Here is a 288,358-nt window from a genome sequence, read left to right as displayed (position 1 = left end):
TACATTAGGTTGCTCATTTTTTCCTGTTAAATGGATAAAAACTCAAAAGTTTGAATATACATTGTGTTGATTAAGCTGTGGAAAAAGTCAACACTCCCACAATGCTAGTGGGGCTGTAACTTGGCATATTTACTAATAGAATGTAATTAGACATCTACAAGAATAAAAACATTCATAATATACCTTTGGAATTAGCAACTCCAATTTCAAAATTTTATTCTACAGAAGTACTTGGGCATATGTCAAATAATATATGTCACAGTTATTATGTCATATAAAGCATTATTTGTAATTATGTAAAATTGGAAACAACTCAAAATTCTATGCAGCTATAAAAAGAATACAGACGCCATTTATGTACTGTTATATAATTATCTTCAAGATATAGTAATAAATATGAAATAAAACAAGATGTAGAATAATCGGTATAGGATGCTACCTGCCATTTGCGTAAAAAGGGCAGAAAAGTAACATTAGTATCTGCTTATATATTAACCGAGTTCATTTCTATTTCTCTCCCACTCCCTATTTGTATTCCTGTCTCCCTCCCTCACCTCCTCCAGACACACACACAACATATGTACCTACATACATACAAGGCACATGTATATATGTTCACATTTGTGTATGTTGTAGGAGCAGAAAAGTATGATACATTTTCTCACCAATTATCAGGCTGACATTTCTATAACAAAAGACAGGTTAACAAGGAAAAGGCGTAACAGGTGCATTAATCAAAGTTTTATATGACATGAGAGTCTTCAGAAATGAAAACCCAAAGACCCAGGGAAAACTGTTTCTTTTTATGCTTAGTTTTGATGAAGTGTGGACAGCAGTGTGGAAATGTGATTGCACAAAAGGGTATGATTTAATGGTAGTAGATGGAGGCAGGAAACCCAGCCCGGCCTGTCTGTCCAGATTCTTCTTGACTTCTCCACGTAGCAATCCATCCTCCTGGGTGTGGGGCAGGACCTTTCTGGAATGAGGGTCTTCAGGAGAGAAGGGATAAAGTGACCTTCCTAGGTTTTGTGGCTTGATTTGGAAGAGAGGGGTTCTAGTTTCTATGATCCGCCTTAGGCAAGAGAAATTCTGGTTACTATAACTCAGTTTGGGGGAGGAAGAGGGGTGGAAGACAGGAGAGCAGCAGAGGGTCAGAGAGACCTTGGTTCTGAGGCCTTTCCAATGTCCTTCAGTTTAAAGTATTGGGCATGCCAAAACACCATACTTTGGGGTATTGTGTTTTGAACTCCCAACAATCTACATATATACATACATGCATGCATATACACACACATAAATTTAAAATCTCTTAAGTTAATGGAATAAATGTTACCCTATTGGAAAGATGGTGACAACTAAGGCAGCGTAGGACAGGGGTGGAAAGGAGCCTGCTCACTGGATAGATTGTATAGGTGTTTCTAACCAGGTGGATTCATTAATATTTTTAAAGTAACAAAAATTTTAAAAAACAGGAAGTGTCTCCAGTGGGCACATGCAACTTAGGCCACAATTAAGTCTGCTATGAGTTAAAATTGAAAAATAGTCAATTAAAATCATAAATGCCTACATTTCTCCTGAAACATTCCTACACCTCATTGTTTAAATGGCCAGTAGGAGAAGCTCTGTGCTTAAAGCCTTTTCATTGAATATTTATCTGGGAAGCTCAGATTTGGAGTATATCAGGAAGGGAACAGGCATATGATTTCGATGCAGTATTTGGATGCAGTACCATTTAGTTAACATATTTATAATTTAGTAAAAGGGCTGCCCTACTACCAAATGTGATCAATTACTTTCTCAATTCAATCAGATGGAGTCACATTGGTAGAACCGATCTTAAAATCACTTTTTTTTATTGGACAGGATCTGGCCACTCGTATTTAGAATATTCCCAGGGTACATTCTTTGAGATTTTTAAATTATGTATGAAATAGAAAAGAGCATAAATGGGACCCTGTTGGAAAGCAGCTCAGAATCTAGAAAGTTCTGGCAATGCACTTAATTATTGGATTTGGTAAAAGCCTTCTGAAAACTGAGACTTTATAGACCCTTATAATTTATAATTCAGGTAACCATTTCACAGAATTTGCCCACATTACTAGATCCTATCATCTTTCTTTGTGAATTATTTATATACGAGTTTCTGTCTTCTAAGTCCACACAAAGTTCCATGTGAAAAATGTGAATGCAGTAGGATCCCTGTGCAGGAGCCAACAGGATGCTTGACGTGGTTTAAAAATAAATTAGGGAAAGTCACCAGGAAGCAAGCAAGTCTTCTCCATTGCAGGAAGGATTTGAGTGATCTTTCTTAATTAGTAAATGTGGAGAGAATAGGCCTGACGGCGTGGGTGCAGGGCTCCAGAGCATGAAAAAGAGTTTTTGTTATTCCAGCAAAGGTCTAGTGATTCAAGGAAACACAAGGTAACCAAGCTGTCGCTTGGGAGGAAATGGATCTGCTTACATAAAGAATCTAGAGCCTTCTGGGAAGGAAGATATCAACAGTCCAACTCTGTTCCCAGAACCTTGAAGTTAGGAAAATTCTGTCAGGGTGAACAGTCACCTGGAGGTAGGCCTGCCCTGCAAGAGCTCCTGAAGGAATCACTAAACATGGAAAGGAACAACCAGTACAAGCCACTGCAAAAACAACCCAAATTGTAAAGACCGTCGAGGCTAGGAAGAAACTGCATCAACTAATGAGCAAAATCACCAGCTAACATCATAATGACAGGATCAAATTCACACATAACAATATTAATCTTAAATGTCAATTGGCTAAATGCTCCAATTAAAAGACACAGACTGGCAAATTGGATAAAGAGTCAAGACCCATCAGTGTGCTGTATTCAGGAAACCCATCTCATGTGCACAGACACACATAGGCTCAAAATAAAGTGATGGAGGAAGATCTACCAAGCAAATGGAAAACAAAAAAAGGTAGGGGTTGCAATCCTAGTCTCTGATAAAACAGACTTTAAACCAACAAAGATCAAAAGACAGAAGGTCATTACATAATGGTAAAGGGATCAATTCAACAAGAAGAGCTAACTATTCTAAATATATATGCACCCAATACAGGAGCACCCATATTCATAAAGCAAGTCCTTAGAGACCTACAAAGAGACTTAGATTCCCACACAATAATAATGGGAGACTGTAACACCCCACTGTCAACATTAGACAGATCAACAAGACAGAAAGTTAACAAGGATATCCAGGAATTGAACTCAGCTCTGCACCAAGCGGACCTAATAGACATCTACAGAACTCTCCACCCCAAATCAACAGAATATACATTCTTCTCAGCAGCACACCTCACTTATTCCAAAATTGACCACATAGTTGGAAGTAAAGCACTCCTCAGCAAATGTAAAAGAACAGAAATTATAACAAACTGTCTCTCAGACCACAGTGCAATCAAACTAGAACCCAGGATTAAGAAACTGACTCCAAACCGCTCAACTACATGGAAACTGAACAACCTGCTCCTGAATGACTACTGGGTACATAACGAAATGAAGGCAGAAATAAAGATGTTCTTTGAAACCAACGAGAACAAAGACACAACATACCAGAATCTCTGGGACACATTCAAAGCAGTGTGTAGACGGAAATTTATAGCACTAAATGCCCACAAGAGAAAGCAGGAAAGATCTAAAATTGACACCCTAACATCACAATTAAAAGAACTAGAGAAGCAAGAGCAAACACATTCAAAAGCTAGCAGAAGGCAAGAAATAACTAAGATCAGAGCAGAACTGAAGGAAATGGAGACGCAAAAAAACCCTTCAAAAAAATCAATGAATCCAGGGGCTGGTTTTTTGAAAAGATCAACAAAATTGATAGACCACTAGCAAGACTAATGAAGAAGAGAGAAGAATCAAATAGACGCAATAAAAAATGATAAAGGGGGTATCACCACCGATCCCACAGAAATACAAACTACCATCAGAGAATACTATAAGCACCTCTACACAAATAAACTAGAAAATCTAGAAGAAATGGATAAATTCCTCGACACATACACTCTCCCAAGACTAAACCAGGAAGAATTTGAATCTCTGAATAGACCAATAACAGGCTCTGAAATTGAGGCAATAATTAATAGTTTACCAACCAAAAAAAGTCCAGGACCAGATGGATTCACAGCCGAATTCTACCAGAGGTACAAGGAGGAGCTGGTACCATTCTTTCTGAAACTATTCCAGTCAACAGAAAAAGAGGGAATCCTCCCTAACTCATTTTATGAGGCCAGCATCATCCTGATACCAAAGCCTGGCAGAGACACAACAAAAAAAGAGAATTTCAGACCAATATCCCTGATGAACATCGATGCAAAAATCCTCAATAAAATACTGGCAAACCAAATCCAGCAGCACATCAAAAAGCTTATCCACCATGATCAAGTGGGCTTCATCCCTGGGATGCAAGGCTGGTTCAACATACACAAATCAATAAACATAATCCAGCATATAAACAGAACCAACAACAAAAACCATATGATTATCTCAATAGATGCAGAAAAGGCCTTTGACAAAATTCAAAAACCCTTCATGCTAAAAACTCTCAATAAATTAGGTATTGATGGGACGTATCTCAAAATAATAAGAGCTATCTAGGCGCAACCCATAGCCAACATCATACTGCATGGGCAAAAACTGGAAGCATTTCCTCTGAAAACTGGCACGAGACAGGGATGCCCTCTCTCACCACTCCTATTCAACATGGTGTTGGAAGTTCTGGCCAGGGCAATCAGGCAGGAGAAGGAAATAAAGGGGATTCAATTAGGAAAAGAGGAAGTCAGATTGTCCCTGTTTGCAGATGACATGACTGTATATCTAGAAAACCCCATTGTCTCAGCCCAAAATCTCCTTAAGCTGATAGGCAACTTCAGCAAAGTCTCAGGTTACAAAATCAATGTACAAAAATCACAAGCATTCTTATACACCAATAACAGACAAACAGAGAGCCAAATCATGAGTGAACTCCCATTCACAATTGCTTCAAAGAGAATAAAATACCTAGGAATCCAACTTACAAGGGAGGCGAAGGAACTCTTCAAGGAGAACTACAAACCACTGCTCAATGAAATAAAAGAGGATACAAACAAATGGAAGAACATTCCATGCTCATGGGTAGGAAGAATCAATATTGTGAAAATGGCCATATTGCCCAAGGTAATTTATAGATTCAATGCCATCCCCATCAAGCTATCAATGACTTTCTTCACAGAATTAGAAAAAACTACTTTAAAGTTCATATGGAACCAAAAAGAGAGCCCGCATTGCCAAGTCAATCCTAAGCCAAAAGAACAAAGCTGGAGGCATCATGCTACCTGACTTCAAACTATACTACAAGGCTACAGTAACCAAAATAGCATGGTACTGGTACCAAAACAGAGATATAGACCAATGAAACAGAACAGAGCCCTCAGACAGAGCCCTTTGACAAACCTGACAAAAACGAGAAATGGGGAAAGGATTCCCTATTTGACAAATGGTGCTGGGAAAACTGGCTAGCCACATGTAGACAGCTGAAACTGGATCCCTTCCTTACACCTTATACAAAAATTAATTCAAGATGGATTAAAGACTTAAATGTTAGACCTAAAATCATAAAAACCCTAGAAGAAAACCTAGGCAATACCATTCAGGACATAGGCGCTGGCAAGGACTTCAGGTCTAAAACACCAAAAGCAATGGCAACAAAAGCCAAAATTGACAAATGGGATCTAATTAAACTAAAGAGCTTCTGCACAGCAAAGGAAACTACCATCAGAGTGAACAGGCAACCTACAGAATGGGAGAAAATTTTTGCAATCTACTCATCTAACAAAGGGCTAATATCCAGAATCTACAATGAACTCCAACAAATTTACAAGAAAAAAGCAATCAACCCCATCAAAAAGTGGGTGAAGGATATGAACAGACACTTCTCAAAAGAAGACATTTATGCAGCCAAAAGACACGTGAAAAAATGCTCATCATCACTGGCCATCAGAGAAATGCAAATCAAAACCACAATGAGATACCATCTCACACCAGTTAGAATGGCGATCATTAAAAAGTCAGGAAACAACAAGTGCTGGAGAGGATGTGGAGAAATAGGAACATTCTTACACTGTTGGTGGGACTGTAAACTAGTTCAACCATTGTGGAAGTCAGTGTGGCGATTCCTCAGGGATCTAGAACTAGAAATACCATTTGACGCAGCCATCCCATTACTGGGTATATACCCAAAGGATTATAAATCATGCTGCTATAGAGACACATGCACACGTAGGTTTATTGCAGCACTATTCCCAATAGCAAAGACTTGGAACCAACCCACATGTCCAACAATGATAGACTGGATTAAGAAAATGTGGCACATATACACCATGGAATACTATGCAGCTATAAAAAATGATGAGTTCATGTCCTTTGTAGGGACATGGATGAAGCTGGAAACCATCATTCTCATCAAACTATCGCAAGGACAAAAAACCAAACACCACATGTTCTCACTCATAGGTGGGAATTGAACAACGAGAACACATGGACACAGGAAGGGGAACATCACACACCAGGGACTGTTGTAGGGTGGGGGGAGAGGGGAGGGATAGCATTAGGAGATATACCTAATGCTAAATGACGAGTTAATGGGTGCAGCACACCAATATGGTACATGTATACATATGTAACAAACCTGCACATTGTGCACATGTACCCTAAAACTTAAAGTATAATAAAAAAATAAATAAATAAATAAAATAAAAAAGAAAAGAAAAAGAGAAAAAATAAAAAACAAAAAACAGTCACCTGGAGGGGAGGTCAGTCTAGCTGGGGACCAGGGTCCAAGAAAGAATGTGGTGCTGCCTCCAAATCATATGCCTGTTCCCTTCCTAATATACTCCAAGTCTGAGCTCCCCAGATAAAGGTGTAGGAAGTTGTTGTTGGGTGAGAGGGAAACACTGGTTTGAGCACAGTGGGAAATTGATGCTAGACACACAGGCCAGGCTCAGAATCTGGCCTCAGCAGTTGTGTTTGGAAAATAAGCCCTAAGCCTGGGAGATGCACCAAAACAATTTTGTAAGCCAGTGGTGCCATCAGTGTCTAACGGTGCCTGGAAAATCTGGTGTTTGCAAATAGGACCTACCTGGCTGGAGCGGGTCATTAAGAAGGAGGTTCTAGATTGCCTGCTAATAGGGCAACTGGAAACCAGAGAGGCAAATTGAACAAATAAGAAGATGCAAGTATCTTCCCCTAGTTTAGGAAGCCACTTGATGTAGCGATGCAAGCTTGAAAACACTGATTTTGGGTTTTTTACATCAGCTCACTCAGCTAGCTGTGCTTCTTCGTTTCTCAGGTATTGAGAAAGGGTCAAAATCCAGTGCCTTCAGGCATAAGGCTAGCAAAACAATTGTCATATAATAAGAAACACTTGTGTTTCAGCTCAGAAAATGATACCCTCAAATATGCCGCTTTAAACCTCAAACCGAGAGCACCTGGAAAGCAGCAAATACAGGTAAGGGCTTTCTCTGATCTTGCCTTATCTGACTCAGGGAAGTTCCCCCAGAAAAATAGCAACCACGAAAGATTAACTCACAGAAAGAGAATAATAGTCTGATACCTCCTTCAGAGAAACTTCTACCACTGGCTATCATCTATTCTTCTGAGGGCTGCTGCCATAGAGACTTGATCTGCATAATAAGACAGCTTTTACTCGCTGTACAGTTCCTCCTCTTGCCCCCATAGCTTGTTGCCACCACCCTCCAGGGCACCCTAGCTTCGATTCCTTTCCGTGTGGCATAACAACTTTAGTCATCTGGTCTTTCTTTGACTCTTATATTTTGTGAGGCTTCTGTTCAATTGCAAGTAATGAACTGTATGCTTTTCCTTCTGTGAATCTGCCTACTATCAGTTTGTTCCAGGGATCCAAATTATTGAACCTTAAGAGAGTGCAGAGAAAGTTTAAAACTGGAGAGTGTACTTCTCTTCCAAGGGAATCTAAATTTAATGTTTTACGATCTGAGCTGATTAAGACCAAAAAAATTAATTTATCTGCAGCTTGAATTCAGCCCCTCAACTGTTAACTTCGATACTCTACAACCCCACTGTGGCTACAACCGGTTTTAAATTATTCAAATCTGTTTCTGGGAAGATAAAAACTGCCTTCTCACGGTCACTAAGGAAGAATTTTAAAGGATCTTATAAGGAACAGTAAACACTTTATGAAGCTATAAGTCAGGGCTAAGCTCTAGGTCCTAAAGACCCCGAGATGACTAAGCCAAGTTCCCTCCTCAGTGAGCTCCTGGACACATATTCAACATTGCCAATATCATTTGTTCAGTTTCCTGTCCCCTTGAATCATTAGAAATGCTTCCCTGTAACAGTGTTGGATAAATCCAATTTTACCTTCCTTAAAGCCAGATTTTATGTAATATTTATGAGACACTTTTACTGTAAGAATCAGAAGCCATTGATACTGTTGTCCACTTTCCCATGGTGGGGTTAAACACATGTTACCCCAAAGCTGAAGGAATTTAAGAAAACCACAGAAGTAGAAAGGTCACTCTGATCTTGCCCTACCCTTTTCCCCTGGAACAGGTCATAACACCCTCCTTATACCCACAGGAAAGGAACATCCTTATATCTGAAGACACAGAGACACAAAAAAGAATCTGAACAAATAGACTTTACTAAGTTTTCCTCCATTGATTACATTTAGTTTAAACCCTCTTTGTCCTATCATATTTCTCCATGACTGTCTACTCTTGATCAAACCTACTGTAAAAAGCTTCAGGTTTGTTTCTTCGGGTCTTCATTTCCTTATGAAGGCTCCCACGTCATGTAAAACTTTAATTGGTATGGCTTTTCTCTTATTAATGTTAGGGCTCAGAATACAACACCCCCAAATGAGGGCCTCAACAGCAGCCTCAGAAGCAAAAGTTTTTCTCTGCCCTACTATCTCTCAGTCCCATTTTCCCTGGAGACTAGCCATAGAAACTAGAATCCCTCTTCCCCACCGTGGGTCTTTAGAAACCAGAACCCCTGGCCAGGCACGGTGGCTCACGCCTGTAATCCCAGCACTTTGGGAGGCCAAGGCGGGCAGATCACGAGGTCAGGAGATCCAGACCATCCTGGCTAACACGGAGAAACCCCGTCTCTACTAAAAATACAAAATAATTAGCCGGGTATGGTGGTGGGGGCCTGCAGCCCCAGCTATTTGGGAGGCTGAGGCAGGAGAAAGGCATGCACCCGGGAGGCGGAGCTTGCAGTTAGCCAAGATCACGCCACTGCACTCCAGCCTGCGTGACAGAGCGAGACTCCATCTCAAAAAAAAAAAAAAAAAAAGAAAAAGAAACCAGAACCCCTTCTCCCCAAAGTTAGTTACAAAGCCTGAAACGATTATTCTAATTTTCTCTCTGCCTTTCTGTGTAAAAACTGACCACAAAGAAATTATCCAACCTACCTTGTTTGACTACAGGTCATAAGATCCCCGTTCCAGAAAGGATCCTGCCCCATACCCAGAAGAAAGGAATGTGTGCTCGGACAGGCTGAGAAGAATCTAGACAGACGGGGCTGGCTGGGTCTCCCCACTCCGCCTATTTACATTAGATTCTATCCTTTTTGTCGAGTCACATTTCTTTTTTTTTTTTTTTTTTTTTGAGACAAACTCACTCTGTCACCCAGGCTGGAGTGCAGTGGCACAATCTCAGCTCACTGCAACCTCCACCTCCCAGGTTCAAGCAATCCTTCTGCCTCAGCCTCCCAAGTAGCTGGGATTATAGGTGCCCACCACCACACCTGGCTAATTTTTGTATTTTTAGTAGGGATTTCACTATTTTGGCTAGCCTGGTCCCGAACTCCTTTTTTTTTTTTTTTTTTTGAGACGGAGTCTCGCTCTGTCGCCCAGGCTGGAGTGCAGTGGTGCAATCTCAGCTCACTGCAAGCTCCACCTCCCGGGTTCACACCATTCTCCTGCCTCAGCCTCCCTAGCGGCTGTTACTGCAGGTACACACTGCCACACCCGGCTAATTTTTTTTTTTTTTTTTTTGTATTTTTAGTAGAGACGGAGTTTCACCGTGTTAGCAAGGATGGTCTTGATCCCCTGACCTCATGATCCACCCGCCTTGGCCTCCCAAAGTGCTGGGATTACAGGCGTGAGCCACAGTGCCTGGCCCCGAACTCCTGACCTCAAGTGATCCGCCCGCCTCGGCCTCCCAAAGTTCTGGGATTACAGGCGTGAGCCACCACGCCTGGCCATCCAATCACATTTCTACATGGCTATCTAACTGTTAAATCTAAACACAAAAATGGACAATTTCTCCTCTATCTCTGGCTCTTCATTCTGAAGATTCATTTATACCCATTAAGTAAATTTGAAGCTGGGCACAGTGGGTCACACCTGTATTGCCACCACTTTTGGGAGGCCGAAGCAGGAGGATCCCTTGAGCCCAGAAGTTCAAGACTAGCCTGGGCAGCATAGGGAGACCCCATATCTAGAAAAAATATAAACAATTAGTCAGGCATGGTCCCTGTGGCCTGAGCTACTTGGGAGGCTGAGGTGAGAGGATCACTGAAGCCCAGGAGGTTGAGGCTGCAGTGAGCCAAGATCATGCCACTGCACTCCAACCTGGACAACAGAGCAAGACACTGTCTTAAAAAATAAATAAATTTTTATTTTATTAATCAGTCTGCCTCACGTCAGAGATTTCGAGCAAAAATTTAGGGGGCCAACGGCCTTGGCTCCTGTAGTTTGGTGTTACAAATGGGATCATCAAACCTGCTCTGCTCTTCTAGAAGCTACAAAGATGAGAACCCAAGAACCTGACAAGCCAGCAAAAGGATAAGAATTTTTCTACCAGTCAGACTCCCAGCCTCTCTCTATGTATAACCTGGTTGGGCAGCCAATGAAAATGACCACTTGTCTCCTCTGCAAAGTTTTCATTAGTGGAAGAAAAACATTTGCGTATGACTGGTCTTGGTATAGTGACTCTGGTATACCTTTTGGTACTTTGTGGTATGATTATTCATATTGTCTGAAATCAATTTAATGACTTTTTTTGTTAGAAACATTGCTGATTCTATCAATGTTTGGTTTTCCAGGGTAAAGAGAACTTTTTTTTCTTTGAAGCTATTTATAACTTACAACAAACTGGGTAAAATATACTTTTGCAAGCAAAATGAAAGCATTTTTCTTTCTCTCTACCAGATTTCTCCAGAATTTGAAATGATTTGTGAGTATTCTTAATTTATGGCAATATAGTTATTTGCATAAATTCAATAAGAATCTGTTTTCTTTTGTAACAGGACACAATTGGAAACACTGGTTATTTTACCAAGGCTTTGACTGGAGTGGCATATGACCAGGCTGCTTTGAGGAACTGAAGTGAATTAATAGAACTGATAAAAAGCCCCTTCAAAATACTGGCCTCTTACCTTGCCTAAGCAATTTCTTTACAAAATTTCTGACCTGTGGTAAGTAAAGAATGTCACTTTCTTGACCAGCCCAGGAACCTCAAGTTATTTTGGGAACTCAAGAAGAGAAGAATTTACCCAATTTATACGGGTATCTGCAGGCACAAATAAATTATCAGCTTGGCTGACCTAGAGGGTCTTTTAAAAGTCTAATTTGAGGTTTCATATTTTAAAAGTTTCAGCAAAGCCAATTTAAAGGAGCCTATATGACCAATCACTATTCTTGCTGCACTTTATGCAAATCATCAGGCCAAGTATAATAAGAGTAAAACTTGTTTTGCAAATAAATTGGTTGTATTATGATTCATCCTTAGTAAAAATGGGAAACCAGAGAGAAAGAAATTATGTTTCAGAAAAAAACTATAGTACAGCTATTATTAGATTATAACCTCATCTATTGCTTTTCAGTTTTTATTGTTTATCTACAATTTGGACTCAATCCTGAACTCTCCTGTAGTTACAAGTCTATACCTAATGTTTCTCATTTTTCCCCATATGTCTGACTTGGAATCACTGAAATTAAAACTGCTTTTTCCTAAAGCCCCACGAGCTGAAGCTAGACAACTTGATATAAATTTTAAGAGAAATCACTATAGCAACTAAATATCTGAACAGTCTTCATGCTTGTTGATGTATTGACTGCGCAGAAAGTTTCCTGGAATATCTGATGTAAACTGCAAACTAGATTGCCACTATCTTCTCTGACTTCATCTGAACATGCTTCAAGCTCAACATCTAAAAATCCTCTCAACTGGCTGACCTCTGGACTAAAAAACTGAGTTTATAGTTTGTTCTAACCATTAACTCTGGTTTTTCTTTGATATGCATAGAAGTTCTTCTTACTAAATATCCAATTGCTCAAATCACATAGAGGACTGACTTTTGGGGAAGCCCATCAACAACAGCACTGCCTGATTCACTGTTAACTATTTAACTGGACTGGCCTATTCTCTGGGCTGAAAAACTGGTTTAACAGCTTATAAGACAATCCAGCAACTCTATTTCTGGACTATGAAACTTCTTGGGAAAGTTTCACAATGGGGAATGTTGTGGATCAGAAAACAACAGCCCAAAATGAAGGCCTCAGCAGCAGCCTCAGAGGCAAGTTTTTCTCTGACCTTCTCCTGCCCTGCTATCTCTCAGTCCCATTCTTTCCCAAGGTTAGCCATAGAAACTAGAATCCTTCTTCCTTCCGGTGGGTCTTAGAACCAGAACGCTTCTCCCCCAAATTAGTCATAAAACCTAAAACTATTCTAATATTCCCTCCACCTTTCTATATAAAACTAGCCGTAAAGAAACTATCTGACCTACCTTGTTTGACTGTAGGTCATAAGATCCCATTCCAGAGAGGGCCCTTCCCCATACTGAGAAGAACGGAATGCTTGCTCAGAGAGGCTGAGAAGAATCTATACAGGGCTTGCTGGGTTTTCTGCTCTGTCTACTAACATTAGAATCTACTCTTTTTGTTCAATCCTGTTTCTATATGGCTGTCCATACTTTGTTAAGCCTAAGCGTAAAAATGGACAATTTCTTCTGTATCTTTTGGTCTTCATTCTGAAAGCTCTCTTGTATACATGTTAAATAAATTTGTATGCCTTTTCTTTTATTAATCAATCTGCCTTATGTTGGTAATTTTCAGCAAAACTTTTTGGAGCCGAGGGCCTTATAGGGGCCTCACCCATGAACCTAAGATGAGTAGAAAAAGAGATATTTTCTTCCCCTCCGCCTACTCACACCTTACCCTGTTTGTCCCTTCTGTCACTTAAACCTTTAGGCACCCACACATGCCAACTTACCTCTCTGACTGTGTCTTCTGCACTATGAACCCAGAAGAGTTTCTGGCCCATGGTGTGTTTTTCAGGCACTCCATAATTGGAACTGAGTTCAGCTGGCCTGGAATTCTGGTTACCCTTCCTGGCCTTTTTCTGTGGGAGTCTCTTGATACACACTTGAATCTTTGAAAATTAAATTCATTAAATCCAGACCTAGTTTCCTGGATTCTGAATCGTGCCTTCTCTTTAGCTTGGCATGGTATTTTGACTTTGATTTCCTTTCTGTAAGCTTGGTGCCCCTCCCGCTTTTTTCTCTTCTGTGAACAGACGTTTCTGTACTAAGAAGTAATTTCTTTTCTGCACTCAGCTCCTCTCGTTCCCTCCCTGTCCTGCTTCTTCTCAGTTTGTCCCATCTTCTTGCTACTCATAATTCTGATACTTTTGAAGGTACCCTTCTGTAGAGCTGCTTTTATTAAGTGAATAAATTTAGAGTATAAAAGTCGAATAGTAAAAGACATGAATCATGTACTGAAACTTCATCTTTTAGAGAAAATGTAATCCTCATAATTCTTTCAAAAGGATAAGGCATCAATTGGAAGATTTTGGCTGCAGAATAAAAATCCTTCCTATACCTAGCTTGTTCTCCCCACTCTGTTCCCCCATTTTTAGTCCCCAAATCACCAGTTTTCCTTTCATCAAAGAAAAAATATCCGTATAATTATATGGTTATATGATAGACCATTTTCAGTCACTTAATCACTTAATTCTTACCAAAGAAGTTTCTATTTCCCCTAACAATTTATTTCCTGTGTGATTTCCACTTTGAGTATTTCATTTTAATTAATGAAATTCATCTTCATTCCTGAAGTCACAGGACCTCCCCAACCACCTGTACCTTCTGTTTCACATCCAATTACTTGTTACTAAATTCCTGAAGAGCATAGTGATTCAGGCTCAATCGACAACATTTCCTTTAAAAATAAATTTTTAAGCATAGATAACCTGACAAAACATTGAATATTTCTAAATCTGCTTTCCAAATGTATGTGTTTTAGAGATGGGAGTGGTAAAAGGGAAAGGTCAAACTGAAAATTATTCCCAGTCATCTTGATTCTGCATTTGTCACATAAGTATCCTTTGGCAAAATTCTAGAATTCCCACACTTTTGTAAACATGGGACAGGGCTACTCAAATGCCAGTCGACCGAACCTTGTGTTTTACTTTTGAGTTGATTGCTATACTATTTTGCAAACTCAGACAATGATGCCCCAAAGTATGGCATTGTGGTATGCTGAGTACTTTGAACTAAAGAAAATGGAAAGACTTCAGAAGCAGCGCAGAACCAAAAATCTCTCTGACCTCCTGTCTCCCATCCCTCTTTCTGCTTCAAAGCAAGTAATAGAAACCAGAATTCCTCTTTCCTTTTTTTAATTTTTAATTTTAAAAAATATACTTAAATAGAGAAAGGATCTCACCATGTTGCTCAGGCTGGTTCTAAACTATTGGCCTCAAGTGATCCTCCTCCTGCCTTAGCCTCCCAAAGTGTTGGGATTACAAGCATGAACCATCACACCAACCCCAGGATTTTTCTCTTACTTAAGGTGTGTCATAGAAACTAGAACCTCTCTTCAAAGCAAACCATAAAACCCAGAAAGGTTACTCTCTGCCTTCTCCTTTCTTCCTTGAAGACCCTCATTCCAGAGGAGTTCTGCCCCATACAGTGGGGTTCAGGGGAAATGCTACCCAGAGACATCTAGAAGAATCTGAACAGACAGACCTTGCTATGTTTCCTCTCTCAGTCTATTACCACTAGATGTACTCTTTTTGTTCAATCACATTTCTACGTGGCTGTCCATTCTTCATCAAACCTAAGCATAAAAGTAGGCCATTTTCCCCAGCTCATTGAGTCATCATTTCTGAAGTGTCCTGTGTCACATAAAACTTTGGTTAAATAAATTTGTTATGCTTTTCTCTTGTTAACCTGTTTTTGTTATAGGAGTGTTGATTGTTACCCTTACAATTGATTTAAAAAAAAAGGGATCACATCTTTCTGCCCCTACACTACTCATACAATAGTAGTTTCGCTTGTTTCAAAACTGATACGTTTCTTAAAATCATAATCCATTTTGTTACTAAATTAATATAGATACTACATAAATATGAATAGTGCTGGAGGCCCAGGCAATTCCAGTTTTTCACAAATTACTATCCACCCTTCCTAAGTCAGTGTTTAACACACTTTCCACACAACCATTATCGTGTGATGATTTAGTTCTAAGGCAGAGGAAAAAACCCATTCAGCCCTCCACAATGAATAAGGTGGTTTACCATGTGAATTCCCAAAGGAAAACACATTTAGAGTTCCAGTTCATACTCTATCTGGAATGTCCATAAGCCCAGAGTTACGAAACTCAACACTACTCCAGCATCGAGAAAAGAGGGGTGACAAGACCAATTAGCGCCAGCAGTGGCACTAGGAAAGGGGGAGGTGGCAGGCATGTGTGAAGGGTATGAACAGCCACAGGATTTTGTCAGCTGGACCAACAGAATAAGAAAGTCCCCAACACCAGGGAGGGAGGGGAGCACCATGGCAGCAGCAACAGGAAAGTGCACATAAGAGATACGTTAAATCAAACTAAATTTAAGCTTTAGAAGTCTCCATATGAGCCCTACATGACAACCTGCGACTTAATAGGGAAACAAACTGAAAACCTGACTTAGGGATTTGCCTTTGTAACAAATAGCTGAGTCTCGGCCAATCACGGCAGCAGAGCTTCAGTCAATCACAGGTGGCCAGCTATTCAAACCAGGTTCAACAGGCAAATACCAAGCTTTAACTAGTTGAGCCGTCTGTATCCCTCCTTCCATCTTCTGTTCTTCAATTACCTTTTTTTTGCCTGTAAACATTAACCAGCCATGTGGCAGCCTCAGGAGTCTTTCAGAACCTGTTCTGGTTCTGAGGATTGCCCAACGCACAAATAGTATTTGCTCAATTAAATGCTGTTATATTTAATTTGTCTAAAGCTTTTCTTTTAACAGATGTTTATAAGATAGATGTTCATAAGCAAGAGAATGTAACTCTATTTGCCTTTAAATACTTGTTATGAAGAAGTTATATTTGGAAAGTTCTAAGAAAGCTGCAATCACTTGCTGTTGCCGGAAACTGCCTTGTGGCCTGGCGTCCTGGGAATTTGCTTGGCTTTTTGTGGCCGCCATCCAAAACTGGGAACCACAAGTCAAAGGTAAATATAAACTAAAATTACATTACTTCCCTTCCTTGTTTATGCATTTCTGCCGAATGGGGACATTTTAGCAGTAATATTGCATTTATTAGGAGGATAGACTGTCACAGCAAGTCAATCATAGCCGTGATAAAAACACAGAAACATTCTTATGCGTTTTTCCACAATTCACCATGTTCAGTTGGGATAAAACTCGGGCTCCTAGTTACATAACACTATAAATAGGTATAATTGCACTTTATCTCTAAATGTGAGTAGATATACGTAGAGATGACAGAAATGTGTTAATTATATTCAATAGCTTCCAAAGAACAACATCTAGATTTCTAGCTCCAAAAGGAAATTTGTCAAGATTAAACTTAAAACCAGTTTTATAACTTAAAATGAAGTCTATTCCTCTAGAAATTGTCAAGGGAAAATACATAATGTTTTCAAAGGGGAGAGACTCATAATCAAACATATCAACATTCACGAAAATGGAAGGCAAAGGAATAGAAATGTTAAGTGTAGACAGACTGGAGGCTTCAACATAAGAGTCAAGTGTTTAGAAGAAACCTTTATCACATCTAAATCAGAGATTCTAAATCTTTTTAAAATTTCTACCAAAATTGACAATTGTACTTTTCATGTATAATTCATCGTTCTGGAAGCATGCAACCCTTCTCAAGTTGTTACAGTTAACTGCATTTGGATATCAATTTAAGAATATTACTGGCCAGGCACTGGTGGCTCATGCCTGTAATCCCAGCACTTTGGGAGGCCGAGGTAGGCAGATCACGAGGTCAAGAGATCGACATTGGCCAACATTGTGAAACGCCGTCTCTACTAAAAATACAAAAATTAGCTGGGCGTGGTGGCACGCGCCTGTAGTCCCAGCTACTCAGGAGGTTGAGGCAGGAGAAACGCTTGAACCCATGAGATGGAGGTTGCAGTGAGCCAAGATCACACCACTACACTCCAGCCTGGGCGACAGTGTGAGACTCTGTCTCAAAAAAAAAAAAAAAAAAAGAATATAACTACTTATGCAGGCATATAACAAAATCGAGGTTGTCGGTTACAGCCAGTCATTTTTCTGTGAGTAATCCCAGGCGTGCTTAGTTCTCTACATAAGTATCATAACTTGTTAAACTACAACATCCAGTGCCTTCTACTATGGGCCCTCGCTTAGGGTAGGTAAGAGGAATAGAGAAAATTAAATTCCGAGTATACTACCAAAAAGAAACTGCTACATTTTCCTATAGGTTGCAGCTATTTTACAGTGCAATATAGAGCAGTCATCAATAATATGTATGTAGTAAAAGAAAACTTGTGCACTAAGAAGGAAAACCAGGGCCAGACGCAGTGGCTCATGCCTATAGTCCCAGCACTTTGGGAAGCTGAGATGGGAGGATCACTTGATCTAGGAATTCAAGACCAGCCTGGGCAACATAGTGAGACCCAATCTCTACAAAGCATTGAAAACTAACTGGGCCTGGTGGTGTACACCTATAGTACTAGCTATTCAGGAAGCTGAAGTGAGAGAATCACTTCAAGAGTTGGAGGCTTCAGTGAGCCATGATCACACCACTGCACTCCAGCTTGGATAACAGAGAGAGACCCCGTATCAAAAACAACAACAACAGGTAATAGATCCTTCCATCATTTACTTGCCATATTTCATAACGCAAATGAATCTTCTGTTCCTCTGTAATGTGGTTCATGAGAGGTTCTAGGATGTGTACATCTTTGAAATGGTTAAGAAATTTATTTACAAACTATTTAACAAGGAGTTAAATACCAAGAGAAATACAAACAAGCGCATGAACAATCACAAAAAAGGATGATTTACTAAAGGGAAAGTTAGAGTTCTATGGACATACAGTGGAGAAAACCAACCTAAATTAGTAGAAGAGGAGGTCAGGAAGATTTTCCTGGGGGTTGAACGAGAGCATAGTATCCTAAAGGAGGAAAAGGAGGGGGATTTGGAGAGTGTTGACTCAAAGCCTTGAGAAGAGAAAGCAAAACCAGGGAATCCTCCAGGGACTAAAAGGAGTGACTACAGTGTCAATGATGGAGAGAGATGGGAAGGACAAGGGGGAAAAGCAGGTGGACACATGGCAAATAAGGACAGCAGGAGGGAATGCAACGAGCTCTGACCGGGGAAATTAGGGTGAACCAGATCTAGCAGGGCTACATCTATTATCAGCAATTTTCTCCAGAATTTTGACTGCCCTCAAGGAAAGAAAAATGAAGCCAATGAAAAGCTTAAAGCATGTAGAACTGATACAAAGAGAATTATGTCTCAGAAATAACACTCTAGCTTTGTTGGAGATTATGAATTAGTCCAGGAGAAAAGCAGTAGTGGCTTGTACCAGACCCTGCCAATAGAGATAGAAAGAAATGGATGGAATAGACATGCATTTAAGAAGGTTCAGGCCGGGCGCAGTGGCTCACGCCTGTAATCCCAGCACTTTGGGAGGCTGAGGAGGGTGGATCACGAGGTCAGGAGATCGAGACCATCCTGGCTAACACCGTGAAACCCCGTCTCTACTAAAAATACAAAAAAAATTAGCCGGGCGTGGTGGCCGGCGCCTGTAGTCCCAGCTACTCGGGAGGCTGAGGCAGGAGAATGGCGTGAACCCGGGAGGCAGAGCTTGCAGTGAGCGGAGATCGCGGCACTGCACTCCAGCCTGGGCGATTGAGCAAGACTCTGTCTCAAAAAAAAAAAGAAGGTTCAGCAGAGTGTGGTGAAGACTGGGCTGTGAGGCTGAAGGAAGAGAGAGTTGGGCAGGGGGATTATTGAGAAGTAGAGAAATAATGGTCAGTAAAAAGATATATGGTCAGAGGAAAGCCAAGTGTAGAGAAAGGAGTGTGTGGACAAAGATTAAGTTGAAATACACCAAGTGGGCCTCTGAGATGTTGTCTTTGGAGGCCAGGACAAGATTTGCAGAGCCGGACCTTCAAAGAAAGACAGATACTGAGAGCTACCCACAGATTGGATTTGAGCATTTAGCTGAAAGAGTTCTTGAAAGAATGGACCCCAAAATTTAATCAAAATCAAGCTCTCTTCAGTCATAGTTTTCTCTAGATTTTTTTCTTAAGTATAGGAGAGAGAGAGAGAGTGTGTGTGTGTGTGTTCTGATGGGAATTTTGTATAATCAAGACCTTGGATAGCCAGAAAGAAATAACCCACTAAATTTTTTTGAAAGTCTAATGCCATTCAAGATGGATATCTTTGTTTGAAATAGTAAAAACAAAATTTGCTAGCAGGCCCTTTCCCAGATCTTGCTCAACTTGAAAAGTAAATGTAGAAAGAAATAGGTTAATTCCTGTCCCAATCAAAATACTGCTTTCTCCTTATTGTATCTGGGGAGTCAAACTATAGGTCAGCATCCAAGAAAAGATTTTAGTCTCCCTGTTCACCTAGACTTTTCCTTAAGATTCTAAATTCACCAAGTCCCATCTCTTTTCTCATCTATAATTCACATTTGCTTTAATAGTCCTCTGTTCCTCTTCCCTCTCGCCCTTCCTTCTAACCTCCCTCCCTCACTCTTAAAAAAACAAAACAATAACAATAAAACCATCCCAATGTGTTGAGGATTTGCTGATCAGTTCACTGTGGTACAAAGCTGTCAATGGACAGTTTTTCTAAAATATACTCTTTTCTGTTCAACTGGACTAGACACTGGTCTACCTGTTATCAAGTTCCAGATTCACAACCCAGTGCTTTTTAGACATCTTTCCAGAATGACTGTGACAAAGAAGCAGCAGAGAGCAGCTCAGTCTTCTCCAGAGGTACCAGGACAAAAACAGGAGGCTGAATGCATTGTTGTGATTCTCAGAGGTACCTCATAGAACTTGAGTAAGCAATTCTACTCTATGACAGAGGCACACTACCTAGAATAGCAATTAGAGTTGATAAGGCAATCAAATTGAAAAACGAGGTTTATTCTCTCACACACACTGCATTTTTATTCCGAATTACCCTTTTCATTAAAAATAAAATCCTCCCCCAGTATGGGTTGGAACTGTATCCCCGTCCAAATCTCATGTTGAAATGTAATCCCCAATGCTGGAGGTGGGGCCTGGTGAGAGGTGATTAGCTCATGGGGGCAGTTTCTCATGGTTTATCGCCATTCCCCTTGGAGCTGTCATTGCAACAGTGACATCTGCTTGTTTAAAAGTGTGTGGCACCTCCCTCCTCTCTTTTCCTCCTGCTTTGGCCATGTGAAGCGCTGGCTCGCCTTTGCCTTCTGCCATGACAGGAATCTTCCAGAGGCCTCCCCAGAAGCAGAAGCTGCCATGCTTCCTGGACGGTCTGCAGAACCATGAGCCAATTAAACCTCTTTTCTTTATAAATTACCCAGTCTCAGGTATTTCTTTACAGCAATGTGAGAACAGACTAATACACCTCCCCCCACCTCGATCACCCCAATCTAATCATGAAAACACAAACTCAAACAGAGGAACCTTCTACAAAATACCTGGCCAGTACTCCCTGAATTGGTCAAGATCATGACAAATAAAGAAAGACTGAGAAAGTATTCAGAACAGAACAGACTAAAAGAAATGGCAACAAATGCAATATTATCTCCTGCATTGGATCCTGGAAGAGAAAAAGGACATTCATGGAAAAACTAGTGACATCCAAATAACCTAAGCAGTAGTAAAGTACCAATACTGGGTTTTAGTTTTGACAAATCTGTCATGAGAATGTAAATGGTTAACATTAGAGAAACTGATTGAGGGGTATACAGAAACTCACTACTTATTTTGCTAATTCTCTATTAATCTTAGCTTATTCTAAAATAAAAAGTTTATGTACAAAATAAGAAATAAAACCTTCATCTTATTTTCTCCCCTCTGGCAGCTGCGATACTAAAATATAAAATAACATTATATATTATGCAATGTCTTCATCTCTGATCTATACGATTTTATTTAATACTCAGAGCAGCTACATGTGTTGCCAGGCTTGATATTATCGCCCTTATTTTACATGTGAGGAAATGGAAGTTTTGAGAGGTGGTGACTTGCCCATATTTCACTGTGTTGGTTAGGGCACAAACTAAGCTATTTTTACAAGAAGATTTCGAAAATGCAATAGCTCAAAAAAAAATTATTCCTTATTTTTCTCTCCTGAAACAGTCAAAAGATGTCATGAAATTGAGGGCCCAGGCTGCTATCTTGCTGTTCCCTTGGGTTTGCCCATGTCATTAGGTAAAAACAGGATCCACCACATCTGCACGCCAGCCCAGAGAGAAGGGGAAAGAAGATTAGGAAGAAGTGTCTTATTGTTGAGGACATTGTACACAATTGCCCACATCATTTTAATTTGCAACCCATTGACCAAACTTAGCCACATGGCTACTCCTAACCTAGAGAAGGCTGGGGAATGTAGTCCAGCTGAGGGGCTACAACTCAAGAAGAAAAAGAGAGATAATTATGGGGACAATTAACCAAATCTACCAGATTTCCAGGCATCTTAGAAGTGGAAGGGAGGCTTTAATCAAGACCTTCTGATTTCAGGTTTGATGCTATGCCTCTTGCCTGTTGAATATACATTTGTACTCTACTCATCTACATATAAAAGTAAAACAAACAGTAAATGCTGCTAATTTTTTATTTTACTTAATATCTTTCTATAACTAAATTTGCCGTTTAATAAAAATATTGAATTATTAATCATGTCTTTCTGGGTCACATCCTTCTGATGTTCATGTATTTTGTGACATCAATTTAAATATGTGAATACCTCTGGAATGCATATCCAATGTGGCACTGTGTTTAACATTTCTCTTAAAGCTAGAGAAAGACTAACGTACTGGGCAGAAGGCCAAAGATAGCACAGCTGCTCTGTGCTCTGTTGGCTTCTTTTGTCAATTGCTATGTGACCTTAGAAAAACTATTTATCTGATCTTTTCAGGATTCAATCCAGGTTTTGTAGGAACTAAAGATTATACATGATTTAGAGACCCTCTTTAAGAAAAATACCCAATTATTAATCTAAAATTAAGTATAAAAGGAAATACTTATATGATAAATAAAATCAGAGCAATTAAAAAAATTAAATACAAAAAATTAGCCAGGTGTGGCCAGGCGCGGTGGCTCACGCCTGTAATCCTAGCACTTTGGGAGGTGGAGGTGGGCGGATCACGAGGTCAGGAGATAGAGACCATCCTGGCTAACACAGAGAAACCCCGTCTCTACTAAAAATACAAAAAAATTAGCGGGGCATGGTGGCGGGCGCCTGTAGTCCCAGCTACTCAGGAGGCTGAGGCAGGAGAATGGCGTGAACCCAGGAGGCGGAGCTTGCAGTGAGCCAAGATTGCACCACGGCACTCCAGCCTGGGCGACAGAGCAAGACTCCATCTCAAAAAAAAAAAAAAAAAAAATTAGCCGGATGTGGTGGTGATGGGCCTATAGCCCCAGCTACTCAGGAGGCTGAGGTGGGAAATCACTCGAGCCCCTGAGATCAAGGCTGCAGTGAGCCAAGATCATGCCACTGCACCCCTGCGTGGGTGTCAGAGTGAGACCCGGTCTCAAGATAAATAAATAAATAAATAAAATATTTTAAAATAAAAAAATTTAGAAGTTGATAAAAGCCACAAATACCAAGAAATTCTGAAAAATAAGATGTTTTTATTCTGCCTGACATAATACACTTCATGCTACATTTTTTGCTACATATTCATTGATATATTTATATGGTAACAGTTTCATATTTTCTAAAAGGAGTTAAAAAATTAGTTTTAACATGACTGACTGAAATTGCTTTTCTAATATTACAGTTGGGATTTATTTTTAAAAAGTAACTTCACATTTAGATGTACTTGTATTTCTACGACTCATTTTCCTTTATAAACACAAGAATTATAGTAAATTGTTTTGTCAGATCCCCATCAGAAAAAGAAAAATGGGGTACTTATCATTACAATGTGCTGCAAAAGGGAAGCGCCACTTTAATGAGGCTTCAAAAACAAGCGAATTCTTTGCTTGCAATTTTGCACATTTGATGACCGGAAAAATTTTCCCCAAACTAGTTTCTAATGCCCTCCATTCCAAGCTTTCTTTCTCTTCTGCTAACAGAACCAGATTCCATGAGACACATCTGGGAATTACTCCCACCTCGGAACAACTAGCCACAACTTAACCATACGTGGAAGTGACCAGAAGCCCCCAAATGTATTCTGCTCTGTCTAAATGCATCCGCAACTCAACTTCCCTCAGCCAATTGCCAAAAATGACCAATGTCACCCAGCATGAGGTGAACCATGATGAAGGGGAAGTCAGAAAGGAAAGAGATTGCACCAGTCTGAAGATTGTAGTTTCTCTTGTAAAGTTTACAACAATATGTGATGATGTAATCACATTCTTAGGGCCCCTCCCAGAGTCTTAGCTGGATCCTGTGCTACTGAAAACAGCATGGTACTGACATAAAAATAGACACATTGACCAATGGAACAGGACAGAGAGCACAGAAATAAACCCACGCATTTATAGTCAACTGATTTTCAACAAAGGTGCCAAGAACACCCAATGGAAAAAGGATAGTCTCTTCAATAAATGACGTTGAGAAAACCGGACACTCATATGCAGAAAAATGAAATTGGACCCTTGTCTTACACCACATACAAAAATCAACTCAGAATGGATTAAAGACTTAAACATAAGACCTGAAACTATAAAGCTACTGGAAGGAAACATAAGGGAAAAGCTCCACCACATTGATCTGGGCAATGATTTATTGGATACACAGAGGCAACAAAAGCAGAAACAGACAAATGGGATTGCATCAAATTTACAAGCTTAAGCTTTTTTTTCTCTCTCTTTTTATTTTTATTTTTTTTGAGACGGAGTCTCACTCTGTTGCCCAGGCTGGAGTACAGTGGTGCGATCTCGGCTCACTGCAAGCTCCAGCCTCCCGGGTTCATGCCATTCTCCTGCCTCAGCCTCCTGAGTAGCTGGGACTACAGGCGCCTGCCACCACGCTCGGCTAATTTTTTGTATTTTTTAGTAGAGACGGGGTTTCACCGTGTTAGCCAGGATGGTCTCGATCTCCTGACCTCGTGATCCGCCCGTACCAGCCTCCCAAAGTGCTGGGATTACAGGCGTGAGCCACCGCGCCCGGCCTCTTTTTTTTTTAACATATGAAAAAGGGATAATATTGGCCTATCTTATGGAAGGGCTCCAATGGGGTACATATAAGTAAACAGCTTGTAAATGAAACACTCTTGGTAAAATAGGTACAGGTCGACTTGCCACCTCCCAAACCTATCATCTCAGTAAATATAAACGTAAGTAACTTTCTGTAACTTTCTGGTTTATCACACTATCTGTGCTGTTTTCCTTTTATCCCCACTTTTTTTTTTTTTTTTTTTTTTTTTTGAGACAGAGTCTTGCTCTGTTGCCCAGGCTGGAGTGCAGTGGCATGATCTCGGCTCACTGCAACCTCCGCTTCCTGGGTTCAAGCGATTCTCCTGCCTCAGCCTCCTGAGTAGCTGGGATTACAGGCACACGCCACTGCCGCCAGGCTAATTTTTGTATCTTTAGTAGAGACGGGGTTTCACCACGTTGGCCAGAATAGTCTCGATCTCCTGACCTTGTGATCCCTCCCCTTGGCCCCAAAGTGCTGGGATTACAGGCACTAGCCACTGTGCCTGGCCTTTATCCCTACTTTTATGTAGAATTCTGTGATCTCCTTCCTCCTACCTGGCTTATATTTTTTCTTTCTATTTTCTGCTTTTTCTCTTCCCTCTTTTTTCCACCCTCCAGCCCCTCTCCTCCCACCCAATCTCCAATTCCTATTGTTTGTGTCCACTTATGTGCTAGCAGAGCTGCTCCCTTGGCCTTTTCTAAGCTGTTTTTCATATCTTTAAAACCTCCAGATGCTGGGAAATGCCATCAATCCAGAAGAGAAATGCAGCCACGTGATGCCTCACTCACCAGAAGGGATTGCAGGGTGACCCTGTCTGATTACCAGCCTCAACTTAGGAAATACAGCCAATGATGAAATTCATGGCAGGCAAATTCCCTGTTCAAGGTGGAGCAACAGCATGATGGATGGGCCAGCAGTGATGGATAGCCCCTCTGAATTTTGGTTCGTGGGTTTCCTCCAGCAAGGACTGAGTTGTCCCAGAGATAACACTCTACCAGGGGCTGGGCTCTGGGCTGAATGCTTGCTTAGGGATAACACCCTCATTACTCAGTAAAGCAAATTATTATTGACAATGTAAGGTTTTAGTTCCTTTCGGTAATTTTTAAATTAAGCAGACAGCCTGGCATATGGATCAAGATTCCTAGAACTCTAAAAGATTCTCTCTTCCAAAGTATTAGTGAAACATAGAATTAAAGTAAAATGAAAGATTTATATATAGGATTTATATATAGAAGCTTCATAATCCTATTTGTCATCTGTTCATTCTTTTTGGAAATAACTATGACAGCTCACTATAATCTTAATCCTCCATAGTCGTTTGCTTTCTATTTTAATACATGACCCTATTTTAGTATTAGGAAATGATTTAGAAATCTAAGTATGAAAAAAGTTGAGTGACTTTAATATGCCTAATAACATTATCTCATTAATCCTCATGTTGTTTCTGAAAGATGTATGCGATATATTTTATCTCCACTTTACAGAATGTGAAACCAAGATATCCCAAAGCGTTTCAACATACTTAAGGTCACACAGTGGCTCAGTGATACAGTCAGAAATAGAAGCTAGTTTTTCTAACAAGAAAGCCACTGAAAATTAATCAGAAACACAGCAAGTCCACTCTTTCTTTGATGACTAGAAAATTCGTCTGAAGTTGAATACTGATTTGGGAAGGAATAAAGTCTTCATGGCTGGTGACTTCTTATCTTTAGAAGATTTTCAATCCAAAAACCTGTAACATAACTTGTAATCCTCACTTAGATTTGGTACATTACAGCAAAGATAGCTAAAAAAAAAAAAAAAAAAAAAAAAAAAACCCTATAAAGAAAATCTCATTCTTCCCCACCGATCTCATTTATAAAATTCAGAGAGTTGTTCCTATGGAAAACAGAATCCATAGATCCCAATTAAAAAATACGTAGCTAGCTGGTATGGTGGCATGCACCTATAGCTCTAGCTACTTGGGAGGGTGGGCTGGGAGGATCTCTTGAGCCCAGAAGGTCAAGGCTACAATGAGCTATGATCACACCACTGCACTCCAGCCTAGGCAACAGAGCAAGACCCCATCAGAAAAAAGAAAGGAAGGAAGGAAGGAAGGAAGGAAGGAAGGAAGGAAGGAAGGAAGGAAGGAAGGAAGGAAGGGAGGGAGGGAGGAAGGAAAGAAAGCAGGTAGGCAGGCAGGCAGGCAGGCAAGAAGTTCCAATTCATAGTTCCAGACTCTGTAAGAAGACAGTTGGACAGTGGAGTATTTTGGAAATAGGACTCAATTACATCCGAGGGCTTCTGTTCCTGGTTCTGGAGCTGACATCATCAAGGATGAATAATAATAAAGGCCACATCTACATAAAAAGGTTATGGCAAAAATCATTCCTTTATCCTCAGTGCTTGGCTTAGCCAGATGACCAGGTAATTAATGCATAATCATTGACTGTAAAGGGGAAGGATATGTGAATAATTAATGATATTCATATGTGTCATTCTCACTCTGCCCCAACTTAACTCTACCTGGAGACAATCCTAATATTCCTGGAGTATTTCAGGTTTTTTCCACTACTTACATGTTTTTTCAACCAGGAGATTTCTTCCACGTTCCTTTAACAAAAAGAATTTCTCTGGTTGGGTGTGGTGGCTCACGCCTGGAATCCCAGCTCTTTGGGATGCCAAGGTGAGTGGATCACTTGCGGTCAGGGGTTCGAGACCAGCCTGGCCAACATGATGAAACCTCGTCTCTACTAAAAATACAAAAATTAGCTGGGCGTGGTGGCACACACCTATAATCCCAGCTACTCGGGAGGGTAAGGCAGGAGAATCACTTGAACCTGGGAGGCAGAGGTTGCAGTGAGCTGAGATTGCACCACTGCATTCCAGCCTGGGCAAAACAGTGAGACAACATCTCAAAAAAAAAAAAAAGGAATTTCTCATCTTTATAAACAAGGTCATACATTTGCAACTGCCATCACATTGCTTTGATTGAACAGATAACCACCAGTTCAATGCTTTTCCAATTTTATTGAGTATAATGATCACCAACAGTATATGTTAAACACAGATTCTCAGGCCCCCAGTGATTCTGGTTCCGATAGAAGGATGAGACTCACCATTAAACAAGAACCAGGTATTTCAAGGACCACTTTTAGGGAAAGGAAGTTCTTTATAATGACCTTATTCCACAGATAAAGATATTAAGGCTCCAAAAATTTCTCGTCCAAGGCAACCGATTCATCCATTTAGTCAGTCATGCAGCCATTCAACAAAAACTGATTATGAGTATACATGCTCCGATGCTATTGGTTTGCACAGAACTGGAGCTTGGTGTGGTCCCCAGCCCATTGCGATTTCTACTTTGCCTGCTGCAATTTGTTATCGAACTTCAAAACAACATGCAAGGCTGGCAGGGGGTGGACTTAAGAAAGTTTTTATGGTGCAGGTAGTATTTGGAATCAACTTTAAAGGGTGGATAAAATTTCAGCCAGCACGATACATAACGGGGAACTGGGCCAGCAAAGATATTGACAACGGTACAAGGGCTAGTGTTCAGAACAGCAGATTGCACCCAGAGGACCAAATAAGTGAATCAACTATAGCACAGCGGTGATACAGCTCAGTGTTCCCCACTCAGCATATTTCAGAAGGCCACATGTATCTTCTAAGCGGTTCTCACTGCCACATTTAAGTTTGTTGGAATTCCAGGCTGGAGTGCAGCGGCGCCGTCTCGGCTCACTGCCGGCTCCACCTCCCAGGTTCATGCCATTCTCCTGCCTCAGCCTCCCGAGTAGCTGGGACTACAGGGGCCCGCCACTACGCCCGGCTAATTTTTTGTATTTTTAGTAGAGACGGGATTTCACCGTGTCAGCCGGGATGGTCTCGATCTCCTGACCTTGGGATCCACCCGCCTCAGCCTCCCAAAGTGCTAGGATTACAGGCGTGAGCCACCGCGCCTGGCCGAATTGATTTTAACAGTAAATAAATAAATAAACAACATCTATTATACCAACTTTTCAAATAAGGAAACTGAGTCATGCAGCGATAAAATTACCCAAGGCCGTTGCTCAAAAATAAACATGAACATTTACTAAATAGAACTGATTTCGATACATGCAATAGAACATATTTCAATTATAGAACATTGCCATTTTTGTAGGTCAAAATTGTTGCATATAGGGAATTCCATGTGGCTTATCCTAATACATTCCCATCCCATCTTGTCTTTACATGTGTTTCTTACTCAATTGTTGCTGCTTAGATGTTTATGCAGGAAGTATAACTGAGTCGCATCTTTCTGTGGCTCTGGAATCTTTTTCCAGATACTAATTCTAACAAACCAAAATGTTCTATATTAAAATAGCAACTTGTCTTTCTTTCTATTTGTTTCAGTCAGTTCTGCTTGACAAAGAGTTTAAACCAAAAGAGGCTGGGTAAAAAGTGGCCCTCCTTGACAACTAAATTAGACTAACAAGCGTTTATAGGACTCAACCTTAGCAGGAAGAACTGAGATTGACTAACCAGCCTCCAGGCTTCTGTGAGAACAAGGACAGATCTTGCAGCAAAGTAACAGAAAAACGTCTTTAAACTTAATCTCTAACTTCTTTAATAAAAGCAGGATCCAAGAGTAAATTTTCTCCCCTTAGAATGTTAGGGAATCAGAGTATCCTAAAGGAAACTATGCTGGCTCTCCCATCAGTTCAATAAGTAAGACTATGCTAAGAAAAGTTTAATTTGACTGTCATCTTATTAGCACCATACCGCATTGAATGGGACCATTTTTTACTGTCCCACCAGATTGCTTTGAGTAAGTTCCATGACGCCAGGGCTGTCTCTGTCTTATTCAGCTCCTCATAACCAATGACTGGCACAGTACCCTATATTAGATAGAGGTCAACAAATACTCTGGAAAGGATAAATATTGTTATTAAAGTAGGAGTTGATGTAGTCATAGTACAAACAATTGCTGGTTTTCTAATCCCAATGTAACAAAAACTGGCTATGTGATTCTGAACAAGTCATTTAAATTCTCTGTGCCTCCTTTTACCTAATGAGTAAAAGAGGGATTGGAATGAAATCCATCTTCATCTCTATAATTCTAATGCACATAAGAAAGTGTGATTGAGTTACTCTTGTGAACAGTGTAGTTAACATTTCTGTTCTATTTCCCTGTGTGTTCATTCATCTTCTCCATGCTTACCTGAAAGCACACCAGGGAAGGGCAGGGAATGCAGAATTAGAAAGCAAATTACAAGAATTCTCAGGATTCTGCTTGAAGTATCTTTGCTTCTTTGACTACGTGAGATTTTACAATAGCAACGCTCACAGGAACAAAGCCTCTGTATGCACAAGTTATGTTCTCTTTGTGCATTGTCTGATTTCATTTAGGGATAATTTCTCAATCCTATTTCCTTCCATAAAGTCTACATCATGTTCATTGTAATTTAGTAAAAATTATATTCTCTCTTTGTAAAAACAATAGAAATTTTTTATTGAAAAGTGGTTTCTCCCCAGTGGAAGGAGATCGGATAATAGCATCTTCTTAGCAAGGTGAGACTTTTGGAGCTTTGCTTCAAATGAATAAACTTATTGTCCCCAAGAATTGAAAATCTAACCCTCTGTCCTTGTGGAGAGATACATCTCCCAAAGGGTAAATGGCGTAAGTCCTAGGATTACACTGTGTTCTGAGAGGAGGGAAGGAGGCCCCAAACACCACAGCTTTTAACCCTGTATTCGTTTCTATAAGGTTATATATAAGTTGGATCAAAAGGACTATAATCCAAGGGCAAGGGAAAAGAGGGGAGAAAACACAAAGAAGAGTACCTGGCACTCTCCATATCTACTCATCTAACAGAAAAAAAGGCTGCCATCTCCAAACATACGTCTTTATGTCCAGGTAGATAACAGAAAGAGAACTTAGCCTCTTAGTTTCTCAGTGAAGTTTGAACTACATATTTAAATTGGCAATACATTTTGGGACACTTAGTTGCAGCATTCATTAAACAATTATGAAGAAAATACCACCACGTTGGGAGGCCAAGGCAGGTGGATCACTTGAGTTCAGGAGATCAAGACCAGCCTGGGAAACATGGTGAAACGCTGTCTCTACAAAAACATACAAAAATTAGCCGGGTGTAGTGGTGTGTGCCTGTAGTCTCAGCTACTTAGGAGGCTGAGGTGGGAGGATCACTTGAACCTGGGAAGTTGAGGCAGTGAGCCGTGATTACGCCACTCCAACCTGGGTGACAAAACACGACTTTGTCTCAAAAAAAAAAAAAAAAAAAAAACAGAAAAAGAAAAAGAAAAAAAATACCAGCATCATCTTGGTCAGTGATTTAGAATGCTATGTACCTGATGTTTCCATGATTTATTGCTGTGTAATAGATCAATTCAAACGTTAGCAGCTTAAAGCAGGACTTGTTTTATTATATCTTAAGATCTTGTGTATCAGGAATTCAGGCAGGACTCACCTGGGTGATTTTTCCACTCCAAGCGGCATGGATTTAGGTTGCTCAGGTATTTGGCTGGCAGATATGTTGCGCGGAGGATCCAATGTGGCTTCATGCCCGTGTCTGGCACCCTGGCAGGGATGACTGGCAGGCTGGGCTCAGCTGGGGCCATGGACCAGAGCACCCATGCTGGCCTCTCTGGCATGAGGCCTCAGGTAGTTGCACTTCTCACATGGCTTAGGGCTCTTAAAGAAAGTTTTCTAAGAACCAGAATAGAACCTGCTAATTTCTTAAAGGCTGAGCTCAACAGGTAGTACAATATTATTTCCGCCATTTTCTACTGTTAAAGCAGTCACTGAGCCACACATTTTCAAGGCAAAAGGCCATAGACGTCCCACCCCCATCCAATCTCGTGATGGAAAGAAAGTCAAAGAACTTGTAACCATCCTTAAAGTGCCATATCTGCCAAGGTTTCTCCAAGGTCACACTTCTTGGAAGGACCAAATCTGTAATTTGGCAAGTCAACCTACAAAAAAGTGCAAGAGGCCTGCCAGAAAGGGAGGGGTGAGAAACATTAAAACCAATGCCAGGATGGAGGGGTGTGAAGGTAAAGGGAAAAAGTCTGCAGCATAAGCACTATGTAATCCTGAGTCTGTTACACCTAATGCTGGAGACAGGAATGCCCTGAGTGGAGAGAAGGGCAGAGTTAAGCACGGAAGATTAAGATACGTAAGTGTGATACTATGAAATGTCAGTGATTTTGTCCTCTGATCCTCCTGGTGAGGAAACTGGGGTCACCGTGTTTTCAGGAGATGAGGGCTCTGAAAAACAGAAAGATACAGAAGTAGAATTACAACCCTTAGAGATTTGTTACCAAATTATCAAAGCTTTCCTGCTCAAGAACTTGATGAAAACAACTTTAATATGTTCTAAAGAAACTTTAATAACTCTTACACTTTTTTCCCTTCATATAAGTGAATATGCATGAGCCATACAGATTCCCCTTCAAAACTGAGACGCTCATTCCCCGAGGCACTGGGAGTGTTGGTGGCTGATGGTTCTCCGCCCAGAGTTTCTCCCTGGGACTCACTCTATTCTGAAGAGAGCTGCTCTGACAGGCAGCCCTCAGCCCTCATCTAACGACTGGTCCTCCTGATGGAATTGCCTGATGTCTTTTTTGGTGACTGCATCACAGCTGAACTCCTCCCTTTGTATAATCGTACCTCCACTCCCCTCTAAGAGTTGAACCCAAGAGCACTCCCTAATAAGATTCTGCACACAAATTCTCATCTCAGACTTTGTTTCCCAAGAAACTCATTCTAAAACATAAGTATAGCAGCAATTGGGTAGCAACAGCAATGAAAGGTGTCTGTGTCTACTTTGGAAGTCCTGGGAGTGACCATGTTAGACTGAACTAGCCATGTAAGGGACTTGCTGATCATATTGCCCCATTAGGGAAGCCTTGGAATAGCAACCACATAACCAAGGGAAATGGCTCTGAATGCTTCCTTGGAGTGGAGGCTTGTTTTTTATTCTATTCATGTGTTGGGAAACTGGCTCTGTAGGGAAAAATGGGGCCCTGACATATATATCCTTTGCCAATTTCTGTGGTGTAAATTTTCCTACTTTGGCTGATTTCAAGCTACCAGCTGTTTAACTGGGCTCATCAATTTCCTAAATATTTAACAATCAGCTCTTGGGGATCTCCAGCATGCTGCTGCATGTAAGCATACTGTCCTTCTCAGACCTGCTTGGACCAGGAGAGCATCAAGCTCATAGGCAGCAAATATGATGATACAGGCCTGTTAGTGGCCTAGGCTTGTGGCGTGAGAATCAGAAAAAGACCACACTGTGATTAAACAAAGCAATAAAATTTGATTGCAAGGTATATGGAGAATACGAGCAGCAGACACCAGGGAGTAAAAGCTAAGAAGGCAGCCAGCAGATGCAGTGATGCCACAGAAACCAGAAAGTGACGGAAACTGTGAACGAGCACTTCATATTGGGAGAGAACAAGCAGTGGCAAAAACAGAAATTGAAGGATACTCCAAGTAATGCAGGGACAGGAAGAACAGCTGAGCTGTCTTAGTGGTGGAGCCAGACACCAGAGAGCAATCAACTTGCAATATTGACACAGTGACAAGAGCTGCCTCAAGAGCTGCATTTAACTCCAGGCAACCTTGTAGTGCTCTGTTGTCTGAGTGGACTGCCTACCCAGCTAAGATCCCATCTACCTAATTTCCACATACAACCTTACAATCAAGCCCCCGCTATTTGAAATAACCAGAGAGGCTCTCTCTTGCTTGCAGAGACATGATTTTATTAACCCCAGGTCACCATCTGAACTCAGCAGCCACAAGGCAGAAACAAACCCAGAGTGTGTGCAGAGGTTGTTACTAATATCAGAAGCAACCCAGAATAGAAGCAGCAGAATCTCTGCTGAACAGTCTGGGGAAACCAAAGCCATTTTCTTGTAGAGAGTCTAAACATCCACAGGGCAACTTAATTAAATCATCCTTTTACCCTGTTAGTAAAAGAAAAGGCTGTTAAGAACTCGGTACCACTGATTCATTCATTCAACAAATATTTATTTATTTATTTATTCATCCATTTATTTTTAAGGAAACCACACACAGGGGTGAAATGCCTCCAGCCAAAGGCGGCAAGGGATAGAGGTGTCTTACCACTAGGGAACGTATCCAAGTCATGTGGCAGCAGGGAATCCAAAGAGTCTGCAACAAACTCGATTCTTGCCTCCTAAGAGGAAAGAATTCGGCAGAGGGGCATAAAACAGAGGAAGAGACCAAGGCAAATTTTAGAGCAGGAGTGAATGGTGACGGGTGCCTGTAGTCCCAGCTACTCGGGAGGCTGAGGCAGGAGAATGGCGTGAACCGGCGAGGCGGAGCTTGCAGTGAGCCGAGATGGCGCCACTGCACTCCAGCCTGGGCGACAGAGCGAGACCCCGTCTCAAAAAAAAAAAAAAAAAAAAAAAAAAAGTTTTTACCACAAGTGGCAGGAAGTAACGTACAATTGGAAGAGGGCCAAGTGGGCGACTTGAGAGATCCAAGTGCCTCAACAAATATTTATTAAGTGTCTCATCTGAAAACCCCATGCTATGTGGATACTGGGGATGCAATGGCAATCAGAAACAGTCAGACACTCCATCATGGAGCCAATGGTCTTGGGGGAGACAAATATATGATTTTAAAAATGTGCACAGAAAACATAGAACTCAACTATGCTAAGTGCTAAGGAGAGACAGAGTTCCCTGAGACTTCGCACTGGGACTGGGGGGATTTGGCCTAGTCAGGAAGGTCAGAGAAGACTTCCACGAGAAGAGATAATAATTGAGATCTGAACAACGGGTTCAAGTGAAGAGAGGAGGAAAGAGTGTTGAGGAAAGCCAGGAACATGTGCAAAAGCATATGCCAAAGGAGCACGGAAACTGGCAAACCTTCCGATTCAAACAGAGTTTTGGACCATCAACCTTTGTACCACGTGGGAGCTAATCAGAAACGCAGACTCTCAGGCACAATTCCAAATTGACTTAACCAGAATCTGCATTTTAACAAGATTCCCTAGCAATCTGTACACATTTTAAAATTTGAGAGAATGAAAGAAGGCCAATGTGGTTGGAGCTAAGGAAGTGAGGGGTGGGGTATGGTGTGAGCCGAGGCTAGACAAGTGGGTAAAGTCCACCACCCAGAGTTTCATCAGCCATGTTGAGGAGTTTGGCTTTATTCTTTTTTTTTTTTTTTTTTTAAAGAGATGAGTTATGTTGCCCAGGATGGCCTGAAACTCCTGGGCTCAAGTGAATGGGCTCAAAAGATGCTCATGCCTCAGCCTCACAAGTAGTTGGGACTACAGGCACGTGCCACTGTGCCCAACTCAAGTTTGGCTTTACTCTAAAAATATTGGAAAATCATTGAAGTGTTTTAAGTCTGGGCAGGGAGGGAGGTTGTAGGAGGAAATCTAACCTTAGAGTAGTAACTCATTAGACAGAATGAGAATTAAATGTGATTCGCATTTAGAAGGCTATTACAGATGTCCAGGCAGGAGAATATGAGAATTTGGACTCCAGAGATGAAGGTAGAGGTGGAATTGGAAAAAAAAAAAAAAAAAGGAGTGGATGTGAGACGTATTCAAAAAATAAAGTCAGCAAGACTTGATAATTGTTTGGATTTGGGAATGGGCGGATGTGATAACATATAAAATGCTTTCAGACTTGCACAAATGATTTTCATGGTTTTTCTTGATTTTCACTGTCTTATTTTGGCACCAACAATTAAGCCTAGCAATGCTGAATAAATGAATGAATGAACTGAATGGAAAGTTTGACGCAGAGTTTTAAGGGTGAGATCATGATTTGGGCTTTGGAATTGTTGATGGGGACTACTATGAGTTGAAGTGGGCCTCCCAAAAACATATGTTGAAGTCCTAATCCCTGGTACATGTGAATGTGACCTTATTTCGAAACATAACAGACAATAGATGTAATCAAGTTACGATGAGGTCATATTGGATTAGGGTAGGCCCTAATTTTTTTCTTTTTATAAATTTAAGGGGTATAAGTGCAGTTTTGTTATGTGAATATATTACATAGTATTGAAGTCTGGGCTTTTAATATAGCCACCACTTGAATAATGTACATAAGTAATTTCTCATCTGTCACCACCACGCCCCACCATTCCAAGTCTCCAATGTCTATTGTTCCACGCTCCATGTCCATGTATACATACTATTTAGCTCCCACTTATAACTGAGAACATTTGGTATTTGACCTTTTTTTTTTTTGAGATGGAGTCTCACTCTGTTGCCCAGGCTGGAGTGCAATGGCACAGTCTTGGCTCACTGCAACCTCTGCCTCCTGGGTTCAAGCAATTCTCCTCCCTCAGCCTCCTGAGTAGCTGGGATTACAGGTGCCTGCCACCACGTGCAGCTAAGTTTTTTTTTTTTTTTGTATTTTTAGTAGAGATGGGGTTTCACCATATTGGCCAGGCTGGTCTCGAACTCCTGACCTCATGATCCTCCCGCCTCAGCCTCCCAAAGTTCCGGGATTACATGTGTGAACCACCGTACCCGGCCTTGACTTTCTATTTGTGAATTGCTTCACGTACGATAATGGCCTCCAGTTCCATCCTTGCTGCTGCAAGAGACATGATTTCATTCTTTTTATGACTGAATAGTATTACGCTGTGCGTATATACCACATTTTCTTTATCTAATTATCGACTGATGGACACTTAGGTTGATTTCATATGTTATTGTGAACAGTGCTAAGATAAGTATGAGTGTAGGTATCTTTTGATATAATTATTTCTTTACCTTTGGTTATACATCCAGTAGTGTGATTGCTGGATCAAATGGTAGTTCTATTTTTAGTTCTTTGCGAATTCTTCATACTATTTTCCATAATTGTTATACTAATTTATATTGCCACCAGAAGTGTATAAGCATTCCCTTTTCTTCACATTTTCACCAACATCTTTTTTTTTTTTTTTTACTTTTTAATAATAGTTATTCCTATTGGTGTGAGATGATATCTCATTGTGGTTTTAATTCGCATTTTTCTGATGATTAGTGATATAATGAGCATTCTTTCATATGTTTGTTAGCCATTTGTATGCCTTCTTTTGAGAAGACATGTCTTTTTATGGTTTTTGCCCACTTTTTAATGGGATTACTTGGATTTTTTGTTGTTCTTGAGTCATGTGAATTCCTTGTAAATTTTGGATATTAGTCCCCTGTTGGATACATAGTTTGTGAATATTTTCTCCCATTCTGAAGATTGTTCATTCTGTTGATTATTTATTTTGCTGTGCAGCAGCTTTTTAGGTTAATTAAGTCCCATTTGTCTCTTTTTGTTGTTGTTGCTTGTGCTTTTGAGGTCTTAGTAATGAATTCTTTGCCTAGACTAATGTCCAGAAGAGTTTTTCCTAGGTTTTCTTCTAATATTTTATAGTTTCAAGTCTTACATTTATGTCTTTGATTCATCTCGAGTTGCTTTTTGCTTATGATGAGAGATAGGGGTCCTGTTTCACTCTTCTGCATATGGCTAGCCAGTTTTCCCAGCATCATTTATTGAATAGGGATCCTTTTTCCATTAGCTTGTTTTTGTTGACTTTGTTGAAGATCAATTGGTTATAGGTATGCTGCTTTATTTCTGCCTTCTCTATTCTGTTCCACTTGTCTATGTGTCTATTTTTGTATCAGTACCATGGTGTTTTTGTAGCTTTGTAGTGTAGCTTGAAGTCAGTTAATGTGATGCCTCCAGCTTCGTTCTTTTTGCTTAGGATTGCTTTCACTATTTGGGATTTTTTTTGGTTCCATATAAATTTTAAGATATTTTTCCCCAATTCTGTGAAACTCGATGTTGGCATTTTGATGGAAATTGCATTAAATCTGTAGATTGTTTTGGGCATTATGGTCATTTTAATGATACTAATTCTTCTGATCCATTAAATAAGATAGTTTTCCATTTGTTTGTGTCGTCTACAATTTCTTTCACCAATATTTTGTAGTTTTCCTTGTAGAAATATTTCACCTCCTCAATTAAATATATTCCTAGGTATTTTATTTTTTTGTAGCTACTGTAAATGGGATTGCCTTCTTAATTTGGTTGTCAGCATGATCATAATTGGTATATAGAAATACTAGTGATTTTTGCACATTGATTTTGTATCCTGAAACCTTACTGATATGGTTTGGCTGTGTCCCCACCTAAATCACATCTTGAATTGTAGTTCCCATAATCCCCACGTGTTGTGAGAGGGACTTGGTGGGAAGTAATTGAATCATGGGTGTGGTTACCCCCATGCTGCTGTTCTTGTGATAGTGAGTGAGTTCTCATGAGATCTGATGGTTTTATCAGGGGCTTTTCCCCCTTGTGCTTGGCACTTCTCCTTCCTGCCATCATGTGAAGAAGGTTGTGTTTGCCTCCCCTTCTGCCATGAATGTAAGTTTCCTGAGGCCTCCACAGTCATACTGAACTGTGAGTCAATTAAACCTCTTCCCTTTATAAATTACCGAATCTTGGGTAGTCCTTTTTTTTTTTTTTTTTTTTTGAGAGGGAATCTTGCTCTGTCGCCCAGGCCGGAGTGCAATGGCGTGGTCTCAGCTCACTGCAAGCTCCGCCTCCCAGGTTCAAGCCAATCTCCTCAGCCTCCGGAGTAGCTGGAACTACAGGCGCCCGCCACCACGCCCGGCTGATTTTTTTGTATTTTTCAGTAGAGACGGGGTTTCACCGTGTCAGCCAGGATGGTTTCGATCTCCTGACCTCGTGATCCACCCGCCTCGGCCTCCCAAAGTGCTGGGATTACAGGCTTGAGCCACCGCGCCCAGCCAGGTAGTCCTTTATGGTAGCATGAGAATGGACCAATATACTTACTGAATTCATTTACCAAGTGTAAGAGATATTGGTGGAGTCTTGTGGATGTTCTAGATATAAGATCATATCATCAGTGAACAGAAATAATTTGACTTCTTTTCCAAAAAATGTCTTCTTTTTTTTTTTTTTTTTTTTTTTTTTTTTTGCCTTATGTCTCTGGCCAAGGCTTCCAGTATTATGATATATAAGAGAGGTAAAAGTGTGCATACTTGTCTTCTTCCAGTTCTTAGGGGGAATGCTTTCAACTTCTCCCCATTTAGTGTAATATTGGTTGTAGGTTTGTCATATACTGCCTTTATTATTTAGAGGTATACTCCTTCTGTGTCTAGTTTGTCAAGTGTTTTTATTATGAAAGGATTTTGAATTTTATCAAATGCTTTTTTTTGCATCTATTGAGCTAATCATCTGGTTTTCATCCTTAATTCTGTTTATGTGATGAATCACATTTATTGATTATGTGTGTTGAACTGTCTTTGTACCCCTGGAATAAAACTCGCTTCATCATGGTGTATTATCTTTTTTATATATTGTTGGGTTGGGTTTGCTAGTATTTTGTTGAGGACTTTTCCATCTACGTTCATCAGGGCTATTGGTCTGTAGGTTCTTTTGTTGTTGTGTCCTTGTCTAGCTTTAGTATCAGGGTGATACTGGCCTCATAGAATGAGTTAGGGAATTGGGCCAGGCATGGTAGCTCACTTAAATAATCCCAGAACTTTGGGAGGCCAAGGCAGGGGGATCACTTGAGGCCAGGAGTTCAAGACTAGCTTGGACAACATGGCGAAACCCTGTCTCTTCCAAAGAAAAAAAATGCAAAAATTAGCCGGGCATGGTGGCACATACCTGTAATCCCAGCTATTTGGGTGGCAGAGGCATGAGAATTGCTTGAACCCAAGAGGAGAGTGAGACTCCATCTCAAGGAAAAGAAAAAAAAATTAAAAAGAATGAGTTAGAGATAATTTCCTCCTCCTTGATTTTTTGGAACAGTTTCTGGAGGATGGGTACCAGTTCTTCTTTGTACATTTGGTAAAATTTGCCTGTGAATCCATTCAGTCCTGGGCTTTTTTTATTGTTGCTGGGAGGGTTTTTCATTACTGATCTCACTACTCATTATTGGTCTGTTCATAATTTCTATTTCTTCCTTGTTCAATCTTGGAAGGTTGTATGTTCCAGGAATTTATCCAATTTCTTTAGGTTTTCTAGTTTGTGAGCATACAGTTGTTTATAAATCTCTGATGATCTTTTGTATTTCTGTGGTCTCAGCGGTAATATCTTCTTTTTTATTTCTGATTGTGTTTATTTGGATCTGCCCTCTTCTTTTCTTCTTTTCTTAGTCTAGCTAGTGGTTATCAATTTCATCTTTTCAAAGAACAAACTTTTTGTTTCATTGATCCACTGGGTTTTGTTTTTGGTCTCAATTTCATTTAGTTCTCCTCTGATCGTTGTTATTTCTTTTCTTCCGCTAGCTTTGGGTTTGGTTTGTTCTTGTTTTTCTAGTTGCTTGAGATGTGACATTAGGTTGTTAATTTGTGATGTTTCTATTTTTGTGTGTGTTTTGTGTAGGCATTCAATGCTATAAACTTCAATAGGCCCTAAATCTTATGATTGATGTCCTCATAAGGGGAAAGGGAGTTGAAGACACTCTCTGAAGACACACATAAATGGAGATGGCCATGTGAAGTTGGAGGCAGAGATTGAAGTGATGTGTCTATAAGTCATGAACGCCAAGGATTGCCAGAAGCTACCAGAAGCTAAAAGACAGGCATAGAGCAAATTCTTTCTCACATCCTCCAGAATGAACCAATCCTACTAACACCTGGATTTCAGATTTCCAGCCTCTAGAACCATGAAAGAATAAATTTTTGTTGCTTTAAGCCACCCAGTTTTGTGGTATTTTGTTATGGTAGCCCTAGGAAGCTCATAGGGGAATGCCATTCCAATATCCAAAAAGTAACGCCAATAATTAGTTTAAAATTTTGATCTGAAACTGAGGAATTACTCTAGTAAAGGCTCTTAGCCAGAACCTGTAATGATTAGGATAAATATCCTTGATTATATCCCTCCCAACCATCATCCCCTAGAAAATATGGGTATCCACATTTGTTGTTGAGGGTAGTCTATGAGGCCAGGCATGGTGGCTCACATCTATAATCCCAGCACTTTGGGAGGCCGAGGCAGGTGGATCACTTGAAATCAGGAGTTCGAGACCAGCCTGGCCAACATGGTGAAACACGTCTCTAGTAAAAATACAATAATTAGCTGGGCATCTTGTGCCTGTAGTCCCAGCTACTTGTGAGGATGAGGCAGGAAACTGCTTGAACCCAGGAGGTGGACGTTGCAGTGAGCTGAGATCATGCCACTGCACTCTAGTCTGGGTGACAGAGCAAGTCCCTGTCTCAAAAAAAATAGTCTATGAGATCTCAAATATTCTCTTTGGCAATCTGAGAATTGAGAAAAGAAAGACGTAAAATTAAGAGATGTTAAAAAGCAAACAAGATATGACAGAGAGCATTGAGAAAGTTGTTTTACCAGAACACTCCAAATTCTGCTTCAAAGGGCAGAGAAGCTTTTATTATGTTTGAGATTGGTGTGTTATTTGACCACCTGACTATTGTAGCTGCTCAGAAGTCTCTTAGAGATTTCCTCAAATTCAGTCATCACTTTTTAAGAAGGTCTGGAAGATAACCTTTTAGGCCTTTTCTGGAATGTAAACATCATTATCAATTGCCTGTAAGAATCTAAAGGTCATCCTAATTTATCATGGGCCAGTCTACCTCCCAGGTCAACCAAATTGTTGCAATAGGTTCATCATCAGTGTTTTTCTCTACCCAGCACAACCTCCAGTATAAATGAGCCTTGAACCCAGGGAAGATTAACTGACTGGAAACTCAGACTACCCAGGAATGAAGATGTCCATGTTCATTTCACTTAGGCTTTTGTGCATGATTCATAGCCCAGTCCTCTCCAGAGCTGGCCAAGAGGAATTACACTAGGCTGGTCCTAAAGAGTTTTGGTCTTGAGCAGGACTATGTATTAATATGATCCATTACAGGGCAAGGAAAAACAAAGCTTTTTTACATGCAGATAGTTTCAATTGACCAGTGTGTCAGGAGTTCATATCAAGTACAGTTGTCCAAGATGTGAAATTGCATCTTTTTACACAGAATTCAGGGGTGGTGTTAAGGGGTGCCAACTTAGTTCACCTAAGGTAAACAAACTCACTGAATGCAAGTATACCTGATAAATGATTACTATATGAAACTTTATCCAAAGCTCCCTCTTGGGATTCCTGGAACATACAGACTGGCAAACCAAATCTAAGAGTCCTCTCCCCCTCCCCCTGATCCTACCTCACCCACCAGCTGTGCAATTGGAAGTATTTTCACCACTCTAAGACACATCAAACACAAATTCTCAAAGCAATACACAAAGATGAGCTTGTGCCTAGACAACTCTAGATGGTCAGGAAGAAATGCTCAAGAGGTCTCTGGCCAGACCTCCCTCACCCACTGAATTCTCACCTCTCTCCTAGGCTACTCTTAATGCTAAGTGCTAACTAAATTTTTGTGCTAAATGGCTCCCCTCTCCAGGCCTAGACATGAACCAAAACCTTCTTTTTTCCTCTTCCCCTGGCAAAGGCAAAGAAAGATGAATATTTATATAAGGAAACTTTATCAACAACAAAAAAGTGAATATAAGAAAGTACAAAAGCATGAGTAAATGTTCAGTTAACATATCCTGCCTGATATGATTTGGCTATATGGGATATGTAACTCCCACAATTTCCACGTGTCATTGGAGGAACCCTGTGGGGGTGATTGAATTATAGTGATAGTGAATGAGTCTCACAAGATCTGATGGTTTTAAAAATGACAGTTTCCCTGAACCAGCTCTCCCTTTGCCTGCTGCCATCCACATAAGATATGATTTGCTCCTCCTTGCCCTCCACCATGATTGTGAGGCCTCCCCAGCCATGTGGAAATGTAAGTCCATTAAACCCCTTTTCCTATATAGATTACCCAGGCTCAGGTATGTCTTTATCAGCACCATGGAAACGGACTAATACAGTAAATCGGTACCACAGTGGGGTATAGCTGAAAAGATACCTGAAAATGTGGAAGCGACTTTCGAACTGGGTAACAAGCAGAAGTTGGAAGAGTTTGGAGGGTTCAGAAGAAGACAGGAAAATATGGGAAAGTTTGGAACTTCCTAGAGACTTGTTGAATGGCTTTGCCCAAAATGCTGATAGCGATATGGACAATAAAGTCCAGGCTGAGGAGGTCCCAGATGGAGATGAAGAGCTTGTTGGGAACCAGAGCAAAGGTGACTCTTGTTAAGTTTTACCAAAGACAATGGTGATATTTTGCCCCTGCCCTAGAGATTTGTGGAACTTTCAACTTGAGAGAGATGATTTTGGATATCTTGCGGAAGAAATTTCTAAGCAGAAGAGCATTCAAGAGGTGACTTGGGTGCTGTTAAAGGCAATCAGTTTTATAAGGGAAGCAAAGCATAGAAGTTCAAAAAATTTGTTGACTGGCAATGTAATAGAAAAGAAAATCCCATTTTCTGAGGAGAAATTCAAGGAGTTGCATAAGAAATGAGAAGCCAAATGTTAACCCCAAGACAATGTGGAAAATTTTTCCAGGGCATGCAAGAGGTCTTCATGTCAAACCCCCCCATCACAGGCCCAGAGGCCTAGGAGGAAAAAGTGGTTTCATAGCCGGGCCCAGGGTCTCCATGCTGTGTGCAGCCTAAAGTCAAAGCTGGAAAAGAAAAAAAATAAGCCAGACACAGAAAGACAAATATTGCATGATCTCATTTATTTTGTGAAATTTAAAAAAAAAGGCAAATACATACGATAGAGAATAAAACAGTGGTTACTAGGGATAGAAAGTGGAGGTTGAAAGTTGAGAAAGGAGAAAATGGGGAGATGTAGGTCAAAGAATACAAAGTGGCAGATATAGAGAATTAACAAGCCTAGAGATCTAATGTAAAATATGAGGACAATAGTTAATAATATTGTATTGTATTCACCATTTTTGCTAAATTAATAGATTTTAGCTGCTTTTGCTCAAGAAAAACAAAACACATTTTAAAAAGCAGGTTACTAAGTGAGATAATGAATATGTTGATTTGCTTTACTATATTAACCATTTTGCCATCTGTATGTATAACATCATGTTGTCTACCTTTAATACATACAATATAAATTATTTTTAAAAATCAACAAACTTCTGTCTGGTTGCAGCCTCTCAGCTCAATTGATCTATATTGGGGAGGGGATGTGAATCTGCAGGGAACTGAGAGTATAAAGATAACAAGAGTGTAGCAAAGACAAATGATGTTAGTTCCCTCCTATCTATTTTCTGTACACAGTGTCCATGAAGATTTAAGAAAAATAGCGGCAAGAAGGAAGAAAAAGGATGAAAGAGAAAGAGGAGGAGGGGAAGAAAGAGAGCAGGAAGAGGAGGAGGAGAAGGGAGAAGGAAGGAAGATAAAGGTGGAGGGTGGTAGAAGAGGGTGAGGTGAGTAATGAGAAAAGTTATGAGGTTTTGAGAGTGAATGCTGAACCCCTGCCTGGCTTTCCCAGCCCCTGGATCTCCTGCTGTCTGCATCTGAAGTCTCTGATGATTATCTCCCACTGCAAGCTCTTGCTTAACCCCATTTCACAGTCAGAGAAAGGAGGTTACTTAATCATAGCCTCCCTGCAGATACATGTCAGAATTAACTCACACTGCTACAACAGGGCCTGGTGACAAAGTAACTCCACAGTTGCTGACTGTTTAAGATTCTTTGACTACTAAACCACCCCTGGACTTAGTATGATTTGTTTTTGTACCAAATGTTTTGATCCAGTTGGCAGCTTTTTCCTGACTGTCAATCGTTTCTGACTGGCTATTTTCCTAATTCTCCAGCTCCTTCTTCTAAACCTGCCATCTCCAACTCCCACCCAAGGACTAGAATCTCCATCCTTCCTCCAACCAGTTCTCATCCTGTTCCTGTCATCTGTCCGTCTGTGTTGGGTCTCAAAAACACAAATGAAATCCTCAACAAAATACTAATAAACCAAGTTTAACAGCACAGCACATTGAAAGAATCACATACCATGGCCAAGTGGGATTTATTTCTAGGATGCAAGGATAGTTCAACATATTAAAATCAATCAATGTGACCACTACATTATCAGAATAAATGAAAAAAAATCACATGATCATCTTAATTGATGCACAAAAAACCTTCAACAAAATTCAAAACCATGATAAAAACACTTAATAAACTAGGAATATAAGAAAATTACCTGAACTTTATAAAAGCCATATATAAAAAGCTCCCAGCTAACATCATACTCAATGGTGAAAAGCTGAAAGTTTTTTTGATAAGATCTGGAGCAAGGTAAGGATGACCACTATCACTTCTATTCAACATAATCCTACAAGTCCTAGCCAGAATAAGGAAGAAAAAGAAATAAAAGGCATTCAAATTGGAAAGGAAGAACAGAATGATCTCTTTCTGAAGATGATATGATTCCATATGTAGAAAACACTAAAGATTAAAAATAACTGTTAGAAATAAACAAATTTGGAAAAGCTGCAGAACACAAAATTAACACAAAAAATCAGCTATATGTTTATATAATAACAATAAACAATACGAAAAGGAAATTTAGAAAATCATCCTATTTACAATAGGATGATTTGGCCTTTTGGCCTTTTGGCTAAGACTGAGTATACAATAGCATCAAAAAAAAAAAAAAAAAAAAAAAGGTACTAAGGAATAAACTTGACCAAGGAGGCAAAAGATGTGTACACTGAAAACTACAAAATATTCCTGAAAAGAATTAAAAGGACACAAATAAAAAAGCATCTTCTGTTCATGGACTGGAAGACAATATTGTCAAAATGTCTATACTACCTAAAGCTATCTACGGATTCAATGCAGTTCCTATCAAAATTCCAATGGTATTTTTTTAAGAAATAGAACAAAAATTCTAAAATTTATATGGAATCTCAAAGAACTCTGAGTAGCCAAAACAATCCTGAAACAAACAAACAAAAACAAAACTAAAGGCCTCACACTTTATAATTTCAAAATATATTACAAAGTCACATTAATCAACACAGTATAATTCTGGCATAAAGACAAGCATATATATTAATGAAACAGAATAGAGAGCCCAGAAATAAACCCTCACATGTATGGTCAAATGATCTTCGACAAGGGCACCAAGACTACACAATGGGGGAAGTGTAGTCTCTTCAACAAATGGTGGTGGGAAACCCAGATATCCAATTGCAAAGAAAAATGTTGGATACCCTATAACATATATAAAAATCAACTCGAAGTGGATTAACCACCTAACCATAAGATCTGAAACTATAAAACGACTAACTATAAGAAAACATAAGGCAGAAGGTTTGTGATAATGTATTTGGCAATGATTTCTTGGATATGACCTGATAACCCCAAGTGATAAAAGGAAAAATAGACAAATGGGACTATATCAAATTTAAAAACTCCTGTGCAGCAAAGGAAACAACTAGTAAAGTAAAAAGGCATCCTAAAGAATGCGAGAAAAAGAAAAAAAAAGAATGGGAGAAAATATTTGATAAGGGGTTAATATCTAGAATATATAGAATATATAAGAATATAAGAACTCCTACAACTCAACATCAAAAAAACACAAAAACCTGATTTTAAAGTGAGCAAAGGACTTGAATAGACATTTCTCTAAAGAAGATATACAAAGGACCAACAAGCAAAAGAAAAGATGCTCAATGTCACTAATCATTGGAGAAACGCAAATCAAAAACCACAGTGAGATATCACCTCCTAACTATTAGAATGGCCATTATCCAAAAATTAGAAAATAACAAATGCTCAGAGTGTGGAGAAATTGGAAACCCTGTGCACTGATGGTGGGAATGTAAAATGGTGCAGCTGCTACAGAAAACAGTATGGAGATTTCTCAAAACATTAACAGTAGAATTGTTATGTGATTCATCAATCCTACTCCTGGGTATTTACCCAAAACAATTGAAAACAGGATCTGGAAGAGAATATGCACACTCATATTAATTGCAATAATATTCACGATAGCCAAGAGGTGGGAGCAAACAACCTAAATATACATTGACAGTTAACTAGATAAAGAAAATGTGGTATATACATACAATGGAGTATTATTCAGTTTTTAAAAAGAAGGAAATCCTGTCATATACCAGAAGTGCATGAACCTTGAGGACATTATGCTAAGTGAAATAAGCCAGTCACAAAAAAAGACAAATACTGCATGATTCCATGTATATAAGGTATCTAAAGTAGTCAGACTCATAGAAACAGAAAGTTAATGTGGTCACTAGAGGCTGGAGGGAAGGGGAAATAAGTAGTCATTCCTCAATGGGGTATAGACTTTTAAGTTTTGCAAGATGAAAAGGTTCTAGAGATCTGCTGTACAACAATATGCATATATTAACACTACTGTAGTGTACACTTAAAAATAGTTAAGATGATATGGGAAACAGCTCAAATGTCCATCAACAAATGAACAGATAAACAAATATGGGATATATTATTCAGCCATAAAAAGGAATGCAGTTCTGATACATGCTGCAATGAAGGTAAACCTTGAAACTATTCAAAGTGAAGGAAACCAGACATAATAGGTCATATATTATGTGACTCCATTTATAGAAAATATCAGAATAGATAAGTCCATAAAGACAGAACATATATGAGTGGCTTCTAGGAGCTGAAGGGAAGATACGGGTTTTTCTTTGGGGATGAGAATAATGTGTGTGGTGGGGTTTTTTGGGTTTTGTTTTTAGAGATGGGGTCTCACTCTGTCACCCGGGCTGGAGTGCAGTGGTGCAATCATAGCTCACTGCAGCCTCTAAATCCTGGGCTCAAGTGATCCTGCTGCCTCATCCTCCTGAGTAGCTAGAACTACAGGCATGTGCTACCACAGCCAATTAAAGATGAAAATATTTTAGCACTGAATACACGTGGCAGTTGCACAGCAATTTGGAATGTACTGTAAACTAAAAAGTATCTGACACAGTCTCAATCAATTTAGAAGTTTATTTTGCCAAGGTTAAGGACATGCCCATGACATGCCTCAGGACAAGATTAAGGACATGCCCGTGACATGCCCATCCTAAGGACAGCCTCAGGAGATCCTGATGACATGTGCCCAAGGTAGTTGGGCTACAACTTGGTTTTATACGTTTTAGGGAAACATAAGACATCAATCAATACATGTAAGATGTACAAAGACTCTGTTTGAAAAGGCGGTACAACTGGAAGTGGCAGTTGCCGGTGGGGAGGGATTCCAGGTCATAGCCAGATTCAAAGATTTTCTGATTGGCAATTGGTTATTATCTAAAGACCTGGAATCAATTGAAAGGAATTTCTGGATTATGATAAGAGGTTGTGGAGACCAAGGTTTCATCATGCAGGTGAAACCTTCAAGTAGCAGGCTCCAGGGAGAATAGATTGTAACTGTTTCTTACCCAACTTGAAGAGTCTGTTCTACAGAAAATCAAATACTGCATATTCTCACTTGTAAGTGGGAGCTGAATGATGAGAACGCATGGACACATGGGGGAAACAACACACACTGGGGCCTGTTGGAGGGTTGGGGGAAGGGGGCGGGTAGGGAGAGCATCAGGAAGAATAGGTAAAGGGTACTGGGCTTAACCCATTTATGCCTGAGGTTGAAATTTTTTGAATTTTTGCAATCAATCAGACCTTGGCAATGACCTTGAGCAGTAGGATATAAATAACTCCCACATGCTTAGTGTTCCAATAATGGAACAATAGGCTAATACCTAGGTGATGGGATGATCTGTGCAGCTAATCACCATGGCACATATTTAACTATGTAACAAATTTGCACATCCTGCACATGTACCCCTGAACTTAAAATAAAAGTTGGACATAAAAATAGAGTCTTTGCTTGCTAATGGTCTATCAATTTTATTTATCTTTTCAAAGAACCAGCTTTTTGTTTTATTTATCTTTTGTATTGATTGTTTGTTTCAATTTCATTTAGTTCTGTTCTGATCTTGGTTATTTCCTTTCTTCTGCTAGGTTTGGGTTTGGTTTGTTCTTGTTTCTTTAGTTCCTTGAGGTGTGACCTTAGATTGTATTCTTTCAGACGTCTTGATGGAGGCATTTATGGCTATGAAGTTTCCTCTTAGCACCGCCTTTGCTGTATCCCAGGGGTTTTGATAATTTATGTCACTCTTGCCATTCAGCTCGAAGAATTTTCTAATGTCCATCTAGATTTCATTTTTTGACCCAATGATCATTCAGGTACAGGTTATTTAATTTCCATGTATTTGCATGGTTTTGAAGGTGGTTCCTTTTGGAGTTGATTTCCAGTTTCATTCCACTAAGGTCTGAGAGAGTGTTTTTCTTAAATTTATTGAGGCTCATTTTATGGCCTATTATATGGTCTATCTTGGAGAAAGTTCCATGTGCTGTTGAATAAAATGTATATTCTGTGGTTGTTGGGTAGAATGTTCTGTATATATCTGTCAAATCCATTTGTTCCACGGTATAGTTTACATTGATTGTTTCTTTGTTGAATTTCTGTCTTGATGACCTGTCTAGTGCTGTCAGTGGAGTACTGAAGTCCCCAACTATTATTGTGTTGCTATCTCATTTCTTAAGTCTATTAGTAATTGTTTTATAAACTAGGGACTTCCAGTGTTAGGTGCATATTTAGGATTGTAATATTTTCCTGTTGAACAAGACATTTTATCATTTATATAATGTCCCTCTTTGTCTTTTTTAACTGCTGTTGCTTTCAAGTTTGTTCTGTCTGATATAGGAATAGCTTCTCTTGCTCACTTTTGGTGTCCATTTGCATGGAATGTCTTTTTCCATCCCTTTAAGATTATGTGAGTCCTTATGTGTTAGGTGAGTCTCTTGAAGGCAGCAGATGGTTGGTGAGTTCTTATCCATTCTGCAATTCTGTATCTTTTAAGGGGAGCATTTAGGCCATTTACATTCAACATTAGTATTGAGATGGGAGTTACCATTTCATTCATCATACTATTTGTTCCCTGTATACCTTGGTTTTTTGTTTTTTGAGGTTTTTTTTTTATATTGCATTTTTGTTTTATAGGTCCTATGAGATTTATGCTTTAAAGGGGTTCTGTTTTCAAGTGTTTCCAGGATTTGTTTCAAGATTTAGAGCTCCTTTTAGCTGTTCTTGTAGTGCTGGCTTGGTAGTGGTGAATTCTTTCAGCATTTGTTTGTCTAAAAAATACCATTTTTCCTTCATTTATGAAGATTAGTTTCACTGGATACAAATTCTTGGCTGATAATTGTTTTGTTTGAGGAGGCTGAAGATAGGTCCCCAATGTCTTCTAGCTTGTAGGATTTCTGCTGAGAAATCTGCTGTTAATCTGATAGGTTTTCCTTTATAGGTTTCCTGGTGCTTTTGACTCACAGTTCTTAAGATTCTTTCCTTCATCTTAACTTTAGGTAATCTGATGACAATGTGCCTAGGTGATGATCTTTGTGCAATGAATTTCCCAGGTGTTCTTTGTGCTTCTTGTATTTGGATGCCTAGGTATCTAGCAAGGCTAGGGAAGTTTTCCTCAGTTATTCTCCCAAATATGTTTTCCAAACTTCTAGGTTCCTCTTCTTCCTCAGGAATGCCAATTATTCTTAGGGTTGGTAGTTTAACATAAACCCAGACCTCATGGAGGCTTTGTTCAATTTTTCTTATTCTTTTTTCTTTGTCTTTGTTGGATTCGGTTAATTCAAAGAACTTGTCTTCAAGCTCTGAAGTTCTTTCTTCTGCTTGTTGAATTCTATTGCTGGGACTTTCCAGAACATTTAGCATTTCTATAAGTGTGTCTATTGTTTCCTGAAATTTTGATTTTTTTATTTATGCTATCTATTTCATTGAATATTTCTCCCATCACTTCTTGTATCTTTTTTTTTTATTTCCTTAGATTGGGCTTCACCTTTCTCTGTTGCCTCCCTGATTAGCTTAATAACTAACCTCCTGAATTCTTTTTCAGGTAAATCAGGGACTTCTTCTTGGTTGGAATCCATTGCTGGTGGGCTAGTGTGATTTTTTCTGGGTGGTGAAGAACATTGTTTTGTCATATTGCCAGAGTTGGTTTTCTGGTTTCTTCTCATTCGGGCAGGCTCTGTCAGAGAGAAGGTCTAAGGCCAAAGGCTGTTGTTCAAATTGTTTTGTCCCATGGAGTGTTCCCTTGATGTAGTACTCTCCTCCTTTTCCTAGGGATGTGGCTTCCTGAGAGCCAAGCTGTAAGGATTGTTATCTCTCTTCTGGATCTAGCAACCCAGCAAGTCTACCAGGCTCTGGGCTGGTACTGGAGGTTGTCTGCACAGAATCCTCTGATGTGAACCATCTGTGAGTCTCTCTGCCACTAATACCAGCATCTGCTCTGGTGGAGGTGGTGGGGGAGTAAAGTGGGCTCTGTGAGGGTCCTTGGCTTTGGTTGCTTAATGCACTATTTTTGGGCTGGTTGTCCTCCTGCGGAAGGTGGTGCTTTCAAGAGCATCAGCGGTAGTAGCATGGGGAGGAACAGGTGGTGGGGGGCACCACCACCCCCTTGAACTCCCAAGAGTATATGCCCTTTGTCTTCAGTTACCAGGGTGGGTAGGGAAGGACCATCAGGTAGAGGCAGAGCTAGGCGTGTCTGACCTCAGACTCTCCTTGAGCGGTCTTGCTGCAGCTGCTGTGGGGGATGAGGTTGAGATTCCCAGATCAACAGAGTTATGTTCCTAGAAGGATAATGGCTGCCTCTACTGGGTCATGCAACTTGTCAGGGAAGTGGGGAAAAGCCAGCAGTCATAGGCCTCACCCAGCTCCCACACAACCCAAAGGGCCAGTCTCACTCCCACTGTGCCCCCAGTAACAGCACCAAGTGTGTTTCCAGGCAGTGGGTGAACAGGACTGAGACTTGCCCCAGGCTACCCACTTTCCAGCTGTGAAAGCAATTAGGGCTTTTATTCTTCACCTGCCTGTGGAGTCCGCACACTGGATTCATGTCCTCCCCTGAGTTCTGGTCAGGGGGCTTCTCAATCAGTTCAAATTGTTAGCAAAGTTCAGCTGGAGATTTTCTTCTCCCTGTGGCCTTTTCCCAGTGCCTCTGGCCACTCTCCCCAAGGGCCCCCGTGAGGCAGGGCAGAAATGGCTTGCTAGGGAACCCAACAAGCCCGCAGGACTTTTCCTGCTGCTTCCTCTACCCCTGTATTTCACTCGGCTCTCTAAATTGACTCAGCTCCAGGTAAGGTCAGAATCTTCTCCCATAATCTAAACCTTCAGGTTCTCTTGTGCAGGGGTGCGTGTTCTGGGGTGGATGATCTTCCTTTCTCGCTTCCACAGTTTGGGCACTCATAGTATTTGGGGTGTCTCCTAAGTCCTGCAGGAGCAATCCACTTCCTTCAGAGGGTCTGCTGGTTCTCTTGGCTTTCCTAATGTATTCCTGCAGTCATTCTGGAGCAAAAGTTCGTGATGCAAGCCTCCACATGCTGCTCTGTCTGTCTGAGTGGGAGCTGCAATCTAGTCCTGGCTTCCATCTGCCATGATCCCTGGATTATACATTTTAAATAAGTCTGGTCTATCAGCCTTAAGATCTGTGTTGATGTTAATGGTAATGAGGCATGTCCAACTCCTCCTTCCCATCATGGCCTGAACTAGCTTTTCAGTTTAACTTTGGAATGCCCTTGGCCTAGAGGAGGGTCCATTCAGATGGTTAGAGGAGCTTAGAATTTTATTTTTGATTTATAGTACTAAATTCCACTGAATTCTTCACTTTAAAATGGTAATTTTTATTTATTTTATTTATTTTTTTAAGGTCCTTCCCCTGCCCTTAAAAAATGGTAATTTTTGTTACACAAATTTTACCTCAGTAAAAAAGTAAAATGTTTTTTAGAAAGCAAGTACACACCGCCGGGCGTGGTGGCTCATGCCTGTAATCCCAGCACTTCGGGAGGCCAAGGCGGGCGGATCACCTGAGGCTGGGAGTTCGAGACCAGCCTGACCAACATGGAGAAACCCTGTCTCTACTAAAAATACAAAATTGGCTGGGCGTGGTGGCACATGCCTGTAATCCCAGCTACTAGGGAGGCTGAGGCAGGAGAATCGCTTGAACCTGGGAGGCGGAGGTTGCAGTGAGCCGAGATTGCTCCATTGCACTCCAGCCTGGGCAACAAGAGTGAAACTCTGCCTCAAAAAAAAAAAAAGCAAGTACACACCACACACACACACACACACACACACACACACATTCTGTGTTAGCCAGTTCTCACATTGCTATGAAGAAATGCCTAAGACTGGGTAATTTATAAAGAAAAGAGGTTTAATTGGCCCAATTTATAAAGAAAAGAGGTTTAATTGGCTCATGGTTCCACAGGCTGTACAGGAAGCATGATGCTGGCATCTGCTTCTGGGGAGGCCTCAGGGAGCTTTTACTCATGGCAGAAGGCAAATGGGGAGCGAGGCACCTAACATGGCAGGAGCAGTAGTAAGAGGGTCAAGGGAGGTGCTGGACACTTTTAAACAACCTGATCTCACAATAATTCACTTACTCACTATCATGAGAATGACACCCAGAAGATGACGATAAACCATTCATGAAGGAGCACCATCATGATCCAATCACCTCCCACCAGGCCCCACTTCTAACACTGGGGATTACAATTGAATGTGAGCTATGGGTGGGGACACAGATCCAAACCATATCACATGCATACATATATCTACATACATGTGTGCACACACACATGAGCTCTCAGACTGGCAACCTTTCACTATCTAACTAGATTGAATAAAACAGTTGGGACCATCTACAATAAATTCCCTGAGTTTTCAACTCATCATCTTGCACTCAAACATGTGGACATCCACACTTTTACTTGCTTCATTTCATCCTAAGAGAATAAACTATCCTTCCTATTTTAAGATAACCACTCCAAATCCCTTCATTTTTTCTTCCAAGCTCTCACTCCTTCAAATTTCACTTTTTCTCTTGAATATTCCATCTTTTTGTTCTATTGATTTTTTTCTCTTTAGCCTATAAATAGTCCCAAGTCTCTCCCACCCTAAAAAAAACCCATTGACCTTTTACTACTCACTGTAATTTGTCTCCTTTCATTCTCTGCCAGTTTCTCAGAAAGCAGTCAACATTCACTTTCTGATTCAATTTGTCTCCCCAAGGTCACCAATGCTTCCACACTATGAAATCTAATGGACATATTTAAGTCTTTATTATAAAAACAATTTGTGATACTGTGAAATATATATATGATCTTCCGCCCATTTCCTGGCATACAATTCTTAAAATCCTTAGACTCTCCAAAGTGATGACTTCTTGTATGCTAATGTTGACTGATGGCTGGCAGCCCCTATGTAGCTTCAGGATGGGAGCTGGTCACAGAACAACCAAGGTTTGATTAGAGGGTTGCAATTTTTCACTCTACCTCCTGACCTCTGGGGAGGGAGAGTGGCTAAAAGTTGGGTTAATCACTAATGGCCAATTATTTAATCAATCATGTCCATGTAATGAAGCTTCCATTAAAACTCAAAAGGACCAGGTTTGGAAAGCCTCCAGGTAACTGAACACTTGGGGGTTCCTGGAGGGTGACTGCCTGGGAAGGAGATGGAAGCTCTGCATACCTTCCTCCACACTTTTTTCTATTCATTTTTTCATCTGTATCCTTTGTAGTACCCTTTATTTATTAATTTTTTTTGGAGACAATTCCACTTTTCTGTTGCCCAGGCTGGAGTGCAGTGGTGCAATCTCGGCTCACTGCAACCTCCACCTCCTGGGTTCAAGCAATTCTTCCTACCTCAGCCTCATGAGTAGCTGGGACTACAGGTATGTGCCACCACGACTGGCTAATTTTTTTATTTTTAGTAGAGATGGGGTTTCACCACATTGGCCAGGCTGGTCTCGAACTCCTGACTTCAGGTGATCCACCCGCCTCAGCGCCCCAAAGTGCTAGGATTACAGGCGTGAGCCACCGCGCCCGGTCGTGAATGTATTTCTTAAGTAATAAGACTTGAAATTCTGTAATGTCCTCTATAATGAACCAGTAAACTGTTTCCCTGAGTTCGTGAATAAATCAAACCCAAGGGGATGTTAGGTGATAGAACATTTAAGGACTAAGTTCTGATTTTTTTTATCTTGCCCAAATTCCTATCTAAGGAGTCTGGGAAGTCATACCGTACAAACCATAAATTCTCATCACTTGGGTTTTATTTAACCCTATATATTGTGACTTACTTTCCAACCTGACTCTGGCATAACATTATGAAACAAGAAAGAAAATAAAAATATTTTACCCCAAAACATGTTTCTTTGCCATATCTTGAAATGGCCCTACAAAGCTGTCCTTTGTAGGGGAATATTTGCATCTGTAAAGAATCTGTATTAACATAGAATCTCTATTAACATAGCTAGGTCTTTTTCTTCCAGGCCCTCCCAATCGTAAAGAGATTAACTAAAAGTCTAGTACCTTTTAAAGATCTGAATAGGAAACATTTGTCATCTATTGCTTCTAAGGGCAGCCATGATAATAAGACTTCAAAAGAACCTTGGTCTTGCAATCTTTTATCTTAACCTGAGCATTTCCTTTCTATAGATCCAAGGTCTTTAGACAAACTGAACAAATTGCCAAGCAGAAAATGTTTACATTTACCTATAGCCTGGAAGTTCCCACTTTGAGTTGTCTTGCCTTTCTACACCAAACCAATAGACCAAACCAATGTATTTCCTAAATGTATTTGATTGATGTCTCATGCCTCCCTAAAATGCATAAAACCAAGCTGCACCTTGACTACCTTGGGCACATGTTCTCAGGACCTCCTGAGGGCCGTGTCATGGGCCATGGTCACTCATATTTAGCTCAGAATAAATCTCTTCAACTATTTTACAGAGTTAGACTCTTCATTGACACATTTTAGTTAAATCACATTATACTAACTATACTATACACATTAGTATAATGTGATTTAACATGTCTCAAAATAGACTCACTTGTGACAAGTGAGAGCCCAGAGTGAAATCGGAAATTGCTGACCCCTCAAAGTGATAAGCATATGTATGGTGAACTGAGGTGATAAGATAACGCTTGCTTGGCTAGGCACCCCCCAGACCCAACAAGAAAGTGAAGCCAGATCGGGTGCAGTGGCTCACGCCTGTAATCCCAACACTCTGGGAGGCCGAGGTGGGTGGATCACGAGGTCAAGAGATGGAGACCATCCTGGCCAACATGATGAAACCCCATCTCTACTAAAAATACAAAAATTAGCTGGACATGGTGCCAGGCACCTGTAGTCCCAGCTACTTGGGAGGCTAGGCAGGAGAATCACTTGAACCCAGGAGGCGGAGGTTGCAGTGAGCCAAGATCACAACACTGCACTCCAGCCTGGCAACAGAGCAACATTCTGTCTCAAAAAAAAAAAAAAAAAAAAGGGAAGCCAAAAGGCAGCTGTGATATTGACCGCGGACATACCTGAGGAGGGACATCAAAACAGCAAAGAAACTGACCATGTCCAAGATGCCTGCAGAAGCTCTGCCTCAGAATTCTGTGGCTTCTTCTCCATTGGCAGTGGCCACCAGAAGCTGTGGGGAGAAAAGCAGCAGCCTCCCACCCACTCTGCTGGTTGGCGTTTCCAGGGAAATCCAGACCTGTCCTGTTCATCCCTCAGCATGCTGGTCCCCTCTCTCTCTTATTGCTGCTTGTGTGTGTGTTGAATATATCTGCATGATTGTTGATGTGTGAAAGCCTCACAATAAACCGTGAATTCAAAAGCATTTAATTGGCCACTGAGTCATCCTGATACCTCCCAGCTCCTAAGTCAGAGTTAGCACAACTAGGCTGATTTGAACCTGACACAATATTCTGGAAACCCTGGTTTACAGGCAGTCAGAAGCCCTAGCAGAACAACCAGGGGCTTGGGATTGACCTTGGAAGTGGGGCCAGTCTTGTGGGACCAAGCCCTCAACCTGTGGGATCTGACACTATCTCAGGTACACAGTGTCAGAATTGAACTGGATTGGAGCCATCCAGCTGCGGTCCACTGGAGAACTTGATTGCTTACTTGTATGGGGAAAAGCGCACCCACAATTGGTCACAGAATGTGGTTTTCTGTATTGATCATTGCTGAATGAGAGAGTAGAGAAAGCCCTTTGCATTTTTTTGTCCACAGACAATTCCTTTGATTTGTTTCCACATATCAAAATCAAAGTGTGTTGGTACTGTTATCTTCATCCACTCCTGAAATATTTGTCTTCCCAAGAGCCCATCCTCAACCCACTCATGCTTCACACTCTGTGTAATTTTAGCCACTCTTGTCATTCTAACAATGACCTATAGGATGATGAATCTCTAATCTATATCCTTGAACGAGATGTTTCCCCAAAACTTCAGACACATATATCCAATTTCTCACTTAACATTTCCACCTGCAGCAGGGCACAGTGGCTCACGCCTGTAATCCCAACACTTTAGGAGGCCAAGGTGGGAGGATGACATGAGCTCAGGAGTTTGAGACCAGCCTGGGCAACATAGTGAGACCCCACCATCTCTACAAAAATTTTTTTAAAAAAATCAGCTGGGCTTAGTAGCACACACCTGTAGTCCCAGCTACCCAGGAGGCCAAGGTGGGAGGATCACTTGAGTCCAGTAGGTTGAGGCTGCAGTGAGCCATGATCACACCACTGCACTCCAGCCTGGGCAACAGAGTGAGATACCATCTTAAAAAACAAAAAATACATTTGGGCTGGGCATGGTGGCTCACGCCTGTAATCCCAGCACTTTGGGAGGCTGAGGTGAGAGGATCACCTGAGGTCAAGAGTTCGAGACCAGCCTGGCGAACATGGTGAAACCCCATCTCTACTGAAAATATAAAAATTAGCTGGGCATGGTGGCACACATCAGTAGTCCCAGCTTCTAGGGAGGCTGAGGTGGGAGGATCCCTTGAACCCAGGAGGCGGAGATTGCAGTGAGCCGAGATAGCACCACTGCACTCTAGTCTGGGTGACAGAACAAGATCCTGTCTGAAACACACACACACAGTTTGCAGTCAGATGCCCCATGGAAATCTCAGATTCAGCATGTCTAAAATAAAACATCAACTTCCATGCAAAACCTTCTCCTTCTGTAGCACCCATATCCACCCAATTAGCTAAGTTGAAAACCTGAGCATCACCATTGAATCTTTTTTTTTTTGAGAGAGAGAGTCTCACTCTGTTGCCCAGACTGGAGTACGGTGACATGATTTCAGCTCACTGCAACCTCCGCCTCCTGGGTTCAAGCGATTTTCCTGCCTCAGCCTCCTGAGTAGCTAGTACCACAGGCATCCACCACCACGCCCAGGTAATTCTTGTATTTTTAGTAGAGATGGGGTTTCACCATATTGGTCAGGCTGGTCTCAAACTCCTGACCTTGTGATCCACCTGCCTCGGCCTCCCAAAGTGCTGGGATTACAGGTGTGAGCCATCACGCCTGGCCCTTACCTTTGAATCTTTGAACATCTTCACCCCACTCTCTCCTTTAAATGTATTTTTAGAAATTACCTAATTCTGAGAATGTTACCTCTTTAAGATTTCTCAGAATTGATTATGCCACTCCCTGCTTAAAACTCCAATAGCAGCCAGGTATGGTGGTTCACGCCTGTAATCCCAGCACTTTGGGAGGACAAGATGAGCAGATCACCTGAGGTATTCGAGACCAGCCTGACCAACATGGTGAAACCCTGTCTCTACTAAAAATACAAAAAATTAGCTGGGCGTGGTGGCACGCACCTGTAATCCCAGCTACTTGGGAGGCTGAGGCAGGAGAATTGCTTGAACCCAGGAGGCAGAGACTGCAGTGAGCTGAGATCATACCATTGCACTCCAGCTAACAAGAGCAAGACTCCGTCTCAAAAAAAATAAAATAAAATAAAAATAAAAATAAAAAATAAAAACACCCCAAGGTCTGTCCACTGCACTTGGCATAAAAGGAATATTCCAAGGCCCCACATAATCTGCCCTGTGTCTATCTCCACCCACGCTCCCCACAGCTTGGCTCCTCACTTACTGGGCTCTTGCCACATTATGTCTCTTTCTGCTCCCCAAATGCTCCAGCTTATTCATATCTCAAGGTTGTGCCGTTTGAGGTTTCCTCTTCCTAGAACTGTCTCTTGCCAACTCTTTGCATAGCTAGTTCCTTCCTTATGTCTGCTCTCAACAAAAGTCACCTCTGAGAGCCCTTCACCCCATCTAATCCTACCCCTTTCCACCCCCACCCCTTGATAAGTAGACCCCTTTGGAGACATTATCTCTTATTTTCTTCATAGCCCTTATCACTGTTTGAATCATTTGATTTGGGTATTTACTTATTCTCTGTTTCCTCTGCTAAATTAAGAGCTTATCATTTTGGAAATACTGTATTTGTTCAAATTGGTTTGGCCCATCTCCCCTGCTAGAATGTAAGTTTTATGAGAACAGGGATCTTGTATATATATATCTTATACATCCAACTCCTGTCCCCATTCTAGCTGGTCATGGATTCCTCCCTCCCTCACCCTCTAGACCCAGTACTACTAACATCCCAGCATGCTTTATGTCAAGCCTCTGAGCCCAAGCTAAGCCATCATATCCCCTGTGACCTGCACGTATACATCCAGATGTCCTGAAGCAACTGAAGATCCACAAAAGATGACATTCCACCATTGTGACTTGTTCCTGCCCCACCCTAACTGATCAATTGACCTTATGACAATACACCCTCCCTGCCCTTGCGATAATGTACTTTCTGATATTCCCCCGCCCTTAAGAAGGTACTTTGTGATATTCCCCCGCCCTTAAGAAGGTACTTTGTGATATTCCCCCGCCCTTAAGAAGGTACTTTGTGATATTCCCCCGCCCTTAAGAAGGTACTTTGTGATATTCCCCCGCCCTTAAGAAGGTACTTTGTGATATTCCCCTGCCCTTAAGAAGGTACTTTGTGATATTCCCCCGCCCTTAAGAAGGTACTTTATGAGATCCACCCCCTGCCCACAACAAATTACTCCTAACTCCACCGCCTATCCCAAGCCTATAAGAACTAATGATAATCCCACCACCCTTTGCTGACTCCATTTACGGACTCAGCCCGCCTGCATCAGGTGAAATAAACAGCCCTGTTGCTCACACAAAGCCTGTTTGGTGGACTGTCTTCACACAGACGCGCATGACACTTTATGCCTGATCTTAACTGAAATATGACAAATAAAAAGAAAGACAAAACATTCTTGCCATTCACCTTCTAAGAGGAGTCGTGCTCCCAGTTCTGAGTGGTGCTAAGTGTATCTTGACACTCAAAATGGCAGCACCATGCTCAATAGAAGCCCAACATTTATTAGACACCTTCTATTTCCATTGTACCATATTGAAGGTTGTGTGAGTTACACTGGTGAATACAGGACTATCTCTGGCCTATAAGAGTTCATACTTTTATCAGGGAAGACACAAGCAACTGTAACTGTGGTAATCGAGGATCTTACATTATCTGGGGCAATTCTGATTGCAGGATTATGTGTCCTGGTTTGTGATTCAGAATGTCTTAACCTTATAACTATAAATCTGTGTGATAAATACTTACCAATGGTATGAACAAAGCTGTTTGAAAGCATAAAAGAAGCAATTAATTCTGCTGGTAGGATCAAGGGAATCCTCACAATGAATCAGTCATTGGATCTTAAAATAAATACAAGATTTTTCTTCCAAAATGAAGAAGATAGGAAACAGCATTCAAATCAAAGCAAAAAATATGAGCAAATATACAGAAGTGCACAGGATTATCACATATCAGAGAAGAGAGGAGCAAAAAAGAAAAAACCAACCTACAAAGCTGAATGGCTACAGAATGATAGGACCTTGGTGGTAAACAGCCTTGGGTGTGATGGTGAGGAATGTTGATTTTCCCCCTCTTATTCACTGGTTCCCCAGGCCTTGTCAAACCGACTACGTGGGAATCACCTGGAAAACTGGATTAAAATACATATTCCTGGGGTCGGATCTGCTTTGGTAATCTGATTCAGACCATTCATAATGGGTCCCCGGAATCTTCCCAAGAAATTCATATGCTTAGCCCATGTTGGGAACTACTACTTTAGAGAATGGAGTAAGTCATTCTTAGTCTTTATCCGCTTGCGTTACCAATATCTAAAATGGGAGCCGGGCACAGTGGCTCATGCCTGTAATCCCAGAACTTTGGGAGGCCAAAGCAGGCAGATCACTTGGGGTCAGGAGTTCAAGACCAGCCTGGCCAACATGGTGAAAACCCATGTCTACTAAAAATATGAAAATTAGCTGGGTGTGGTGATGCACACCTGTAGTCCCAGATGCTCAAGAGGCTGAAGCAGAATGTGGGGAAAAGAAAAAGAGATCAGATTGTTACTGTGTCTGTGTAGAAAGTAGACACAGGAGTCTCCATTTTGTTCTGTACTAAGAAAAATTCTTCTGCCTTGAGATGCTGTTAATCTGTAATCTTACCCCCACCCTGTGCTCCCTGAAACATGTGCTGTGTCAGCTCAGGGTGAAATGGATTAAGGGCTGTGCAAGATGTGCTTTGTTAAACAGATGCTTGAAGGCAGCATGCTCCTTAAGAGTCATCACCACTCCCTAATCTCAAGTACCCAGGGACACAAACACTGCGAAAGGCCGCAGGGACCTCTGCCTAGGAAAGCCAGGTATTGTCCAAGGTTTCTCCCCATGTGATAGTCTGAAATACGGCCTCGTGGGAAGGGAAAGACCTGACCGTCCCTCAGCCCGACACCCGTAAATGGTCTGTGCTGAGGAGGATTAGTAAAAGAGGAAGGAACGCCTCTTTGCAGTTGAGACAAGAGGAAGGCTTCTGTCTCCTGCCCGTCCCTGGGCAATGGAATGTCTCGGTGTAAAGCCAATTGTATATTCCATCTACTGAGATAGGAGAAAACCACCTTAGGGCTGGAGGTGGGACATGCGGGCAGCAATACTGCTGTTTAAGGCATTGAGATGTTTATGTGTATGCATATCTAAAGTACAGCACTTAATTCTTTACCTTGTCTTTATGCAGAGACCTTTGTTCACATGTTTATCTGCTGACCTTCTCTCCACTATTATCCTATGACTCTGCCACATCCCCCTCTCCGAGAAACACCCAAGAACGATCAATAAATACTAAGGGAACTCAGAGGCCGGCGGGATCCTCTGTATGCTGAACGCCGGTCCCCTGGGCCCCCTTATTTCTTTCTCTATACTTTGTCTCCGTGTCTCTTTCTTTTCCAAGTCTCTCGTTCCACCTAATGAGAAACACCTACAGGTGTGGAGGGGCAACCCACCCCTTCAGCAGAAGAATCGCTTGAATCCGGGAGGCGGAGGTTGCAGTAAGCCGAGACTGCGTCACTGCACTGCAGCCTGGATGAGAAAGTGAGTGAGACTCCATCTCTAAATAAATAAATAAATAAAATGAATAGGTTTGGCCTTGTAGAGTTCCTGAACGAGGCAGGAAGTGGGCTGGTTATCTCGTATCCATCGGAGTGCAGGCTCTGGGCTTAGTCCTGCTATTACTGTGCATTGCCTGAGTGCTTGGGCAGTTCATGACCACTGGGGCTCCAGCCTTCTCCCATCCTTCCCCACATGTGCCCAGTGTACATAGCTGGGCTCCTGACTCAACATCATCAGCAGCGACCCAGTCTTCCCCAAAGCTGGCAGCTGCAGGAAGAACTCTTAATTACTTGACTGGGGCCTAACGATCTGCCAAACCCCGACACTCCCTTTTCTGTGGGCTGAGTCCTGGCCGTTAGTGAAGGTCTTAACCCAAAATATGGACAACCCCAGAGAAAACAGTTGTTGCAAACAAAGAGTTATGCAAACCAAGGTTTTCAGCAGGTGGATGACATTTTGGGGTTTATGTTTCAGGAGGATGAATTATTAAAAAAAAAATAGGGGGAAATGCAGCAAAGCATTTAGAAACTGGTGTCGGCCGGGCGTGGTGGCTCACGCCTGTAATCCCAGCACTTTGGGAGGCCGAGGCGGGTGGATCACGAGGTCAGGAGATCGAGACCATCCTGGCTAACACGGTGAAACCCTGTCTCTACTAAAAAAAAATACAAAAATTAGCCGGGCGCGGTGGCGGGCGCCTGTAGACCCAGCTAGTCAGGAGGCTGAGGCAGGAGAATGGCGTGAACCCGGGAGGCGGAGCTTGCAGTGAGCCGAGATCCCGCCACTGCACTCTAGCCTGGATGAAAGTGCGAGACTCTGTCTCAAAAAAAAAAAAAAAAAAAAAGAAACTGGTGTCATAGTTTAGGGAAAAAGACAGTGAAGGAAGAACTTCTCAAAGTAGTGGCAGAGAGAATGGAGAGGAAGGGACTGAGAACTTGGTCACGGATTAGAGGCAGATGGGACAAAGGCAAAGATGGCGCCAAGATATCTAGTTTTTATAAAGCAACATTTTAGCTAGATCAGCTATATTGCTTTTGCATCATTTGTTACCTATTTTTTTAACCATACTTAAAATGTTCACTCATAGCGAAGTACTATTATTAACCAGTGTCGCTGTGTGTCATAGCCCATCTCTAGAAAGCACTGTAAGGAGAGCAGCATCGAAAACCTTTCTTCTGGCTTAAACAAAGTTCCTCCACCATGGATGTCAAAAGTGCTTGGAATGGTAAAGCAATCATTTAACCACCAAAAGTAACACTATTATTTTCACTTCAAAATAATCCCTTGAACTGCTATCTTGTAAAAATAAAAACCAAGAGGCCGAGTGCAGTGGCTAAGGCCTATAATCCCAGCACTTTGGGAGGCTGAGGCAGGTGGATCACGAAGTCCGAAGTTCAAGACCAGCCAGGCCAAGATGGTGAAACCCTGTCTCTACTAAAAATACAAAAATTAGCCAGGCGTGGTGGCGGGCGCCTGTAATCCCAGCTACTCAGGAGGCTGAGGCAGAGAATCGATTGAATCCAGGAGGGGGAGGTTGCAGTGAGCTAAGATTGCGCCACTGTATTCCAGCCTGGGCGACAGAGTGAGACTTTGTCTCAAAAAAATAAACAAATAAAATAAAAAATAAAAACCGTGAATACTTAGTTTATCTTTCAAGGTGCGACTCTTTTTAATTTCAGGATTGCTAACGTGCAAATAAAATCAAATAAAAAATAGTAGCAAGTCACTAATCTTTGTGTTGCCTTTTATTTTTCAGATGTGTATTTTTTAGCTTTATTTAATAACTGTATTCCTAATTTCAACAGATGTGCATTGCTTTGGTATTTGGCTTGGGAGTTTTTTTTTTTAGTAGAAATAATACAAATCACATTTTATTCTTGGAATGTTTATTTTTTCTGAGATTCTGAGAAATGTGCATAGATTTAAAAGAACAATTTAAAATTTATATTTACTTTTGGACCTTAGAAGTGTCATTCCATTTATAGAGGTTCCATCCTAAAAAAACACATGAATATCCAAATGTCCAGTTGTCATATCTTGATTCCCTGAAGGAGTATAGCTGCTTCCTTTACTCTACTTAAAGTTGCTAAGTAGAACCAAAAGCAAAATTAAGCAGTAAACCTGCTGAAGTAAGATCCTTCATTGCTACTTTGCCTAATGCCTAATTATAAATTAGAATACAACAAAACCCTCAGGTTTTCTTTGCAAAGAAACTTGACTCATATGCTGAGTCCACAGCCTCCAAAATGCAAACTTGGCTTCCTAATGCACCGGCCAGAATCACTGGAGAAGCCACCCCAGAGCAGTAAACTGAAGCAACTCTTTCTTTACCAGGAATTTTATTTTTCCTGGCTTTCTATATTTAACAAAATAATAAAATGATTGCTAACCTCCAGTTTTCTTCTGTTCCACAAAAACTTTCCTACCATGGAGGGAGCTTTAAAAATGTGCACTATGGAGGCCGGGTGCGGTGGCTCACGCCTGTAATCCCAGCACTTTGGGAGGCTGAGGCGGGCGGATCAAGAGGTCAGGAGATCAAGACCATCCTGGCTAACACGGTGAAACCCCGTCTCTACTAAAAATACAAAAAATTAGCCAGGCGAGGTGGCAGGCGCCTGTAGTCCCAGCTACGCGGGAGGCTGAGGCAGGAGAATGGCATGAACCCCAGGGGGCAGAGCCTGCAATGAGCCGAGATCGTGCCACTGCACTCCAGCCTGGGTGACAGCGAGACTCCGTCTCAAAAAAAAAAAAAAAAAAAAACATGCACTATGAAATTATTTTCCTTCTTGTGAGTTCATTCAGCACAGCACGTGCAAGAAGGAGGAACAACTCCTCATTCCAAAGAGCAGATAAATAATTGCTAATGAGTAAGAAGAAAACTCCTGGCCAGAGGAAGGAGACTTGCCAGCTCCTAGCTCTCTTATTACGTCTCCTGCCAGTAACAATTGGTAGGCGGCCCCGTAATTTTCCACACTCAAGATTCAGAGGGGCTAACATTGTTCTGTTCTTCTTCCTTCAAATAAACCAGAGAGAAAATGAAAAAATAAATAAATTAAGGAGCAGCAGGGGTGGCTTACTTCACTGCTGCTTTAACCTCTAACAAAGGAGCAAAAACCTCCTACACCTGCATGTAAGAACACAGCTCAAGTGCAACAGGAATTTGGATTGAAAGCCAGTTTCTGAGCAGTAAGTTTGGAATTGCCTTAAGCCAAGAAAGTCAGCACAAGCTAAGACTTGAAGGGATATCTGAGCGTTAACAGAAAAGGGTCTTGATCCACACTCTAAGAGAGGGTTCTTGGACCTTGTGTAAGAAAGAATCCAGGACAAGGTCATAAAGTGAAAGCAAGTTTATTAAGAAAGTAAGGGAATAAAAGAATGGCTACTCCATAGGCAGAGCACCCCCAAGAGCTTCCGGTTGCCTATTTTTATGTTTATTTCTTGATTATCTGCTAAAGAAGGGGTGGATTATTCATGAATTTCCCAGGAAAAGGGTGGGCAATTCCTAGAACTGAGGGTTCCCCTTTTTTTTAGATTGCCCTGACATTGCCATGGCATTTGTAAACTGTTGTTGTGCTGGTGGGTATGTCTTTTAGGATGTTAATACATTCTAATTAGTGTATAATGATCAATTAGCATATAATGAAAGTGATCAGAAGTCACTTTTGTCACCATCTTGGCATTGGTGGGATTTGGCCAGCTTCTTTACCACATGCTATTTTATCAGCAAGGTCTTTGTTAACTGTATCTTGTGCTGACCTCCTATCTCATCCTGTGACTAAGAATGCCTTAACCTCCTGGGAATGCAGCCCAGCAGGTCTCAGCCTTATTTACCCAGCCCCCATTCAAGATGGAGTCACTCTAGTTCAAATGCCCCTGACATGAGGACTTGACATCTCCCTGCTTGGTCTTCTCCCCACCTGGTGCTTAAGAGAAGAGATGGTAGGCATATTAACCCATCCATCACTCACACTATTCTGTACCTGCTCAAGTGACCTAAACCCAGAGCTCTGACTCTGCCTCCAGCTAAGAGGATCAGGCAAGACAGAGACCCAGGAGCTCAGTTCCAGAGCCTCAAATTCATCCTCATGTCTTTGTGATTATAACCCATGAATTGGGGATTTAAAATAAGTTGGACCAGAATTTTAAAAAGTCAAATACATTGACTGCAAAAACAAACCAGAAACACCGAGAGGACCTACAGATCCTCTGAAGGAAGCAGACTGTTCCTGCAGGACCTGGGAGACACCCCAAATACTCTGAGTGTCCCAACCATGGAAGTGGGAAAGGAAGACCCACCTCTCCTGGACACACACACCCACTGGAGAAACCGAAGATCTGTTTGAGGGAGAGGTTTTCGACTTTACCTGGTGCCGAGTCCAGTTAGAGAGCCGAGTGAAATACGGGGTAGAGGAAGCAGCAGAAAGGCCCTGGGAGCTCGCTGGGTCCCTAAGCAGCCAGTTCCTGCCTGGGACCACACATCAGGAGGGTGGCCAGAGGAGCTGGGGGTGAAACTACAGGGAGAAGGAATTCTCTAGCTGAACTTTGTAACAATTTGAACAGGGCAAGAAGCCTCTGGGCAAGAACTCAGGAGGGCACTTATCAGGCATGCAGACTTCACAGGCAGGAGAAGAACTAAAGTGTTATTCTCTCCCAGCTGGGAGGTGGATAGCCTCAGGCAAATTTTCAAGCCCATCTCACCCTCCTCCTGGAAACAGATTCTGGGCTGTTGGCCAGGGCATGGTGGGAGTGAGACCAGCCCTTCAGTTTGCATGGGAGTTGGGTGAGGTCTGTGACTGCCGGCTTTCCCCCACTTCCCTGACAACCTGCATGACTCAGCAGAGGCAGCCATAATCCTGCTAGGTACACAAGTCCAGTGACCTGGGAACCTTAACCCTATCCCCCACAGCAGCAGCAGCAAGACCCGCCCATGGAGAGTCTGAGCTCAGACACACCCAGCCCTGCCCCCACCTGGTGGTCCTTGCCTATCCACCCTGGTAGTGCAAGACAAAGGGCATATAATCTTGGGAGTTCTAGGGCCACATCCACTGCCAGTCCCTCTCCACACTACTGCAGCTGATGCTTTCTGGAAAGCGCCACCTCCTGGCAGGAGGCCAAACAGCACAAAAATAGAGCATTAAACCACCAAAGCTAAGGACCCTCACAGAGCCCATTGCACCTTCTGCCAGTTCCACCCGAAAAGGTGCTGGTAACCACGGCTGAGAGACCCATAGATGGTTCACATCACAGGACTCTGTGCAGACAAACCCCAGTACCAGCCCAGAGCTGGGAAACTCGCTGGGTGGCTAGACCCAGAAGAGAGACAATAATCACTGCAGTTCAGCTCACAGGAAGCCACATCTATAGGAAAAGGGAGACAGTACTACATCAAGAGAACACCCCATGGGACAAAGGAACCTGAACAACAGCCTTCAGCCCTAGACCTTCCCTCTGACAGAGCCTACCCAAATGAGAAAGAACCAGAAGACCAATCCTGGTAATATGACAAAACCAGGCTCTTCAATACCCCCAAAAAATCACACTTGTTCACCAGCAATGGATCCAAACCAAGAAGAAATCCCTGATTTACCTGAAAAAAGAATTCAGGAGGTTAGTTATTAAGCTAATCAGGGAGGGACCAGAGAAAGGTGAAGCCCAATGCAAAGAAATCTGAAAAACGATACAAGAAGTGAAGGGAGAAATATTCATGGATATAGATCACTTAAAGAAAAAGCAATAAAAATTCAGGAAACTTTGGACACACTTTTAGAAATCTGAAATGCTCTGGAAAGTCACAGCAATAGAATTGAACAAGTAGAAGGAAGAAATTCAGAGCTCAAAGACAAGGTCTTTGAATTAACCCAATCTAACAAAGACAAAGAGAAAAGAATAAGAAAATATAAACAAAGCCTCCAAGAAGTCTGGGATTATGTTAAATAACCAAACCTAAGAAAAATTGGTGTACCTGAGGAAGAAGAGAATTCTAAAAGCCTGGAAAACATGTTTGAGGGAATAATTAAGGAAAAATTCCCTGGCCTTGTGAGAGATCTAGAGAGCCAAGTACAAGAAGCACAAAGAACACCTGGGAAATTCATTGCAAAAAGATCTTTGCCTAGCCACATTGTCATCAGGTTATCCAAAGTTAAGACAAAGGAAAGAATCTTAAAAGCCACAAGACAGAAGCACCAAGTAACCTACAAAGGAACACCTATCAGATTAACAGCAGATCTCTCAGCAGAAACCCTACAAGCTAGAAGGGACTGGGGACGTACCTTCAGCCTCCTCAAACAAAACAATTATGAGCCAAGAATTTTGTATGCAGTGAAACTAAGCATCATACATGAAGAAAAAATAGTCTTTTTCAGACAAACAAATGTTGAGAGAATTTGCCACTTCCAAGCCACCACTACAAGAACTGCTTAAAGGAGCTCTAAATCTTGAAACAAATCAAAATAGAACCTCTTTAAAACATAAATCACATAGAACCTATAAAACAAAAATACAAGTTAAAAAGCAAAAACGAAAAAAAAAAAACCACCAAAGTACACAGGCAACAAAGAACATGATGAAAGCAATGGTACCTCACGTTTCAATACTAACATTGAATGTAAATGGCCTAAATGCTCCACTTAAAAGACAGAGAACCACAGAATGGATAAGAACTCACCAACCAACTATATGCTGCCTTGAAGAGACTCAACTAACACATAAGCACTCATGTAAGTTTAAAGTAAAGGGGTATAAAAAGGCATTTCATGCAAATGAACACCAAAAGCAAGCAGGAGTAGCTATTCTTATATCAGACAAAACAAATTTTAAAGCAACAGCTGCTAAAAGAGACAAAGAGGTACAAGGCCTTGTCCAATGGGAAAATATCACAATCCTAAACATATATGCACCTAACACTGGAGGTCTCAAATTTATAAAACGATTGCTAATAGACCTAAGAGATGAGATAGACAGCAACATAATAATAGTGGGGGACTTCAATACTCCACAGACAGCGCTAGACAGGTCATCAAGACAGAAATTCAACAAAGAAACAGTGGACTTAAACTCTATCTTGGAACAAATGGACTTAACAGATATACACAGAACATTTCATCCAACAGCCACAGAATACACATTCTATTCAACAGCACCTGGAACTTTCTCCAAGACAGACAATATGATAGGCCCTAAAATGAGCCTCAAAAAATTTAAGAAAATCAAAATTATATCAAGCACTCTCTCAGATCACAGTGGAATATAACTGGGAATCAACTCCAAAAGGAATCTTCAAAACCATGCAAATACATGGAAATTAAATAACTGGCTCCTCAATGAGCATTGTGGCAAAAAGGAAATCAAGATGGAAATTTAAAAATTCTTTGAACTGAATGACAATAATGACACAATCTATCAAAACCTCTGGGATACAGCAAAGGCAGTGCTAAGAGGAAACTGCATAGTCATAAATGCCTACATCAAAAAGTCTGAAAGATCACAAATAGACAATCTATGGTTACATCTCAAGGAACTAGAGAAACAAGAACAAACCAAACCCAAACCCAGCAGAACAGAGGAAATAACCAAGATCAGAGCAGAACTAAATGAAATTGAAATAAAAAGACAAGACAGAAGATAAATGAAACAAACAGCTGGTTCTTTGAGAGATAAGTAAAATTGATAGACCATTAGCAAGATAACCGCAAAAAGAAGAAAGAAAATCTAAATAACCTCACTAAGAAAGGAAACAGGAGATATTACAACTGACACCACTGAAATACCAAAGATCATTCAAGGCTACTATGAACACCCTTGCGCATATAAACTAGAAAACCTAAAATAGATGAATAAACTCCTTGAAAAATACAACCCTCCTAGCTTAAATCAGGAAGAATTAGATACCCTGAACAGACCAGTAACAAGCAGTGAGATTGAAATTGTAATTTAAAAATTACCAACAAAAAAATGTCCAGGACCAGACGGAATCACAGCAGAATTCTACTAGACATTCAAAGAAGAATTGATACCAATCCTATTGACACTATTCCACAAGATAGAGAAAGAAGGAACCCTCCCTAATTCATTCTGTGAAGCCAATATCACCCTAATACCAAAACAAGAAAAGGACATAACCAAAAAAGAAAACTACAGACCAATATCCTTGAAGAACATAGATGCTAAAATCCTTAACAAAATACTAGCTAATCGAATCCAGCAACATATCAAAAAGATAATCCATCATGAGCGAGTGGGTTTAATACCAGGAATGCATGGATGGTTTAACATACGCAAGTCAATAAATGTGATACACCACATAAACAGAATTAAAAACAAAAATCACATGATCATCTCAATAGATGCAGAAAAAAACATTTGACAAAATCCAGCATCCCTTTATGGTTAAAACTCTCAGCAAAATCTGCATATAAGGGACATACCTTAATGTAATAAAAGCCATCTATGAAAAACCCACAGTCAACATAATAATGAATGGGGAAAAGATGAAAGCATTTCCTCTGAGAATGGGAACAAGACAAGGATGTCCACTCTCACCACTCCTCTTCAACGTAGTACTGGAAATCCTAGCCAGAGCAATCAGACAACAGAAAGAAATAAAGAGCATCCAAACAGGTAAAAAGGAAGTCAAACTGTCACCATTTGCTGACTGTTTACCTTGAAAAACCTAAGGATTCCTCCAGAAAGCTCCTAGAACTGATAGAAGAATTTAGCAAAGTTTCCGGAGACAAGATTAATGTATATAAATCAGTACCTTTTCTAAACAGCAACAGCAACCAAGCAGAGAATCAAATCAAGAACTCAACCCCTTTTACAATAGCTGAAAAAAAACAAAACAAAACAACAAACAAACAAACAAACAAAAACCTTAGGAATATACCTAACAAAGGAGTCGAAAGACTTCTACAAGGAAAACTAAAAAACACTACTGAAAGAAATCATAGATGGCACAAATGGAAACATATCTCATGCTCATGGATGGGTAGAATCAATATTGTTTGAAAATGACCATACTGCCAAAAGCAATCTACAAATCCAATGCAATCCCCATCAAAGTACCACCATCTCTCTTCACAGAATTAGAAAAAACAATTCTAAAATTCATATGGCACCAAAAAAGAGCCCACACAGCCAAAGCAAGACTTAGCAAAAATAACAAATCTGGAGGCATCACACTACTTGATTTCAAACCCAAACCCAGCAGAAGATAGGAAATAACCAAGATCAGAGCAGAACTCATACTATAAGGCCATAGTCACCAAAACAGCATGGTACTGGTATAAAAATAGGCACATAGACCAATGGAAAAGAAAAGAGAATCCAGAAATAAACCCAATACTTTCAGCCAACTGATCTTCAACAAAGCAAATTAAAACATAAAGTGGGGAAAGGACACCCTTTTCAACAAATGATCCTGGGATAATTGGCTAGACACATGTAGGAGGATGAAACTGGATCATCATCTCTCACCTTATAAAAAATCAACTCAAGATGGATTAAGGACTTAAACCTAAGACCTGAAACTATAAAAAATTCTAGAAGATAACATTGGAAACGCCCTTCTAGACATTGGCTGAGGCAAGAATTTCATGACCAAGAACCCAAAAGCAAATGGAGCAAAAACAAAGATAAATAGTTGGGACCTAATTAAACTAAAGAGCTTTTGCACAGCAAAAGGAACAGTCAGCAGAGTAAACAGACAGAATGGGAGAAAATCTTCACAATCTACACATCTGACAGAGGATTAATATCCAGAATCTACAATGAACTCAAACAAATCAGTAAGAAAAAAACTAACAATCCCATCAAAAACTGGGCTAAGGATATGAATAGACAATTCTCAAAAGAAGATATACAAATGGCCAACAAATGTATGGAAAAATGCTCGACATTACTAATGATCAGGGAAATGCAAATCAAAACCATAATGCGATACCACCTTACTCTTGCAAGAATGGCCATAATCAAAAAATCAAAACACAGTAGATGTTTGGTATGGATATGATGAACAGGGAACACTTCTACACTGCTGGTGGGAATGGAAACTAGTACAGCCACTATGGAAAACAGTGTGGAGATTCCTTAAAGAACTAAAAGTAAACTACCATTTGATCCAGCAATCCCACTACTACCCAGAGGCAAATAAGTCATTATTCAAAAAAGATACTTGCACATGCATGTTTATAGCAGCACAATTCACAATTGCAAAATCATGGAACCAATCCAAATGCCCATCAATCAACAAGTGTATAAAGAAACTGTGATATGTATATATACATGTGGATATATATACATATATATATATGTATCTATACACACACACACACACACACACACACACATTGGAATACTACACAGGCATAAAAAGGAATGAATTAACAGCATTTGCAGTTACCTGTATGAGATTAGAGACTATTATTCTAAATGAAGTAACTCAGGAATGGAAAAGCAAACATCATATGTTCTCACTGATGTGTGGGAGTTAAGCTATGAGGACACAAAGGCATAAGAATGATACAATGGACTTTGGGGACTTAGCGGGAAGAGTGAGAGGGGGATGAGGGATAAAGGATTACAAATATGGTGCAGTGTATACTGCCTGGGTGATGGGTGCACCAAAATCTCACGAATCACCACTAAAGAACTTACCCATGTAACCAAATACCACCTGAACCCCAATAACTTATTGGAAAAAAAGAGTTAAAATAAATAAATAAATAAATAAAATCAAAAGTCTAAAAAATAAATAAACCCAGAGTTCTCAGGAAATTCAGGAAGAAATGCTTCAATGGAACAAAGCTAAAATAATATATTTTCTCCAAAGGCTCTCATTTTCAGTAAAATTCTGTATATTGCTGAGTGAAGCAAATCCAGTTATATTGTTCCCAGGAAGAAAGAGGAGAAGGGTGTGAAAGAGTTAAAGCATGTATACTTGAAGCCCACACAGAGTCACATTCTCAGATTTTCCATCCTTACCTTAGGGACAAACATTGGCTTCATGTCATGGGGATGGTAACTGAAGCCTTAAAAGAGTACATCACCAGCTCAGGGACAAATGACTAATACATGGCAGGGTGCAGCTTTGAACTCAGCATAGTGAAAGAAATCAAAATATTTTAACGCAAATATATTTAGTTGACATATTTTGAGATGGCTGTTACAGAGCCAGTAAACAGAAGTTGTCCTGCAAAGCTGTCTTTTGTGAGGAAGATTCACATCTGTAGAGAATCTGCACTGGTGCACCCAGGCCCTTTCTTGTCTGGATCTAGGAAAGATAAACTGAGAGTTTGACACCTTTAAAGGCCTGAAAGAAACATTCATCATCTATTCAGTCTGAGGTCTGCTACATAACAAGACCACCTTTTCTAGCCAGGCCTCCTCTTCTCTCCTTCTTGGAGGGCTGCCAGCTGTGAATTTTCACCTACATTAACAAGATGACCTTTGCTAGCCAGGCATCCTCTTCTCTCCCTCTTGTAGCCTGTCTTATCACTATAACCTGATTTACCACCGTAACCTTTTATTGGCCATGCTCTGAGCCTCTATCCTTTCTGTACTTCAGGATGGTATATAAGCTTCTGCACCCCATTAGGGACTGGAACTAGCTTTCAATTCCAAATTCCTATTGCAGTTCAGCTTTGTCCTTGCATGCGCTCTGTGGTTCTCCCCTGTGTGCACATTAACAAATTTTTATGCCTTTTGTGAGTTGATTTTTCACCAAACCTTCAGAGGGTGAAATAGTTTTTCCTTGGCCCCAGCAATGGTCAAAATCAAACCCAGGTTTTATACTTTGTCCTTTTCTTTCCTAAATACCAGTCCCTGGACTGGTGCTAGCCTGGTTTCTATCAAGACTCACCTGGGAAGTGTCATAAAAATGCCTGTGTCACACACAGGCTCCAGAAAATCCAATTCAGTGTTTGGAGTAAAATCTGGGAAGCTGTGTTGCTTTTTTTAAAAAAAAAAAAGTAAATCAAAAAATAAAATTCTAAGGCCCACCCCCCAACCAACAGAATGGACCCCTCCTCTCAGCCAAGGGCATTTCAAAGTTAACCTGAAAAAACTAGTTCAGGCCACGATGGGAGTGGGGAGCTGGACATGCCTCATTATACCCTCCTCCATTTTGGAATTATTGACAGAACAGACTCTTTAAATCTGATAAGAAACATTTATGATCTATTCTCTGAAGGCTGCTACCAGGAGACTTCATCTGCATGATAAAACCTTGGTTTCTACAACCCCTTATTGTAACCAGACCTTCCTTTCTATTGATAATAACTCTTTCAACAAATTGCCAATCAGAAAATCTTTAAAGCTACATATAACCTGGAAGGTCTCCTGCTTCGAGTTGTCTCACCTTTCTGGACCAAACCAATATACATCTTACATGTATTCATTGATGTCTCATGTCTCCCGAAAATGTAAAAAACCAAGCTGTACTCCGACCACCTCGGGTGCGTGTTCTCAAAATCTTCTGAGGGCTGTGTCAGAGGCCATTGGTCACTCATATTTACCTGAGAATACATCTCTTCAAATATTTTACAGAGTTTGCCACTTTTCATTGACAAAAGTCTCCTTGACATTTTCCTACAGCCAGACTTGGACACCATTGCAGTATATACTCTTTTAAGCCATTTTTTCCCCCAGCAATTAATTAGTTGATTTCATGAAAAACTTAGCTCATCTTTCAAATCAAAGTAGAATGCATGTGTCACTCTTTGAAAATTTGTTCTTTCTACAAATGACGAAATAAGTTTTCAAAATTTTTAAATTTCCAGTGGTCTTTTAGAAATGTCTGTGAGGTGTAATTTATGGGATGTTTCCTTACACTCAGAAAATGAGGGTGCTTTTTGGAGCGAATTTGTCACCCACGGTGGTCTTGCTGCAAAACCCTACTGTTTCCTGCAAGATTCAAGCATTTCCTTACTTCTTGACGGCTCAAAATGCCCGGGCTTCTGATGCTCAGGACAGAATCCCCAGCTCATACATTTTTAGATTTACTTCACTTTTGGGATTTACATATTTTAAGCATGAGGCTATGGATGTGTTTCAACCAATTTTCTAAAATACGCTTTTTCCTAAGACAATTTTTGCCTCTTGTTAAGACTCTGAGTGTTGAACATCTCTTGGGACCTGAGGTGGAGATTTTTATAACCTTCTGCTCTCCAGTTATAGGTTATTTGTGTCCCTACGTCCAAGTCTCAAGTTTATTTCTCCTTCTCATTTACTCCTTTACTATGAAGGGGTCCACAGCTAGACTAAAGTGGGGTTTAACGAACTGCAACCCAGGGGCCATTCTAGCCTGACATCTATTTTTGTTAACTAAAGTTTTATTGGAACACAATGACATCCATTCATTTGCTTGTCTCTGACTGTTTTTACACTACAGTGGCAAAAAGGAGTAGCCAGAAGTAGACAGAGACCAGATGGCCCGCAAAACCAGAAGTATTTATTATCTGGCTCTTTTTGTTTGTTTGTTTTGTTTTTTTTTTTGAGACGGAGTCTCGCTCTGTCACCCAGGCTGGAGTGCAGTGGCGCGATCTCGGCTCACTGCAAGCTCTGCCTCCCGGGTTCACGCCATTCTCCTGCCTCAGCCTCCTGAGTAGCTGGGACTACAGGCGCCCACCACCACACCCGGCTAATTTTTTTCTATTTTCAGTAGAGACGGGGTTTCACCGTGTTAGCCAGGATGGTCTCGAACTCCTGACCTTGTGATCCTCCCGCCTCGGCCTCCCAAAGTGCTGGGATTACAGGCGTGAGCCACCATACCCAGTCCTATCTGGCTCTTTAAAGGAAAATTTGCCAACCCCTGGACTAACGGAACATTCCTAGTGAAAATATAAGTTTTCTTTCAATAGGGAAACATCACTTCTAGATGATGCTAGATTACTTCTAGCATCACTCTAAACTGCATGTGCTGTGAGGATTTTGCAGTTTGCCAATGTTTCTTTATCTTTTATCGTTATCTTCAGGCCACAACATACAAAGAACCTCATTTTCAGATTGCACTCGTTATTAAAAAGACAATTTAGGGCCTAAAAATTAATGGACAGTCTTGTTTATAAATGCTTTTTTTTTTTTTTTTTTTTTTTTTTTTTGAGACAGAGTCTTGCTCTGTCGCCCAGGCTGGGGTGCAGTGGTGGGATCTCGGCTCACTGCAGCCTCCACCTCTCGGGTTCAAGCGATTCTCCTGCCTCTGCCTCCTGAGTAGCTGGGATTACAGGTGCCCGCAACCACACCTGGCTAATTTTTGTATTTTAGTAGAGATGGGGTTTCACCATGTTGGCCAGGATGGTCTCAATCTCCTGACCTCGTGATCTGCCCGCCTCGGCCTCCCAAAGTGCTGGGATTACAGACGTGAGCCACCGTGCCCTGTCAAATGGCATTCTTTAATCTACAATGAATCACCTAGTTACATGTGTAAGGGGAAGCGTCAGGGAGAACTGTCTGAATCTCTATTCATTTGCCTCAATTCTCTGCCATAATTTATTTATCATATTAACCTTAACCTTGTTAACCTTTCTCCTGTCTGCTAAAGTGAACCCCAATTTCACCTATTTGTACCTTGTTTTGCTATATTGCTGTACACTGCTGATAAAAAAGAAAATAATTTTTTCTTTTAATTTTCCCCAAATTTTCTTGACAATTGGTGATGATACAAAGTATGTATCTAATACAATATTAACCCAGGAAAATATATTTTTAGAGACAAATCTTATTTTTTTCAATGAAAGTAAAAAGCAGTGTGCTTTATTTACTAACTAGTAAGACCTTATTACTTTTCTCAAATACCACAAAAGTTACTAAAGAAAAGCTTTCTGATTTGATCTTTGAATGATTGCAGAAAAGTAAACTGGCTTGGATCTGACATCACCTTGTCTTTCATTGCACTCTTTGCAGCCAAGTTACTGATATTCAACAGTACCAGTTTGCCCTCTTGTGGTGTATTGCAGTTCCTGTTCTTTTCTACCACTAAGAAGTTTTGTATAGACCCGTTTAATTTTATGTAACTCATTGTACAAGACACCACTCTATCTTACATTTCATCTGTGATTAATTCATATAGAACAATAATCAATAATATATGCTGGAACTTTCAGAATGAACTTCTAAAATTACTGTAGACCATAATGAAATATGATTATCGCTGTTTGACACCCATCCTGATTTCCCAAGAACAGTAATAAATCTGCCATCCACCTTTGGTCCATAGGACTACTTTGTAGGACAAAAAGTCTAAAATTATCATATTCTTGCATATCAGGTGTTATAAAGAACTTCTACCTATTCTGCTTTCCAACTCGGCGATGTGAATACATACATAAGTGTAAATATTTTTATCAAAGGACACGTGAACATTCTCCTAAGCAGGAGAATAAAAAGTTATTCTATTCAAAAGAATTGTTTCACTTTTGTAAAAGTAAAATCTACACCACAGTTTCTGGTTGCTTCCATTCAAGGAGAGCTTTGGAAACCCATTCTGACTCCTTGACTTTGTGAATTCATTGGTTTAGGGTAAAGTACAAGGCTCATGGATCCCATAGATCAGTGGTCTCCAATCTTTTTGGCACCAGGGACCAGTTTCATGGAAGACAATTTTTCCATGGACTGGATGCGGGGACGGTTTCAAGATTATTCAAGCACATTACATTTATTGTGCACTTTATTTCTATTATGTTACATTGTAATATATAATGAAATAATTATACAACTCACCATCATGTAGAATCAGTGGGAGCCCTGAGCTTGTTTGCCTGCAACTAGACAGTCCCATCTGGGGGTGATGGGAGACAGTGACAGATCATCAGGCATTAGATTCTCAAAAACAGCATGCAACCTAGATCCATTGCATGTGCAGTTCACAATAGGGTTTGCAATCTTACGAGAATCTAACGCTGCTGCTGATCTGACAGGAGGCAGAGCTCAGGTGGTAATGCTGACTCGCCCACCACTCACCTCCTGCTGTGTGAATTGGCTCCTAATAGGCTACAGACAAGTACCAGTCCCTGGCCCAGTAGCTGGGGACACCTGCTGTAGCGTATATTTTGGCACTTGTGAGACCAATTACCTGTAACGTCTCCTCCACATACAGCAGGAATTAATTTCTCTTTTGTTACATATTTTCTCTTTTTTATATTTATACTTTTCCCTCTCTCCATGATACCCACTATGAGTTCAGATTCTGGAGTCCAGACAGCTTGGGCTTTTTTTTTTTTTTTTTTAAATATATGCAAGTTCTACCACTTACTTTTTTTTTGAGATGGAGTCTCGCCCTGTTGCCTAGGCTGGAGTGCAGTAGTGCGATCTCGGCTCACTGCAAGCTCTGCCTCCCAGGTTCACGCCATTCTCCTGCCTCAGCCTCCTGAGTAGCTGGGACTACAGGCACCTGCCACCATGACCAGCTAATTTTTTTTTTATTTTTATTTTTAGTAGAGACAGGGTTTCACTGTGTTAGCCAGGGTGGTCTTGATCTCCTGACCTCGTGATCCGCCTGTCTCAGCCTCCCAAAGTGCTGGGATTACAGGCATGAGCCACCAAGCCCGGCCCACTTACTTTCTCACTGGGGATTTCTTGTGCAAATTGCTTTAATGGACTCACCCTTGATTCCTTGTCTCTGAGGGCGGAGGATTACCCAGGTGCGGAGGCAAGAAACTGAAGGCACAAACTGTTTCAGTATAATAAAGAAAATAGTTAGAATAAGAATAGTCATAATACAAATTAGATATAGAGATGATCATGGACAATTATCAATCATTTTATAAACATTATTAATCATTAGCTTTTAATATTACTCTTAGTTGCATTACTAATATAACCTAGGAATAACCAGTGGGTATAGGGTCAGGTGCTGAAGGGACATTGTGAGAAGTGACCTAGAAGGCAAGAGGTGAGCCTTCTGTCACACCTGCATAAGGGCCGCTTGAGGGCTCCTTGGTCAAGTGGTAACGCCAGTGTCTGGGAAGGCACCGGTTACTTAGCAGACTGCGAAAGGGAGTCTCCTTTCCTTGGAGGAGTCAGGGAAAACTCTGCTCCAGCAGCTTCTTGTGGGAGGCTGGATATTATCCAGGCCTGCGCGCAGTCATCCGGAGGCCTAACCCCCTCCCTGTGGTGCTGTGCTTCAATGCTCACGCTCCTTGTCCACTTTCATGTTCCTCCCATACTCCTGGTTCCTCTTTGAAGTTCGTAGTAGATCGCGGTAGCAGAAATGGTGACAGTCTTAAAGTCTTTGATCTTTCTTATAAGTGCATAGAAGAAAACACTGACCTATGCTGCCTTCTCTCCGTGTGCTTTGGCTACCTAAGAAGGAAGGGCCACCTGTCCTGTGATCATGTGACTTGCTTCACCTTGTCAATCACTCAGAAGATTCACCCTCCTTACCCTGCCCCCTTGTCTTATATGCAATAAATATCAGTGTGTCCAGCCATTCAGGGCCACTACCAGTCTATACGTCTTGATGGTAGTGGTCCCTGGGCCCAGCTGTTTTCTCTTTATCGCTTTGTCTTGTGTCTTTATTTATTACAATCTCTCATCTCTGCACACCAGGAGAACACCCGCCAAGCTCCGTAGGGCTGGACCCTATATTTCTGTAATATGGAAATATTAACAGTGGCAAGCCCACATAGCTGCCACGAGGACTTCATACAATAATGAAGGTAAGGTGCTTAGCATGAGCCTGGGGACAAAGGAAGAGTTTTAACAAATGTTACAATCAGTATTACTTTCTGATTTCTGAATATAACACTTTATTTTCGTCATATCTATCTCTCCTTTCCTTTTTTCACTGTCTTCTCTAGTGTACTTTTGGTCTGCTCTTATTAATTTTTTGTTTGTGTTCCCCTTTGCTCACTTCATGGCAATGAAAAAGATTTTAAAGTACGGGTTCTTATTTCAGGACTCTGCATTCAAATGGATTTATTGCTATTTCTAACACAGAAAACTGCATTGTAGGACTGTTCCCAGACGAAACTGACTATCAGGCTGCTATTTCTCATGGCCCAATAACGAGATGCAGATGAACTGGGGAGAAAGAGTTTTTATTTCTGCAACCATTTACAGGGAGAAGGCCTGGAAATTATCACCAGACCAACTCAAAATCACAAAGTTTTCCAGCGCTTATACACCTTGTAAGCTATATGTCTACATGTAAGTGTGCATTCATCTAAAGACACATGTGATTAACTTTTTTCCTTTTTTTTTTTTTTTGAGGCAGAATCTCACTCTGTCACCCAGGCAGGAATGCAGTGGTGAAATCTTGGCTCACTGCAATCTCTGCCTCCTGGGTTCTAAGTGATTCTCCTGGCTCAGCCTCCCGAGTAGCTGGGATTACAGGCACCTGCCACCACACCCAGCTAATTTTTGTATTTTTAGTAGAGATGGGGTTTCACCACGTTGGCCAGGCTGTCTCGAACTCCTGACCTCAGGCAATCCACCTGCCTCAGCCTCCCAAAGTGCTGAGATTACAGGCTTGAGCCACCATGCCTGGCCATGATTAACTTCTTTTAATCTATAACTAAGGTCTGAGTCCTGAGACCTTCCCCTAGAACCTCAATAAATTTACTTGATCTAAATGGGTCCAGGTGCTGGGGTGATTACCCTTATCTTGTCTCCTGCTAAATCATGGAGGTTTGGGGAGTTCCTTCAGAATCCCAATAAGCTTATTTGTGAAGCCTGGGGAGTTTCTTCAGACTCCCAGTAAAACTTGTTTAATCCTAAATGGGTCCCGTTAAGGATTCCTTCGTTATTTTGTTATGCTTTAAGGCTCAGGAAAAGCCTAGGCAAAACTCTTGGTGGGCTTTTGTTACATTCCAGTCTTTGTATAAGGGCACTGGCTTTTAAAACTTAGCCACTCAGTCAGTACCGAAGCAGGTGTTATGGAAGCCTGCATTAGTGAGACCTGGCCTGCCGCAAGACCAATACCTGGAAATAGTGGGGTATTTTTGTGCTCCTCAGGTATGCATTTTTGGACATCCTTTTATTGGAGAGCTGAAAGAGAAGGCTACCATCTTTGGACGCCCTTTTACTGGAGAGCTGAAAGAGAAGGCTACTGAGAAGATATTTTTAAAGTATGTATATAAGTATACTTACATGATGTATGTATTAGGTTTAGTGCAAAAGTTAATTGCGGTTTTGCCATTAAAGTGATGCAAAAACCTCAATTACTTTTGCATGAACGTAGTAAGTACTTACTCTGTTTTTCCAGTGGTCAGAAGAGTCTTTCATTTGGAAGTTTCTAATGCAAGCTAATTTTGTGAGAAAAAGCTCTCACATCATGTATCTTCCCATTTTAGAGGAAGGATAAGCATATGGTACAACATCAGTGGATGGAACAGAAGCCGCAACTAGTTGAGGGTATTTCCTTGCCTACAGCTCCATCAAGCATTAAGAGAGACTTTCCAGGCCAGCTCCCGATGAAAAGTGCTTATTTCAGAATCTTTATTTTGGGGGTCTGTGCCATTATGTCAAGATTCTAACACTCAAAATTGGAGCCTGAAAATTCTTCTTGGTTCTTCTTGTACAATTTATATTTGGAGGGGTTTCAGTCTACTCATTAGTTGTAACCCAGCCCAAAATCTGCTGGGGTTGTGGGGGAGATGTTTTTTCAAGCAAGTAACTCCAGATAATATTTAATAAATAGATTTTTGCCTATTCCTCCCCTGGTCGCCACGATTGTTGTCTGTTACCTAGGAATTAAATGTTGAGTGGCAAGGTAGGATCACTATAGTAACTCGAAGGGCATTGGAGCAATGAGAACGTGGGAAGATGTTAAATTTAGATCAGAGTGAGTATATGTCATATTATCAATCCTATTCCTGTAGGAGCTAATTTTCTTCAACAGATCTTCCTTATACAACACATAAAAGGCCCTTTTCTCTCCTTTGTGTCAACTGTCAAAACTGTTCAAATTAGCAAGCTTGATGTTTTTGCTGTTTTCAGAAATAATTGTTTTGTTTCTCTTTTTTCAAAATGTAACTTAGAATAACCATGTTCCTATGCTATTTAGCTCTTGCTGAATGATAAATAGTACAAATGTCTACTGTCTTTTGGAAACATACTTTCAAAGAATTCTTTTTGTATTTTTTAAATATCAGAAATACAGCATCTGACCTGCATTCTGACTTTGCTGTGAATCATTAAAGTTGGAATGTTTTTGAATTTTAGTACATTTTGTGGCATTAACTTTCCTACCCACAAACGAAGAGCCTTCAAACTACCCAGATGAGATCAAACAGTCAATGACATTTATATTTTTCTAGGAGTCAGGAAGAAAAATATAATCCCACAGCGTTAAATGCCTTTCAAGGAAAAAAAGTGAGCACGTGGCTGGATGTTTGACGTGAAAGACAGAAAAATCTTCTGTCTCTGTTTAGTGTTCCCAAACGTCAGGCATTCTTCTTTTTTTTTCTTACTTTTTTCTCTTTCCCCGGGCTCTCTGAATTATAATTAGGGACCTGGTGAACAGATCTGACTTTCACTTGTGCTCATTTTTATTAATATATAAAGTCTAATGGGGGACTGTTCTGCTTCTTCACAAATGATTGATTCTAATTCTTTAGTGTTCCCGACACAAATCTGTGGGGTGTTGCCAATTGTCTTACAAACAGCAAACCCCCGAAGGCAAACTGCATTCCAAGTAGTGCAAACCACGCATTCCTAGTTACAAACTTGCTTCATCCATCGCCTATTGTTGTCTAAAAATACCCAAAGCTCATGACCCAGCTTTTTACTAAGACTTTCAAAGAAGTTGACCATCCTTGGATTGTGTCTCTAGGAAGAGACGGGTGAAGGGCAAAAAGACCATACTTTCTTTCCAACCAGATCCCATGATAAAGCAGGAGATTCACTAAGGAGTGGATGAGGGTAGTGTTTCCATGTTTCAATATGACAAGCAAGATACAGTTCATAACAATCTAAATATATTACTATCTTCCTCTGTTCTGTCCAAAAAGTTCAAGGAGATTTAGAGACAATTCATTGCCAAAAAAGAAACAACCATACTAGTAACTGATCCAAACACACAAAGAGTTCAGAGGAGTCTAGAGGCAAAGCATTTATTTTCCAACCCACTGCCTGACAGTCCTTACAGAGTCTGTCTTGGGTGGGCACTGGGGAGTCTCTTTCTTCTGCAGTCTCCCTTCTCTCCCTATCTCCTGAACGATGGAACAGAAGCTTCAACTACTTGAGGGTAATTCCTTGTCTACAGCTTCATCAGGCATTAAGAGTGACTTTCTAAGCCAGCTCCAGCTGAAAGGTACCTATTTTAGAACCATCTCCTCTCCTTGGGCTCAGCTCCATCTTGCAGGTGGAAGGAGCAGTGAGATCCTTGAGGTCCTGAGGACTGTTTTTCCTAGACAGCTCAACCTTCATTGTGCTTGGATTTTCCCCCCTAAGAAGAAGCTTAGACATTTTAGAATCTTCTGATTAGAGCATTTAAGATAAAGATGAACGCTTTTTCTTAAGACATTGACCACTGCTGATAGCATAACATGTTTATTCATTTGTTTGTTTATTTTTGAGACAGAGTCTTGCTTGTCACCCAGACTGGAGTGCAGTGGTACAATCATGCCTTACTGCAGTCTCCAACTCCTGAGCTCAAGTGATCCTCCCACCTCAGCCTTCCAAGTAGCTGGGACTACAGGTGTGTGCCACCACACTCAGCTCATTTTTTAATTTTTTCATAGAGACACGGTCTGCCCACGCTGGTCTCAAATTCCTAGGGCTCAAGTGATCCTTCCACCTTGGCCTCCCAAAGTGCTGGGATTACAGGCGTGAACCACCATGCCTGACCAACATATTTAATGTATTTAAAATTTCTTTCCCTTACATCTGTATTATAAAACTCCCTTCACAGAGGTATAGAAGAAAGAAATAAATCAGAAAAAAAGATATCCACTCAAAAAATCCAAATATAAATTTATGCCTTCTTTGAACCACTAGAATTGTAGCAGATGCTGGGGTACCAAAATGAATAATTCATAGCCACAATCTCAGTGTCTATGAATTCAGAATTTAACTGGAGATAGGGTTGAGGTGGCAAACAGGCACATAAAAAAATTAATGGTGTCACAGTCCTGTGAGAACTTTCATCTAGATATGAACACAGTGTTGTGTTAGCTCTGAGGAAGGCACCGTGCCCTGGGAGAGCATGAGCAAGTGGGAGTCAGGCACAGGAACACAAAGGAGAGTACACATCTTGATTAATTTTCCTGGGACTTAGCCTCCCCAGAGCCAATTGCAGTGTGGACCTGTGCCATTTTACACAATGGGTTCTCATTCCACACCTGGCGCTTAACTACTGGGAAACCGACACAGTGACAGAATGTCAAAAGTGAAGAGGACTGGAAGAAAAGGTGGCATGGGTTTGAACAGAGCCATGGTGCTCAGGCCGCTGTGCAGTGCATTCATTTTCTAGGGATGCCATAGCAAAGTGTCACAGGGGGGCTTAAATAACACAATTTTATTGCCTTATAGTTCTGGAGGCTAGAAGTCTAAGATAAGACTTCAGCATGATTGGTTCCTTTGGAGGCCCCTCTCTCCTTGGCTTGAAGATGGTTGTTGTAGGGGCAAAAAGGTATAATACCTCTTCCTCACCCATCACAAGGGTCACAGCCAACACTCCTAAACAAAAGATAGGTTAGCAAGAGAAAAGTATAACACATGTATTTAATCAGTGTTTTATGTGACATGGAAGTTTTCAGAAATGAAGACCCAGACTGGGTGTGGTGGCTCACGCCTGTAATCCCAGCACTTTGGGAGGCTGAGGTGGGCAGATCACTTGAGGTCAGGAGTTTGAGACCAGCCTGACCAACATGGTGAAGCCCCATCTCTACTAAAAATATGAAAATGACCCATGTGTGATGGCGGGCACCTGTAATCTCAGCTACTTGGGAGGCTGAGGCAAGAGAATTGCTTGAATCTGGGAGGCAGAGGTTGCAGTGAGCCAAGATCATGCTACTGCACTCCAGCCTGGGCAACAGAGAGAGACTCCATCTCAGAAAGAAAAAAGAAGAAAGAAAAAAAGAAATGAAGGCCCAGAGAACTTGTGTATAACCCTATGTATTTTCATGCTTAGGTTCAATGAAGAATAGAAATGTGATTGGACAAATATGGTATGCTCTAATGGTAATTAACTGAGGAGGCAACTTAGCGAGGCCTGTTTGTTCAAATTCTTTTTGGCCTCTCTGTGTAGCATTCCTTTCTCCGGGTACAGGTCAGGACACCTGTCACATGAAAGCCTTCAAGGGAAAAGTGAGAGGGTCAGAGAGTGACATTTTTAGGTTTTACAGCTGCCTTTGGAGGGAGAAGTTCTAGTTTCTGTGACCTGCCTTGGAGGGAAAAGGAGAGAGAGAGAAAGGAAGGTAAGAGGTCAGAGAGACCTTGCTTCTGAGCCCTCCCTATCTCTTTCAGTTCAAAGTACTCAACATGCCAAGGGGCCATACCTTGCAGTATTGTGTCCTGAGCCCCAACACTGTTGTCTTGTAATGTCTTCACATGGTATTTCCTTTGTGTATGCCTGTGTCCTAATCTCTTCTAATGAGGACCGAAGTCATATTGGATTAGGGTCCAACCCTATGACCTCATTTTACCTTAATCCTCTCTTTACAAGTCCTGTCACCAAAAACAGTCACATTCTGAGGTACTAAGGGTTAAAATTTCAACATATAAATTGAGAGAAGGGGGACACAATTCAGGCCAAAACATAGGGTCTTAAAACATTGGGGAAAGTATGGTAAGGAAGTTCCAGCTATAAATTGCTCCTTTGGGAGACGGAGAGAGAGAGAGAGAGAGAAAATTCCTGGTTTTCCTGGAGTTTTGAAGAAGGACTAAGATTAGGTGGGGATGACCAACAGGTTTTAACTTAAGTGCTATCTGCCATAGATTGGTTGGAGCAGCCTGGAGCTCTGCATTAGGGAGTCAGGAGGAGAAAACAGAGCAATTTGGTCGTCATCCTATAGGATGACACTTTCCTCCATGTCCATTGGGAAAAATAAACTTAGGAAATGAACAAAATCAACAAATGCTATGACATTCTGCCATACATATAGCGTGGCAATCAAAACTTCCACTATTTATTATTCTACCACCATTTTTGTAATCATTACCAGTTATTGATTGCCTACTAGTTCAGTCCAGCAGAGACGTTAAGGGCATGGGCCCTAGAGCTAGACAACCTTGCATCTGGGTTCCAGCTCTACTACTTTCAATGTAACCTTGAACAACTCAACTTCTTTGATCCTCATTTTCTCATTGAAAAAAAGGAAATATTTTGGCTAGGCGTGGTGCCTTATGCATGTAATCCCAGCATTTTGAGAGGCCGAGGTGGGCGGATCATGAGGTCAGGAGTTCGAGACCAGCCTGGCCAACATAGTGAAACCCCGTTTCTACTAAAAGTACAAAAAATTAGCCAGGCGTGGTGGCAGGCACCTGTAATCCCAGCTACTCAGGAGGCTGAGGTAGGAGAATCGCTTGAACATGGGAGGCGGAGGTTGCAGTGAGCTGAGATTGCACCATTGCAGCCTGGGAAACAGTGTGAGACTCCATCTCAAAAAAAAAAAAGTTGTTATTTTATTTAAAATTACTATTCTCAGAGGTATGACTGAGCAGTTTCTCAAGTGATGTTAATCTTCTGATAGAATTCTAGAATATGTCTCTTCCTTCCCCATGTCCAAACATGATTGAAAATAAATTTTTGTATCCAAAAATAGTTGGAAATAATGACTGTGCCTTCCTCAGATTGCTCTAGTGAGAATTATATGAGATAATAAATGTAAAAATTATTATCATTTCTATTAATATTTTCCAAGGACTATACATAGTGGGTGTTTTATGATTATTATCTATTTAATTTTCTATAACAATCCTATGAAGGTTTTTGTTTTTGTAGACGGGGGTCTTGTTATGTTTGTTACCCAGGCTGGTCTCAAACTCCTGGCCTCAAGTAATCCTCCCACCTTGGCCTCCCAAAGTGCTGGGATTATAGACATGAGCCACTGCACCCAGCTGAGGCATATATCATTAGCCCCAGCATCCTTCTATTCTACCTACCGTTGCTATCACTGAGGATGATTTCCACAAAGACATTCATTAAGAGCTTTACACTCTGAAACTGATAGAAACGGCAGCTTCACAATAATGTCCATCCTCTCTTCTTTGGAGGGTGCATTTTACCCTGTGTATAGCTGCTCTCCAGCACAGTTTCTATGACAACCTCTCCCTGGGGTATCTGACTGCTCTCCCCAGACATCCATAGTACTCATGGTTCTTCTTGTTAATCGAAAAAAAAAAAAATTACATGCAATTATAAGTAAAGGGCTACCTTTTGTTAATGGGGAATCTCTAAAAGAGCCATGATGCTACAACCATCAAGACAGTAAATTATTTCAAACTGTTCTATTAAAATGTTGCAAAGCCCCATATATGCTCATGCCCTCCAACACAATAATTGGTGGCTTGCGCAATTGAATCTCCGTTATTAGGCAGCTATAACTGATACAATGTAAAGCAGAGGTACAGTCATTTTGATGTTGGGGAACTTAAAATTTTCTTTTTGATGTTTCTTTTGATTTCATTGTGTGTTGTAATTCACTTTACAATACTATGGTATGTAAACACTGGGAACTTCTGTGTGCAGCAATTAACTCTAATTTGTACCCTAGGGATCGATTAGCACATGAAGTAACCTAATAGAATTAACACCCTAAGAATTGGCCAAGTGTGGCCGGGCGCGTGGCCTGTAATCCCAGCACTTTGGGAGGCTGAGGTGGGCAGATTACCTGAGGTCAGGAGTTTGAGAGCAGCCTGGGAAACATGGTGAAACCCTATCTCTACTAAAAATACAAAAAGTAGCCGGGCGTGGTGGCAGGTGCCTGTAATCTCAGCTACTCGGGAGGCTGAGGCTCACTTGAACCCAAGAGGCGAAGGTTGCAGAGAGTCAAGATCGGGTCACTGCGCTCCAGCCTGGATGACAAGAGCAAAACTCCATCACAAAAAAAAAAAAAAAAAAAAAAGAATTGGCCAGGTGGCATTAAAAAGTAATTGTATGAAGTCAACATACAGAAGGTTTATTATTTAGCATGCTAGAATTTTTCATTGGTGAAATTAGTGGGGTTTAAGTTGTGTGTCATTGTTGGAAGTTAGACTTCTCCATATTTGCAGGAGTTACATATAAATAAATACCTGTCTGGGCCAGTTGTTCATACCAAAGGGCAGCTTCTAGATTGAAGGCCCCAGTGGCTGTGTGCTCCTTCTCTTAGCAGACAATCCTGTCATCAGATCTGACCAAAAGGGCTGCCCTTTCATCGGTCAGAACCTACCTGCCTCCATCATGCAGAAATCCTTTCATGAAGGTGATGTTCAAGGGTTGAAAGTGAAAATATTCCAAGTCACCACAGGCTGTAAAATTGTGTTGTGCCTGCTTACAAGCAAATATTTGTTTGCTTAGAACAATATGGTCTGAAATGGCATTTGGTATATTAACATTAACATACCCCCAGCTGACAGATGAGATGAACTCTCTGTGGCTGAGACCCTCAAGAGAAAATTAAGCGGCCATAACAGAGAAAAGGGTTTGGTCATGTACCTGTACATTGTTAACTACCGATAGATCCAGGAGACAGATAAGGGAATTTGCCCAGGATCTTGCCTGGGCATGCCTGCAATGGACTGGGGGCTCACGTGAGCACTGGGAGAATGGGGTGGAGCCACCAGGAACTCTGCCTAATCAGGGGAAAGAGTCTGGCTTCTTCAGCTCATGTGTGGTGGCCTGGTATTCAGTCTGTGAGGTGGGAGCCTATTGGCAGGACCCCCTCTTTTTGCTGAGAGCTTTCTTTTAATAAATTCCGCTCTCCTCACCTTTCAATGTGTCCGTGGACCTGATTTTTCCTGGTTGTGAGACAAGAACTCAGATTTTAGCCGAGAAAAGGAGCAAAAACTCCTGCATCACTACTAAAAGGCTTGTTAACTGCTACAAAGTTTTCTTTCTGCAGTTAGACTGAAACCTGTTCTAGGAAAACATTGCCAGACTCATTTGGGTGGACCCCCACCTTGGGGATCCTGCCAGCAGCACCCATTGTACAAGAGACCTGCCTTACAAACATTGTTTCCTGATAAGCAGCTACAGACCCTAATCCGGTCCCAGCCAGCTTTCAGAGACTGTGCACAAATGTCTTTGTGCCCTATAATTCACTTTTTGAGGTAAAAAGTCAAATTCCACCTCACTTTAATGATAAAATCCCACCCCAAAGTGAACATGGAATGTATGTTACATACATGTGAACTCACTGGATATGAGCTTGACTTTTCCCATAAATATCAATAGCTATTTCCCAAGCCTGATGAATAAGCATGTAAGACAGACCCTGGAAGACCTGAATTCCACTGTTTCCTTCCCTTCTGCATGCTTTTGGTTTCCTTGAAAGCACATTTCCCTAATCTGCAAATTGTTACTCAGAAAATAAAGTTGTTTCCTTTTTCCTTCTTCCGTAGATCTCATGGTCATATGTTAATAGCTACAACTGCCCGGTAGTAAGCTAGTGCATAGGAAATTCACCCCCTCTAACTAGTAGAGAGTTCCAATGAAGCCCAAAGTCATCTGACATTCATAGAACTCTTGGTTCAAATTCTCATACCCTCTTCTTCAACACAGACCTCATAATGATCCGTTATAGCTCAGTTTCCTTCTGCCACACTAGCATTTGTTTTTCTGATCATGTTCATTGATCTTTACACAAGTGCAGTCTACTGGTCAGAATATCAGCTGCAGGTGACTTAGAAGTGAAGTTTCCATAACCACTATTCTGATACTGAGTCACAAATTCTCATGTCACTTTGAGACTCATATTTTTTCCTTTTAAATAACCTTTTTTTTTTTGAGATGGAGTTTCGCTCTGTTGCCCAGACTGGAGTGCAGTCGTGTGACCTTTGCTCAGTGCAAACTCCACCTCCTGGGTTCAAGTGATTCCCCTGCATCAGCCTCCCGAGTAGCTGGGATTACAGGTGCACACCACCATGCCCGGCTAATTTTTTGTATTTTTAGTAGAGACGAGGTTTCACCGTGTTAGCCAGGATGGTCTCGATCTCCTGACCTCGTGATCCACCCGCCTCAGCCTCCCAAAGTGCTGGGATTACAGGCGTGAGCCACTGCAGCTGGCCTAGACTTTAATTTTTAGAGCACTTTAAGGTTCACAGAAAAACTGGGAGTAATGTCCAAAGAGGTCCTATAACTGCCACATGCACCTCCCCCACCCGCCAACACACACACACAGCCTTCCCCGCAATCAACATCCTGCCCCACAGTGGTACATTTGTTAAAACTGATGAACCTACATTAACAAATCACCATCACTGTCAAAAGATCAAATTACCCCAAATTTAGTTTAAAAATTTAACTGGCTTCTATTTGAGATTCTAGAATCAGGCAATACCACATTCTATAAAACAGAATGAGTGTTCTGATAAGCTGAGCAGAGGAGATTGGCTTTATAGACAGGAAAGTGTTGAAGAAATCAGAAACAGAGAACAAAAAGTGTATTGGTGGTTTCAAAGTTACTTTCTTTGTAAGGTTGAAACAGAGGGTACTCCCTTATTCAATTGACTCAGATTGCCTGGAATCTCCTGGGCTGTTTTTATTTTTTAAAACTGGCCCGTTTTAAGGTTCCGTTTGATAATGTGGAACATAAGTGACTCCATCCTAGTTTGGTCTGGTCTGCTGGAGCCTCATGTGGAAAACTAGCTCAAAACAATGGCCTCCCATAAATTGTGTTTATCACTCAAAGTCTATAGTTTACATTAGGATTCACTCTGGGTGTTATATATTGTATGGGTTTTGACAAGTATATGATGACATGTATCCACCATGATAATATTATACAGAATAGTTTCACTGCCCTAAAAATCCTATGTGCTCTGCCTATTCATCCCTTCCTTTCCTCCAGCTCCAGCAAGCTCCAATCTTTTTACCATCCCCATAGTTTTGGCTTGGAATTGTACAGTGTGTGCCTTTTCAGATTAGCTTATTTCACTTAGTAGTTTTCATTTCAGTTCCCTCCATGTCTTTTCATAGCTCTTTTCTTTTTCTTTTCTTTCTTTCTTTTTTTTTTTTTTTTTTTTTGAGACAGGGTCTTCCTCTGTCACCCAGGCTAGAGTGCAGCGGCCCAGTCACAGCTCACTGCAGCCTCCACCTCCCAGGGTCAAGGAATCCTCCCACCTTAGCCTTTGAAGTAGCTGGGACCACAGGTGCACACCAGCATGCCTGGTTAATTTTTGTATTTTTTGTAGAGACAGGGTTTCACCACGTTGCCTAGACTGGTCTCAACATTAAGCAATCCTCTTCCTTAAGCTCCCAAAGTGCTAGGATTACAGGTATGAGCCACTGTGCCCAGCCAGCTCATTTCTTTTTGATGTTGAATAGTATTCCATTGTCTGGATGTGCCACAGTTTGTTTATCCATTCACCCAGCCGAAAGACATTTTGGTTGCTTCCAAGTCTTGGCAATTATGAATAAAGCTGCTAAAAACATCTGTGCAGGTTTTTGTGTGGACAGCAGTTTTCAACTCATTTGGGTAAACATCCAGGAATATGATTGCTGGATCATATGGTAAGAGTATATATAGCCTTGTGAGAAACTGCCAACCTGCCTTCCAAAGTTACTGTGCCGTTCTGCATTCCCACCAGCAATGAATGAGAGTTCTTGTTGCTCCTCATTTCCATAAGCATTTGGTGCTGTCACTGTTCTGGATTCTGGTCGTTCTAGCAGGCGTCTAGTGATTAGGCATCTAGAGGACAGGCATCACTGTTACTTTGATTTCAGTTCCCTAATGACATATGAACTAGAGCATCTCTTCATATGCTTATTTGCCATCTGTGTAACTTCTTCGATGAAGTCTCTGTTCAAGTCTTTTGCCTCCTTTTTAATTGGGATGCTTTTTAATTATTGAGTGTTAAAAGGTTTTTGTATATTTTGGATAGCAGACCTTTGTCAGATCTGTCTTTTGCCAAGATTTTTTTCTTAATCTATGATTTGTCTTCTCATTCTTTTGACTAGTCTTTTAATGTAATAAAAACATGCCTAGTTGTTTGTGCATTTGACTTACTCATGTGTTTGCTCTTTCATTCATTCAATATATATTTATTGAGCACCTGCTAACTGCCAGGCCTTGTGCCAGGCAGAAAATAGAGCTATAACCAAAATAGGCATGGGGCTTGCATTTGCCTCTAAATCACACCACTCATATTTTAAATCCTCAAAGTTATATTGACATCAATTGCGTTTTATCCTCTGAAATATTCTGGAGTCTATCCTCTCCTCTTTTTTTCCTAGACTACCCTGGCTACTCTCCTTACCATCATAGATGATTGCAACAAGCTCATCTGGTTCTCCCCTTTCCAATTCCTTCTCTATGCAGGTGGCAGAGTTATCCTTCCAAAATTTAGATAAAATCAGGTCATAATTCTGGTTAAAACGTGTATGACTAGCAGGTATCAGTTTTACCCTATAACACTAGAGTGCAAGGAAGTTCACTTCCCTTAAATTCTCTGCAGTTGTTAAATTATATTCAACCCTCTTCCACTCAGCCAGTGAGAAATTCAATTTCAGTCTTTTTATTGTGCTCCTTCCTTTTCTATCAAAGATCTTTTGAAATTTACAGGGCTCTCATCCAGAATGTTCAGAAATAGGCCCTCTGGTCTTTGCCTACAATGCTGTCTACTGTTCACCTCTACCACATCTACAAGGTGCTATGAAGATAGGTAATGCCAGCCTTATTTCTTTAAAATATTTGGTTTCTGCGCAGCAGTACAAAAGACCCTGAGACAAGAAAAACAGAAGTTAGGTAACTTCTTTGGTGAGGGAAAGTAAAAATATATAAAACAAGAAAAATAAAAGCACTAATTAGTATTTCAAATTATCCTGCCTTGTGGAATGAGTCCAACCTCCTTAGCATGGCAACAAGACATATCTACACTTCCCAATTTCACCTTCATCCCATGGTGTTGTGGAGCCAGTTTTTATCAGCTCATGAGAGTGGAGTGTTAAATTTTCAGAAATTTTGCAGCCAATTGTTAAACGTGGCTATTATCAACAATTAAATTATATAGCCCTCTCTTCCTCCCTCCCTTTCATCTCCCTAGAGAGGTCTCCCATTACTGTCTGAGATTCCAAAGGGCTATGCACTTCCTTGCATTACAACAAATCTGACATTGTTTCTAATTATTGCTTTTACTAAAATATCCTGTAGACTATGAGCTTGTGGATTACACTTGTCATTCATATTTGTTTCCCTTGCTAGCAGAGGGCCTGGCGCGTGGTAGGAATTCAATAACTGTTCTGTGAGTGAGTGAATGACTCTTGCAGGTTAAAACCTTGTTCCTTCCTGATATCTTTTTTTTTTTTTTTTGAGACGGAGTCTCGCTCGGTCGCCCAGGCTGGAGTGCAGTGGCGCGATCTCGGCTCACTGCAAGCTCCGCCTCCCGGGTTCACGCCATTCTCCTGCCTCGGCCTCCTGAGCAGCTGGGACTACAGGCGCCCGCCACCACGCCTGGCTAAATTTTTGTATTTTTAGTAGAGACGGGGTTTCACCGTGTTAGCCAGGATGGTCTCGATCTCCTGACCTCGTCATCCGCCCGCCTCGGCCTCCCAAAGTGCTGGGATTACAGGCGTAAGCCACCGCGCCCGGCCCCTTCCTGATATCTTGAGATCATCTCTCTACCCAGCAGGACTCAGTTTCCCAAGCCTTATATTCCTAAAAACCTGCATTCTTCCATTCTTTAATCAATTACCACATAGGAAAAGCTTTGTGTGCCTCCCAAAGAGATACAACTTTCATTCTCCAAGGCCCTTCTTCCAGGGGGGGCTTAAAATGAAGTCAAATACAAGAAGTTAAGAAACAAAGACTCTTTACAAATTCCCTCAGGTACAGAAATCTAATTTAAAGTCTCAGCATCTATGTATAATATCCTGTGGTACTTGAGCCTGAAATGGAATGTTCATGTGGGCTTGTTGGTAAACCAGTGCAAGATGCTCTTCAGCCCAGCTGACATTCTGGAAACAGAGGATGGATGTGAGAATGGTTGATGTGTATCATTGTTAGTGGGCTGACAGACAAAGTGGCCAGCAGAGTTGCTCATTGCATAGATACACCTTCTATGTTTATTATTTATTTATTATTTTTGAGAGACAGTTTTGCTCTTGTTGCCCAGGCTGGACTGCAATGGTGTGATCTTGGCTCACTGCAACCTCCACCTCCCAGGTTCAAGCGATTCTCCTGCCTTAGTCTACCAAGTAGGTGGGATTAAAGCCATGCACCACCTTGCCTGGCTAACTTTTTGGATTTTAGTAGAGACAGGCTTTCACCATGTTGTTCAGGCTGTTCTCAAACTCCTGACCTCAGGTGATCCACCTGCCTCGGCCTCCCAAAGTGCTGGGATTACAGGTATGAGTCACCATGCCTGGCCAATATACCTTTTAGAAACAACCTTTATTTGTTTGTTTATTTATTTATTTATTTATTTATTTATTTGAGGTGAAGTCTCACTCTGTCGCCAGGCTGGAGTGCAGTGGTGTGATCGTGACTCCCTGCAACCTCCGCCTCCTGGGTTCAAGCAATTCTCCTGCCTCAGCCTCCTAAGTAGCTAGGATTACAGGTGCCCGCCACCACGGCTGGTTAATTTTTTTATTTTTAGTAGAGACGGGGTTTCACCATGTTAGCCAGGATGGTCTCGATCTCTTGACCTGATGATCTGCCCGCCTCGGCCTTCCAAAGTGCTGGGATTAGAGGCGTGAGCCACCACGCCACACCATAAACATCCTTTTCTATCTTCCCAAGCACACTGGAAGGTTTATGACAGAAATGTCCCAAAGACTGGAGAAAAACAAAGATTAAAAACCATTGCTTTTGATTTTAGACAATGCAACCCCAAGTACAGAACTGCTTGACCTAATTTCTAATCCCTCAGGCAGTTTTGGTGAAATAGTCATTGCTTTGCCCTAGTCTTCCCAGAACAAGAACCAAACATCCCTGAGGACACCAAATGACACCACCACCCCACCGCCAAGCTGGCACCAGCAAAGACGTAGGCTATTTGCAGAGAGCATGCCGCCTCTGCTGTGAGTGGGCTGTAAACTACCAGGGAGATGCGTGCTGCCTGCCTGGAGACAGGGTTGCTAGGTGCCTCTGAAGTAGTGAGACCGAGAGGTGTACATTTTTCCCCCACACTTCTTATTTTACACAGTGACAGTTGTAGCCTGGAAACAGAACTGAAGAATAGTGCCTGTAGTGTAGGGTATAATGGCCAGCCAAGTGCCCTATGGGGCAGAAGGAGTGGGGTTGAAGCTTTTATCAGGAACAGGAGAAAAAAGTAATGTGATTTGGTTTCCCCATAATTACTTAAGCAGGCTGCGGGAGAACTAATTATGAGTTAATCTGGGTCCAGAGAAACCCCACCTCTTCCCTTTTCTAGAATGGTACTAAAATATCAACATTGCATCACCAGAAATCATTCCCATTGGTGGCCTTTCTTAAGAAAAGCAGCATGCTCTTTCCCTCGGAAAGCCACTGGAATCTGTATAGACCCAGGAATTTACATCTTCCCAAGACAAATAAAATACCTCTGACACTCACTTATCACTTGAAAACTCAGAGTACTTGCCCATAATTATATCATAGAGAGAGTGTTGTTTTTAAATCTGGGGAGTAAGGAATGCAGAGAAGGAAATGAAGAATAAGTTAAGAGCTTTCTGCCATTGTTAGACTCAGGAGGGGTTCTGAATTTCAGAACCAGGCTGCTCATTGATGATATCTTGACTCTCCCAGGTTCTCACCAGGATCCAATGGCCCTAAGGAGACAAGTACATTTGCTTGGAAAACTGGTCACCTAATTCCCAAAAGGACAGAGCTAACATTATATGTCTCAGCATCCAGTCCATCCTAGATGGATTTCGATTCTATCTAGCTTAGTAGTCCACATTACAGCTCTAGATGAAAATTCAATAATGCTGCTAGAATATGCTTGTAGAATAAGCTTATCTGTAATATGCAGACCTTATGTGAGTTCTGAGAATGAAAGGAGTTGGAATACTACAAGTGTAGAAAGAGCGTGGATTCAAATGCTGGGTTCAACCTGGCTTCAAATCCTGACTGATGCTTTCTAGCTGTATGGAATTTACTGGCCTTCTCTGAGTCTTAGATTCAACTGGGAAAGGAAGTAAAAATATCATTTCCTTTGAAGGATCTATGTAAGAATGAGAAATAATACGTGAAGTGCTTTCACAGCACTTGAGACAGAGGATGTACACTATAAATGGTAACACATGCGATAGTCATGTCTTTCGCTATGAGAGTGTTGGAGCTCAGAAAGCGATACCCCAAAGACTGGTGCTTTGAAATGTTGAGAGGACTTAGAAGCTGCCTCAGAATCAAGGTCCTTCTAACCTTGACTTGTTCCTCCACCTCAAGCACAGGGAGTGATTCTTTCTGGAATGTCCTTATCTGACCAAGAAAGTTTCTTTCCAAAAGAATTGTAATTGTCTTAAACCCCTCTTCTAGGGAATCTCATCAAACAACCAGGGAGGATCAACCACCAGAGAAAAGAAGAGACTGGGAGTCATCACCATGTCCCCAACAGAATTTTCATCTATCCTTCTGAGGACAGCTCCAAGTGATTACCTAGAGGACTTTGCTTCATAATAAGTCAACCTTCATTCCTGTGCAGCCCCACCTCTCACCTTCCCAAAATGTCTGCCTCCCATCTTCTGGGTCCGTTCATTCTCTCAAATGATTTGCTGCCCCTCAAAAGAATTTTCCACGTTCCTCATCTCTCCCCTCCCCTGGGAAAAAGCATATATAAGCTTCTATACCACCCTGGGTTATTGGGTAATCATTCTCCAGCAATTCTCCCATCCTGTGCACATCAAATAAATTCTGTATGCGTTTTCTTTTATTAATGTGCTTTTTGTCTGTTGATTTTCAGTGAGTCTTTAGAGGGCAAAGGGGAAATTTTCTCCCTGCAAGAGTCTTATTATCCGAGTGTCTCTGCAAGCAGCACGTGGGGGTTACAAAGACAGACAATGCCTGACTTTTGTCTTCTGAACCACCACCGTTTAGTTAGATGGAGGCGGGAAGGAAGGAGGTAGGGAGAGTGGGACTACCTGAAGCAAGTAGCAACAAAACGACACTATATAATTAGATAGAAAATTGTGTGTTACAAATTCTGGGTGGGGTAGGAATTCAGGGAAAAGAAAGAACAATGAGGGTGCAGCAATAGCTCCAACCACTGAACAGAAAAACAAACATAAGCGTGATTTGCCAACTGTCAAGATTTACACAGAAGTCATACAGTGGGTCTAACAAAAACAGAAGACCAGTACACTAAGGCTCATTTTTAGCACCCAAAGGGCATGCAAGCAAAAGCAGCTAGCTCTGGTTACTTTTTCCCCAAAGAAACATTCTCGAAGACTGGTGGGCTTTGAAGATTCTAAGTATGGGCCTTGACTGGTTCCACCCGTGGTGTTTAAGAGATGAGCCACCATCTTTATTCTGCAAGAAAAGTCAGTTTACAGTTAGAAAACAAGAAGCAGAAATAAATCATACCATTCCAGAAAAGGTACAAGCTGAAATGTTAAGTTTCAAAATGTAGTGCCTTGTAAGGTTAGAATGGCTTACTCTTCCTATGACTCTGCTTATCCCCCTCGTCAGATATTCCCTTAAATATAATGGGCTTATGCCCAATCCCGTGAACATGGAGGTACAATCAATGGCACTTTTATAGCTAATCAGAATCTTTATGCTCAGGAAAACGTACAACTGTAGTCATTATTGATGACCACCCCTACAGTGGGAGAAGAGAAAAGAAAACACAGTAGCAATGATTATGTATTTAAGTCACATTCATGCTTTATATTTTGTGCAGATTTGCCTAAATACCATAAATACTTCAATGTAAGATGACATTTTCCCTGAACATTTTTTCATACAAATAAAATGAATTCCCTTATATTGGAGTCTTTATAAAATCTATCCAGTTATAGGAGTCCTATTCAATTATTTTGAACAGCTAATTATACATGTATGAATATAAAGTGTAGTTTTTCCCATTTTTTTCTTAAAGATACAAGAATTCACCTTATATTTTAATCTGTACAAAATCTTTCCTGTTACGAGAGGCCTATCCAATTATTTTGAAAAGCTCATTGTGAGAAGACATGATGTTCTGATTCAGTCTCAATCAGTGCAAGTTTAAAACGCTTATAGGGGTCAGCTGATGGTGTTGGTAAAAAAAAGAAGACAAAAATATTTTACACGGATTTGTAATGATTCCTGGAGGTATGAATGCTAAATTATAACAGTTGGGTAACACTGTAAATGTTCCATTTAAAGGACAACTTAAAAAACAGTAGACTAAGTGATTATATTGGAAAGATTATAAATATAGATTCACATATGAAATAAACCAACGCTGGAGTAAAGATGGCTAAATGAACATATTCATTTGTGTTTTGAACCCCCACTAAAACATGATAAAGAGTTTTTTTTTTTTCCAGAACATAAAATTATAGGGACCAAAAATGAGGGAAGAGACAACAGCATCAAAACTTGGAAGTTGGGGCCAGGTGTGGTGGCTCATGCCTACAATCTGAGCACTTTGGGAGGCTGGGGCAGGATTGCTTGAGCTCAGGAGTTCGAGACCAGTCTGGGCAACATAGTGAGACCCTTGTCTCTACAAAAGATAAAAGCAAAAATAAATTAGTCAGGCATGGTGGCTCACACCTGTAGTCCCAGCCACTCAGGAGGCTGAAGCAGGATGATTGCTTGAGCTTGAGAGTTCAAGGTTGCAGTGAGTGTGATCGTGCCACTGCACTCCAGCCCATGTGACAGAAAAAAGAAAAAGAAGGCCGGGCGCGGTAGCTCACGCCGGAATCCCAGCACTTTGGGAGGCTGAGGTGGCTGGATCACGAGGCCAAAAGATCAAGACCATCGTGGCCAACATGGTGAAACCCCATCTCTAAAAATACAAAAATTAGCTAGGCGTGGTGGTGCACACTTGTAGTCCCAGCTACTCAAGAGGCTGAGGCAGGAGAATCGCTTGAACCTGGGAGGCGGAGGTTGCAGTGAGCTGAGATCGCACCACTGCACTCCAGCCTGGTGACAGGGCAAGACTCCATCTCAAAAAAAAAAAGAAAAAAGGAAGTTGGAAAGGACATAAATGAAAGAAAACTGATGTAGCATACAGAAAAAGTGCTGGCTCCCAAGATGGTAGGAGAAAAGCTGAGAAGCCATTGATTGCAACACAAGTCTTGGGAACTGGTAGTGCTGGGTGGCTCTGAAAATAAAATTGAAAAGAGCAAAAACAAACAATTAGAGCCTCAAGTCTCCTATCTACTTTCAAGAAAAGCCTGGAAATTTATTTTTTGGGCAAAGCTAACACAGAGGGTGCTGGGAGAAGTGAGAACTGCAATACTGAACAGGAAATTAGGATTAGGTAGATGTTGACATATTAAAAACTAAAATTCATTCATGCTAGCAATCAGGCCTAAATCTTCCAGAAAGGAGTTAAAAACTCTTTATCTAATGAATCCACCAAACTGGCTATAGAAAAAATTCAGAGATAGCCTAGATCTGTGTTGTCCGATGAAGTAGGAAGTAGACACTTGTGGCAATTTATTCTAAAACTTAAAGTAATAAAATTAAGTAAAATTAAAACACCAGTTCCTCAGTCACACTAGTCACATTTCAAGTGATCAATAGGCACATGTAGCTACTAGCTATAGCATCGGACAGTGCAAATATAGAACATGTCCAACATCATATAAAGTTATATTGTTAGAGCAAGTAGCCAGGCAGACATGAGCAGGGCAGAAGAGGGTTGCCCCCCAACCCCGAGGAATGTCAGACGACCATCAGGTGATGGTCAGGCAGTTGTTAAAACTGTCTCTCTAAAATAATAATTGGTTACAGCTGGTGCCAAGGAAATAGCCAGAAAATAGCTGAAGCTGTTTATCAGCAGGTTCCCAATAAAATATCAGGGGTTGGGCAAGTGGGCTCAAGCATGTGGACTGAAGCAAAATGGCAGGACATAAATGGTATATGACTTGCCTCTAAGTACGCTCGATTGGTAAGGGAAAAACACCTTAAGTGAACATGCGTACAACTTCAGTAAATTCACTGTGCATGCAGCCCAGCCCAAGTGCTGGCAAGCCACTGCACATGCGGAGGGCCCACCCCAAAGGAAGAGTTAGGGAAAAAGAAATGCAAATCCCAGAATCACAGCAATGTATAAAATCCCAAGTCAAGGGTCAGACAGGGCCCTTGGAGCTCTCAAGTTGCCCACTTGGCCCTCTTTCAAGTGCATTTTACTTCCTTTCATTCCTGCGCTGAAACTTTTTAATAAACTTTCACTCCTGCTCTAAAAGTTGCCTCAGTCTCTCAGTCTATCTTATGCCCCTTAGCCAAATTCTTTCCTCAGAGGAGGCAAGAATTGAGTCACTGCACACCTGTACAGATTTGCCACTGCTAACAATATTACATGGCACTGACCTACACAAATATCCCCACAACAATGTTCACAATCTCCACGTACACACTCTAAGTGAGCCATATTCTTAAATATATGCAAACAATGAAGGATCACTAGATACTTAAGACATCTAATACAAAAAATAGAAAACAAAGTTAAAGTGTAAGCAAACCAAAAGAACCAGAGATGACACAGAGGGAAGAAAATGTATTATCATTAATATCCCCAGGGAACTATGAGAAGATATTGTTTCCATGAAACAAGTATAGCCTGCCATAAGAAAAGGAATATTCAATAAATAAAAATATAAAATATTAGATTCTTTAAAAATATAATGGTGAGACTAGAATGTGCTGAGTGAAAAGAAAAATATACATAATGGCATAAATGAAAAACTCAATAGAAGTTTCACAAAATAAAATTGGAGAAATCTTCCAGAAAGCAGAACCAAAAATAAAAAATAAAAAAGAGAAGAAAAAAATCAGAAACTTAGAGGACAAGTTCATAAGTTCAATATTCAAATAAGAGTTCTCAAGAAATAGAACAGAGAAAATAAGGCTGAGAAAATTATTTAAGAAGTATTTCAAGTGAGTTTCTCAGAACAGAATGACCTAAGTATTCCGATTAAAAGAGAATTCATAGTGTGCAGATGATGGCTAAGAGTAAACCATACCAAAGTCACATCATCACAAAGTCTTAAAACTGGGGACAAAGGCAAGCTTCCAAAGAGGAGGGGAAATGGTCACCTAAAAAGACCAAGAATCTGAATAGCCTTGGATTTTTCAGCAGCACACTGGAAGTTAGAAAAGCAACATCTTAAAAATTCTGAAAGAAAGCATTTCTCAATATAGACATCTATATCTAGCCAAGCTATCAATTGAGTATGAGAGAAGAATAAGAATGTTTTCAGACATTCAGGTATCAAGAATTTTACATCACCTGCACCCTCTCTAAGATAACCACCTGGAGAATGTGCTTAAGTAAAGTCAGTGGGTAAACCAAGAAAAAGGAAGACATGAAACCCTGGAGACAGGGGAGAGAGGTGAATGAAATGGCAGGAGTGTGGTCATAGTCAATTCCATGAATACAGCTGTGTGACCAGCTCTGAGATCAGTCTTTCCAGATTAAAACAAATTATCATCTTCGAGAAGGAGTGCATCAGGGGTATGCAACACCAGGAGAGATTTAGGCAATTGGCGGAAAGTATGAATTAGGATTATATAGAAAACTAATATAAAAATATTTAAGGACAGCTATTTAATTTAGAGAAAACCAGGCTTTAAATAGGAAAAATAATCACATTTGTATAAATCATTGTATTCTACAAGGCATAGTTGTGAATAGCATTTGCATCATCATCATCATCATGCAATAATTTGTTATAACTTAAATAATAATATAACCACCTTAGAAAGATGGGGAGCAAAGAAGAATTCATGTGATGGGATGGGGGTGGAGTATAGATATGAGAAGTAAAGAGAAGTCACCATTTTCCAAAATGGGAAGCTATACCACTATTTTGTATCCATAATTAAGAATAAAAAATTTTAACAAAACAAAATGGGATGTAAATATTAATAGATAATGGCTGGGGAAAAACAAGACTGGAAATATTAGCACATTATTTAGAAACATCAAGGTCATATACCTGAGAAAGAAACAAAACAGGTAAGAGTTGAAAGTGGTTGATCCTGGGTAGAAAAAAATAGATCACAGGAGCTAAGGAGTATTCGGAATATTCTGTTGAATTATTTTATTTTTTAAACTTTGTGCACCTATAACTTTGATTTAAAACAAATGAAAAGCTGGGTCTTCATTAAACAGTATAATTCAGGCTGGGCACGATGGCTCACTACTATAATCCTAGCACTTTGGGAGGCTGAGGTGGGCGGATCACCTGAGGTCGGGAGTTCGAGACCAGCCTGACCAACATGGAGAAACCCCATCTCTACTAAAAGATACAAAAATTAGCTGGGCGTGGTGGCGCATGCCTGTAATCCCAGCTACTCGGGAGGCTGAGGCAGGAGAATCGCTTGAACCCAGGAGGTGGAGGTTGTGGTGAGCAGAGATCACACCACTGCACTCCAGCCTGGGCAACAAGAGTGAAATCCCCTTAAAAAAGAAAAAAAAAAAAAACAGAAAAACAAAAAAGGCAGTATAATTCATGTTAATGCAAAACATGGCTGGGAACATTTGCCTTCTTTAACAAATAGAATAGAGCCAGTCAACCTATATCAAAGTAGTTATTAAAATAAATGTAATGAATATGTCTACAAAGTATAGTTTAGTGCTTTATTTTGCAAAAATGCATATATATATTTGATATAATTTAGTTCGAGAAGTTTAGCCAGTTTTTCTCATTTGTTTTACTTTATGGATGTCTATCTGGTTTTTGTTTGTTTGTTTTGTTTTTTTTAAATTTTTTTTATTATACTTTAAGTTCTGGGGCACATGTGCAGAATGTGCAGGTTTGTTACATAGGTATACACGTGCCATGGTGATTTGCTGCACCCATCAACCCATCATATACATTAGGTGTTTCTCCTAATGCTATCCCTCCCCTTTCCCCCAAGCCCCTGACAAGCCCCAGTGTGTGATGTTCCCCTCCCTGTGTCCGTGTGCTCTCATTGTTCAACTCCCACTTATGAGTGACAACATGCAGCGTTTGGTTTTCTGTTCCTGTGTTAGTTTGCTAAGGATGATGCTAAGCTTTATCCATGTCCCTGCAAAGGACATGAACTCATCCTTTTTTATGGCTGCATAATATTCCATGGTGTATATGTGCCACATTTTCTTTATCCAGTCTATCATTCATGGGCATTTGGGTTGGTTCCAAGTCTTTTCTATTGTGAATAGTGCTGCAGTAAACATATGTGTGCATGTGTCTTTATAGTAGAATGATTTATAATCCTTTGGGTATATACCCGGTAATGGGATTTCTGGGTCAAATGGCATTTCTGGTTCTAGATCCTTGAGGAATTGCCACACTGTCTTCCACAACGGTTCCACTCCCACCAACAGTCTCGTTTTTAAGGGGCTGAGCTTTTCTTATACATGGAAGGTTTGTTTTGTTTTGTTTAGCTTTTAAGCAAAGCTTTTCAGTTTTTAACTTGCTGAGTATTTTTCTTTTGAGAATAACTGGAGAAATATTGGCCACTGATTTTTATGTATAATACAGGTGTGTTTTTCCAGTTTGTTGGTTCCTGTCCCCTCTCTGTTAACTGTTTGACTATTGGAACAGTATGTCTTCAATAATTCAATGTTATTTTGAGATATGCATATTAGTATACCCTTAGTTATTCTTGAAATAAAATCAATCTCTTAGCTTATCCTTGCAGTGGAAAAAAATTGAAGAGGAAAAAGATGAAGAAAATCTAAACCTGCTGTCCAAATGTTGTGTGTTGGAGAAGATTTTCTTTCTCTCTGTTTACGAGATTTTCTAATGATAGCATCACAAATTCCTTTCATCTTTAGTGTTGCTATCTTCTCTCTTAAGCTTCCTATAGGTTTTCTGTCTTACATCATGACTTCTGCCTCCAAATTCTTCCATTCAATTTACTTATGAAATTGAATGGAATTCAATTTCCCATGATTCACCTGCCTGTATTTCTTGTAGAGATATGAACCTAGTACTTCTAGATAGCTTTATAATTATAATATAAAATTCTTGAAAACTAGAAGTATGTCTTGTGCTTTAAAAACCTAGCACCTGATTCCATTTTTGCAACACTATAAACACATATAATGTAAATATTTCCTAGTGACAATTTATTGAGCACCTTCTATTACGGTGGTGATATAGTCACTCTACACAGGTCATTTGATTAAATGCTAGAAACAACTGCAAGGTGAGTACAATAATCACCATTTTGCAGATGAACAAATGGTAAGGGAAAGAAAAAGCAGTGAAAATTTCACCTTAGCTCTGAGTAAAAGAAGTATCACAAATTTTGTTTAAATCAAATTGAGCTGTGTCAGCAAGTAGGAAATTGCATTTTAATCATTTCTGGACTTCCCTCCTCCAATTCCACTTCCAGGTGACACAGAAATCGGGAGTGGGGATGTCTTCTTAGGTCCTAAATCCTGAAAGAAAGGTGTATGGTCTCCACTGGTCCTCACTGATATGCTTATTGTCCAGGCTCTCATGATCTAGTCCCTGAGGGAAGTGGTACTCACCGATAAGCTTGGACAAAGGTCTCTGACTTCTCTATCAAGGCAGTTCCTGAGACAAGGGCTCCTAGAGGTCTTCCCTTTGTCCTGAGGCAATCCACCCAACTAGGAGTTAATAAGCAGGACCTGGGGGCTACTTTCTTTGCAAACCACCCAAACTCCCTTCCTTCTTGTCTTGAGGAATTTGCTACCTGAAGTCAATTCTGCCTCCACCTCCCAGCACCCCCTAGAAGACCTCATGTTTCTTTTCCTCCACTCTGTGTGATGTGGCATAATCCCTGCAGTAGGTCTAATCATCCAAATAAAACAAAACAAAAATGGAATGAAGCTGTTCTTGGGGAACACCTGCTTTCCATTCGACCATCCAAAGCCCCTGGAACACAATGGCGTGGCTATTTTCTTGGAATGGGAAGGGGGAAAATACCTTTGAGCAGTGAAAACGAAACACGTGTCTGTGGAGGAAAACAAAAAGATGTATAACTTCCTATATTTTGTGGGGACAGGGAATGGGGAGTTGGTGGTCAAAGGGCACAAATGTATGATTAGGAGGAATAAGTTTCAAAATCTATTGCACAGCAGAGTAACTACAGTCAATATTGTATAGTATATTCCAAAATAACTTAGAGTAAATTTCAAATGTCTCACCACAAAAAAAAATTATAAGTAAGTGAGGTGATGGATATGTTAATTAGCTAGATTTAGTCACTTCATATTGTATAGATACATAAAACATAACATGGTGCCCCATGAATGTATACAATTATGATTTGTCAATTAAAAAAATAAATACATACATATATTTATATACTCCAATATAAATACACATATACATATGTATATAAACATAAATAAGCAGGTATGTATATAATTACATTTATAGCATATGCAGTTGAATGAATGTCTGTGAGAAAAGGAGATTTTCACTGTAAAAAAGTTAACTTCCATTAAGAGAACCTGTCTCATCCTCTAGTCTTCTGCTATTGCCTTTGAACCACATTCCAAAGCCAGGGAAAAAACATGTTTATAAAACTGCAAAGGTCAAGGCCAGTAATGGAAATTGATTTTACATGCTCAGCTGAGTGTTTTTAGAACCATGGAACAGTCTAAGGGAAAGGAAATCTATTTAATTACTCGACGGTCTTTTGTAGTCCATTAAAAAGGCTCCACAATGGTCTACCTCCCCTGAACCAACTTAACATAAATCCCTCCCATTAAAGAAGCACTTCTTAGAAATTGCACAGAATGTGCCCTTCTGAAGAGATGAAAACTCCAGAGGATGAACTCAAACTGGGAATAATGATTCCTACATAAAGAAAAGCTGCTTCCTTTAAATGTTTTTAATGAGGCAGAAATTTTCACTTGAAGCTCCTGCCTGTTACCTGAGTAGCTGGTGTCTTTGAACTTGTATTTTTCTCCCTTCACTTTCTGTGTGATGAGATAATGGGCAAGAAATCAATAGCCTCTGCTTCAGGAGCAATTATGGTGCATTTTTGACTTTGTTCTTTTTGAATTTCAGTCTACCGTGTTCAACACTAAAAACTGTCTCTACACTTCAAAGCAAATTCATGGTAATTTAAAATATGATTTTATTACCATTAACAATTAACTGCCTTTAAAATTTTTACTGTTTTAGATTGAAAGTAAAGAAGAAGAAAACAGTATAAAAATTGGATTTAAGGAGCTGTATATGTAAATGACTACTTGATAACATGAGGAAGTATGCTTACCCCGTGATAGGTCAGGGCTCAAAAGAGTCTCCTGGGACAATTGTTCTACAGCTATGTGATGTCAGACTTCTAAAGATCACTATGTTCATTAGATGATCAATTCAATTAATTCTGTTTAATTATAGTTACTGAATAAGTGCACAGTTAAGCACTATTGTTTGGAATTTGAATAGTCTTTCCATATCAACAGTAATTAATTACTGATGCATTAACTATACAGTATCTATTCTAGTGGTTTCTGCTACCACTATATAAATTTGAAATAAATACTATTTCAAATTAACTTATGATAGTCTCTCCCTACACTAACAAGATTCATTTTATCATAACTGTTATATCAAGGTCAATATTCACTTAATGCTACTTCTACCTTTGTTATTTTTGTTTTTCAGAGGCAGGGTCTCACTTTGTTGCCTGGAGTGCAGTGGCTATTCATGAATCATTGCACACTACAGCTTTGAACTCCTGGGCTCAAATGATCCTTCTGCCTCAGCCTCTCAAGTAGCTGGGACTACAGGAGTGCTCCAAGCCCCCCACACTACCTTCCTGTCCTAACTGAAATTTAGCTTTCTCCTGATTTCTTCCCTTGAAGCCCATTTCAGTGACAGCCACTTCCTTCTACTAGTCTTAAACCTGCAAGAGAGTCACCATTTTCCTCTTCCAGAGTACAGCTTCCAGTCTTTTCTTAAAACAAACAAAAAACACTCTGAATGATGTACTGATCTTTTGAAATTCATGTATTTGTTTACACTAGCTAGATTCACCTCAGCCAATTATCCATGACTTTCAAAATAGTTTGGAATTCCTAGGTCAGTTTTCTTCTCCAATATGACACTGAAAAATAGTTCTCTGAAAGATATTCATGATCTAATCCCTGAAGTCTATAAATGTCACACTATTTGAAAAAATGTCTTTGCAGATGTGATTAAATAAAGGATGTCAAGTTGAAGAGATTGTCTTGGATTATCTGTGTGATCCCTAAATGCTGTCACGTGTGTCTTTATAAGAAAGAGGCAAGAGGAGATTTGACACACACGGAGAGAAAGCAATATGAAGATGGAAGAGAGAGAGAGATTTAAGGTGCTGGCTTTGAAGATTGGAGTGATGTGCCCACAAGCCAAGGGATTCTGACAGCTACCAGCAGCTGGAAGTGGCAAGAAACAGATTGTTTTCTGGAACTTCTGGAGGAAACATGGCCCTGCCAACACCTTGATTGCAGCCCACGAATGCTAACTTTGGACCTCTGGCCTCCAGAAGCGTGAAAGAACAAATTTCTGTTGTTTTAAACCAAGTTTGTCGTAATTTGTTCTAGTAACCGTGGGAAACTAATACACTATCCTATTCTTTATTTTCATTCTCTAAGACTTCACTATCCATATTGTACCAAGAAGTCATACGGAAAACTAAGATTCAGAAAAGCCCACAAATAGTTTCAAGAACAGGGGAGTGATCAATATCTTTAAATATTATGAAAAGGTTAAGATAAAGGTTTTAAAGTACCTATTAGATTAGACAATTGAGAAGTCTTTAGTGACCAAAAAAGAATAGTTTCAATACGGTGATGGAGGCCACATAAGAGACCCACAATGAGAACTGCCTCGCCGTGCTGTCAGTACACAGACTCTTGAGAGAAAAATACATTTTGTTTTAAGCCACTACATCTTGGGTTATTTTGCTACTTAGCCAGGGCTAATCAAAATATGAAAGGACAGGGAATTAAGATGATTTACACTATTTTCTCTTAGCTGGGGAGACTGCTAAATGGTTTGGAATGGTTAATTTGAGGAATGAAACAAAAAATTCATCAGGGACAAGTAGAAAAATGGTTAAGCAGTGTTGAGGGCCCAATTTATGTCATAGACCCTAAATCTTTGACAGCATCAGCCCTCTTTATAATTTTCTCTAGTAGAGCTCAACAGATTTATCTAGGGTTGGAGGTGGGCAATGCAGATACACAGGGAAAACAAGGGCCAAGGGAGAAGAGGGCCAAGGGAGAAAAGTGGTTCGGGCCATGCACGGTGGCTCACGTCTGTAATCTCAGTATTTTGGGAGGCCAAGGCAGGTGTACAGCTTGAGTCCTGGAGTTTGAGACCAGCCTGGGCAACACTTTCTCTACCAAAAATACAAAAAAAACTACTACTTGGGAGGCTGGCTGATGTGGGAGGATTGCTTGAGCCCTGGAGGCAGAGGTTACAATGAGCTGAGATCGCACTACTGCGCTCCAGACAGAGTGAGACCCTGTCTCAATTTTAAAAAGGTAGTAGCAAATCAGTGCCTAGGAGCAGAGCTGACTGATACTTTACACATAGTAAGAGCGGAACCTGGGGTTCACTAGGCTTCTGGGGCCCACAAAAATGTTTTATTTTATTTTTAGAATCAGAATAAAAAAAACTTTCAGACCAAAAAAATGTTTTTATGCATAGTAATATATTTATCTTTATAAGGTAATCATAAAATGTACCTTTTAATATTCTTTTATGGAGGAAGGGGCCCCAAAAGGCAAAAGTGCTTAAGTAATGATGTGGCCCTGCCTAGCAAGGGCAGACATATGAGAGAAAAGGGAGATTTGAAACATCTGAGGTTTAAATGAAACTATTACAAATATGTAACAGAACTAAGAGAGCAAGAGACCAAGAAGGATAAGAGATTATGTTGAGGGAGTGAGAATAATAGAATGTGAGAGTTTTACAGTTTTAGAAATGGAGAAGCATCACACAAGGGATAAGACACTCCAGGATGTTGTCATGAGAGGTGAGAAGGGAGGTGGTTGTCTGAGCAGAGGAGATCCAGGAACATGGTGGGTGGGGTTTGTGTAGGTGACGTCAACACTGAAGTGATCCACGATCGAGGCAAGAGTTGGAAAGGAGACTAGGATTTCAGATGGACCAATGATTTGTGTTAAAAAATAAAAAATAAAAAAAGATGGAAGTGTTAAAATAATTTTTAAAAAATTATCCAAAATAGAACAAGTGTAAAGTATGATATAAAATATAGATAGCAAAATGAAGAGATTTATAAACTAAACGACATGCAAATAAAATTGTTCTGCATGACAAACACCAAAATGACAATTCAACAAACTAAGAAAAAAATATTGCAACTCATATTTTAGTAGAAGTCTATTTTCCTTACTATGGAAAGACTTGCAATAAAACGATAGGAAAATAGGCAGAGGAGATGTCCAGGAAAGAAAGTACAGTGTTAAACATTTGCAAGGATGCTCAACTTCACTCAACATAGGAAAAACGTAAATTAAAATTTCAATGAAATATTTTCAATTATGTTCTTGGCAAAGTAAAAAAAAAGTGTAAAATATTATGTTAGCAAGGTTAATGGGAAACTGGTTCTTTTAAACGTAGTTAATGGGTGTATAAATTAGTGCACAGCTCATGCAGTACAATTTTTTCAGTATCTATCAAAACTTTTAAAAAGCAAATAACTTTTGACCCAAATAACTTGTAAAAGTAAAAGGTGACATCAGTAGAATGTTATTTATAGAAGCCTTGTTTGCAATAGCAGAACACTAGAAACACTAGAATGAATCTAGTTGTTCATCAGTAGGGGACAGGTTAAATAAATTATTGAACATCCACATAAAATATTATGCAGTAATATTTCTGAAAGAAAAATTTGTATGCATTGATAAGAAAAAGTCTTTAAAATATTTTGTTTAAAAAAAGAAAGGTTTTAGAACAGGATATATAATTTTCTACCATTTGTTTATCTTTAAGAAACCAAAAATTTATATAAACATGACTTTATATGTGCATATCGATGCATATGATTATATTTGCACAAAATACCTTTAAAGGATATCCAAAAACTGGTGATAAAAGTTGCTTCCAAAGTAAAGTAATAAGAGACTGGAAGACATATGGGGAAGGCCATTTTCATTTCATATTCTTTTTGATGAGGAACCACTTGTCATAGTTCTAATTGATTGTGGAAGTGACCAGATTAGTTGATGCAGGTAGTGCATGTTAGACTTAGATGTCATACAACCAAGGAAAGAGGGCTTTTTGGATAAGACTGTAGAGTTAAACTTTGGAAGTGACCATGAAGGTCTAAGTCACTATCATCTCCTGGCCCAGAGATACAGAAAGGAAGAATGGCCAGCTTTTTCAGAGAAAACTGCCAGAGAAGTGATGACATCAAGGAAAAGCCAAATTTCCATTTGGACAAGAACATAGTAAGTTCTGCAAAGACACTGCGGATGTCATAGAAAATAGAATGAAATTTCTAGAGAGTAGTAGAAGAATTGTGAGAGAGGTCAGCCATCGGAAGTGATAGGAAGATGACCCAGAGAAGTGAATCACAGAGCAGGATGGAGAAGAAAATACGAAGGAGATAGGCCGCTGAGGAGCCTGCATTCCAGACCTGAGGGTGACAGCCATGAGAGACATGAAAGGAATTAATAGCCAATACGTTTCTGTGGTTTTGTCATTTCACCCTAGGCTCAGCTGCCAGGTGACCATTTATGTTAGTCTGTGGCCCAGTCTGTAAGTGCTGAGATTGGCTCTGGCTAGATCCCACATGCTGTCAACTGTTTTGATTATGGCCTTTATTCTACAGATTCTTTGCAATAATATCCCTGTATTAGGCCATTCTTGCAGTGCTATAAAGACATACCTGAGACTGGGTAATTTATAAGAAAAGAAGTTTGTCTCATGGTTCTACAGGCTGTACAGGAAGCATACGGGCATCTGCTTCTGGGGAGGTCTCATGAAGCTTCCTGTCATGGCAGAAGGCAAAGGGGGAACAAGCATCCCACACGGCAGAATCAGGAGCAAGAGAGAGAGAGAGCAAGAGAGCAAGAGCAATGTGTGTGGGGGGGAGGTGCCACACATTTTTAAACGACCAGATTTCATGTGAGCTCAGAGTGAGAGCTCACTTATTACCAAGGAGATGGCTCAAGCCATTCATGAGAAATTCACCCCCATGAGCCAAACACTTCTCACCAGGCCCCATTTCCAACACTGGGGATTACATCCCAGCATGAGATTTGGAAGGCACATCTGAACTCTATAAGTTCTTCATGGAAAAAGAATAAAATCTACTTCTGTGCTGCCACAGCATTTAACCCTAGGTAGTGTTCGCCACCCACATGGAAGGCCTTTCCCCCAACCTCATCATTGCCCTGACATTTCACTTTCTGATCTATTTTTTCAACGTTTCTTATCACTCACCACACTTGACTGAATGTTTATGTCCCCCAAAATTCATATGTTGAAGCCTAATCCCCAATGTGGTAGTATTTAGAGGTGGTACCTTTGGGAGGTGATAAGGCCATAGGGAAAAGCCCTCATGAATGGGATTAGTGACCTTATAAAAGGGACCCTAGAGAGCTTCCTGACCTCTTCTATCACATGAGGACACAGCAAAAAGGCAGCATCTATGAACCAGGAAGTGGGCTCTCACTAGACATCAAATCTGCCAGCACCTTCCTCTTGAACTTCTCAGGCCCCAGAACTGTAAGAAATAAATTTATGTTGTTTATGAGGCAACTAGTTTATTCTGTTATAGCAGCCTTAATGGACTAAGGATATCCACTATTACGGAATTTGATTTTGCCTCTGGTCTTTTACCATTGTCTTTCTTTGAGAATCTAAAAAAGACTAGAAAGAAAAATTAACTTTAGAGATCATCTTTCTTAGTTGTCCTCAACCCTGGCTATCTAATAGAAATCACCTGACATGCTTTAAAAACATAGATATCCAGTTGACATCTCCTAATCTGATTTTGTTGTTCTAAAATAGGGACCAGGAATAATATTGTATAAACATCCCCAGGCAATTCTATGCATAGCCAAGGTTGTGAACTGATTTACGTCAACACTTTTGTTATGAAGGTGAAGGGACAAAGTCAGCCATCTAGAAAGTGGAACTGGAATTGGAACCTAAGTCTCCTGGTTCTCAGTCTATCAGTCTGGTGTTCATTCCTCTGTATCACGTTGCTTTGACCCACTGATTCTTCCCTGTCTCCTGGTTTCACTTGGCTCTTTACCCAACTGTGAAGCAACAAAGATATTAAAATGCGAGCAGCATGACTTTCTCGTGTTGTCCATCTCCCAACACCTGTATAAGCCCAGCCATCTACTTCTGTTTCATTTGTAAGCATCTGTGCATTGCTTGAGAAAGTCATGTAATGGTGCCATTTGGCATCACTATGAATTCATGCTATCTAGCCTCAATGTGTCCCCATTCTGTAGGGCCATCTTTATTTCACTCTTCTTTGTTTTTTGTCATGTCACCCAGAAAGACTATTAGAAATATTTTCTATGCTCCTTGAATCACCTGTCTTAGTTCTGTACTCCACTCTCAGCAGATAAAATTATTGAAAATTAATGCATCTATTTCCTAGCCTCTCCTCCGCTTGAAATCATCTCTGTATTTTTCACCTATCCTCTTTCCAAGTCTAATTTTTGCCCGTGATTGGATTTAAGTCCTCCTTTTGTTCTCTAGGGCATATTCTGTCTGTCCTCCTCTCTTCTTTCTCTTTTCTTCTCCACTAGAGTATTTTTGCTCCTAAAAGCAATACTTCTTATAAAGTTACTACACTATTGAGCTACCAGCCACTACCCATCTTTCTTTCTCTGCTGAATTTTCCACTGGCTGGTTTACAATCACTGCTCAGTTTTTCTACCTGCTATCTGTAATCTGACCTCCATCTTTCATCTACTTAAACTATTCTCCCATTTATACCTTTTGGCTTAATTGCCAAAATTAACAACTTCAATTATTGTCCTTGCACTAAGAAGCTCTCTCTCTCTTGCTCTCTCTCTCTCTCTTGCTCTCTCTCTCTCTCTTTTTTTTTTTTTTTTTTTTGGAAACTTTCTTCTCCATTTATTAATTATATTGCATTCTCAAGTTCCATTTACTCCTACTCCACCCTGGCCCTGAATTTTCTAGTCATGCCTCAGTACACCAGGTTGGAGGGCCTTGCTACTCTGTGGCCATGGACTAACAATATGGCAGTGATCTGCAAGCTTGTCAGAAATATGGCATCTCAGGCCCCTTCTAAGAACCTGCTGAATCAGAATCCCAGGATCTGAATTTTAAGTACCTGCTCAGATGATTCATGTACATGTAAAGCTTGAGAAGCATAGCTCTAAGGGTCTGCCCTTGAACATTTTCTCTAACCTGCTTTCTTTCTGTTCTTGATAATCTGATCCAAAACTTCAACTAACCAGGCTGAGCATAGCGGCCCACACCTGTAATCCCAGCACTTTGAAAGGCCAAGGTGGGAGGATCACTTGAGCCCAGGAGTTTGAGACTAGCTTGGGCAACGTAGGGAGCCGTTATCGCTACCAAAAAAAAAAAAACAGTTAGCTGGGTGTGGTGGTGCACACATAGTCTCAGCTACTGGGGAGGCTGAGATGAAAGAATCAGTTAAGCCTGGGAAATTGAGGCTATAGTGAGCCCTGATGGTTCCACCGCACTCCAGCCTGGGTGACAGAGCGAGGTCTCAAACAAAACAAAACAACAACAACAAAATGCTTTAATTATAAGCAAAAATCCGAAGATCTATTCTTCTGACCATGAGCTCCTTCCATCCTGTATATTATATCTCCATTTTCAACAAGCTTTTGAACACTTGATATGTGTTTTTTATAGACAAGCTATCATCTTCAAAGTAAGTCTTAATCTTTTCTAAAAACTGTTGTTTCTTCCCTATCTCAGTTAATGAACATTCTCCCAGGCACTCTGTGTTACAATTTTTTGTTAACCTTGATTCTTTCCTCTCTGCAAATGGCCTTCATATAATAAAGCTATAATCTTGATTGGTTTCATCATTAAATGTCTTTTGCATTTCTATTACTTGGCAAACATAGATGGATAGGTAGATAGATTGATGTGTATATATAATCACTTATTTTGAGTTATCATCCAGGTGATCTTCTAAGAGCTTTATGAATATAAACCTGATATGGTTTGGGTCTGCGTGGCTGCCCAAATCTCATGTCGAATTGAGGGCCCTCCCAGGTGGGGCCTGTTGGGAGGTGATTGGATCATGGGGGTGGTTTCTCATGAATGGTTTTGTACCATCCTACTAGTGCTGTTCTCATGATAGTGAGTGAGTTCTCATGAGATCTGATTGTTTAAAAGTGTGTAGCACCTCCCACCTCTCCAGCCTCCTTCTGCTGGGCTCTGTAAGATGTGCCTGCTTCCCCTTCACCTTCTGCCATGATTGTAAATTTCCTGAGGCCTCCTCAGAAGCATAAGCCCCTAGGCTTCCCAGACAGCCTGCAGAACTGTGAGCCAAGTAAACCTCTTTTCTTTATAAATTACCCACCCTCAGGTACTTCTTTATAGCAGCGCAAGAACAGACTAATACAGAAAATTGGTACTAAGGAGTGGGCCATTGCTATAAGATACCTGAAAATGCAGAAGCAGCTTTAGAATTGGGTAATGGGCAGAGGTTGGAACAGTTTGCAGGGCTCAGAAGAAGACAGGAAGATGAGGGAAAGTTTGGAACTTCCTAGAGACTTGTTAAATTGTTGTGACCAAAATGCCAATAGTGATATGGACATGAAGTCCAGGCTAAGGGGGTATCAGATGGAAATAATGAACTTATTGGGAGCTGGAGTAAAGGTCACTCTTGCTACGCTTTAGTAAAGAGCTTGGTTGGATTGTGCCACTGCTCTGGGGATCTGTAGGACTTTGAACTTGAGAGTGATGATTTAGTGTATCTGGTGGAAGAAATTTCTAAGCAGCAAAGCATTCACGATGTGGCCTGGTTGCTTCTAGTAGCCTTTGTTTACATTTGTGAGCCAAGAAATGACCTGAAATCGGAACTTATATTTACAAGGGAAGCAGAGCATAAAAGTTTGGAAAATTTGGAGCCTGACCATGTGGTAGAAAAGAAAAACTCATTTTTAGGGGAGGAATTCAAGCAGGCTGCAGAAATTTGCATAAGTAAAAAAGAGCCAAGTGCTGTTAGCCAAAACACTGTGGAAAAGGCCTTAAAGACATTTTAGAGAACTTCACAGCAGATCCTCCCATCACAAGCCTAGAGGCCTAGGAGGGAAGAATGATTTTCTGGGCTAGGCCCAAGTCCCCACTGCCCTGCACAGCCTCGGGACCCTACTCCCCTTGCATCCCAACTTCTCCAGCTCCAGCCTTAGCTAAAAGGGGCTAAGGTACAGCTTGGGTCACTGCTTCAGAGGGTGGAAACCATAAGTCTTGGTTGCTTCCACATGGTGCTAAGCCTGCGGGTGCACAGAGTGCAGGAATTGAGGCTTGGGATCCTCTGCCTAGATTTCAGAGGATGTACAAAAAAGCCTGGATGTCCGGGCTGAAGCCTGTAGCCAGGGCGGAGCCCTCACAGAGATCCTCTACTAGAGCAGTGCAGAGGAGAAATGTGGGGTTGTAGCCCCCAACACAGTGTCCCCACTGGAGCACTGCCTAGTGGAGCTGTGACAAGAGGGCCGTTATCCTCCAGAGCCCAGAATGGTTGAGCCATCAACAGCTTGCACTGTGTGCCTGGAAAAGCTCAGGCACTCAATGCTAGCCCATGAAAGCAGCTGCAGGTGCTGAACCCTGTAAAACCACAGGGGCAGGGATGCCCAAGGCTTTGGGAGCCCACCCCTTACACCAGTATAACCTGAATGTGAGACATGGAGTCCAAAAGATTATTTTGGAGCTCTGAGGTTTAATTACTGCTCTGCTGGGTTTTGGAATTCTGTGAGGCCTGTAGCCCCTTCTTTTGGCCTATTTCTCCCTTTTGGAACAGGAGTATTTACCCAATACCTGTACCTTCATTGTATCGTGGAAGTAACTAACTTGTTTTTTATTTTACAAGCTTATATGTGGAAGGAGTTTGCCTGGTTTCAGATGAGACTTTGGATTTGAGACTTTTGAGTTAATGCTGAAATGAATGAAGACTTTGGAGAGCCTGTGGGGAAGCCATGATCATATTTTGCAATGTGAAAAGAACATGAGATTTGGGAGGGGCCAAGGGGCGAATGATATGGTTTGGATCTGTGTCCCCACCCAAATCTCATGTCAAATTGTAATCTCCAATGTTGGAGGTGGGGTGTGGTGGGAGGTGATTGAATCATGGGGGTGGTTTCTCATTAATGGTTTAGCACCATCCCCCTAGTGCTGTTCTCATGATAGTGAGTTCTCATGAGATCTGGTTGTTTAAATGTGGGTAGCACCTCCCCCTTCTCTTTTCCTCCTGCTCAGGTCATGTAAGATGTGCCTGCTTCTCTTTCACCTTCTGCCATGATTGTGAATTTCTTGAGGCCTCTCCAGAAGGAGAAGTTGCTATGGTTCCTGTACAGCCTGCAAAACTGTGCCAATTAAACCTCTTTTATTTGTAAATTACCTAGCCTCAGATGTTTCTTTACAGCAGTGCAAGAATGGACTAATACAACCTACTTAAACTTGATTTTGTGGACAATGTCATCTTATTATCTTATCCTCTTTTAGACCTTGGTCACACTTTACCTGGATCTCTGCCATTGCCCAACTACTCTGGCTATGTGCCTACTTGTACACTCTCCCTATCCCAGGACCACCCAGAACACTTATGATGAAAATGCTAATATTTGTGTAGTGCTTTATAGTTTGCAAAGTACTTTCACATAATCATCTTATTTAACTCTCACCAAAAACTATGAACATGATGTTATTTATATTCTCATCTTTTAAATTGTATTTATTTTTTACTTTTTGTGAGAAAGGGGCTCACTCTGTTGCCTGGGCTGGTCTTAAAATCCTAGCCTCAAGCAGTCCTCCCATGTCAGCCTCCCAAAGTGTTGGGATCACAGTTGTGAGCCGTTGCACTCAGCTTCCATTTTATAAATAAGTAAAATGATATTCTAGGTATATATATGATTTGTTCAAGACCAACATCTGACTCCTTACACTTTGCCTGTGCAGCTTTCTAAAGCACAGATGGAGTCTCCTCGTCACAAAACAATGTTAATGTCTTCTAATTACCTACAGAATGATGCAACCTACCTTTCCAGTTTTAAATCCTCCACAACCTATTCTACAATTACTCACTATTCTTAGACTGTACAAGTGCTTTCTCAACTCTATTTCTGTTCACACTCTTCCCACCACCTGTAATACCCTTTTTTTCAATCACCATCTGACAAAATGTATGCATATGCATCACTCAAGGCCCTGTGCAAGTGGCCTTGCCTTTATGGAGTCCTTTCTCAATTAACTATGACACACCCAACCAATGCATCCTTTCCCTCTTTTGCTAAATCATCCAGAGCAGGGCAAATATGAATATTGCTTCTGGAGTCCGAGAACCTGGATTCCAGTGTGGCTGTGCCATTTCTGAGCCTTGGGCTTCAGTTCCTATTGATAATAACAGTATCTAGTTCATCAGATTATGATGACATGCCAAACATACTACTAACAGATATATAATAGTGACCAAACTGGCAAGGTTTCTGTGGCTGTGAAACTTTATATCACAGGGGGAAATAAACAATAAATTAGTAAACATAAACATTGATATGTAATGTGTTAGCTGGTCATCTATTAAAAGGTCCCGTGAGAAGTGAGGAATGAGCAAGGGCTGGCCCATTCAATGTGCTGGAGGAAGTGTCCCAGAAGGAGCAAAGAGCATGTGCAAAGCAGTAGAGTAAAAGAGGCAGATATGTTTGCGGAGCTGACATGTCCAGTAACAGAAGCACAGCAAGGAGAGGGCAGAATAAAATGAGATGAAATTGGAGTGATAAACCAGGCCGCATAAACTGTAGCAAAAAAAAAAAAATTGTATTTGATTTATTTCTTTTTAGTTATTTATTTATTTTTGAAACAGGTTCTCGCTCTGTTGTCTAGGCTGGAGGGCAGTGGTGAGATCTCGCTCAGCTCACTGCAACCTCCACCTCCAGGTTCAAGCAATTCTCCCACCTCAGCCTCCTGAGTTGCTGAGTTGCTCGAACTACAGACTGTGCCACCACACCCGGTTAAATTTTGCGTTTTTTAGTAGAGACAGGGTTTCCCCATGTTGGCCAGGCTGTTTTGGAACTCCTGACCTCAGGTGTCAATCCACCCGCCTTGGCCCCCAAAAGTGTTGGGATTACAGGCGCGAGTCACCACGCCTGGCTGTATTTGATTTATAATGAGAAGTATTGAAACATTTTAAGTGAGCAAACAACATAGCCCAATTTTTCTTTTAAAAAAAATTATCTGGGAAAAAGGAAGGAAGGAAAGGAGGAAGGAAGGAAGGAAGGGAAGGAGGGAGGGAGGGAGGGAGGGAGGGAGGGAAAAAGAGTGTTTTGGCTAACATTTGTAGAAGTGAAACAACCTTGTTCAGACATTAGCGCATGGGCATGTAAGCACTTTCGGGCAAATTGTATCTGGCATTCTACTGTCAAGAAGTGGGGTCTGGCCGGGGGCAGTTGCTCAGGCCTGTAATCCCAGCCTTCAGGGAGGACCAGGCAGGTAGATCACCTGAGGTCAGAAGTTTGGGACCAGCCTGGCCAACATGGTGAAACCCCGTCTCTACTAAAAATACAAAAAAAAAAAAAAAAAAAAACAACAAATTAGCCTGGCGTGGTGGCAGGAGCCTGTAATCCCAGCTACCCGAGAGGCTGAGGCAGGAGAACCTGGGAGGTGGAGGTTGCATTGAGCCAAGATCGCACCACTGCACTCCAGCCTGGGTGACAAAGTGAGACTTGTCTCAAAAAAAAAAAAAAAAAAAAAAGCGCGATGGGAGACTTAAAGAAAAAAATGTGGGGTCAGGTCCTCTCCCCTTGAATAGAGAGGTAAGCCTATGACTACAGCAATAGTAACACCATGTGACATCCAAGGCTGAGTCATAAAAAGCAACTCAGCCACCACTCTGTGCAGATGCCAAGCAGCTGCATAGAGGAGCCAGTGAAGGGGTTCCAGGCACTGTCCCAGTGGAGCTATCAGCTAACAGCCAAAATCAACTCCCAGACGTGTGATGAAGCAAGATTTCAGATTATTCCAGCCTTAGTCCTTGAGCCACTGCAGCTGATCCCTGCCGCAATCCAGACCTGAGCATATTAAATGTCGTCATTGTTTAAGTCACTAGACTTTGCCATGTTTTGTTGTACAGCATTAGATAAATGAAACAGCAACTGTTAGTATCAATATCATGTCTGCTAATTACCCAATAACCTCTCTCCTACCTTCTAAACCTCAATTTTCTTTGATGCAGCAAAATACCCAGTTACAAAAACTTATTTCCCCAGATACCTCACAACGTGGCGTTAGTTGACATGTAATTCATTTCTGATTAATGAAATGTAAATGAACATTTACTGGTTAGATCTTCCAGGAAAGCTATTTTATTCCTAACGAAAAGGGACAGAATCAGTTAGTATACACCTTTTGCCTTCAGCTTTTGATCTTACTGCCCAAAAACAGGATTCAAAGTCTGGAGCCATCTTGCCACACTGCATCCTTTGGAAGCAACTTAATTAATTAATTTTAAAAATTAACCATTGCAGATGGCCACTCCTGCTATTTTTATTCAACATTATCCTGGAGGTTCTAACACTATAATAAGGAAAGAGAAATAATAAAAAGCAAATAGACTGGAAAGGGAGACATAAATCTCTGTTTATTCACAGACGATATTATCATCTATCAAAAAACCCTAAAGAATCTGCAAATAAGCTGTTAAAACTGAAAGTGAGTTTAGTTAGGTGGCAGGGTACAAAGTCAATATCAAAAACCAATTGCATTTCTTTATATTAGCAATAAACAATCAGAAATTAAAATTAAAGTTTGCGATGTACAGTGGCATCAAAACTGTAAAATGCTTAAGGATACATTCAACAAAAGATGTTCGAGACCTGTACACTGAAAACTGTAAAACATTGCTGAGTAAAATTAAATGTTAAAGAAGACCTAAGTCAATTAAGAAATATACAATATTCCTAGATTAGATGACTCTATATTGTTAAGACGTCAGTTCTTCCAAATTGATCTGTATATTCAAGGCATTCTAATAGAAATCCCAGCCAGCTACTTTGTAGAAGTAGCAAGCTGACTCTAAAGTTTAAATTCAAGTGCAGAAGATCTAGAACAGACAAAACAACTTGGAAGAAAAAAGAACAAAGTTAGAGGACATTTTGTGTGTGTGTGGTTTTCTTAAAAAGTATGTTTTTAGGAAGTAATTTCTAAGAGTAGAATTAGTGGATAAAAGGCTAGAAGAAAGCTCAATATCTTATTAAAATAAATTTCATAGCTCAAAAACTTTTTGATTTGAAATATTTTAAAAATAAATTTTAAGATCTCGTGAGCTTGAGCAGTGCCCAAGTGATTCCACCCTCTGGAGGCCAGGTGATAATGAAATGAGATGTGGTGGGAGGATGGAGTAGGATTACCTGCTGGTGACATAAATGATGAATGGAAAAGAAAAATTCTAATTTACTAACTAAATTAATATTGTGGTAAATTTACTAATAAATAAAAGGAAAAACATCCTACTATATAGAAGATATTTTACAAATATTTGATGTTTATAATTATGCTTCAATAGAGCAAAGACTATCTTCACATTAATTTTTAGAAGCTCTAGAAGATGTACTGAACTGGGAACCTGCTGATGTAAACTTTAGTGCTCTGTGTGCCACTAACCAGACAATTGACTTTGGGCAGGACTTTACGTCTCTAGGTCTTAACCTTGATATTTTCAAAAGGAGGTTATTAAAGGACTATTTTGAGAGTTATGCCACAGATTCTATTTAGGCCTTTCTATTAATATTTCATTACTATTACATTTTGATACAACTTCCATCCATTTCTTACCTATAGAATCCAATTCCTTATAATTTATCTTTATTAAAGAGCAGTACCATGGGATTATGTCCAAGGAATCAAAGGTTCTAAAATGGTCTTCCACTTTACCATCAAGGATCAGTAAAGAAGGCATTTAAACCCAGTATGGTGGCAGGCACCTGTAGTTCTAACTACTCAGGATGCTTAGGCAGGAGGATTGCTGGAGCCCAGGAGTTCAGGGTTGCAGTGTACTATGACTGCACCTGTGAATAGTCACTGCACTATAGCCTGGGCAATATAGCAATATCCCATCTCTAAAAAAAATTAAAAATTAAAAATTAAAGTTTGAAAAAGAAGACATTTAGCATGTCTCTACCACTCGTTATGGAAACTTCTGTTTTTGCTTCTTTCTGCAGTCCTCCAAATGTAGTCTGTGATGTATCATAGGCATGGAATACCACCATTATTTCTCTCTAGTGATTTCTAGAACAGTCTAGAGTATTGGAGAATACATAAATAAACTAAAAACAAGTTCAAGTCCACCAACTGACCTTTCTCTAGCTACATCTGCAAAGCTCTGTCTCATATTTTTGTGAGTTCTGATTGCTTACTTACTGGGAAAACTACTGGGCTCATAATAATTTTACTCCGAAAAGAGCCCTGTTTAGGCTATCTTATTTTAGTGCAGAGAGTCAGACTTTAAAAAGATACGCAACATGAACAAAATTTTGCAAAGTCTTAAAAAGTACTTTGTCTTTTAGCTATGATAGAATGAGGTACAACTACATTATTCTGCCCAAGGTAGGCCCCAGATGAAGGATCCCCCCATATAGGACTTCACTATTTACGTAGAATTTAAGAGATAGGAAATCTCTCCTCTGAAGATCATACTCTTGGGTTCATGAGCTTTTAAAATTTTATTTCCTCCTCTGTTATTCCAGACTATGCCATCAGCCCAAATGACCTGCTAATCTTTACTAGTGTATGTGAGGCTATTCTGAGATATAAGCTTCACATAACTAATGAAAACTTCAGGGCTAGTCTCACGTTGTTGTAAGGGCAAAAGGAACTTTCTTTTCACCTCCTGAAGGTTTGAGAATTTTAATCTATAAACAAACTTACAATAGACAGATTAATGGGAGAACAGGCATACAAATTTATAAATGTACAAGCACATGGGAGTCAGACAAAGTATAAAACTCAAAGAAGGGCCAGATTATTGAAGGTTAAATACCTTCTTCATAAGGCAGAGGGAAGGAGGGGATGTAGGTAATTTTAGAGGAAGAATAGATAATTTTTAGGGGAGATGAATTGGCTCAAAGAACAGACAATAGCCTGGGACAAAGTTAGTCTGGGCTCTGAGAGAGATGGTGACAATTTATGAGAAGTTTAGTGGCAGAATTGCACTGTGAACAAAGGCTGTCTAATTACACAGATAAAGTCTCTCAGGCACCATTCCTCAGAAGAATAGATGAAAAGTGTGTCTGGGACTATGTGGGGACAATCTTTTCTTTTAATTTTTTTTGAGGGGTCTTGCTTTGTTGCCCTGGCTGAAGTGCAGTGGCACGATCACAGCTCACTGCAGCCTCCGCCCAGCTCATGTGACTCTCCTGTCTCAGCCCCCTAAGTAGCTGGGACTACAGACGTGCACCAACTCACCAGCTATTATTTTTTGTAGAGATGGAGTTGCACTATATTGCCCAGGCTGGTCTTGGACTCCTAGGCTCAAGCCATCCTCCCGCCTTGGCCTCTCAAAGTGCTGAGCTTATAGGCATGAGCCACCGGGCCCAGCTGATAATCTTTAATTTCTTCTTTGGTGATTAATCTTCCCTGGTTAGTGAGATTTCAGACAGGAGATTGAAGACAATTGTGTTTCTTTTGGAAGGAATTCCCTCAGGCAGAACTTCAGGGAGAGCTCTCCCTGTGCCTGGGGGAAGAAAACAAAGGAAGATCAGAGAGACCTTGATTCTGAGGCAGCTTCTCAGGCCTTCCAATTTTCTTTAATTCACTGTGTTCAACATGCTATAGAGCCACACTATGAGACATCGTTTTCTGAGCCCCAACATTATCCAATTGTCCTAGCACAGGTTTAGAGAATAAGACCACCTAAACCTTGGGAACACTGTGATTATACACCTAGCCAAATCTGAGCACCCTCCTTCAAACCCTTCACACCCTTCTCTTCAGAGTTTTATTTTTTTATTTTTTTGAAACAGTCTCACTCTGTCGCCCAGGCTGGAGTGCGGTGGCGATCTCGGCTCACTGCAAGCTCTGCCTCCCGCGTTCATGTCATTCTCCTGCCTCGGCCTCCTGAGTAGCTGGGACTACAGGTGCCTGCCGCCACGCCCGGCTAATATTTTTTGTATTTTTAGTAGAGATGGGGTTTCACCCTGTTAGCCAGGATGGTCTCAATCTTCTGACCTCGTGATCCGCCCGCCTCGGCCTCCCAAAGTGCTGGGATTACAGGCGTGAGTCACCACGCCCGGCCTCTCTTCAGTTTTAAGTACAGGTTAATGACCACATGACTTGCCAAGTTTGTGTCTCCTAAATGTCGCGCTTTGGAAACCTTGACCAGCCTGTTCTAACCCCCTTTGAGTTGAGCCTCATCAATATGCAACTGTTATTCTGAGTGCTTTCCTTATCTGTTCTTTTTATAGTTCTTCTTATCCTTGATCTTTCTTAATAGGCTGTTCACTTACATGGTGTTCTCTTAAGTTTCCCTCTGAGCTCTTAAACTTTGTTTTTCACAGACATTTTCACTCAGGCTTCAATCTTAACGTAGACTATAAAACCCTTCAAACTCTTGGGGAGAAGTGTGAATTTTGTCAACTGCAAATGGTCCACTCTGAATCTCTCACTATGTGGTACTGAAACTGGAAATACATAAATAAATAAGTTATTTATACTCAAATTCTCAAACATGTTTGCTGCTTTCTGTTGAAATTTCCAAATTCAGGCTGGGTGCAGTGGCTCACACCTGTGGTCCCAAGCACTTTGGCAGGCCGAAGCTGGTGGATCGCTTGAGCCCTGGAGTTCGAGACTAGCCTGGGTAACATGATAAAATCCTGTCTCTACAAAAAAATTTAAAAATTAGCCAGGTTGGTGGTGCACGCCTGTGGTCCCAGCTGCTCAGGAGGCTGAGGTGGAAGGATCTATTGAGCCCAGGAGATAGAGGCTGCAGTGAGCCATGATCCAAATTCAAACATTTTTTAAGCTTCATCTTCCTTTAATTGTCATCATAATCAAGTGGTATCTAGTCTACCACACTTAGGGGTAGCTGAGCAAAACAAATAAATGTCTTTAGCTTAGAGTCTGTCTTAGATGGCAGTAATGTGGAGAAATATATAAAATGACAGCAATACCAAGAGTGAATATAGAAAGCTAAAATCATTAATACTGTCATGTTAATCTCACCAGGTCTCTATGAGAACGAATATCTGGTATGTTTGAGGTGTCGCTGGAGTTTGCACTGATTACTAAACCCTGAATTTTCAAAGCTGATTCTGACAATGCTTTAGTATATTTAGAATTCATCAAAATTATTTCATTAAAAAAGAATACAAGTTGACATCTGTGAGTGCTATCTCACACTTGAGTAAAAATGAAGTCAGCTGCTGCCTGGCTGCAGCAGTACTTTTATTTGACACTTTGAAATACTTGGCTAAAAACGAACCAGTGTGCTGGCCAACAAAAAGCAAAAGAGCGTGAAAAGCAGTGGGATGATAAAACTGGGTAAGAGCAGACATTTTCAGTTCAACTGTTTTATTTTATAGTCTAAGACTATAAAAGCAACGAACTGTAAAACTACATGAACCTATTTACCACTGAATTTTACATGATTCTACCGTAAGTGTCATAATCTATCTTTTCCTCAAGAAAAAAATGGTAAGTTCTATATTTAGGCTAAAGAACCCGCAGTGCTAATATAACAATCTATTTAGTAGGTTCAATACATTTTACTATTCAGATTTCCATCATTCTTTTAATATAATACTGATCTTTTTACAACCATCTTACAGAATCTCAAATTTGGTTCACTTTTTTTGGTAAGTACAAGGAAGCCAGGGAGTTGCCCTATCTCTCTCTGCGTCATCTCTCTTTCTCCATTGCTGCTTTCTTTGTCTTCTTGTTCGACACCCTGCGTTTCGAATTCTGCACTTCCTTCCTCTTTTCTGTAATCCATTACCTTCCTGGAAAGCATCTCCTAAGTTCCTTTGCTCCCATAATTACCTTTGACTTAAAGCTAAGTAGGAAGCACAATTTCTGAAAGAATACAGTGAAATGTAGATTATATTGCAGAAAAATAACTTAAAATGAATATTATAACAAATTCAATATATGGAACATTTTTAATGACAATAGATGCATTTTCTTCAACAAATCAATACCATGAGAAACCAAAAAAAAAAAAAAAAAAAAGAAGAAGGAAGAAGGAAGTCTTCTCTACATTTAAAAGACAGGAGAGTCAAAACATTTAAATATGTGGACTTTGCGTTACCATTCAACTAACCAACAGTATACAGAAATTTTTTAGACAGTCAGGGATATTTTAATATCGCTGGGTATTCCATAATACCAAAAATACCAGGAATTACTATTAATTTTGTTAGATGTAAAAATGGCATTATGAATTTTTAAAAGACCATATTTTTTAGGGATGCATCTTGAAGTATGTAGGAGTGAAATGACAGGATTTCTGAGATTTGTTTTCAAATATTTAGCAAAGAAAGAAAAAGCAATTACGCAAGTGTGACACAATCTTGGTAATTTTAAATCTCGATGGATATTGGGCTTCATTGTGCTTTGCTCTCTATTTTTGGATATGTTTAAAATTTTTCACTTCATACAGTTTTCTAATTTGGAAGTAAAAAATAACATATTCCTGTTCTTAGGTCTCTTGATAAATCCTGAATCTTAGAAACTTTCATTCGACTGTCTTTTTTTAATTCAAGAAAGAGCCCAATATATTTTTGGGTAGCCTTGATTTCTTAGAATCTCACTCTTAATGTCCCAACTACATCCAACACCCGGAAGCCCATTTACCTCCCACCTGGGGCAGTTTGGAGACATCCTGGGTTATTCTGGCAATGCTCAGATAGCTTGATAGCCATAAATAAAATGGCCCATCTTGGTGTTTTCCTAAACAGAAACTATTTTCCCTGTAACTTTATTGACTTCACCTTTCTCCACAGGCAGAGTTTATCACTCTCCACTTTGTTTTATTTATTTATTTATTTGCTTATTTGTTTGTTTGTTTATAGCGCCAGGGTCTCACTATGTTGCCCAAGCTGGTCTCAAACTCCTGGGCTCAAGTGATCTTCCTGCTTCAGCCTCCGAGTAGCTGGTATTGCAGGCATCCACCACCATGCCCAGCTCCTCCATTTGATGTTCTCATAGAATTAAAATAAAGACCTATATTGGAGTATGAATTACAAGTTGCAATTTTATTTGTCTGTTTTGTTTTTTGCTTCTTTTTGGGTTTTGTTTTGTTTTGTTTTGTTGAGACAGGGTCTCACTCTGTTCCCAGGCTGGAGTGCAGTGGCACAATCACAGCTAACCACAGCCTCAACCTCCTGGACTCAGGTAATCCTCCGACGTCAGCCTCCTAAGTAGCTGGGACTACAGGCATAAACCAACATACATGGCTAATTTTTTAATTTTTTTAATTTTTTTTTTTTTGAGACACAGTCTCTCTCTCTCTGTCGCCCAGGCTGGAGTACAGTGGTGCCATCTCAGCTTACTGCACTCTCCGCCTCCCAAGTTCAAGCGATCCTTCCACTTCAGCCTCCTGAGCAGCTGGGACTACAGGCCTGCATCACCATACCCAGCTAATTTTTGTATTTTTAGTAGAAATGGGGTTTTGCTATGTTGGCCAGACTGGTCTCAAACTCCTGGCTTCAAGTGATCGGCCCACCTCAGCCTCCCAAAGTGCTGTGATTCATTGGCCTCCTTGTCTCTTACCCCCAGTAAGTTGTAAGCTTCTTGAAGACAGAGACTGTGATGGTTAATTGTATACGTCAACTTGACTGGCCATAGGATGCCCAACTATTTAGCCCAGCGTCATTCAGGGTGAGTCTGTGAGGGTGTTTTTGGATGAGATCAACATTTAAATCAGTAGACCTAGTAAGGCAGATTGCCCTCCATGCTGTGGATATGACTTCTCTAATCAGTTGAAGGCCTCAGCAGAATAAAAAGGCTGACCCTCTCCCAAGTGAGAGAGAATTCTTGCTGCCTGATTACTTTCTAAGAACTGGGACATTGGCCGGGCACGGTGGCTCACGCCTGTAATCCCAACACTTTGGGAGGCCGAGGCGGGCGGATTGCCTGAAGTCAGGAGTTCGAGACCAGTCTGGCCAACATGGTGAAACACCATCTCTACTAAAAATACAAAAAAATTAGCTGGGCGTGGTGGCGTGCGCCTGTAATTCCAGCTACTCGGGAGGCTAAGACAGGAGAATCGCTTGAACCTGGGAGGCAGAGGTTGCAGTGAGCCGAGATCACGCCACTGCATTCCAGCCTGGACGACAGAGCGAGACTCCGTCTCAGAAAAAAAAAAAAAAAAAAAAAAAAGAACTGGGACATTGACGTTTTTCTGCCTTCGGACTCCATCTGAAACGTCAGCTCTTCTTGGGTCTCAAGCCCGCCGGCAATGGGACTGGAACTACACCATGGACTCTCCTGGTTCCCAGGCTTTCAGACGCAGGCTAGAACTACACCAGTAGCTCCCCTGGGTCTCCAGCTTCCCAACTTATCTTACAGATCTTGGGACTTGCCCGCTTTCATAATCGTGTGAGCCAATTCCTTAAAATAAATCTCTTTATATATATTTATACACATCTTATTGGTTCTGTTTCTCTGGAGAACCCTGACTAAAACAGAGACCGTATCTTATGCATTTCTAAAGGCCCAGAACTTGGAACAGTGCCTAACAAAGAGTAGATGCTTCTTTTAAAGGTTTGCTGAATGAAATGGTGCTTTTATAGTCTCTTAAGTGTATAACTCTTATTTGAGTATTGATTTGTTTGTGCATAAAAAAAGTTGGGCTTTGCAAAAAGGAAAAGTTGAGTTCTACATTAGTGTGAAAAAAAGAGAATTACTTGCTTTTAGAAAAAATCAACTAAAAACTTAATCAACTAAAAGAAAGAAATTACTGAACTAGACCGGAATTGGACTTGTTTCCATATTGTATTGACCCAAACTTTAAATTTGTTCACACATCCATACTTTTACCAATCTGGGTCTTAATTTTCTCATCATGGTCCACAAAGCTGGATCCTAATCTGGCATCTCACCGGCTCTGAACTTTTGTCTCTCTCATCTTTCCGAGTAGCAACTACAAGTTAATTTTCCTAACATTGCTTTTATCTTGTCTCAAAATTTTTAGCAGCTCTCTAATATCTACTCGTTTTGCTCTGGTGTTCAAGTGACTCACAATCTTCTCTTTTATTTACTTTTAAATATTTTGTAGAGACCATGTTTCCCGATGGTCTTGACTCTTGGGCTCAAGCAATTCTCCCGCCTTGGCCTCCCAAAGTGTCGGGATTACAGGATGGTGAGGTCAGGTGCATGAGGTGCCACACGCAGCCTCACAATCTTAACTTGCCTTTTCCAGCCTGTCTGTCATCAATCTCTCAATCAAGTCCTTTGTCCTTCCTTGTTGGTTAATGACAACCCATTTATTACACATCTTACTAAATTTACTCCATTCTCTTTTTTTTTGAGGTGAAGTTTTGCTCTTGTTGCCCAGGCTGGAGTGCAATGGTGTAATCTCGGCTCACCGCAACCTCCGCCTCCTAGGTTCAAGTGATTCTCTTGCCTCAGCCTCCTGAGTAGTGGGGATTACAGGCATGAGCCACCATGCCTGGCTAATTTTGTATTTTTAGTAGAGACGGGGTTTCTGCATGTTGGTCAGGCTGGTCTCGAACTCCCGACCTCAGGTGATCTGCCCGCCTTGGGCTCCCAAAGTGCTGGGATTACAGACATGAGACACTGCACCTGGCCTACTCCAGTTCTTAAAATGCCTTACCCCTTGCTTGTAGCCAGTCCAAATTCTCCCACGGGATAGTGGAGAAAGCACAAAGTTTGAAGTTAGGAAACCTTGCTTCTTGTCTCTTTCAATACCACCATGTTGTGTGACATGGGGCAATTGTGTCAATTACTCTTCTGGAACTCAATTTCTTTATCTATATGATAATGGGGGAAAACAAAAGGGTTCTAAGTTCTTTCTCAACTAAAACAATATTATGGTTTCTTTACCTTTCAGCACAGCTTTTGTCATTAATTCAACAAACAGTTCTTGAGTGCTTTTTATGAGCAATAAACACCTGCTCTATGAAGCCAGCCTTAACACCCACTACTCCATTCCCAGCAGCTGGACTTGCTGACTCAAGTGCGCTGATTGTCTATGCCACTCATTATTTATGTTATTTTTATGCCATAGCATCTTAAATATAGTATTAGCTCCTTATCAGCAGGGACTTATGCTTCTGCATATCCTTGACAGATAAAGTTGTCAGGCTTTGAAAAGTATAACCTGAGAAACTTGCTAAAAAAAATGCTGATTCCTTGGGAAACTTTTCATCAAGTAAGAAATAAAGAAAAAAAAATGTTGATTCCCAAGTCTCCCATCTACCCCCTTCTAATTCTGATTGAGTAATTGGTAATTTACATGGTAATAAATACCATTATCACCACCCCATTGTTCAGATTCAGATGGTCCAGGAACCAATTTTGAGAAAAAACTGCTCTGCAGTATATAGCACATTTTCTTGCTTACATTTAGCATGTGCTCAAAAATTATTTTTTAAAAAACCTGTCTTAATTCCAAGGGGATAGGTATGTTTGCACTGACAAAGATCTAAAACAGAAAATGGCACATGAGAAATGGGTAACTCTAAAATAGTCTGTCCGTATATGAAAAATAATGCCCATGAAGAAAGAAAAGGGGGAAATGCATAGGAAACCGAAAAGACTGCATAAGGTAGACCAGCTGCAAATGAAAAAGTCATTGGCTGAAACCCATAACAATGGGGAAGGGAAGGCTAAATGTCAAAAATGGGCTAATGGTTCTCAAAAAGCTGTTCTGCTAAGTTCAGAGAAAGTCTTCAGACTCCCGCTCAGTGCAGATGGAGGCAAAAATAAAATCTTCAGAATCTCATTTTGTTTCATTCTTTATTCCAAGAAAAACAACCTTAAATAAAAAAGAACAGAGCTAACATCCTAAGGTGAGGAGTTAAAGAAAAAGAAGAAATAGTAACTTTGAGGGGATTAATATCTCTGGTGCTAGAATCATCTGTAGATTTAGGGTATGCTGTTGATAAGTAATTAAATGAGGAAATGTATAAGAGAAATATCAAGGATTTGCAAATGGTATATGTCCTGATTTTGAAAGAAGATGAAAAGTGATTTGAAAACTACAGACTTGATCTCGAGCTCTTTAAAGATTTTAGCACAGATTAATAAAAAGTTTATCAGCAATTAGAGATGAAAGAGATGAACACTTTGAGCTAGTTTAGGTATACCAAAGACAGTAATGCCAAGCTAATTCTTTTCTTTTTTAAAATTAATATATCAATTATATATCACAGTTGTACATATTTTGGGGTACATCGTTATTTTGATACATATATACAATGTGTAATGATCAAATCAGGGTAATTGGGATATTTATCACCTCAAACACTTCTCTTCGTGTTGGCAACATTAGAATTCTCCTTTTCTATCTATTTTGAAATCTGCAATAAATTTTTTTCTTTCAGAGCTTCAGGAGATACCTATAGAAGTTGCTATAATGACCTCAGCAAGGCATTTGACAAACTAATGGTATTCCTATGAATAAGTTTTTTTAAAAACAACAAATAGTTCCTTAGGTAAAATTCACACTTCGTGGACTCATGTTTTTGCCCAAACATGATTAATGCAGTGGGGCCTCTGGGGCTTTTTTTGGTGATTCAACAAATATTTATTGAACATTTTACCAAGTACAAGAAACAGGTCTAGGTAGGGCAAATCCAGGAGTGAATAAATCAAAGTTTCGGCTCCCAAAGGTCTTAGTAGAGGGAGACATATAATAGATACACAAATATATTCTGTCAGATAGTGGTTAGAGAAAGAAAACAAAAAGCAGGTTAAGGGGTAAAAAAAAGTGTAATGGGGGATGTTTCTTTTACAGGCTGGTCAGAAAGGCTGATAGGATCTGGTGATACCTGGGCAAGGACCTGCTGTGTAATGAGCTTCGTAATTAACTGGGGGAACAATATTCCAGGTAGCAGGACAGCAAGCATATGGGCCCAGAGATGGAAGCATGCGTGGCTAAGAGACCATATGGTAGGCAGATAGTGGTGCCCCAAAGATGTCCATGCCCACATGCCTGGCACCTGTCAATTTGTTACATTATGTGGCAAAGAAATTGCAGATGGAAATGGCATTTCTGACCTTAAGATAAAGAGATTATCCTAGATTATCCAGGTGGGTCCAATAGAGTCACATGAGCCCTTAAAAGCAAAAAACTTTTACTGGCTGCAGCAAGAGAGATTCAGCAGAAGGGAAAAATCAGAGAGATTCCAAACATGAGGATAGCATGCACTGTTTCTGGCTCTGAGATATGGGGACCCATGAGCAAGGATTGTCCTCTGGGAGATAAGGGTGGGCCCTAGCTGACACCAGTGACGAAACAGGGACCTCAGTCCTGCAGACTGAAGGCACTGGATTCTGCCAACACAGGAAACAGCCAAGACAGTTCAGACCTCCAAACTACAGAACTGTGAGATAATAAATTTATGTTGCTTTAAGCTGCTAAGTGTGTGGCAATTTGTGGTCATTTGTTGTGGAAGTAATAGAAAACTAATACTATGAGACTTGATTGAAATGGGAGGTGAGTATAGCAGGAGATGAAGCAAGAGAGGGAGAAAGCATGGGCTGGGGGAAGAAAGGAAATGAGGGGTCAGCTACTGTGGGGCTTAGTAGAACATTGTGAGACCTTTGTCTTTTACTGTGGGTGAAATGGGGAGCCTATGGGGGTTTGGGGCAGAGGCATGACACGATCAGCCTTACACGATAAAAGGATCACTGTGAACTACCCTGCGTAGAATGCAATTAGACAAATGTTGCCATCGTTCATGCAACAGCTTGAACTAGGGAAATTACAATGGACATAGGAATGGTCAGATTCTGGATATGTTGGGTTGAACCATTTAAAACTGCTACTTGAGTGTCTCAAAAAGAATTGAAAATTAGGTTGAATCAAGAGGATTTGCTCAGGGATAGCTTATGGGGTGTTGGGGAAAGAGGGGTGTCGTTGTTGACTCCAAAATTTTTGGTCCCAGCCATGGAGAAAAAAGACATAATGAGATAACAAAGAGGAGTGGTAAGTTTAGCGGGAGTTGTGGGACAAGGGCAAACAAGGGTTTATCTTGGGACATGTTACGTATGAAATGCCTATCAGCTATCCAAGTGGAGATGTCCATCACATTGTTAGATACACAAGTTCGAAGTTCAGAGGATTATCAAGAGCTGGAATGATTAATTAGGGAGTCCTCTCACACAGGCAGTACTCAAAACCATGGGGTGAGTTCAAACACAGAGGAAATGAATGTAAAGAGAGGAGTGATGCTGCCTCTGGGCTTAATTGTTTTCAAAAGTCTCTCTTACGTTACAATTTTTTTTTTCTGATTTGTGAATACAAACATATCAGTAAGCACACACACCAAAATATTGTTTAAAACATTTAGTTATGTATTTAATGAATTATCTGTCTATAAGATAATAAAATTGAATTTAAAAATACATCAAAGAAATAAAGGGTCCAGAATAAATAAATACTTCCAAAATAAAGAGTCATCACTTTGGCTGGGTGTAGTGGCTCACACCTGTAAATCTCAGTACTTTGAGAGGCCAAGGTGGGTGGATGGCTTGAGCCCAGGAGTTCAGGAACAGCCTGGGCAACATGGTGAAACCCCATCTCTGTAAAAAAATACAAAAATTAGCTGCACATAATGGCACATGCATGTTGTCCCAGCTACTCAGGAGGCTGAGGTGGGAGGATTGCTTGAGGTGGGTGACACAGCAAGACCCTGTCTCAAAAAAAAAAAAAAAAGAGTCATCACTTAATTTTAGATATTCCAAGTTAAACAGATTATATACTTGAGGATCCCCAGTGAAATTAGCATAAGCTACACACCCATATTGAAGGACCAGTGAATATATTCTCCCAATAGTTGTTGCTCTGAAACATTTTAGTGTCTTAGAATGGTGCACCTTTTTGTATTATATTTATGTTGAACATTCAGTGAGAAGAATTATTCTCTCCTATTCGTTCCTCAGCTCCATGATAGTTCAATATTTACAAGTCTACAATTACAAACAAAAACAAAACAAAATAGAGTCACCAATCTAACAACTTCGTTCTACTCTCTTTCCTTCTATACATAATACCTCCATTGTGTTTTGGTTGTTGCTAATGATACACATCATAGTTTATTAGTCTCACCAACTTTCCTTCTGGAAAAAAAAACAGTTATTTGTGAGCACATTAAGCTAGGATAAAAACACTGACAAAAAATGTTCTGTCATAAATCTCTTTTCATGCCCCCCCGAAATAAAGCATATACATATATGCATTATATATAAGTATAGACATGTCTTTTTGTATCACAAAAAGAGTTAGCTGTAACTTCCTACAAGGTAAAGAAAAACCTGACCTGCTGCCATTACCTCCTAAAGCACTTTTATAAGAACATCATTACAAAATATTTTGCCAACCACATCACAAACATTATTAATATACTAACTACAGTCCAGGTTTTGAGCTCCTCCTGGGCTGGGGTGGGGTGGGAACAAGCTCTTTATGGTAACATTTTATTGGGTCATCTGCTGACAAAGCAGAATTTTAAAAGCCTACCCGTAATCACCCTAATTAAGCCATCAAGTGTCAGGACTTGCTGTGTGAATCTGATTAATTCTAGCCATCTCTGTGGTGCAACTGATGTTGCCTGTATTAAAGGAGTGACTCTGCCTCAGAGGCAATTCCTTTATGTTTATGCCGTCTCCCTTTCTACCAGTCTGTATCAGAAAATTACAAAGAAGGTTTGCAATGATGCTCTCATAAGCCTGTGAAACTTCCTTTCAGCTGGGAGCCCAACCACATACAAACCCTTTTATATACCTACACCATTATTGTCTTTACACTTTTATGCGGTATTTAATTCATAATACAACTTGTAATGTGTAAAGTAGATTGCTCACATATGTCTTAGTCTGTTTGTGCTGCTACAACAAAATACTTGGAACTGGGTAATTTATGAAGAACAGAAATTTATTTCTCACAGTTCTGGAGACTGGGAAGTCCAAGATCAAGTTGCCAGCAGGTTCTATTATCTGGTGAGAGATGCATCCTCTAGAGAAGAGGAAGGATGTGTCCTCACATGGCTGAAGGCAAGTGGGATGAAGAGCCTCCATCAAGCCCTTTTATAAGGGCACCTAGTCCTATTCATGCGAGAGGAGCCCTCATGGCCTAATTACCTTCTAAAGGTCCCATCTCTTGGTACTGTTGATAGCATCAGCAACACCTGAATTTTGCAGGGGTCACATTAATTTATAGCAGTATCTTTGACTGTATTGTGAGCAATTTATTATTTCCTTTTGATCCTTTCTAATGTGTGCACTGTTCCCAATGCTCTAGCACAAATATTTGACATGGTTATGCTGCAGATGCTCCTGAAAACAGACATCCAATCCTCCTTCCCTCGTCCCCACCCCATCCTCACAACCACACAACTGACTGAAAAGAGCCAAGAAAAATAAAAGCAAGGTAATTTGTTTTCTTAATAAAAGCATGCTTTATGTGGTTCACTAGGGGATTTATGTTTTAAAACCTATTTATCATCATGCCTGTAAGAAAATGCTATTGAATGAAGGTTGTTGTGATGGTTGATTTTATGTGTCAACTTGGCTAAGCTATGGTGCCCACATCCAGATTGCTAGATGTGAATGTGCTTAATATTTATACTCAGTTGACTTTAAGTAAAGAAGATTATCCTGAATAATGTGGGTGGATATCAATCATTTGAACATTTTAAGAGCAAAAACTGAGGTTTTTTAGAGAAGAAATTCTGCCTCAAAACCATAACATAAAAATCTTGCCAGTGGATTTTGGGTTTAAGACTATAACTTCAACTCTTGCCTGAGTTACCAGCCTGCCAGCTTGCCCTATAGATTTCAACTTGCTAGCTCCCACAGTTGCATGAGCCAATTGTTTAAAATAAATCTCTCCTCTCTGTCTTTTTTCTTTTAAAATTATTTATTTATTTTCTCTCTGTGCCTCCTATTGGTTCCGACTCTAGAGGACCCTGATTAATGCAGTTGTATTTCAAGCAGTTTTTTTTTTACGTTATTTCTGAACCTTTTGCTAATTGAATGCAGGCATATCTAGCTTTATTGCCCTTCACTTAATTGGAACTTGCAGATATTGCATGTTTTTTTACAAATTGAAGATTTTGGCAATCTTGTGTCAAGCAAGTGTTTAAGCATCATTTTTCCAACAGCTTGTGATCACTTTGTGTCTCTGTGTCACATTTTGGTAATTCTCACAATATTTCAAACTTTTTCAAAATTAATATATCTGTTAAGGTGATTTGTGATCAGTGATCTTCGATGTTACTATTTTGATTGTTATGAGGTGCCATGAACCACACCCATATAAGACAGTTAACTTAATAGATAAATGTTACATGTGTTCTGACTGCTCTACCGACCTTTGCCATTCCACTGTCTCTCTCTCCTTGGGCTTCTCCATTTCTGAGACACAACAACATCGAAATTAGGCCAATTAATAACCCTACAATGGCCTCCAAATGTTCAAGTGAAAAAAAAGAGTCACACATCTCTCATTTTAAATCAAGAGCTAGAGATGTTTAAGTTTAGCGTGGATGGCAAAAGTCAGTCGAGACAGGCTGAAAGGTAGGGCTCTTGTGCCAACTCGTCAGCCAAGTTGTGAATACAAAAGAAAAGTTCTTGAAGGAAATTAAAAGTGCTGCTCCAGGGAATACATGAATGATAAGATAGCATGATATTGCTGATATGGAGAAAGTTTTAGTCTCTGGATGGAAGATCAAACCAGCCACAACATTCCCTTAAGCCAAAGCCTAATCCAGAGCAAGCCCCTAACTCTCTTCAATTCTACCAAGGCTGAGAGAGGTGAGGCAGTTGCAGATGAAAAGTTGGAAGCTATCAGAGGTTGGTCCATGAGATTTATGGAAAAAAGCCATCTCCGTAACATAAAAGTGCAAGGCGAAGCAGTAAATGCTGATAGAGAAACTGAAGCAATTTATCCAGAAGATCTAGCTAAGAACATGGTTGAAGGTGACTACACTAAACAGCAGATTTTCAATGGAGACAAAGCAACCTTATAATGGAAGCAGACACCATCTAGGCCTTCATAACTGGAGAGAAGTCAATGCCTAGCTTCAGATCTTCAAAGTATAGCCTGAATCTCTCTCTCTCTCTCTTTTTTTTTTTTTTTTGAAACAGAGCCTTGCTCTGTTGCCCAGGCTGCCAGACTGGAGTACAATGGCACCATCTTGGCTCACTGAAACCTCTGCCTCCCAGGTTCAAGCGATTCTCCTGCCTCAGCCCCCTGTGTAGCTGGGATTACAGGCATGCATCACCATGCCCAGCTAAATTTTATATTTTAATTTTGTATTTTGTATTTTTAGTAGAGACAGGGTTTTGCCATGTTGGCCATGAACTCCTGTTGGTCTTGAACTCCTGGTCTTGAACTCCTTGAACGCCATGTGGGTCTTGAACTCCTGGTTTTACGTGATCCACCCACCTCAACTTTCCAAAGTGTTGGGATTACAGGCTTGAGGCATTGCGCCCAGCCTGGCTAACTCTCTTAATAGGGGATAATGCAGCTGGTGACTTTAAGTTGAAGTCAGTGGTCATTTACCATTCTGAACACCCTAGGGCCCTTAAGAATTATGCCAAATCTTCTCTGCTTATGTTCTGGAAATAAAACAACAAAGCCTAGATGACAGCACATCTGTTTACAGCACGGTTTACTGAATATTTTAAGCCTACTTAAGTGACTTATTGCTCAGAAAAAAATATTCCTCTTAAAATATTACTGCTCATTGACAATTTACCTAGTCACTCAAGAGCTCTGATGGATATCTACAAGGAGATTAATGTTGTTTCATGCCCTCTAACACAACATCTATTTTGCAGCCCATGGATCAAGGGATAAGTTAGAATTTCAAGTCTTATTATTTAAGAAATACATTCATGGCCAGGAGCGGTGGCTCACGCTTGTAATCCTAGCACTTTGTGAGGCCAAGGCGGGCGGATCACGAGGTCAGGAGTTTGAGACCAGCCTGGCTAACATGGTGAAACCCTGTCTCTACTAAAAATACAAAAATTAGCCGGGCGTGGTGGTGCATGCCTGTAATCCCAGCTACTTGGGAGGCTGAGGCCAGAGAATTGCTTTAACCAGGAGGCAAAGGTTGCAGTGAGCCAAGATTGTGTCATTGCACTCCAGCCTGGGCGACAGAGCAAGATTCCATCCCCCCCTCCAAAAAAAAAGAAAAGAAAAAGAAATATATTTATAAGGCTATAGCTGTCATAGGTAGTGATTTCTCTGATGGCTCTGAGCAAAGTAAATTGAAAACCTAGGGAAAGGATTTACTATTGTAGATGCCATTAGAAACATTCACAATTCACAGGAGAAAGGTAAAATATCAACATTAATAGAAGTTTGGAAGAAGCCGATTCCAACTATCATGAATGACTTTGAGGGATTCAAGAATTCAGTGGAGGAAGTAACTGCAGATGGGGTAGAAATAGCAAGAGAATTAGAATTAGAAGTGGACCCTGAAGATGTGGCTGAATTGCTGTAATTTAATGATAAAATTTGAGTGAATGAGGAGTGTCTCCTGTTGCCCAGGCTGAAGTGCAGTGCTGCGATCAAGGCTTACTGCAGCCTTTAACTCCTTGGACTCAAGCGATCCCTCCCAAGTTGCTAGGATTACAGGTGTGAGCCACGGTGCCTGGCTACAAAATGGTGTTTTGAGATATAATCTACTCTTAGTGAAGATGCTATGAACATTGTTGAAATGACAACATAGAATTTAGAATATTACATAAACTTAGTGATAAAGCAGCAGCAGGGTTTGAGAAGATGGACTTGCATTTTGAAAGAAGTTCTACTGTGAGTAAAATGCTACCAAACAACATCACAAGCTACCAGAGAAATCTTTCATGAAAAGGAGAGTCAATCAATGGAGCAAACTTCATTACTGTCTTATGTTTTTTAATTGCCACAGCCACCCTGACCTTCATCACCCGCCACACTGATCAGTTAGCAGTCACCAGCGTCGAGGCAAGACCTCAACCAGCGGAGAGATTAGGACTCCCTGAAGGCTCAGATGATCATTAGCATTTTTGGCAATAAAATATTTTTTAATTAAGTACTTTTTAGACACAATGCTACTGCACACTTAATAGACTACAAATAGTGTAAACATAACTTTAATAGGCACAGGAAATCAAAAAGTGTGTGACTTGCATTATTGCAATATTCACTTAATTGTGGTGGTTTGGAACTGAACCCGCAATATCTCCGAGGTATGCCGGAATACCTATATTCTTATTATATTCTTAATTTTGTTGCACTAAAATAAAGATAGTTGTGCTCACTTCGGCAGCACATATACTAAAATAAAGATAGGAGTTTATGCATTACTCACTAATAAAAGTCAGTTTCTCTGCTGGCATGGAGAATAGGAGAGTATCGCCAAACAACAACAACAACAATAATGGCACCTCTCCTGCCAAGCTGGGAAATTTTACACCAGGGATTTCCAACATGAAGTTCTACCTAAGCATAGAGTGTCTGACCCACTTGAGTGTCATAACTTATACATCACCCTAACCTAGTTCACATAAATCCTAACCAATTACCAAACAATAATATGAAAAGTTTGATCAAAGCATTTTCTTCTGAAAAAGATGAGCCAAGTTTGAGGCCTCTTTGAGGTAGGGAGGAAAGTTTCCACAGTTAATGCAACTCAAAATAGGAGGTTGGTGTGCCCAGTTTCCATTGCCTCATTCATCAAGAGAGTTTGTGTTTTGACTTTTGGAAGTCAGTTTTATGGCATGATGTAACGGAGAAAATAATGAAGATTGCAAATTTTCTTTATGCTTATACTTTAATCACTGCTGCTTTATGGATATTTAAGAAGCTAATGCAAGAGAAGTAGATTTAGTCTTTTTCAATTTAGTTACATGGCTAAGTTCTGGAAATTTTTGAAGAAACGTGTTGAAGTGTTCTTAAAATTATAGTCTCAGATCTTACTTGCTGGACCTCCAAAGGCCCCAGAAGGCTGCACACACTTTTCCTTGATGTTACATAGCATAATGTAACATATGCTATGTAACGTAACATCCTCTATGTTACATACCAGTTTCTCTACATAGCCAATGCAACATAACACAAAATCCTCCATGTCCATTATAAAAGTGACTGTTTTGGCAGATCATGAGGTCAGGAGATCGAGACCATCCTAGATAACACAGTGAAACCTTGTCTCTACTAAAAACACAAAAAATTAGCCGTGCATGGTGGTGGGCGCCTGTAGTCCCAGCTACTCAGGAGGCTGAGGCAGGAGAATGGCGTGAACCCGGGAGGCGGAGCTTGCAGTGAGCCGAGATCGCACCACTGCACTCCAGCCTGGGCAACAGAGAAAGACTCTGTCTCAAAAAAAAAAAAAAAAAAAAAAAAAGACTGTTTTGTATTCAGATTCAAACTTGACAAGTGAATTGAGAAGATGGTACCCAAGACTGTTTTTTTTTCCTTCTTTTCTTTTTTAGATAGTGTCTTACTCTGTTGCTCAGGCTGGAGTGCAGAGCACGATGATCTCAGTTCACTGCAACCTCCGTCTCCCAGGTTCAAGCCATTCTCCTGCCTCAGCCTCCTGAGCAGCTGGGATTACAGGAGCATGCCACCACACCTGGCTAATTTTTGTATTTTTAGTAGAGATGGGGTTTCGCCATGTTGGCCAGGCTGGTCTCAAACTCCTGACCTCAGGTGATCCACCTGCCTCAGCCTCCCAAAGTTCTGGGATTACAGGCGTGAGCCACCATGCCCCGCCGACTGTTTTGTTTTTAATGCTGAACTCTTGAGTTCAAAGGATTTTAAAGACTCACATATTTAGTGAAAATAAGTCCTAATTTTGAAAGCTATTTCACAGATTTTGTTGATCCTAAGTTGCATTCTCTGCAACTCTGAGATACAACCACAGGATGTGTGTGATGATTCCTGTGATTATAAAGCCCTAGACATATTAGAGTGGCTCATTTTCATAAGAAACCACTTGTGCTAAAAGCAAACTACACCATTAACACACAATAGAAGTGAATATCTTAAAGTTAGCTGTGAAATGGAAATACATATTAATGACTATAGTAGTTCCTTTCCCTCTTATCCCTGGTTTCATTTTCACCAGTTTTAGTTACCAATGGTACAGTACAATAAGATATTTTGAGAGACAGCGAGCATACATTCACATAACTTTTATTACAGTATACTATAATAATTGTTCTGTGTTATAATTATTGTTAATCTCTTACTGTTCCTAATTTATAAATTATACATAGGGTTTGGTACCATGTGCAGTTTCAGACATCCACTGGGGATCCTGGAACATATCCTACCGTGGATAAGGGGGAACTACTGTAATTATTTACATCAGCTCTGCTCGTGTCTTATTCCAGGATGCTATAACAGAATACTATAGACTGTGTGGCTTAAACAACAGAAATTTCTCACAGTTTGGAGGTAGGGAAGTTAAAGATCAAGGTACCAGCAGATCCGGTGTCTGGTGAAGGTATGCTCTCTGGTTTGCTGTCTTCTCCCTGTATCCTCACTTGGCAAGAGAGCAGACAGAGTGATCATCTCTCTCATGTTTCCACTTACAAGGACACTAATCCCATTCATGAAGGTTCCACCCTCATGACCTAAGTGTCTCCCAAAGGCCCCACCTCCAAATACCATCACATTGGGGATTTAGTCTCCAACATATGAATGTTGCGAGGGACACAAACATTTAGTTTATAGCAGCTCTCCTCTTTCAGTCCCATAAAGAGGAGGGCTCTGCCTTGCCAGACCAATTCATTTGTGATTTTGTGATTCCAACTCAGAAGGAAAGAGAGCTGGGGCAAAGCATCTGAAGCACACAAGAGTAGGGCAAGTTTTGAAAGAGACATAAAAACAAATACTGTGTGTGCAAGGGAAGTGGATGAGAGAAAAAGTGTTTAAGATACATTGTTTGCTATGTGTCTATTTCACAGTGTTCAGCTATGAGAATTTTTTTTTCTTTTTTTAGACAGAGTCTTGCTCTGTCACCCAGGCTGGAGTGCCATGATGTTATCATAGCTCACCGCAGCCTCAATTTCCTGGGCTCAGGTGATCCTCTCACCCCAGCCTTCAGAGTATCTGAGACTACAGCTGCATGCAACCACACCTGGCTAATTTGTGTATTTTTTGTAGAGATTGGGTTTCATGATGTTGGCCAGGTTGGTCTTGAACTCCTGGACTCAAATGATCCTCTCTCCTTGACCTCCCAAAGTACTGGAATTACAGGCATGAGCTACAGTACCCAGCCTGAGAATTTTTTAAAAGTCATTTTGAAATTGGGTTTCAGGTTCTTGCCTGTTATTTTTTGAATATGGTGCTGCTCTAAGACTGGAAAATGTGGACCACAGATTTATAAATACTACACAAAATACTAATCCTAAACTATAGAAATTTCTGGACAAATTTTGAGTAATGTGGGTGGTTACCTAGCTATTTTATGAAACTGCAGAATTAAAGGCCTTTATCTGTAAAAATAACCTCATCAGATTGTTATGATTTTAAAATAAAAACACCTTCACACCTCCTAGAAGACTCCAAGGTGTAAATATCCTCTTTAAATGTACCAGTAAGTAGACTAAGTCCTAGAAGAGTATAATTTTTTTTTTTTTTTTACAAATAAAGTTTATTGTACTGTTTGGGGGATGGTATATTTATTACTGCTTAAAAATTATCATTTTGAATTGCTAATCGGCTATAACAAAGATCAGTAATAAAAATTTAAAACATTCATAAAACTGAGCTGAAAACATGCTCCCAAGCCTAGTGGGCAGTAAGGAATCTGGCCAGTATACTGTACAACTTGAACATTCAGTTCTTAAGTAATTTACAACATGGTTTAGCCCTCTTTTAATAATAATAATAAAAAGGTAGGAATATCTTGTATTCCTCCCGCTAGTTGGATGTATTAAAGTGCTTTCACAAAACTAAGACCATGGTGCTAACTCAATATAAAAGGTTGAAAAAGATGTTCCTTCTTTTCTTCAGAAAGTTAATGTTCCCTCTCCATATTTGTATTTGCTCAAAGATGAAGCTTTGCATCTAGGAAGTCCTTGAGTAGAGTGTCTCAGAAATAGAAAGCCTGGACTCTCAAGGCTTCATTCCTTTGGCCAACATCTTTGGAGCCTCTCCTTTGTGCAAAACACAGTGGCCGGTGCCAGGGCAGCACACAAGCGTCCACAGGAGGCAGGCCCTGCTGTGAGGGGCCAGGGAAGGGCCCATCTAGGAGTGCCAACAACCGCCTAAAATACAGCAGGGCGGCTGCACGGTTAACGTGCGTGTAATTGACTACAACAAGAAGGATGAGGATCTGTCCATAAATGCCAAGTTTCCCTTCCCGTCGAGTCCGTGTCCCCCATGAAGCCCCGGGTCTAGAGAGCTGGGTCTAGAACTCGCCATTCCGCCCTGAGGGTGTCAAGTGCAGCGTGGAGAGACCCGAGGGGGAAACAAAAAGGCCGAGACAGCCGAAAGGACCAAGCCCGCGCGACCCCCGAAGGCGCTGACGCACGTAGGGCGGCCGGGCGGGGGTCCCACAGGCCCTCAGCGCCGCTTTTTGCCGGGGAGGGAAGTCCGCGGTTCTGCGGACCGCGCCGTCGCGGTCGAGGGTCTGCGCCAGGCTCAGGGTAGGGCGAGGGTGTGTCGCCTCCCGTGCGGCTAGGCCCGGGGCTCGGGGGTGGCCTCGCGGCGAAGCCCCGCCCCCGGCACCGCCCCTCAGGCGCGCGAGCCGATCCCGCGCGGCGCCAACCCTTTCCCGGGTCATCGCCCCTCCCCTCTTCCGGGCCGCGAGCCCCCTGCGCGCCGCTTTGGGGCTGCGCTCACTCGTGTGCGCGCTCGTCCGCCCGCCAGTCCTCTCAACGCGCGCTTGGCCGCCCGACGACGCGGGAGCCGCACGCGCCGGACGAGGCTCGCTGCGCTCCCTGTTGCCCAGCGCGGGCCCGTTGAGGCGGAGCCCTCAGTTCCCGGCCAGGACACGGTCTGGGCCGCCGAATCTCCGGCCGGAGAGCGGCGGCGGCAGCGGCGGTGAGGAGACCGGGCCGGGGAAAGGCAGACATGGCGGGGCTGTGGGTGTCGGGGGAGGGTGGTCCCGTCGCCCCTGCGGCCACGTCGAAGGCTCGCTGGCGGGCGGCGCACCGGGGACAGGGGAGGGGCAGGGGATGGAACCAGGTTGCATGGGCTCCGGCTCGGCGCCAGAGCGGGGCTGCGGGCCGCGAGGGCGGCCCGCGAGGCTTTCCGCGGGACCCTCGGCGGGCGCCTGAGGAAAAAGACGCCGCCTCAGGGCTCCTGCCACGTTTCCCACAGCGCGTTACATTCCGCCTCCGGGTGGGCGACAACCCCGCGGCTTCCCACCCTCTGTCCACCCCCTTCGCGTCGGTGGGTTTTCTGGAGCCCCGCTTGTTTGCTGGAGAGTCGCGCCTCCGGGAAGCCGGGTCCTCGAACCCAGGGCCGCCCGCCGGGGACAGCGGACCCGCGGGGCAGGCGCACCCTGGCGAGGATGTTGTCGGGGAGGCTGGGCATTGGGCGCCAGGGCCCTTCCCCTTGAACTTGGGGAAAACCGGGATTGCAGAAGTTGGGCGGGCGCAGCTCAAGGCGGTTCTTTCGAGAGTGGGTGGAGATGTTTGATTCCTCCTCACCTACCTCTCGCAAAACCCCAGCGGGAGAGCCTAGCAGCAGGTTTCGATGGCTTCAAAAAGTCCAACTCTTAGCCCCTTGGAAAATTATTTCCCCTCTTCATGGTTTGGAGCCCGCTTTGTGGCGCCGCTGAGGTCGGGCCGGGGCTCCTCACCCCACGGGCCAGTCTGCTCGCGCCCTCCACCTTGGGAACGTCTATCAGGAGCAAAATGTGTTCCTAGAAACGTTTGCGATTAGCTTTTCGTTACAAGGGAGGGAAAAGTACAAAAGTTATAAACTCCTGCGAGGCCGAGCTTGATTCTGGATTCCCTTTGGGTTTTATCCACGCAACCGTGAGCAGAGGAGCCTTGTGGAACAAAGTAGAACTTGAGGAGCAGCCGCCGCGGTGACGAGGTCCCAGGATGACGTCACCGTGCGATATTTAAAATGGGAGCCTTTTGCTCTGAGTGTGGGTGGAGGACGCCTACTTACTCAAGACGCCTGAGGTCTTCTTGGCCCTGCTTGCCTCTGGTGGTTCTTGCCCTGAGTGTAACTCTCCCTCTTTCACCTTTTGGTACTCCTAGAATACTGGTGGGAGTGGGCTTATTTTTCAGCTGTTCGAGCTATCATTTCTTCAAACGGGGAAAACAAAAGTCCAAATGAGTCATCTTGTGTTACAACCAAAAGCAACCACTAAGTGGTTCTTTCCTTCTTTTCTATTTTTTTATATGAAGCAGAGCAAACAAAAACACATCCAGAACTCAGATATGTGGCACATAGTTGGCAAATGTAATGAATGAGGAGAAAGATCTAGTTAAAAGATTCAGTAAATTTCTTTAGTGTGGTTCCTTGTTTGCTTTGCTGGAGTGGAGGCTAATGTAGTTCCATCAGCAAAACTTTCTTCCCAACCAGTATATTAAATTGCCTTGGGTTTTCTTTTCCATCATATCGTGGTGGAATATAAACGTAGCTTTACAAAGTGGAAATGGCTTACATTTTTCAGGAGGAGGCTGCACAGCTGTCGTGGTGGGCTGGGGTTATGTATACTTGTACACTCGTGTGTGGACCCATGCCCGGTGCCTGGTAGCTGGCTGTAGAAGGTGAATTTCTCATTCTAGGGTTCTGGGAGGAAGATTTGTGTGCCTTCCCCTCCATCAGGCTATCTGTGGCTGCCAGCACACCTCTCAGATAACTGTGTAGAATTTATTTCACAGTGAGGTTCCTTGTTTGAATTTGCACTTGGAATAAAGGAGTCACATTCTGAAGAGAGACTTAAAGAGCAGTTTGAGAAAAGAAAGCTAACAATCAGCTTTATTTTTTTGGAAATGTGGGAACACAAACTACTGCTAGGTTAGTTGTTTTTATGCTAAACATAGCAGAGGCTGTATGTTTTTAATAACGTAATTGGCTCCCAAAAAGGTGATGTTGCTTACTAAATGCAGCATCTTAATAACTCCAGGTTACAGCAGCCAGATGAATGAGCTCACTGAGTAGAGACAACATACATCAAAACAATCTTAGGACAAGGGTTTGCCCTTAAGGATTAATCAATGATAAATCAGATATACCATTTTTAAAGTCCTTTGAGGCAATCCAAAATGTAGCTAAATCTCTGATTATTTCTTTTAGTTTGTTTTTCTGTGGGTGACCTGAATTTCCATTTCTTAAATATGTCCTGATAGATCCACTAGTTTTTGTGTCTCTTAACTTGTGGATAAATGTATCTCTCTTCCTGAAAGAGTACTTTTGGAAAGTCAATGCTGAAATTTTTTATGTAGAACAGTTTTGGGATTTAATTTATATACCATGCAATTCACCCATTTAAAATGTACAGTTCAATGGTTTTAGTATATTCACAAAGTTGTACAACCATTACTATAGTGAAATTTAGTAAATATTTTTATCACCTCAAAAAGTAACCCTGTACTTATTAGCAATGCTCCTTTTCTTGGCTTCCCACTTCCCCATAGGCCACTAATCTGTTTTCTGTCTATATAGATTTGCTTATTCTGGATATTTCATATCAATGGAATCGTACAGTATGTGGTCATTTGTGACTGGCTTCTTTCCCTTAGTGTGATGTATTCAAGGTTCACCCATGTTGTAGCTTATATTAGTACTCATTCGTTTTAACTGCTGAATAATATTCCATTACATGTATATACCACAGTATTTGTCCATTCCTTAGTTGGTAAACATATAGATTGTTTTTACTTTTTAGCTATTATGAATACTGCTATGGGCATTTCTGTATTCAAAGTTCACCCATATTGTAGCTTGTATTAGTACTCATTCCTTTTCATTGCTGAATAATATTCCATACATGTGTATAACACAGTATTTGTCCATTCTTTAGTTGGTAAACATATTGTTTTCACTTTTTAGCTATTGTGAATACTGCTATGGGCATTTCTGTACAAGGTTTTGGTGTGGACATATGTTTTCATTTCTCTTGGGCAAATAGAAGTAGAATTGGCCGTGTCATATGATAACTCTGTGTTTAACCTTTCTAGGAACTGCCGAACTTTTCTGTTATAAAATAGCTCTACAGTTCTAGATTTTAAAGTAGACTTTTTTTATGTTTTAAAGTTCAAATCATTTCACAGAATTTTAAACTTAGATTATTGCAGCTAAATATTGACACACACAGTAACATCTATGTCGTATCATTTATTATAGTGCTTCTCTTTTACTGATAGGTGTGGTTTTATTTTAGCCAACAGGAGCAATGTGCTCTCTTTATGGAATTTCTTCATGAAGCTAAGTGATAAGATTTTTAAGTAGTATTTTATAATAAGGCCTTTATGGCATAAAGATAAGTAGATTGTTCTCTACTCCAGATATAAGCCAAAGAAATACAAGATAAAATTGGAAGGAGGAAGGGGAGAGCTGTAAAGGAGGTATATCTTACAGAGCTTCATCTTCCCAGTTTTTATATTTTGGTTTTTTGAGAAAACATGTTTTATCTTTGCAGGGAAAAAAATGAAGAATGAAATTGCTGCCGTTGTCTTCTTTTTCACAAGGCTAGTTCGAAAACATGATAAGTTGAAAAAAGAGGCAGTTGAGAGGTTTGCTGAGAAATTGACCCTAATACTTCAAGAAAAATATAAAAATCACTGGTATCCAGAAAAACCATCGAAAGGACAGGCCTACAGGTAAAGGATTAGATTGGATTAAGCAGAGGCTGATCAACCCCTGAGGTGGGTTCAAGGCCAGATGATTGAAGGGTGTGCAGACCATGTCTACAGGTGTTTCATCTGCAAAATATAGAACTCTGGGGTGTTTGTATATTTTCTCCTTACTCATTTTAAAACAAGTATTTGTTGGTGGAGTGGTGGAGTCCCACTGCCTGGACACAGGAGGCCAGTGCTATGGGGTCATAGGAGTTAGTCTTTTGTGGTTATAGCCTGGCTCCTAACAGTGCATTTCTGTTTATCACACATACTTAGGGATTTTCACAATTCTAGAGGACCCCTAATAACACATTAATGGGCATGGTAGGAGTTGAAAGAAGTGAATCTTGCATCTAAAAGTAAATTACATGTTATATGTTCTTTGAAAAAAAAAAGGTATGGAAAAAGGGAACTAAGATTATCAGACACCTGATATGTCGTTAATACAAGAATAATCTCATTTATATATTTGTGGTAGAAGTCAGTGTAACTATTTTCTAGATGAATGTGACTCACCTGTGATCCGCGACTAGTAAATAATGGCTCTGGGATTTGCTTTTTTGGGAGCTTTTTTTTTTTGTGGTATTGTTTTTGCTCTGTCACCCAGTCTAGAGTGCAGTGGTATAACCATAGCTCACTGCAGCCTCAAACTCCTGGGCTCAAGCAATCCTACTGCCTCAGACTCCGAAGTAGCTAGGATTGTAGACATGTGCCAACACACCAGGCTAATTTAAAAACAAATTTTTTTTTGTATAGACGGGATCTTGCTGTGTTACCCAGGTGAGTTTCAAACTCCTGGCCTCACGCGATCTTCTCCCTTTGCCTCCCAGAATGTGAGGATTACAGGCGTGAGCCACCATGCCTGGCCAAGGTTCTGGGATTTGAACTCAGGTCTACATGACCCCATGTTTTCATGGGCTTTCTGCACACCACAGTGTTACCACTGTTTTGGCACTGAGAAGGAAGGTAATTCTCACTTGCAGCTGTCTTTTGTACTCTGCTTTATAAGGTACATTTACAGCTTAAAGTAAAGAAGAGCAGACTCCTATAAAACATGCCCTGGCATGCTCACTGTAGTATTTATGTGACTGCTCAGGAACCTCAGTTGAGAATGTTCTGCTAAACTCAGCTGTCAAACATTGTCCCATTTTGTGGATGTGGCCACAAGAAATAAAAGTGGAACAGTGACTATAGTGATAACTACAGAAATTCTCTTTTATTTGTGTATATTGATGTCCCCAAAGTTTCCTACACAAATCAACACTTTGTGCTTTGATGTCAGAAGGACTTCCTTTCTGCCACTGAGCTCTTGCAAGTACAGCACTATTCAAGGAGTCTAAAAAGGAGGCAAACATATTATTTGCTAATTTCTCATGTACTGAAAGTCAAGTGAGCTTGTGTTCTATTGACAAGAAGAGAATCAAAATAGTATATTTTCCTTTTCATTTTTAATCCAAAGGTTTCCAGTAAATTGGAAAATGAATTAAAATAGAAATGTGCACGCTAACACTGGCTCAAGTCATTTTTTATCTTATCTCTTTATCTTAATTTTTTTTTGCATATTTTCATTTCCAATAGAGTGAACAGCTTCCGTTAAGTTAGAACTGTTGAGGCTTTTTACTCTGATTTAACTGACATTGGATGAAGGCTTTTTGGAAGTGCCAAGCCACCGTACTATTACTGAAAAAGGAGGCACTGTCAAGTAAATACTTAAAGGTCAGACAGTGTACAATTTCATTTCCATTAATTCTAAAAACTTGAGAAAAAAACTGAAACAAGATTAAATTGGCATGTGATCAGAAGTATCATTACTGAGTCATTTTAAAGCTGTATTTGAAGTAGAAAAAATAGTGGGTTGTTACTATTATAAAAATGAATAGAATATAAGATTAACCAAGTTAGTAGAGACTTCAGTCCATAGAATAGGTGGAGTGTTCTTTCTCTTACAAAATGTTTGTAAGTTGAAATTGTTTTTCTGCAATATAAATAAGATACTTGTGGAGAGCAATTTGGCAATATTATCAAGATCTATAAAAATATTCATACCTTTTGAACAGTAAGTCTCCCAAGAATCTATTCTAGAAGTATAATTAGAAATGCAGACGAACATGTATGAATATGGATGTTTCTTACACTTTGTAATTGCAAAAATGGAAAGAACTAAACTGTCAACATTAAGTAAATGATAGAATATTTTTATGCAACTTTAAAAATTTTGTTTTTGAAGAGTAGTTAATGGATAAGTAGTCAGTATGTAGAGTAAAAAAAACAGTACAAAACATGTAAGGTATGCAGATTTTGTTGAAGCATAGTCTCTGTTTAAGCATCTATATTTATATATAATTTGTAAGCTTAGAGTCTGTATCACCTTAATTGTAGATAAGAAAAACACATACATCTAAGATATATCTTTTTATCCTTAACTGCTTTTGGTCCCAGAGCACATGGGATCTTTCAAATTACCCTATACAATATTAGAATCTATAGCATAAGACCATGTTTTTAAAAGGACTAAGCAGTATTTTACATACTAGAAAATAATTTTTCTCACTTTGCTGTTGTTATATTGTTAATGGTGATGCTAAGATAGGTACGTATATACAGGGTTGAGTATTAAGGAAATAACTTGCTCTTTGGAGTCTAGTGGCCTGGATTTGAACCCTAGATCCATCACTTAGTAGCTGTGTAGTGTTGGGAAGTTACTCAAACTCTCTCTGCCTCCTTTTTTCTTTATGCTGAGGAAAAAAGTATCTAACTCACAGGATGATCATGAGAATTAAGAGTTAATACATGCAAAGCATTTAGGAAATTGTCCATTGCATAATAAATTTTTAAAAATGGTTATTATTGTTAATATTATTATGTAGAAACACTTATTCCTATTACCTATTGAGAACTTCTTCATTTTTTAAATAGAAATTAAAACCAACTAATAATTTAACGTTTACAAAAACTTTAAATAGCACATTAGTCTTTATATCATTGTATTTTACAGCGTAATTACTATTCATCAATTAACTTGTATTTCCATGTTTTATAGTTACAGGTCTGAGGAAGAGGTACAGTGACTTAACTAAGCTTACCTGATAAATACTAGGATTAGTGCTGAAATCCAAGTTCTCTTGATTGATTCTTGATTGTAGGCAGTAAATACTTTTCCTTCATAGGCCCTATTTCCCTACTTAATCAGAATGCTTATCATTTAACAGAATGCATATTTTTGTATTTATTAAACATTCCATTAGGTAGATGTCGTATAATAGGTTAAAAAAAGATGGGACAGAGGCTCTATTGGTTTAGAAATTTTCCTCACTTAATTTTGACAACTATTTAAATAAAAGTGCTTGGGTAAATAGAAGTTAAATGAAATAAGCCAATAACATGTTAGTTAGGTATTTTAATCATAAGTATATGATATGAATGAATCTGTGTCCTTCACTTATCCTGTATTTATAGAACAATTATAGGTAAAGCAAGGATGTCCTCTTACCACTTTACTATCTGAGATATAAAAGCAAGTTAATGACAGATCAGAACTTGTCATAAGCATTTCCAAATACCATCTGAAACATTAGATGAGGCCTTTTGTTAGAGATTTTTTTGTATAGGAACTTGGCCTATAGAAACTTTTACCTTCAGAGTTCTAAAATTTCGTGCAACTTTCATACTCCTTGCTCATTTAATGTACATGGGTGGTCAAGTCTCTGGGTAGACTGAGGTAGACCCAGTACTAGTGATTTCCTTGGGCTTACATAGGTGCCGTCTTTTTTTCAGGCTGCCTCTGTGCCTGTAGTTCACATTTATTATCTGTTTAGGATAGATATGCTCCTAGGTTCTCTACCAGGGTATTTTTTTATTACTATTTTATTACTCACCTTGGCAAGTATGAATAGATATTATGGCGTTTATGATTAAATTCATTTAAATCCATTAACGTAACTCCACTTTGTTGTAGATGTATTCGTGTCAATAAATTTCAGAGAGTTGATCCTGATGTCCTGAAAGCCTGTGAAAACAGCTGCATCTTGTATAGTGACCTGGGCTTGCCAAAGGAGCTCACTCTCTGGGTGGACCCATGTGAGGTGTGCTGTCGGTGAGTTCTCAAGTTTAGAGGCTGAACTGATGACCATGCTGGAACTAATTTTATGACATTCTGTCATGTACGGCCTGCCTGTGTATCTTTGTGGCCAGGAGCTGGTGGTTTAACTCTCTCAGATGTAAATTTTATGAAATACTTTTCTGGAGGTGATGTTGAAGGACTAGTTAGATTCCTGCTTTATAGCCGAAAAAAGAAACTGATTAGGCGGGGGTTTTCTAGTAGTGCTTTGCCAAGAAGCTTATTGTAGACCAAGAAGTAGACACCTAGATTCCGCTAGGTGTCTATTATCTTTAATTGGTGGTGCACTTGTCTGTCTTCAAATTAAGAAGCTAATCCCAAATAATACTGGATAACCACTTTTGGTTTATTTCTGTTTCTGTTTATTCTCCCTCTCTCCTCTTTTTTTTTGGGACGGAGTTTCACTCTTGTTGCCCAGGCTGGAGCGCAATGGTGCATTCTTGGCTGTCTGCAACTTCTGCCTGCCGGGTTCAAGTGATTCTCCTGCCTCAGCCTCCTGAGTAGCTGGAATTACAGGCGCCCACCACTGTGCCCGGCTGATTTTTTTTATATTTGTAGTAGAGATGGGGTTTTACCATGTTGGCCAGACTGGTCTCAAACTCCTGACCTCGTGATCCGCCCGCCTTGGCCTCCCAAAGCGCTGGATTACAGGCGTGAGCCACTGCGCCCGGCCTCCTCCTTTTTGATTATGTAAGTGACTGAGTGATACTTCGTGGTTTTATTTTTATAATGGAAGTTATTTTTCACATCTCCTAATGAATAGAGTTGTGAAAGATCAGTGCTAGGTATGAAATCTTTTTGAACTCCACTTGCTCAAAAACCATTATTTGTGGACCAGGCACTCTCAGTTGTAGGGTTTTCAAAAACGAAAGCAACATTCTGCTTTTAGGTAATTCAGTTTGAAATTAAGGAGAAGAAAAGTAAGCAAATTACATTGTTATCTGATTTATGTTAGAAATGTGTACAAAATGCAGTGGTAGGTTGCACAAAGTAGAAAGTTACTGCATCTGGTGAGGAGTCAGGAGACTACTGAGTAGGTGATACTTGAGCTGGGAGGTGAAGGATGAGCCATGGTTGACCAGGTGACAAGGTGGGAAGGATGTTCTAACTAGCAGGAAGAAGATGAACAGAGGCATGGAATTCCTGCAAGAATTTTCCTGTGGCTCTACCTTTAGGATGTTTCTATTTGGTTTTGAGGTACAATTCACCTGACCACCTGGCCTCTTTATTGATTGTAGTAAAGTTGCTTTTTGAAGGAACCCTAACTATGTACTCCTAAGGTGGTCGCAGACTGACCTGATTCCAGCAATGAAGGTGGAGGTGAAGACAGGAGAGATGAATTACATGATTATTCTTCCGTTAAATTTTGTCAGGACCACCGCTTGAGGTTACTACCTGATTTGCCAGTGGTTGGTGTAAGTTTATTGCTTTTGGAAACCAGATGTAGGTGGTAGAGGTTTGTGATAAACATTCTCCAATACTTCTTTCTCGGGTAGAAAAGGAGCAAGCTATCTCAAATTTAGGTCTGAGAAAATAAACATTTTTAGATTCTGGGACTAATTAAGGACCTGCTTTAGGCTAGTTTCAGACTTGGAAAACTTTGGCCACTGAACCTGTGCAGAAGACCTCCATTTATAAGAAATAGCTGTCAAAAAGCTACTATATTGAATTGTTTACTTTTTGATTTGACCTGCACTTAGATCCTAGTTGGCTCCTATTTAACACACAATTAAGTTAGTTGTGTGGTTTCTTAACCCATGAAATGTGAGAAGCAGCATTTTAAAGAGGGTTGATCAGTCAGACGCTACCAAAAAATGTCATGTGGTCTGACATAGAGGCAAAAATGAAAAAGCTAAAAAATCAGCACAATTATGTTATCACACAATCAAATAGTTTATGTTCAATATAATGATCCTAAACCATCAGGGGAAAGTTTTTATGTCCAAGGATGTTTAACAAGTTACATAATTATATAAACATTTTGGACCCATGTATTTAAAATGCTTAAAATAAGTCTCAGTACCTGAACATAAAAACTTTAGTTATATGGACATTCTACTTCAGTAGACATTTCATTACTTGATGATGCCTGGTAGGAAAAAACTGCTACTTTGCTTTCATCTTATTAATCTTAGAAAACCTTTTCATTCAGTAGGCTTCTAATTTATATGTAAATTTGCCAAAAATTGGCTCTGATGTGATTTTTTTCACAGCTAATAGAAATCACCTGTGAGTGTCAGGTGTTCATTCAATAACAGAACCCCAAAAAGAAATATTAACCGTTTAGTAGAGGTGGTTGATATAAGTTAACAGAGGAAAAAGACATTGAGAAATATTTTTTTACCAAAACTGGAAACATAGATATTTTGAAAATTAAAGCTGATCTAGCAAGTATACAATTGATCAAATATCTGAGAATCTTTAAAAATAATAACTCATTGGTATACTAGAGACTAAGATTGTAAAAAAATTGAGATGCACTGAGAACATTCTTCATAGTCTTCACTTACTCTGATAGAATAAAATGCTGCAAGAGTACAAAGAGTGCCATATAGTTAGAAAGGTTATCACTTCGTGATACAGAATAGAAAATAAATCTTGCCTGTGATGAGAAGTTCTGAGAACAGATGCCAGCTTATCTACTCAACATATTTTACAACTTTTTTTTTTTGGTGATTTCTGCCATCCTTTTTTTCCCCCAATAGAGTGTTAAATACTATTGATTGTTTCTAAATAACTAAATTAGCCTTGATGTTTTACCAGTGATCATTGAAAAAATGGAAAGTTTAAAAGTTGTCCAGGTGTCTACTAATTCTCCTAAGGGATCGACTGCACATTGTAATGTTATAGTAGTATAGTCAGCAGCTTCTCTTACCATGAAGAGAGAGCCCTCATACCAAAATAGTACAAAGGGAAAAATGCAGAACCTAATTAGGTGTCAAAGAAATCTGAGTTAATAATGCTGATCCTTCAATCATTAGATATTTGCCCTTGGTTGAGGTTTCTGTCTACAAAGGCAAGAATTTTTCTCAAATTTCTTGCCTTTCCATTTTTGAATTTTGATTCCATTAATGGGCAAAACTGAAGATAGGCCTAAGTCATTGTTATATTAGTGTCATTAACACATGAATTAACCCTTGATTGTCTTGAAATTTGTTGAGTCTTCCAACTGCGGAGGGGACATGGAGTAAATGTGTATTGCTAAAACCTTATGCTAAGTAAACTTGAAATTAGAGAACACAAATTTTATGTTGTGAGGAACTCAATTGTTTAGGAATTTATTTTTTGTTTGTTTTGTTTTGTTTTAGAGAGAGGGTCTTGCTCTGTTGTCCAGGCTGGAATGCGGTGGCATGATCATAGCTCACTGTAATTGTGAACTCCTGGGCTCAAGCAATCTTCCTGCCTTGACCTTCCAAAGTACTAGAATTATAGATGTAAGCTACCATGTCCAGCTTCTGTTTAGGTATTTTATACTACGAAGAGTCACCAGCCGTAGATCAACCACTATCTAGCCAGCTCCAGCTTCCTCGTCCAGCATATAGGAAACTAAGGCCTAGGGAAATTAAGTGACTTGCCTCTGGTGACCAAGCTAGTCAGTGGCAGAGCCAGAATGAGAAACTAGTCTAATGCCCTTTCTACCATACCGTAGCAACTTTTTTTTTTTTTTTGAGACGGAGTCTCACTCTGTTGCCCAGGCTGGAGTGCAGTGGTGCGATCTCAGCTCACTGCAACCTCTGCCTCCCAGGTTCAAGCAATTCTCCTGCCTCAGCCTCCCGAGTAGCTGGGATTACAGGCGCACACCACCATGCCCGGCTAATTTTTTGTATTTTTAGTAGAGACAGGGTTTCACCATGTTGGCCAGGCTGGCCTCGAACGCCTGACCTCATGATCCGCCCGCCTTGGCCTCCCAAAGTGCTGGGATTACAGGCATGAGCCACCGCGCCCAGCCCGTGTAGCAACTTTTATGAGGTAAACTAAAAAAGAATAGAAAAGCGAAGTTATGTACTATATTTAAGTAGTATTTATAGTTTCATTTGGCCTATAGGAATGGAAGACAGCATAGCTATCTGAAGAAATAGAACTCATCTATGTGTGATCTCTGAGACTGCTAGATTTCCACATACATTTTCTTTTCTGTTTTTTTTAATTTTTTGTTCTTGTTTTTTTGTTTTTTTTGAGAGACAGGGTCTCACCACATTACCCAGACTGGTCTCAAATTCCTGGGCTCAAGCAATCTGCCCACCTAGGCCTCCTGAAGTGCTGGAATTACAGGTGTAAGCCACTGCACCCAGCCTCATGTACATTTTCAAAGGCTTTATAGCAGTTAAGCCTTTTACTTTATAATAGATAACCATCCTGATTCAGAAATAATTTGAGACGAGTGCTATCTTGAAATGAATTAACTTCAGCTAACTATTGAATCAAAAGCTTGACATTATTTCTACTTACAGTTACTTATTTTTATCTTTTTTCAAACTTAGAATCACTTTAATTGCATTTCTAACTGTATGGGTTTTGTAAGAACTGCTTAACAATATCCTTTGTCCTGATGCTAGAAATTGTTTGATAGTGTTGACACTGTGCAATCTATTTAAATAGATTTGTGGATTTCTCCTGTGTCCACTGAATAAAAACTCTTGGTTTTACCTGAGTTTATTACACTATTTTCCTACAGTCCAGAATTTTTTTTTTAAGTAATCAGCAGCATAGGTTACATATTTTGACAACTTAAAAAAAATCAAAAATCTTCAAAAATGTTTTGGAAGAATAACAAGATTTTTTCATCTTACCTTAAAAACAATTAAGATGAGAGGTGAGTAGTTATCCTAGGAAACTCTGAAGTAAGCAATATAATTTAAGCAAAACCTGTATATTCTTCAACAACTATCTTTTTTCTTTAATCTCAATAACTGCCTCAGTTCTCATTTTTGTGAGTATAAATAACAGGCCCCCTTTTTTATTTAATTGGGGTTAAAGTCAATTTTATAGGAAATTTCTAGTTGATCTGTGGCTTGAATTACTAGCATATATGTTACATTTATAAGTACAGCTGGGGCTGGGCGTGATGGCTTACGCCTGTAAACCCAGCACTTTGGGAGGCCGAGGCGGGTGGATCACCTGAGGTCAGGAGTTCAAGACCAGCCTGGCCAGCATGGTGAAACCTCATCTCTACTAAAAATACAAAAATTAGCTGGGCGTGGTGGTGGGCACCTGTAATCCCAGCTACTTAGGAGGCTGAGGCAGGAGAATCACTTGAACACCTGGGAGGTGGAGGTTGTAGTGGGCCAAGATTGCACCCATTGCACTCCAGCCTGGGCAACAGAGTGAGACTCCGTCTCAAAAAAAAAAAAAAATCAGCCAGTGGCGCATGCCTGTAATTCTAGCACTTTGGGTGGCTGAAGTGGGTGGATCTCTTGAGCCTAGGAGTTTGGGACCAGCCTCAGCAACATGGTGAAACCCTGTCTCTAAAAATGTATATAAATTAGCTGGGCATGGTGGTACACTCCTGTAGTCCCAGCCTCTTGGGAGGTTTGAGGTTGGAGGATCGATCACCTGAGCCCAGGAGGTAGAGTCTGCAGTGAGCTGTGATTGTGCCACTGCACTCCAGCCTGGGCAACAGAGTGAAACCCATCTCAAAAAAATAAAAATACATCAGAATGTTTTATTGTACAACCAATTTCATTGGTACATACAAAAATGTAATCAAAACAATGGACTTTTTTTGATGTTTTAAACAATTTTTTTTTTAGGAATTAGTAGAAAAAATAAGGGAAAGAAAATGGGGTTACGTTTATGAATACTTAAATAGACCAGAAGTAGAAAACTGGTTTGCTTGCTGGCATTGAGCTGTATTAGGATATTAAATGTGTAGGGTCAAGTTCTGTGATGATTCAATCTTTGCCTTGTATTGATGGCATGTCCAGATCTCTGTTTTTATGGACATTTTTTGCTTTGCTGATGTGACTTCAAGATTTGTAAGTTTTTAATTTTATTCTTAGGTATGGAGAGAAAAACAATGCATTCATTGTTGCCAGCTTTGAAAATAAAGATGAGAACAAGGATGAGATCTCCAGGAAAGTTACCAGGGCCCTTGATAAGGTTACCTCTGATTATCATTCAGGATCCTCTTCTTCAGATGAAGAAACAAGTAAGGAAATGGAAGTGAAACCCAATTCGGTGACTGCAGCCGCAAGTCCTGTGTACCAGGTAACCATGAAAACAGCTCAGTTTTAAAGGGATGTGCAGGGATTGCCAGGACCTTTCAGGTAGTCCTACTTGGCATTGCCCAAGGTTTCTGATTTGAGATTCTGGATAATAGTTCTTGCCTTCCTCCATGCTAAGGGAAAGCTGTTTCTCTGGCATGTAAATAGGCATCCTGAGTCATTTTATCAAAGGTCAGCTTCACTATACAATAACTAGGATAAATATATTTCAGAAAAATTGGCAAAAAGTAGAAAATTCATGATGGTAAAACATTCCTGATATTTTAAAATCTCATTCAAAAGTTACCACTTATTTTTTGTAGTATGTAACACTTTGTTTTGTACCTTTGGGTTTAACTTTCTATTCTCTCCCGTTCCATGATTAAAGAGAAACCTCTCTAAATTTATTATATTATAATTAATATTTTACTCAAGCTGAAACATTGTCTCCCTTTTTGCTTTACTAGTTGAAAAGTCATATAGCTAGTGTGCCTGCACTTACAGATCCATTCACTGATTTACTACTTATATCTACATACCAAAGAACATTTAATCGACTTTAAAAAATTGTTGACCAAACAGCATTCTTCAACAGGAAAGATATTTTAAAGTCAGAACAATTTAAAGAGATTTTTTGAGTTGAGCCTTATTCTGTAAATGTACTTATTACTAATTTTTAAAGGTATCTATTTTTACTTACTTGCTTTCATTAAATGTAATGAAACATACCAGGTTTGTGGTAAGGTTGAGCTGAAAATGAAAATTTAGACCTAATGAGTAAGAAGCAGAATATTGGAGTTTTTAGTATGATAAACTAAACTTTTAAATTCAGCATACATTTACATAATGAACATTATTTCAGTGTAACTTAATTTTTGGTTTCTCATTTTTTTCTCAGTTGAATTATTCTTCCTAGACTTTAGGGGAAGATTATTTCTGAAGATTATCATAATTTAGGAATATATGTATATATGTATGTATATGTATATAACAGGTACCTGGCTTTATGAAACTTCAAACAGTACAAGACAATATAATAGTGAGAAGTCCTCTTTCTCCCCAGCCACCAGTCCTATGCATTTCCACAGAGACATTCATTACCAGGTTTTTTTTTTCTTTTTTTTAGTATCCTTCCAGAGACATTCCCTATATAAATAAGTAAACATAGTATTTGTACTTCAGGATCATTTTTAAAACCCTTGCCATAAATATTTGAGGCATTTTTTTTTTTCTCTGTGTGATGGATTATATATTGCAAGTTAGGTATATTGAATTTTCTGGAATTCATCCAAATGTGTGGCAATTTTACCTCAGAATTTTATTTGTTGTTAAGCAAGAATGTAAGTCTCAAATTAAATTGATTGCTGCTAATTTTTTACAAGCAAATTAACCTTTAATTTTTAGGATTTCTTTTAAAATTAAATTGCATTTATTTTCCCTCATGTTGAAAGACTATTAGGATAACAGAAAGGTATGGAAATTGAGGTGTCTCTTAATGTGCTTTTTAAGGAAAACATTTCTCCTTGGCATAATACTCATTAGCGAAACATTTTATAATAGAGAAACACTACTACTGTGAGTCCTTGTGTGAAAGCTAGTGCAAATGGCCCACTTTGATTTTCTTCTTTCTAGTATCTTGAATCTGGCATTGCCACAAGCTTTAAAAAGATTTTATCAAATAAGGACAAAAAAATTTCTAGCTTGGAATTTTTGTTCTCTACTGTTTTCTAAAAGGTATCCCAAGAGAGGGGATAAAGAATTATTCATATCTTAAAAAACGAAGAAATGAAGATTCTGTCAGTTCTCCTGAAATAGATCTGTAGATCCAATTCAGTATCAATGAACATCTTAAAAGGTTTTTTTCTGGAAAGTGACAAATTGATTGAAAATTTTTAAAAAGGAGGATCAGTTGGAGGGCTCACACTAATTCAAAGCTATTATATATTCATCAAGACAGTGTAATGGTTTAAAAACATACAAATATATTGATGACACAGGATAGAGAGTCCAGAAGTAGACCCACATACATACAGTTAGTCTTTTTTCTCCCTTTTAACAAAAGTGCCAAAGCAATTCAATGGGGAAAGTCTTCAAGAACTTGTGCTGAAACAACTGGATGATCTGTGTAGGAAAAAAAACGAACCTAACTTAGCTGACACCATACACAAAAATATTGATTTGAGATGGATCGTGTACCTAGACATAAAAGATAAATCTCTGACGCTTTTAGAAGAAAACAGGGAAATATAATCTTTATTTTGTGACAGGCAAATATTTCTTGTAGAGGGTCACAAAAAGTAACTAATAAGGGAAAAAAATTGACAAACTGGACTTCATCAAAATTAATCGTCTTTTTGTTCATCAAAGAAACCATTAAGAAAATGGGCAAACCATAGACTAGGACAAAATATTCTCATTACATATATCTGTAAAGGACTCATTTCCAGAATATACTTTTTTTAAAAATCGCTCACAAATCACTAGTAAAAGGTAAATGATTCAATGAAAAATAATGGGCATATCCTGCTGTAATCTCAAAAAAAAGGGCGGGAGGAGCAAAAGATGTGAATAAACACTTTACAAAAGGAGTTATGTGAATGGCCTCATTTATGATCAGAGGAATGCAAATTAAATCCATATGAAACACTAGTTCTTCCAGAACTGCACAATTTAAAAGCCTGACAGCATGAAATGTTAGCAAGGATGTGAAGCAGCTAGATTCATAAACTTGCTAGCCATGTAAAATAGTACCACTACTTTGGAAAACTGGCACTTTTTAACATTAAATGTGTAACTCTTCTATTACTCAGCAGTTCCACTCCTAAGTATTAAATATTTACCAAAAGAAACGAAAATATGCCTATAAAGCCTTCTATTAGAATTAACTGTGCTGTTATTCATTGCAGCATTGTTTTGTTCATTGTGTATCATTTTTTTTTAATAGTAAGAGACTGAAAACAGCCTCAATGTCCCATTACTAGGAGACCATTTAATTTATAGTCATTGCTATACTATCTAGCTGTAGAAAAATGAGAAAGATCTTTATGTATTGATATGTTTCTGAAATGTATTATTATGAAATGTAAAAAGCAGGATACAATCCAGTATACATATATATTTTTAAAGTGTGTATAGATGTGGATAGAATATCTCTAAAGGTATATTTAAAAAAATGTTTGGTGTCAGTTGCCCTTGAGAAGAGTTAAGATAAAGAAGATAAAGGGTGAGATAAAAAAAGAGAGACTTTCCACAGTTTACCCTTTTGTACCTTTTGAATTTTCTATCATGAATGCAATGCTATACACAATATAATTTTTTTAAAAAAATCCTATACTTAAAAATGCAGATTTGAGATCAGCAAAATCAGAAATTTAAGAAGATGTGGCATTCTAAGCAGAGAGGTCTAAAACTGCTGATAAGAACACTTTGAATAATGTGAACCTGATGTGCCCACCTGATTTATGGGATAATCTAAAACTATTATTCCCAAATACTAAACTGGCTACATCAGAATCACCTGGGGAGCTTTGTCAAAATACCTGGCCTCTAGTTCTGAGATTTTATTATTGTTCATTAGACCAGTGCTAGGGCATGAATGTTTTGTGTTTATCTTTTTTTCTTTTTTTTTTAACTTTTATTTTAGGTTTAGGGATACACATGAAGGTTTGTTCCATAGGTAAACATGTGTCACAGGGATTTGTTGTACATATTATTTCATCACCCAGGTGTGAAGCCCAGTACTCAATAGTTATCTTTTCTGCTCCTTTTCCTTCTCCCACCCTCCCCTCTCAAATAGACTCCAATGTCTGTTGTTTCCTTGTGTTCATAAGTTCTTATCATTACCTCCCACTTATAAGTGAGAACATGTGGTAGTTGATTTTCTGTTTCTGCATTAGTTTGCTAAGGATAATGGCCTCCAGCTCCAATGTTTTGTATTTAAAAGCCTCCAAGTGACTCCTGGCTTAGCCAGCTGTGGAAACCACTGGACTAAAACCAGTATGTCCTTACAAGCTTCCATTCGTTCCGTGTTTTGGTCTTTTCTGGTTGAAGTTGTTTAGGAAGTACTGTGTTTGAGTTTATTCATTTCTTTATGCATTCAGAAAACATTGGTCACCTGTTATATATTATACGCCTATTACACATGAGGTTTTTAACGTATTTAGACCTGACAATAGGAGTGTCACTTAGATGTGATCTCAGGGTTGTGGGTAACTTTGTTTGTCTTTAATGAGAAATCTGGAACATAGATGATGAATTTTTCCTTTGAATTAACTTAATGTGTTTTCTTCCCTACAGATTTCAGAACTTATATTTCCACCTCTTCCAATGTGGCACCCTTTGCCCAGAAAAAAGCCAGGAATGTATCGAGGGAATGGCCATCAGAATCACTATCCTCCTCCTGTTCCCTTTGGTTATCCAAATCAGGGAAGGAAAAATAAACCATATCGCCCAATTCCAGTGACATGGGTACCTCCTCCTGGAATGCATTGTGACCGGAATCACTGGATTAATCCTCACATGTTAGCACCTCACTAACTTCGTTTTTGATTGTGTTGGTGTCATGTTGAGAAAAAGGTAGAATAAACCTTACTACACATTAAAAGTTAAAAGTTCTTACTAATAGTAGTGAAGTTAGATGGGCCAAACCATCAAACTTATTTTTATAGAAGTTATTGAGAATAATCTTTCTTAAAAAATATATGCACTTTAGATATATTGATATAGTTTGAGAAATTTTATTAAAGTTAGTCAAGTGCCTAAGTTTTTAATATTGGACTTGAGTATTTATATATTGTGCATCAACTCTGTTGGATACGAGAACACTGTAGAAGTGGACGATTTGTTCTAGCACCTTTGAGCATTTACTTTATGGAGCGTATGTAAGTTATTTATATACAAGGAAATCTATTTTATGTCGTTGTTTAAGAGAATTGTGTGAAATCATGTAGTTGCAAATAAAAAATAGTTTGAGGCATGACAACGCGTGTTTCTGTTGTGTGCATAAAAGGGAAAAAAAAGAACGGGTATTTCCCTTCAATGTATTTAACTAAATAGCAAAAACATTAAACAGAATGTAAGAATTTTAAAATTTCCTTTGAAAAATCAACTATTAACCATACTTTTCCTAAAAGACCACATATCAAAATATGCATATGAAAAGTTAAAAATTTGTTAGTGGTAGTTATTGAAAATATAATAAAACATCTTTTAACTATCAGTGTCACTATACATAGGGTTTTTTTAACCAAGAATTTGGCTCGTACTAATTTTGACATGACATCTGACTTACATGTCTAATGCCATTGCATAAAGTGGATGTGTTCTTACAGCTGCTCTAATCTCTGTGCCTTGTGCTTTTTTTAAAAAACAAAAGTCTTTACTAGAGACCTAAAATAAAGTCAAATAATACAATACTTCAGATTCTTCAGTAGTCCTTCATATTTATACAACTGTAATTCCATCAGTCTTGTAAGGGTACTTGAACTACAAAAAGAAAAAAAGAGATATCTCTATAAGAGTTTTGATTTTTCTCCAAAGGTAGATTTTTAAAAACTAAGATCAGCAATACTTTTTCCATCACCTTCATCTTTAAATTTACAGTCTTAAATTATTTGACTTACCAGAAAAATCACAACTTGCTAATAAATCATTGGATGGCCATGGCTATTCCACAAATTATTGTTATTTTTTAGGAAGATAAATTCTGTTGAAATACAAAACTGCACAAATCATAAAGGTATATAGCTCAATAGTATGAAAATGTAAAGTCAGTTTTTAAAGTTTGCAACTTCAGAAAACTCATTTTTAAACCTTAGAGACTTTTCTAGTTTTAATGTTGTACTCTTTAAGCCATACACAATTTTAACATCTCTCTAAACCATATCTACTCTTTTCCTGAAATCTAGTGACTGCCTATTCAAACATGAGCATGTTTATTAGTGTCAAGGGAGATGCATTTCATCAAATTTTTTAAACCAGTTATTGAAAGAAAAAAAGGAAAAAAAATTACTTTCAAAGTCATCACACTGCTTCCTTATGGGTCCTTGAGAGTTTTGTGGTGATAATGACAGATTTGTAGGTGATTGGTGTAAAGTTGGAAAGTTTCAAGTATTTTTATCATGAAGTTAGAAGACAGAATTTATTTGTTGCTTTGCTTGTGAGCAAATTGGTCCTCATCTGTAGGTTTTTCATCTGTATTTAACCATGTGTGGAAAATACTCAAAAATTTAAAAATACAAATTTTAAAATATAACTATTTACATTGCATTAGGTATTGTCTAGATTTAAAGGATGTACATAGGTTATATGCAAATACGAAGCCATTTTATATAAGGCACTTGAGCATCTGAGGATTTTGGTATCCAGGAGGGTCCTGGAACAGATCCTCCAAGGATACTGAGGGATGACATATAGGTTTGTTGGGAAAATCAGAAGCATAATAGTGTAAAGAAGGAAGTGTTATTTTTGGCACATACCTAGTAGCCAGAACATTCCATGTTACTACAAAATCTCCTTAATTAGTTCTGACGATTAAATGACAGGGCCTCTTGGGGAAACCACTAGTTTTGAATTCGACTGCATACAGGTAGATGTATTACTCATAGAAGATTCTGCCAATGTTTCGACTACCCATCCTCCACCTTGTCCTGAAACTTATTTAGAGCAAAAGAAAGCTCTCATAAATATGGCTTTTCCAATCTATTCCTAATGAAATAAAACTGTCACTCAGCAACTGGGTCTTAAGTTCTAGCAAGCATGGGGTACAAAAGTTTGCCAAACCCTTTTTTAATAGTAATTATGACTCTAGGTGCTTTGGTCTCTTAAGTTTGTCTCCTTAGACAACTCCAAGGTGGCTCTTAAAATGTGGCTACATAATTTCAGCTTGAAAGCCTTATCGGGCTATTTCAAGCAGGAGTGGTTTATCACTGAACAATAATTTGTCTAAATTCTCCATTTTATTTTTGTATTTGTAGGCATAACTGCAAAGCTCTAAATTTTATAGGTTAAACTTGGATATTTGAAAAAAAATTTTTAGTAAGTTCTATCACATTAATACTAAAGAAGTGCTTATTTCTGGTTTATTAGTATAATATTTATCTCAAAGTATTTAACTTTTTAGTAAACTTCTATGGTTCCAAGCTAAGATAATAAAGCATTTATGTTGACTTCTCAGCTAACAGAGGTATGTGTTAATTTCTTATTTTATGATTAGGAAGAGGGAAAAATACAAACACCTACCATGTACAGTTTATTGTGTAGCCATTCTGTCCATTTTACAGATAATAGTAAATAATTTTTTTAATTTTTATTACTACATGGCAACAACTTATTTAATCATCACAGCCTCAGGGGGTAGGTACCATTATCATCCCAGTTTAGATAAGGATTCCAGAGAAGTTAAAAATGCCCAAGATCACAGAAAACTAAATAATGAAGCTCTGATTTAAAACCCAGCTGGGCTTTTTTAAGGCCCATGCCATGGTACCTTGCCACCAGATTCATTTTGTTACCTATGAAATCTACCAAATCTTGAAACTTGTAAGAAGGTTCATTATCAGACCAAGATTTTTTTTTAAAAAAGGAACCAGTGCGAAGGCAAATTAATGAGAATATAAGACATTAAAGTATCTATTGATTAACCACTAATAAATCTTTGGCCAAGTTTCTTGTTACAAACTACTAAGATATATCTGAAGAGGGAGCTGGCTGATCATCTGATAGTAATTTTATTGCTGGAAATAGAAATTAAATTGCAATAAACAGTACAACCCAGTAGACTGAAGACTGAGATGACAAAGCAAACTGTACCAATGACTTGTTACACGGAAAGATCACACATAATGAGTAGTAATTACCAAGTCTGTCACAGTCTTTAACTTTTTTTTTCTTACTTATCAGTTACTTGGCAATTTAGCAGAGTGTACAATGTTAGTAAACTTTGTGCCAAATTTCTTCATATACTCTGGAATCTATTGCAGTGGATGAAGCAGTAACATTGTGAGGCTCTTACGGAAACACAATATCCCTGCATTGCATACGGCACTTTATGGCATTGACTCATACTGTGAAGTTGTCACACAAGTACTCATGAGCACAAGGGAAGGCTCATGCAATTCCTCTTTAAAATATGTATACTTTATTCATTGCAGAAACCATCACCCACTTGCAAATTTAATAGCATTAGGCCATCTTCTATGTTCCTTTGTTCTTTCACATATACTTTTAAGGGTAACATAAGGACAAAAGTGGAAGCATGTTTAACCCTTATCAAAAACAAATTCACCATTAAGACTTGTAGCAGATACATCATGGCAATTAGGGTAGTTTGATGTTTATTCTGTAAAGCACACAATCAGCACAAATAAAAGTAATGAATTTGTTTCCCCTATCAAAAAAAAAAAATACCTAGCTACAAAAATTTCTTCCATAAAAGTTAAGAAACATAATCATGGGAGACTTTGTGCTTAAATTTCATAGGACTTAAAAATACTAATTATGATTTAGACAGCAATGCCATGGCTAAAAAACGTTTATTTGTGTGTATACATATATAAAATTTATAAAATATAAATCTATAGGGAATATGGGTGAAACACATTTCTAGCTAGACTAGAGGTTTAATGGATCATTTCTGTGTATAATATTAGTGTTATGACCAATAAATATATGAACACTAAATACAAATTAAAACATTTATTTTGGGAATCAAAATTAATAATGCCCAATATTGGTGAGGGTGTAGGGGAAGCAGTCTCTTACAGTGTTACTAGAGGCTTAAAGAGGAGGGCAGTTACACCTTCTTGAAGTATATATCCCTTGATCAAGCAATTGTACGTACTTCTAGAAATTTATCTACAGAAGTACTCAAACGAGGACCATTACCTACGTAATAAGTGTTCACTGCAAAATTGTTTTGGGTGGCAAAAATAACAAAAGCCCAAGTAGCCACCAATAGATGAACAGTTTAATAAAATTTGAACATCTGTTCAAGGAAATGCTGTGGAAAATACCATGTAGCCACTAAAAAAGAGTAGAATAAAAAAAATGGTATGCCTAGAATGGTGCTAGTATCGTCTGGGGGCAAAAAATTGTTAATGGTAGTTAGTGTTCTCAGAGGCGGGGAATGGGACAAATACAGAGAATATTATTTTTCTACTTTCAACATTTTGATCTTTAAATTTTTATATTGAGCATTATTACTTTGTAACTGGAGGGTAAAAAGACACTTTCTCAAAGGGCTTTAAGACAAGTTCAATGGATTTATTTTTAGCAGATGCAAATGCTGCCATCAGTGATAATCAAATTGTATGTTTTGTGGACAATCTGTTGTATTTCTGAATTAAACAATTGCAATGTGGCTACAGTTTTATGTTTGTAATCATACTGTGTCTACAAGGAAATATTCTGAAATAGTAAATACTTATAATGGGGTAGCAATAGTACATAGTTTCCTCCAGTGTTCCCATTATATATAATATGATAATATTCATGAGAAAAATGTTAAATATAGTACTTGGTGGGAGAAAACCCCATTATTAAGAAAAAGTATTAGGGAGTAGAGGGATGCAAAAAAGAAAAGAGAAAGAAAATTTATTAAATACCTGGAAATAAACTTTAACAACAACAAAAAGGAGTGAGTCCTATAGAGAAGAAAATTATTAAAATTTGGTGAAAGACAAAAACTGAATAGAAGAATATATCATTTTTAAATGGACTCGATATTATAAAAGCTTTACTTTTCTACAAATTAATATATAAAGTCAATATAAATCATAATTTTAAAATCCCAGCAAAATTTTATGTAACTAGAAAGCCTGATTTTAAGTTTACATGGAAGAGTAAATTTCAAGAATTACCAAGAATTGTTTTAAGTAAAACAATGAGCAGAGAGTATTTTTCCTTTTACATTATTTATTAATACATACTCTGAAGTATAACATAGGAATAAACTAATTCACCAGTGAAACAGAATTACAAGTCCAGAACCAGAAACATTTATATACAGAAGTTTGGTGAATGGGGCTTTTCAAATTAAAGATGAAGAATCCACTAATCAAAAATTAATAGGTATTCTTATACACCAATAACAGACAAACAGAGAGCCAAATCATGAGTGAACTCCCATTCACAATCGCTTCAAAGAGAATAAAATACCTACGAATCCAACCTACAAGGGATGTGAAGGACCTCTTCAAGGAGAACTACAAACCACTGCTCAATGAAATAAAAGAGGATACAAACAAACGGAAGAACATTCCATGCTCATGGGTAGGAAGAATCAATATCGTGAAAATGGCCATACTGCCCAAGGTAATTTATAGATTCAATGCCATCCCCATCAAGCTACCAATGACTTTCTTCACAGAATTGGAAAAAACTACTTTAAAGTTCATATGGAACCAAAAAAGAGCCTGCATTGCCAACTCAATCCTAAGCCAAAAGAACAAAGCTGGAGGCATCACGCTACCTGACTTCAAACTACTCTACAAGCCTACAGTAATCAAAACAGCATGGTATTGGTGCCAAAACAGAGATATAAACCAATGGAACAGAACAGAGCCCTCAGAAATAACGCCGCATATCTACAACTATCTGATCTTTGACAAACCTGAGAAAAACAAGCAATGGGGAAAGGATTCCCTATTTAATAAATGGTGCTGGGAATACTGGCTAGCCATATGTAGAAAGCTGAAACTGGATCCCTTCCTTACACCTTATACAAAAATTAATTCAAGATGGATTAAAGACTTACATGTTAGACCTAAAACCATAACCCTAGAAGAAAACCTAGGCAATACCATTCAGGACATAGGCATGGGCAAGGACTTCATGTCTAAAACACCAAAAGCAATGGCAACAAAAGCCAAAATTGACAAATGGAATCTAATTAAACTAAAGAGCTTCTGCACAGCAAAAGAAACTACCATCAGAGTGAACAGGCAACCTACAGAACGGGAGAAAATTTTTGCAACCTACTCACCTGACAAAGGGCTAATATCCAGAATCTACAATGAACTCCAACAAATTTACAAGAAAAAAACAACCCCATCGAAAAGTGGGTGAAGGATATGAACAGACACTTCTCAAAAGAAGACATTTATGCAGCCAAAAGACACATGAAAAAATGCTCATCATCAATGGCCATCAGAGAAATGCAAATCAAAACCACATTGAGATACCATCTCACACCAGTTAGAACGGCGATCATTTAAAAAGTCAGGAAACAACAGGTGCTGGAGAGGATGTGGAGAAATAGGAACACTTTTACACTGCTGGTGGGACTGTAAACTAGTTCAAACATTGTGGAAGTTGGTGTGGCGATTCCTCAGGGATCTAGAACTAGAAATACCATTTGACCCAGCCATCCCATTACTGGGTATATACCCAAAGGATTATAAATCATGCTGCTATAAAGACACATGCACATGTATGTTTATTGCGGCACTATTCCCAATAGCAAAGACTTGGAACCAACCCAAATGTCCAACAATGATAGACTGGATTAAGAAAATGTGGCACATATACACCATGGAATACTATGCAGCCATAAAAAATGATGAGTTCATGTCCTTTGTAGGGACATGGATGAAGCTGGAATCCATCATTCTCAGCAAACTATTGCAAGGACAAAAAACCAAACACCGCATGTTCTCACTCATAGGTGGGAATTGAACAACGAGAACACATGGACACAGGAAGGGGAACATCACACACCAGGGACTGTTGTGGGGTGAGGGGAGGGAGGAGGGATAGCATTAGGAGATACATCTAATGTTAAATGACGAGTTAATGGGTGCAGCACACCAACATGGCACATGTATACATATGTAACAAACCTGCACGTTGTGCACATGTATCCTAAAACTTAAAGTATAATAATAAAAAATTAAAAAAAACTAAAACTAAACAAAAATTAATAGGTATTTGGCTATCCATTTTTAAAAATTAACCCCCTACTTCAAACCATAAAAATAGATTCCAAATATATTAAAGAAATCATATAAGTTATGAAACTATAGGATTACTGAGAAGAGGCTGACTCACACCTGTAATCTCAGCACTTTGGGAGGCCAAGGTAGGAGAAATGCTTGAGGCCAGAAGTTTGAGACCAACTTAGGCAACAAAGTGAGACCCCATCTTTACCAAGAATAAAAATAAATAAAAGAACTGAGAGGAAATACGGAAGGATTATACATATATAATATATATTATATATATACACATTATATATATATATACACACATTTTGTATATATATATACATATAAACTTTAGCTTTGGGAAATATTGGAAGACAGGCCATTTGGAATGGGGAAAAAATTTTAAATTTTCACTAAATGTGTAAAAGAAAATGAATTAATGTCACTATACACAAAAAGGGTCTGTATATAATTAAAGTAAATCATTTAGTAGGGCCAAATCAATAAAGAAACACAAATGGCTAAAAACATTAAAAGATGAGACAATGGCACACTAATGACGAGGGAACTATAAATTGAGACCATATTTAGACCAGATGAAAAGGAATAAATCGCCTATAAAAATTACTGGCCACAAGAGGGCATCAGATATCCCTTTCCAGCTTAGCTAAATACTAAATTCGCAAAGAATAATCTAGCTTCTACATGAAAAGTGTTAGTGGTTATAGCTTAAATCACTTCTTTTCCTATGGGTCTACATGTAAAAACTGTCACTGGTAATGGAGAATTTTAATGAATTATATCATAGTTATTATACAAAACATTTCTTTACTATAATTATTTTTCTGTTAATAAAAGTAGTATTGTTCATTTAAGAAAAGAATTAAAACCGGGCGCAGTGGCTCATGCCTGTAATCCCAGCACTTTGGGAGGCCAAGGCGGGCGGATCATGAGCTCAAAAGATCGAGACTATCCTGGCCAACATGGTGAAACCCCGTCTGTACTAAAAATACAAAAAAATTAGCTGGGCGTAGTGGCACGCGCCTGTAATCCCAGCTACTCAGGAGGCTGAGGCAGGAGAATCGCTTGAACCTGGGAGGCGGAGGTTGCAGTGAGCCGAGATGGCGCCACTGTACTCCCAGCATGACGACAGAGCGAGACTCGGTCTCAAAAAAAAATAATAATTAAACACCCAGAAGCACAAAGACAGATCATCGGAATCGAAAACCACTATTAATAGTTTAATGGATGGGGGAGCTTTTACTTTATATACTCCTATACTGTTGTATTATGATATGAAATATATTCATTTTATGGTCACACAATTCGAAAACATGGAATGTTTTCTTACGCCATTGTTTTTTTTCCTAAAACATGATTTTTTATAGTTTCACGGTACTCATATGTATGTGCTGTAATTGATTTAACAAATCTTTATTACTAGATTTTAAGCTACAAATCTCTTTCAGAAATATCTTTTCAATCACGTATCTCAATGCGTATCAATGTCAGATGTTGGTCAGGAGTATTCATTTAAAGTCCAGAAATAAACAGACAAGTTAATCTCAGAACTACCAACTTTATGAATTCACACATAAAAAATACAGACAATACATTTTTCAGAGTTAATTTAATAAGTAAAGCCACAAAATTCAATGGAAAAACAGTGTGATTTTGTTTTACTAAACTCTATGGAAAAAAACAAACATTGTTTTTGCATCTTATAAATCATTCATCAACCACTTCTAAAGAAGTGATAAAATATACTGATTGAAAATGAAAATGTATTTAAAAATTTTGAACTTTGTTTAAAGAGACTGTAACATGAAAATATAAAGTCAGTTTTGTTATTTGAGTTTTTGTTTGTTTGTTTGTTTTTTGAGACGGAGTCTCTCTCTGTCGTGGAGTGCAGTGGTGCAATCTCGGCTCACTGCAACCTCCGCCTCCTGGGTTCAAGCAATTCTCCTGCCTCAGCCTCCAGAGTAGCTGGGATTACAGGCGCCCACCACCATGTCCAGCTAACTTTTTGTATTTTTAGTAGAGACAGGGTTTCACTATGTTGGCCAGGCTGGTCTCAAACTCCTGACCTCGTGATCCGCCCTCCTCGGCCTCCCAAAGTGCTGGGATTACAGGCGTGAGCCATCACGCCCGGCCTAGGGGCAGGACTTTTTAAAACTTTCAGAATCGCAAGACCTTAATAATAGTAAGATGTCCAAATACATTAGGAACCATTTGAACGTTTGCAAGACAGAATAACCAAACTTGTGAATGCAGGATGGCACAGTACGTTAACCACCCTGCACTACAATACTCTCTTTCCTTAGAAGATGATCTTCACATCGCTGTTACAGACCAAAATAAATAAAATAAAAAGCCAAAGCTATGTCTTTAATTAAAAATCATCATTTATTGATGGCTTCATATCAGCCAAATGCTGGACTAGGTGCTTTACATGGACTATGTCATGTATGTTCTTGAGGTCTATACAGTTTGTTCTTCATTTGTTCAGTGGCTGAGCCAGGATAACCTCTAACTCCAGAGTCCAAACTCTTAACCATTACATTTACTTCTTCTAACAGAATCCTTCCATTTATCTTAAATCATGAGTAAGCACAAATCTTTCCCACCTGAGTTGATTGCATACATATACACACACAAACACACAAACCCAGGAATAAGCATGTCCTATGTATGCAAGCCTCAAAAGCACTAACTTGTGGCTATAATGGATCCCTTTGTAACACAGCAACAAAAGGAAGGAAGGAGGTTAAGATCCATTCTGTGTGAGGTACTACACCCGTGAGCAGCCTTGTAGATCCGTTACAAGCTAATTTTAACAGAGATGGGACCAGATCACAATGAGGTCTTTCTGGTAAACTGTCCTCAAAGAAAGGGTCCAAAAAGGAATCCCAAGTGATCATTAGAATAGTGCTGAATTTTAAAAATCTCTTTAAGATATTTCTCTCTTCTTCCTCAGCCTTTGAGCAAACTCAAAGAGAGGATTATACATTTATTTCTTAGTTAACATTTGGGTATTTAATCATTAAAATATGTCTGTTCACTGATACCAGGGGGAGCAAAGTGGATTTTCGAGTGTGTGTCAGCATGGCCAAATCATCTGATGGCTATTTTGGATGAGATGGTAGCGTATTTCAAGTATTGCTCTGATACTAAAATGGATGATGTACAACAGTCATACATATATGTTGGAGAAAATTTGAAAAACAACCACCCCAAGTTAATCTCTTAAAATTTGGCATATCTTTCCTATGACTACTATAGACATTTAAAGGTTTTTATTTTAACATTTAAAATAGCTATGGACATTTCTGTTTTTTGCAGAACTTTAACTGCTATGTAAATTTCTTCACTTCACTGTACCACACATTACAAGAAGTTTAAACCGAATCTATATATACATACATTCATAAAGCTCTCCTGGTCTACTATATAGCACATCTTTATCGTGTCCCGAACACAGCAGATAGTATCTTTTACTTGACAAGGCAGAGATTATGGTTCCTCTCATGTAATTGTTTAATTTTACTTTGTGTTCTCTCGTTTCTGTGAGCACATAAAATGTCCCCTCCTTGTCAGATTAAAAGACTGGTGAATGTTAAAGGACTATGATTTCCCAACAGGTTGCAAATTGCAGTCACTGATATCTTTTCTATCACGTTCTCTCCTCCCAGAATCGCAAGGTCATTCTCCTGTTCCCAAAAAATTATCTCATTGTTGACAGTTCTGGGACTACGTGAGAAGATGTCTTACTTAGCAACATTAAAAGAGCAGAGTGCCAGCAGCCAACATTGAACTTGGGATAGTGTGTGACAGCTGACCTAAGATGTAACCTAGACACATCTTTTCAAATGCAAGATAACTCATTTTCTTCATTAGTTTGTGCTGATTCCATACAACTGCTCTTGGCAAAAATTCCGACAACTTGAAGAAACCAAAGATAAATCAAGGAGACACACTGTTATGGGGATACATGCAGCAATGGCTTGATAGGAACATAGCCAGAGCTGCTACAATTATTATCATCAGCAAAGATTACTGCGAGTTTATGTGTTGAACAGTTAGATGTAAAGATGTTTCTGCCTTTCAGAACTCTGACATCTGCTTAGAGATAGGAGATAAACACATGAAAAGACAGGTGACCCTGAGCTCCCAGTGAGGGTACAATTTCAAGGAGAGAGAGATAAGTCAGGTTGAACCAGAATGGTTTGGAAATGGCTTCTCTGTGGGATTTAGGAAGGATTAAGATTACATAGCCATAAAAGGGCAAATATAAACAGTCAAAGATAACTTGAGGGGAAAAGTTGCGGGTCAAATCACAAAGAACTAATATTATTAATATTTAAAAGCTCCTCCAGCGGGGTGCGGTGGCTCATGCCTGTAATCCTAGCACTTTGGGAGGCCGAGGCAGGTGCATCACCTGCGGTTAGGAGTTCCAGACCAGCCTGGCCTACATGGTGAAACCTTGTCTCTACTAAAAATACAAAAATTAGCTGGGCGTGTTCGGCTAGACCAGGAATCAGGAGACCTAGATTCCACTCCTAGCTATGTGGCCTTAGGAAATGGTGGCAGGTGCCTGTAATCCCAGCCACTCAGGAGGCTGAGACAGGAGAATCACTTGAACCCGGGAGGGCAGAGGTTGCAGTGAGCCGAGATTGTGCCACTGCACTCCAGCATGGGCAACAAAGAGTGAAACGCCATCAAAACAAACAAACAAACAAACAAAAAAACTCCTCCAAATTAGCAGAATAGTAGTACAAAGGAAAAATGGAATTCTCAAAAATATAATTTTTTTTTTTTTGAGACAGAGTCTAGCTTTGTCACCCAGGCTGGAGTGCAGTGGTGTCAGAGCTCACTGCAGCCTCAATCTTCTGGGTTCAAGTGATCCTCCCACCTCAGCCTCCTGAGTAGCTGGGACTACAGGCACATGCCACCACATCCAGCTAATTTTTTATTTTTTTGTAGAGATAGGGTCTCAACTATGTTGCCCTGGCTGGTCTTGAACTCCTGGCCTCAAGTGATCCTCCTACCTCAGCCTCCCAAAAGTGCTGAGATTACCGGTGTGAGCCACCATGTCTGGTCCTACAAATGGTTTTTAAACAAAGAAAAAGATGCTCATTTGAGCAAATTGAAAGAGAGGTAGACTTTTAAACCATGTGATAATTTTCTCCTGAGGTCAGGAAAGATCAAGAAGTTGGATAAAAGTATGGTGAAGATTTTCAGGGGATAAACACTCTCATATATTGAAAGCATAAGCTGCCACAACACTTAGGATGCTGTTTTAATAATATCTATCAAAATATTCTTTACTCATTTGCTCCTTTTAGAAATTTACTTTAAAGATATATTTATACATACACAAAATGACATACATACATACATATTGATTGTAATTTTACTTGTTATACCAAAAGGATGGGATCAATTTAAATGACCATCAATTGGAAACTGATTATATACATTATAGTGTATCACTGTGATGTAACACTATACAGTTTTGGGAGAAAAAAAAGCTTGCTTTGTACCAAAGATAGTAGATACAAAGGGAATACAGAATGACCTGAGAGCAATTGTTAAATTAAAAACAAGTTTGTGACCTAGCAAGATGGTTCATGCCTATAATCCCAGCTCTTTGGGAGGCTAAGGCAGGAGGATCACTTGAGCCCAAGAGTTTGAGACCAGCCTGGACAACACAGTGAGACCTCCTCACTACAAAAGAATTAAAGATTGGCCAGGTGTACTGGTGCGTGCCCAGAGTTACAGTTACTCGGGAGGATGAGGTGGGAGGACTGCTTGAGCCCTGGAGGTTGAGGCTGCAGTGAGCCATGATCACACCTCTGCACTCCAGCCTGGGTGACAGAGCAACACTCTGTCTCAAAAAAGAAACATTGTATAAACTTTTATTTTTTAAAAAATACACGTATATGCCAGTATAAGGATAGAGTAAGTATAATAGCGGAGGGTCAGATGTAAAAGTCTGAAGCCACTAAACCTATGGTTTAGACTTTAATCTTTATTTATGTATTTTTGGTTTTGAGACAAGGTCTCACTCTGTCACCCAGGCCGGAGTTCAGTGGTGCGATCACAACTCACTGCAGCCTTGACCTCCTCAGGCTCAGATGATCCTCCTACTTCAGCCTCCCAAGTATCTGGCGCCCGCCACCCTGCCCAGCTAACTTTTGTATTTTTACTAGAGACAGGTTTCGCCATGTTGGCCAGGCTGGTCTCCAACTCCTGGGCTCGAGATATCTGCCTGCCTCGGCCTCCCAAAGTGCTGGGATTATAGGTGTTAGCCAACACGCCTGGCCTGGAATTCTTTAAATTGGAAGTTGTCTAGGAAAGCTTTTGAGCAAGAGAGTGAACATAAGTGTTTTAAGAAAGTTAACCTAGAAGTGAGAGTTTTTGTCAACTCTTGTCTAGGAGAACATACTTAACTGCAGAGGCTGTTTAATAAATTAATAAATTTAATAAACGGCTGTTTTCGTAATCAAGTGGATTCATATTTCTTTCTAAAGTGGTCCAGGGCCAAGTATGGTGGCTCATGCCTATAATCCCAGCACTTTGGGAGGCAAAGGCTAAAGACTGCCTGAGGCCAGGAGTTTGAGACCAGCTTACATAACATAGCAAGATCCCATCTCTATAAAAAATATAAGTAAATAAATAAAGTAGTCCATCACCTCTTCATGTCTTCCTGAGGTTAGATGCACCCAAGTCCTCTATATGCAACAGTAAATGAATAGGAAAGGTTGTTTCTTTTTACAAAATACAACAGGAATGGAACAAATCATGACTTCATACAAACACACTTTTATTGAGCACTTACTCTGCCAGCTAATATCCAGGCCCTAAATGGCCAGTGTAACAAGTTTGTGATTCAAACCTCACCAGCACCATCACCATTCAAGGACTGCTTTCTGTGTTCTAAGCCTCTTCTCTCTCCCATTCTTCATCCGAAATTTCCTAAATTTCTTCTCTTTTCTGTCTTCTTACCCTACCCTACAAGTGGCAACCCGCCCAGGGAATGGCCTCACCTATACGTCAAAAAGAAAAGTGAGATCAGCGGGGCGCAGTGGCTCACGCCTGTAATCCCAACACTTTGGGAGGCCAAGGTGGGCAGATCACAAGGTCAGGAGATCAAGACCATCCTGGCTAACACTGTGAAACCCTGTCTCTACTAAAAATACAAAAAATTAGCTGGGTGTGGTGGCATGCACCTGTAGTCCCAGCTACTCGGGAGGCTGAGGCAGGAGAATCACTTGAACCTGGGAGGCGGAGGTTGCAGTGAGCCAAGATTGCACCACTGCACTCCAGCCTGGGTGACAGGGTGAGACTCCATCTCAAAAAAAAAAAAAAAAAGAAAAGAGAAGAAAGGAAAAAGAAAAGTAAGACCGTCTAATAACACCCTATCCACACAGTCACAAATGTGTTAAATCTGCATCCATCTCTCTCACTTTCTCAAGTTCTTCATTTTATCTTGGCCCCTTCTTTCCAGGCTCTCTTTCCACAGCCTACATTAATTATGCTTGCATCTCTCCTATCTTAAACTAACCTTTGCCCTGCTTCTAGTTACTGTGCCGTCTTGCTTTTTCCTTCCCTTCACCACCAAGGACTTTGAAAGAATAGTCTATTAGCTTTTATATTGGGTCTTATGAATCAGATGTCTCTCGAACTAGTGGGGGATCTGGTGAAGGGGGGATGTGGGGAGGCAAAGAGAAGATAAACAATAACCATTTCATCTGATATGATTTGAACCTTACATAGGATTTCATTTGAGACAGGTATATGCAAAATGTACTGCTTCCTTAGATTTCTTAATTTTTTTGAAGACAAGGTCTTTTGCTCTGTCACCCAGGCTGGAGTGCAGTGGTGCTATCATGGCTCACTGCACCCTTGGGGCTCAAGCAATCCTCCCACCTCAGCCTCCTGAGTAGCTGGGACAACAGGCACGTGCCACCATGCCTGGCTAATTTTTATATTTTTTGTAGAGATGGGGCTTCGCCATGTTGGCCAGACTGGTCTCGAACTCCTGGGCTCTGCCTGCCTTGGCCTCCCAAAGTGCTAGGATTACAGGCGTGAGCCACTGAGCCCAGCCCTGCTTCAAGCACTTAGATTTCTTTAATCCACTGTTCTAAGTGTTGACCCAACCATCCTACCAGAACTGGTCCATCATCATGTATGATTTCATTTTCACAGTAGGGTTTTCTTAGTTCCTGCGTGCCCCAGGGCGCTGACTTGGGCTTCTTCTCACTCTACACACTCTTACCGGGTGATTTCACCATACGCCTTTCACTTAGAAAGGCCAGAACTTATCACCTCACACCTGTTAGTTTAGCTATTAAACAAACAGACAAAAACAAACCAAAGGTAAGTGCTGGTGAAAATGTGGAGAAATTGGAACTCTTGTACACTGCTGGTGGTAATGTAAATTGGTACAGCCATTATAGAAAACAGTATGGAGATTCCTCAAAAAATTAAAAATAGAACTACCCTATGATCCAGCAATCCTACCAATCTTTTGGTATTTTCAGAAGAACTGAAATTAAGATATTGAAGAGCTATTTGCACTCCTATGTTCACTGAATTAGTCAAGATGTGGAAACAACCTAAATGTTAATAGATGGATGAATAGATTAAGAAAATGGTATCTAAATACAATGGAATATTACTTGGCCTTAAAAAAAAAACTCCTGCTATATCCAACATGAATGAACCTGGAGGACATTTTGCCAAGTAAAATAAGGCAGTCTCAGGAGGACAAATATTGCATAAAACCACTTTTATGAGTTATATAAAATAGAAAGCAGAGAGTAGGAGAAGCAGAGAGTGCCAGGAGAAACGGGGAGGAAGAAATGGGGAATTGCTATTCAACAGGTAAAAAGTTTTAATTATGCAAGATGATTAAGTTATCATGTTAAATGTTTTTACCACAAGTTAAAAAAAAAAAGGCCAGAAGTTCACTTTTTTTCCTTACCAAGTTTTCTTAAATTGTGTTCTAGAGATCAATGCATCAGTTAAAAAAAAAAAAAAAAAAAAGCTTGCAGAATGGTCTGACGTGTGAGAAAAAGTGGTTTCACTTAAATTTCATTTCATTTTTCCCAACAACCCTTTGTCTTAATACCTGTGCTCTGAATGCTCAAAAGAATGAAAAAGACTCCGGGAATGCAACATTACATATGACATAAAATTAAAAACAATCTCTAGGTCCAAAAATAAGAAAATGGTAAGTTATGGAACATCAACTTAATGAAACATCATGCTTCATTAAAATGGATATATATGAAATACTTCCAACAACAGATGTTTAAGATACAATAATATTAAGTAGAAAAAAATTTAGAGAACATGCACTTTAAAAATCAAACATATATATTTAAATATGCCAGAAGTGAAATAGGACAGACAGGTTTTGATGATGATGTCAGGTAAAATATTTTAAAATTCATTTACTATTGGTCACAGTGTTATCTTAACAAGGAAACAATTTTTTTTTTTTTTTTTTTTGAGACAGGGTCTCACTCTGTAGCCCAGACTGAAGTGCAGAGGCACACTCACAGCTCACTGCAGCCTTGACCTCCTGAGCTCAAGTGATCCTCTCACCTCAGCCTGGCGAATAGCTGGGACTACAGGCATGTGCCGCCACATCCAGCTAATTTTTGTATTTTCTGTAGGGACGGGGTTTCGCTGATGTTGCCTAGGCTGGTTTTGAACGCCTAGGCTCAAGCAATCCGCCCTCCTTGGCCTCCCAAAGTGCTGGGATCACAGGTGCGAGCTACTGCGCCAGGCTGGAAAACAATTTTTTTAAATATTTCACAGTCAAGTCAGATGAAAATCAAATTTGAATTTGGATAATAAATGAATTAAACACATGCTGGCTTATAGAGAAATTATTTCAATAGTTCTCGTTACTGGCAGGTATTTTGATATAACACAGTAAATGATGTCACACATTATAGCAGTACTGGTGTATATCCTAGAGTTTTGGAGATAGTCTAAACAGCATGGAAATGTAACATATTTAACTATAAATATAGTGCTTTTTTGTTTTTTGTTTTAAAATAAAGACCAGTCAAGTGCAAAAGTGAGAAGGGGCAAAAGAGTAGAACAAAGAGCTTGACCTGTAACTGTGAACATTTAATGGAGATAACTCACTATCTTTGGACCAGCTGGTTCTGCTTTTGATTGAACAGTGACAGAGAAAGTGTGAGTAGAGACATTTATTTTTCTCATGGTTAGTACATAACACCAAGGGACTACTTCCGAGTTACTGTAAAAATCCCAAAGGCAGGGTAACCATAAATCTTACTGCCCAATCCGACATACTTCTGAGAGCAAATGATTTATTGCTGTTATCAATTACACCGAAGTAACAGACATAAATCTACCCCCGGAAAAGTGGGATACAGTCACCTTATATTAGTGAGATATGAGGCAAATATTACTAGTATAATACAAGAATAATAACGATGCTAAAAGCTAACACTTAACTGAGCACTGACCAGGTGCCAGCCTGTATACTTGACATATGTAAACAGCAATTCCATAAAAATTGGGATAGATACTACAAGGTAGATACTATTTTCCTATTTTATTCGTGAGGTAAAGGAGTATAGAGAGGTTAAGTGGTTTGTCTAAGGTCATCCAGCTAGTAAGTAGTGAAGCCAGAGATGGAACAAGAGCTGGCTATCTCCCAAGCTCCTTTTATGGTGTTATCCTGACCAAAGTATTTTTGGAGGATTCCCTAGCTCCTTGCCAACAGCCTATTAAGCACTTACTGCATTTGCACCAAATTAAATTTGTTCAATCAATGGAACCCTGTTGGGCATGTTTCTTTTTCCTCCTTTTCAAAGCCCTTAAAATTTTTTTTTTTTTTTTTTTTTTGAGATGGAGTCTCGCTCTGTCACCCAGGCTGGAGTGCAGTGGTGTGATCTCGGCTCACTGCAAACTCTGCCTCCCAGGTTCAAGTGATTCTCCTGCCTCAGCCTCCCAAGTAGCTGGGACTACAAACACCCACCACCACGCCTGGCTAATTTTTGTATTTTTAGTAGAGACAGGGTTTCACCATGTTGGTCAGGTTGGTCTTGAACTCCTGACCTCAGGTGATCCACCAGCCTCGGCCTCCCAAAGTGCTGGAATTACAGGCGTGAGCCACTGCGCCCAGCCTAAAATCATTTTTTTTTTAACTTTAAAAGTTTACAGATTAATCCCAGCACTTTGGGAGGCTGAGGTGGGTGGATCACGAGGTCAGGAGATCGAGACCATCCTGACTAACACAGTGAAACCCTGTCTCTACTAAAAATACAAAAAAAAAATTAGCTGGGCTTGGTGGTGGACACCTGTAGTCCCAGCTACTTGAGAGGCTGAGGCAGGAGAATGGCGTGAACCCGGGTGGCAGAGCTTGCAGTGAGCCGAGATCGCGCCACTGCACTCCAGCCTGGGCAACAGAGTGAGACTCTGCCTCAAAAAAAAAAAAAAAAATTTTACAATTGAGGACAGGCATGGTGGCTCACACCTGTAATCCCAGGACTTAGGAGGCCGAGGCAGGGGTATCACTTGAGTTCAGGAGTTCCAAACCAGCCTGGGCAACACAGCAACACCTCTCTCTACCAAAAATCAAAAAAATTAGCCAGGCATGTGGGCGCGCCTGTTATCCCAGCTACTTGAGAGGCTGAGGCAGGAGTATTGCTGAGCAAAGAAGATCGAGGCTGCAGTGAGCTATAATCGCACCACTGCACTCCGACCTGGGCAACAGAGCAAGACCCTGTCTCAACAAAACAAAACAAAACAAAACAAAACAAAACAAAACAAAACAAAAAACAGAAAAGCCTTCCCAACAGGAGCAGCAGCAGATAGAATGAGACACTTCATTCAAGGTTGCCAGGAATATTATCTTTCTCACTGGCTGACAGCATTGGACCCCTAAATATCAACCCTTATGTATGTATGTATGTATGTGTGTGTGTATATATATGTAATATATATATATTCCATATTTTTCCATTTCCCTACTTCCTATTTGAGTGAAGTGCCCATAGTTTGGGCACTTGTTTATATCACACACATCCTTGGTAATCCACATTTTTCTATCTCCAGTCCTCTCTCATACTCCAGATACATCTAGGTATCTATTCAACATCTCCATTTGCATATCTAACAAACTTCTCAAACTCAACATGTTCAAAACTGATTTCCTTAGCTTCACTTCCGAACATTCAAAGAATTAGCGCTCTGATCACTGCCTTTACTTCTGTCTGCATTCTCTACCATGATGACTTCATCTATTCCTGTCTAAAATCTACCTTAAGGCTTAAAACTGCCCAATCTTCTCTCCATTTCTGAATTTTCTACTTAGGTCCAAGTTGGTAATTCACCTGCCTCCTATCATCATGCCTGGATTCTAATAGACATTTTATATGTTGCATGGCTAAAACAGGATTCTGCTTTCAAATTTGCTAATCCTTCTGTCTTTCCTAGCTTAGTATCATAATTTCTCACACAGTTGCTCCAACCAAAAACCTAATATCCACTCACCCATCATGACCAATCCATTCACTGTTAACTTTTTAAAATAAATATTCAGGATAAACTCACAAACACACATACACAAGTACTGGACTATGTATAGAGCATTCCTAGAAGGGTAAATAAAAAACTGATCATATTTTTCACTATATACTCAGACCTTTTGAATTTTATTCTGTGAAATAGATGACCTATTCAAAAATTATCAAAATTGAAGAAGCAATCAGTTAATGCCTTTTGAAGGGGAAGTGGGGACAGAAACTGGGAAATACGGGTGAGAGGGTTAGATTTCACTCTATACTTTGTGCATCACCTTTCTGAAATACTTTACAAACTATTTCAGGTTCATTAATAGTTATCTTGTGAATAACTTAAAATGTAGAAGTTCTTATCACTTCCTGGCCTTTTGGCTAAGATCAAGTGTGAAATGTAGAAGTTCCTCTAAGCTTTACTTCCCTCAAAAACTAGTTTTATCTTGTCAGCAGGATTCACTTAAAAAGACAAATTCATAATCTTTTTTTTCTTTTTTACAGGGTCTGCTCTGTTGCCCAGGCTGGAGTGCAGAGGCACGATCTCGGCTCACTGCAGCCTCCGCCTCCTGGGTTCAAGCAATTCTCTTGCCTCAGCCTCCCGAGTAACTGGGATTACAGGTATGTGCCACCACCCAGCTAATTTTTGTATTTTTAGTAGAGATGGGGTTTCACCATGTTGGTCAGGCTGGTCTCGAACTGCTGGCCTCAAGTGATCCACTTGCCTCGGCCTCCCAAAGTGCAGAGATTACAGGTGTGAGCCACTGTGCCCAGCCTCATAACCGTTTCATCAACTACTTTTTCACTTGACAAGCAGATGTGAAGTTAACAAAGTCACCCATATTTGAAATAAAGATAGTATATTCCTGGGGCAGGCAGAGGCAGTTGAGGATCATGAAATAACTATGTTGGCATAGTTATTTAGGTGTAGCTACTGTTATTATGCCATTGAAAGTTAAACAGAGAACCCTCTGGGTACATGTTTTATACCAATGCACACTATCTTATTAAGTCCCTCTCATAATGTGCAGTCATCATTACTGTTACGGGTTGAGGTGTCGCCATCCTCTATGGGACACCTCTATGTCGAAGTCTCAGATTCCCTAGAATCTCAGAATGTGACTTGGTTTGGAAACAGATTTGCTACAGACGCAATTAGTTGAGATGCGGTTATATGGGTAGGTCCTAATTCAGTGACTGGTGTCCTTAAAAAAATGGAAATGTACACACGGTGACAGACATGCATAGAGGGAAGAGAGATGGAGAAAATGGTCACCTACAAGCCAAAGACAGGGGTCTGGAGCAGATCCTTCCCTCACAGCCCTCAGAAGGAACCAATCTTGCCAACACCTTGATTTTGGACTTCCAGCTCCAGAACTATAACACATTTCTGTTCTTCAAGCAATTTGTAGCCATTTGTTACAGCTAATACAATCACACATAGAAATGACTTGTAAATGACTAGGCATTTCAGAAGACTAGCCATTTAAAAAGACTTTGACGGAATACTCTTCAGGTCTTTTGGAATGCTAAAATCTTCTAAGAAATTGTTTTCGGTATTTTCGCAGATCACCTCAAATTCTGATACTAAGATATACTATTAGTATACCAAAATTAAACAACAAATTTTAAGCAGGTATTTTTTTTTTTTCAACCACACTAAAAGTCTGCAATTTTGTGAAGCCCAAGGGAAAAAAAACTTAACGTTAGTTAGTGCCTCAGCATGGAAATCAGTCATCTGCAAAGGGTTTCCTAAGCACCCAGAGCCTCCCTAAGTTGGTTAATTATTGAAATAATCTGGGAGAGAAGAGTCACTGATTTCACCCTAGACCTACTCAGCGGGAATCCGTAAGAAGGGCTTTAGAAATATATTTCTAAAATGCTTCTTATAATGAGTTCTGTTTTCCGTGTTCACTACTACTGAGTCAGGTAACCCCATGCTGTATTTGCGCAAGTTAACTCTTTAAGCCAAGTGCAGCCTTTCCCCTCACTGCACATACTCATCCTTTTTCTCATGATACTGCCCCCTTTTTTTTTTTTTTTGAGGCAGAGTCTCACCCTGTCATCCAGGCTGGAGTGTGCAGTGGCGCGATCTCGGCTCACTGCAACCTCTGCCTCCCAGGTTCAAGCAATCCTCCCACTTCAGCCTCCCAGGTAGTTAAGATTACAGGCATGCACCACCACGCCTGCCTAATTTTTTTTTTTTTTTTTGTATTTTTAGTGGAGATGGGGTTTCATCATGTTGGCCAGGCTGGTCTCGAACTCCTGACCTCAAGTGATCCGCCTGCCTTGGCGACCCAAAGTGCTGGGATTACAGGCGTGAGCCACCCAACCTGGCCAATACTGCTTTTTTGAAGAGACCAGGCCAGGTGCCTTGCAGAGTATATGATGCATATTTAGTGAACACACATTTGTCCCTAGTGTCCATAGGTTTCTTACTAAATATCCACTCAGCATTTACTGAGCAATTTGGAAGTCATAGACTTAGGCAGTGGGGACTGAGGTGGGTAAATCACCTTCAGGTTACTGAAGGAGGTTTATCAAGCATGTGAAACAATTAGAATGCAAAGGTTTTGTGCCATAAAAGACCTGTGTTGACACTGAGGAGGGCACAGAAGTATCCCTAATTTGGAAAACCTAATAGCTTCTTTTTGTATAGTTACCTTAGAGTAGCAACTTTTCCCCCTATAAATATTTAACACAATTTAAAAATCATCTAAGTGACAAAGTATGTTTGACTTATATTTTGGAAATACCGGCAGAAAAACTGAGCTTAGTTTCTTGGAGTAGCTTCTTGATTTTTTCACTGTTGGTATTATTGCATCTTGAAATTATCTTTGATTATGCCTTAGACTTACACTATTTTTACTGAATAATAAGTTACTTCATACCCAATGTTGTCTCAGTTTAATCAGCTTTGCCATTTGTTAACCAGAAATATGATCCAGCCATTAGAGCTATAAGATTAAAATATGGTCTAAATGAAAGGCATTTAATTATTCTCAGTTCCACTTGGCATATTGTACTGTAATCTCGATTCCTTGAAAGTCTGTATCATTATCAGCATCCCAGCTATCAAGTTTAAATACAAAGAACTTTCATTATTATACCAGTTCTATCTCTTTGAAATCTTCCAACATCCCCTGTGAAGTAGGTATTTTGTACCATTTTAAGCACTAGGAAACTGAAGCAAAGTGAAGCAACTAGTAATAAGTGGTATTTAAACATGCCTGACTCTAAGCCCTGTGCTCTTCACCTTTTAATCCCCGAGTAGAAAATTTCACATCAGTATAAATCCGTGGTTCTCAAAAGGAGGCGATTTGGCTCCGACCCCAGGGGAAATATTTGGTAATGTTTGGAAATACTTTTCATTGTCACAACTGTGGTGGGGATGCTGTGGTGGGGGGGACCAGGGTGCTACTGATATCCAGCGGGTGGAAGCCAGGGGTGCTGCCAAACATCTTGCAATGCACAGGACAGTCCCCTACAACAAAGAATTATCCAGCCCAAAATGTTAATAGTGCTGAGGTTGAGAAACCCTAGTATAAACAAAATATTCCTCAACATGCTTCTTAAAGTAGCATCAACAGCCCATTCTGGTTTTTCCTGAAATCAACATTTACAGTCAATGAAAATACTTTAAGCCATAACGAGATGTTACTTTGGTTCAAATATCTGTGCCTCCCTAAAATTCTCATGTTGATATACATTTTATTAGCCAGAAGCCCAAATCTCACCATTATGTTGAAATCTTAATACCCAACGTGATAGCACTCAGATGTGGGGCCCCTTTGGGAAGTGATCAAGTCAGGAGGACTCCACTCTCATGAATAGCATTAATGGCCTTATGAAAGAGGCTAGAGGAAGCTCCCTTTCCTCCTTTCTGTCATGTGAGAATACAGCAAGAGGCACCATCTTTGAAACAGAAGGTAAGCTCTCACCAGACACCAAATCTGCCAGTGCCTTGATCTTTGACTTCCCATCCTCATATCTGTGTATATATACACACATTGGGCAATGTATCTGAAAAATGTTTGAGTTTATACTGTAAATTCTGAAATGATCACAGAACATTGGAGGTTTCAACCCCAAATAGTATATACTGTTATATAAGCACACAGGAATGGGGAGATAATGGTCTGTATGCTTGACATGTTTTCAATGATGTATTAATATGATTGTCGCAATCTTTATTCTTTCTGTTTAGAGGATACACGGGGGGGAAGGAAACCATGACACAGCAAGCAGGGAGGAATAAAATATTAAAGCTTTAGTGGACACTGTATAAAAGGCACAATAAAGCCACACCATGAGGCAGAGAACTGCTTTCTTGATTTTATTTCAAAAGTACACAAGGTCACAAAACTAGAGCAAGTTGTTTTTCTTAACAAATTTTGTTCTTACAAATTTCAAAATCTGCACCATTGGATATATAAGCCAGAAATCGTACATACAAAATCTGAAACTGACACTGTCAGTTCTATACTTTGCACAGGTGAAGTGTCAGAATATTTTCCTCAGTAGTACAGGTGTATTTATCACTAAAATTCACAATTAGGGAAAAGAATAAGTGAATCAATGAATTGTGGTTCTCTTAAAACTTGTGTCATTAAATAAGTTAGCAGAAAACACAAAGTTCTGTTTTGATGGAGCTTTTAGTCTCGATGACCAAAACCAAACCCAATTGATATGTACTATATTCTTAAATTATAAAATAAGATAAATTATAAAAGTTAACCATAATGAATAAGAGGCTGGGGTTATCTGCTATAAGATAAATGATCAGCCTTCCCTAAAGATAAATAAACCGAACCACAATTCACAAATGTGTTTATTATTCTTCCCTGCTTCTATAACATTTATAAAAGGAATTTGTGCTCAGTTGTGGTCTATTTTAGTGTTAAAATAGGTAAATGAGTAAGAAATCCTATTGCAGAACATGATGCCTTTATTGCTGGAATATCCAAAGGCATTCAAAATATTAAAACTTGCCCAGAACATTTACACTACTAAACACAGGAATGTTATAAAGATATATGTACATATATATATAATATATAATGTCACAAGCCACTAAGAAGTTAAAATTGTGCCAACATTTTCTACAAACTACTCTTTATGTGACACATCAAAGCATTAACCACATAAAATACGAACTTTTTCTGTTCACACTGGAATAAGGCATCTGAAAGCCCTAAACACTGCTGAAGTGAAAATTAGAAGAAAAAACTCAACATTCACATAACATCAAATGTACATGCTGCACGCACACAAAAGACACTGAGAATATTTTTAAGAAGCCACACATCACAGAATTTGATAGTCAACTTCATGCAATGAGTTCCTTTTATATTTCATCAAAAGGTTTACTTGCCCCTTTACTTGTTCCAAATTTCCAAGATTAACTCTTAAATTTGAAGTATCTTTTTAATAAAAATCAGGTATCTCTTTATATCCATGATCTATATGGATAGTGATTTGGATTTTTTCAATCAAACTCTCCCTAAGATACACTCAGGCTGTGTTTCCATTTTAGAAAGTCCATGGCAGATAGCTCAAATTAAAAAGAAGCAATTTGTCTAGAATAATTGGTTACTGTCATGAATAACAGACATTTTTGGGGGTGGGAGAGTGAGAGGCTCTCTAATAAGGGAATCATATTAGTTAAGATTGCCAGTAAGAAAAAAAAATAGCTGTAAACTACTCCATATTCAAAGTACAGAACTGGCTGGATGCTGCGGCTCACGCCTGTAATTCCAGCAATTTGGGAGGCCAAGGCAGGAGGATCTCCTGAGCCCAGCAGTTTGAGACCAGCCTGAGCAATAGTGAAACCCCATCTCTTAAAAAAAAAAAAAAAAGTACAGAACTATATATTCTACAGTTATCATTTCTCTTCAAATTATCCTCTGTAACCTAAAGAGATGGATGGTATCAAGTCTCTCAGTTATAAAGTAGAATAAAATGGCTTTGCTGTTAAGATGCAGTACTGGGCCGGGCGCAGTAGTTCACGCCTGTAATCCCAGCACTTTGGGAGGCCGAGGCAGGCAGATCACGAGGTCAGGAGATCGAGACCATCCTGGCTAACACGGTGAAACCCTGTCTCTACTAAAATTACAAAAACTTAGCCGAGCGTGGTGATGGGAGCCTGTAGTCCCAGCTGCTCGGGAGGCTGAGGCAGGAGAATGGCGTGAACCCGGGAGGCGGAGCTTGCAGTGAGCCGAGATCCCGCCACTGCACTCCAGCCTGAGCGACAGAGCGAGACTCCGTCTTAAAAAAAAAAAAAAAAAAAAAAGATGCAGTACTGTCCTTGACTGATCTAACGGAAATGCTTTAGTAATTTTTTGTTCAACTACTTGATTACCAGTAGTAATTCGGGAGCAAATATTTGATCTCTGGTTCAACTAAATTATCAGTGAGAACTACTTAAAACGTATTGGTACTATTTGGCTGACAGAATGTTACAGTGAGACATAAGCCTTTAAAACAATGTCCTCTAAAATATGAAGTATATGGGAAGAAAAGTCTTGTTCCTCATATGTTATTAAAAAAAAAAAGGAAGGAAAGTCTTATACGTGTCCACTTTCTATGATAACTTCTACTTAGATCAACAGGACAATTTTCATTATATGAAAGTCAGGAATAGGAAGAACCAAAACTTTATTATTAATGTTCTGTTTATTTACTTATTTTTTATAATATTTTATAAATAAACTTTATTCATATAAAACAGGCCAAACATCTGACTTTCAAAAATGGCTACTGTTATAAAATCAGAAACATAGAGTGTTGGGAATATTGAAATTTCTAAACCTTTATGAGTAACACAATTGCTTAAGTTATATCCACAAAGAACAGAAAAGAGGCAAGCTTGAAAATGTGAGGATAGAAAGGTATCACAGTGATGTGTTTTTAGAAACAGTACCTTCACCTCTAAGCACCTTTCAGGTAGGTGATAGCTAGCTCATAGGCACCAGAAATTCATAATAGAAATTAAATTACCCAAAAGGCACAGATGAAAATGTTAACACGAGTATAAAAGTAATTTTACGTAAGGTTAAAACCTGTTTTTAAAATGCTTCCAAATATGTAAAACTATACACAAATCCATTACGCATTCAGCTTAAGTTTACCATTAAAAAGTGTACACACAATACTCTAACTGTAAATACATGCCACCGTTCATAATGTAGCATTTACCACCACAGCACCCAAAGATATTAACAGAAACCAACTCCCTACTAAAATCTAGGGAAAGGTTTTAGAGCTAGTGAAATAATTTATTGCAGACCGTATTTATTATAAAGAAACTGTTGGCTCATTCTACTATATCCACACTCACTCACAATCTTAAGGGAAATACAATAAATCCACTTTCTTCTCCTAAAATGATATTTAGCACATTTGGCAAGGAGGAGTAGTCCCTTTACTCCTTTTTCTTATCTTTTTTTCTTTTTCTTTCTTTTTTTTTTAAGAATAAATCACTTTCACAAAACTAAGACAAACTTTTTCGAAGCTCAGCTTGATTTGCTGGAACTACACAGAGACATGTTTGATCACACAACAGCAACTGTATATCCTCCCAAGTCTGGAATACAGAATTGATGGAGGACACTTAACTTGCTTAAAATGTATTTGATTATTCTGCATTTATGATAAAAAATATCATCCAGGGATTATATTCAAGAGGGTAAATTTAGGATTACATGTTTCTAGAACATATAATATGTAACACCATCCAAAAACAACAACAACATAAAGCACTGGAACCAAAGAACCACTTAAAATTTAGAATAAATTAGGAAATTTCAATCTATAAGTGTCAAACAATAAATGAGTTATAATATTTTTCTAATAAGAAAAATATCACCTGGGAACTATGAGATACTACATCCTTGATCTGGCTGGCCACCATTTTAAAGACCACCACAGATCTCAAGGCATGAGACCACTCACCAACAAAATCTATCCCTGCTATTGCACCTAGTGTCATCTCAATATGTGGCTGACAGCAAATGTTCTAACTTAATCTGATAGATGCTCCTTTAGCATATAAAAGAGCTTGCTAAGTCCCTATTACCTGTAGCGGTCTATCAACTAAATATTTAAGAAGTCGTTTCATAGACAAGGTTTATGAATGACTTAGAAGTAAAATTAGTAATTTCTAAACCACTGTAGTGTTTTCTATGTTTTTAGAGATATTCCAAACACAGAGTTTTCAAAGGAGCTGTAAAACCAAGTACAAACATACGTAAGTAATTTTGTCATGGATATTTCTGTACTAATTCGGGGGAGACTGGTGGGCCATAAATAAATGAAATACACATCCTAAAAATAATGGTAAAAATGATCAAGTACCACTTTCAGATGGTTATTCAAGTATCAACTTGGTATGCAAGTAAGTTCACCCATGTCTTCACCTATGATTTCATATTCAAAGTGCTACATCTTACTTAGGTACTGATAAATTTAGAAACCTTTATAATCAACCTCTTAAAGAAAATCCAGCTTTTTCAGATGGTAAACTTGTCTTTACTAACTTTAACGCCTGTAACTATTTCGATATAACCAAACAAAAATTTTTAAAAATCTATTCCGTACAGTTCCTGATTAACTTATTTTTGATGTATTTTGAGGCTAGTAACACAATTTAGACCAGAATAGGTTTTCATATATCAAAAAAAGGAAAGGAACACAGAGAGCACAGATGAGACATATGGAGGCTCTATACTATAGACCCATCCTTGCTCTGTGCTGGAATCATCACAGGAATCGCACCCATTCGACTTAGATTAGGGGCAGCTACCTTAGCAGGTGGGAGAGTCGGACTCTGAGGAGTGCGTTCAAAGTCTTCACTTGGTACTTGGTTATACTGAGTCTTGGAATATCCTTCCATGTTGGAAGGAGACATGGACCCCAGGGATGAATGATTACTGCCGATGTAGCTTCTGGCAGTGGACGTACGGCTCTTTGGAGGCGGCACATCTTCCCTGGAAAGCAAAATCCCCAATACATGTCAAGAGAATAAGTTTCTAAAAACCTACAATTATGCAAGCTATGAATCATGGATAAGAGCCTGTACTTAGGTACTAAACATATAAAAGTGTGTGTGTGTGTCACAAAAAAGCAAAAAGTACAAGCCATAACGTCATAAATTGTGTATCTGTCTCCAATCTGTCATTCTGATTAAAGAGTTATAACTTCACACTTAATGAAATATGGTATTTACACAAATGTAGATGATTCTAGAATGTTGTCTTACAAAACACAAATCTCAAATAGTCTCATATTCTAGTATCACTGGTCAAGACAATCTAGTTAAAGCCATGTAACACTTTATAGTTGAGAAAACACTAATACCTACAGATATATTTCCATCTTAATCACACCTGTAATCCCAGCACTTTGGGAAGCTGAGGTGGGCAGATCACTGAGGTCAAGACTAGCCTGGCCAATATGGCAAAACCCCATCTCTACTAAAAATACAAAAATTAGCTGGGCTTGGTGGTAGGTGCCTGTAATCCCAGCTACTCGGGAGGCTGAGGCAGGAGAATCGCTTGAACCCAGGAGGCCGAAGTTGCAGTGAGCCAAGATCGCGCCACGGCACTCCAGCCTGGGCTCCAGAGTGAGACTCTGTCTCGAAAAAAGAGAAATAATAAATTTTAAAATTTTTAAAAAAAGGAAAAGAAAAAATTCTTTTTATATTATTAAAGTTATCTAAAACCTTAGCTGAAAACACTACAGATTTAAGTTTGCTGGGAATTTAGGCATAAGAATTTTCATACCAAACACTGACAGAGAGCTCAACTGGCCCTCCACATCCACGGGTTCCACATCTGTGAAGCCAACAAACCACGTATAGAAAATTTTGTTTTAATATTTTTAAAATACCTAACATGTACAGCTTTTTTCCTGTCATTATTCCCTAAACAATACATTATAACAATTATTTACATAGTATTTACATTATATTAGGTATTATAAGTAATCTAGAGATGACTCGAAGTATACAGAAGAATGTGTGCAGGTTATATACATTGTATCTTTTTCTTTTTCCTTTTTTTTTTTTTAATAGAGACGTCTTGCTCAGGTTGGTGTCTTGAACTCCTGGGCTCAAATGATCCTCCCATCTCCGCCTCCCAAAGTGCTGGGATTACAGGCGTGAGTCACTGCGCCTGGCCGCCATTTTATATCAGGGACTTGAGCATCCTTGGATTTTGGTATCTGCAGGAGGTCCTCCACGGATACCAAAGAATAACTGTGTATATGAGTTATCTTTGGTGCATTTAAAAAATACAGCCATACTCGTTTCATTGTGCCTTGCTTTTATTACGCTTCATAGATACTTACTGCATTTTTGTTTTGTTTTGTTTTTTACAAATTGAAGGTTTGTGGTAACCTTGTGTCAAGCAAATGTATCAATACCTTTTTTTTTGAGACAGAGTCTTGCTCTGTTGCCCAGGCTGGAGTGCAGTGGCATGATCTCAGCTCACTGCAAGCTCCACCTCCCGGGTTCACGCCATTCTCTTGCCTCAGCCTCCCGAGTAGCTGGGACTACAGGCGCCCACCACCGCGCCCAGCTAATTTTTTGTATTTTTAGTAGAGACGGGGTTTCACCGTGTTAGCCAGGATGGTCTCTATCTCCTGACCTCATGATCCACCCATATCGGCCTCCCAAAGTGCTGGGATTACAGGTGTGAGCCACCGTGCCCGGCCACCAGTACCATTTTTCCAACAGCATGTGCTCACTTCATGTCTGTGTTGCATTTTGGAAATTCTCCCAACAGTTCAAACTTTCTCATAATCATACCTGTTAGGGTGATCTGTGATCAGTGATCTTTGATGTTACTATAATTGTTTTGGGGCACCATGAACGATGCCCATAAGAGACAGCAAACTTAATAAATGTTGTGTGTGTTCTGGCCATCCCCCCCAACATCCTCCCCATCTCTCACCCCTCCCTCAGGCCTCCCTATTCCCTGAGACACAATAATATTGAAATTAGGCCACTTAATAACCCTACAATGACCTCTAAGTGTTCAAGTAAAAGGAATAGTTATCATGGCTCTACTTTTTAAAAAATTATCTTATTTATTTTGAGACAGTCTTGATCTGTCAACCAGGCTAAGGTGCAGTGGTGCGATCCTAGCTCACTGCAAGCTCAAACTCCTGGAGTCAAGCAATCATCAGCAAGGCTCTCTTTAAATCAAAACCCAGAATTAATTAACCTTAGTGAGGACAGCATGTTGAAAACCAACACTGGTTGAAAGCTAGTATCTTGCACCAAACAGCCAAACCAAATTGTAAATGCAAAGAAAAAGTTCTTAAAGTCAAGTCAAAGTGTTACTCCAGTGAACACGTGAACGATAAGAAAGTGAAGCAGTCTTATTGCTGATATGGAGAAAGTTTAGTGGTCTGGATAGAGGATCAAAATAGTCACAACATTCCCTTACACCAAAGCCCAATCCAGAGCAAGGCCCTAACTCTATTCAATTCTATCAAGGCTGAGAGAGCTAAGGCAGCTGCAAAAGAAAAGCTGGAAGCTAACAGAGGCTGGTTAATGAGTTTAGGGAAAAAGGCCATTTCCATAACATAGAAATACAAAGTGAAGCAACAAAGTGCTGATGAAGAAGCTACAGAAAATTATCCAGAAGATCTAGTTAAAAGATCGTTGATGAAGGTAACTACACTAAGTAACAGATTTTCAACAGAGACAAAACAGACTTCTACTGGAAGAAGACACCATCTAGGCCTTTAATGGCTAAAGATGTCAATGTCTGGCTTTAAAGCTTTAAAGGACAGGTTGACGTCTTGGCAGGAGCTAATGCAGCCCAGGAGTTCGAGACCAGCCTTGGCAACATGGTGAAACCCCATCTCTACAAAAAATACAAGAATTAGTCAGGTGTGGTGGCTTATGCCTGTAGTCCCAGATACTCGGAAAGCTGAGGTGGGAGGATCACTTGAACCCAGGGGGCAGAGGTTGCAGTGGGCCATAATTGTACCACTCCACTCCAGCCTGGGCAACAGAGAGCGAGACCTTGTCTCAGAAAACAAACAACAAAAAACCCAACAACCAAAGAAAGAAATTGCCATAGCCACTGCAACCTTCAGCAACTACCATCCTGATCAGCTACCAGTCATCAACAGTGAGGCATGACCTTCCACCAGCAGAGAGATTAAGACTCACTGAGGGCTCAGATAATCATTAGCATTTTTTAGCAATAAAGTATTTTTTTAATTGGGGTATCTACACTGTTTTTTTACACTTAATGCTACTGCACATTTTAGACTACGATATAGTATAAACATAACCTTTTATACATTGGAAAAACAAAAAAATTCATGTGATTTATCGCAGTGTGCAATAACTCTGAAGTGTGCCTGTACAAGTGTCCAGACCCCACCCTAGACCTGCCAAATGTCAATTTCTAGGGTGTGAAGTCATGTGTTATTACTTCTAAAATTCTATTATCTAATATGCACACTTCTCGTTAAGTCCTACTGATTTAGAATATTTAAGGAAAATAAAAATTATACTACCGATTGTTCTACAAACTTCCAGATTACTTGATACAATCAGGTCAGTTTTTTTTTCAAACCTCAATATCTACTTCATCCCTACCACTGCAGGCGGGGATTCTTCTCAAGAAGGAGGCAGTCTTGAGATAATCATTTGGCAATGATTCTTAAAATGGGGTACGAGAAGGTTGGGAGCGGGGCACAATGAATGGTGGCTGGAGCTCTGCACTTGCAGTTAGAAGTAAATGCTTTCAAATGTATTGAGAAGAAGGCGGCCAAAGCTTTTACCCATTCTCCTAAGAAAGATGCTTTGGGTGGTTAATAAGAGAACTAATGCTTTAGAGAAATGACATATATTTGGTATACATCAGTCAACTCCTGTCTCAATTAATTACCTGATATCGTGATGAACTTCCTTTTCATATTTTTCTTCTCTGCGCTTTTTACGACAGCAAAAGATGATAAGACCAATGAGCGCTAGAGCAAGCAAAGTTCCTATAATGGCTCCTGCAATTAGTCCAGCTTTATTTGAAGCTAAAATAAGAAGAATTAATAGTAAAAAAAAAATATATATATATACATGTATAGATATTGAAGGTAGGCTATACATTTTTAGATTGATTTCATCACATGTGTTAACTTTAAGACAAATTATTTAGTCTTTTTGATCCAGGGGAAAAATTCATAAAAAGAACTGTCTTCTGAACTGTATAATCTATTCCAAGCATTAAAATGATAAAACCTGTCTGAAAGATTTTAATATTCAAAGCTATCTTGGTTAACATATAAGAATGTTCTAAGCTACTCATACTTATAACAGCTAAATATGGTACAAGGGTTGATTTGACAACTCTTACCTTCTTAATATATCATTGCAATTATGAAGTTTTTTTAATAAAATATATTTTTCTAGAAAAGCTAATAATCAAACCACAGTGTTCTGATCAAAGTCAGTGTCCCTTTGCCCTTAATACACACTTGCTGACTGAACTAAAGGAGGTGGTATAAAGATAACAGAAACAAAACCACCAACAGAAAGAAGATACTTACGAGGGACAACGTTTAGACGCAACAGGCACTGATCAGAGCCCACTCTGTTTCTGACTGTACAGCTGTATGTCCCAGAGTACTCAGAAGAGGCATTTTTTACAGATATAACAGATGAAGTCATTTCTATGGAAGGAGGAAAAAGAAAACAAACTCATTTTTATAGTATGTATTGTTATCAGGCGTTAGTAAACGTAGTCCTCTCCAAATTTAACAATCCAGTTAAAAGCAAGACAGACCAAAGCTGGATGCAAGCAAACTGGCATTGAGCCACACAGATGTTTCCAGAACTCAATCATGCTTCCAGTTCACGTGTATCAAGGTGAAAGTAACCATGATCCCCTGCAGCACACAGCCTCAGCTGGAGCAGGGGTGCTGGTCCACTGTGTAGCTGCTGCAAACCCATCTTGGGGCACATCAGACTATAAACGCTACTGCATTCCACAAAGGATCTTTCCTGCAGCAGGAAAACATACAAAACCTATTTTATTCCCCCCTAGATGAAGAAACATACAAAAGGAAGTCAGAAGAGGACTCCCAGATTGGTCTCTTAGTTTGAAAAACAGAGAGGCAGAGAGAAAACCTACTAAAGACCAGGATGCAGTGGATGGCGGGGTGGAGCCTGGTCATCAGTTTGAACTAAGAAGTCAATTATAACAAATAGGTGAGCAGATTTGGCCAATTTGTAACTTTCTAGTTAGTGTCACATGGGTTTTCTTTTAATTTACAGACACACCATGGGTAAATTACTATATTTTCAATCTAGGCAAAACACTAAAGAGCCAACTCTTATTATACTTTAGCCACCATCTAAGTTATAATCATGAACATGTCTCATCAATTAAAAAAAAAATTCGCCAGGCGCAATGGCTCACACCTATACTTTGGGAGGCTGAGGTGGGTGGAGAGCTTGAGCCCAGGAGTTTGAGACCAGTGTGGGCAACATGCAGAAACTCCATCTCTACAAAAAATACAAAAATTAGCACGGTGTGGTGACACATGCCTGTAGTCTCAGCTACTCGGGAGGCTGAAGTGGGAGGCTCACTTAAGCCTGGGAGGTGAAGACTGCAGGGAGCCGAGATCCTACCACTGCACGCCCAGCCTGGGTGACAGAGCGAGACCCCTTGTCTCGGAAAAAAAAACAAAAAAAAGTACCAAAGTAACTAATATCCTAAAAAAATGAAATCATAGAATAGCTCTTCATTTATAATATATGACACTAAATTGATATTATAAAACACTGAATAATTCCTATGGAAATCCTGATTATTCTATGTAGAAAAGGGAAAGAAAGCATTTGGGAATCTACAATATACAAGCAGGCTGGGCACATGCCTGGGCTCATGCCTGTAATCCCAGCACTTTGGGAGGCCAAGGAAAGAGGACTCCTTGAGCCCAGGAGTTTGAGACCAGCACAGGCAACGCAGGGAGATCCTGTCTCTACACATTTTTTTAAAAAAAATTAGCAGGGTGTGATGGCATGCACCTGTAGTTCCAGCTACCTGGGAGGCTGAGGTGGGAGGATGACTTGAGCCTAGGAGGTTGAAGCTTCAGTGAGCCGTGATTGCAGTGAGCCTGGGTGACAGAGCAAGGCCCTATCTCAAATCACACACACACCCCTACTAGATCTTACTCCAAATCAATGGCATGTGGTACAAATACTATTATCAGCAGTACCTGCTAACCATGAAGTGGGCATTTTCTGTGAGTCAGACAATTTTTGCCACTCATACTGTAATGGAAGTGAACCTTCTTTTGGTTCACATTTTATCTTAAAGTCACTTCCAATTTCTTCTGATCCATCAACGTAACATCTCGCACCTGAAGGCTTAACTGAAAAAGAAAACAAATTATAAATTTACATAAGAGAATGGAACTTACTTTTATGAATACAGCATTGTACACAACCACTGACTCATTATCAATTGGTTCTGGGTTCAGAATTCACAAAAGAATGAAAGACCACAGTAAGTGACCAACATCAGTTTATTCAGCTTTATCTGACACAAAACAGCAAAGAATAAGCTCAGACAAGCAGCCACTGCATTAGTAGATATGGCAATATCTCAGGCATAGCTCGGTGCCTGTCCATTTCATGGGGCACACCTGAAAAAAAGCAAGAATGATGCACTTGCTTTTTTCAGCAGGACCACTTGAGAGTCAAGGAAGCTCCCCCTTCCATTCCTTAGCTATTCTTCCCCATGCTTGACATGTAGCCCTCTGGCAGTATGTACCAAGTCACATCCCTCTAGGTGCCATAACCCTGACAATCAGGCAGTTTATCATCAACAATACTAACAACACTTAGTGTAGCAAGGAACAACTAGCATTCTGCATTTACATCACCTCAAATCCATCCAAAGAGCAGGCTACAAAAAAGAAAACCTGGGCTGGGCATAGTGTAATCTCAGCACTTTGGGAGGCCAACGCAGTGGGGGGATCACTTGAGGTCAGGGGTTTGAGACCAGCCTGGGTAACACAGCGAGACTCTTGTCATTATAAAAACTTTGAAAAATTAGCTGGGTGTGGTGATGTGTGCCTGTGGTCATAGCTACTTGGGGGGCTGGGGTAGGAGGATGACTTGAGACCAGGATTTTGAGGCTGCAGTGAAGCTTTGATCATGTCACTGCACTCCAGCCTAGGTGACAGAACCAGACCCTGAATCAAAAAGATATTCACAGCCTGGAAATTCATGTGTAAAAAAGAATATTTAATTAAAAAAAAAAGGGAAATCTGAGGTTATATTCCAGGTGTTTCTGGGTAACTGTTTAGAACAACTACTAACTCCATTACCTGCAACTCACCCCAATCCTGGATTAACACCTTGGCATTGCATACTCTTCTGCTGAACTTTAATAAGGTATAATATTCACACAATAAAGTTAACATGTTAATCACGTGGGCTGATCACTTTTAATAAATGTGTCTATATCCATTAAGCACCACTCCAACCCTCTCCCAAGAAAGTTCCCTCATGCTGGTTACAATAGATGTGACTCCAAAACCCTGGACCCAGGAAGCCACTGATCAGATTCTACCACTGTAGATTAGCTCTTCTTCTGGAACCACATGAATAGAATACTACAGTATGTATTTTTTTGTCTTCTTTTATGCAGCATAACATTTCCGAGATTGAGCCGTTATTGTATATATAGTTATTTTAGTATTTCAATGGACTATAACACAAGTTTGCTTATCCAGTCACCTGTTAATGAATACTGTGTTTCCAGTTTGGGGCTACTGTCAAAGCCCAGTTAGCCAAACTGACAAGGAGCAAGTGTGTGGTCTATCAAAATCAGATTGACTAGTGAGGATGGCATTACGAGGAACCACGGAATGCCACTGGACAAGAGCAGGGATGCTGAAGGATTCTCAGGAGGTTGTAAGGAAGTAGCCATCAGCTGTCAATCAGCTGTTTCTGAGATTAGGAAAAATGAGGATTAAACCGGAAGTGGGAGCTGTGAGGAGGTGGGGCCATTTAGTAATTGAGTATTCCAGTAAAGGATGGGTAGAGAAATGTGGGTCTGGGGGCAACACTAGAAAAGACAGCAATAGTCTATGCTTTACTACTACTCTATAACCTTGGGAGAGACAATGTTTTCTATAAACTCTGTGGCTGACTTTAATCTGTATCTGTCCTTCCGGCTGATAAACGTCAAGACTTTTTTCTTTTTTAGTTTAAGCTGATTTTCATGTTTTCAGTCGTGAATGGGTTTTTATTCTTTCACTACTATGAATAAAGGTAAATGCATTTTTGTTTTGCAGTATTATGAATAATGCTGCTTGAACACTCATGTGAACACTGGCGTATGCTTTCCTTTGTCTTAGTAACTGCTGGATCATATGGTGACTGTACATATTTTAACACTGTAAGAAATTGTCAAATTGTTTCCCAAAACTGGCTCAACACGATTTATCATATTCAGTGGGGTATCTTCAACTAAGGTTATCAACCATGACCTTACTCCTTCTTAGTAACTCCTTAACAAATTTAATTGTATTCCCCTTCATCTGCTCCTACTTACATTTTTAAAATAAGGGTCAACACATATTTAACTGCATTGTTGATTTTTCCAAACAAACTTGTTTATTTTTCAATCTGACCAGGTGCTCTGGAGACTACATCAATTGGACTTTTAAATAAGTTTTGCAAATTATTTCATTCTGGGAGTCTTCAATGAAATGAGCCTTGTTCTCTTCCAGTTCTTCAAACTACCAATAAATCCTTTATTAGAATAAACTACCAGCAAATAAATAACTGATGCAATGCTTTGTGCATCAAACATCTATAGGTAATATGGTATTCTAACTCTAATGCTCATCCTTTCTATATCCATTTTCTCCCGTATAACCAGCAATCTAAACATATCTAATAACTGATAGTTATTTAAAATTGCTGCTAGGAAATTCAGGGCCTCACTACAACCCGTCCACAATAAAACAAGATTCTACCAACACAGGTTTCTGAATGACACTTTGGAGCGGCCCACCTGCTTTCCACCGGGAAGAGGAAGTACAAGTCTTTTACATGCCAACATCCAACCATTATACTACGAGGAAGATTAATTCTTAACCCATGGTACTCTGCTGGAACAGAAGAAAACCACAAAGAGAGCACGAATAAAGTCTTGTCTCCTAAATGCTTCTTTGGTCTGGACTTCCCACATACTGGCCGCTGTCCTCAGAACATCTGCTTCCATGATCACTAACACAAACAACAGTCCTTCTCAGATAAGGGTATGTGACCATCAAGTTGTAGTTGGACATGGTATCCCACCAATTTAGTAATGCTCTGATCCATACACGTATTCCTTCATCATCTTTCCCTGCTAGTGGCTACACCAGTCTACTGGAAATACTCTCTAAATCCCTACATGAGACGGGATACTTTTATCATGATGTCATCCTTCCAAGAAATATAATTTCTTATTGGTTCAAAAACACCCTGACTCCAGGCAAAATCTATCAATAGATGCTAAAATCAATAGGCAAAAGTTAAATAAGAAACGACATATCTGCATAGTCTCGAAGTAGCTCCCCCAAGACATTTTTTAATTATAGAGGGAAAAATAGTAACTCTAGAGTGGAGAAGCCCATCAGATAAAACTTAAACCAAGCAATCACGATTAACAATAAGACATGACATCATGTGCCCCCGGACGTGACTGGAGGAGATTAAGGAGATATAAATGCCATGTGGATTCTAGACACAATCCTAGTACAAAAAGGACATTACCGGAAAACAGTAAAATTCAAATTGGGTCTGTAATTTAGTTAATAGTATTGTATCAATGTTAATTTCTTGGTTTTGATAATTATAATATGATTTTGTAAGATGTTAACATTAGGGGAAATTAGATGATGGATCCACTCTCAGAAACTTCCTTGTATTTTTGCAACTTTTCTATAAAACTAAAAATTATTGTAAAATAAAAAGTGGTGAGGGGCCGTGCCCAGTATCAATGGTTTGCAAATCCCTTAGGACCTTTAAGGCCAGTGATGACTGAGCCACTACACTTGCTGCTGCCACTGTGATCTGGTGGCATGGTGCAGTGGGAGTATACCATATATGTCCAGGAATTGTTAACTGTGCACGTTCTGCTCTTCAAAACAACTCTGTCTCTTTATACCAAAAGGTTTCAATAAACAGGCCCTTCCAGAGCTCCAGGGGAAGGTGCCCGTGATATATGGCCACAACAGTAGCCTTCTATCAACTCTCCTTGTTATCATTTCCCACTTCCGCTTCTTTACTGAGCTGCATCCACACGAGCTTTTGCTGTGTCTGAAAGAGCAAGGCAGGCACGGCAATGGAGCAAGCTACAGCAACATGCTGCCCCTCACATCCAGACGACTATCAATCATCTCTGTGGGTTAACGGCCACATAACACACAAGCTCAATGAATGCACTGCCATTACCCTGTGAATGCCATGATGGCAACTACTTCAGATTTCCCACGAAAGAACCAAAGCATTAGACAGAGCCACTATCAGTCAATCAAATGAGCTCCAGTGACCACCACTTAGTTGGGTCACTAGAGGGCACTTCATCTTATCTTTTGCCCCAGATAATCCAGGCAGAATTTCCAGGCAAAACTAACAGATAAGCTTCAATCCAATTAATTTTCACCTTCGAGAGAATATAATTCTGGTGGTTTCTCCCAGCAGCAGTCATGACTCATCTAAAAACATGGAAGAAAGAGCTACAAGGAATTCTCTGGCTCTGACACAACCTCGTCCAGATCAGAGTTCCAGCCGTCCCCACTTCTCTTCGGCAATCACTTCCCTGCTTTCTCCTCTCATCCCCAGTTTATCCCCTCTACCCCTCCTTGGTTTGAACTGAAGGCTGACTTGGCTATAAAATTCTCCCCAGGAGTAACTCAGGGTGAACTGTGTCAATGCTTCCCACTTACCCATTCTTAGGACATGCTGGGGTTCAAAGTTTAATATAAAAAGGCCATTCCTACTGCCGGGCAGTCACAGCTCCTGCCATGAGTGAACTGAGCCACATTATGTGCCATCCCTACCACCCAACTCAGGTTCCTTTTTGGGACATGTTCTGCTGTAATGTTCTCTTCAGTTGAGAACTGCAAATGTGACCCTGAACCTGGTCCCACAGGATCCAGACAATACACAAACACACAAACATGCTTGTCCACAACTCTTCTGGGAATATGTGCCAACCCCATTAATCCCAGTGTACCTGTCCCGTCAAACAGGGGTTTCACAATAAATAATTCCAATAATCAAATATCTTCTGCTTCGCATATCATGAACCAGTTAATATTCCGTATACATCTTCCAACTTAATAGTTCCTAGAGAGCAGTGTTGGAAGAAAGTATAGTCAGGGTTATAATCTCAGGAAGTCCTGGGTCTGTGATAAGAATTCGGACCAGGCCAGGAGATCGAGACCATCCTGGCTAACATGGTGAAACCCCGTCTCTACTAAAAATAAAATCAGCCAGGTGTGGTGGCGGGAGCCTGTAGTCCCAACTACTCAGGACGGCAAGACAAGAGTATTGCTTGAACCCGGGAGGCAGAGGTTGCCGTGAGCCGAGATCATGCCACTGCACTGCACTCCAGCTTGGGTGACAGAGCGAGACCTGGTCTCAAAAAGAAAAAAAAAAAAAAAAAAGAATTCGGACCAGGTGTTAATCTTTCACTTGCTTATACATTTATAACAAAGAAAAGTTACTCCATGTTTACTCAATGAAGACACAGAAAATTCAAATTTCCAACATTACCATATTCCTTTTCCTGGTTCCTTTTTTAGATTGACTTACTTTCACACCACAAGAAACATTTTTAGTTAGTGCGATTCAGAATGATGCATTTCACCAGGACCTCTTCAGGTCCCCATTCAATGATGCTGCCAGCAGAGTCTATCTACCAAGACAATGCATGAATTTGCCATGAAGGTACACAAAAATCCCCACTCTTGTTCCCAGTCTCTAGGAGTAATAGTTAAGTGCTGGGTCTACTTGTAGGAGGAGTAGTTTAAGTGTTGGGTGCCCAAGTCATCTTGAACATTGCTCTCCTAAAGAGTATTCTTGTAATCTCAGCACTTTGGGTGGCCGAGGTGGGTGGATCACCTGAGGTCAGGAGTTTGAGACCAGCCTGGCCAACACGGTGAAACACTGTTTCTACTAAACATACAAAGATTAGCCAGGCATGGTGGTGCATGCCTGTAATCCCAGCTACTTGGGAGGCTGAGGCAAGAGAATCACTTGAACCTGGGAAGCAGAGGCTGTAGTGAGCAGAGATTGTGCCACTGCACTCTAGCCTGGGTAACAGTGCGACTCCATCTCAAATAAAATAATATTAAATTAAATTAAAATAAAGAGTATTCTTTAGAATATTCTACCCCACCCCTAATCAGTTCTCTAAACAGAAGGAATGAGGTAAATGTTGATGTGGGAGGCCTGCCCTGATCAGTTATTTCCAGTCATGCTAGACAATTCTAGCATCAGCTTTTCCTGTGAAAGTCAATCCCCAAGTGTCCCCTAAAACATGAGGACAGGGGAATTTACTGTCATTAAACAGAGAGCTAGACAGCTGTTTTTCTACATGGTAGCCAATGTACATTTTGTGTAAAGCTTACCACAGTATGGTTTTAGAAGTATATTTATGAACTATTATCTTTCAGTTTCTCAATTTGAAGGGATTAAGAGTGCTTGTAGACATTATCACAGAATCTAGAGAAGGATAATAAACTCTGTAGTCTTTGGCAGTTTACAAAGCAGTTTACACTACCTCCCTCTTAACTATTATAGAGAGGGCTATAAGATCAGTGAATGTCTCATCTCCTCACTTTAATGATGAAAAACAGTGATGCCAAGAAGCTTAAATACTATGTGATGCCTAATGGCCTTACTTGAATTCAATATTCCTTCTTCCACATTTCTTCACCTCCATTCTAAATGCTTAAATAATTCATCATAGAAACATGGTTCTACATAATTCTCAGGGCAAATTCTGAGGACAAGGCAAAAACCCTAGATCTCCTAACTCCTAGCTTAGGGTTCTTCCTCCATACCATAATACTCGTTCACTTATTTTCAAACTCTTATGAATTTCACAAAGAAGTTGATCACTTCTTACTTTTCCTATCCAAAACCAAAAGCTAGTTTTATATTTGATGCTATCCAACATAGAAGTACTTCAAGTGTTTAAAATTGTTATTCTAAAAAATTAAGCTTTGTTTTATACAAGTGCTGCTACTACAGTACTATGACTAATCATTCTCTTACTCAGTAACCCGTTAACACAAATAAAAATAACTTACCAAGAACTACCAGATGAATCTTCTTATTTGCAACACCAGGAGCTTTTTTCACTTTGCACTGATATGTGCCAATATCTGACAGCTGTAAATTCGTTACATTTATTGATGCATCACCAGATTTGAGATCATTACTCGTAAAATGTACTCGGCCTTTCAGATCTGGATAGTAGTCATCATAAATTTTGTCTCCAGAATATAAAATAATCTAAAAGAAAGCCAAAATTAGACAGGAGGAAAAACAAACACACACACAAAAAACTGTCTCTTAAAGGAGCCCTGGATACACCTGCTGCTACAGAACCCCCACTCCCAGAAAAGAAAAAGAAGAACACAGTATTATGGGGAAACATAAAACTACCCAAACCATAGAACGAGAAAATGGAAAGGAATCAATGTGATCCTTGGGTATAGTCCCAGACTTCTATTTTTAATGAGGAAACCAAGACGCAACATGATAAAATAGTAAAGCCCTATACTGTCCTAGTGAGCAATTTAGTAAGATTGGGCAAGAACACAGATTTGTTTGTTCCTTGTCTTTTCTTTTCCTTTTCTTTTCTTTTTGAGATGGAGTCTGTGTCTGTGGCCCAGGCTGGAGTGCAATGGTGAGATCTCGGCTCCCTCCGCCTCCCGGGTTCAAGCAATTCTCTCGCCTCTGCCTCCCCAGTAGCTGAGACTTCAGGCACGTGCCACCACAGCCAGCTAATTTTTGTATTTTTAGTAGACAAGGGATTTCACCACGTTGGCCAGGCTGGTCTCGAACTTCTGACCTCAGGGGATCCACCCGCCTTGGCTTCCCGAAGTGCTGTGATTATAGGTGTGAGTCACCATGCCTGGCCTGCTCATTCTCATATACTCTATTTTTCAACTGCCTCTGAGGCTGTAGTTTGCCAACCAAGTGTAACAAAATCAAGTACCTACTGCCCCCTGCCCCTACAAAGGCTTATCATAATTTGCCTGTGGAATCTAACAAAAAGATAACTTTGTTTGGTCTTAATACTAAGTTGGAGTTACTTGAGGGCTCTAGACTCTAACAGATAAAATCATAAAATAAACCTCTTAAGATATGTGTACCCAGGTTAACAAGTCCTTTGAATGAATCTTCTGTAACTAAAGCAAAGACCTGTGCTTAATCCACTGAGTTTTCTGAACCACACATAGCCTTTGAAGGCAATTACTAAAGGCTGGATGCTTTAGAGGGAAAATAAAATCTATGTTTGGAATATTTTCTTGGAAGAGAACTGTAGTAGTCATCTCTAACAATCTCTAACATTAACACATTTTATAATTTTTCTTTTTTGCTAATGAAATCTCTTCATTCTGGTTATATGAGACCCATGGGCCAAAGAGCAGTGATGCCAAAACTCAAATAATAATCAGGAAACACAACTACGGCCTGTATCCTGCAATTAATTTCTTTTACCTGAGTGCTAATTATGGGCAGTATAATCAGAATAAATGTCATCTAAGAACACTGTTTTCCAGGTTTATTCTGCAGAAACTTCTTGAGTGGAGGAACTTGGGTTCTCTTCTGTATTATCTCCTTCCCAACCACACTGACCCCACCCTAACCCACCAAAGATCTTTTTTTTTTTTTTTTTGAGACAGTCTTGTTCTATCGCCCAGGCAGGAGTGCAGTGGTGCGATCTTGGCTCAATGCAACCTCCACCTCCTGGGTTAAAGCGATTCTCCTGCCTCAGCCTCCCGAGGAGCTGGGACTACAAGTGCCAACCACCACGCCTGCTAATTTTTGTATTTTTAGTAGAGACAGGGTTTCACCACATTGGCCTGGTTGGTCTCGAACTCCTGACCTTGTGATCCGCCTGCCTCGGCCTCCCAAAGTGCTGGGACTACAGGCATGAGCTACCGTGCCCAGCTAGATCTTTTATTTATATATGAACTGTGTGCATCTAGGTTGCGCTCAATACCAGTTTGCTAAGTAAATAAAAGAAGTAGTTGAAGGGTCCACAGCTGACTTACTCTGTAAACACAAGCTATTACTTTATTTGCTCAATCTTCTTGACATATCCACTTGTCAAAAGCAACACTGACTACTCCACAAATCTGGCTACTCTATCTTCCTTTGATTAATTTCCTTTGATTAAAAGGCTTATCATAATTTGCCTGTGGAATCTAACTCTGAAGGTCGTAGAGTTCAACCTCTTGTACTTCCAATAGCTCATTATGCTCCACACACACCTTAGTAGTCCTTTAAGGGGGGCTTGAGAAATAAGATGCACTCCCGCTGTTGGTTATTTCATAAGCTAGCTTAGTGTCTTCCCAGAAAACAATGTTATAAATATTAGTTAAGGAATGGGAAATTTACCATGAAATTTTACACGTCTTCACTGATTCCCCTTCACAACCCTGCAAGGACGACGGCATTGTCCACATTGACATTTAGGCTGAGGAAAGAAGTGACTCTCACTGATCAGCTTTTGCCAAGTCACACAACAAAGATGCAGACCAGATCCATTTAACTTGGCACAGTACATGATTATCATTTCAATATCATTTATAAGCTTACAGAATGCTTGTGAATACAGTATTTTGCTGAATTCTTATAATGACCCTGAGATGCTAGGTATAGCTGTTCCTACTCTACACATGAGGAAACAGGTTTATGAAACACGGGAGGCAGCAGAGAACAGTGCAAAGGATAATAGAGCAGCTGTGAGAGTCAGAGGGACCTGGGTTCAAATCCCAACTGCACTTGTTACTCTGGGCATGAAAATCTCTGGGCCTGTTTCCTCCTTGCCATGTGTATAATAATTCTCACCTTACTATGTTGTTTTAAGGCTTAAGTATATACAATTAAAGTATATAAAACACTGCCCAAGCACGCTGTTTACAGTAACTGCTGACTAAACAGATCACATAAGGAATAAGAATGCAAAGTTTTCCAGCTCAGTCCTCCAATTCCTAGTTTTTAACCATTCTGTCTACTAGCTGAAATATATTAAAATAGGGGCTCTGTTAACATATGTAGCTTAAATTCCATGTATGCATCCTCTTCTGCATCAATCTCTTCCTAACCCTTCTTTCTTTTGGTCTGATGTGACTGTGTTTTAGGTTAGAAGCTAGGTTTTTAACCCAGAAACGGTCACTCAGAGTCAAGTCCCAGTTTCACATTTATCTTACAACTCCTGTAGACGGCAAAGCCATGCCTCTCACTCAGCATGGAAGACTTGGAGTCTTCTTCTCATTAACAGACACGCTAATGGCTCACGGCACAGTGCTTCTTGGTCTCTACATGCACCTGGTCACAAGCTTCACTCAGCAGAAGCACGGAAGACCCACGCTCTCCATATGGTTCCTAGGCTTCCCCTATCTTACGCATAGGATCAGAGTCCTGGGCTCTAAAGCGGGACAGGCACTGCACTGTCACAGGAATGGGGAACTGCAGGACCTCAGACAGGAGCCTGTACTCTAGGTGCCAGCACCTCCAGAGAGAGAGAAGGGAGAGAAGGGGGAGGTAAGAGTGACAGGGAACAGGGCAACGAGGCTGAGTAGATAAAATGAGTCAGGCCCGATTTATTTTGCTCAGGGAAACAGAAAGAAGTTCTGGTAACAGAATCAGGGCAGAGGTTACATCTTTGGAGGGGGTGGCTCTAGTCACTCACAACTTGGGAAAGCACCTTAATTATTTCCTTAACATAAACATCAAGGGCAAACTGACTGGGTTTGCCAAAAATATGAATTACCTAACTGCACTGATTCAGCCACTAAATGGAAGGATGTTACTTGTAACTTTTAAATATCCCCTTCTTTTACATGAACAAATGAAGTAAAAACAAAATTTCTTTTCCAAATATATATATTACTATATTTACCTAAATATTTGGACTTATTTTCCTCTCCCTGATCTAATATAATTAACTTTTTAAAAAATTAAATGTGTCAGACAAAGTCAATACACAACATTCTAAATAAAGTATTCTGGAACCATTGAAAAGGTAAAACATGACATATATTTGGAGATGAGATTATTAGGCATGTTTCCTCCTCTGTGCTATTTCTGGCTTTCCAAGTTTTCTACATTAGACTCTTATCACTTTGATTAGAAAAAATACTGAAACAATGTTTTAAGATTTTTTAAATTTAAGACTAAATATTTTATAGATTGCTTTTTGCTCTAAAGACTTCATTTTTACACTGGGAAGTTTTAAAGTCAAAGTAAAAAAAATTAATTTAAAAAGACTTGATTTTGTTTTTTAAAAAATTCATTGGACAGGATATTTAACTGGAAAAAATAAGGAAAATAGACTGTAACACTATGTAGTTGTTACACCATAGCTAATGACACTTCTACTGCTGACAGAATCCTTGGGTAAAACTTAAAAATTTCAATTCTGTCTAACGTTTAACAAAGCACAGTTATATGCCATCTCCTAACACAACACACACTCCTGTCTCAACGTCATGCCTGCTCCATCTAGGCCTCTGCTATTCCCCGCCTCAAATCCAGATTGTCAGAACTTTCATAAGTTCCTCTTCTTCCCTGAAGTGTCTCTAAGAACTCCAGTGATCTTTTGCTCTTCTGTAACCTTAGGTCACACTCATTATCTATTTCCCTCCATTACATGGGTCCTCAATTTCCACCAGAGCAATTGCCTTCCTCACCCAGACCATAAAGCCTGAGAAGTTGGGGGGCTTCCTTCCTAGCTCCCTGCAGCCCATCCATGTGACTGGCAAGGTGATGGACACATCAGATAGTTGCACAGACAGCTGCTAAGCGAGCAAGGACATATCAAACTTACCACTTGATCCACCTTCTGATTATCAGCTGGTGATATCAGCCACTCGATGTCCAGCGGTCCCTGGTCTTCGGGACTAAGCGTAAATTTGCATGGCAGATAGGCAGTTTCCCCTTTGGCTTTTTCAATCATCTCTTCAGGAGTAGTGATACTCAAACTTCTGGCGAAATCTAGAGAAAGAAATGTACAAGGAACTAAGCATTTGCTATACGCTGACAGCCCACACAGTGCGCCGCAGCCATTGAGAAGCAGCACATTGATGCGAGGGATACAGGATGGGGTTTGGGTCCCGAGGAATGGAGTCCAAACTCAAGAGATGCCCAGTTTTTAATTTGTGCCTTTGTAAAAGTAGAATGACACAAGTAGTATCATCTTATTTGATACAATTCCCTTAAGGAACGCTGTGAACTTCCTGACATTATGTAAGTTTCTACTGGTAGAAGGTTTCTATATGCAAGCAGATGTTTAAAACTGAATTTGGCTAGAATCTCTGAAAGGCGAGTGATACAGGTTGGATTTGTGACCCCACCCAAATCTCATGTTGAACTGTAATCCCCAGTGTTGGAAGAGAGGCCTGGTGGGAGGTGACTGGATCATGGGGGTGGATTTCCCCCTTGCTGATAGTGAGTGAGTTCTCAGGAGATCTGGTTGTTTAAAAGTGTGCAGCACCTCCCCCTTCTCTGCTCTGGCCACGTAGGACGTGCCTGCCTCCCCCTTCGCCTTCTGCCATGATTGTAAGTTTCCTGAGGCCTCCCCAGCCATGCTTTCTGTACAGCCTGCAGAGCCAATTAAACCTCTTTTCTTTATAAATTACCCAGTTTTAGGTATTTCTCTATAGCGGTGTGAGAATGAACTAATACGGTCAGTCACGTCATACAAATTCAAGGCTACATTAATTCATGCTCACCACAAACACACAGGGAACTAAGTCACTGTCAGTAGGGTATATGCTGATCAACTGTGACACAGTTTCTAAGGCTTCTTTAAATTTTTATTAGATTTAATTCTATAACCTTCTATTGAATGCTTAAAAATATTTCTAAGCAATAAGTTTTGATGAGGATAATTCAAAAAGAAAAGGAACACTGTCAATTTACTTATCTTTTAAAAATGTACAGCCAGGCACGGTGGCTCACGCCTGTAATCCCAGCAATTCAGGAGGCCAAGGTAGGTGAATCATCTGAAGTCAGGAGTTCGAGACCAGCCTGACCAACATGGTGAAACCCCATCTCTACTAAAAATACAAAATTGGCTGGGTATGGTGGCACGACTGTAATCCCAGCTACTTGGGAGGCTGAGGCAGAAGAACTGCTTGAACCTGGGAGGCGGAGGTTGCAGTGAGCCGACATTGTGCCATTGCATTCCAGCCTGGGCAATAACAGTGAAACTCTGTCTCAAAAAAAAAAAAAAAAAAAAAAAAAAAAAAATTACCAAATAGTTGACTCATATTATTTTTGAGACATTCTTACTGTTCATCCCTTTTTATTTCCCTTCTGAAAAAGCCAATAATCACATTTATTTTATTTTATAAAAGACATCTTAAAATTACATAACTTAATTTCACCAACATGGTGAAACCCCATCTTTACCAAAAATACAAAAATTAGCCTAGCTGGGTGTGGTGGTGTGCACCTGTAATCCCAGCTACTCAGGAGGCTGAGGCAGGAGGATCGCTTGAACTGGGGAGGTAGAGGCTGCAGTGAGCCAAGATCGTGCCACTGCCCTCCAGCCTGGGTGACAAAGCAAGACTCTGTCTCAAAAAATTAAAAAATTAAATGCAAATTTAGTCTGTAAGTGAACAATCACATAAAACTTTTTTTCCTATTCACACTATAAAAGTATGCATAGCACTAGTTTGTCACATCTATGGTTTACTTGTGATTACCCAACATTTTCTTAAGTATAAATTCAAACATCTAAAGTATGCACAACCATTAAGTTTCACTACTTTCTGTTGAAGAGCAACTCTATTTGGACCTATGTCACCTGACTCTGACAACCTTCAGAGCTGGATGATGACCTGGAGGAGGCCCTAAGCACTAAGATATGGTATGGTTCACGGGGCCTGCCTCTCTCTTCCTCTCCCTTTTCCCCTGCTCCCACCAAAAACAAAACACGTTAGAGCAAAATTAGGAGTAAATCAATCCAAAGTCCTAATTCTCCACGTGACTATCTTGATGTTGTTTTTCAAATAAATTTTGATAGAACAAACCAAAATGAAGAGGAGTTAGTCACTGCATGATTCTTTCCATTAGTCCTAAAATAAGCTTAATATACACAGACTATCAGTTCTAATAAAATTTTAATAAAGTCAAAGCCAATAGACTGAGAACTAAAGAAAATCCTGGTTACATTCAACACCATTTACGTTTAGGCACCATCGTAAGCTTTCAATCACATGTAAATGCACTCCTGAAATAAATTTAAATTGGGATTCAAATTATCTGCACCTGCTCCCTTAAACCTGAGGCCCGCCCAGCTTTGACCAACAGGATGTGCCAGGAATGACCCGTGTAGTTCCGAGGTTAGGCCTCAAAAACCCTTGCTGCACCCACTCTTACCTCCTTGGTCATCGGCCACTGTGTGAACAAACCACAGAGGGGGCAATGGAGGTGTCTGGCCAACCCTAGAACACTCAGCCCTAGTCTAGACCAGCTCTCTGCAGCCCCACTGTTGAGCCCATAATTTTCCATCCTAGCCTAGTCTAACTAGCAACCCACAGGATCATGAATATATGATTTTTGTTTTAAGCCTCTAGAGTTTGAGTTGTTTTGTTATACAGCAAATATTGATCAGACATCATCCAAACCCACTGATCCAGCCCAAAAGCCCAACTACTCTGGCCTCCATTTCATGCCCATGTTTCTATTTAAAATGATATGATTTGGTATTTATGTACATAATCTCAAGTGTTTCTCCTAAATATGTAACCTAAATACACTCTATTATTTCTAATAAACTCAGTTCCATTCCTATCTCATTCACTAAGGCATTTCTACCTCTCCACCCTACAATGATTTTTCTTTCTTTCTCTGTGAATGCTGATTGTACTTTACTTTCTACTATCGGTATCACTTACTCGGCACTTAGCATATGTTGCCTTGGAATTTTTTTTCCTCTATACATTTTATGGTGAAACTGACTTAGGTGGCATCCAGAGTTGTGTTACATGTTCTATTTTTTATTTTTGTAAGAGATGAGGTCTCACTATGTTACCCAGGCTAGTCTCTAACTCCTGAGGCTCAAGTAATCCTCCTGCCTTTGCCTCCCAAAGTGCTGGGATTACAGGCTTGAGCCACTGTGCCTGGCCTGTCACATCTTCCTAGACGTTGAGAAACTTATCTTCTTCCCATGCTACCTTGTATTTTTGCGAACTTTTAAAATGCATGCCCTGATTTACTATTAAATCATTAGCTCTATTAGGGCTAAAATAAATTGCAAATTGCGGCTACCTCTATCTCCTGCTGTAGTTCTTTGCACATAATAGAAAAGAATTAATGAGTTAATTATAAATTTGATCAATTTCAGAAATTTAGTTTGGTTATTAACACATCATGCATCAAATAATAAGAGTAATCTAAGTACCCTTAAAAACAAAAATCTCATTCCAAAACGAATCAAGGAATAGTTCAAATATGGAGCTAAGAATATATAAGTGAGAATAAAAAATTGCTATCAATAACAACAAAAACTTCCTGGTTACTGTGTGTTTTTAGAGTTTTCATTTTGTAGAAATCAAATAAAAATGTTAAATAACTTCAATTAGACACCTACATTTGTAAAAGTTGAAATCCCCAAAATTCATGCTCTCAGTACTTACACTACACAAAGTGATCAAAATAAAATACAACTTAGTTTTTATATTATCTTTCTTTCTTGTTTGATACATAAAAATTAATTTTAAAAAACTGCCTTAAAATAGTCATATATGTGTAACAAAATAACCTGAAAAGATATATGTCAAAATTGTTAACAGCAACTACTTTTGAGAATCAGGATTTTAAGGAAAACAACTGTCCATTTCTGCTTTATTCTGAGATTTTTTAAAATGAGTATGCTGCTTACGATATTTTAAAACGATTTTTTAATGACTTTTAGATTTTTTTGTTTTTTGTTTTTCTTTCAAAAAATGGTTAAAGCCTTCAATTCCTCTTCACTGTGTTGCACTAGAAATGAATTAAAATCTTGAGATCATATAAAACAGTTCCTGGGTTTCCTAGCAACACTGAAGGGCCTCTTTTCACAGAGAAATAGTTTTTCAAGTGCTGAAGTATGCAACAGACACAAATTATATAAGACAAAAGACAGACACTTGGTCTCACGCAGCGACCCTGGGCATCTTTCCTAATACTGCCCAATTTTATTTATGCAGCAAGTAGATTAACAATTTAACTTGTAAACTACTTGCAGGTTGAAACACGGTTTAAAAGGTAAATCAAATATCAAATCTTCTTACAATTTTATTCAAATTTATAATTCAGGATGTGATAAAATATGCGGCACATTATTAAGCTGCAAGTATTTGCAGTCTAGTTAATAAGTGCACAGCACTAGATCATATTATGTAAATAAACAGACGGAACCACATCCCATATTGGCAGTGACTGAAATAACATTTCCCAGTTTTCTGCTTGCTTTTCTTATCTCCAGTTTCTAAATCACTTGGATCTTTAAAGCTTCTCTTCTGCACAGTCTGACTTATATCTGAGCATCAAAGTGACATGAGTTCATCAAAGAGTATTTTTTTAGCCCTTGATGTCACCTCCTACTAAGGCCTTAGAAGATCTGGTTCCACTATAAGATTGGAAGCAAACTGGAGAGAATGGAAGAAGCTATTCTTCTAGAAGGGAGGTAATGTTATGAACTGATAACACGCGTTGGCTTCTTTCATTTGCTTTTTCAAATTTAAGCTGTTTGTTAACCTAGGTGGTCTTCAGTGATCTTTTCCTTCTGGCAATCTTAAAATCATAAACATTAGAAAGTGCTCATGAAATGTTATCACTAGTTTTTTAAAAAGAGAAGTAAACATGAGAATTTTTAATAATGCTTTGAGTGAGGAAAGCCTTAGAAAAAAGTAGAAGAGAAAAACACAAAAGCTATGGAAGAAGACAAAAATTTAACTATACTAAAAATCTTATTAGAAAATCACCATTTGGCAAAAACAGTAATAACTGTTTCAGGCAAAATATTGAAAATTGGTGCTGAAAGCTATGATGAGAAACAGCATTTCTTACATAATGTCAAAGTATCTTCCCACAAAACACTTTCATTACAGAGGAAAAAGTAGTAACTTTACAGTGAAGAAATCTGGTATACATCACCTTAATCAAACGATCAAATTTACCTTCACCAGAACAAATGGACATTATGTACCTCCTGATTAGAAAAGAACATAGTATTACTTCTGTAGTATTGCATACCAAGTCAAAAATGCATACTCTAGCCATGAAAAGACTTGGAGTAAACTTAAACACAAATGCATATTACTAAGTGAAAAAAGCCACTGTATGATTACAACTATATGACATTCTGGAAAAGGCAAAACTACAGAGAGTAAAAAAAAAAAAAAAAAAAAAAATCAACAGATGCAGGGGAAAGAGGGAAGAGGAGAATAGATGGAACATAGGATTTTTTTTTTTTTGAGACGGAGTCTTGTTCTGTCGCCCGGGCTGGAATACAGTGGCGCGATCTTGGCTCACTGCAAGCTCCGCCTCCCGGGTTCACGCCATTCTCCTGCCTCAAGCCTCCCGGGCAGCTGGGACTACAGATGCCCACCACCACATCCGGCTAATTTTTTTTTTTTTGTATTTTTAGTAGAGACGGGGTTTCGCCGTGTTAGCCAGGATGGTCTTGATCTCCTGACCTCATGATCCGCCCGCCTCGGCCTCCCAAAGTGCTGGGATTACAGGCGTGCGCCACCACGCCCGGCCGGAACATAGGATTTTTAGGGCAGGGAAATGCTTCTGTGTAATACTATAACGGTGGCTGCATGTCATCCATTTGTCCAAACCCATAGAATGTACAAAACCAAGAGTGAACCCCGATGTAAACTATGGACTCTAGGTGGTAATATTATGTCAATTCGGGTTCATCAATCCTAACAAGGTACACTCTGGTGGGGGGCGTGTTGACAAGCGAGGGAGATGTTGGTGCGTGGGGGAAAGGGGTACAGGGGAACTCTGTACTTTCTGCTCGATTTTGCTGTAAATCTAAAACTGCTGTACAAAATAAAGTCTATTTTTAAAAAAGATTAACAAGAGAGCACACAACCATATTTATAATTAAATAAATATAAATTAGAATAACATAACATATTTCAAATATAAAATTGACGGTGATTAAAAAAATTCAATAAGGCCAATCTTGGCAAAAGTGTTGGAAACTGTGGCAACACAGAAAGTAAATCAGCACAACCTACTGTCAACGCAGTAGAAGACGTGTGAAATGTCAGTGTGCTAATCCACTTTTAGGAACTGCAGCTGAACTCTCACAACTGAACAGCTCATATGTACAAGGATATTACTCACTGATGCTCTCTGAAACACAAAAACATCTGAAAACAACCTAAATGTCCAACAACAGTCAGGAAAATCAGAGTAAGAAATTCAAGCTCATCTACCTCAGACAAAGAGCAAGGACAAACAGATCAGGTAGAACCAGTCCCCTCCAGCAAAAAGATGCTACTAAAATTTGGCTTCTGGGGAGTAACGCTGACTTTCACTCATATAAATAGAAGTATGACTAAATATTGCCACCTTCAGCTTTGGTTCCATTCACCCAACAGCAAATACAATCATCGAATGAAATTAGGTCTTTCAAAAGGAACATAACATTAAACATATAATAATGTATACTAATAAATATATTAATAGAATAAAAATACTTTTGGGGGACGGCGGTAGAGTAAATCATGTCCCCCCCAAAATTCATATGTTGAATCCCTGACCTCCTATGTGACTGTATTAGAGGTAGGGCTTTTAAGGAAGTGATTAAGATTAAATGAGGCCATAGCATAGAGCCCAGAACAGATGGAACTGACATCCGCTTAAGAGAAGGAAACACCGGAGCACTCTCTCTGCCACGTGAGGACAGAGGGAGAGGGCAGCTGTCTACCAGCCAGGAAGAGGGCCCTCACCAGAAACCAAACTTGCTGGCATCTTAATCTTGGACTGCCCAGACTCCAGAGCTGTGAAAAACCAAGTTTCTATTGTTTAAGGCATCTATGGTATTTTGTACTGGTATTTTGTCTATGGCATTTTGTTATGGCAGCCTGAGCAGACTAATACAGACTGCATATAGAGCAGTGAAGTTTCTCATCATGGATAGGGTATACTGTTCAACTGGACATGAAGTTAATGATTTCAGCAGAAATTCTCAAGAAGATTTAAACATATTGGGAATTCGCAAAATGATGGAAAAATGTACTTTTCAATCCATAGCCAATAAAGACACGAGGGAACTGCCTGGATGGTCCTTCTCAGGAGAAAAAAAAATTATGTACATTAATATACAGAAGTGCACAGGAATTTAAATTGATTGCTTATCTGTAAGTCAAGCATTATGCAAAGGGCTTTAATTATTTCATCTGATCCTTACAAAACCTGTGGAACAGGCATTACAGACAATGACATCAAAGAACTGCTTCTTATGCAAAATCCAAGTAAATGTTGAATAATACCAGTTACTTAATCCAGACTAATGTGGAAGGAGAAGAGGGAAGTGAAAGATCATAAAGGCACTGAAATAAGAAAAATGAGGATATGAGACAAGAAAATTCAAGAGCAGGAAGAAGTCTGTTTAGATAATAGGGATATCCTTGTAGATCCCCTGAGAATCTAAAATAAGGAAAGCACAAACCAGCAACAGTTTTAAAGCTGGGCTGGAAGACTTCTAATAACACAAGAATATATGGGCGTAATTTTATAATTCAACCCACATACTTGATTTGGAGGCAGGGGGACCAGTGGCAGCAAGCTGAGATGATGTTTGATCAAACTGTTTGCTTCCCCAGCACAACACTAAATTTCTCCTTTGAACTCCTTATCTCAGTGACGTGACCTACTACCAACACTTTTGGCAATCAATCCCTGCATAAGATCACAGATGCAAGAAATAGCTGCATCACCAATCATCTGCACAAACCTGGAGACAAAATGAAAGGCGGCAGGGTATCAACGTTCACTCATTCAAAGCATACTATGTCCTATTAATTCTGCCTCTTTAATACATTCCAAATCCAACCATTTTTACCTATATCCAGGCCACTATTATCTTTCACGTGGCCTGGATGTACCCTGCTAACTGGCTTCCCTGCATCCACACTTTCTCATTCTAACTTGTTCTCCATACTTCACCCAGAGTGTTCTCTATATAATTGCTTTTATTTATCTATTTTTTTTGAAACAGGGTCTCACTCTGTTGCCCAGGCTGAAGTGCTGTGGCACAACCAAGGCTCACTGTGGCCTCAAACCCCTGGGCTCAAGGGATCCTCTCCTGCCTCAGCCTCCCAAGGAGCTGGGACTACAGGTATGTGCCACCATGCCCACTAATTTTATTTTTATTTTTATTTTCCCAGTGGAGTTGCAGTCTCGTTATGTTGCCCAAGCTGGTCTTGAACTCTAGGGCTCAAGTAATCCTCCCACCTCAGCCTCCCAAAATGCTGGAATTACAGGCATGAGTCACTGCATCCAGCCTATAACTCCTTTTGTAAAAAAGACGCCACTGACATGTCTGACAATCTCTGGTCGCTCCTCATTGATTCAGACACCTTAATTCTCCCTCAAGGTCCTTTGACTAGCGGCCCTCTAGCACCTTTAGCTTCTTACCACTTCCCACTCCCACAGTATAATACAGCCATCATCATCTCCATTATCATCTCGCCTCACTCAGCAAGAGCACAGTGTAAGATACCTCCTCTTGCTGGGCGCGGTGGCTCACACCTGTAATCCCAGCACTGTGGGAGGCCAAGGCAGGCGGATCACGAGGTCAGGAGATCAAGACCATCCCGGCTAACACGGAGAAACCCCGTCTCTACTAAAATACAAAAATTAGCCAGACGTGGTGGCACATGCCGACGGTCTCAGCTGCTCAGGAGGCTGAAGCAGGAGAATCACTTGAACCCGGGAGGTGGAGGTTGCAGTGAGCCGAGGTCGCACCACTGCACTCCAGCCTGGGCAACAGAGAGAGACTCCATCTTAAAAAGAAAAAAAAAAGATACCTCCTATTCTGCTCCATCCCACCTTTTAGGCTTACTATGGTCTCAGTTCAGCCCCTTCCTCCAGAACGTATGTCCTCTAATTACTCCTTGGACTAGCACTAACAATGCTTTCATCACGGGCACTTTTCTCACTTTACTGAAACTGCGCTCACCCTCTGCCTCCAGGGACTATTTCACATTTGACTTTGGTGGCAAAGCTCATGCTGTTCTTGATCATCACTGGTTTTTTTTTTAGCAGAGCAAAATTTTGGGCACTTGGCATTCAACAAACATTTGTTGAATGAAGGTTTTCTTTTTTCTATCACTGAGGAAACAAAACAAAAGGAACACTTTGAAACATATTTTCTGTGTTTTTAACCTATCCCAGAAAGATACTAGATGTAAACCCTGATCAGTGATGGCACATGCACAGGGATTTTAAAGATCATGACTCACTGTAGAATTCAAGCGGGGACAGCGAGGAGCTATGAATTATGAGTTAGGCAACTGCATAACTGCATAATCTGTCTTGACATCTAAGCAGTCAACAAAGCACTTTGCTGTAACAATAAAACAGCAATCAGGCAAGTCTGGATGCCTGGAGGTAAGCAGATAACAATTTTGGGATCTCTGAGGGAAGTGGCAGGCAAAACAATGTTCACAGGCACAAGTGCCTTTGTATAAGAGAAGGGAAATTGCACCAGGAATGAATGACGGTACATTTACAAATAGTGAAAAAAACTGACAACAAAATTAACCACAACAGTGAGATTGTTTTGGTCTGGGACCAATAATAAAAACAACAAATCAGAGGAGGCACTAAGGGGAAAAAGATAAATCAGTCCACATGTGTGGAACACTGTTGGCATATGCTTTTCCTTCTATGTGTAAAAGTCCCTTTTCTCTCTTGCTCCACCTTGTCCCCAGAGAGCACCTCTAGCCATTTATCAAAATACATTTTAGGCTGGGCATGATGGCTCATGCCTGTAATCCCAGCACTTTGGGAGGCTGAGACGGGCGGATCATTTGAGGTCAAGAGTTTGAGACCAGCCTGGCCAACATGGTGAAACCCCGTCTCTATTAAAAATACAAAAAATTAGCTGGGCATGGTGGTGGGCGCCTGTAGTCCCAGTTACTTGGGAGGCTGAGGCAGGAGAATTGCTTGAACCAGGGAGGCAGAGGTTGCAGTGAGCTGAGATCACACCACTGCACTTCAGCCTAGGAGACAGAGTGAGACACTGTCTCAAAAAGAAAAAAAATAAATAATGCACTTTATTTGTCAGCTCATCTCAGAAGTTCCCCTGATCCCCACAGGCTGTGTTAATTGCTTCCTCCTCTGTTTTATACATTTCCTCTAGGTATTTACATGTCCCTATTCTGAAGCACATACTAACTTAACTGGAAGTGAACGTGCTTCCTCTCTGGAGGGTGTGTCCCTAGACTTATTCAGTCAGCCTTCTCCCTTCCAGCCTTGGACAAGTAGAAGGAGGAAGCTCAGAGTAGAGGGAAAGTGAAATGAAGGAGCTATCTGAAGGCAGATCGGTGATGGGGGAGAGGACCATAAGGCATGAGAAGGGAACCCTGGGGTGACTGTGCATCCAGAGAAGCAAAGAACCCGAACAATGAAGCCTACATGGAAGAAACAGCTCAGGGAATTGAGCGAGCCTGGTCACATACTGATGGAAGGAAAGACAGGATACTTATTTTTTGATGAGAAATGTTAGCAAATCTGAGAAGAAATGAACACTGATGCTACTTTATGTATAGTTGTTGACATAAAAGAAGTATGTTAAGAAAAACTTTTATTGTGGATACTCTAAAATCACAACTACGGATTCTTCATTTTATAGACGAAAAGAGTTGTTATCTTTCAGCTATCTCTAGGATGAAATAAAGGAAAAAAGATTACACACTGATACATGATTCTTCTCAAAATATCTGGCGCCATTCCAAAGAAATTAACAAAAAAATGAAAAGTTTTACAAATAAAAACAGGAGAAGTTTTCTTTTTTTTGGAGACAGAGTCTGGCTCTGTCACCCAGGCTAGAGTGCAGTGACACAATCTTGGCTCACTGCAGCCTCCACCTCCTGGGCTCAAGCCATCCTCCCACCTTAGCCTCTCGAGTAGCTGGGACTACAGGTGCACACCACCACGCCCCACTAATTTTTGTATTTTTTTGTAGAGATGGGGTCTCACTGTGTTATTCAGGCTGGTCTTGAACTCCCGAACTCAGGCGATCCGCCTGCCTGGGGCTATCAAAATGCTGGGAGTACAGGTGTAAGCCAACGTGCCCAGCCAATAAGAGGAACTTAAATTTATATTCCATAGTCTTACATGCTTGTTCGGTTGCTTGGAAAGGGGATATGACCTTAATACCAAATGTTATGAAGAACTTATTTAATATTGAGCTTTGTGAAAAATGTCAAAACCCATCATAAGGGTTACTATTTTATAGGGAGAACACATTCTGAATGTGAATGCTGAATTCGAATCATAGAAATCAGAAGACTTACTATAAAAACACAATAATATGGCTCACCCCTGTAACCATCCCAGCACTTTCGGAGGCGCTGAGGAGGAAAGATCACTTGAGTCCAGGAGTTCAAGACCAACCTGGGCAACATAGTGAGAATTCATACCTACAAAAAAATAAAAAAATTAGCCAGGCATGGTAGATCTAAGCAGGGTACATCATAGTGAGAGCTCATATTTACAAAACATCAAAACATTAGCCAGGTGTGGTAGTGCACACCTGTGGTCCCAGCTACTAGGAAGGCTGAATAGGAGAATCACTTGAGCCTGGGAAGCTGAGGCTGCAATGAGCCATGACTGCGCCTCTGCCCTCCAGCCTGGGCAACAGAGCAAGACGCTGTGTCAAAACACACATTCAATAATAGTCAAAAAATGATTCACTACAGCAACTTTAAGAAATAAGTTAGAGGCCAGGCGCGGTGGCTCATGCCTATAATCCCAGCACTTTCGGAGGCCAAGGCAGGCGGATCACCTGAAATCAAGAGTTTGAGCCAGCCTGGCCAGGATGGTGAAACCCCATCTCTACTAAAAACACAAAAATTAGCTTGGCGTGGTGGCATGTGCCTGTAATCCCAGCTACCCAGGAGGCTGAGGCAGGAGAATCACTGGAACCTGGGAGGCAGGGGCTGCAGTGAGCCAAGATCGCACCATTGCACTCCAGCCTGGTGACAGAGCAAGAGTCCTTCTCAAAAAAAAAAAAAAAAAAAAAGAAAGGAAGAAAAGAAATAAGTTAGACAAATCAGGAACTAGTATGTTGAAAGATTTATAAGTAGATTTAGAGGTTCGAGAAAATGAAGAAGAAGAAGATTGATAAAGACAAGTGTAATTTTGGGCATTTAATTACAAATGCTATAGATGTCTAGGTTAGCAAGTCACTGAGATACTCTAAACTGTATACAAAAAGGTGACCACCATGCTATTTGCACCATTTCCTTTTCCCCTCTGCCAGACCCTAACTCCAACCTTTGCCTTTCTTCTTCCCAGGAAGTTGCTTTGAGATTAGCAATATTTGAAAGTCATCTAAATAGTGAGTATCCCAGTTTCTAGAAGGGAAAAACACTTTAAATATGTTAACACTAATTAACTCTACCAACTAAGGCTTTAAATACTGCTAAAGCCAGGTGCCGTGGCTCACGCCTGTAATCCCAACACTTTGGGAGGCTGAGACAGGCAGATCACAAGGTCAGGACATCAAGACCAGCCTGGCCCACATGGCGAAACCCCGTCTCTACTAAAAATACAGAAACTAGCCGGGTGTGGTGGCAGGCACCTGTAGTCCCATCTAGAGGCAGAAGAATCGCTTGAAACCCGGAGGCAGAGGTTGCAGTGAGCCAAGATCGCGCCACTGCACTCCAGCCTGGGTAACAGAGTGAGACTCCATCTCAAAAAAAAAAAAAAAAAAAAAAAAAAAAAAATATATATATATATATTGCTAAGAAAGAGAAGAAAATACAGGGAGGTAGAAATTATGCTCTTCATTGTCTAGGAGTTTTAGTTCTTTAATTCCCACGAGTGTTACTCAGTATAGACTGTTAATATGTACTCAGAGCTAAGGAAATTAATACAGCAAGATAAATTAATAACAATGAGAAACGGCATAAGTATACACACTTGCTCTTCTTTGTACTTTTCAAGTATCAATTCCCAGCTCCCTATCCCCAATGAGAAATCAAAAAGCAGGCCCCCAGGAAATAAACTGGAATAGAAATGGGGAAACCATCACCTTAACAATAAACAGCAACTAAACAGTTACTGAGTGCTTATGACAGACCAAGCACTTTTCAAAATGCCCTACACGTATTAACTCTTTCCATTCTCATAACAACTCCAAGAAAAAGGTACTAATATTATCCATCCGTGTTTTGCAATGAAGAAACAAACACACTGAGACACATGTAAGCTACTGAAGGAGCAAGATTCAAATCTAGGCCGACTGATTCTGGAGCCACACTCACTCTGTATGTAGAAGTCAATCCACGAACATCATACAACAGTAATAAAGATTTCATTTCTGAAGTCACTATAAAATACAGTGGGTGCATTATTAGAAATCCTATTCCAATCACCATGGTAGAGAAATGTTTGGAATTTATACTCTTCTTCTATGCTACATTTCTAGTAGCATTTTAGGTGGCACATGGTTCAGGGGTTTGGGTGAAACTTTTTCTTTTTTTGGAAAAACAGAAAAATAAATGTCAGACTAGGTTATCTGACTGTTGCCAAATTTATTACACAAAAAAGCTCTGTATGATTTTGGACAAGTTGCTTCCCTAGGGCTCAAATGTAAATTAGGGGTGTTGAACTAAATTATCTATTTTAGACCTAACTAAGCATGTTCTAATTCTAGCCCATCGATCAATCAACCAACAAGAAGCCTTCCCTGACAATCATTTCTTCCCCTCCCCTGTATCCACATCTCAAGGGCATTAGCAGGAGTTCTCTGAGTCCAGCTCCCAACAAATGCAGACATTTCTTAAACAGTAGGAGTTCTAAAGTTAGATCTGGGTTCAGATTCAAATTGATCTCACTAAATGCTTGGCCACAGGCAATTTCTAGCCTCTCCGTGACTAGATGTTTCCTCTTTAAAATGAAGATTAAAAATAATAATGCCTACTTCATTGGAGAAATTAAATAACACATGTAAACCTCTTAGAACAGCTGCAGCACATCCTGGTGTTCACTCTTCAATAAATAGTAGCTAGTAGGCAATTCACTGTCATCTGATAAGCCTAATACTTCTACTATGATACATAACCCTATGTCTTGTCATCTTTTATATTTAAAAGGCATTTAGCAGTGCCTTCCACTAGGAAGAACTCACAATTTATTATGTCAAAAAAATGACACTGAAATGTATCCACTAGATTTGGCAATTAGAACATCATCGGTGTCCTAGGCCAAATCAGATTTAGTGAAGGTTTTGGGGAGCTGCAACAGGATATTATCTGACCACAGTGCTTGAGAGGTGTGAGCAAAGACAGAAATGACTACTAGTTTGAGAAATTTGTTCTCGATGAGGGGAGAAAATAGACAGTGTATGATATGTGGTCAAGGAAAGGTTCTTTTTGAAATGGGAAACACTGAGTACATTTATAAGTCAAAAGGAAAAAGCAAATAGAATAGGAGACGTTAAAAATCTTATAGCCAAACACCAGAGACTAAAAGATCAAGCCCTCAAAAAAGAATGAGACCTAGAAAACTGTCAATAAGGACCTGTTCACCACACCTGTAATAGCAACACTTTGGGAGGTTGAGGCAGGAAGACTGCTTAGGCCCAGGAGTTTGAGACCAACCTGGGCAACATAGGAAGGCACCATCTCTAAAAAAAAAATTTTTAAGTTAGTTGCACGTGGTGGTGCATGCCTGCAGTCCCAGCTACTACGGAGGCTGAGGTGGGAGCCTGGGAGGTCGAGGCTGCAGTGAGTTGTGACTGCATCACTGCATTCCAGCTTGGGTGACAGAAAAAGACCCTGTTCCCCACCATCAAAAAAAAAAAAACCCAAAAAACAAACATCGGGAAAAAGACACCTTTTATTAGACCCTAGGCACCGTAGCTCAAGCCTGTAATCTCAACACTTCGGGAGACAAGGAGGGAGCATCACTTGCTCAACCAGCCTGGACAATACAGTGAGACCTTAACTCTAAAAAACCAAAAAGAGATTGGAGGAAAGATGTAAACATTGGCACACTTATCGTTAAGTTTACACATTAGAGTACAAGAAATTGCAAGAATTTGTACCTGATATCCTCTGTGACAAACGGGGACTACAATATTAACTTAGAATACAAGAGGTTGAAAATTTTGTAGGTAGAGAATTTTAGAGACTGGTCCAAGTCTGAGAAACCTGTGAGGAAGAATGGCGAAACAAATCAAAGTCAACAGAGCAGCAGAAAAAGTCCGACATGAGCTGAGAGTTGATAAAGCTGAGCAAAGATATACTGGGATGTGCCAAATAATTTTCTCTAGTTTTACATATATTTGAAATTTTCCATAACAAAAAGAATAAGAAAAGAAAATTACAATGAGATGGCACTAACACATCCACCAGAATAGTCAAAATGAAAGAAGGCCATGATAAGGATGTAGCGCAACTGGAACTTTCTCAACTTTCTTTTTTCTTTTTTTTTTTTTTTTGAGACAGAGTCTCGTTCCGTCGCCCAGGCTGGAGTGCAACGGCACAAACTCAGCTCACTGCAACCTCCGCCTCCCTGGTTCAAGCGATTCTCCTGCCTCAGCCTCCTGAATAGCTGGGATTATAGACGCCCTGCCACCATGACCAACTAAGCTTTGTATTTTTAGTAAAGATGGGGTTTCGCCATGCTGGCCAGTCTGGTCTTGAACTCCTGACCTCGTGATCCGCCCACCTTGACCTCCCAAAGTGCTGGGATTACAGGCGTGAGCCACTGCGCCTGAACGCAACTGGAACTTTCATACTCTTTGATCGAAGTGTCAACTGGTACAATTAGCTTTGGAAAACTAACTGGCAGTATCAACCACAGTGAAACTTATGTATAACCTACAGGACTCAGAAATTCCATTGATAGGGAGAAATTTATGTACATATGCATGAAAACACATGTAGGATAACGTCACAGTATTTTCTTTTTCTTTTTTTTGAGACTGAGTCTCGCTCTGTCGCCTAGGCTGCGGTGCAATGGTGCAATCTCGGCTCACCGCAACCTCTGCCTCCTGGACTCAAGTGATTCTCCTGCCTCAGCCTCCCTAGTAGCTGGGATTACAGGTGTGCGCTACCACGCCCGGCTAATTTTTGTATTTTTAGTAGAGAAGGGGTTTCATCATGTTGACCAGGTTGGTCTTGAACTGCTAACCTCAAGTGATAGGCCCACCTTGGCCTCCCGAAGTGCTGGGATTACAGGCGTGAGCCACCACGCCCGGCCTTCACAGTAGTTATTTCATAATGGCAAAAAAGCTGGGAAAAAGGGTCCATCAGTAGAATAAATAAATCAATTGTGATACAGTCACATAATAGAATATCACACAGCAATGCAAATGAATAAAACAAAGCTACACAACATGAATAATCTTACAAACATCAGAAGTAAAATAAGACAAAAAACACAAACTGTAAAATTCTATTTATATAAAATGTTAACACTAATCTACATTGTTAGAAATCAGAAAAGAGTGGAAAAAAGGGTGAAGGAGGCCAGGCCCAGTGGCTCACGCCTGTAATCCCAGCACTTTGGGAGGCTGAGGCGGGTGATCACTTGAGGTCAAGAGTTGGAGACCAGCCTGGCCAGTATGGTGAAACCCCGTCTCTACTAAAAAATACAAAAATTAAAAAAAAAAATAGCCTGGCATGGTGGCATGCGCCTGTATTCCCAGCTACTCAGGAGGCTGAGGGAGGAGAATCGCTTGAACCCAGGAGGTGTAGGTTGCAGTGAGTCGAGATCAAGCCACTACACTCCAGCATGAGCAACAGAGCGAGACTCCATCTCAAATTTAAAAAAAAAAAAAAAGAAAAAGAAAAAGAAAAATAGTAAAGGAAGGGACTGGAAGAGGCATGACGGCTTCTGAGATGTGGGTTGGGTTCTATTTCCGGATCAGATTGCTAGGTATGCAGGTGTGGCCACTTTGTGACAATGCTCTACCCTGTACGTTTATAAAAATTAATGGTCTAAACTGTGTGGTATTCTGTGCACGTCATAACTTCAATTAAAAGCTTTACTTAAAAATAAATTTTAGAATACCTGAAGGAATAAGCAACAAAAAAGCAAATTCAAATTGTCTTTGTGTTAAATACATAATGTTCTAATGCTTTATTAATGTACTTAATTCAAAAAGGCGGCCGGGCGCAGTGGCTCACACCTGTAATCCTAGCACTTTGGGAGACCAAGGTGGGTGGATCACTTGAGGTCAGGAGTTTGAGATCAGCCTGGCCAACATGGCAAAACCCTATCTCTATTAAAAATACAAAAATTAGCAGGGCATGGTGGCACATGCCTGTAATCCCAGCTGTTCAACAGGTTGAGGCATGAGAATCACTTGAACCCAGGAGACAGAGCTTGCAGTGAGCTAAGATCATGCCACCGCACTGCAGCCTGGGAGGGAGAATGAAACTGTGTCTCAAAAAAAAAGCCAGGTGCAGTGGCTCAAGCCTGTAATCCCAGCACTTTGGGAGGCCGAGGCGGGTGGATCACGAAGTCAGGAGTTCGAGACCAGCCTGACCAACATGGTGAAACCACGTCTCTACTACAAAAATTAGCCAGGCATGGTGGCGGGCTCCTGTAATCCCAGCTACTCAGGAGGCTGAGGCAGGAGAATCGCTTGAACCAGGGAGGCAGAGGTTGCAGTGAGCCTAGATCGCGCCACTGCACTCCAGCCTAGGTGACAGAGTGAGACTCTGTCTCAAAAAAAAAAAAAAAAAAAAAAAGACAAAAAGTCCAGTCAAATTGGACAATAAAAAGTACCTCCCCAAGCCACACAGCTGTGCATCACAGTCCGTGAGTAGGAGCAAAGAAACTGCCCCGGAGAACTGATCCACATCAGGAACGGGAGCTGGAGTCTGACCAGGACTAGTGATGAAATTCTGGTTTTAAAGTAGCCAGAAGACCAGTAGGGGTGTGAGAGTTGGGGAAGGCTCTGGAGGCCTCACTGATATTAAGGAGAAGGTGTGATGCAGAGTGAGAAAGCTGGGAGGCATGACATTAGAGTTCAAGATTTTAGAAGTGAAGATCTAAGCATTAAAGGGTCTCTGGTTGGCCGGGCGTGCTGCCTCACGCTTGTAATCCCAGCACTTTGGGAGGCCAAGGTGGGCGGATCACCTGAGATCGGGAGTTCAAGACCAGCCTGACCAACATGAAGAAACCCCGTCTCTACTAAAAAATACAAAAAATTAGCTGGGCGTGGTGGCGCATGCCTGTAGTCCCACCTACTTGGGAGGCTGAGGTAGGAGAATCGCTTGAACCCGGGAGGTGGAGGTTGCGGTGAGCCGAGATCGCGCCACTGCACTCCAGCCTGGGTAATGAGCGAAACTCCATCTCAAAAAAAGGGTCTCTGGTTTAGCGTGGGAAAAAAGAAAAAAGAACTAAGCATGCCGGGCGCGGTGGCTCACGCCTGTAATCCCAGCACTTTGGGAGGCCAAGGCAGGTGAATCACGAGGTCAGGAAATCGAGACCATCCTGGACAACATGGTGAAACCCCGTCTTTACTAAAAATACAAAAAAATTAGCTGGGTGAGGTGGCAGGCACCTGTAGTCCCAGCTACTCGAGAGGGTGAGGCAGGAGAATGGTGTGAACCCAGGAGGCAGAGCTGAGCTTGCAGCGAGCCGTGATCTCACCACTGCAATCCGGCCTGGGCGACAGAGCCAGACTCTGTCTCAAAAAAAAAAAAAAAAAAGAAAGAAAGAAAGAAGGAACTAAGCATAAGGAGAGCACTGCCTAAGTAAAATTGCTAAAAAATACCTTTCACTGTATTTGAAAGGTCAAGAAAATGTGGTGTAAGGATGTTAGAAAAGTGCATTGTAAAACGTAAATACTAAAATGCCAGATAATGCTGGGGCAGGGGGTGAATATGAAGCTGAGCATTTCTTGTCAACAAGGAGAAGCAGGCTGCATTCCAGCCTGGGCGACAGAGCGAGATTCCGTCTCATTAAAAAATAAATAAATAAATAAATAAATAAATAAAATAAAAAAGGAGCAGCAACTATAAGTTAGATATAAGCAAAGGGCAGAAGTCTCAAAGGATGAGGGGTTCCCAAGGTGGAGGGAAAAATGGTTTAGAGATGCCAGTTAAGGCATGGAAGGAATAATCAGAATACCTTACATTTTCAGATAGCATATCTGCTATGATTCCTGCCTTGCTCTGCCTGGTACCATAGCTGCATGAATAATTGTCTGACTCCTCCCTCTGGATTTAAGCTTGCCAAGAGTACTAGAATGGTGTGTTACTCACTTAAATCTCCTGAAGCAACTATTACAATGCCTTGCCCATAAGTACATATTATTTATTTGCCCTCAAACTTCCACAGGAATTGAGGCTGCTTATCAGAAATATTTAATACAAATTTACAATGGAAAATCAGATAAGGGGAGCTAAAAAGTAAACATCCTGGCAGAGATTTGCTGAACTGGATTGTGACTCAACCCTTCCCCACTCCACTAGCACACAGACATACTCAACTTGGGGGAGCGTTCAAATTCCACTTCTAGTCAAAACTATTCTTCTTCTTGGTTGGTCTAAAAGTAGTGAATTATTTCAATCAACTGTTCACAGTTACAGATCCAACTCTTTGTTCTTCTCTTTCCCCACTTCTTACTACTGCACTTGACTAGTCAAAAGAAAAATTATTCTCCTTTTCAACCGAAATAGTTTTCTACTTCCTCATATTTTCTACTACATAGATCCTAATTTCAGAATTCTCTGGCAAAATAAATGCAAATAGGGTATTTTGCATTATGGGTAAGGCAGATCAGTTGCCATGGTGAATATTTTCATCACCTTCATAGAATAATATGTATCACTCCATATAAGGAAATCTTCCTTTGCCTCCTGGCTCATATAAAACTTGCAGCTCGCTTCTCTTCCTCTTCAATTAACATGAGACAGGAAAAGTGACTATTTAGCAAAACAAAAACAAAAACAAAACACCAAAACCCACCCAGATGAAGTGTCTTATAAAGATGTGATCACAGAAAATAAGAAATCCAAGAAATAGACACAGATGTTATTAGCAAAATGAGCAAATAGTGTATTTCCTTATAGAAAAGTCCTGAAGTTAATGAAGAAAAAGTTAATTCCAATAAGAAAATTATCCCTGTTGTGAGCATGTCTAACCTGATTGCCCCAATCTTGGTATAGATTCCTTTTTAGTAACTCTAAGTGAATTCAAATTTCCCCAGCAACCATTACCTGGGGCCATTCTATCCTGCTTCTTTTGGACCTTTCCATAAATGCATTTATCTCCCCCCTAGGCAAATTAAAAATATAATTATTATGCATATACTTTTCTGCTTTATACTCAAGATGTGATTGGCTTTAACTATGGAATAAGGAGAGCTGATACAATTTTGTGTGCCTGTAACAAATGTTTTGATGATTACAAGAGATTAACAAATAAAGTTTATTTTAGCTCATCGCTAACAGGAAACAAATACTATGTGACAAAAAAAAAAATAACGATTTTAGAAGTAAAATCTCATGAGAACTATTCCAAAGGCATGTTCCATTTGAGAAAGCTGTTTTGATGGCACACTGCCCCCATGCTTTTTCAGGTTAAATGTTCGAGGACTATGGTGGAAGATGACTGGAACTAAAACTCCTAGTGCTGACCAATACAGTAGCTGCTGGCACTTGAAACATGGCTAGTGCAAATGAGATGTGCTGTAGGTCAAACACTGACCAGATTCTGGCAAAGTACGAAAAACAGTTTAATATCTCAATGTTTTTCATTTGAATACATGGGGAAAAAAGCATATTTTGTATGTATTGTGTTAAACAAAATATATTGTTTCATTTCACATTTTTCTTTTTGCCTTTTAATGTGGCTACTAGCAAATTTTAAATTACATATGTGGCTTGCATTATATTTCTGTTGGACAGCACTGTTCTAACACCAATGCCACAATTGCCTCGGCTTTAGGACTTGTTTCCTATACATGAGAATAATATGATGTGTCCTTTCTATCCCAAGGTTAAGAGAGTGGCTCTAAATGAGATGCGTGTGCAATTGTCTTTAAAAATAAGATATGATCATTTTGCTCGTCCAGATTTACAAGTTCATTCTAGAAGTATCAGATTTCCACTGTACAACTGAGTAAGTTAAGAGTCTTCTCAATTCTTCCTGCAGAATTACCCTGGCACAAAACAAAGTCAAAAGTTTGTATCTGGTCCTTGACAGAAATCTCCCATGGGAACTGTCCAGTATTCAAGTGTTTAAAATACATGTGAGAGAGACTGAAGAGAATAAGTGATAGTCACTCCAACAACTGAACAAAGGTGGGGGCTAAACAAATTTGGTTCATTGTATGTCCCTTGAGATTCCTTGAGAGAACTTCAAACATATAGTCAATCCACCCTTCCTCTGAAAATGTCTAAAACTCACATAGAACACACATCTAACGATGGGAAAGTGAAAAAATAACTGCAATTAGTTATGTTGTTTCTTCTTAAAATCTTAACATACTTTTATTTCTTAGAAGTAAATGAAATTAAAACCATTCCCATTCCACTTTGTAAGAAATATCTTTGAAAGAATGAAAATGATTTTAACGTTTCCAAAGAAATTTGCATTTTCTTAGTATGTATAAATGTTGGTTAATTTAATTGTTAATCCTTTTTCTCACCAAGTACCAAAGGACAAACTGAACCATACCACTGATCTCACACTTACCCTACAAATATTGTTACTATTATCTCCTTCCCTTTTCCTATCTTCCTTTTTTTATCAATAGATCAAGAAAATCTTTTCTTCTGCAAACACCCCACCAACTGAAATAAACTACAAAAACTTGAGTCAACTTAAACTCAAAGGCTTAATTTAAGTCTAATTGGCTAACTTTTTTTGGACACAGGGTTTCACTCTGTCGCCCAGGCTGGAGTGCGGTGGTGCAATCATAGCTCACTGCAGCCTTGACCTCCTGGGCTCAAGTGATTCTCCTACCTCAGCCTCCCGAATAGCTGGGACTACAGGAACGTGCCACCACACCCGGCTAATTTTTGTATCACACGTGGCTAATTTTTGTATTTTTTGTAGAGATGAGGTCTTGTTATGTTGCACAGGCTAATCTTGAGCTCAAGTGATTCTCCCACCTCAGCCTTCCAAAGTGCTGGAATTACAGGCGAGCACCACCACTCCCAGCCTCTAACTGGCTAACTTTTTTTTTTTTTTTTGAGATAGAGTCTTGCTCTGTTGCCCAGGCTGGAGTGCAGCGGCATGATCTCGGCTCACTGCAGCCTCTGCCCCCGGGTTCCAGCGATTCTCCTCCTGGGTAGCTCCTGATTCAGCCTCTTAGGTAGCTGAGATTACAGGCACACACTACCACGCCCAGCTGATTTTTGTATTTTTAGTAGAGACAGGGTTTCACTATGTTGGCCAGGCTGGTCTCGAATGCCTGACCTCAGGTGATCCGCCTGCTTCGGCCTCCCACAAGTGCTGGGATTACAGGCATGAGCCACCACGCCTGGCCCTGGGTAACTACTGAAAAAAGAATGGGTGAGGCAATAAGGTGAGGGAAGAAAGACAAATGGGAAGGCACAGAAGAGATCAATGTAGGCCAGGCACAGTGGCTCACACGTGTAATCCCAGCACTTTGGGAGGCTGAGGTAGGTGGATCACCTGAGGTCAGAAGTTCAAGACCAGGCTGGCCAACATGGTGAAACCCCAACTCTACTAAAAATACACACGCGCGCACACACACACACACACACACACAAAATCACCTGGGCATGGTGGTGAGCGCCTGTAATCCTAGCTGCTTGGGAGGCTGACGCAGGAGAATTGCTTAAACCTGGGAGGTGGAGGTTGCAGTGAACCGAGATCGCGCCACTGCACTCCAGCCTGGGCGACGGAGCAAGACTCTGTCTCAAAAAGAAAAAGAAAAAGAAAAAGAACCAACCTAAATCCAAACCCAATTGAACAATTATTATTCTAGATTACTAGGTTTGTTTTCTTAAGAAACAGAAGTTAGATGAAAGACAGTAAGATAAACCCATAAGCTCATTCTGGTTGGATAATTTTTAATTGTTTTCTGCATTATTTTAATAATTATCTTATTTTAATAATTAATTTAATTTAATAATTATCTTCACATCAACTACTTGCTAGCCACCAAATAAACTGAATCCAAAGTTCCCAGCCTCAATTATTTCCTTTATTTAATGACACAAAGCATCAACTCTCATCTGATGATGACTTCTATGACAGATGAAAGGTGGAAATAAGGGAAGGGGAGAGAAGTGGCTGCAAGTAGAACTAAATGTGAGTGGTGATATAAACTCCAGCCCTGAACACCTGGCAAAGCTGACACAAAGCTGACCTGTGCAGGACACAGAGCCCAGCCCTGCTCACCTCTTCCATGAGGTACCTATTCTTGATCTTCAAATGCTCTGTCTCTTCTAGGTCCTTCCCAGGCCTACAAACATGAATTCCTGTCTAGCATAACTTTCCCCATTTATGCAATGAACATGCCCTGTGCCATATACTGGGAATACAATGTAAACAGTGCCTGACCTATGAAATGTACATTCTGGCAAGAGAAAACAATGACAGTATCGGCATGCTTGATAAAGGTTAGAACATGCTGCAGTAAAGTAACAGGATGTGCCTGGAGGACAGGGTAAAGTTCACTCAACAGGAGGCCAATTATGAAAGCATCTCAACAAGCTGAAGAGAGAATGGTATAACCTAGATTACAGGTAGTGGCTGGAGGGACACAATGACTTCGAAATTGGATATGAGCAGATGGGAAAATAGGAAAGGCCAAGTAAGATATTCATATTTTCGCCTGGGCATTTTGGTGTCTGAAAATGCCAATTAATATGAGAGAGAAGAGTGTGAAACAGAATCAGCTGGAAATGCCTGTGGGAAGTCTGTGTAGAGACATTAAGTGGATGGTTTTGATGTGGGTAAAGTTGGAGAAGGGAGACTAGAAATGTACTGGAGACTGTAGGCAAATAAACAGTAACTGCACCCATAAACTGAGAAATGTTGGCATTTACGGTACACGAAGGAAATGGACCATACAAAGGGAAATGAGGAATAGCTCAAGAGCAGAAAGAAACTGTTCAATAGAGCTATTTGTGCTGAGGTTTAAGAGGCTGAAGATACGATGTGACCACCGGATGTAGCCACAGTGTCAACTGCAATCTACAGCAACTGCAGTTTCATAGAAGTAGAAGGGGATGAAAATTAGATTGCAAAGGATGGAAGAATTAGTGGGCATGGAAGAAAATAATGCAGTCAGTACATGCAGGCTATTTTTTTCCAGAAATCTGGTTAATAAAGAAAAATAAAGGCTGAGCGCGGTGGCTCACACCTGTAATCCCAGCACTTTCGGAGGCCGAGGCGGGCGGATCACCTGAGGTCGGGAGTTCACAACCAGCCTGACTAACATGGAGAAACCCCTGCTCTACTAAAAATACAAAATTACCCGGGCATGGTGGTGCATGCCTGTAATCCCAGCTACTCGGGAGGCTGAGGCAGGAGAATCGCTTGAACCTGGGAGGCAGAGGTTGCGGTGAGTCGAGATCGCGCCATTGCACTCTAGCCTGGGCAACAAGAGCAAAACTCCGTCTCCAAAAAAAAAGAAAGAAAGAAGAAAAATAAGGCTAGGTGCCTGTAGTCCCAGCTACTTGAAGGCTGAGATAGAAGAATCACCTGAGCCCACTGCACTCCAGCGTGGGCAAGAGAGAGAGACACCGTCTCAAAAAAATAAAAAATAAAGGCAAAGCGACAACAGTACCAAAGGAATATAAAGAGGGATAAATAAGCTTGGTTAAAGTTGATGGAATCCAGATATAATAGATGGGATAACAGAGTGACATCCCTGAGAAGCCAAAGGTCCAAGTTCAGGAACTGGCCTTAAGGAGAAATACCATGTTTTGTGGAATGATGATGTGGACAAGACTGTAGGCCTAGATGGAGGGAAGTTAAGAGAGTCTTTATCTGCTGGCTTTTACCTTCTCCCCTGGGATATGCTACTGTCCTCTGGAATTAAGGCCACACATGCAAAGCTTCACTGTTAAACCACCTGCAAATGTGAAGTTTATTTTTCACTCTCCACTTACCTGATGCCCACTCCTCTATCAAAATTTGGCGCCTGGCCAGGTGCAGTGGCTCACGCCTGTAATCCCAGCACTTTGGGAAGCCAAGGAGGGTGGATCACCTGAGGTCAGGAGTTCGAGACCAGCCTGGCCAACATGGCAAAGCCCCATCTCTACTAAAAATAAAAAAATTAGCCAGGCGTGGTGGCGGGCACCTGTATTCCCAGCTACTCAGGAGGCTGAGGCAGGAGAATCGCTTGAACCCAGGAGGTGGAAGTTGTAGTGAACCGTGATCGTGCCACTGCACTCCAGCCTGGGTAACAGAACAAGACTCTGTCTCAAAATAATAATAATAATAATAAAATCTGGCTTCACTCTCACCTCTGCAGAGCTGTCTTCCCCATGGGAACTTTCTGAATGTTCTCAACAGTCTCCCAGTGCTAAAACCCACTAGCCTCACTTTTGCATCATTCTCTAGGACACCTTCATCCTCTAGGTCTCCTATATCCCCTATCACTCCTTCTTACTCCCAGCTGCTTCCTCATGTACTTATTAGAAGTTGATGTTTCCCCCGCCTCACATTTCACCTTCTCTTCTAGTCCTACCTGCATTTCCTCCTTAACTTTACACAGACGCCACCTAACAGCAGTGAATTCTCAAGTCTGTATCACCAATGTCTGTCTCTTTCCTGAAATCCAGTCCTGTGTTGCAATCTTCCTGTCAGATATTTTTTTACCTCCTTCCCTCTCAGGCACCTCAAATACTACCTGTCCAAACTTAAGCTCATTGTCATCTCCCTAAAACTTGCTCCTTTTTATTTCCCATAGGTTAGTGACATCATCATACACTCAAGCCAGAAATCTCTCCAACTTTTTCATGCTACTCATTCAAGCAACCAGACATCAGGTTCCACTACTATCTTCTTCAGGAAAGCTTTCCAGATCAAAGCGGAAGCCCAACTCTCTTCTGCTGTGTTTCAACAGGGACTGCTTATGTCCAGATCATCCCAGAGGATTCCTGTGTTAGCTCTATCAGTTCTACCTTCCTTGAGAACTGCTACATAGCTACCATTCAATAAAATAAATCTCAGTGTATATAACCTTACTTCTCGACACTTCCACAAATGTCTTAGTACCGTGGGGTTAGGGTGCATAACCTGACAGACCTGTCAGCTCCCACCAAGCTCTCAGTATGGCCTTTAGATCTTTGCCCACACAAAACGTGGTCAGCAGTGACATCATGTAAAACTTGTTAAAATGCAAACTCACAAGCCCCACCTAGACTTCCGTGTAAGAATCATTCAGATGCACAAAGTTTGAGAAGCATTGGTTAGATGCCTTACATGCACTGAACTGCTCAACTCCCAAGACATATCAAACCCTTCAGATCTCTATGTCTTTGCAAAAGCTGTACCATCTGACTGGAAAATTCTGCCAAAGCTTTTGCAGCTTGCAATGTCATATTCTATTGTAGGGGCACCTAGCACATGGCTTTGCACATAGTAGTATCAGTACATTAAGTATCACTTAATTAACAGGTGAGTGTACTTGGAGAGTGAAGAGTGTTAGGTATTCGAATGGAAGTTGAATAGTTACGCAGTTGGAAATAGTGGCCCAGGATCCAAAGCAGAGGTGGGTTGAGGTGCAAATATATATTTTATATATATATATATGTGTGTGTGCATGTGCATGCATATGTGTGTGTGTGTATACGTATAATTTATTTTGAGATGGAGTCTTGCTCTGTCACCCAGGCTGAAGTGCAGTGGCGCGATCTCAGCTCACTGAAACCTCAGCCTCCCAGGTTCAAGCAATTCTCCTGCTTCAGCCTCCTGAGTAGCTGGGATTACAGATGCACATCACCACGCCTGGCTAATTTTTGTATTTTTAGTACAGACAGGGTTTCACCATGTTGGCCAGGCTGGGAGCTGAAAATATTTTTAATTAACTACCAATACTTGGGAGACTACCATGATGGACACAAGAGGTCACCCAGGTTTAAGGTCAAGATTGACTATGGGCTAAACTATAAGGAAGGCTGACATTTAAGGGACCTATTTTAGAAGACAGTAAAGCGCAGGTCAACAGGGTGGGAAAGAACCAAAATAGGTGTCAAGGAGTTCCAAAGAGATAAACCAATTTGGCACATGCATTACTGTAACCTTTGGCGACTGAAGCAGGAGAAAAAAATAGAACAAGGTCAAAGATAAAGCAGAAGCTCAGCTTCTTTAGATTAAAAACTGACTCAGACATGACTAGTGGAATAATCACTGTAAGGACCATCTTTATTAGATGAGAAGGGAGAGAGTGATGAACTGAAGAGAGCTCTATCATACACACAGGTCTAGTGGCAAAGAAGTTGAAAACTTTCAGTCATGCAAAAAGGACTTGCTGAACACTAGCTGTCTGCCAGGAGCCACAAGACCATGCAGGGACTGCAACAATGAATATAGGTAATGGCCCTGTCCTCTGATCTAGTGCAGTGAGCTAAGTTGGTAATCGATGGAGACCCCACAACAGACAGGATAAGGAGCCAATATAGGGAGGCTTGCCTTGGAGGGGAGGCATTTTTCCTCTGATGGTGGTATAATCGCAGGAATGAAAAGATTAAGAGGGGGCATATCGGGCAGCCATCTTGCTCTTGCCGCGTGCTGGTGTTGGAGGACCCTCCCTGCTTCAGATTTACCAACAGCACGAATCAAGAAAAGTTAGCCAAACTTCAGGCTCAGGTCCGGATAGGGGGCAAGGGTACAGCTCGCAGAAAGAAGGTGGTACATAAAACAGCCAAGGCTGATGACAAAAAGCTTCAGAGTTCTCTAAAAAAACTGGCTGTGAATAATATAGTTGGTATTGAAGAGGTGAACATGATTAAAGATGATGGGACAGTTATTCACTTCAACAATCCCAAAGTCCAAGCTTCCCTTTCTGCTAACACCTTTGCAATTACCAGTCATGCAGAAGCCAAACCAATCACAGAAATGCTACCTGGAATATTAAGTCAGCTTGGTGCTGACAGTTTAACAAGCCTTAGGAAGTTAGCTGAACAGTTCCCACGGCAAGTCTTGGACAGTAAAGCAGCAAAACCAGAAGACACTGATGAGGAGGATGATGATGTTCCCGATCTTGTAGAAAATTTTGATGAGGCATCAAAGAATGAAGCTGGCATGGTTTTTGGAAGCTGGCATGGACTAGGTTTAACAAATCGGCTATGTGGTTCCAAAGTTTTACAGACACAGAGAACATCACCTGTTACCAGTTCACTAATATAAATATTTTGTATATTAATAATGTTGTTTGTTCAGTATTTTTCGGTCATTTGATTTTGCATTTTGCCTTCCTCCCAGGATATTTTTTTGGTCAAAATATGAAGTATTGGTGCAGTTTGAGGGTGTTTTGGGTTTTGATTCCTGGTTTTTTTATTTTTTGTTTGGGGTATTTTTGGTGTATGTTTGCTTATGTATGTGTGTGGGTATGTGTGTATACAGTGGAGAGCAAATTGGAAAACAGTTCTATGTATCCTCCTCCCTCCCCGGTAGAAATAAAAAAAACTTTACATTTGTTACTTTTCTTTTCCCCCCATAAGACACAGAATTAATGGAAAGTGAGTATCTTGGATTTCAGATCTGAAGAGATTTTTACCATTAGTGGTTTGATTTTAATTTGCTTGGTTAACTATCATACTTTTCATACACTTCTCTGGGTTTAAAATGTCTTCAGGTATTTTGCCACTGGCTTCATGCTGCAGTAATGGGTAACATATCTTTGGTATGGTTCCCTTAGATTCACTTACCTAGTCAGACCCAAAAGAACTTCTTTTACTAGCTTGCTTCCTAAATGCCTTTTTTCCTCTCCTTTTGGTCTTCAAATGGCCTGGTCAGCTTTTGGTAATACTCTTCCTCATCTTCCACCTAGCTTGAGAAGGATGTTCTCCATATAGAGTTAAGCGAGTGCCTAATCCCACCTTTTGTAAGATTTTGTTCCCTCATCTTGAGGAACAACAACTTCATCTTCAACTTTTTATTTCTCCCCGATTTTACAGTTTGGTAGATTTCAAACTGGAATAGCTAGCATGTGCTTGCTAAATAGTTTTAGGCCAGCCTTATCCTGTATTCTAGCTGTTCTTAATAGCAGGTACAAAAATGCCTCTTTTTCAGCAAGGTTGAAATTGGGAATGTGCTTTTGAATCAGAAGAAAATAGGCCATAGACTCATCCCCCAACACAAATGGGCATTCTATGAAATGGTACTGGCCCTAGGAGGATTTCCTCAACCACTCTCCTACTCTTGGCCTTGAACCTACCTCTGGGTTGGATCTTATTACTGTAGCTGCTCACTATACCCTCCTGCATGCTTAGAATAATGCTTTGGGGGGAGCACTGGTAAAACACAGTATTTATTATCTTACCTCCTTTAAGAGGACTTGGAGGTAAGTTGCATTCATTCACTCAAGTTTCCCTCTTGCTGTCTAACAGAAGCTTACGTTTTGCTTTATCAGCATTTGTTACAGCCAATATTTAAGGATAAAATTTAGAAAATATATCATTTCCTGGCCCATCATCAAACTAATACAGCTTAACCTTGCAGCTACCAACTTTTGTGTCAAGCTAGGTATCTTTATTTGATATCTGAGATGCAAGACCAATAATATATTAAGAGATCTACAGACATGAAGGCAAAGCTCTTGTATTTTTTTTCATCCAAACACCTCATTTTATAAATTTGGTATTTTTGTTTTTTTTCTATTTTTCATTGACAAAAATTGTATATGTTTATCTACATATAACACATTATTTTGAAACATGTGTGCCTTGTGAAATGGCTAAATCAAGGGAATTAACATATGCATTACCTCACATACTTTTTGTGGTGAGAACACTTAAAATCCACTCATAGCAATTTTCAAAAATATAATACATTGTTATTAACTATAGTCACCATGTTGGATAATGGATTTAATGTTGTATCCCTTGACCAACATCCACCCAACCCTTCCACCTTCAACCCCCACTACCTGCCCCAAGATCCCCATTCTTGACACATAAGGCAACAGACACACAGTGAGGCTTGGCCACCATCAAATAGCTAACAAGAGGTTGGGAGACCAGACTTTTTTAGTTCCATTCATGTTGGCAATTGAAGAACACCACCCCAGACTTTAACAAGATCCCTAAGTAATGCTGATGCTGCAGGAGGTCCCTAGGCCACATTAGTTTACAATGTCAACCCAAGCCCTGGAGAATCTAGTGTCCTCACAATGCCTCAAAGTATTCAATTAAGACTATGACATTAAAGAGCTAATAATAAAAGCCTTCAGTATTTGACACACAGTCAAACCAACAGTAGGTTCTTAATAAATGACAGATGACCAGTGGTAGTAAGAGGAAGTGGCTGCTGTAGGGACAGAAGAGCATAGTGTGATGAGAACACAGATTCAAGAGCAAATCTGTGATCTTCACAAGTTAATTATATAACGACTCTGTGCCTCTGTTTCTCTATTTGTACAACAGGGATAAGTATAATAAATACCCTCTCGGGTTGCTTGGTGGATTGAATATATAGGTATGTAAAACCCTCAGAACAGTATCTGGCATTTCATAACTGATCAAGGGTTTAATTTTACTACTACTGCTACTGCCACTGCTTACTACTGCTGCTACTACTGATTACTAGTAGTATGACTCACTAGTAGGCAGCCAATAAAAATGCATCAAAAGGAGTCCCATCTGCAGCCAGAGTATACCACAAAACTGTTTCAGAGCTGGAGGAATATCTATCACTGACGGTATAATCTGAATGAGTCTTTTCCTTGTCTTGCTAAAGTAGGAGTCAATCACGTTAACAGTGAACTTGAGTTAATAACAATGCCTTTTTTTTGTTTATTTGTTTCAGAGACGGAGTCTAGCTCTGTCGCCCAAGCTGGAATGCAGTGGCGCGATGTGGGCTCACTGCAAGCTACGCCTCCCGGGTTCACGCCATTCTCCTGCCTCAGCCTCAGCTGGTACTACAGGTGCCTGCCACCAGGCTCGGCTAATTTTTTTGTATTTTTAGTAGAGATGGGGTTTCACCGTGTTAGCCAGGATGGTCTCGATCGATCTCCTAACCTCATGATCCGCGCGCCTCGGCCTCCCAAAGTGCTGGGATTACAGGCGTGAGCCACTGCGCCCGGCCCATACCAATGCATTTCTAAATGGTCAGAAATATCTGAAGAAATAAAGCCATTCATCAATTAGTATGTCTTTTTTTTTTTTTTTTTTTTTGAGACAGGGTCTCACTCTGTCTCCCAGGCTCGAGAGCAGTGTCATGATCTTAGACCTCATGAGCTTAGACCTCCCAGGCTCCGGCAATCCTCCCATCTCAGCCTCCCGAGTAGCTGGGACTATGACAAGCATCATTGCACCTAGCTAGTTCTTTTTGGGTTTTATTTTGTTGTATTTTTTGTAGAAATGGGGTCTCGCCATGTTGCCCAGGCTGGTCTCAAACTCCTACACTCAAATGACCCTCCCGTCTCAACCTCCCAAATTGCTGGGGTTATAAGCACCGTGCCTGGCCTCAGCTGTTTCTTAAACTGAAAAATTGGAATAAAGATAGTTGCCTTCTTTAGCTGAGACACTGGCCCTTCGAGTAGATGTTCATTGTGCCCGTGTATACCTTATGAGCGCAATGACTCTATGTGTCAAAATATTATTTCTTAGAATTGTGCCTATCAAAGTGAGGCATTCCAAAAAAAAAAAAATTAAATCCAATTATCTAAATATTCCCGTTAAAACAACAACAACTAGTTCCTGCCAGGCATGGTGGCTCACGCTTGTAATCCCAGGACTCTGGGAGGCTGAGGCAGGCGGATCACCTGAGGTCAGGAGTTTGAGACCAGCCTGACCAACATGGTTTCTACTAAAAATAAAAAAATTAGCCGGGCATGGTGAGGGGTGCCTGTAATCCCAGCTACTCAGGAGGCTGAGGCAGGAGAATCGCTTAAACGCGGGGGGCGGAGGTTGTGGTGAGCCAAGATTACGCCATTGCACTCCAGCCTGTGCAACAAGAGCGAAACTCCATCTTAAAAAAATAAAAAAAGTTCCTCCACATAATTTATGTTCTTCCACTTTTCTGCTTTAGATGTGGTCTAAAACGTTTTTTGTTTTTTCCAGAGAACACACTGTGTTCTCAACTTCATCTTCAGGTTCAGCCTAGACAAAAAAAAAAAAAAAAAGAAGAAGAAAGAAAGGTGGGAATGTACCTGTAAAGTGGTTCTATGACCCTTCATCTTCTCCGGAAGGGTTACTTTGGACATTTCAGCCCGCCAAGTCTAAATGATAGATATCAAAAAGGTGGAGGTAGTGCTATAGGCTCAGATCGAAGATTAGACTTGCTAATAGAATGTTGATCCCATGAGTAATGCTCACAGCTGTGGCATCCAACAATGGAATTAACATTTCAACAGGAAGCAGAGAGCCATCCCAACAGAAAGGGCCACTAGATCCTGCTTCAGAGCACCTAACAACAAAAAATTACCCTTCCAGAGGCTATACTAAGTGCGCCTCCTAGGATCCCAACTACGGATTTTTAAAAATGAATTATTTGGTTATAAAACGCAGCAAGTGCTTAGTTTGACAAACAAGATCAGTTGGTTAAAACACTGACATGGAAAATCCGTTTTTTAAAGTGTCAAAATGATTACGCCTCCTAATGGTCCACACATTTTTCACATGCCTTTTTTCCCCTCCCAGAGAAAGGAGCAGTCGACAAACGTACTTGGCAAATCCTCTAGCAATTACCCTGTACAACTCAGCCCGTCTTATCTCCAAAATGAACGACTCATTACAAACTCAAAAACGAGGTCACTGAATTCTCCTTTGCACTTCGCCCAAGGACTGCAGAAACCAATGTACATTTTTGCAGGAACACACTTTTGATTTTCCACGGTCTCCTTCACAATGTGCGTCTGGTTAGCAGCTCCTGCCTGGGCGAGCTGCTTCCAGGAGACTAACACCGTCCAGGCTGGCGTTCGCTCAGCGCCTCTTTCCTAGAGGTAGCCTGGCCGATCCGAGGCACCGGGCAGCTCCATGTCCATTGAATAATGGCGTTTGCAATTCAGCCTCCCCGCCTGGGCGACTCGACACCTGAAAACTCGACGCCCAAGGCTTTTGAAATCGGGTAACGCTGGAGAGAACCGACACGAAGGCTGACAAGGGAGACGGCGAGAGCAAAGAAAGGCAAGCCCGCACCGGGGCAGAGAATGCAATGGGAGAGCTGCGAGGCGCACCCGACACGCCGCGCCCGAGCCCCTCCGCCTCCACCCCCCGCCGAGGGCTCGGTCCCCGGGCACTCCGCGCGCCCTGCGCGGCTCCCTACGGGACGGCTCCAGGAGCGCCCGGCCCAGCAAAAGCGCCCCTGTGCAATTCTGCCCGCCCCGCCGCCCCTGCAGCAGCGCCCCCAAATCGCGCCCGCCCCCTCCCCCACGCCCCATTGTTCCTGGGTGGCCGCGGGCAGCGAGCGCCCCCGGGCTGGGCGGGTGCTGAGGACCCCATGGCCCCTACTCACCCATTACTCCGCACAGGAGCACGAAGCACAGCAGGAGCGCCATGGTGGCTGCCGTGCCGTGGGCGGCGGCTGCAGGTAGGCGGCTCTCGCTCCTGGTCCCAGGCTCCCCGCGCCTCGCGCGCTCCCGACTGGCTCGCGGCGGCGGCGGCACCTCTGCACCCTCCGCCCCTCCTCCCAGCCCCCGCTCGGCAGGTGAACTCGCGTCACTTCCGGCAGCGGCCCCGGCCGGGCTGCGAGCGCCGGCTTCTCCAGCCGCGTGGGGTTGCCTTGGCAACCGGGCGAGGCGCTCCTCTGTCCCCGGGACCTTCCCGGCGCCGAACTCGCAGCCTCCCGGCGCGCGGCGTCGTAGGGCGCGGGCGGCCGCCTCCCACGCCGCAAGCCTGCGCAGGGGTCCCCGCCTCCATCCCTTAAGCTAAACCAGGGTTTTGCGCGCGGGGGTGGGGCAGCCCGTCTCCCAGATACTGAAATTGCGTTGGCGCCCTCCTTTAAGGCGAAGCACGGGACACTCAGAGGGGCCGCCACTAGGGCGGCTCCTACCCTCCGCCCCGCCTGCACCCACCCGTCCCACCCCTCGCGGTTTGCCCCAGGGGCAGGGTCTCTGACCTCATGCTCTCGGGATGCGACCTGTGCAGCCCCTGGCCTTCGCTCTCTTAACGAGTCGCTCTGGCTGACACAAAAGGCGCGAGAGGGCTTTTCTCCATCTCCGGTAGGGATAGAGCCCCTCTGCAGCTACCGATTTGGGAAATACCTGAGGTTTTTTCCACTTGCACAGAAAGGCTATTCTAGCCCTGAAGCTGGCTAGTAAGACGCTGTAGTCCCAGCTACTCCGGAGGCTGAGGTAGGCAGACAAATATTATCCAATATTAGTGAGTGAGCTTTGAAAGTGGGGCTCAGTAGTTGTGGTTGAAGGCGTCAGTTGGAGTGTGGGGTCGGGGAATTGGAGATCTTGAAAGTTGTTGTCGGCTGCTCTTCCAGATAACGTTTATTTATAACTACATAGAGACTTTGTAGTGCCGCGACAGTTCCATAACAGAAATGAATTGAAGAAGAGGAGCGGTGGGTAAGAGCTTATTCCGCGGAGTGGGGCAGTAACTGGGCAGGTTTCATAGAAATGGCACCTACTTCGGGGTTGTTATGAAAGTTAAATGAGATAATGCACAAAAAATGCTTGGCACCCTGCCTGGCACATAGTTTTAATTAGCTTCCACTTACTGAGTTCTTGCTTACAGGGTTCCTGCTTATGTAGTCTATAAGCTTACATAGTTTGTAATTTCCTGCTTACTATCTAGACTAAGCAGGAACCCCCGTAAGCAGAATTTAGTAAGTGGAAGCTAATAAAACTAATATTGGAAAATTCTTATTATGCATTGAACCAGAAAAGAGAAGGGGCAAAGAAATCAGGTATCAAGAAGACCAGAATTGCGCAACTGCAGTTTAGCCTGGTGAGTTGCAATTCTGGCTGCACATGAAAATTACTTGGAGAATGTTTTAAAAATACTAGGGCCTGGCTGGGCGCGGTGACTCACGCCTGTAATCCCAGCACTTTGGGGGCCCAGGCGGGCGGATCATGAGGTCAGGAGATCGAGACCATCCTGGCTAACACGGTGAAACCCTGTCTCTACTAAAAATACAAAAAATTAGCCAGGCGTGGTTGCAGGCGCCTGTAGTCCCAGCGACTCGGGAGGCTGAGGCAGGAGAATGGCATGAACCCCGGGAGGGGGAGCTTGCAGTGAGCCGAGATTGCGCCACTGCACTCCAGCCTGGGCGACACAGCGAGACTCCGTCTCAAAAAAAAAAAAAAAAAAAAAAAAAAAAAAATATATATATATATATATATATATATATATATATATATATATATATATATATACACACACACACACACTAGTACCTGAGCCTTACTCAAGTGATTCCAATTTAATTTGATTTAAGGGGAATCCTGCTTTACGGCAGCCCAATAAATGACAGATGACCAGTGGTAGTAAGAGGAAGTGGCTTTGCAAAATCATACCATCTGATTGTAAAGTTCTGCCAAAGCTTTTACAAACTAGTAAGAGTTCAATACAGACGTAAGACAACATGAGTAACGGCTAGGGACTTCCCATTTGAGCAAACAGGAATTCTACTGGATATAATTGGGTGTAAATAATATTTGGAATTTAAATTTTTACTCACCACACTAAATGAAATCAAGCAGAGAAGAGCAAGTATTGAAGTTGTTCATCTGTTTAACAGTGTTCTACGAGAACTTTTCTATACTCGCTCTGTCACCCAGGCTGGAGTTCAGTGACCCCATCTCGGCTCACTGCAACCTCCGCCTCCAAGGTTCATGCGATTCTTCTGCTTCAGCTTCCCGAGTACCTGGGACTACAGGCGCGCGCCACCACGCCCGGCTAATTTTTGTATTTTTAGTAGAGACGGGGTTTCACCATATGGGCCAGGCTGGTCTCGAACTCCCAGCATGTTGGGAGGCAGAGGTGGACGATCGCCTGAGCCCAGGCGTTCGAGACCAGCCTGGGCAACATGGCAAGACCCCCCCCATCTCTACTAAAAATAAAAAATGAGCCGGATGTGGTGGCGCGCAGTGCCTGTCGTCCCAGCTACTCCGGAGGCTGAGGTAGGAGGACAAATATCCAATATTAGTTTTGTTATCTTCCACTTACTATGTGCAGGAACCCGGTAAGCAGGATCTCAGTAAGTGGAGCTAATAAAGTGAGCCCAGGAGGCAGAGATTGCAGAGAGCCTTGATCCAAGAAGGAGAAGGAAGAAGAAATAAGAAGAAAAGAAGGAGGAGGAGGAGGAAGAATTACCCAAAAGGACTTAGGAGGAGGAGGGGGAGGGGGAGGACGGAGAGGAGGAGGAGGAATTACCCGAAAGGATTTAGGAGGAGGAGGGAGGAGGAGGAGGAGGAAGAGGAACAACAACTACCCAAAAGGATTTTTATCTTAATCCCTTTCCTGGTACTTTTTCTTCTAATTCTTAGCTTTTGCCTCCTTCTGTGGTAGGCATTTGCATACCTATTAATCACTTTTCTTGTTCTAAATACTTCTAGAAGGCTGAAAAAGCACATTTTTTTTTGTCTTTGTCACTTCTGAAAGCACATACTAGGTTCTCAAGTATTTCTCAAGTTGAATTGAATGCTTATTTTCTATGGCAATATGTGAATAAAATTTAAGTATCTGTGCAACAACAAATCATTGCACCTTAAATGTATCTTTTCAGAATGTGCTTTTTTGGGAGAGGGGGACAGGATCTCGCTGTGTCGCCCAGGCTGGAGTGCAGTGACGTGATCTCGCCCACTGCAACCTTGGCCTCCCGGATTCAAGCGATTCTCCTGCCTCAGCCTCCTGAGTAGCAGGGACTACAGGTGCACTCCACCACGCCCGGCTAATTTTTGTATTTTTAGTAGAGACAGGGTTTCATCATGTTAGCCAGGATGGTCTAGATCTCCTGACCTCAGGTGATCGCCCACCTTGGCCTCCCAAAGTGCTGGGATTACAGCCGTGAGCCACTGTGCCCAGCCCAGAATGCGTTTTTTAAATTGTAAGTTTTACATCAATTTTTTTCTGCTTCTTTAGATTACTGAACACAGGTTTTTTTTAAATGTACCATTCTAAGATTTAAATAATCTTGAAAGAAGCAGTCGATCTTATTTGGGGAAGTATTGTTCTTTAAAAAGTTACATGAAGTCATTTTTAGACTTTGGTTTGTGACTAAATTATTTCATGAACAGTAGCTAAAATTATGCAGTTATGTGAAATATATTAAAGACACCTTAAAATGCATTTGTGACTGTTGTCAGCCTGGAAATTATGTCTTCTGGAAGCTATAATAAGATAATCTCATTTATTCTGGAACATATAAACTATTCTTTTTTGTCTTCAAACCAAGCTAAGAAATAGTGCACAGCCATTAAGTGAATTGCCCTGTCTTAGTAATGCACCAAGCACTCCACATTATATAGCCTCTAAACCAGCTTAAAGGTGATGATCCTTGCTCCATCAAGGCTATAATTACAGATACACAAATAACTGTGGTTAATAAAGCATCCATCCTTACAAAAATGTCTCAGCACTAATAGATCTATGAACACACCCATAGATTATTAAAATCCTACAATCATATTCAAAGGTTAATTTATACTTAAGAATTAAAGGATTTTCACCTCTTCTCAGCTTGGAATATGAAGACGTGAATTAAGAAACTTTCTTTCTCTTTTTTTTTTTTTTTTGTGACGGAGTCTCCATCTGTCGCCCGGGCTGGAGTGCAGTGGCATGATCTCGGCTCACTGCAACTTCCGCCTCCCGGGTTCAAGCAATTCTGCCTCAGCCTCACGAGTAGCTGGGATTACAGGCATGCACCACCACATCCGGCTAATTTTTGTATTTCTAGTAGAGATGGGGGTTTCGTCATGTTGGCTAGACTGGTCTCAAACCCCTGACCTCAGGTGATTTGCCTGCCTCAGCCTCCCAAAGTGCTAGGATTACAGGCGTGAGCCACTGCGCCAGGCCAAGAAACTTTCTATTATATGTGAAACTGCTAATTTTTATGTTTTCTGAAAAATGATAATGCTGTTCTTAAGAAATGAAGATTTCGCCAGTCACAGTGGCTCACGCCTGTAATCCCAGCACTTTGGGAGGCCGAGGCGGGCAGATCACCTGAGGTCGTGAGTTCGAGATCAGCCTAATTAACATGGAGAAACCCCATCTCTACTAAAAATACAAAATTAGCCGGGTGTGGTGGCACATGCCTGTAATCCCAGCTACTCGGGAGGCTAAGGCAGGAGAATCGCTTGAACCTGGGAGGCGGTGGTGGTGGGGAGTGGAGATCGCGCCATTGCACTCCAGCCTGGGCAACAAGAGCGAAACTCTGTCTCAAAAAAAAAAAAAAAAATGAAAATTTCTTTCTAGTGTGTTCTATTTCCATTACCAGGAACATTGGCTTTATGGGTTAATACCATCCAAAAGTTATTTGTTTACTCCCAAGCAATGAATGTGTAAATACATACACTTTTTTTTTTTGAGACGGAGTCTCACTCTGTCACCAGGCTGGAGTACAGTAGCACGATCTCGGCTCACTGCGACCTCCGCCTCCTGGGTTCAAGCGATTCTCCTGCCTCAGCCTCCCGAATAGCTGGGACTACAAACGTGCGCCACCGCGCCTGGCTAATTTTTGTGTTTATAGTAGAGACGGGGGTTTCAACATATTGGCGAGGATGGTCTCGATCACTTGACCTCGTGATCATCCCGCCTTGGCCTCCCAAAGTCCTGGGATTACAGGCGTGAGCCACTGTGCCTGGCCGCTTAACTTCTTTTTAAACTAACTTAAACCAATCTCCCTGTTTTTAGCCCCACCTTCGCTTCACTCTCAAATATCCTGATACCATCAAATCCTGAAATTCTTGGAAGGTTCACTTTGACTACTGCTGGTTTAGAATTCAGCTGTCTGGAATGTGTTCAGTCAGTATCTCTCATCTATCTGCCTTCCTGTTCCCAAAATGTTGATATTGTCTTCTACCCTGTTATCTTTGTCTTTCTGCCTTCAGGCTTTTTTTTTTTTTTTTTTTTTTAAAAAAAAAAAACCTTTTAAATTCTATTAATGTGGTTTTAATAAGGGTTTCAGGAAGAATCACGGTAAATGCATGTGTTTAATTCTTCATTATTTTTCAGAAGTCTGCCCTCAATTGGGATGAAATGCCCCCATGGATATTTAAATTTAAAAGTCTAAAGAAAATGAACATTTTTATTATTTTCCTGAATAATCATAGATCTTAGACTGTTTTAACTCCTATCATATCCCTTTCCTAATTTATAGTGTAATCCAACGTTTCTGTCCTGTCCACCTTCTAAGTTATACATTGACTTGTTTTTTAATAGTTGACAGTAATAGTCAAACTCTGTAAAATATTTGAAGATATTTATTCTGAGCAAAATATGAGTGACTATGGCCCATGACATGGCCCTCAGGAGGTCCTGAGAACACATGCCGAAGGTGGGCGGGGCACAGCTTGGTTTTATGCATTTTAGGGAGGCATGAGACATCAATCAAATACATGTAAGAAATACATTAATTTGGTACAGAAAGGTGGGGCAACTCAAAGCCGGGCGGGGTTCCAGGCTCTAGGAAAATTTAAACATTTCCTGGTTGACAATTGGTTGAGTTTATCTAAAGACGCGAGATCACAGAAAGGAAATGTTCAGGTTAAGATAAGAGATTGTGGAGACCAAGGTTCTTTTGAAGTCTTATAGTGGGTGCCCTTAGAGACAATAGATAACAAATGCTTCCTATTCTGATCTTTAAAAGGTGCTAGATTTAGGCCGGGTTCGGTGGCTCACGCCTGTAATCCCAGCACTTTGGGAGGCCGAGGCGGGCGGATCACCTGAGGTCAGGCGTTTGAGACCAGCCTGGCCAACATAATGAAACCCCATCTGTACTAAAAATAACAAAAATTAGCCAGGCGTGGTGGCAGGCGCCTGTAGTCCCAGCTACTTGGGAGGCTGAGGCAGGAGAATGGCGTGAACCCGGGAGGCGGAGCTTGCAGTGAGCCGGGATCGCGCCACCGCACTCCAGCCTGGGCGACAGAGCCAGACTCCGTCTCAAATTTTCTTTATCTTTTTTTTTTTTTTTGAGATGGAGTCTCGCTCTGTCACCCACGCTGGAGTGCAGTGGCGCGATCTCGGCTCACTGCACGCTTCGCCTCCGGGGTTCAGGCGATTCTCCTGCCTCAGCCTCCCCTGTAGCTGGGATTACAGGCGCCCGCCACCACGCCTGGCTGATTTTTTGGTATTTTACTATTAGTAGAGACGGGGTTTCACCACGTTGGCCAGGATGGTCTCAGTCTCTTGACCTTGTGATCCACCGGTCTGGGCCTCCCAAAGTGCTGAGATTAAAGACGTGAGCCACCGCTTCCGGCCAGTTAATCTCTTTAGGATTGGGAGGTCCTAGAGGAAGAAGAACTAGCTATGTTAATAGAAATTCCTTACAGATGCAAATTTTCCCCCACAAAGGACAGCTTTCAAGATATGGCAAAGAAACATGTTTTGGGGTAAAATATTTTGATTTTCTTCCTTGTCTCTGAATGTTATAACAGAGTCAGGTTGGAAAGTAAGTCACTATATATAGGGTTAAATAAAACCCATCTGATGAGAATTTATGATTTCTAGGCCATGACTCCCCAGACCCCTTAGATAAGAATTTGGGAAAGATAAAAAAAAAAATCAGAGTTTAGTCCTCAATAGAGTCGATGTTCCATTAGATTTGTCTACATGTCTTTGTTCACCATTTCTTCTTGCATATCAAACCACTTCTGGGATAATTCCTTCTTCCAGAAGTATGTCCTTTACAAATTACTGAGGATCTTTTTTATTTTGTTTTGGCAACTTGATTACACCAAGAGGACTTTTTTTTTTTTTTTTTCCAGACAGAATTTCACTCTTGTTGCCCAGGCTGGAGTGCAATGCTGTGGTCTTGGCTCACTGCAACCTCCCCCTTCCAGGTTCAAGCGATTCTTCAGTCTCAGCCTCCCAAGTGGCTGGGATTACAGGTGGCCACCATGCCCAGCTAATTTTTGTGTTTTTAGTAGAGACGGGATTTCACCATATTAGCCAGGCTGGTCTCGAACTCCTGACCTCAGGTGATCCACCTGCCTCGGCCTCCCAAAGTCCTGGGATTACAGGTGGGAGCCACAGTGCCTGGCTTAAGAGGGTCTTTTTAAAGCAAACTTTGTTTTTATTTGTTTAAAAATACCTATCTGTGTTATCCCTCAATTCTGGAAAAATCTCAATATTTAAATTCTTGTTCAATGTTGTTTTTCCCATATCTCTCTATTGTCATCCTCTGGGGTGCCACTTAGATAAGTGTTATACCTTCTCATCCTATCCTTTATATCTTGTTGTCTCATATTTTCCATGTATTTGATATTCTGAGCTGAATTCTGGGTGATTTTTTTTCAGTTTTATCTACCTATTAACAACTTTGCTCTTCAGTTGTGTTGAATCTACTTTCAATTATCCTTAAGAGTTTTTATTTAAGTTATGTATTTTTATTCATAATATTTAAGCTTTAAAAATATATATCTGCTTGGTTGCTTATTCCTACTCATACTTCCTGTTATCATTTCTTTAAACATGTTAAATATACTTATATATTATGTGTGCAATAATTGCATGATCTGAAATCATTGTGTGTCTCATTTTGTTTTGTTTTCTTTTTCCTTTTTCTTTTTTTTTTTTTTTTTTGAGACGGAGTCTCACTCTGTTGCCCAACCTGGAGTGCAGTGGTGCAATCTCCGCTCACTGCAACGTCCACCTTCTGGGTTCAAGCAATTCTCCTGCCTCAGCCTCCCAAGTAGCTGGGACTACAGGTGCACACCACCATGCCTGGCTAATTTTTGTATTTTTTGTAGAAATAGAGTTTCACCATGTTGGCCAGGCTGGTGTCAAACTCCTAACCTCAAGTGATCCACTTGCCTCAGCCTCCCAAAGTGCTGGCATTAACAGGCGTGAGCCACCATGCCTGGCTGGTTTTTTTTCTTTAATTAATTAATTAATTAATTTTTGGAGACAAGGTCTCTCTATGTTACCCAGGCTAGACTCAAACTCCTGGACTTGGCCAGGCACAGTATTCATGCCTGTAATCCCAGCACTTTGGGAGGCTGAGGCAGGTGGATCACCTGAGCTCAGGAGCTTGAGACTAGCCTGGCCAACATGGAGAAACCCTGTCTCTACTAAATATACAAAATTAGCCAGGTGTGGTGGTGCATGCCTGTAAACCCAGCTACTCGGGAGACTGAGGCAGGAGAATCACTTGAACCCAAGAGGAGGAAGTTGTAGTGAGCCAAGAATGTGCCATTGTACTCCAGCCTGGGCAACAAGAGCAAAATTCAGTCTCAAAAAACTCCTGGACTCAAGCAGTCCTCCCTCCTCAGCCTCCCAGGTAGGTGAGACCACAAGTGTGTGCCACTGTGCCCAGCTCTCATTTTATTGTCTGCTGTTTTTGTACATTTTTGCTTATGTTAGGCTTCTTATTTCATGTGTTTTATGATGATTTTTTGTTATAAACTCATGTTTATGGAGCTTTATCTGTGTGAATTGTTTGAGGGTTTTAAGTGTTTTTCTTTTTTTTTTTGAGACGGAGTTTCGCTCTTGTTGCCCATGCTGGATTGCAATGGCGAAATCTTGGCTCACTGCAACCTCTGCCTCCCAGGTTCAAGCGATTCTCCTGCCTCAGCCTCTCGAGTAGCTGGGATTACAGGCTTGTGCCACCACGCCAAGCTAGTTTTGTAGTTTTAGTAGAGCTGGGGTGTCACCATGTTGCCAGGCTGGTCTCAAACTCCTGACCTCAGGTGATCCACCTGCCTCGGCCTCCCAAAGTTCTGGGATTACTGGCGTGAGTCACTGCGCCCGGCCTTAAGTGTTTTTCTTGAGAGGGGATTTGTATTAGCTTCTGACAGGATCCTAGGGATACTCCTATTCCAGGAAAATGTTTAAAATACCCTCTTGGTGCTACGTTATAGATTATATTGTTAATGTAAATTCGGATCAGACACTAGCATGAAGAAGGGCTTGTAGTTACCAATTCTTTTTTTTTTTTTTTTGATATTAAGGAGTGGAGAGTTTAATTGGCAAGAAAGGAGGGAGAAGAAAAAAGGAAGAAGCTACCCTGTACAGAGACGGATGCGGGGGCTCCAAAGCCAAGAGAAGAGACCCCTTTTTTTTTTTTTTTTTTTTTTTTGAGACAGAGTCTCGCTCTGTTGCCCAGGCTGGAGTGCAGTGGCACTATCTTGGCTCATTGCAACTTCTGTCTCCCAGGTTCAAGCAATTCTCTCACCTCAGCCTCCTGAGTAGCTGGGATTTTTTGTATTTTTAGTAGAGATGAGGTCTCACCATGTTGGCCAGGCTGGTCTTGAACTCCTGACCTCAGATGGTCCACCCACCTCGGCCTCCCAAAGTGCTGGATTACATGCATGAGCCACCGCACCTGGCCTATAATTACCAATTCTTAGATGAGGTTCATGACTGTCTTCAATAGCCTTGTAAATAGGGGAATATACCCCATGCCGTGTACATAAGCTGTATGGAGAAGTTAAACCACGGTTTCCTTTACTGATAATCCCCCAGGGTTTGTTTGTTTGTTTGTTTATTTGAGACAGAGTTTCGCTTTGTCACCCAGGCTGGAGTGCAGTGGCATGATCTCAGCTCACTGCAACCTCTGCCTCCTAGGTTCAAGCAATTCTCATGCCTCAGCCTCCCAAGTAGCTGGGCTTACAGGCCTGCTGCCATGCCCAGCTGATATTTTGTATTTTAGTAGAGATGGGGTTTCACCATATTGGCCAGGCTGGTCTGGAACTCCTGAGCTCAGGCAATCCACCCACCTCAGCCTCCCGAAGCGCTGGGATTACAGGCGTGAGCCACCACGCCCGGCCCAGGTTCTGTTTTTACTTAGCTTCCTCCATTCAGTTTATTGAATTACTTCTCAAATATTGTATTCAGTTGCTTTTGTGGAATTCTCTAGTGTCCAGGTAGAATAAATAAATAGTCAAGGATGTCCTCAGCAAGTTTTCCTCAAAATATCTAAGATAGGGCATTTCCAGGGCCACATTGTGACTTTCAGGGGCCTTAAGTACTTTCATCTTTGTGAACCCCTGCCACCACTAAAAATAATAATAATTGTTTTTACAACAGAGTTGGTATAAAGACAAATTTAATTCAGGCTGGATCATATCGTTATTTCTTCTGATTTTAAAAGAAATTAAAACATTTTCACGGACCCTGGATAAGTTGGCCCTGGGTTTTGAGTGTCTCACCCTGCCTCCATCTCTACTGTAAGCTGTATTGGTGAAAGGAAAGAAAAGAGTGAACTACTGGGTGTAGTGGCTCACTCCTGTAACTCCAGCACTTTGGGAGGCTGAGGTGAGTGGATCACCTGAGGTCAGGAGTTTGAGACCAGCCTGGCCAACATGGTGAAACCCCGTCTGTACTAAAAATACAAAAATTAGCTGGGCATGGTGGCATGCACCTGCAATCCCAGTTACTCAGGAGGCTGAGACAGGAGAATCGCTTGAACCCGGGAGGCGGAAGTTGCAGTGAGCCGAGATCATGCCACTGCACTCCAGCCTGGGCGACAGAGCAAGACTCCATCTCAAAAAAAAAAAAAAAAAAAAAAAAAAATAGAAAAGGAATGAACCTATATAAATTTTTGTCTCATCCCTGTTTCCATTTCACTTCTTTTGCCAAAGTTCCCATTCTTATAGTATCCTCATCTCTAGTCCTTTTTCTCTACTTTCCTTCTTAGGCCAAAACAGTTCACAAAGTAGCAAACCTGCCCTGTACTAAAAATAAGAAAAAGATAAGATGTTTACCCAGGAATAAAAATCTATTGCTTGTTTTATTTAAGCTTTTCCTTATCTTTGTGATCATGTTTGTATTTTGGTGTAGAGATGCTTTTGGTTTGAATGAAAAGAAAGAAGACTAGCAGAATAACGACTAATTTGTGTTCTTTTTCTGAGATTTTACACTAACTTTGGTGGTGTGCTTTAGGAAAAAAATTCAAAGAAAGAATGATAATGGCTGGTGTTTGTGACATACACACCCCCAGGGCATTTTGAGATTAGATGACTCAATGTTTGCATAGTGCTGTGGGCATTATAGATCAAAGATGCTGGGCTTAACCCAATGTTAAACCCATTTAATTTATACCCAGATTATAAATTTAAATATTACAGAAGTGTGTGGCGCCTCATATACTTTATATTTTGCTGGTTTCTTTTTGGCTGGGGACAGCTTTTTTTCTGATAGATAATAACAATGCTTTATGTTTATAGGCAGTATAACATCTTTCATCCAAGGAGTTCAAAGAACTCAGCAATTATGACTCATTGTTCCTTAAAATACCTTTATAAAACTGGAGGTGACAAGCATTGAGGTAAACTTGTTATAAGTAAGGAAACTAGAGTCATGGAAACATTAAAGCACTAACCAGATATTTTGGGAATCAGAGATGGAATTCAGAATAAGTCCCCCTTCCTTTGATTAGAATGAAACCAGTGGCACCCTCATTTCCTCCTCATGAAGGGATTGATTCAAGGACTTCAGTTGCATTTATGATAAAGATAATACTTAACTGAAGGGTTTGCATTTACCTGCCTCTCTAAGTTCATCTCAATGTCCCCGTCCCCGCTGTGGCTGTTTCCTTTGCAGATGCTGTTCCCTTTGCCTGGAATACTTGACCTTCTCAAGCGGGTATCTCCTAGTCATCCTTACTATTTCAGAACAAGTATCCTTTCCTAAGGGACCCCTCTGATTACATTTGATTTAATTTGTATTACAGCTGTCTCTTACTTTCTTTGCCATTGTGGTGTGTGCTTGACTCCACTTTTCGCCATGTTTTCTCACGCTTTCAGGATTAATTCCTGGCAATGAAACAAAAGCAAAATTATCCTATTCCGCAGTGGATTCGGATGAAAACTGGAAATAAAATCAGGGACAACTCCAAGAGGAGATATTGGAGAAGAACCAAGCTGGGTCTGTAAGGAACTGCTTATGAGATGGCACACATATTTATGCTGTCTCAAGGTCATGACCATGTTACCATATCAAGCTGAAAATGTCACCACTATCTGGACAGTTGGTCATGTTTTATTGGGAATATATTTTTTTCCTCTCTGAATCTATTGTGAATGTGCTGGTTGGCTAGGTTCAGTAATAAATATGTGAGACCTTTCATTTGAAAAAATAAAAATAATAATAATTTGCATTATATTTCTCAAAGCACCGGTCACCTCCCCTTCAGAGCACTTTCTACTGTTGCAGTTTCAAACTTGAATGTGTTATTTGTTTGATTGTTTGATTCATGCCTATCCCACTCACCCAACTGTAGGCTCTGTGAGGGCAGGGAGCATGTCGGTTTTTCCTTACTGTTGTAGCTCCAGCATCTAGTTTAGTACTAAATATAGGCTCAAACATATTTGTTGACTGAATGCATTTAGATTTTAGAAAAAGTGTTCTTTCTTTAAAAGAACACACAGAGAGAGAGAGATAGGTACTGGCTTTGTTGCCCAGGCTGGTCTTGAACTACTGGCCTCAAGTGATCCTCCTCCCACTTTGGCCTCCCACAGTGTAGAGATTACAAGCATGAGCCACCATTCCCAACCAACAGTGTTCTTTCTTTTTTTTTTTCTGAGATGGAGTCTCGCTCTGTTGCCTAGGCTGGAGTGCAGTGGCATGATCCCAGCTGACTGCAACCTTCACCTCCCGGGTTCAAGTGATTCTCCTGCCTTAGCTGGGACCACAGGCGCTCCCCACCACATCCGGCTAATTTTTGTATTTTTAGTAGAAACAGGGTTTCACCATATTGGCCAGGCTGGTCTTGAACTCCTGACCTCGTGATCCGCCAGCCTCAGCCTCTCAAAGTAGTGGGATTACAGGCGTGAGTCACTGCGCCCAGCTGAGTGTTCTTTCAAAATTTGCACCCAAATTCTGCAACTTCAACTTGGAATTATAATTAGGGAGAAAATGATTGGCATTCTAATTATTCTAAAATCTGCTTGAACAGAAAATTTATAGAATGCCTTAACAACTTAAAATATAGTCATTAAAACTTGAGTAAGATAAGAGACAAATTAGGAAGGTAGTGAAAGGGGGAGAGCTCAGAAAAACTGTGATTAAGGGGATCTACCACAATTAATACAAAATTTAACTCTGGTTATTGGAAATCTGAGATTAGACGGGAAAGCCAGGGGATTATTTCTGTAGCAACTGTCCCCACTTGAATCCAAGAGGCAGACTCCTCTCCATGCATCTTTTTTGCTCTGGGTGAGGGGGGACTCACTGAAGATTTTTCTAGGGCACCTGAAGAGAGAGAAGACTGAAGCATTAGAGCTGTCTATTCTCTGGCCTTATTGAGGGGCTCACATCTGAGACTCCTGGAGAATTGCTGCCAGCAAAATCCTTGTTGTACTGCCCAGGTGCTCAAATGTGACAGAATGGGCAAGAATCCCTCTTCTTATGAAGTCAGGCTTTTTGATTTAGCAGAGAGAACATCTAAGTTTGCTTTTTTTTTTTTCTTTCCTTTTAAACAGGGGCCTATCATAATCCTGTCTGTGTTTTGGAAAGAAAACTCTAGAGGCAGTGCCAAGGATGGATCTGAAGAGGGCAGAAAAAACAAAAGGGAAATTATTGAAGAAATTGTTTTCATAGTCACAGTAAAAACTGGTGGGGTCTGAACTCAAGTTGTTACAGCAATCTGAGAGGCTTAGGAGATTTTTGGAGAGATGACTAGCAAAATTTGAGCCCAGCTGGATATAGGCAGTGAGGAACAAGAAACAAAGCTGTTTCAGGTTTCTAGATATGGCAATCAATGTAAAAAGGTGCTGCTAATTGAATAGGGTTAGTGGACAAGCAGGTTTAGTGGAATACAAATGTTAGGTTTTCAATGCCCGAGGGACATCCAAGTGAAGATGCCAGAAAGAGAGCCGACCTGGCTGGAGATCTAGATTTTGGAATCTAGATTGTACTCCTTTGAGGAATTTGTTTGTTTTTCATATTGGAAGTAAAACTAAATGCATCTTCTCATAGCAGCTATGCTGTAAATGAATGTAGTTAATTTACCAAGGAAACCTCCAAACACCCATTTAGCCTACAGTGTTCTTGACAGAGTGTGGTGAAATATTTATAAGAATGTTTCTAGGAGGACTTGGATTCACCAGGCCAAGTCAGTACTCCAGTAAAGCATCTTTCATGAAAAAATGCTCACCATCACTGGCCGTCAGAGAAATGCAAATCAAAACCACAATGAGATACCATCTCACACCAGTTAGAATGGCAATCATTAAAAAGTCAGGAAACAACAGGTGCTGGAGAGGATGTGGAGAAATAGGAACACTTTTACACTGTTGGTGGGACTGTAAACTAGTTCAACCATTGTGGAAGTCAGTGTGGCGATTCCTCAGGGATCTAGAACTAGAAATACCATTTGACCCAGCCATCCCATTACTGGGTATATACCCAAAGGACTATAAATCATGCTGCTATAAAGACACATGCACACGTATGTTTATTGCGGCATTATTCACAATAGCAAAGACTTGGAACCAACCCAAATGTCCAACAATGATAGACTGGATTAAGAAAATGTGGCACATATACACAATGGAATGCTATGCAGCCATAAAAAATGATGAGTTCATGTCCTTTGTAGGGACATGGATGAAATTGGAAGTCATCATTCTCAGTAAACTATCGCAAGAACAAAAAACCAAACACCACATATTCTCACTCATAGGTGGGAATTGAACAATGAGAACACATGGACACAGGAAGGGGAACATCACACTCTGGGGACTGTTGTGGGGTGGGGGGAGGGGGGAGGGATAGCATTGGGAGATATACCTAATGCTAGATGACGGGTTAGTGGGTGCAGCGCACCAGCATGGCACATGTATACATATGTAACTAACCGGCACATTGTGCACATGTACCCTAAAACTTAAAGTATAATAATAATAAATAAATAAATAAAAAGAAAATATGAAATAAAAAAAAGCATCTTTTCTTGCTCAGACACAGAATTAGGAGTCAAACCTTATTCTCCTTCTTAACAAAGGAGCATAGATGGTTTAAGGGCAAAGTGCAGATTCTTTGGTGTTGAACTAATACTGCTTGCAGTTTTAGGGAGACAGGGTTACATTTTCATGTTACAAAGTGAGAGAGAGAATTGGCAGATATTTCAGGAAAGGATAAGTATCTAGCTTAGGCAGAGGCTGATAGTAATGGAGTGGACAGTTGGAGTGAAGGACCCTGATTAGGGTTGAAGGAGTGAGTAGCAGGAGTGGTAATTCAGCAAGAATAGGATGCCTGGGAACCACAGATCCCTGGCAGCTTTGGTGACCTTATTATTGAGTTTGGGAAGATACCAGCCACACATTCTACTAATCAGTAATGAAGAAGAGAAGGAAGGTGAAGTGGAGTGGGTATCCAGGAGCAATAGGAGTGGGCAGGGAATGGTGGTTCTTTGGATACTAGATGACTCCGTTAGGACAGCCATTTGTAGGTATGTTGATTTAATTTACGATTGCTGGTAGCAAAAACATTATCTCAACTCACAACTCAAACTCTAAAGGACAAGGAAACTTGCACATTTCTGATAAAGGAGGAACTCTGCTATTATGCAAATGGACATGTTGTTCAGCTGATCTTACCTATCCCTACTTTTATAGCTTTCAAAGTCAGTTAAGCCAAGCTCAAAAGTATGTGCCTTTAGTCCCAGCTACTAGGGAGTCTGAGAAGGATTGCTTGAACCTAGGAGTTCAGTTCAAGTTCATCCCGCGCAACACAGCAAGACCCCATCTCTTTAAAAAAAAGTCATTTAAATGTTTCTTATTCAAAAACACTTGACAGGTACAGTTAGATGGAGTAAGTTGTAGTATCCAATAGTAGAATAGGGAAATTATAGTTAACCATAATTTATTGTATATTTCAAAATAGCTAGAAGAATTATTATGTTCCCAACACAAAGAGAAGATATATATTTGAGGTGATGGATACCCCCAGTTACCCTAATTTGATTTCACATAGTATACATGTATCAAAAATCACAAGTACCCCCAAAATAGGTACAAATATTATGTATCATTTTTTAAAGCACTTGAAAGGTTTACAAAGTCTCTCATTACTAAAAAGCATTCTTGTCACCATTAGGCATTATGATTTCACTTTCATGAAAACTTTATTGTATATAAAAATAAACAGGGGTTGATTTTCTCCTTTTTTGTTTGTTTCCATTTCCCTGGCAGTGCTATTGCTAAGCAATGAAGAAAAGAAAGGAATATAGGGGGTATCACTAAAGGGAGACTGATTTCTGTTGGGTCAGTGAGTCACCCAAACTTCAGATATGGCAGGAGATGCTGGGTGTGGGTGGCAGTTGATCTTTGTAGAAACTTAAGAAAAATGAGAAAAGAACACTTAAACATATTTGATATGTATTGATTCAAAAAATATTTAGGTAGTTGCAATTTATAGCATTTTCATTTTTATGTTATTCAGATGGAGATTAAATATTCTCTGGCTTGACCAAGTAGAAATGCATTCAGCGCATATGTTGGACTGTTAACATGATAAGAATTTTCCAGACTGTGTCTTGTAGATGTGTTAGGCCACATCTTTTTTGAGTTCCTTATACTAGTATTATATATTTCCTGCTTCCTTGCTTAAGGAGAGAAATGGACTTTGTGTGAATAATCTCAGCGGCTCCCCTGTGGGTCTCAACACATGGCTGCTGGTTTCCTGAAATTCTTTTTGTGTAGATGCTCTATCATGCGAGAAAATTGCTTAATGGACAGGAGAAAAATCCAATGGACAAACATTGGCAACTCAAACAGAAACTCAGATGACAACTCAAAATGGATAATTAGGTTTGGTCTGTAGAACTGCAAATATCCATCTGCCAAACAACATGCCTGCGGTTCCCAGAGTCCAGCTACTAAAACTCAAATAGTCTCTTAAGAAGGATGAGTGCCAAATAAAGGGAGAAAGAAGGAAAGCTCTCAAACCAAAACAAAAAACAAATAAACCAAATCAGATTGTAATCTTCAACAAAACAGAATTAGTGAAATATTTAGCCTCCATGATATCCCAGGTCAGCTCCTTTTTCATTCATTTTATTTTTTCCCCAAGGCCTCAAAGAGCTCCAGAATTTTTTTTTAAGAAGCTATGCTGGGCACAAAAACCTAAAATGTTAGGAAGAGTAATGTATTTTCTTTATAAGCTACCTCTAGTTTGGTGTAGAGTATAGTGAGTTTAAATACAAAGTAGGGTCTGATTTACCGTTAAAGAAGGGATCAGTGAAATACAGGTAGATTTCCAAAGATGGATATAAAACTGGTCTGACTTAGCAGACATTGTGAATTTAGTATTGATTGAAGTACAGATGAACCAGTTGATAGCCAGAATGGATAATCTGTAAGAGAACCAATAGGATAGTCATTTAACTTGGGCTGAGAACTTTTCCCTAGAAGCTGGCCCTAAGGTACAGATTTGGGTGCAGAGTAGAAGGTAATCTCAAGCACGAGTAGGGAAATAGGGAAGTAAAACAACCATGGAAAAAAGCCAAGAGAGGGTATGTTGGTGGCAGGTTGACCTTGTGGATATTGGGTCAATCCTAATGGGAGATCCTGAAAGATTATATAGAGTAGGTCTTGGAGTTGTCCCATCGGAGGGGTGAGGAGCTGGGTTGTTTATTCACCAACTTTCATCTGTCAATGGTTGAAGGCTTTTCCTGGAGGTATTAACTCCCAAATTTTCTCCGTCTGTCTCTTAGGGGTCTAGCACACTCCTGCAGCTAAAGAAAGTCCTCAGGCAGTCAGTCATTGGTGCTTGCCCGTAGGAAAAATGGGAACAGTGAATGCAGAATGGTTATGGACCAGGCACTGCTACATGGCATCTGCTATATGGTTAAGTTTTTTTGGTGGCTATCAATCACTTGGAGAATTTGATTAAAGTTAAAGATCCTTAGGCAGTCATTGATTGGGAAAAAATGATAAAGAATCTTCTCACTAAGAAAAATAAGTGCATATATGTTGTTGTTGCTATTGTTGTTGTCTTGTTTTGTTCTCTTGAGACAGAGTCTCACTCTGTTCCCTGGGCTGGAGTGCAGTGGCATGGTTTCGGCTCACTGCAGCCTTGACCCCCCGGTCTCAGATGATCCTCCCACTTCAGCCTCCTGAGTAGCCAGGACTATAGGCATGTGCCTCCACACACAACTAATTTTTGTATTTTTTGTAGAAATTAGGTTTCGCCCTGTTTCCTAGGCTGGTCTCAAACTCCTGGGCCCAAGTGATCTGCCCACCTCAGCCCCACAAAGTGCTAGGATTACAGCCATGAGCCACCGCACCCAGCCTATAAATGCATATGCGTACATGATTTTGTATTCAATTTACTGGGATTTCCACCTGAAGTGGCAAAGAGTCTGTGTCTTTGAGGATTTATGCTGATCTATGGAAAAATTTTCCTTTGTCTTAGCATATTAGAAGTTGATACGGTTTGGATGTCTGTCTCCTCCAAATCTCATGTTCATGTTGAGATGTAATCGCCCGTGTTGAAGGTGGGGCCTAGTGGGAGGTGATTGGATCGTGGGGGAAGATCCCTCATGAATGGATTAATGCCCTTCCCTTGGTAATAAGTGAGTTCTCACTCAGTTCAAGCGAGAGCTGGTTGTTTAAAGGAGCCTGGTTCCTCCTCTGTCTCTTTCTCCCTCTCTCACCATGTGATGTGCCGCCTCTGCCTTCACCTTTGGCCATAATTGTAAGCTTCCTGGGACCCTCACCTGAAATAGATGCTGGCATCATGCTTCCTGAATAGCCTGCAGAGCCATAAGCCAGAATAAGCCACCTTTCTTTATAAATTACCCAGCCTCAGGTATTTCTTTATAGCAATGCAGAAACAGGCTAATACAGAAGGTGAGTACAGGGTGTTTGGGGCCAGCCAGGGAATTATCAACCTTGGACAGAAGGTATCATGAGATCCAAATGATAGACTCCATGGTTATATTGAAACACTATGTTTTTGATGGAAGAATGGATGACGTTTTTAGCAGGCCCCAGAGGTATGAAGGAGAGAGACCCAGGTGTTCATGTGGCAGGTGGTAGAAAACTAAAATATCACTGGAAAAGTTTTGTGCCGGAGAAAGCCCTAGAGACTGAAGGATAGTATCTTTCGCCATTGTGTAAATTGTGAACCCTGCTTTGATACTGGTAAGGTCATCTAAAATTTCTGTAGGAATAGCACAACTTCTATGTTATTTTAGTTTATTTCTTTTTTGAGTAGGTGATGCAATTATGTAGCTCCAACTTCAGTAGACATAAAAGGATTTAAAAGTAAACAATTGTAGCCGAGCACAGTGGCTGACGCCTGTAATCCCAGCACTTTGGGAGGCCAAGGCAGGTGGATCACTTGAGGTCAGGAGTTCCAGACCAGTCAGGGCAACATGGCAAAACCCTGTCTCTACTTAAAAAAAAAAAAAAGGAAAAAATCTTTTCTTATGCCTGACTGCCAGTCACCTAGACTTTCTCTAGAAGCAATAACAGTTATCAGTTTGTAGCATAGTAGTATGGATGGCCATGGGAGGAAGATTCCCAGTACCTAGTAAAATGAACCATTATTGGGAAACAATACCTGCAAGTGCTATGATGTCATCATGACCTTGGAACAAAGGCAGCATCATAAAACCAGTAAATACAGTCCACTGTACCTGCCCAGGTAAAGCAGGAGGGTTTTTGGTTTACTGGTAAGATTTCTGGGCTGGCCTATGCCTTGCCTGTTGCAGCATGCAGATGTTCTCTGTGTGGTGGCTTGGGAATCACTGGATGTCGTTTGTGGCTTGGCTGTATCTTAACACCTGACGACCCACTGGTGGGGATTATGGTACCAGGTCCCTGGGTTCTGGTATACCCTCATGGGCTAGACAGGCAGGAGTCTGGTTCAACTGCTTAGATAAAACCTTTTTTAAATCAGGTGCTGGTTAAGGGAGATATCATAAAACAACCTTTGAAGATACAAGAATTCTGTGTTTTTGTTTCTCAAGAGGACCTGCTAATCCTGTCAGAGACCAATTAGTGGTTAGTAAGTGAAGGAGAATTTCTCACTCTCTTGAAGGAGAATTCTTCACTCTCTTAAAGGAAAATAAGTGGTGGCAAAGTGTTTGGCCTACGTTGTTCCCATGCGGTGCCTGAGTCACCAGAGGTGAGCGGTGGGAGATCGGAGCTATGGCTTACGTACCAGAAGTTCTAATTTGAGGGTTCAAGGCATCTAGGTGTTTCAGAAAATTAAGCTAGAAAATACTTGAATTTTTTTCTATTTCTTGACTGATTAAATTACAGTAAAAAACAAAAACAAAACAAAACAAACAAAAAAACACCCACACAAGAATCAGGAGGAATAACTATCCATGATTCAGCTTCCTGTAACTGTCCGTGATTCAGCTTCTTGATAATCTGCCAGTGCTTGTGGTTCCTGGTAAGTCTGTTTTAACCACAGCCTGACTTCCCCTAAGTACCACCACCAAGTCCCTAAGGCCGACCTGATGGCCGAGGAGTTTTAGCCTTTGGTTAGGAACATGAGCGTGTGTGCTTGGTGTGTGTACCAAGTTTGATAGTTCTGAGTTATTTAGGAAGAAATGTACACACCGGAACAGAAAGAGAGATTATGAACAAATGTTAGTTCTGGTCTTTCTAGAAACTGATGTCAAGACAGGATTTGAAGTGTGAGAAATTTCTTGGAGAAAACACTTGTGAAGGAAAATTGAGCGGAAAAAAGGAGGGTTGAGAGAGCTTCAGATGCAATGCTGATCTCATCCCTGGGATGGAGAGAGGGCAGGAAGGAAGACTGAGTAGGATGAGTCTTAGACTGCAGTGCAGTTCTAAGAAAGTTTTGTCCAGGTTGATGCGGAATCCTCAAGCCAGAGTCACCAGGTGAAAAATGGGTCTGCCTTTGTTTCCCTGCCACACTTGGTCCCTGGCCAGGAGCAGCCCATTGGAAGCTTAACCTCAGTACCCACGCATAGGGGATACACAGCACAACACATGGGGTTGTCCCAAGGGATCTGCACAAACAGGGCTGCTTTTACAATTTTGCATACCTGCAATAAATTTTTGTAGGAGTTTGGAGTATTTTAGGATGGTAGAGGCGGTGAAATGAAATTGCAGTTAACAACAGCCATAATAATCTGCATTTATACATGCACCAAGCCTTTCCTAAGAACTACACATGTATGAAATCATGTAATGCTTACAGTAGCATTGGGAATTGATCCTTTACGCAGGGCTTTCTCAATTTCAAATGACAGAAATTCAGCTAAAATTAACTTGAGTAAAAATAAAATGTATAGAAATTATCTGCTCATGTAATAACCAGAATGTCTCAGAGCTGGGATTAGAGGGAGGCCAAGTAAGGTAAACTCATGTAAGTGCAGACTAAGATCCTGTTTTCATTTAAAAATTAGCCAGGCATGGTGGCTCATGCCTGTAATCCCAGCACTTTGGGAGGCTGAGGTGGATGGATCACGAGGTCAGGAGTTCGAGACCATCCTGGCCAACATAGTGAAACCCCATCAGTACTAAAAATACAAAAAATTAGCCCGACGTGGTGGTGGGCACCTGTAATCTCAGCTACTCAGGAGTCTGAGGCAGGAGAATTGCTTGAACCCAGGAGGTGGAGGTTGCAGTGAGCCAATATCGCACATGGCACTCCAGCCTAGGCCACAATGCGAGACTCCATCTCAAAAAAAAAAAAAAAAAAAATAGTATTTGACCCAGCAATCCCATTACTGGGTATATACCCGAAGGAATACAAATCATTCAATTATAAAGATACGTGCATGCATATATTCATTGCAGCACTATTCACAATAGCAAAGACTTGGAACCAACCCAAATGTCCATCAATGATAGACTGCATAAAGAAAATGTGGTACATATGCATCATGGAATACTATGCAGCCATAAAAAGGAACGAGATCATGTCCTTTGCAGGGATGTGGGTGAAGCTGGAGCCTCCTCCTCAGCAAATTAACACAGGAACAGAAAACCAAACACTGCATGTTCTCACTTATAAATGGGAGCTGAACAATGAGAACACATGGATACAGGGAGGGGAACTACACACACTGGGGCGTGTCAAGGGAGGGTGAGTTTTGGGGGAGAACATTAGGGAAAAGAGCTAATGCATCCTGGGCTTAATACCTAGGTGGTGGGTTGTCAGGTGCAGCAAACCACTGTGGAACACATTTACCTACGTAACAAACCTGCACATATACCCTGGAACTTAATAATAATAATATATATTTTTTAATTAGTACTTTTGGGCCAGGCGCGGTGGTTCATGCCTGTAATCTCAGCACTTTGGGAGGCCGAGGCAGGCAGATCACCTGAGCTCAGGAGTTCGAGACCAGCCTGGTCAACATGGCAAAACCCCATCTCTACTAAAAATACAAAAAAATTAGCCAGGCATGGTGATGCATGCCTGTAATCCAGCAACTCTGGATTCTGAGGCAGGAGAATTACTGGAACCCAGGAGGCAGAGGTTACAGTGAGCCGAGATTGCACCAGTGCACTCCAGCCTGGGTGACAGAGAGGCAAGACTCTGTCTAAAAAAAAAAAAAATAAATAAAGTAAATAAACAAATAATGATGTTTTTTTCCTTGTGGATTTTTTGGGCATTAATTTTGATTCTTAAAAGTATTATTGGAAATATTTTCTATGTTCATGTTCTGACAAATAGGAGGGAATAATATATTTTATTGAAATAAAGAATTAAAATATTTTTATTATAAAAAAGAAAATACTGTATTTTCTTTTATTACTGAGGTTTCTTTGCATCCCTTTAAAATTTGCCCCTCAAATTAATGCCTCACTTACTTCACCCTAGTCCCGGCCCTGCTTCAGGCCTAGCTGAATCCAGAAGTTCAAATGATCACATCATGACTCAGTTCCTTTGGCTCTGCTTGTATTTGGTTTGGCTCTATGTTAGGCAGGTGCTTTCTACATGTAGCTTTTAATACTCACAGTCTTAGATGTAGAGAGGCTGTTTCTCTTCTAAGCGCATCGCTTACTGATCTTTGAAAAAATATTCTGCTTGAATCCATCTGAAACATATGATACTCTGGAAGAATTTTTGAATGATAGGGTACCCTCCAATCCAGGAAGATGTGGAGTTTGTGGATGAATCCTCTTTCCTTTCTTTTTGGAAACTCAATATTTTTTTTAAAAAATCATGTTTATAGTTTTTAAAATTCTCATTAGAAGGTAGAAATAGTTTTATCAATAACTAAGTTTTCATATTGACTAGGCAAAAAATACAAAATGTCCTTCATTGAGGCAGCTTTTTATGAAATGTTAATATTTTTCTCTTTGTGAAATAATACATCAAGAACATCTGTTAAATGGGAAAAAAGTAAGATACAAAACTTTATCGTATAACACAATTTCTGTGAAATATGTTTGTGTGTGTGCATGTTAAAATGCATATGATTTTTTCTGGAAAGATAGAAAAAAACTGATAACAGTGATTGCTTCTGAGGAAGAGAGTTGTTGGCTGGGAGATGAGGAAACAAAAATTAAATTTTCACTATATATCCTTTTCTATCTTTTGAATTCGTATATGCATGCATTGCCTATTTAAAAAATAAATAACTTTTTATATAATTACTCTATTTTTCACGCCAAATATGTGATGGACACTATTATAGATATTAGGGAACAAACAAGTTTTTTGTTCTCCTGGAGTAAATCAACAGGCCTTAATTTAATCAATTTAGTAGAAAATGAAATTCATTATAAGATCCCTAGTGTGTAATATAGTTAGATAGCATGGCTATATTTGAATGATCAGTACTGACATAGAAGGTGGTTTTCATTTTTTCACTTCTGACTTCCTTTATTCAAAATGAGACCCAGCAGAGGTACAGACTCAGATATGCTGGAGTTTTGACAAATGTGCTGAGATTAAAGAGACAGAAAGTAGTGTTGGTTGATAATGGCAGTCTGTCCCCAATAGTAAATGCAAAGTAGAATTCATTACTGACCTATGCCCCTAACAATAAATATGGGTTGTTTTATCAACAATGTTAAGGACTGTTCATACACTGGTATCCAAAATTCCTGGGAGTACACAGATTTTTAGGAACACCTATTTTCTGAGGACCAAAGAGTTAACCAAGTGCCTCTGGTTACTATTTAGGAGGTGGTTCTCATAGTTATGAGGAAGCATAAGTGCCTCCATAAATTTGCAGGATCCTTAGCTACTGCTCCAGGAGGCAGTAGGTGGTCAGGAGGATGGTAACAGGTCACAGAATGCTAGGCAAAATGATGGCAATGTATGCTCCTCCAATTAGGAGACATGGAGAAGCAGTAGAAATAACAGTGACTCAGTGATGGTGAGTAGCATTACCTCCTGTTTGCTCCTATGCTCAACCCCAGAGTCTGAAGAGCTTCCAAGTCAGTATTAGCAGCCAACGGAAGGATATATGGATGCACAGGAACCATGGGGCCAAAGAGTTATCCCATCACCAGAGGCAGGAGAAGGAACCCATCCGCAAAATAAGGAACTGTTCTGCCACTAATGTGGCTAGATTTCCTTCTGATAATTTCTTCCCTAGAATGTTTATCTTAGAAATCTGGAAGAAACAGCTTCTCTACCTCCGTTTTTATCTTTTTTAATATCTTGGGCTTTACTAGTATGAAAACAATTACCATTGGTAGGTCGGTTATTCAAGTCTTTCTGGACTAGTTAGGTAAAATGCTTGATTAGTATATTTACATCAGTGTTTTCTCCTCTTTATGGTTTTAAATCACCATCGGTGATTTTCTAACATATATGATTCTAAGTCATAGAAGTTAAGAACACAGAAGAGCCAAAAGACCAACCTTTCTCATTCGTTTTGCAAATAATGCTAAAATTAAGGGGGTAAAAAGAGCTACTAATTTATCCCTATTCAAAGACAAATGATTTTGCTAAAATTAGTTGACAATTTGGAAAAATAAATTTAGTTGGTTCACATTACAACGTAACCAAATGGCTTAAAGAACTTAAAAAATGAAGTAATAGAATAACTAGAAGAATATGTGTGTGCGTATGTGTGTGTGTATTTGACATTTGATCATATTTATATGACCAAATGTGAAGGTTTGAGTGTATGCTGCTGCCAATATCAGAAAAATATGTTGCTTCCAAGTACAGGGGAGGACTCTGCAGGGCAGGAATGCCTAGGTCAGAAAGAAAGGACAAATGGTTACACACACACACACACACACACACACACACACACTATGCCAGAAAAAACCTTTATTATTTTTGGTAAACCTTACTGAAATGTAACATACTTGTGGAAACGTACACAAATCATAAGTGTGGATAAATTTTCAGCAAGTGAAATTTCCTGTGTAATTATATAAAACAAAAGGAAGAAAACATAAAGGAATTGATTGATAAGTTTAACAGCATAGACAATTTAAAACATCTGTATGTCAAAAAATGTCAAACACAATTACAAAGGAAAAATGACAAACTAGATAAATATTTGCAAATACATGACATAGGATAATTACCTTAATCTTTATTTTTTCAAAGTAAAAAGCTCATTAAGAAACTTGAATATTATAGCTAAAAAATGGGGACCCGGCATGGTGGTTCACGCCTGTAATTCCAGCACTTTGGGAGGCCGAGGCTGGCAGATCACCTGAGGTCAGGAGTTCCAGACCAGCCTGGCCAACATGGTGAAACCCTGTCTCTTTTTTGTTGTTGCTGTTGTTGAGATGGAGTCACTGTGTCGCCCAGGCTGGAGTACAGGGGCACAATCTCAGCTCACCGCAACCTACGCCTCCTGGGTTCAAGTGATTCTCCTGCCTCAGCCTCCTGACTAGCTGGGATTACAGGCGCCCGCCACTGTGCCCGGCTAATTTTTGTATTTTTGTAGTAGAGACGGGGTTTCACCATGTTGGCCAGGCTGGTCTTGAACTCCTGACCTCAGGCGATTCACCTGCCTTGGCCTCCCAAAGTGCTGGGATTACTTACAGGCATGAGCCACCGCGCCTGGCCTATTTTTTTCTTTATTTTTTTGAGATGGAGTTTCGCTCTTGTTGCCCAGGCTGGAGTGCAATGGCCGGATCTTAGCTCACTGCAACCCCCGCTTCCTGGGTTCAAGCGATTCTTCTGTCTCCAAGTAGCTGGGATTACAGGCATGCACTACCATGCCTGGCTAATTTTGTATCGTTAGTAGAGACGGGGTTTCACTGTGTGGGTCAGGCTGGTCTCGAACTCCTGACCTCAAGTGACCCACCTGCCTCGGCCTCCCATAGTGGTGGGATTACAGGCATGAGCCACCGTGTTCGGCCTGAAACCCTATCTCTACTAAAAATACAAAAATTAGCTGGGCGTGGTGGTGGGCACCTGTAATCCCAGCTACTCGGGAGGCTGAGACGGGAGAATCACTTGAACCTGGGAGGCAGAGGTTGGTTGCAGTGAGCCCAGATCATGCCACTGTACTCCAGCCTGAGTGACAGAGAGAGACTCCGTCTCAAAAAACAAAACAAACAGAAAAATGGTAAAGTATACAAGAGGCAATTAAATGTATGAAAATAAAAACCTGGCTGGGCACAGTGGCTCACGCTTGTAATCCCAGCACTTTGGGAGGCCGAGGCAGGCAGATCACGAGGTCGGGAGATCAAGACCATCCTGGCTAACACGGTGAAACCCCGTCTCTACTAAAAAATACAAAAAATTAGCCGGGCATGGTGGTGGGCACCTGTAGTCCCAGCTACCCGGGAGGCTGAGGCAGGAGAATGGCGTGAACCCGGGAGGCGGAGCTTGCAGTGAGCGGAGATCGCGCCACTGCACTCTAGCCTGGGCGACAGAGCAAGACTCCGTCTCTAAAAAAAAAAAAAAAGAAAAAGAAAAAAAATAAAAACCTTTCTCTAGTAATTAAATAAATTGTCCATACTGAAAAAAAACATATACTGCCCTATAAAGGAAGGTGCAGGGACAGCCTTTTTATATGCATTTCTGGTGGGAGCATAAACTAGTTGCTTAGCGTGTATGTGGGGTGACGGTGAGGAGTGGGAAGGAGGTGGCTGTGTGTGGTTTGCTGTGGTTACCAGGGGCTTGCAACCCTTATAGGCACTTTTACCCAAACATTCTAGTTCTAGAAATGCGCTTCAAGTAAATAATAGTAAAACACAAGGAATAACTTAAAATTTCTAAAAATAGGAGTTTGTTTAAATAGATTCACTGCTGCTTGATTGGTTGGTTAAAAAAAAATAGGAAACATTTTTTTCTAAAGATAAACAGGTTATATAACTGTAATGGTATGATCCTCTTTAGCCATTAAAAGATACCATGGCCGCTGGGCTCGGTGGCTCACGCCTGTAATCCCAGCACTTTGGGAGGCCGAGGCGGGCAGATCACGAGGTCAGGAGATCGAGACCATCATGGCTAAAACGGTGAAACCCCGTCTCTACTAAAAGCACAAAAAATTAGCCGGGCGTGGTGGTGGGTGCCTGTAATCCCAGCTACTTGGGAGGCTGAGGCAGGAGAATGGCGTGAACCCGGGAGGCGGAGCTTGCAGTGAGCCGAGATCGCGCCAGTGCACTCCAGCCTGGGTGACTAAGCGAGACTCCGACTCAAAAAACAAAACAAAACAAAACAAAACAAAAACTAACTAACAAACAAAAAAGATACCATGGCCAAGTGCAGTGGTGCACAACTGTAGTCCCAGCTACTCAGGAGGCTAAGGCAGGAGGGTCACTTGAACACAGGAGTCTGAAGCTGTATGCACTATGATGGCACCTAGGACTAGCCACTGCACTCCAGGCTGGGCAACATAATCAGACTCTGCCTCTTAAAAAAAAAAAAAAAAAAAAGATATCGCCGGGTGCGGTGGCTCACGCCTGTAATCCCAGCACTTTGGGAGGCTGAGGCGGGCGGATCACCTGAGGTTGGGAGTTCGAGACCAGCCTAACCAACATGGAGAAACCCCGTCTCTACTAAAAATACAAAATTAGCTGGGTGTGGTGGCACATGCCTGTAATCTAGTTACTTGGGAGGCTGAGGCAGGAGAATTGCTTGAACCTGGGAGGCGGAGTTTGTGGTGAGCCAAGATTGCGCCATTGCACTCCAGCCTGGGCAACAAAAGTGAAACTCCATCTCAAAAAGAAAAAAAAAAAAGATATCACAGAAGACTATTGAATAAGTGAAAACAAATTGTAATATGGTAACTGAAGACATCAAACTGTAAAACTAAACACATGCTAAAATTCCAGTTTTTGAAATGAATTATCTATATAGACAGATATACTGAAAAAAGACTCGTAGGTCTTACATCAGAATACGAACAGGTTTAAATCTGGATGAAGAAATATAAGTGCTTTTTATTTTCTCCTTGTACCTTTTTATATTTTCCAAGTTTTCTGTAATGAGTGTTAATTTTGTAATCAGCAAAAATGAATAGTATAGGTAATAAAAATAATTTTAAAATTTTCTATTGTGTGATTGCATAAAGTTCATATCCTAGGCAGTAAACATTTTCCATATATATATATATATATATATATATATATATATATATATATATATTTTTTTTTTTTTTAGAGACAGGGTTGCACTCTGTTGCCCAGGCTGGAGTGCAGTGGAGCAATCATAGCTCACTGCAGCCTCAACTATCTCAGCTAGAGCAATCCTCCCACCTCGCCTTCTGAGTAGCTGAGACTACAGGCATGCGTCACCTTCCCTGACGAATTGTTTTTTCTTTTTGTTCTTTTGGGTGAGATGGTGTCTCACTATGTTGCCCGGGCTGGCCTGGAATTCCTGCCTCGACCTCCCAAAGTGCCGGGATTATAGTGGTAAATCTTTTTATCTTCTCTGTCTAAAAAGATTAAGAAATTTTATACTAATCTTTACAGACGTACATGTTATATTTGCCTCTCTGTGGTGAAATCCAGGCTCTTGAGAAGCATTCAACACATAATTTAAAGATTACTTAAGAATAACTGCTAATAGGCTAGGCACAGCGTCTCACGCCTATAATCCCAGCACTTTGGTAAGCCGAGGCAGGCAGATCACCTGAGATCAGGAGTTCGAGACCAGCCTGGCCAACATGATGAAACCCCATCTCTACCAAAAATACAAAAATTAGCTGGGTGTGGTGGCACATGCCTGTAGTCCCAGCTACCTAGGAGGCTGAGACGGGAGAATCACTTGAACCCAGGACACAGAGACCGCAGTGAGCTGAGATCACACCACTGCACTCCATCCTGGGCAACAGAGCAAGACTCCATCTCAAAAAAAAGAAAGAAAGAAAGAAGAAAGAAAGAAAGAAAAGAAAGAAAGAAAGAAAGAAGGAATAACTGTATAACCACTAATGAACTACAAAGGAAATACCGTTGACAAACAATAGAGATAAATAGAGATACATATTCCCCCAGAGCACCAACTAGATAAATGTATTAAATTCCTAGTGACTCAAATTACTATGACAATATCTCAGCACTGTTTGAAAGGGTCCACAGAATTCCAATTATATAAATATTAAGCTTTTATTCACCTGCCTAATGGGATTATCTGCCACTAGGCATCACAAGATATTTTTTTTCTCTCTTTTTCTGCAAAAGATGTTGCCACTGCCTCCCTGTATAGGTAGAGATGGAAAATCACCCTGACCAGATCCTTATGCCTTTTTTTGCACTGAGAAAGCTTGAGTGATGCCCAGGAGAAAGGTAAAAAGAGGCATTTTGTTTAAAGCCAGCTCCTGAACTGAGAAGTTGAGAATTTTTACATTAGGAGTCCATGGTCTTCTGGGAAGGGAGAGATAAATACTTCTTTCCCTGCTCCCCAAGCTTGTTCCCCAAGATTTGCTTTCTGGTGGATTTGTAGATCTGCACCAGGGTGGTCCCAATGAAGGCCCAGATGCAAATAATGCAGTGCTGTACCCAAAATAAGATGTGGGAGCAAAGAGCTGGCTCTGACCTCTAAATCAGAGCCCCGAGGAGCTCTGCAGAGCTGGAGGAGTTGGCCCTGCAATCTCTACTACACCAGCCACCCTGGGCCCCCTGCTTCATTTTATTTATTTATTTATTTATTTATTTATTTATTTATTTATGTATTTATTTATTTATTTTTGAGACAGAGTCTGGCTCTGCCCCCCAGGCTGGAGTGCAGTGGCGCAATCTCGGCTCACTGCAACCTCCGCCTCCTGGGTTCAAACAATTCTTCTGCCTCAGCCTCCCAAGTAGCTGGGATTACAGGCATGAGCCACCATGCCCAGCTAATTTTCGTATTTTTTAGTAGAGACGGGGTTTCACCATGTTGGTCGCGCTGGTCTTCAACTCCTGACCTCATGATCCACCTGCCTCGGCCTCCCAAAGTGCTGGGATTACAGGCGTGAGCCACCGTGCCCAGCCCCTGCTTCTTGAGTTACTATTATTGTGACTGGAAGAGCTGGCCCCTTACTACTCTCACTTGGGATTCTTGCCTCTCAGGGGATCCATGTGCTTGAGGATCTGCTATGATTTTAAAGGGCTCTGCACCAGCAACCCTAATGATGACAGTCTCTACTTTGGTTCTCGAGATAAAGACTTTGAAGACAGAAGCAATACTTACTTCTCCACAATACTTATGGAGCAATACTCACTTCTGCTCTTAGACCCAGGCCAGTGGGACCACTGCTGTGAATCCCATACTGGAAAGCGCCACACATATTACGAAACAGCCACAAAATAAATGTATTAAAGAACACATAGGCCAGCCGTGTTGGCTCATGCCTGTAATCCCAGCACTTTGGGAGGCTGAGGCAGGTGGATCACCTGAGGTCAGGAATTTGAGACCAGCCTGGTCAACATGGTGAAACCCCATCTCTACCAAAAATACAAAAATTAGCCAGGCATGGTGGCCCATGTCTGTAATCCCAGCTACTCAGGAGGCTGAGGTGGGAGAATCCCTTGAACCTGAGAAGCGGAGGTTGCAGTGAGCTGAGACCACACCACTGCACTCTAGCCTGAGCAACAGAGTGAGACTCATCTCAAAAAAAAAACAAAAAACAAAAAACAAAACCAAAACACATGGACAACTTTGTCATTCTAATGACCAAGCAGACGCAGAATGACCTGTCACCCTAAATGATCAGTCCTGAGGCTAACGTCATTGAGGCCCCAAGGAAATGATGGATTCTCCACATGTCCTGCTGATGTTCTTGAAACCAAAAGCCAGCATGATATGCTGCTGCCAATGTCAGACAAATACACTGCCTTGGAGTGCAGAGAGGCTCTCAGCCCAGGAGTGCCTAGGTAAAAAGAAAGCACAAAGGGTCAAATCCTTCCACTCAGAGATAGTATGAATGCAGAGATCCTTGCTTAATGGAATCATCATTTTCCAAGTAATGAGGACCTTCCATTTTCTGTCTTGTTTTCATGTTCCCAGTTAGGAGTACCTCTGAAGGAACTCAAGAATGACAGAGTGTTTGGAACAACACTACATAAGGCTGAACAATTCCTCTTACTCTTAAATGTTCATATAGTCTGAGCGTACTGAAATGGGAGAAGGAGTCTTTATTTGGGCAACTAGATGGACACTGAATGCTAGAATTATGCTGATTTTAGTTTCAAATATTAATATAAAATATAATGAAGTTCAAAAATTGAAATAAGAATTCAGCATTTAAAAATAATTTTGGGCCAGGCATGGTGGCTCACGCCTGTAACCCCAGCACTTTGGGAGGCCGAGTTGGGCAGATCACCTGAGGTCAGGAGTTCCAGACCAGCCTGACCAACATGGAGAAACCCCGTCTCTACTAAAAATACAAAATTAGCTGGGCATTGTGGCTCATGGCCTGTAATCCCAACTACTCGGGAGGCTGAGGCAGGAGAATCACTTGAACCCGGGAGACAGAGGTTGTGGTGAGCTGAGATCGTGCCATTGCACTCCAGCCTGGGCAACAAGAGGTAAACTCTGTCTCACAAAAGAATAATAATAATAATTTTGATTTGAAATTGTGATATTCCTTAATTCTCATTTGTAGTTTTCAAAAAATAACATTTAAAAAATATAAAAACTGTTCATGTTTTGATCTTTCATGTTTCTTTAATTTCCATATTTTGATGAAAGTAATAATCAAATTTGGTATACTTTGTACATGTTCATCATCAAATTTTCTACACTTTGAATATAATTACGTTTTATTGTTTATTTATTTACTTATTTATTTTTTTTGAGCCAGGGTCTCACTATATCTCCCAGGCTGGTCTCAAATTCCTGGGCTCAAGCAATCCTCCTGCCTTGCCCTCCCAAAGTGCTAGAATTACAGGCATTAACCACCACACCCAGCCACATTTTACTTTTTAATTCCAATATCTTTACTGTCTATAGATCACAAATTATCAGAAAATCGTAAAGGCAGCAATGAAATTTGTGTTTTATTGCAATGAGGATCAATGAGGATGATAAAAATTGATTGCTATAAATAATAACATTTATAAATTAAACGTCTTTTTTGAAACAGCAAACAGAGGATGGTACCCCGTTTTTCTCCCTTTCTCTTCCTCTAGTTTATTGTATGCATAGGAAAAAAATAGGATAATGATGAAATTATCTCTTTAATTTCAAACAATATCAGCTTTGCCCTCATCAACCAGAACTTTTAAATTGAATTAATTTTAAGAGCTTGATTTACCAGAAATACTCCTTTAATTCTCCACTTCACTTATTTACATTCCTCTTTCTAAAATGAATACTATAGCAAAGAATGAAAAGGAAGCTTAGGGGGGCCAATTCAAATAACACCTTTAGGAGGCATGTATGATACACAAACAACAGGAAGTGGATTATACATAGGTCACCTTTTGGTGCATTATTTTTCTTAGCATTCTTGGAACCCACTATAATCCACACCTACATAAATCTGTCAACAATACTGCTGGTAGGAATGTAATTTGGGAAGGGTTTATGGAAAATATACAAGGTATGTATATTCAGAGCGTTGCAAATAATAAGGGTAGCAATTGGGTAGGTAATTTATAACGAGTTCTTTCGTATTGTCACTACTGTTTTATTTAAATTATTTCATTTAATCCTTTTTTTTTTTTTTTTTTTGAGACAGAGTCTTGCTCTGTCGCCCAGGCTGGAGTGCAGTGGTGAGATCTCGGCTTACTGCAACCTCCGCCTCCCGGGGCCATGCCATTCTCCTGCCTCAGCCTCCCGAGTAGCTGGGATTACAGGTGTGTGCCACCATACCCAATTAATTTTTGTACTTTTAGTAGAGACGGGTTTCACCATGTTGGCCAGGCTGGTCTTGAACTCCTGACCTCCTGATCTGCCTGCCTCAGTCTCCCAAAGTGCTGGGATTACAGGCATGAGCCGCCAAGCCTGGCATTATTTCATTTAATTCTTACTCTAGGGAAAGGTACTATTATTTTCTCCAGTTTAGAGAAAACCAAAGCCAAAGATACTAAGTATTTTGTATAGAGTTTCATAGCTAGTAAATGGAGGTAAGGTGCAAACACAAGCAATCTTACTGTGAAACTTTCACTTTTGAGGATGAAATTAGGCCCCAGGGTCTGGCCTTGCTTCTGATGCTGCCTCTGACATATATTAATTGTGTGACTTCAGGAAATGAAACTTTCTCAGCCTAGATTTTCTCATTTGTAAAATGACAATAGCATCTTAGGTTTACGCGATCATTAAAAGAGATAATGTAGGTAAAGTTCTTAGTAAAATATCTGGTACTAGAGTAAGTGCTCAATAAATGTTACTTATAACTATATTTATTATTATTTTAAACTGCTTTTTATACTACTTTAAAAATATTCATGCTCATTGATCTAGTAAATCTACATTTTGGAATCTATTCTGAGGAAATAACAAACATGGATATGCAGACAAATGTATGTACAAGTATGTTCTCTGAATTTCTATAAAAATGAGATTTTAGAAAAAATTTCGCTATGTAGCAAGGGGGAAATAATTAAGTAAATTACTCCATATGATGGACTGTTAGCAGACATGAGTCCAGGCAAGGTGGCTCATGCCTGTAATTCCAGCACTTTGGAAGGCCGAGGTGGAAGGATCACTTGAGCCTGGGAGTTTGAGACCAGCCTGGGTGACATAGCATGACCTTATCGCTACAAAAAATTTAAAAATTAGCTGGGTGTGGTGGTGCTCATCTGTAGTCCTAGCTACTAGGGAGGCTGAGGCAAGAGGATCCCTTGAGCCCAGGAGTTCAAGGCTGCAGTGAGCCATGATTGTGCCACTATACTCCAGCCTTGACTGCAGAATGAGACCCTGTCTCAAAATAAATAAATAAATAAATAAATAAATAAATAAATAAATAAATAACTTCTCTACAAATGGATTCATAATATACATTCTATTTCTAAATACAATTATAATTTAAATTTACAATATGGCAGGGTGCGGTGGCTCACGCCTATAATCCCAGCACTTTGGGAGGCCGAGGTGGGCAGATCGACTGAGGTCGGGAGTTCGAGACCAGCCTGGCCAACATGGAGAAACCCCGTCTGTACTAAAAACACAAAATTAGCCAGGCGTGGCAACATGCGCCTGTAGTCCAAGCTACCCAGGAGGCTGAGGCAGGAGAATTGCTTGAACCTGGGAGGCTGAGGTTGTGGTGAGCCGAGATCACGCCATTGCACTCCAGCCTGGACAACAAGAGTGAAACTCTGTATCAAAACAAAAAAAAAAAAAAAAAAAAAAGAAATTACAATAGAAAAGAAACAAGTGAATTCAAAATCAGAGCATATTTTCTCAAGTCAATTGTAGGTGAAGTAGAAAAAAAATGGCCGGGTGCGGTGGCTCATGCCTGTAATCCCAGCACTTTGGGAGGCCGAGGCGGGTGGATCACGAGGTCAGGAGACCGAGACCATCCTGGCTAAACCGGTGAAACTCCGTCTCTACTAAAAATACAAAAAATTAGCTGGGCGTGGTGGCGGGCACCTGTAGTCCCAGCTACTGGGGAGGCTGAAGCAGGAGAATGGCGTGAACCTGGTAGGCGGAGCTTGCAGTGAGCCGGGATCGCGCCACTGCACTCCAGCCTGGGCAACACAGCGAGACTCCATTTCAAAAAAAAAAAAAAATTACAGCGTAGTTCTTTACCAAAAGAGATACTACTTCCTAAAAGATTTATCTTAACAATGAATTTGTGGAAAATATAGAAGAATTGGAGTCAGTGTGTTTATTTAATAAAATCTTTGCGGTTTACCTATCAATTAACAACGGTCTTCTAGAAAAAGATTGAAGACCTTAGTATTCCTGTAATTCCTCTCAACTTTGTCATTGACATTATTTATTGACATTATTTTTATTATTTGTATATTGTATGATTTTTAACATTTACTTTCTACTCTATTGATAAAAACTGGAAATTTTAATAAATTTCCATAGGAACTTATTTCTCCAATTTGGAAGAGTCAATGCTCACTGTCAGTTTTTTCACTATGATTTCTGTTTCTGAATGCTTTGCTTTGATGAATCTTTTAATCAGCTGGTCTTCCCTAACAAGTAATTCTTTTTTTTTTTTCTTTTTGACACAGGTCTTAGTCTGTTGCAGACTGGAGTGCAGTATCACAATTATGTCTCATTTCAGGCTTGACTTCCCAGGCTCAAGCAATCCTCCTGCTTTGGCCTCCCAAAGTGCTATGATTACAGGCAGGAACCACTGCGCCTGGCCTAGTTCTTTTAATGAATCTTTCATTGCCTATTCATTATTTTATTTTATTTTAATTTTATTATTTTATTTTATTTTCTGAGACAGAGATTTGCTCTTGTTGCTCAGGCTGGAGTGCAAATGGTGTGATCTCGGCTCACTGCAACCTCTGCCTCCTGAGTTCAAGTGATTCTCCTGCCTCAGCCTCCCGAGTAGCTGGGATTACAGGCACCTGCCACCACTCCCAGTTAATTTTTATATGTTTAGTAGAGATGGGGTTTCACTATGTTGGCCAGGCTGGTCTCAAGCTACTGACCTCAGGTGATCCACCTGCCTCAACCTCTCAAGGTGCTGGGATTGCAGGCGTGAGCCACTGTGCCTGGCGCCTAACATTTTTTATTTATGAAAATATACACTTCTACTCTTGAATAACATCTCGTCTGAATATGTTATTCTTGGGTCACAATGTGTATGTTTGATATTTTGGGGCCACATGCTATTTCCCTTTTAGAGGATTGTTTTAATTATCTATTGCTGTGAAACAAATTACTGGAAATTTTAGCCTCTTAACACAACAAATCTTTATTATGATACATAGTTTCTGAGGGTCTGAAATCTGGGAGCAGCTCAGCTTCAAGGTCTGGCTCAGGATCTCTCATGATACTGCATTCAAGCTGTGGGCTAGGGCCGTAGTCATGTCAAAGGCTGACCAGAACTAGAACTTCCACTTCCAAGACGGCTCACTCATGTGGTGGTTGTTGCAAGTTAGTTTCTCATTGGCTGTTTGTGAAAGATTTCAGTTCCTTATCAGGTTGACCTTGGCAGAGCAGCTGGCTTACACCAGGGTGACTGGTCCAGGGGAGAAAAGTGAACCAGGACAGAGGATACAGTGTCTCTCTCTCTCTCTTTTTTTTTTTGTTTCACTCTTGTTGCCCAGGCTGGAGGGCAATGGTGCCATCTCGGCTCACCGCAACCTCTGCCTCCCAGGTTCAAGCGATCCTTCTGTCTCAGCCTCCTGAGTAGCTGGGATTATAGACATGTGCCACAAAGCCCTGCTAATTTTTTGTATTTTTTTTAGTACAGATGGGGTTTCTCCATGTTGGTCAGGCTGGCCTCGAACTCCTGACCTCAGGTGATCTGCCCGCCTCGGCCTCCCAAAGTGCTGGGGTTACAGGCGTGAGCCACTGCACCTGGCCTACAGTGTCTTTTATAATGTAGTCTTGGGTGTGACATACCATCACTTCCATGGGATCCTATTGGTCACACAGACCAACCCTGTTAAAATGAGGAAGGTGACTACACAAGGATATAAACACCAGGAGGCAGGAATCGTTGAAGGTCATTTTAGAGATTGGCTACCATTGCCCTTTTTTCCTTCTGGCATTGAGTATTGCCATGGAGATTCGGCCAAAGTTTTCTCCCTTTGGTGGTAGTTTATCTATAAAATCTAGATGCCTCGAAAAAAAGTCTTCATTCTTGAACCTCATTAGCTTGTCTATGAGTTGAATGTTCTAAATCACATTTTCCTGGAGGTGATATTTTGTTCTGCAGATTCAGTTTTTGGCTCATTTCAGGGGTATTTCTTGAATTGTATCTTTGAATAAAACTTTCTTTACGTTTGTTGAGTTTTCTTCAAGAACATCAGTTATACTTAGATTATTTTCATATTGAATTCCTTTAATCTTTATCTTTTTCATTATGCTTTCATTATGACTATCTTCTTATTTACCATCGGTTGAAAAGTTTTGTACTAATATTGTTTTGGCCCTCATTTTTTTTTCTTTAGGACTGCAATATTTTACTTGTTTTCAGAAAATCATTATGTTATTTGATCATTTTATCTGAGAGATTTTCTCAGCTCATGTTTTTGTTAAGCTATCTTATAGTGTAAAACAATTGTTAAAATACTTTCTTCTATTCTACATAATACAGGGCCCTAGATATCTCCCAGTATGATTTGGTTAAACTAAAGGGAAAATATAGATAAACAATATTAAATGGCACTTTATAACTTTCAATTCTCATAAGTCTGAGGCACTTAGAAAAGAAATGCTTTTTTTTCCTCTGCCCTTGTGAACATGACTGGGTAATGGATGATACTTTAACCAAGTAACTCCGTAGCCCCTCCAGTTCTGAGATGTAAGTAGGAATTCAGAAAAGACAACCTGGGTACAGGTTTAGATAAAGAAAATTATCATTAATGTCTAATGCCTTTTTTACCTTTACATTCTTCTTACAACACATTTTTGTAGATTATTCAAATTTTTTCATTGGTATTTTGCCGTAATAAATATTGTTTAAAATAAGTAAAACTAACAGGAGGGAGAAGTTTGGGATATCATTTTAATTCCTAAATGTTAGACATGTAGTTGATTTTTACTTTGTCTGTTTTATGTCCATGTGCAATTTTATATATATAGTATATATTTCCATAATTGTTTTAGGTATATAAACAGATATGTGTATATATTTTAAAACACTCACACATACACATAACTCGGGCATATTAGAGATACTTTCTAACACCTGCTTTTTTCACTTATTGATATTGAAAATTTTTTATATCAGAACGTAGAGATTTATTCAATTATTTTAAAAAGTATCATTATTTAGTTATCCTGTTCTCTGCAGACATTTGTTTCTATTTATGCATATATGCTGTACTGCCGCAACACTTATCTTTGTTCATATACCTATGTGTGCAGACATGAAAGTAGATCTATAGGACAAAGACTTAGGAGGAATTCATAAAATTCTTACTGTACATTAGGTGTGATTTGTGAGGCACCATTCTGTACGAGGGACTTTACCTGTGTCCTTTGAAAGTGAGTGTATTAGTCTGTTTCCATTACTATAAAGGAATGCCTGAGACTGGGTAATTTATAAAGGCAAGAGGTTTATTTTGGCTCATGGTTCTGCAGGCTGTACAGGAAGCAAGATGCTGGTATCTGCTTCTGGTAACGGCCTCAGGAAGCTTACAATCATGGTGGAAGGTGAAGAGGGAGCTGGTATATCACACGGCGAGAGAGAGAGAGAGAGAGAGAGCGCAAGAAAGGAGGAGGTGCCATGCTCCTTTAACCAACCAGTTTCCATGAACTAACAGAATAAGAATTCATCCATTACCATCTGGAGGGCACCAAGCCATTCCTGAGGGATCTACCCCTGTGACCAAAATGTCTCCCACCAGGCCCCACCTCCAACACTGGGGATCACACTTCAACATGAGACTTGGAGGGGACACACACCAAACCATATTAGTGGGCAACTCAGATTTTAGTGGCATTTATCATATTTGGGGCTCTTCTTAACAACACCTGGAAGTCTCTGAAAATTGTGGGTTTTTTTCCTACCTTTTTATATGATATTTTTAAATTGGTCATTCAAAAAGATACAAAACATTACTATTGTACTGCAATTCCGTAATTAGTAAACTAGGTACAATTTATTATACCTCCTGGATATTGGTGGCATCCCACTCGGTTTGCCCCAGGAGTAAGCCACATATGGACCTGTGCAGAAGATGGTTTTTTTTTTTTTTTTTGAGATGGAGTCTTGCTCTGTCACCCACGCTGGAGTGCGGTGGCGCGATCTCAGCTCATTGCAACCTCCGCCTCCCAGGTTCAAGCGATTCTCCTGCCTCAACCTCCTGAGTAGATGGGGTTACAGGCGTGCACCCCCACGCCCAGCTAATTTTTGTATTTTTAGTAGAGATGACGTTTCACCATGTTGGTCAGACTGGTCTCGAACTCCTGACCTCGTGATCTGCCCGCCTCGGCCTCCCAAAGTGCTCTGATTACAGGTGTCAGCCACCGTGCCCAGCCAGAAGATGTTTTTTAGCATAGCACAGGTTCTGCCATTCATGTTATTCAGGAGCAGTCTAGATCCTAAAGCAAGGGTCTGCAATTAAAGACTGAGTAAAAACTGGCAGAGCAATTTGCTGCATGGAACACTGCTGAGAGTGGCATCTTCTGCTTGCTTCTTACAGATAATAGCAGTATTAGTACTTTGCTTAGCTTATAATAAGCATTCAATCAATGTTAACTAGGCATTTTATATGCATTATATCATCTGTCATTACCACCATCCTATGAGGTAGGGCTATGAAAATCCCATTTGCTAAATACACAACCTTTGTCACTGCTAATATACCTAGTGAATGGCAAAGCTGGAATTTGAACCCTGGCCGTCTGACTTCATAGATCGGACAAAGGACATGTTTTCTTCTACATTAGACATTGGCCCCAAAACGGCACACCTCTGCATGTTCAATAGCAGTGGCAGCATTTTCAGCAAACACTGGCATCACAGCTTCTGCTTTGCAGATTGGAAGTGATCTGAGTCATATCTAATAACAAGAACTAGACCCAGTTGCTCATGAAAAATAGGCTCTAGTCCCTCCTAGAACAATTCTGGAAGGCTATGGGAAAACTGGAGTTCCCAGAGGATAGAAGGAACAGATCTGGGGTTATACAAATTTGTGGCTGTCTTTGTCCATAGTTTTGCCCAAAACCTGGCTTTCCTAAGTGTATATATGTACACATGTACAGCTCCTGATGCATGTGAAAACCAAGACACACAGACCATACGTGACTACAAGGGTGTTGACTCTCAACACTTTCTCAGTCGGGTATTGGAAAAACTTGTAGCTGAAATAAAATAAACAGCTCTGTACTTGTTCTCTTTATTGTCCTGGCTCTGATTCACCTGCTGATCCTTTGAAACTCTCACACCAGTTTTTATCCCAGGCTGAGCCATATAGCTTCAAGCCAGGTTGGTAATTTCCTGATATGGGAGTAAATATAGAAACTTTATAGAATTCTCAGTTTCTGTCTACAGCTGTTCAAGGTTCAGTGAAACACTCACTACATCATGCCTAATTATCCAGATATATCTGTATCTATTTGCTACAGTTCACTCTCTCTGCTTGGCAGGATTCTTCTTTTGCACTCAACAAAATGTCTTTTCCTTTTCAGTGATAGAGAATTTTTACTTTTGATTTTTTTTTTATGTCTTGCTTTTGAAAGAATGTTCCAGGGCTGAGTGCTTTATGAGGACTCTTTCCCACTATGTAAAAGCAGTTTACTTCATGGTTCTTTGGGGAATTATTCAATGTCAGTACCTTACGTCTATACCAGCCCCATTATTTATAATTATTACATAGCCTGATGCAAGAAATACATTTGCATGCCAACAGAAAATTGTTAACAATGAGGATTTGGAGTTCGATTGGTTTAGGTTCTAATCCAAAACCCTGTTCTTCCAAACCTTGGACAAGCTAACTTTTCTAATACTCAATCTTCTTCACTTTAAAGTGACGATTAAATGACAACCTGCAACAATTCCAAAAAGATCCTCCCCTTTCTTTTACGTGTTGGAAACACTTACAAGGAGACTGTTCTATATTTTATTTATGTATTAAGATCTTTTCTTGGCTGGGCGTGGTGGCTCACACCTGTAATCCCAGCATTTTGGGAGGCCAAGGTGGGCGGATCACTTGAGGTCAGGAGCTCGAGACCAGCCCGGCCAACATGGAGAAACCCTGTTTCTACTGAAAGTACACAAATTAGACAGGTGTGGTGGCACATGCCTGTAATCCCAACTACTCCGGAGGCTGAGGCCGGAGAATCGCTTGAACCTGGGGTGGGGCAGAGGTTGCAGTGAGCCAATATTGTGCCACTGCACTCCAGCCTGGGTGACAGAGCGAGACTCTGTCTCAACAACAACAACAACAACAACAACAACAACAAAACTTTTCTCTTTGGGGAAAGTAGTGTTGGGAAATAAATTTTTTGAGGCTGTTAGAAAACTTTAGCTTCCCTGAAATTTACAAATCTTTGTGTTCTTTGAGTACCAATTGCTTCTGACAAAATTTTTAAAATTTAAATTTACTCAGAGATTTTACTATCGGGTAATTTTCAGTCTGGCAATGATTTTCTCAAAACCTAGACTTCTTGAATATTTTGGTATTTAAAAAACTACATGAGAATATGAGGGCTTTTTTTTTTTTTTTTTTTTGATGGTTCCTTGCTCCGTCGCCCAGGATGGAGTGCAGTGGCACGATCTCAGCTCACTGCAACCTCTGCCTCCCGGATTCAAGCGATTTTCCTGCCTCAGCCTCCTGAGTAGCTGGAATTATAGGCACCCGCCACCAAGCCTGGCTAATTTTTGTATTTTTAGTAGAAACAGGGTTTCACCATGTTGACCAGACTGGTCTCGAACTCCTAACCTCAGGTGATCCTCCCGCCTCGGCCTCCAAAGGTGCTGGGATTACAGGTGTGAGCCACCGTGGTGAGCCTGAGATACTTATTTAAAAGACGAGATGGGCCGGGCACGGTGGCTGATGCCTGCAATCCCAGCACTTTGGGAGGCCGAGGCGAGCGGATCACCTGAGGTCGGAGTTTGAGACCCGACCAACATGGAGAAACCCCGCCTCTACTAAAAATACAAAATTAGCAAGGTGTGGTGGCTCGTGCCTGTAATCCCAGCTACTCGGGGGGGCTGAGGCAGGAGAGTGGCTTGGACCCGAGAGGCGGAGGTTGTAGTAAGCCGAGATCACGCCATTGCACTCCAGCCTGGGCAACAAGAGCAAAACTCTTGAACTCAAAGAAAAAAAAAACCAAAAAAACACAGAGATGGTGATTTAAGAACTAACAACAGGTCGAGCGTAGTGGCTTACGCCTGTAATCCCAGCATTTTGGGAGGCCAAGGCAGTAGGGTCACTTGAGCTCAGGAGTTTGAGGTCAGCCTGGGCAACAAAGTGAAATGCCATCTGTACTAAAAATGAAAAAAAGTACCTGGACGTGGTGGCACGTGCCTGTATTCTCAGCTACTCAGGAGGCTGAGGCAGGAGGGTCGCTTGAGCCCAGGAGTTAGAGGCTGCAGTGAGCTATGATCATGCCACTGCACCCCAGCCTGGACAACAGAGCAAGACCCTATCTAAAAAAAGGAAAAAAAAAAAAGAAGAAAAAGAAAGAAAGAAAGAAAGAACTAATAGCAGATATATTTTTGTTGCGGTAATATATACATAACAAAATTTAGGCAGGGCAGCATAGTGAGACCCTATTTCTACAAACAAACACTAAAACAAAGAAACCCAGCCAGGTGTGGTGGTACACTCCTTAGTCCCAGCTACTTGGGAGGCTGCGATAGGAGGATCACTTGAGCCCAGGAAGTTGAGGCTGCAGTGAGCTATGATTGAACCACTGTACTCTAGCCTGGGTGACAGAATGCAACTCTACCTCTAAAAAGAAACACACACACACACACACACACAAAATCTACCATATGCCATTTTAACCATTTTTAAATCTACAGTTCAGTGGCAAGTGGCATTAAGTATATTTACATTGTTATGCAACCATCACCACCATCTATCCTCAGAACTTATTTTATCCTCTCAAACTGAAATTCCACACCCATTAAACAATAACTCCTCGTGCCTCCCTTCTCCCAGCCCCTGGCAACTGTTTGATTTTCTAATGGCAGATAATTTTAAAGACAAAGCAGGCTGGCGCGGTGGCTCACGCCTGTAATCCCAGCACTTTGGGAGGCCGAGGCGGGCAGATCACGAGGTCAGGAGATCGAGACCATCCTAGCTAACACGATGAAACCCCGTCTCTACTAAAAATACAAAAAATTAGCCGGGCGTGGTGGCGGGCACCTGTAGTCCCAGCTACTCGGGAGGCTGAGGCAGGAGAATGGCGTGAACCCGGGAGGCGGAGCTTGCAGTGAGCCGAGATCACGCCACTGCACTCCAGTCTGAGAGACAGAGCCAGACTCCGTCTCAAAAAAAAAAAAAAAAAAAAAGACAAAACAAACAGGATGATGCTTCCATAGCTGGTAGCAAGCTTTGTATTTCTGCCCCAGGTCTGTGTCATTTCTAAACTATCCCACTGAAATATTAATTCAGCTTCTTCAGAAGGATATTGCAATGGAATGCCCAGTTTGACCAGATCACCTGGGACCAGCCAGTGCTGGGCAGTCCCCAGTCCCTTGGTAGGTGCTGTCAGGGGCTGGGCCACCTGGCTGCAACCCCACCAACTTCTGCTGCTTTTGAGAAATCAGTCCTGGACAAGTGCAGGGGCTCACACCTGTAATCCCCATGGCCTGAGGCCAAGAGTTCATTACTGGCCTGGGCAACATAGCAAGACCCTGTTTCTAGAGAAAATTTAAAAATTAGCCAGGCAGGCCAGGCATGGTGGCTCACACCTGTAATCTCCACGCTTTGGCAGGCCAAGGTGAGAGGATCATTTGAGCCCAGGAGTTTGAGACCATCCTGGGCAACATGGTGAAACACAATCTCTACAAAAAATACAAAAATTAGCTGGGCATGGTGGCATGCACCTGTAGTCTCAGCTACTTGGGAGGCTGAGGTGGGAGGATCACTTGAGCCCGGGAGGGCAAGGCTGCAGCGAACTGTGATGGAGCCACTACACTCCAGCCTGGGTGACAGAAAGAAACCCTGTCTAAAACAAAACAAAACAAAAAAATTGGCATGAGGCTGCAGTGAGCTATAATCATTGCCTGGAGGGGCATAGTGAGACCCTGTCTCAAAAAAAAAAAAAAAAAAAAAAAAAAAAGAAAGAAAGAAAAGAAAGAAAGAAAGAAAAGAAAAAGAAAAAGAAAGAGTAAATCAGTCTCAGCCTTGGTATCTTGTCAGCCTCTGACTCTTTCAAGCCTTGAATTTCAGGCGGAGGACTCCAGCGGGTTTAATACCCATCTGCCAATGTCAGCTCAGTTTCCATTCCACCAGGAATTTACTATTCAGCAACCCAACCCGGTTTTCTTCAGCCCACACACTGACCTAGTAAAAGCATACCAGACCTTGGGTGCATATCTGTAAAATGAAGAGGGTGAATTAGGTAATCTCAAAGGTATTTTGCAGCCCTGAAGTTGTTACTCTCTGTTTAAGAAAAACAAATAGTGGTCCTCATGTAAGAGGCTAGATAAGCTTTTTCTGTAAAAATTCCCTCTCTTACTAGTATTTGTCATGTTGTGATATAAATACAAATGCTGAAAGCGTTATGTTTGGTTTGAAAGTTCAACTAATGGTCAGCAAAGGGTTAATTGTAAGTCAACATAGGATTGGGAGTTTGGA

General features: G+C 40.5%; 4 protein-coding genes across 7 annotated transcripts; 2 read left to right on the top strand and 2 right to left on the bottom strand.

Annotated features, from left to right (window-relative positions):
• Positions 1-141,993: 141,993 nt before the first annotated feature.
• LOC115931843 (uncharacterized) lies at positions 141,994-143,177 on the bottom strand. Its single transcript, XM_031005164.3, has one exon. The coding sequence runs from the start codon at positions 143,152-143,154 to the stop codon at positions 142,780-142,782; it is 375 nt and encodes a 124-aa protein (XP_030861024.2). The 5' UTR covers positions 143,155-143,177; the 3' UTR covers positions 141,994-142,779.
• Positions 142,739-162,476, top strand: BTG3 (BTG anti-proliferation factor 3). The gene is made up of 5 exons (XM_004062607.5): positions 142,739-143,414; positions 146,977-147,157; positions 151,131-151,268; positions 157,292-157,499; positions 161,792-162,476. Exons 2-5 carry the CDS (start codon positions 146,985-146,987, stop codon positions 162,029-162,031), a joined length of 759 nt encoding a protein of 252 aa, XP_004062655.1. The 5' UTR covers positions 142,739-143,414; positions 146,977-146,984; the 3' UTR covers positions 162,032-162,476.
• CXADR (CXADR Ig-like cell adhesion molecule) lies at positions 157,504-243,420 on the bottom strand. Of its 4 annotated transcripts, XM_031005163.3 has the most exons (9): positions 243,073-243,266; positions 209,087-209,253; positions 204,330-204,534; positions 197,223-197,378; positions 195,549-195,671; positions 194,894-195,032; positions 190,786-190,969; positions 162,911-162,979; positions 159,542-159,616 (listed from the first exon to the last, which is right to left on the bottom strand). In XM_031005163.3, the coding sequence occupies exons 1-8, from the start codon at positions 243,113-243,115 to the stop codon at positions 162,938-162,940; spliced, it is 1,059 nt and encodes a 352-aa protein (XP_030861023.1). In that variant the 5' UTR covers positions 243,116-243,266; the 3' UTR covers positions 159,542-159,616; positions 162,911-162,937. The 4 variants fall into 4 exon arrangements, with proteins under 4 accessions (XP_055230021.1, XP_030861023.1, XP_030861022.1 ...); XM_055374046.2 differs by lacking the exon at positions 162,911-162,979 and having other exon boundaries at positions 157,504-159,616; XM_031005162.3 differs by lacking the exon at positions 159,542-159,616 and having other exon boundaries at positions 162,218-162,979; positions 243,073-243,383.
• On the top strand, positions 233,210-237,804 carry LOC109024441 (transcription factor BTF3 homolog 4-like). Its single transcript, XM_055374047.2, has 3 exons — positions 233,210-233,257; positions 235,364-235,557; positions 237,132-237,804. The coding sequence occupies exons 1-3, from the start codon at positions 233,210-233,212 to the stop codon at positions 237,802-237,804; spliced, it is 915 nt and encodes a 304-aa protein (XP_055230022.2).
• Positions 243,421-288,358: the final 44,938 nt, after the last annotated feature.

The sequence above is a fragment of the Gorilla gorilla genome, chromosome 22 (assembly GCF_029281585.2).
Source record: "Gorilla gorilla gorilla isolate KB3781 chromosome 22, NHGRI_mGorGor1-v2.1_pri, whole genome shotgun sequence".
Classification (NCBI taxonomy): Eukaryota; Metazoa; Chordata; class Mammalia; order Primates; family Hominidae; genus Gorilla; species Gorilla gorilla.
Note: the sequence above shows the minus strand (reverse complement) of the source record. Positions and strands in the feature narration are given on the sequence as shown.

Bases quoted from the DNA above. Each gene is read 5' to 3' on its own strand.
- LOC115931843 (XM_031005164.3), bottom strand. From the start codon at position 143,154: ATGACCCGGGAAAGGGTTGGCGCCGCGCGGGATCGGCTCGCGCGCCTG.
- BTG3 (XM_004062607.5), top strand. From the start codon at position 146,985: ATGAAGAATGAAATTGCTGCCGTTGTCTTCTTTTTCACAAGGCTAGTT. The intron at 147,158-151,130 runs GTAAAGGATTAG...ACTTTGTTGTAG, and splicing joins TCGAAAGGACAGGCCTACAG to ATGTATTCGTGTCAATAAAT. The intron at 151,269-157,291 runs GTGAGTTCTCAA...TTTTATTCTTAG, and splicing joins CCATGTGAGGTGTGCTGTCG to GTATGGAGAGAAAAACAATG.
- LOC109024441 (XM_055374047.2), top strand. From the start codon at position 233,210: ATGACTTCGAAATTGGATATGAGCAGATGGGAAAATAGGAAAGGCCAA. The intron at 233,258-235,363 runs GTAAGATATTCA...TATTTCCCATAG, and splicing joins GGGAAAATAGGAAAGGCCAA to GTTAGTGACATCATCATACA. The intron at 235,558-237,131 runs GTTAGCTCTATC...GTATAATCGCAG, and splicing joins TCATCCCAGAGGATTCCTGT to GAATGAAAAGATTAAGAGGG.
- CXADR (XM_055374045.2), bottom strand. From the start codon at position 243,115: ATGGCGCTCCTGCTGTGCTTCGTGCTCCTGTGCGGAGTAATGG. The intron at 204,535-209,086 runs GTAAGTTTGATA...GCTTTCTTTTAG, and splicing joins ATCAGAAGGTGGATCAAGTG to ATTATTTTATATTCTGGAGA. The intron at 195,033-195,548 runs GTAAGTATCTTC...TTCTTATTTTAG, and splicing joins GCGTCTAAACGTTGTCCCTC to CTTCAAATAAAGCTGGACTA.